Raw genomic sequence first — 288,358 nt, 5'->3', positions numbered from 1 at the left:
CAATTTCTGTCAGAGGCAATTACCCATAATTCATAGCCTCGTTGTGTTCTAAAGCTAAAAACAGGTGTGATGAGCAATCTCCAAAGTCATGAATAAGAAATGTCTGTAAGAGTTCATTTTGAGTTGATGTGAGACTTGATCAACTTACAGAGCTGATGTAGCTTTTTGTCTTTCAGACCTATCAAAAGAGTTAGAATGTAACTAAGTACATTTACTCAAGTAGTACTGTCCTTAAATACAAATTTGAGGTACATTTTAACTTAATACTTCTACTTCATTACTTCTCAGAGGCAAATATTGTGATTTTTACTCCTTTTTACACTCTGACAGCTGTAGTTACGGATGAAGGATGAAGTGTTATTTTATGTGTTGAGAAAATATTTCTTAAGCTAAATAAAGTCTTTAAAAAGCCTTTTGGATCAGCTGGAAAATGTATCGTCACAAAGCTGAAAACAGGGCTGTTTTTCTGACACTATGAAAAGTTTTAAAACTTTTTTAGAGATACCTGGTTCCCACAGGACAGCGACGCTACAAACATATGATGATCTTATAGAATTTGATGCATTGCTGTCGATTAAACTACCCAACAGTATATAAAGGAGTTAAAATTAGCACAACCTTAAACATCTACAGTATGAAAATACAACATACACATTAATGCAGCATTAATATTAATCCAGAAACATCATATATAATCATAGGAAAACACTGATACATACTTATTTAAGGTTTTGAATGCAGGACTTTTACTTGTAGTGGAGTATTTCCACAATTAGTAATTTTACTCATGTAAGTAAAGGACCTGAATACTTCTTCCTCCACTGGGTATAGTTGTGAAGTTTGTTGTTTGACTTTCGTCCAAGCTGCTCTTGAGATGTTAAAATAACAAAGCTCGGCACACAGTACATGCTCATATCGGGGTAACAGCCTTTACTAAAAGTAACCCGCAATTACTATACATGCAGGGCTAATATCACTGAGAGGCATGCAGTGTCTGTCAAAGGATACCATTCATTAGGCCCACATCGCAGAGACCCGCTGGCATTTTCACCTCCAAGGACACAGCTTATGGTAATAGCCCTTAAACCACTTCCTCATTGCCATCGGCCATCATACAGCACATGCACCTCCATCAAGGGCAGTCGTGCACATTCCTGGCCTGGTGAAGTCCCAGATGTCACAGGATGGCACGGGTGCCAGTCTCACATACTTCTCCCCCTGTTCTCACTTCAAAGTCAGTGTGGAGTGCCAGGCATTTTGTACATGTAGAGCATTAGCTGTTCCTTATAGTAGGTCACCTTTTATCTTTTGATTTGATAGCTTTGATTGAGTGTGTGTGTGTGTGTGTGTGTGTGTGTGTGTGTGTGTGTGTGTGTGTGTGTGTGTGTGTGTGTGTGTGTGTGTGTGTGTGTGTGTGTGTGTGTGTGTGTGTGTGTGTGTGTGTACAGTAGTAGATTTATTCAGATGGCAGAAGTCTATAACCTTAGCATTCCACTTCAAGGATTGCTCCGGTGCTGCAGGAAATTCCGCCAGATGCATGTATTTTCCGTTTCCTTCCACTTTCTTTGTGTTGGGATTTTCAATTTGGAGGATTCATGAGGACTATGGTTAACTGCACCTCAGATCTCTGCAGGGTAAATTGAGATCGCTAGCTAGACTATCTGTCCAGTCTGAGTTTTCTCTCACACGACTATTTTGCAGCGGCTCTGATTCTGATTGGTTTAAAGAAATGCCATTAAACCAGAGCACGTTTTCCTCCCATCACCGAATGCTATGTGGAGTAGCCAGATCCTCCTTCTGCGCGCTTTGGAGGAGGGACTAGCAAAGCGAGACTACCAAAGAAGAGTCAGAGTAGAGTCAATAATAGTTATCTTATCACATTTTTATGACCTATTTGACATAAAAGTAGTTAGAAACTTCATCCAACTTCCGAGTCCGATTTCATGAATCCTCGAGTCCAAGTCCAAGTCAACAGTGCGCGAGTCCAAGTCGATCAGCTTTCTTTAGATTCCAGCCTCACAGAGACGCTAAAGTGGCTATTTAAAGATCACAAAAAAATATTTCTCAACAACAACAAAAAACATATCTTCATAAACAACAAGAAAGCATGCACATACTCCATACAGAAACATGTTAAGTCAAGTTTATCTATAAGCTTCACATCCTATTAAATTCATCATCACCCATGGTGGGACATCTGCGGTCAAGCTGAGGAACCTTGTGTTATCAGGTCTCCTAGTACCGGATAAACCTAAACTAAACACAACCGCCCTCTTGTTCAGGCCTCCAAACAGGCTTGTGTGTTGTTTTGGTGGAAAGATCTGGAGGCATTGTTTACACCACAGAGTTTACAAGGATTGGGAGTCATTACAAGCAGGAATCCAACAAAATTAGACAGGCTCCCTTGTGAAAACACAACAATACAGACTGCAAAACCATGAAACCCCAGAAGCAAATGTGGAGCAGAGCTCAGGAAAGCTAAAATAACTTTTGTTTGATTTTTAACTCAATACTGAGTGTCCCTTTATGTTAAATTCATAAGAGATGTCTTTAATCGTCAGTTCGCCATGCCCTGAGGCCAGCCCCACTGGATTTCCCCTTGTATGGATAGATAGGCCAGCTGCAACATAAATGACATAACATGGGATTTTTTTTTTATGTCCCCCATCCACAAATTAGCATGGAAATGAAGTGGAAAATGGGATATAAATGGAAATGTGGGTTGAAGAGGGGGCTTGTGGCAACAATAGGAGGGTTTACACAAAACCAGCGTTATGTGGGCAGCGAACGAGTGATTGAGAGACAGAGACAGAGACATCAACAAGGCTCCTCTGTGTCTCCTTAAAGTGATCCTGCTTTCAGAACAAAACAATGTATCCCACAACACTCTTTGGTCTCCACGATGTGCCTTTGGCTCCTAATAGAGGGCCGGTTATATAGTGTGAATGTGTGAATACACATGAATGTGAATACACGCAAGCATCTTTAACAATGTTAACCCAATGGTAACAAATAGTTGAAAATTTCAAAAATAAATAAAAAATCTCAAGAAATATATATATCATCTTTTTTTTTTTTGTAAAAACCGTGGTCAAACTCTGATAGGCCTACATCTTCTTCCTCTGTGTCATAGAGCTCCATTGTTGTAAAAAAAACGTGTAAAACCACATCAATGAGCCACACTGTTGCACTGGGTGAACACACACACACAAACACTGTAGAGGCAATCCCACACACACCATCCTGCTGCCACAAATACTCACAAGAGCACCAAATGTGTCTTAATCCACATCTGAAAATGTTGCAAACTGTAGCAGGACTGGTTTAGGGCTGAAGGCCACAGACACGTCATTGGTTTTGGTCTTTCAGTGAAATGTGTTGCCAATAAGACTAATGTCATTTATCAACTGACTAATAAAAGTCAGTAAAAAAAGATAAACAAGGCAAGGCAAGGCAGCTTTATTTATATAGCACATTTCAGCAACAGGGCAATTCAAAGTGCTTTACAATAAAACAATGCAAGCCAAAAATGAAATATTAAAATAAAAGAAAGAAAGAAAATAATAAATATAAAACATTCTGAGCAGGCTAAAAAGGTAGGGTTTACATTTATGTTTAAGTTCTGATTTATATTTTCCTGTTTCAAACCATTACACGGGTGTTGTGGCTGTGTGGGGGAGAGTTTAGAGTCAGCTTTGTGTTTTATCTGGCAGCTCAGCTGGGCCGGTGCAGCTGCATGGCAGCTACTTCTCTTCAGGGCTGCCAGTCTAAAACACCCCTATAAATGCTATTGTACTCACCTGATTGATCTTTCACAGGCCCAGAGCAGGCCAGGCAGGCTGACTTTGGAGGGGAATGGCGAGGAATGGTCGGTGAACAAACAAGCGAGCCAGTGTCTGCGGCGGAGGAGGTTGGGCCGCAGGTGGCTAGGAGGCACGCTTGGGTTGGCGCGCTAGCTCTCGTCAGATGCCAACAGTGACATTTCCTGACTATGGCTATACACAAGCAGGCATCCCAGCAACGGTGCAGTGTCCTGGGGGAATGAAGGACAGGCCCTGGGCGGATTTTACAGCACACACATGCAAAGGAGGAGGAGATGTATGGGACTGTATGCATTAAACATGAAACGCTTTCTCATAAACACACTAATAAAGATCTCTTTCTGTCTTTTTTTCCTCACACACACACACACACACACACACACACACACACACACACACACACACCTTCACTGAAGCTCATCTGTTGCTGAGAGCAGGCAGAGCGAAGCCTGTCTGGGGTGCTGACTGAACATCACTGCCAGGAATTCCACAGGGGCGGTGCACAGGTGGGAAATCACTCGACGTGTCTCTGTGGTCTAAACTCCGGCAGGCAGTGACAATCCCCTGCACCAGCCTCAGGAGCACAACGCCAGGAGGTGTAAATCAAAATCCTGGAAAATCTCCGAGCTAACAACCAATCATGTCAACAGAAGTGACCCACAAATCAACTTTTAGCTTCCTTGTACACGTTGAAATACAGTATGCTCACTGTTTAGGTGCCCCCTAATAATCAAGGCACTGATGCGTGTCTTTCCAGGGGCAGCTCTCCAAGAGCAACATGATATAGAGTACTTTAACGCCCTAAACAATGGTATATTTACAGGAAGGTTGTAAGTTCAAATCATCCAGCTTGACCTTTTAAGGAAGTGTTCTTTGCTTCTTCTTTTTTAAAACATACAACAAACATAGCCGGCTCTATTTTGTCTAGAGTTATTTTCAGGTATGTATTGTTTTCATGAGGAAATATTCTCCTGGATATAAATCAGGCACTTTTGCGCAAGCAGGACATGAGGGAACAGCCCTGGGGGGGGGGTCCAGATTTGGCAATATGGCATAGTAAGGATGTGAGTTGAATCAGGAAACTTGTGGAGTTGATATTATTTTTGGTCACCATGGAAGAGAAACTGGAAAAGGTTTGTCTCTGGGCACAGACACGCAAGCAAGCTTCAAGGGCATGTGAAACACACACACACACACACACACACACGCACAGACTGCCCTGTGTTTCACACGATGAGTGTTTGCATTAGGAATCATTTTTCAGTTGGCATGGCACGTGAGAGAGGCTGCTCTTCCTCGGAAGCTCGATCCACACTCCAAACAAACCAGGGCGCCCTGACGGCCTCCAGCCTGAGAATAAGTCCTGTTTGTTTTAATGCTCCTGTGATGCCCAGCGTTCATAATGAGAGCTAATGTCACCCATGTACAGTGAATGTCCTGTTTTATTTAAGTTTTATTTCTTTTTTTGAGACATGACAAAAGTTTAAATATGAATAACACTTAAAGCAGCAATAGTGAATATTTCTATATGAAGAATGGATCATATGACTACTTATCATTTGGATTGTATGATTAATAGTGAAAGGGGTCTCTCATAGTGTTGAACCAACACATAATCATTATAATGATCAACCAGACAAACAAAGATAGCAACTAGCTGGTGCAACATAGTGGAGCATTTAGCAGCTACAGAGCCAGATATTTCTCTCAGGAGTTGGTGGAGACCATCATCAAGAGCTAAAGACAGTATTGGACTTTCTTTTTGGACATTCATCTGGTGACAGGAAACATTTAAAATGTGTCTTGGGCGATCGTATCACAAGTAGACAGCACTATATACAAGTGTTAACGACCATGTAGTCTACGTTACGTACAGGGGTGTAGTGGTAAAAAAAGAGGTGGGTAAACTATAAATTCTGTGATCAGGTGGACCACAACGCGGTCACCGCTAAGGTGGGCCACGGCCTACCGGTGTATGTGTATCCTGATGACATCGCTATAGGCCATCATTTGATGGTACCAAGGGTATCACTGGTTGTTCCCTCATAGGTCACACAATCACTATTCAATTCATTCATTAATTCTCTCTTGAATTGTCCTGTCTCTGTTTCTTCATTCTGTGTTTGTGTTACCTCTTTTCCTCCTCTTTCCTCATCTCCTGTCTCTATCTCCCTCCTCTCTATATCTCCTCTCGCTGTGCTCTCTGCATCATTGTCTGTCTCACCTCTGTCTGTAAAATGAAGTTAAAATGGAGAAAAGACAGCTAAGCACACCACATCCTGTTAATGTAGCCGGTCACATTATAAGGCCTATAGGCTAACCCTTTCAGACAAACCATTAAAATAAATTATTTAACATGCATTCAATGTTTAGCTATCCAGTCTGAATGCTATAGCCTATCTACACCTTTAAGTTAATTGACTTAATACTGTCTCTGTGCCAGCACCATTTCGAGAAGGGCAAGGGGGGGGGGGACTCCCCCGTCAATCATTTCAAATGGTAGCCAGTCAGAGTAAACTGGCCCAGTTCTTTCTCTAAGGACTTTATGTCTGGGATTTGAAGCCATGTAGCATCATCCACAATTAGTTGTGAAGACATTGTACTCTAGATCACATGTGTCAAACTCAAGGCCCGCGGGCCAAATCTAGCCCGTTGCAGATTTAGAACCGGCCCGTATATCAATTTGGGTTCACAATAAATTTTGGCCCTCCTAGTTGTGCGCCAAACCAAAAACACAGGAAAGCGTTTTTTTAAACTGCAATTACCTGACATTCAAAAGCAGACATATGGCAGACTTGTCGACTCTGAGACTCATAAATTCATATTTCATATTTCATATTCAGGTTGTGAAACAGGTTGTTGTTGTTGTTTAAAAAAAAATAAAGTGTCATTTTCTGCTTGATTTGCTAAATTCTATGGCTAAGGAACTCTTTTGATGACTTGTGCAGGGCTTCATGTCAACAAAAATGCGACAAAAAGCGTACAAAAATGTTGGAAAAAGCAACAAATTTACAAAAAGGTGACAAATGTCTGAGAAAGCCACAAAAAAGTCGGAACAAAAACAAGAAAAGTTAGGAAAAAAGCTACCAAAATGTAAAAAAAGAAAGGAAAAAAAAGAAGTGACATGCAGTAACAAAAGCACGTCAATAAACTCTACATGTCTGGCCCTTGGTGTGATTCTCTTTTTCCAGTGTGGCCCTTAGTGAAAATGAGTTTGACACCCCTGCTCTAGATTGTGTTTTATTGGTGAGCTAATTAGGATAAATTAAACTCTATTTCAGGTTACACCGCAAACGCGTTTGGTTAATATTTTTATAACATTAACTAGCTGACTAGCAAAGGGAGCTTGTTGTCATTAACTTTCAGTGGCTTAAATGCCAGAGAATGCATGAAATTACATCCAGTTATTTATCTGACAATATATCCTGAATTGTACTTGTAACATGGGCTAATGGGATAAGGTAGAGGTGAATTGTAACTTTGTGTCTGAAAGCGGTAACCTAATCAACACAGTGGCTTGTTGAGTCAGAGGCATTAATCTACCGTGAACCAAATTGACTTCAAAAACATGAAGTTTAGCACTGTTTTCCGAGCTCACTCACTTGTAGCCGAGGCCGTTTGCTGGCATCAGGAGGAGGGCTGCTGTCTTGACGGCGCTTAAAAAACTGGCGGATATCCATTTTTAAAATTCATTAGATGAGACGCGGATATCCATTTTTTGGTCTACAATCCCATAATGCAAATTGGATAATTTGTCAGGTTTATTAATAATGAACAATATGAAACTAAAATGACATAAGCTTATAAACGCTATTTAGAGGTGGATAAACATAGGTGGATACATTCTAACAGTGAAAGACAGATTTATCCCAAACATCCCTGAAAATTCCAAGAAAAAACCTGCGACCGTTTCACATCATATGAATTTTGCATTAAAATTGTACATAACCAAAGAAAATTCATTTATTAAAATTGATAACCATCTGATGAGGAAAAACAAGTATTTGACCCCTGGACAAACACCATGTTAATATTTTGTAGAAAAGCCATTATTGGCCAGCACAGATGTCAAACGGTTTTTATAGTTGGTGACAAGGTTTGTGCACATTTCGGCAGGGATGTTGGCCCACCCTCCCTGCAGACAGCCTCCAAATCATTCAGGTTCCGAGGTTGTCGCCTGGCAACTCAAATTTTAAGCTCCCTCCAAAGATTTTCAATCGGATTCAGGTCTGGAGACTGGCTAGGCCACTCCAGAACCTTGATGTGCTTCTTCTTCAGCCACTCTTTTGTTGCTTTGGCGGTGTGCTTAGGGTCGTTGTCGTGCTGAAACACCCATCCTCGACCCATCTTCAGCTCTCTCACTGAGGGAAGGAGATATCGGTCCAGAATTCCACGATACATGGCCCCGTCCATCCTCCCCTCAATACGATGGAGTTGTCCCGTCCCCTTGGCTGAAAAGCACCCCCAAAGCATGATGTTGCCACCACCATGCTTGACGGTGGGGATGGTGTTCTTTGGGTTGTACTCGGTGTTCTTTGCCCTCCAAACACGACGAGTTGAGTTGAGGCCAAAAGTTCTATTTTGGTCTCATCTGACCACATCACCTTCTTCCAGGCCTCTTCTGAGTCGTCCAGGTGGTGAATGGCGAACTTCATGCGGGCCTGTACATGTTTCTTCTTGAGCAGGGGGACCTTGCGTGCGCTGCAGGATTTCAATCCATGACGGCGTAGTGTGTTACCAACCGTTTCTTTTGTAACTGTGGTCCCAGCTGCCTTCAGTTGATTCATCAGTTCCCCCCTTGTGGTTTTGGGATGATTCCTCACCGTTCGCATGATCAGTGACACCCTACGAGGCAAGATCTTGTGTGGAGGCCTAGATCGAGGGAGGTTGGCGGTGGTGTGGTGCTTCTTCGATTTCCTGATAACTGCACCGACAGTTGATCTTTTCTCTCAAGTTGCTTTCCGATTCTCTTGTAGCCCATCCCAGCCTTGTGCAGATCAACAATCTTGTCCCTGATGTCCGTAGAAAGCTCTTTGGTCTTGCCCATGGTAGTGATGTTGGATGCTGGTTGTTTGGGTGTTCACAGGTGTCTTTTATACAGGTAACGAGGTGAGGCAGGTATATTTGATGTAGATAATTGGTTCGATTGGGGCTGTGTCTTAAAGAAAGACTAACTGGCTTGTAGGAGCCAGAATACTTGCTGTTTGTCCAGGGGGTCAAATACTTGTTTTTCCTCATCAGATGGTTATCAATTTTAATAAATTCATATGATGTGATTTTCTGGAATTTTCTTTGGGATTCTGTCTTTCACTGTTAGAATGTACATATGATTAAAATTGTAGATTTTTGCATTCTTTGTAAGTGGGCAAACCTGCAAAATCAGCAAGGGGTCAAATACTTATTTCCCCCACTGTACGTGGACGTGTTGAAACGAAAATGTGTTTCCTTCGAAACATAAATGAGAATGTAGTTTAGTTGTATTATTATATTTAGCCGGTTTGGATTGGGATAGCTAGTTATGTTATGTACTGCATGTGCTTGTTTGGTTGTTCATCATGTAGGAGTAAAGACAAACCATTCTCAAATGAAACCATCAATTTATATTTAAAATCAAAATTTAGGAATGAAAAATCTGTCATTCTTGACCTTCTTGTCCATATTGGTTTAAGTCAACGTGGACGAGATGTTTTAAATGCACCGGAACAAAATAGAAATTTGAACTTACAATTCCATGACAACCGGACACACTTTAACATAGTGTGATGTGATGAAAAGCTCCAGAACAACCACTAAATGCAACAATACTTTGGCTTACAGTGTTACATCAAAATGAATTAATCCTAAAACGTTCTTAGTATTTTTATACAGGTCATTTTGAGAGTTGAAGAAGAAAAAAACGTGATTGTGATTGGACATTTTGATGGCGCGGCATGCTTTCAGTAAGTCCATGTGTGGTATCCTTGTTTTACCAAAGATCGTTATGTGTCTATCAGTCACCATCAGCCTTATCAGGAGCAAGGGAGGAGTAGGAGGGACGAGAGAGGCAAACCAAGCTCCAGCGAGAGAAAGAGAGGACAGACGGAGAGGTGTTGTCGACAGGCCTTCCAACCCCCATCCCCCACAGACGCCTCGGCCTCTGACTCCTTCATGTCTTTCTTCTCTCCACATCCTCTTTTTCTTTCAATATGTCTTGCTTCCTCATTCTTTCTTTCCATTCACTCTTTTAATATGCCTCTTGAAAGTATCTTACTCGCTCCGAATATTTCTCTCGGTCTACCTCCATTTCGACACACCTCGCTCTGTCTGTCAATAACTAGAACAGCTGAAGCTATAATAACATTTCACCCATCCATCAAGCACAGCCAGCTTTGATCAATAAGCACTCTGAGTCCACTCTACAGCACCGCACTGAACTTAAAATGTCTCCCCTCTGTCTCTGTCAGTACTTATCGCTCTGCTGACAAAGCTATATAGACTCAGGGGTGGATGACTATTACAATAGATTTCACAATGTATTTCTGTGTGTGTGTGTGTGTGTGTGTGTGTGTGTGTGTGTGTGTGTGTGTGTGTGTGTGTGTGTGTGTCTGTGTGTGTACTGTAAATGAAATAAGTGCTCTATAGCAACTGCCTATGTTCTTTACAATTTCAATTCATCCTAAAGCATATAAAGAAGTTGTAAATCGTGTGTGTGTAACAACCGTGTGTCTGTATCAGCACAAGAGTAAATGCATCACTGTGTAGGTATTTACCGCAGCTGTTTCTAAAACCCCTTTTTTTAATTTAAAGATGTCAACCCATGTGAATTAAAAACACATGTGCTTTCCAAACACGTGCCACATTTCAGTAGTCAACGTATTTGTATGCTGTCTGAAATCACATGCGACAGTTTTCACATCAGGTGAAAAGATGCTTTTATTTCATTCACTTAAACCATATAAATATTTTTCACAAGTAAGAAGTTAATTCCACATTGAGAGAAAAAGAGATGACAAGCACATAAAAAAAAAATCCTTTTAACATGGAAAAGGGGGAATTTTGTGTCCAAAAAGCTCACGTGCTTTGATGTTGTGTTGGTTTTCATGTGCAGTTTATTTGCCAATACTCTGTAACACAATAATGTTAAGTCATGCTTTAATATCTGGGACAAAATAAGGTTGTAGAAATGAAATATAGGGGAATCAAACCATCAGCACAGACTCCAGACTTCCATTTTTCTCCCAGTTCATTCAAGAAGGAGGTCTTAGCATAGCGAACTGCAACCTTTTCAGCAAGTGCCCCTTCATCACTTTTTATTAGTGCTGTGCCCGTTAAAAACATGCCTGCACTCTAAGAAATATCTGTGTATTAACAGTTTGAATATTTTAACAGAAATTGTCCATAGAATGTGATTCACAGTTGTATTTCTGTTTATTTACGCTTCAAATTGAATCATGGGACCTTTATCTGTGCTCCGACAACTAAAATAGTGAGTTATTCACAACGCCATTATCTTAAATACCAGAAAAAACAGATAAGTGAGAGTCAAAAGTGCCAAATAAAAGTTAAAACATTGAAAAAGCAAAAAATTGGAAATGGGCTTGAATGGGCTCTTGGCCAGACTGACTTGCAGAGCAAATCTCAAATTTGCCGGAAGTTCGTCATGGTTTTCCCAGGCTATCTTTCTTCATTTGCTCTTGAATGTGCTGTAGCGAGCAACAGAGAGCGAGCTGTACCCAACCATTGGCGGTGTAACAGTTAATAAGGGTCCCCTCTCATTACACTTCACTGTGTGTACATAATGCACTACTAATAAATACTGTATGTCCTGTAAATCTCAAGAGCTCCCACTCGACACTGCACTTCCTAGTGTCCTCAGCTAGCCTGACGTTGTCATACTCAGATTCTAGTCAGAACATGAGTCTGATACTGCTCCATTGGGCTGTGATTATGGGGCATGTTTCAACCGAAACAGGGAAGAAAATGCCTCTGCGCTCAATTGGATAGACCTACAACCAATCAGAGCAACTGAGACAGAAATCACAGAAGCTGCAAGTCAAAGGCAGGCTTCGACAGAGCAAAGGCAGAGGCGGCAGTTTCCGTGTCGTGCGGACGGTTGTGGCGATGTGTATACATACGTGATCGCGGTTCTCTGTTCCTCTTTTAACACTAATGCGCTGTCAATATCTTCTATAACAGACACGATGGCAGCCATCTTGGTTGTAAACTAATTCAACCCAAGCGCGCTTTGGTGACGTGGTTGATTACGTAACTGTTGATCATCTGTCCGTCATTGTATAAAGCCCACCCTGACAATTTGATTGGTCCGAACAGCTCTGGTTCGAGCAAAGTTGCTCCACAACGGAGTAAGTCCAGACCGAACTTCCCGACCTCAAATGTTGTGGGCGGTGTTAAGTTCGGCTGGCATCCAGGCCAGTCCTCAGCAATGCACCCGTCAAATGTGAAGTTGATCGGATGAACGGTTGTCGAGAAAGGACAGACATACAGACAGAAAGACAAACGTCAACCTTGTGGTGGCGCTAGAAGGAAAGTCAGTAGCAAAAAACGATTTCCATTTATCTTTGAGTTCATACTATGGAAGTTTTAGTCCAGTTGTAACATGTCACTGGTTAGTGTGGAGTTCAACCAAAGACTGTTTTTTCTTCCCTCTTGTTTCGTTTGAAGGATTTTTTTTTTGGTCAAAGAGGTCAAACTAACCAGAATTTAACCATAGGAAAAAATTACGCAAAGTGTCCTGCTCTCTGTTGCAAAACTGCTCAGTGCTGCCTGTTGCGTAAATCTAAATGTGCATCTAAATATCATTAAGCAGGAAATACATGTGCAGTATCACCTGTTTTGGAGATTGAATTAGATCAACAAAGGAGAGAGGAGGAGGAAGAGGAATGCTCTTGTTGTGTAGGCCTACGTCTCTCAATTTCATTCTGAAACTAAAACTCCAATCCCATCGGAACTTTGTTTCCTGTCTTCCTGGCTGCCAGCTCCTCTTTAAAAACTGTGTGTGTGTGTGTGTGTGGCTTTAGTTTGGCAGTTAAGTTTCAATAAGCAGCGAGCATTTCACCATTCTGCGTACAAAGCTTCCTGAAGAGGACTTTGAATCCTGTGGTTTTCTTGTGGTGTGGACTTAAAACCACAAGAATGCAAGAATGCATATTCCTGAACTGATTTACATCAGTTTTATGCTCATACAAGGCTCCTGCAGAGGTAGTGCCAGTTCCTCCTGCCTGGCTGAGATCACTGCTTGTCATAAGTAGAGGGTGAGAGACATGACATGAAGTAAACAAAGTGAGGTGGTTCTTTGAGTTCGTCCAGCCAGAAAAAAAAAAACAACATTCGTGCCTGGGCAGGTTTTTATGAATGGAAGTATTTTTTTCTAACTTTCTTTTCTCTCTCTCTCTCTCTCTCTCTCTCTCTCTCTCTCTCTCTCTCTCTCTCTCTCTCTCTCTCTTTTGTGAATGAAAAACAACTGGAAAATCCTGTACAAAGTCTGCAGTCTGCCGGGAGGTGATTGGCTGCTGTGGCGCAAGCTCCGCCTACTGTTGCTAAGATCCCGACTACCCGGCTTCTGATTGGTTCATACGGGGAACCGACACTTCATTCATAAGTCAGCATTCAACCGGACAAAGGCAAGAAATTCGAGCCCTTGGAAGAGGAAATGCACCAATCACGAGCCTCATCTGGCCCGAGCAAGAAAAAGCAAGTCCCCCCAAATCATGTCTGGTACAGAAATGACAGCACAGCTGGCGCTCAAAAGTCACTTCACTTCAATATAAACGTGCAAACTCACTCTAGCTGCTCGTGTCAGTTATCTACCGTCGAACTAGAGTTTAGTTTGGTTTGCTGTGCCTCCACTTAAAACGCGCTACATCTGTTTCCTGTCACAGTTTCAGCTCTGGGCTGGTTCCTACAGAAAGTGGAGCCTGGCTATCCGGGCAGACGTGGCGAAAAGCCCGAGAAACAATTCTAAATAATTCTCATAATTCATACACGCTTTATGACCCGTCCGACATGTTTTTAAATCAGAAAGCGCCAATTAAAACACAAATACAACCAAATAAAACTGAACTACTCTGCAACAACAACAACACAAAAAAAACGTGGAGAAAGAGCTGCTTGAGGTGTAAAATTACCTTTACCTTAAACTTATGTGTGACGTGACGAGCTGTCTGTCACACACACAAAAAAGACATTTGTAAAGAGGGCAGCAGCCCGCTGGGTAATCACTCGCCATCACTTCCCCTCGGCATTTTTTTGTGAATGGAGCTCATTATGCATGCAGCCTCCACGCAGCTCCATTCACAAGCAGCGCTCCCTCCTCTCTCTACTGGCTGCGTGGATCTCACTCAACTCAGCCTAAATGACCACAAACGGTTAACGGATGGATTATAAGATGGATGGATATTTGGACCAGCAAGTGCCTTACACTTTAGCAAATGTACGTATGGACGAACTCTTTCTGTTACTTTAATGCTTACTTTGCGTGTTTTTGTTGTAATGAGTCGGCTACCGGGCTTTCTCGCTGTCTCTCTCTCTCTCTCTCTCTCCCTCTCTCCCTCTCGCGTCTGCACGAGTTTTGGCTGAAGCAGCTGTGTGTGCGCGCGATAGAAAACTAAACAAAATCTTCACAAACTAAAAGCATAGCAAGTACTGCATTTAGGGATGTTTGTCAGCGGGTTTCTCCTGTGGGATACTTTGGTTTTAGAACGTGTGTGCCAAATGGTCACTTTCTTCAGACGCAAACAGCGCGTTTGTTTTTTTCCCAGATTGGCTCCACAACTGAGAAATGTCTTGTTTTCAGAGGAGCTTCATGTTCACCTATAGCTGCAGCAGACTGTTATTTGTAGCTCACTACAAATGATCGATTATAATAATAATGACTTCTTTTTATTTATTTTTTTGTCAAATGTGTCCAAATGGCTTGGCTTTACACATGATGCGCCCTGTTTGTGTCTGGTTCTCACGTCTCTGTTAACATCTATGGGTTTTGCAGAAGACGCATGGAAATGGGCCCCTAAATAGACTGTTGATGGCAGTGAAAAGGAAATACATGGACACAGAATTACCCCCTCAGGAATCGGAAGGTAAAGTATAGTGGAAGTCCACAATTTTTGGCCTCTGATCTCTTTACATGACACATGTTGACATCATGGTCTATTAACCCCAGGCAATGTCAGTCTGAGGGTTAGTTACTGCATTTAAATAAACACAAACACACAAGAAGAAGACAAATAGTGGTTGCTTGTCATTCTGCAGTGTGCTGATTATTCTTTCTTTCTTTTTTTTATCTCTCTGTTCAGACCTCTTCCAGGATTTAAGCCAACTCCAAGAGACATGGCTCACAGAAGGTGAGATTTGCCTGCAGGCTCTTAATTTACTTTTCTGTGATGATTTCACATTAATGACTTGTGTAGTTTGATGACGTGTCTATCTGGAAAGATTGGTGATCACAGAGAGCTAAAATTACAACAAAAAATACATTCATTTCTGATTTATTCAAGTCTTAAGGGATTATACATGGACTCTCATTGCTTTTAGGTTTTCTGTCAGTCCAACAGTGTTACAACAAAGTCTTATTCATGCACTTTTATTTAAATGCTTTCATGAAACTTTGGCGTTGTTGAAAAAGATCACCTCCTTAGCTGTCGTCCCAAACTGTCTGATGCAACACACATGCTCATAAACTGTACGACACACACACAAAAAAACGAGGCCAGAGAGAACACAGACGGGACATTATTAGCTTTGAGCATGTCCTATTTTGGCCATGTTGGCATGTAGCATGCGTGCCAGCCCAGCAGCCAATGCAAACAAACAGGCTATTTGGCTTGTGTCACTCAAAGGCACATAGCAATGAACTGAGGCCCAGCCAGAGGCAATTGTCAGCTAGTAGACTTAATAATTGCAATGATGATGTAAGCTTTAATAGAGTAATTATACTGTATGTCAAGAGAGGGAAAACAACACAAGCTGTGAGTCATTTAGCAGGACAGTGGGTCTAAATGTGCTTAAATCTGCAAGTAAAAATGAGAACTGCACCACGAGGTGAGGATTTTGTTGTGTCAGTTGCTTTGATCTGCTTTGATGTGGAGGTTTAAAGGGAAATGCCACTCATTTTTTTGACATTTAATGTGAACCACATCAACCTGATAAATCCTGTTTAAAGTAGCTTTTTGTCACTTGGATGTTCGAGCTTCACTGCGCGGAATGAAGTGTATGTGCCGAGTTTTGAACCTAAAGGCTGAACTTTTATCTGCTAAAGTGCGAAAGTTTCTCTGTGCTCACCTGAAATCTTTTAAAGTGTGCGTGTACATGTATTTTTGTAATATCACAACCAATCACTGTCCAATATGCAATTTAGACAAGTGTGATGTGGAAAGTTGGAGCCTCCGGTGCGCAAACACTCAAAGTTGACTTTTCAGTGAAGTATTGAACGTCTTTGGTCTTGTGGTTAAGTTTTAGATGAAATATTAAGAATTTGTAACTAAGTAATTGAACTTTTTGTGGAAAAACCATATCAGACACAAATTATTTTACTTTTTATTAGGGCTCAGTTATGTGACGAACTGCGTTACGGCAATATGTACGTCATTTGGACGACTCTTTACATTCACATTCACATTTTACAGTTCTTAATAAAATTTGAAAATACTCAGTACTTTTTATTTGTAAAGTATTTAATTCACACAGGAGAATACAAAAATAGGCTTTACCATATGGTTATTTCATACCGACATTGAATTGCTAGAAAACATTGGGTTATAGATTGTTATCGAGATATGAAATGACCTATATATCGGGATGTCTGGAGGAAGTCTTAAAGTTATGGCAAATTGTATATTCTGTAAATGCTACTCTCATGAATCGATTATACAGCAGAATTTCAACAGAAATTTCTCATATTTATGAGAAATATGTCACCTTAAAACAGTAGAACAGTATAGACTTTGAGTCATACACAGTATGCAGCAGATCAGCAAACTAAAGGGAAGTGGGGCAGATCCAATCACACACATTTCATTAGTCATTGCACATTTCTAATGTCTCTATGTGATTTATGTGAGAGGAACAACTGGCATTTCATCTGTGGAAGCGGTTGTGTCTGGCCTGAAGACACAACACTTAAATAGAGCCCACTCCCCAGCCTGCTACTGTTCATGGGAAACAATGCTGTATCCATGTTCGCTATCTCACCTTTTCTCATGCAGTGTCAAAAACCAGCAAGTTCACTTCACACCAGCTTCTCATGTAGACAAAGACCAGATCCAGAGCCCATAAAACCACAACAATGGGTGTCGCTTCAAAGTTGGAGCCTATTTGTATTCACAGATTTCAGTGTAAAGGGCCACCACTAAAGGTTAGGCTTTTCTCACTTACCTATTTTGGTTTTATTTGCCCAGGCTGAGATACCAGCTTGTTTAACCCTTGTGTGTTGTTCTGGTCCTGTGGGACCCTTTTTCAATGTTTGCTAAAAGAAAAATTATTATTTCTTCTAACTCAAATTCATTGGCCTTGGCTCATTTTCTGTGAAGAACATAAAAAATAACTTATTTTCAATGACTGCACGTGGTACACCCCCCCCACACACACACACACACACACACACACACACACACACACACACACAGATTATTAACTATTACATATGAGGTGTTTAGGGGACCCGAGTGTATTTAATTGTAGGTGCTATGAAACAACTATTGTTGGTGCAAACCTGCTATTCCCACAAAAAGTTACGCAATTGTTACATTTCAAGCACTTTCACCTGTTTTGATTAAGTTCTAAGAAATAAGCACCAATAATGATCAAAAATCTTATATTTTTTTAAACCTTTTTTATAATTGAATTTCCTTGTTTTGTCAATAAAAAAAGGAAATGATCATATGATCATAAAAGTGATCTCACAGGGGTAAATGGCAAATATGAACAAATGATATCATTGGTAATTGGGCTAAAGTAAACATCTGTTAAGTATTTTTACATAAATTGTTATGGCTGTATTGATTTAAAAGCCTAATATTGTGGTTTGTCCACCAGACCCGGGAACATTGGCTGTGTAACAAAAATATGAACACCACACAAGGGTTAATAGGTAAAAGCACCGAATTACGTTCACCACCATTGTATTAAGGTGGCAGCAAAAATCCCAGAGACAGATACCTCTAAACCTGAGCAAATAAAACCTAAACTATCCATATGGCGAGAAACTCTTATAAGATAAACGAGAAAGTATGTTTTTTTGTATTTTTGGTGAACCGTCCCTTGAAAAGGACACGTTATTTTATGTAAAAATTGGGTGGTAGCTTATTGTTGAGTCACAGAGCCAAAAAAAGCAGGACAGAATGATGGAAGTGTAACTTTATCAAAGTGTTATTTAACCCTAAGTACTGGCTTGTTTTCAGCTTCCCTGGCTAAGACCTCTTCTTTCCTGTTGCATTAATTAAAGACCTTATCATGACTGATTGCAGTTGTGAGGGATTCACCAAGATTGTAAAAGCTGGGTTGCTGGAGGGAGTTTTTTTTTTTTTGCCAAAGGAGAGCGGAAGCAAGAGAGAGACAGAAAGGGTGAAGTACTGAATGGCAAGAGTTCAGGAGCTTGTCACATCTTGTCTCTTTTTGGCCTTTAGGTTTATATGACTGAAGCTGCTTTAGCTCCTCCCAGGATCTCCCACTGAGAGAAAAAAAAAAAGTCATTCAAGGTGCCTGGAAGCATCGAGGAGAGAATGCGTCTGTGCTCGCATAAACACGCTTTCCTTCTTGTGCTGACTTGCATCTCAATGCCCCTGACGAGGTGTTCCTGGAAACCAATCAGATACAAGCGCTCGTGCGCACACGCAGGAAAGTGCACAGACACAAATGCACACACCGGGGTTACGATAATGTCTGATGCTCATCATCCGTGTTTTTTTTTCTCCTGCCTCTTTATGAGGTCCAGCATGTTCCGTTTTGGACATGTTGAAACTATAGATATGATTGATTGTTGGATCTGCAGAACAAAATATTGGCCGCTGCTCTGTCTCATACAGCAGCTTTATTTCTCCCCCCTGAGGGCGACAGACTGAAAAGTTAAAAGGGGGTAATATTATTATGGTATAGTAAGCCACAGGATGCAGCGTTGTATAAGAAATCAATGTCATTTATCTGAACATGCTCCAAAACGGCATCATCCGGTTTCCTTTGTACAGGAAGGAGGAGTGTGACGACAAGAAAGTGGATTTGAATTTCTTATTTCCTCTTTTTGCCCTCTGTCTCTGTTGTTCTCTCTTTCTCTCTTGAGTTTTGGTTTCTGTGTTATGTATGACTGTCTGAAAGGGGTGGATGGAGTGAGAGAGAAGAGACTTTTGAGGTTGAATGCTGGTGTTGGGTTAGGTTACAACCACATCCCTTGGTGCAGAGTCATGGTGGATCCTGCAATAGTGTACATTTAGGGAGAAAATACAGAGATAAATCTACATGGATATTCTATTATTTATGGCCTTTTGTCCATTTCTAGTGAGCAAGTGGTACTAAAGTACCCGCAACATGGTACCACTTTGTTTTGTAGCCCATTACGCCCCTGATTGAGTTCATGATATTTAATGATAGCCATCAAGTTTTCCCTACCAGCTAGCTTGCACTATGACGTAAGTGTGAAGCCCAAGCAATGGAAACACTTTAAAAAGCCTAGAAACTTGTGGAGCTGGATTGGTGCCAGATTAAAAGGTTGCTAGGCCTGGTTCTGCTCTACATTTAGGGCTAGATCATTAATTCACGGGAAGGCAAACACAACTGGATGAATTTGACCTCCTCACCCCTGCTAGGGTGTTGGCAGTCAAATGATTTTGGCTTTTCTAATCTGTTTGTGTGGCTCAATGTTCAAAGCTCGCAAAGGACAATTGTGAATGGGTTTGGATTCCTAAAAGAGCTGCACAATAGTGTCTGTCTAGCTCTTCTGCACCTGGGCTTGGCATCACTGATCCTAGATGAGCTTCATTATAAGAGAGAGTCTCATCGGGGCCACTGAAATATATCAACTGTAGTGTGATCAATTCTTAAACCGATTTCTCATTTGAATCCCGGTCAATGCCCAACGTATCAAGTTTGGGCATTGTACGAAGTTGCCGAAGATGTAAAGAGGTTGTCTGTCTTAGACACGTTCTCACTTACTAGACAAACTCTGTTTGGTTTAGGCAAGCGGTGGCATCTACAAAGAGCTTGCAGGAGGCAGGACATGACGCCGATTCCACCGCGGTCACGTAGCCGGTTCGTAATTTGGTCATTAACACCCGAGTCTCTTGCCGTTCCTTGAATTTGTCAACGATTTAGGCCTCGGCCCTTACCAGATCTCATTGTCTCTACATTTAGACATTTTTGTTGGCATCTTTGTGTAGATCACCCTTCTTCTTTCCCCTCAGATTTTTGTATTCTTTTGGTTTCATGCTAGCTGCATGATAGCATCGCCAACAACACGCCCATACGCTCACTGTGACTCACTGGACAAAGATCTGCTCTATTCACACATGAAATGAATCCGACATTATACAGATTTCTGTGATGGCTGGGTAAAGTTAGTTTAATGTTCAGTCCAAATTATTCTGACATTTGCATTCTCACATACAGCTCCTTGGGGTAATGTCTAGATAAGTTTAGGTTTGCAGAGCATGTGTAAAAGGGACTTAAGTGTAGCTGTGTAAAACACACACATTTCCTGAATCTGACTAGCTGAATCGTCAGACCGATTGACAGACTTCCTCACTTGTTCATCCAGAACAGCCTGTTTAGTCCGTCTGGATTTCTACAATGGAAATAGAAAGAATCTTGTCCGTTGGTGTACAGATGTCTGACTGGTTTGAGTAGTCAATAACTTTGTTGCCTGCCTCAAATATGATCTATTATTGGAGATGGGGGGAAATTACTTACCTCATTACTTATTACTACCTTTCTACTGATTGGATAGCAACTTGACGCTTTGTCGCATTGTGCTTTTTGTCTTAATTCACAGACAAAGATTTTGTGATTTAAAAGTGGCATTGTGGAATAAAATGGTGATTTGGAAAAAAAATGGAAAGACTTTAGAAAAAGGACTTTTTGGAATAAAAATGCTGTATTAAACGACCTACAATAAACTTCTGAAAAGAATAAGGATGAAATAACAATTTGTAATAATGAGCTGAGCTTTAAAAAAATATTGAATTATTTCACAATTTCATGGTTTTATTTTTGATTATTTATCACATAACAAACACTTTGGATCAACCTGCGTTATGGCCAACGTGTCTGTCTTTAATTGGCAGAAATCTCTCAGCTTAAGTCAAAGTAAAACCAGGTCGGCAGGTTAACATCATGCCATTCAGGAGCTCCATGTTCTTATGTATTGATCTATGAGAAGTGCTGACATGCTCCAAAAATCATGGAGTGAAGGTTGCCTGAATGAAGCCCAGCCTGGCTCTGACTCAGATTTCAAGGAAGAGAACAAGTCGGACAGAATGAGGGAGAAAGGAGAGACAGAGAAAGGTCAGATTTTGTTCAAAATATAATAATAATGTTATTAAATTTATGGTCTCTTTTTTTTCTAATTTCAGCTCAGGTTCCAGACAGTGACGAGCAGTTTGTTCCTGATTTCCATTCTGAGAACTGTGAGTACTTTCAATTTCTGTGTCCTCTGAATGTATGTCTCCATTCACCCAAATCAGTTGTTTTAACTATATATTGTACAGATGATATCTTCTTTTTATTGTTTATTCAATCATGCATTGTTCTGTGCAACATACAGAGCTGTGCGTGGACAGTCTCACCCATCTTTCAGATTTGGCCAGTCGGCCTGCCCTTATAAATTCCAGATAAAGTATGCATGTCATGAGTTAGTGAGTTTGAAACCAGCGGTCAAATTTGGGCTGTGAAACCGGCAGAGGCTTAGGGATACGGTCCCTCACTGATGTTACAGTAATCTCTTTGGCAGACAAAGCTTTGCAGAAACAGAAGGCCTAATGAGCCAGTCTCATGAAGTAAATTTGGATGCCGACATTATGTGCTGCCGTCATCCATTTGCATGCCTTTGAAAAGCTGAATGGGTACGGCCCAGGAAACCAGTAAAATATTATTCAGGGCCCAGGTACAAAGATGGCTCTTTGTGCATCGGAAGGTGTAAAATGGAAAAGCAAATTCCTGGGCTGCACAACTGAGCGGCTATTTGAATGAGTTTCCCTTTCTTGTTGTCTTAACAATGGCGATTCAGGATCTGGGTGGGAGTACACGTTGCTCTACAAACAGTTTTTTATAGTCCCATTCAATGTATGGCTTCTCTGTCTTTACCAATAACACTACATTTTCAATTCAATTTTCATTTTATTTATAGTGTCGAATCATAACAGAAGTTATCTCCGGACACTTTACAGATAAAGTAGGTCTAGGCCACACTCTGTAATTTACAGAAACCCAAAAATTCCCCCCAGGAGCAAACTTTTGGTTAAGCAACAGCAAGGAAAAACCTTCTTTAAACAAGGAAAACAGTGGCGAGGAAAAACTTCCTTTAAACAGGCAGAAACCTCAGGCAGAACCAGGCTCTTGGTGGGCAACCATCTGCCGTTGGGACACAGAGACACAGATACAGATATACAGAAATATGATTCATAATAATCATAGCAGTTGGCATGAAATGGTTAGCGAGATAACTGGAAGTAAGTCAGGAATAATCTCACGCCCAAAGTGAAACTGACCTTTCAGTCCCAGTCAAAGTCACTTCCCCTAGCCCTAACCCATGTGTCTTTTGTGTGTAAACATCATCTGATTTAACCAGTTCCAAGTCACAACTGCTTAGCCCCTCAGTGACACATGCTCTGTGCAACAATGTCGCTGTCTGTTGGCCAACAATGCAGTGCAGGAAGTGCAGATGAACCCCAGGGCACGCAGGGGTCATGTCTACTTAACCCCCTGACCTGTCAGCCAATCAGCTGTCAGGCCTTTGCCAACGGTTGACCGGGGTATGATTTGCAGTGTCACAGGGGCTTCAGTTTGACGGGCAGCTCTCTTATACGCGGCAGAGACAATCCCGCGTTGACAGACAGTGTCCCTGCTGGTCACAGTCAATAGCCGCAGAGTCCACTTTGAGCAACTCTATTCAGCTTTGACTTATGGAAAATTGAAGCTGACAAGCGACTATAAATATAATCATCTTTTTGTTTGTTCTAGATCCTGCATGTGGTCTATTAAAAGCATCAAAAAGGCTAATCTTTTCCCATGCTAAGCTGAAAGGCATTCTCAGTGTCTGGCGTACTTTTTTTTATTTTTGTTAAAACAGGTGACTCACCTGTTTTGGAAACTTTTGCATAAAAGCAAAGCCCTAATCCCAGGTGACCGGAATATAATTGAGGCTTGCATTGAAAACGGCGCCCTGGTAAAATTAAACATTGTTGTTTACCGAGTCAGGTAGTTACCTGCATGGGTGTGGCGTTGACGGAGAGGAGAGAGACGGAAAGAGGGAGCCAGAGAAACAGCAAAAGAAGAGAGGCAAAAACACTGGGACATGTTGGAATGCTAGATTGGGGAAGAGGAGGGGGGGGGGGGGGCAAAGGAGGCATTGTGCAATACCTGCACATCTGGTAAATCGATCTCATCTGGTCCATTCTCCCTCAGTTCACAGCTAACAAGCGTGCTCTGTCTGCAGGCTGCTATTAAGAGAAGGTTATGCAAACATGCAACTTTTATGTACTTGCTGACCTGCCTGTGTGTGTGTTTAAAGGTAATTGAGCCATTGGCGATAACAGCGCGCCAATTTTTTTTTTTTCCATTGAACTAATGTGATTGGCCCTGCATGGAAGCCTTAAAAAAGAAGGATGTGATTTTAATCTTGTGTTCATCAAGAGGAGATAAGGATTCATGTTTCATTTTCGGGCGCTGACAGCACCTTCGGGGGTTCTCCTTCGCCTGATGCTATGGCTGCTGAACTGATCCCTTTGTTTAGTGCCTGCGGGGAAGAAACACATGGAGGTGTCAGTCAAATTAATGGTGCAGATACTTAATTAAAAAATAGTTTGAACATGTTTACTTTTTGTGTTAAAAAACACTAAAAGGGCCAGCGTTTGGAGCGTTTACCGAGGCACTGCCTGCGCCGAGAGCTCGTTCTTCTTTGTCCAAGTATGTTGTTTACACTTGGAGCAGCTCAAGAGATGTGACCCATTCATAAATTTTCTTCCCTGTGTGCGTAAGAGGAAGTGTGCCTCTTCCCCCGCTCTCTCTCTCTCTCAGTCCTCCGCTGCTCTCTCTCGGTCTTCATTCATAAAAAAGCCCCCCAACCCCCCCCGACACCTCCCTCCTCTCCAAGTGGATACTCCAAACCCCTCCCTCCCTTCCTGTGTCTGTACAAACTAAAGTCGAATTTAAAAATCTGGACGCTCCCCCCTCCCCTCCCCTTTTCTCTCTATCTCTCTCTCTGTCTCTCTCTACACACACATTGAGTGTTCCAAGATGTGAACTAATCCAGCGATTTTGGAGCTGTGTGGGACGATTGTTTAGTTTTGTGCCTTGCAGTAATTATATAGGAAGTTGTGGCTATAGAATGCCGTTACAGTGCTTTTCAGAAAGCAAGTTTAGCAAAGGAGAGAAAGCAAGAAAAGAGGGGAGAGAATAGAGGAGAGGAATTAGAGAAGAAGAACAAACTAAACTTTAAAATCTGCCTCTTCTTTCATTCAATTGATAAACTACATCTCTTTTCATCTTTCTCTTTTATTATAGTATATGATGCAGTGGGGCTGCCAAATTAATTTCTTGATTGCTCATTTGTGCTAGAAAATGTTGATCACAGTTTCCTAAAGTCCAAGGTGGTATATCTTCAAATGGCTTGTTTTGTCTGCCCAAAACCCAAAGATATTCAGTTCACTATCACATAAGTCAAAGGAAACTAATCACAATTGAGACCGTAGAACCAGGTAATGTGGACTTAAATGATAGACTGATAATCAAAAACAGAAAAGACAAGTTCCAGTAACCCAGCTCTGTCCAAATCCTCCCAGCAGTGTGTCTCTCTGGCTCTGTGTGTTCTGCTTTGTCATGAATTCACAGCCTTCCTCTTGTTTGGGTTGTTTTTCTGGATCAGAACTGGCCCAATCAGGCCCTATTTGAAGCATGGGGCGATGGGTGAATTGAGCCCCTCCCTCTCCAACTCCTTCTCTCCCCAAAAGAGAAACATGCAGCCCTGTGTTCTCCGCTTTCCAAAATACAGCTGCTATGCAACAAAGTGCTCAAAAACAGCCAGGTGCCTGCCAGATATGCATGGATACCGCACACTCGCTCGCTCTGGGCAGAGGACACTTCTTCCATGTCTGTGTTTGTTGCTGCGTTTTGTTTTGCTTATGAATACAATGTTTGATTTCTCTCTTACGTGAACAGATGATTTCTTTTGACAGCCTCTTATCCACTTACTCTGCGCACACATAAACACACTTGGCCTGGGACACACACACACACACACACACACACACACACAAACTTCAGCCCTGCAGTTTTATGAATGGGTTGGTTGTAAAAGACTGGCTGAGGCAGCACATTGAGTTAAGGGGAGTGAACCTTCATTCATGACTTTGGGGGACGTTATTCCACCACTAACAACTATGCGAGGTGCAGGCCTACTTTTCTGTCAGCTTTCAACTTTCAAGATCTAAGCTTTTTTCCGGGTTTTATCTATAAGATCCATGCTTTTATTTGCACTTTACATCTTGTGTGTTTTCAGGTTGGGATCCTAAAAAAAAAGACACAAAAGTCACTGCTATAGCAGTATACAACATCATTTGGTCATCTTTAGTCAATCAAATCCAATGAAAATAGCATTGTAAAGGCCAGGCATGTAGGGTAATAGGCGTTTAACAGCTTCCACTGGGGAAGTAAAAGCTGTACTTCTGCGTGTTGATTCAGAACAGTCCTGTCAAAGCCAGGGGGCCGCAGGGATTTGAGCCAGGCAGCTCAGCCCGAGTGTCAGCAGCATAGCTTTGTGAATGGACAGCAGTGTGTGTTTTATTACACGAGAGTGAGGGGAGGTGTGTGTGTAAGGAAAAGAGAGAGTGTATGTGTGCGTTAGTACATCCCTGCGATGCTCATGTGCGAGCATGTGCATTTCTATGTCTGTGTTGGGGTGTTCATTCCAACAGGACAGCTCAGTGCTTTCTGCAGCTGGAATGTTTTCTCTTTCGAAAGCGAGTGCAGACCAAAGAGGGGGAACAGTTGCTGTGAAAGAGAAGGGGCGAGGCCATAAAAATAACAGTAGTTGAAATTGGAGCAATCATTAATAATAAGATTCTGGGAGTGCAATCATTCATACATGGCAGGGATAAAGTCCAGTTTGGACATTTTGCCCGTTGAAGTATAATTCCAGTTTATTATAATTTGTGTTTTAGTCTAGTTGTGGCCATCATATAAGTGAGATCTGGAAATGTGGCGACTTTGGTAAAAAGTAGTCAGACAGGGCAAGAAAGGTCAGAGAGGTTGTAAACAAGCCCCAAGGTTAGAAAAACTTATTTGGAAGAGAAAACAGTTCATAGACAGGCTTTCTAGTTCAATTTTGACTTCCCGTACTTGTGGCCACACTGAGGGATTATTGCGACACCATTTGGTTTTTCCTTCAAAGAACGAGTCAGTATGCTGAAAATAAAGTGCTTGTCGGGTCATCAAACATAGCCGGAGACTTACCTCCCCAAACACCTTTCAGATGGCGGAATTTAAGGAGTTTCATTCGCCAATATTTGTAACTTTCCCGAAACAAATGACTCAACAACAAAAAAAAAACACTGGCAGGTGTGCAAAGGCGTTCTCAGCAGATTTGAACTTTTGTTCAGAATTCACACAACTTTTCATACGTGCAACACCATGAATACCTTCGAGCAAAGACTGTTTGAAAGTGTTTGTTGTTATCCCCATTTGAACCATGATGTTGTCTTCTCTACGGTGACAGGCTTTCCACCTCGTTCTAGCTGATTTCAACCCCAACCGTAAACCTAAATCCTGTTTCTTGCCCCATCTGACTTTGTTATAGCAATGCCACCATGTTCCCAGCTCTTAGCAGTTACTTTTGTGAGTACGGTGTTGTCATTAACCCTTCAAAATGATGGCCAAAACTATGAAAATAAAAAAACCCAAGTTGTAACAAAGCGAGTTATCCTGTCTTGGCCAGCATTGATACTCGGATCTCACTCTGTTTCCCCACTTTCATATGCCTGACAATCCAACACACACATACACACACAACACACACTGCACATGAGTGGAGGAGGTGGCTGCAGAGCGTGGACCTTATAGTAACCTGCTGACACAGAGCAGTAGGTGTGTAGAGCGAGCTGAGAGCCAGCGTACGGCCGTATCGATCCTCGCTGATCCAGGAGAGGAGTAAGAGGAGATGGAGGGGGTTGATAGATGACTTGATAAAGATAAAGCACAGATAAATCAGCATGAAGGCAGATAGGGGAAGGAGAGTGGTAAGAGCGGGTCAAATGTGCCGTAAAGAATTACGGTCGAGATCCTGATCAAGAAACTGAGAGAGGCTGAAAGGGAGGGGGGTTGCAAGAAGAGCAGGAAGAACTGTGGATGTGGCATGTGTGCTGATAATTCCAAGCAAGGTGTCCGGACCTTTCTGTGTGTGTTATCTTCCTCTGATAAACCAGATTTCGCCTTGAAACGCCTGCTCAGAACACACATACAGGCATGCATTGCCACAAAGGGGAACAAACAAATGAATGCACACACACACACTCACCGCTCCTTTACATCCATGATACCCTGGTGGGCAGTGGGAGCTCATTATATCATTTCAGTAACAGTGTGGGGGTGGATCGATCGCTACATTAAACATTAAGAGGGGACAGCTATATTGGGGGCTGAGGGATTGAGAGTGAGGAGTCAATATTGTGTCAGATTAATTACATCCACCCCTCGCCTGTGACGAGATGTCCCTCTCGCTGCACATGTCCCGGGACAGGGATGTATTGTATCGGGTCTACTAAACAGCATTGGAGCAGTGCGATTTATGACTGGTCAATGGCCATTTATAAAAAGCCGACACGGCACAATTGAAAGTGAAGTGGACAATAGGGAAAACGTGAGATGTCAGAACATTTACCGATTGAAATTGTGATCCCTTGATGCTACCAAGACCATGGAAAAATTAAGTTAATATTAACTTCATCATGATATTTTCTTCTTTTAAAATGTCAGGGTTGTGTAAATACTGTATACTGTGAACTCTCATTTTTACTTAAAAAGAATTCTATTGTCCTGCCGCCATACTCAGTTTTTTATATTCTCCTCCATCACATCCTTGCTTAGGCTGAGTATCCATCTTTTCTTGATAGCACAAAGCAATTATCTACAGCACTAAGAGTAAATTCATTGTCCATGGCTGATATCCCACACCAGTGCTGATTGATATAGAGTTCAAAGCTAAAATACTCAAAGCTAAAAGTGCAGAGGTTATTGTGAGGGAAAAAAAACTGAGTGTACACTCTTAGAAATCGCTGTAGATTTAGCAGCACAGTACTGTAAAAACCTACAGTACAATACCATATTTCTTCATTACAGTAAAATACTTCATTTTATGTTGCATTGTGGGTAATTTTGATGAAGCGGGAATATTTTACAGTATATTTTAGGCTTGCTGTAACCTGGCTGTAAGATGCCATGCCAATAATACAGCATTGCTGTAAAAAAACGACTCCTGATGTCAGTTACTCAGACAGAACACCAACTGGCCCCAGATACTGAAGGAGAAGCCTTGCTAGTGCGGGACGTTTTAAAGTTTTGGTAAGTTTGGTTTATTTTATGTATTTCATACTAACTTTTATCATAATGTTTCATGATTATTCGCTCAAGTGTAACGTTACCACAACATTGTTATTTTTTATAGTGTGGGGTGCACTGGGCATCCTAATGTTGCGATATACTCACATAGTCATTTTCTAGCTAAACTTGTGACTTTAGTGTGGATAGCAAGTGGCTATTCTCTGAACATATATATATTTTTTTCTCTGTACAAAATACCCTTACATTTGTTCATACTAACTTACTTGTTACAGTTAACGTTACGTTAACATTACTCTAGCTAGTAAGTAAGGGTTCTGCCCATTACTTTCCAGACTCCGTTAACATATTGCTCAATTTAAAAGATCTGGGTTCCCCTTTACACATATAGCTAGCTAGCTAATACTCCTATTTTATAACGTATGACTTTGTATGACTCCTAAAGAAAGGCTTTTCATTTCGGCTTGTATTTAACTTAAACAGCTAGCGATACTCTGTAAACTAACTTTAAACTAAAGTGAGATGATAAAGCTAGCTAACGTTAACAACGCCAGTCAGCATGTCCGTACGGAGCTTTTACGACTTATTATTTCATTAAATTAGAGTTCTGCTTCGTGAAACATGATGCCGATTTTATCAGAATAACTTAGTGAATTACGAAAAGTCTGTTTGATTAGTTCATTTACAGAAATTACTGACAACGAGGCAAATAAAATCTTCAACTCGTTCACTGTCTGAGGCAAACGTCCATTATGTTTTGTTTGTCTGCTTAACGTCTCAGTTTACACATTTTTATTACTACTGTTTTATTAAATCGGAGTTCTACAGAATCAAACATGACGCCGAATTTAATGGTAGCAGAATAACTAACTTATAAAGAAAAGGTATTTTTGTCAGGTAACAAACATCAGTACCTATCGTCTAATAACCCATAATGACATCCAAAATGAATCCACATTCATCACTATAGTCTACTCATGTTTCCTGGGACACTATAACAACTCTTTGCTTAATGTTGTTTTATCATGATGCAGATCACTGCAGCCTAAGCAGACATGGAGGCACATCAGATGACCAGACAGACACCCCCACCCTCATTATGATGGTAAGTAAAATACAATCCCTTTATAATGGAATCCCGTCAGTTCCTTCCATTTGTGCATCAAATTAGTAATAATATATGTGTATGATTTCAGATTAAAATACTGTAGGTTACAGTTTTTTTTATTATTTTCAGGTGGATCTATTGAGGGACTTGTCATCGTGAGAGCTGGACAGCAGTGAAACATTTGCAGCTGCCTGCTGCTGCTCTTTGTGGAAACATGTTGAAGGATATCAACACTATCACATTTGACTGAAAGTTGCTGCAGCTCTCTGGGCTGAACTTGCAGGAAAAATGTGAATGTTGTCAAGGACAGGAAAATGTTGAAAATTTAAAAAATGTTTAAATAAAATGATTTTTTAAATTAAGAACATTGTTTGGATTGACTTTTGATTTGTATTTGTTATTCTGAAGTATACCTTATTAGTAGTACAATATTAGTAGCTGGAGATTATTATATATTATTTATAATAGTAATAATCAATAATATAGTAATAATTAACAGTAATATATCAATATTAATAAAACTGCATATTACAGTACAATACCATCAAATTACAAAATACCATAAAAATACAGTAAAATACTGTTTTGTACTTTTACAGTATTGTTTATATATACTGTAAATTGCATTACAGTACAGCTACAGTAGTTTGCTGTAAAATCGATTTACAGTAACTTGCTGGCAACCGTGCTGCCTGTAATTTACTGTAAATATACAAGGAAATCGTTTAGTGTACTTGTTAAAACAAGAACATTCCCATCACTTCAGATAAACACTGCAATCTATTTCCAGTTGATAAAAGGGAAGTGAAACTTTGATGTTTGCAAAAATGTTTTACTGGGCTACTGCCTTTCCCATGATTGGTGTCATTCAGATCTACATCCTGTTAGCCAACACAACATGATGCACCAAAAACCGCTTTAACAGCCAATAATTTAAAAAAAATCCCATTTGTGAGAAGGGCAGCGGTGCTGCTGTCCCGGCCAATCATCTGTCTCGCTAATACCATTGTACTTTCCATCAATCTCGTTAGGCTTGTTTGGCAGGTATCTGACAACCATTCTTTAAATATTCAAGGAGCCTGAACCATTATCAGATGAGAGAGGATGACCTGTAAATCAGATAGAGCAGACACTAATGGATCCAACACTCCTGGGCTCCCTGAGCAGACAGATACTGAAGCCACTCTTGGGCCTGTTGGTTCTCAGAGATGAGGATGAGTTTGTCAGTACTGGTCAGGCTCTCTATCTTTCTGTCTTCCTGATTGTGCAGTGACCTGAGAAGCACACACACATGTCCAGCACATGTTTCCATGCATCAGTGGAATGACTGGATACACTCTGCAGTCGAAACGGTCTGGATCATATTGTTCCCTCTCTCGCTCTCTATTTAGGCCTATCTCACTCTCCCTCTTGCTCTAAATTTTTCCACTGAACTATAACCTACAAAGCCAAAACACGTAATATATATATATTTGATAAAAATAGAGTGAACAACAGAATCTGACTTTTTGATTTGTTATACTAAACATAATATGTATAATGGTGTTAGGAGTCTATTTATTTTTGACCTTGTACACATATTCATGCTTTTTAATTCCTTAGTTTGTGTATATGAGGTAAAGCCCCCATCTGTTGGCAACATAAAAAGTAGGCCTATGCTATGGTTTTAGAAATGGATATAATTCTAGATTAATGCATGACATTAAAAAAAAACATAATTTTCTGCTGTTACTGCTGCTGCTACAATTAATGGCTTAATATAATAGTTTTATGGTGTTTTAGATGCACTTCGCTGGAGAGGTGGAGACCATTGACATATATAAAAGGTGGAGACCGACGCAATGTCAACTACCCCAAGTGTGGGAAAACTACAATGCGCATGCCCAAAGCCTTTGCCAATGAAAGCGGATGGCACAAACCAAACTTGATGCCAGGTGGGGGCTGATTGGCTGCTAGCCACGTACTGTTGTCGTCATATACTTATTGACAGCAACTGCGCCTACCACGAACGAAGTGAATTATCTCCTACAGTACACATTTAAAGTCTGTTTTAGGAAGAAAAACTTGAGAAAAAACACATTGGTGCCCAATATCCAAGGGATATTGTTATAAACCAAACCGTTTGCAAAAATTAATCGTGGAGTGGTTCTCGACGACTAAGTAGCTCACTGCTAGCTTGATCTCACACATTTTTCTGAGAGGATTACCAAACATGAAAGCAGCAGAAAAACGTGGTAAAGTTGGACTTCTTCGGCAAACGTTACCCAAACACAATACAAAGGGGGACTTAAGCAATAACGCACAGACCGTTGAGGAGAGCAGGTATGTGCTGCTCATTCGACTTATCACCTGTGTTAAACTGTGTGGGCAATTGTGTAATGTTTTGGCGTAACGTCGCTTTTGCCTCACCAGTTCTTTTTACCTAAAACACCACCGACAAGGGAGTATCGTGAAGGAGAATAAGCAACTTGTCTTGCTAAAAAGAAGCTAGGTAGCCTAGTTCAGCAGATACCGCTTCCGGTTTGTGAGATGCGTCTCTGCCGACGCCATCTTGCTCCAGAGTAATTAGACCCATGATATTACAGTAAGACCATTCTGACCATGAAGACTAGAAAAAGATGCTTTTGAATGTTCATGCAAAAGAAACCCCCTATACCCCCATGTTAAAAAAAACAACTTCTCAGCAGAAATAAACATTACACCCTGGTACAAAAAATGGTTTTGGTCTCTTCGGCTAATTTCGCCCTTTATGGCAACTGTACTTGTACTGGGGATAATTCTTATATTATTCACCCATAGAAATTATATTAATGCTTAAAGCGGCGTAACGTCACCGTTACTATCTACAGTATGAAAACCCACATTTTTATTTAACCAAGTATCCCATAAATGTCCACAGCTTTAGACCTTTTTGAGTTTGATTTCTCTTTGTACGTTTTTTGTGTAGTTAGCATAAACAAGCTCAGAAAATGTTATACTGTGCTGTCAGCTTTTTATTATCATCTAAACGTTCATCTAAAAAACAAAGCTAGAAACTGAGAATTTGCACCCAACTTGGTCTGAGAAAGCCAAACATACCACTGTGTGCACAACCTTCAAAATTACCTTAAAGTATAGGTTATATCTAACTTATAATGCATGTGTTGACAGTCAAATACTCTTAAATTACACTGTTGCTTTTCCCTATTACGCCTTCATCTCACCACAACAGAGCCATATATTCAGCTAGCAATTAATGCCATTTGAATCATTAGCTTCCTTTTAACATTTTGAAACCATTGTGGCATAATTGGCACCCTTGTTACTATTGATCTGTCACCACATTAGGGATCAATTGGCAAGAGTGAGAATACCAGGTGTAGCCTGTTACGTTTCCAGCTTTCTTTAAGTGTCTGTACAGTAGGGGTGTGACGAGACACCCAGCTCACAAGACACGAGATTGGGTTCACAAGATCAAGACGAGATTTTTTTTTCACTATTGTTTCACATTGATTACGTTCTAAAGTACAAATAATTACCATCAAACACTCAACTGATTTTTATGAAGACAGATGCTATTTTCTCCTGCTGCATTTTATTAATTACAGCACTAATGGGGACGAGATCTCGTCACATCTCTACTGTACAGCATACTGAGATCTTGTGCCGCTTGTACTGCACGTGTGCAATGCATATTATGCAAGATAAGAACCAGATCTCCAGATAGCACCGAGATAGTTCCTGTAAGAGTACGACTTGAATGTTATTTTTATGATTGGACCCATTAAGTGTATATTTACGTTACGCTCACATGTTCTTCGGTTTAGCTAGAGATCCAGTCAACCTGTTTGACACTCGGGCTGATGTCCAATGTGTTATTGTGAGCGAGGCTGTCATGTGCTGCAGACTTCCAGAGGCTTAAGACTTGGACATGTCGCACATAAACATCCAATGTAAGACTCTCCAGATCCACTGCTGTCTTCATATTGGATTTCCCTACACAAGAGCCTTTATTTGGTAGGAAATACTCTGTCTAAAATAAGATGGTTCATAGTGAGGTCTTGTCAAACTGCTTGAAACGGCTAATTCACAAGTGATATTAAAATGTTTTGATTGCTATACACAACAGTTTAATTCCCTGGTTTTGTCTCTTTCAATACCATCTGACAAAAAGTGTCAACATTTTCAAAGTAGAGAAATGGCTCAGCTGAGGGGCCCATTGTCTAGAGAAAAGTATGTGTGTGTGTGTGCGGGGGGGGCATCCCTGCTCCTGCGATTTGTTTGTGGTGGATGTCTGTTGAATGAGCCCCCCCATGTAATGATCCCTCTACTTCCTAAAGCACTCAACCATGACCATCACCTTTCACCCTGCATCCTCCCCCTCTAAGAGCCAACATTTACATATGTAAAAGTCCATCTCCACCCTGCCTTAAGCTGTGGGTCATCTCTATACGTAGCGCTCATAATAGGGAGTGGATGGGAGACGGAAAAGAATACCTCAAAATAAGGAAGGAGGAGATAAGACAAGTTTGGAGTGAGGAAGAAGCCTTTGACCTTATCAGTTTAGGAGGTGCTGGGAATCTGCCACGCTCCGCCCAATGCCGAAGTAGAAAGTGCACACATTCATCTACAGGAGCGGGCATGACCAGGCCCACGCATAAATACTTACATATACCCTTCTTTGTTATCTCAAAATTGTCTGTTTTTAAAAGACAACAGTTATTGTGTACTCTGTCCGTCTTTTCACTTCTAAACACTTCCAGGTCTTCACACTCTGCGCTTAAGTTTATGAACCAACCCTCCCCGACTCGGTGTAGAAAAGAACCTATGAAATATGAGGATCTCTGTGAAAGGGTGATGCAACATTTAACAAAGGAGTTAGAGGAGGTCATATTGCCCCAAATAAATGCAGGAAGAGATGGGAACCTGAAGAACATAACTCTCCCTGGATCCGTTTACAAGACTGCCACCATCTTATAAACTTTAGCAGGGAGATTTACTGTGAAATGCCAGATAGTTTGTAGATACTTTTTTATTTTTTAATTTAAGGTCTATTCTTTAAACAGGACGTTACATAGCTTTGTCCCTAAATTACGCTTTTAGCCATGCTAGCGGCCAGATGATGTATCTTAATGATATTGGTGATTCTCCATCTTTTAGCACCACCAAGAGGTTGACGTTTGTGTGTTTTGAGTAAAATGTCCTAACAACTACTGGATGGATTGTCATGAACTTTAGTTCAGGCATTCATGCCTAAGTATATTGCTGACAAAAGATTTGAGAGAGCACAAAACAAACTCTGGCTGCTACTCAGTCTGCAAATCAACCTTTGGGAGTGTACAGGCACATTTGAATGAGGAGAATTAAGTTTGTGAGTGTAACAGATGCTTTAAGCATGCAACAGGATAAATTGAAATAACTTTTTTTTTTTTGATCTCCTGACTTTTACTTGGCGTTACCATCAGGTAAATTTTATTTGTCAAACTTTGTTTATGACCCAATGCTTGCAATGACAGTCCCATCAGCCTCAGCTGTACTACGGTGAACATGAGCCGCTTTCCGACCGAGTAGTTACAGGAACGTAGTTATAGGAAAAGTCCCGGGGCAGGCGCCTGCTGGCTGTCGCCTCACTTCATGGAGCTTCTCAACTCCGAAAACTTTGAAGCAAATTGTCAATTCGGCATACATTTTTGCAAGACTGCCTATATTCAAAATCTAAACGGTTCATTTCTCGCCTAAAACGTTTTCAGAAGTGAATTTAGTGATGAATAAGATAGTGAAAACTGTTAAAATTGTCCCATTGTTGGTCTGTCTGTACCGGAAACCCGACCCTCGTTGACCTAGGTCCCGATGCTGAGAAGGGAACAGTGAAAAGACCCTGCCCTGAAGTAGGAGCTGAAAGAGTTACAGGAACTGCGGCCAGAGGAATTTAAAAATCCCCAAATTGGTCCAGTCGGAACACGAGGAAAAAAAGGGTTCTAGAATTTTATGTTCTAGGAACTGCAAAAATCCCTCCGGTCGGAAAGCAGCTATGGTTAACATTGTAGTTGGTAAACATCAGCACGTAAGCATCGTCATTGGGAGCATGTTAGCGTGCTGACAGCCTCAAAGAGCTGCTAGCATGGCTGCAGACTCCCAAGTTTTGTTCAAATTTGTTTATTAATCAAAATCATAAGGCATTTCAGTATGTTGACTTGAGTTTTTTACTTTCTCTTTAGTTCCTACTAATTCCTACTGCTGAATCAGAACATCAACCATCTCTATCTAATTGGAAACGCAAGCAATGCAACAGACAGCAATTACAATCACAGACAAATACACAATCACAAAAAGCTGTCTGATGCTCATTTACCAGATTAATTAATATTCCAGAAAGGTAACACACAAATAGCTCAAACAGACATCCCCAGACCCCTCAACACAGCCGATGCTGTTCCCAGTCAGGACTGTTTGAAATGGAACATCCTCATAAACCGAGAGCCACATCAAGGGAAATATTCCTGCCAATCGCATTAGTGGCTCTACTTGGCTGCACCGTGAGTGTACACTCTGAGGATTGTTTGCAGTTCATGACCATGGTAGAGAAAGGGGGGGAATGTCAATAGACAAACCTACTCGTATTATTAAAGCGGCAGTCATGTGCCACCCTCTGTGTACAAGCGGACGAGCTGTCGGAGACTTAGAGGAGGCTGGAATCCCATCGCGTCTGTCTGGGAAATCTGGGTAAATGCTCTCTAATCCTGTTGATCCTCCGCTAAAGCCAACACTTCCTCACCTGCCTGCCTGCCATGGGAGAGTGAGTACAGACTAGAAATAGGAAGGTTATGATGAGGAGTAGTGCTGTTTTGATAGTTTATCATTTTAATGCATGTTCAAAGTCAGACGTACCATAAGGATCTTTTAAATTTAAAAACTTTTTTTTTTTTTTTTTTTTTTTTTTAGCACACAGGATTATGTAGGTGTTCATGAATGATAACCCACATAAGCTGTTTGATCACTACTTGCGCACTCTCATTTTGGATACCAATTTAAAAAAAAAAAAAACCTAGGGCTGCAGCTAACAATTATTTTCCTTTCCTTTTTTTTGATTAATCAATTCAATGTTGAGTCTATTAATGATCAGAAAATGCAGATCAAAACATCCCAGAACCCCAAGTGACATCTTGCATTTGCTTGTTTTGTCCGACTAACCGACAGTTACAATTATTTAAACAATGCATCTTTGCATTCGAGAAGCAGGAACCAGTTGACTGCATTTTTATCTTTTTATAAATTACTTAAACGATTAATAGATTGTCAAAATTTAGTTTAACTTTTTGTTGCTCCACTGATCAAGTCAGAACTAAATGAAACCCTTTCAAATATTAACGTTTAAATCCTGAGCATGACAGCAGATCCTCAAGGCTGTTTGTAGTTTATGTCGCTATAATCTCTCCTCGCTTTTTGTTCACTCCATTTTTCCTCCTTTTTTCTTCCTTTGTCTTTTCACTTTCTATCTCTAGCCTTAGTGGAGCAGTCATCTCTCGCCTTATTTAGTCAGCCAGACATTTCCCCTCCTTTTTTTGTGAATGAACGACCGTATGTAATTACCTGGGCTGAGCTTTCAGTGTGGCCACACACACACACACACTTAGATACGCATTTAAGCAAACATGCACACGTTCACAAGCATGCACATGGATACAGACTAGCCGAGATTACTAATACACACCCAAATGCACACTTACACACACACAAATGCACACTTAGACACACACACACACACACACACATACATAAATACAGGCCTCCCCAGCTGGAAGTGCACAGCTGCTGCTGTTTACCCTGTCGGGACCAGAAAAACATCCTGTACAGTTCTCTGGGTGAAAACCTCCCCTCACATAATAAACACAAGCCCTCGGCACAGTTTGAAGCTCCACTTTGGGTGGTTTTTGTGGCCATCAAGGCAAAGGTCCCCTCCAGCAGTCCAGCTTGACAGACAGTTTGGTGTGCTGGCGATTGAATGGATGCCCATGGGGAACAATTAAATTGCAAAAAAAATGTTGCTTAATATTTTTGGACTTTGAGGGTATACGTGGCATTATCAGGTTATCCCTGTTACCCTCTTTACTCAAAGGCGAAAAGCAAAGCTTACAAGCGATGGCCAACATCTGGACACCAATAGGAAAGAATGCAGAGACACAGAATTAGTTTATGCTGTTTTAACAGAGGTGTGACATTTGCTTTCATCAGTCCATAGACATCTCTCTGGCCCATAGAGTTGTTTAGCTTTAAGCTTGACTTTGACAGAGGAAGTTTTGGCTGCTGTTGTGTCTGGAAGAGTGAAGAAAAGTGGGCGAGGACACTTTGAGCTTCCAAATGACTGCTGGAATGCGGTCGTGTGTGAGCGTGTGTGTGTTTTTGTGTACCTCTTCTCCACAGTGTGTATGTAAGTGTGTGTTTATACGTGTCTCCTGCCCTGTGTTTTGCAGCCGACTCTCTTAAGTCTCTTAAGCATTTTGGCTGGCACGTAAAAGAGACTCCTGTGCAGACAGAAGTATTTGCTTTTGTATTTGAGCTTAACAACAGTAGTATGCTATACACAGTAGAAAATAAGTAGAAAATAATATACACGGCTATGTGTGTGCGTGTGCGTGTGTGTGTGTGTGCGCACAAACCCTCATCTCTGTTTACTGTCTCTTGTAGCGGTGGCATTTCACAGCCCTCCAGTCACTATCAAGAAGGAACCGCAGAGCCCGGGATCCGACCCCAGCCAGTCCTGTAGCCATAAGCAGAGCTTCAGCTACCCCAGTGGAGAGCAGTGCCTTTATGCCAGGTACCTCAAGGTTCTCCTTATTGAAATGCTTAAATACACATTGATTGTAGTATGTTGTCCCTAAACCGTTTGTGTTTCAAAGGGCCTGTGCACCCAAATTACAAAAACATTTTTTTAATTTTCTTCCTTTAGTGATATCTCTAAGAACAAACTTGCATGGGGAATCATACTTTGAATTACTATTTTTCTTCACATCAGGTGTTGGTTTCCCATCTTTTTTCTCAGTTTTTGTTTCTAGATAAGAGCAAAGAATAGGCTTGTCATCTCTTAAATGTTGTCTCTACCAGGCTTCCTGGCTTTTTTAAGCTTTTTCAGCTCTTATTTGAAACATTTTTCAAATTGTATTTTTATAGACTGGTTTATTGTCTCTCTGCATATTTACTGACATCCTTTGTTACCAATGGCAGAACAAATGACACAAATTTTTATTTTAGCATTTCTAATACAACCCCATGTTCAATGACCGAGCACTGGTCAGCTGTCATGCATACGTCAGCACAGCTAAACACTGACCACATACTATTGACTGCCAAACCTCCACCAAAGAACAATTATCTCTGTTTGTTGTATTGACCCTCTCCATTTGTAACATGTACAACCCTGCCGTAACATGCACATTTATGCATGTATGCATGTCCTCATGGGTGTGTTCATGTATTTCAGTGCCTATGAGCAGAAAAGGGCTGCTGGAGGAGCCAAGAGCTCCTGCCCAGGGACCCCCATGTCTCCTATGCAGCAGCAGCATTACTCCCCGAAACCTTCCACGGCCGGACGGCCCGATGCTGGCTACATGAACCCTGCTGCCACCTCCCAGCCATTGCCCAGCAACAGTTACCCCATCAACGCCAGGTGACACACCACCACATAAGTCTTGGCAACAGCAGCGATTGACATTTTACCACATGCATGATATTTTATCATTACTTTTAAAGAAATCATATTATTAACTAGAGCAGGAAGTGTTTGTAAATAGTGGACATTTGTTGATATTTTAACTATAGACATTGTGGTTATATGCTTATAGTACACATACAGGTTTTTTTATTTTCAAGTTTAAAATCTGTATTATTCCGATATATTGGCATATTGCATTGACTAACATAACTGAGATCGTGAAATGAGCTGCTGTATCTCATTTCTCAGCTCCAGGTATCAGGGCCCTTCAGGAGACCCCATGTGCCCCCAGTTCCCACCACCAGGCCAGGCCTTTCAGCGCATGCCATCTGCCCCAGCGGGACATTGCAGCAGTGGAGCTGGTGGAGGCGGGGGTGGTGGGCCAGGGGGCGGTGGAGGTGGAGGTTATCATCGGCAGCACTCCGACCCCTGCATGCCCTACCTTCAGCAGAGCTTTAAGCAAGAATACCTAGACCCGTTGTATGATCGGGCGGCTCACGTGGCAGGGCCTGGGCACGGGAGCGGACCGGGACACGGGCACGGACCTCACCCTCATCCCCACCCACACCCACACAGGTTCCCACCAGCCCACATGATGGTTAAGCAGGAGCCAACAGACTACACCTACGAACCTGGTGAGTGACAGACTACTTTCACTACAGTTTTTATTTATTATGATGAAATCAGAAGTGCAAATGCTCAAGTCCCAAGATAACCGGTTGAAGGTTGAAATCTCTGGTTTTCCAAACAGTCAAAAACCCCAAAGACATTTTTAAAACAGAAAAGCTGCAAATTCTCACCTTTTTAGGGGCTAGAACCAGCAAATGTTCAGCTTTAATTTAATTAACCCAAACTGCCAAACAATTAATCCATTAGCAACAATTAGTTTTCTGTAGATCAAAAAATGTATTTATCAACTAATTATTTCAGGACTATAGGGGGGGTATTCAATTAACTTGCAAGGTTACTGAAGTTCTAGTACTAGGCCTACAACAAAGTAAACCTCATTGAAACGTTGTGTATTGTAGAGAGGCAAAGAGAAATGTGTTCATAGATCAAAGGTAAAAGAGTGTGGCATATCATTATGTACCGGTGAACTGAATGTAGAATATTGACAGTGGTTGAGATTATTTATAAGAATTATTGGCAATCTGCCTCAAAAAAGTCCATTTAAAGACAAACCTTCCCCTGTGTGCAAAGCTAACTCAAGAACAAAATGTCCAAAAGGCAAAACAACTTTTTCACTGTATCTAGACTCCTACACGACTCCCTCCCTGCCTCCAAAACTCCTCCTTTCAAGTCTCTGACACTTTTCGAAGAAAGGGGGAAAAGTGTTTTTTTTTTCTGCTGCAGCTACACTCCTCCCTCCTTCCTTAGCCCTCTCCCTCTCTCCCTCCCCCCCACTGCTCTCTCTGTGAGCGAGAGGCAGAGGAATTTCATTGAGAAAATGGAGGGCACTGGAAAGACTAGAGTCCCTGGTGGAGTGCTCCAGGGTCTCAGGTTGCACCAGCGGCTTCCTTTTTCTGCAGGCAGATGAACTCATAATGGAAAAATGAGCGTGGCCGCAGTAACCCGAACCTCTCACTGGCTGGGCTTTGGGAGAGGGTGAGGGGAGGGAGTAATTGGGGTGATGGTGGGTACAGGGTGGGGTAGCCAGCTCAGGCGCTTTAACACTCCCATATCACTCATCATACATGATGTCCTCATTCACCTGTATTTAATCTGCTATAGACTTAGAGAAGAAAAGCTATTGTTGAAATTCCCAAAAGTCCCACATGCACATTAGTGGATTGCTACAAAGCATGCCTTCCAGCGCTGAAACCAGCATACTTAATGCATAATAAAAACCAAAAGGAAAAGCGACCCAATTCTTTTCTCTCACTATGTTTTTATACTTGCACTTTTGATAGGGGGACCGGATAGCACTGACAAGGAATCGCACAACCTTGAGAGAGTACAAAAGGATGTTTTTTTTGTAGATAACTGCTGGGAGGAGGAGAAAGCTGAATTAGGTGGAGTTTCCTCATAAGTGTCTCTAAAATGAATTTGACCAACTTTAGAGGCTGATCAGACATAAAAGATCACAGTTTATCATTCGTTTGTAAATTGTTAAACAATAAACCACACTTTTCATGAGATAATACAAGGGGACAGGAGCCTAAAATCTGGAGATAATGTCAAATTAATTCTGTCTAAAGAGAATGCCAACTCCATCCTTCCTTAAAGACAGAATGAGTAGGATTTGTCTGTATCATTTTTTTTAAACACAACATTCAAAGTTGGCCCCCTCCTTTTAACTTTAACAGTGTAATTAAAAACGATAGTATAAACAGGAGACCTAATGTGCCACCATTTAAATGGAGTAATGTAAATTTAGATGGCAGAAACAGTAAAAAAATATTATATATATTATATGTTTTTTTTCAGGCAGGTAATTAGATATTTTATTTTTTTGAATGAATGCACTCTGCAAGCAAAACATTAACATGGTTTATAAAGACAAATGATTTCAATTGTTGTTTATTTGCTGTTGATTTATAACGGTAATATATTTGTTTATTTAATTGAAAGAGAACCTTTCCCAAACTGTAAAATCATGGGAATGCAATGGAAGAATGGCACTGAAGCATACAAATGAGTTGTATTAAAATAGCATGTAAAGACAACACCAGTGTCTTTGTTTAATGTGAACAATGAAAGCCAAATGCCACAAGTCTACAGTTAAAAGCAGGCTTTGAGAATGACACTAGTTTCACATACAAATTGGTATCCGTTAATCACTGCTATTATGTCGCATGAAAGACACAAAATGGTCATGTCACTCAGAACACAATTAACCCCGCTGCTCTCACACCCAATCGACCGATCACTCCCTGCTGGGAGCCTGCCATTGCTCGCAGACATATTATTTACAGTATGATCGAGTGCTGCTGCACCAGAATGGAGGGTTTGATTTTCCCCAGTGGCATCTTATCACAGTCACAGTGCTGCAGCTGCATTCCCCAGGAGTGAGTCACGTCCAGAGCCAGAGGCAAAGAGCGGCACCTTTTTCTGTTTTTATGCTCTTGATCTTCTCGTTCATACAGTTGACAGACAGCATAAAAACAGACAAACGCATATAGAATAATCAGTGTCACGCCTCTATTTTTATGCACAGACAGGCAAAGTAAAAGATACTAACACACACACACAAAGGTTAGCAGAGTAGTCACAGGATATGGAGCACAAAACTCTTGGCAATACTCCTCCATTATAAGAACTCATTATAACCAAAATGTGTTCCAACTTGCAGAGAGTTTTGCTTAAAGGTTTATGAGGAGGAATATAAAATCTATTTCTGTGAATGCACCCATTTGAGTCAGTCAATAGTGCCCAGATAAAGTGCAGTCGGACACTGTATACTGTACTGCTTTTCTGGTTTGGTGAAGGTGCTTGCTCATGGCCTAAAAATACCACCAGAGACAAGAGAAGTGATATGATGAATGCAGCATTTGTCCTTGCAATGCTTGAGGTGATCACACAAAATATCCATGTAATCCACCCACTTTCTCAAGCTCGTATTGGCTAAGTACGCAGTACGTTTTGGGTTTTTATTCACTCAAACTTATAAGATTTATTTAATGTGATTTATTCTTCAACAATTAACCCCTTTTGTGAGCAATTGTCAAGCAAATGCAACTTTTAATCAATGGTTGATAAAATGCAGTTTATTTCCCCATAAAAATCCAATTTATCTTTTTTTTTTTGGGTAAATTGGAATACAGTTTCTTCCGAGAATATCATTCTATCATTTTTCATTGTGTTAAACCAGTCTGGCTCACCAAATGTACATTCCGGGGATACAGCCTGACATGCCGGATGTCCCTCCCCGTTCGCTATCTATTTTGCACTGGCACCGTTGCTGCATCCGCCCTGGATGGTTGTGATTGGTTTAAATAAATGCAAACGAGCCAAAGGCGTTTTTCCCTATCCCAGAATAGATAAGCAGTGAAGCCAGACCATACTCGGTCTGGCAATGGTCTGGCAATGCAAGACTACTGTTAAACCAATGAAATAAACTAAAATTTGACCTTTAGCTATTTGTTTCTGTTACAGATATGCCTGGATGTCCCTCTATGTATCACCACAGTGAGGGCTACCCAAACCCCCAGCACAGCAATGAAGGTAACCTGACTTTTACTGTGATATTTTTTAGACGCCTCTGCCAAATTAGTTAGTTGTTTTTCAGTAGAAGGAATCATAGTGATGTCAATATTGTAATTGGATGTATCCAATCTCTCCTCCAATGCATTATCTACATTGAGCCTTTGCTGGTTAGTGCTCTGCGGTCATTGGCTAACCGGCGTAGAGTGTCCGTGTTTCTATTGGCTAACCAGTGCTGTGTCTGTTTCCATTGGCAAAAGGCTCTCGCCTCACCCCTGCCTCAAGAATCCCTGAATAAACATAACTCCTGGAAAAAGCACAGTATTTCCCCAGCAAAAAAACAACTTCCCTTCAGTCACATTGTTTGTTGGACCATTTTTGGTAATTCAAATTCTTTTTCATCAATGATGTTATGCCTAAAAGCCCAAAAGATGTTACAATAAGTTCACTGGCCCTGAAAATGGGAGCAAAGATCCAAGTCTCTTTCAATGTTTCCAATATGAAATCCTCTCCCTGTCACTGAAGTGCTCTCGTCTTTTTTTGTTAAAGTGGAGTACACACTTATTGACCTAACTATAATCATGTGTGAATAGATCCTTGTATTTTGTTGGGATGGTATTGAAATCTTGGCACAGATCCCAAATGAACAACCTATTTTGTGCTAAGAGCAAGGCCCCTTGAAACTAACACAATTCTCCCTTTTTCTCCCAGGCTATTTGTTTGAAAACGACTCCCGTGTGGTTCCAGAGAAGTTCGAAGGTGAGTCTGCTGTACCCATAATCCCTCTGCGTTCGCTCACAATTTCATTTGCACACTGCAGTCCACTTGGCGAGGGCTTAGTTGGATGATAGCAGGTATTGGAGAGAAACTCTATATACCGTCTTATATCGAGTTCAGGTATCCCTGTGTAATAGGTACATTGGTCTTTGTGTACGCAGAAGCTTAGTTAGTGGGTTTGGTTTCCCCACACACACAATGTAGGGCTCCTCCGTCACAGTGAGGAGAGAGACACGCGGTTTCCCATGCTGTTGTTGGTGATTGACGCTAAAGGAGATTGAGTGGGCAGCCTGAGGGTGTCAGCACTGGTTCAACCAGTGAAGTGTGCAACTTCTCTGAGAGACGACAGCAGTAACTTAGCTGAGCTTCTCCTGTTCCCACACTTGTGTACAACATATCCAGTAACCAGTAAACAACCAAGAACTAATCAGTGTCCATTTACCTACATATTGCTTCACCCAGTATTAGTACTCATTTATTATTTTGCATCTTCTTGCGTTTAAATATCTATGTGCTTTGTATTTTCATTCTTTTGTTTCTCTTGGTGCCCTAAAAATGTTCCTATTTCCATCTCAACTAAACACACTGCTGCCATTTTTAGTGGTCAGTGTGATAAGCCGTAGTTAATAAGCATTTGATTCAGTTTATGTCAGTATGCAAATATGAAACCTTAAGATTAGATGACCTACAGTAATAATGTACTGGCCCCACTAGAATTCAGAGATTTCCCAGCTATTTAGCTGGTTAACATTTCCTTGTTTGTACATGTAATATAGACCCATTTAGACCATTCAATTTCCTGATTGAATCTCACAATCTGATGCAGATTAATGTGCTGAGAAATGCCTGGAATTATCTTGGCTGGGAGTAAACTACAACTGAAGCTACAAAGACATTTGAGTTGCATCATAAGCTGGTCAGATTCTGTAACTCCTGGTCCATTTGTAATGCAAAGAAAACCTTTTGACATGTGTGATTATAGCCCATAAACACACTGATCTCCAGTCTCTTCTCTCCTCATTCCAGGTGAGGTGAAGCAGGAGGGGGGTGGTGTTTTTCGCGAGGGCACACCTTACCAGCGCCGTGGCTCCTTGCAGCTCTGGCAGTTCCTGGTGGCCTTGCTGGACGACCCGGGCAATGCCCACTTCATCGCCTGGACCGGCCGCGGCATGGAGTTCAAACTCATTGAACCCGAAGAGGTATGGCCGAGTCATTTTTCTTTTAATCAAAAAGAAAAATTCTTTTTAATTGGGAAGTTGTGTCCAAACGGCAGTATTCTTACAGAATTCCACTGATTGGTTACAGTATTTAACAGTAACACTTTGAATTTATATTTTTAGACAGAAGTTGGAACCTTTTTTATTGGACTTCAATACAGTTTAAGTTTTTGTTTTGTGGTAAGCATCTATCGGCGATTATTGGTCAGGTTTTGGTGGTGTGAATCCAAACAAAAAAGGAAGGTATGCTTATCGTAAAATATGATTTTGTTGGTCAGTATTGTCCACCAGTATAAGGGCCTCTCTAGGGTCACTAGCCAGGGCTTGACATTGACATTACCTTTTTGAGGCACAAGTACATTTACGTTTTACTTGTCCATGAACAAAAGTCACTTGTCAGGGTAAAGATTAATCATTTTATAATTTTTTTGGTGTTTTGCTAATGCAGAATTTGAAGAAACCATTGAAAGCATCCAAACACTATCAACATTAATACAATTCAGTTTAAACAGTAGAAACAAATGTGTCCCAAGAATAGATTTCCCCTTCAACAAGAAAAAAGGATCTCCAGACTCATAATACAAAGTTATACTTTGCACGCCGGTGTGCAGAAATTAATATATTGAGATTCTAAGTGAATATTTTAAAGTTTCTCATTACTTTCAGATTCCTAGTCAATATTCTAAGTTACTATGTCAATATATTGAGATATTTTGAGATATTGAGTCAATATATTGAGATTGTAAGTCAATATTTTGAATGTTCTCATTGCTTTGAGATTCTTAGTCAATATTCTGAGTTACTAAGTCAATATATTGAGATACTGAACCAATATGTTGAGTTACTAAGTCAATATATTACGATACTAAGCCAATATATTGAGATTAAGTCAATATTTTATAGTTTCTCATTACTTGTCCAGTGGGGCAAGTACATTTCTCTTCCACTTGTCCTACAAAAAATCCACTTGTCCCGGACAAGCGGACAAGCCTTAATGTCGAGCCCTGCTAGCCTTTTAACTTCTTTCTATTAAATCTGTAGTAGAATTATCATAGTAATTGTTTGAATGAAAGAGATACTGTTTTAAAATGCTTCAGCACTAATTTTAGTTTGTATTACTGTATCGCCTTCCTCACAGATAGAGGAGAAGTGTTGATAGAGATCACAATGTTAATATAAGGACAGCACAGGAGTTATTCTCGGAATGAATTTATGTTGGCGATTAGAAGTGAGATTTGGCCACTTTCCTCACAGGTCTATTCTCTGATCCATCTTCCATTAGTCCCCCATTCATTATTCAACACATGAAACGCTGGATTGATAAATGAAGGACAAGCGCTATCAAAGAATCATCCAACACCCCCTGTTCTCTCTCACCTCCTCACATTTCTTTAGTCAAGACATTTCGGCGATGTTTAAGTCTGCAGTTTAATTGGACAGCGTCGATTTTAGGTGGGTCCTAATACGGATAGGTCTGCTGTGTTTTTCCATTATCTTTTTACTGTACATTAAAAATGAATGGGGTAAGAGTTTTACAAGAGCAATTAGGGCTAAGAGCACACTCAGAGATCAAACAGTACTGCTGGCTGGATGGCCACTGTGGGATACAACCTGTCTCTTCCTGAGTCATGAGTAGCAGTGTCTCCCCCCTCCCCCAGCTTTACACTTTCTACCACAATCTCAAATGTTTGTCAACGTTAAGATCATTCACTGTTAATAATTTGATTTACTTCCCCATTGCCTGTGTGGGGTTGTGAGACACTAATTTTCTATCAGTTAGTGGTCCCTCGTCAGTTCAATTTTGGGTTGGGAGTGTATTTCATGGCCTGCCTCTGACAACCAGCCATGACTCTTATTTCACTGTGAACACCGTAGGACTCTGGTTGCATTCAAGTGGTAATGGGTTACATAAAAAGGAAGTGAATCCACATGTGGGGACTCGCCCTAGAGCAGAGAGGACGTTGGTTTGCCACCGAGGACTCCTAGTGGTCACAGTATGAAAATTCACACAAGTGTGTCTAATTTTGATTCGGGGAATATGAAGTTCAAGAAAATAAAATGCTGACACAAGCTTTTCTCTTCTGTTGATGTGTTATTTGATAAAGGCTTTATTCTTTAGGCCTTCAAAAGCATGCAAATAACCAGTCGCCTTTAAATAAACCTCACTAAAGCTGAACTAAGCCAGAAGTGTAACCACAGCCATTTCCTTTTCTTCCATCTTCTCCCCTTCTCATTCTCCCTTCCTTCTGCTCAGGTTGCCAGGCTCTGGGGCATGCAGAAGAACCGTCCAGCCATGAACTATGACAAGCTCAGTCGCTCTCTGCGCTATTACTATGAGAAGGGAATCATGCAGAAGGTACAAAATGCACACCCCTTTTTATTTCAAATTGGTCATTTAAAATGACAAATTTATTTAGATGATTTAGTATTTAAACCTTAGCAGCATTGTCTTGAAATGTGTAATATTTTCTAAAGTGCATCTAATGGGTGTATGTTTTATAAATCACTAGTATGCTAATAGTATAGTAGGTCAATAAAAATGTCAAACTCATAGTATGTCAAAAGTCATAGTATGTTGAAAAAAAGTCATAGTATAGTATGTTGAAAAAAAAGTCAGTATAGTATGTTGAGAAAGTCATGTTGATAAAGTCAAAGTATACTATGACTTTTTTCAACATACTATGACTTTTTTGACATAGTATGTCAGTCATAGTATAGTATGTCGAAAAAAGTAATGGTATGTTGAAAAAAGTCATAGTATGTCGAAGAAAATGGCACACAAAATGCTGTCACAAAAAAACTTTTAAAAGACTGTACACCTAGGGTAAAAAAGGGTTGAATGTGTATCATGTACATGACTCAAGCCGTTCTCTCTCTCTCTCTCTCTCTCTTTCCCTCTCTAGGTGGCAGGAGAGCGCTATGTTTACAAGTTTGTGTGTGAGCCTGAGGCCCTCATTTCCCTGGCCTTCCCCGACAATCAGCGGCCCAGCCTGAAGGCTGAGTTTGAGCGCTACGTTAATGAGGAGGACACAGTGCCCCTGTCCCACCTGGATGAGGGAGTACCCTACGCCACAGAACAAGCCCCCCAAAACATGGGCCCCCAGCCCTATTCCAAAGGCTACATGTACTAAAGCCAGCCCCTACCCTACCTCCTTTCTCCCACCTTCAGAAATCTTCCTGTTGTACCGACCATCATCATACACACCCTGAAACCCCATGCACCTCTTGCACATGCCCACCCCATTCACTTGTATATAAGGCTATGGTGTTTTTGTTTTAAATTAATCTCATTAGGGATTTGATTTTGTTTTGTTTTTAAGAGCTGCATTCCTCTCACATCTGATGCCTATTCAATCCATAAACATGAATGGTTGGAGAGATTGCTTAATAAATACCCATAATAATATCCTAACTGAAGTCCAGACTATTCTTTCCTGTGTGTTATGAGATACATGTGGGTATTCTTTAACTTTTCCCCCATTTTATGAGCGAGAAGGATTATGGTAAGCAAAAGCAAACTGACCATATTAATTATGTGATTCATCTATTCAGGCTGTTTATAGGAACAGTTCATCATTTCAGGAAATGTTCTTATTGTCGAAAAAAAAAGTCATAGTATAGTATGTTGAAAAAAATCATGTTATTAAATTTCGAAAAAAAAAGTCATAGTATGTCAAAGAAAGTCTTTAAAAAAGTCATGGAATAGCATGTCGGAAAAGTCATAAAAACGCCATAGTATAGTATGTCGGAAAAAGTCATAGTAAAGGATATCGAAAGAGTCATTGTATAGTATGTCGAAAAAAAGTTATAGCATATCTCGAAAGTCGGAAAAAAAAGTCATTGTATATCGAAAAAAAGTTATAGTATGTTGAAAGTCGGAAAAAAAGTCATAGTATACTATGTAAAAAATAAAATCATGGTATAGTATTTTGAATAAAGTCCAAAAAAGTCATAGTATAGTATGTCGAAAAAAAAAGTCATAGTATGTTGAAAATTTAGAAAGAAATAGTCATAGCATATAGAATGTTGAATTTAGAAAAAAAAGTCAGTATAGTATGTCAAAAGGCATAGTACAGTATGTCGAAAAAAGTCATAGTATTGTATGACGAAAAAAGTAATGGTATAATACATCAAATTTAGAAAACAAATCGTCATAGTATAGTATGTCGAAAAAAAGTCAGTATAGTATGTTGAAAAAAAGTCATAGTATGTCAAATTTTGAAAAAAAGTCATAGTATTGTATGTCGAAAAAAGTCATAGTATGTTTAAAATTTTCATAATATTTTGAAAAAAAAGTCATAGTATAGTATATCAAAAAAGTCATAAAAGTCATGGTATAGTATGTTGATAAAAGTCAAATAATATGTTGAAAAAAAGTCATAAAATATCTTGAAAAAAATTCATAGTATAGTATGTCAAAAAAAAAAAAGTAGTATAGTATGTTGAAAAAAAAAAAGTCATAGAATAGTATCTTGAAAAAATTATGTCGAAAATAAGTTGTATAGTATGTCAAAAAAAGTCATAAAAAAGCCATAGTATAGTATGTCGAAAAAAAGTCATTAAAAAGTCATACTATAGTGTGTCGAAATAAGTCATAGTATAGTATGTTGAAAAAGTCATAAGTATGTCAAACATAGTATGTCAAAAAAAAAATCATAAAAATTTCATAAAAAAAAGTCATAGTATTGTATGTCGAAAAAAAGTATGTTGTCATTAAAAAAAGTCATACTATAGTGTGTAGAAAAAAAAAGTCATGAAAAAGTCAAGTATAGTATGTCGAAAAAAGGCATAGTATGTTGAAAAAAGTCAGTATAGTATGTTGAAAAAAAAAAAATCATAGTATAGTATGTATTTAAAAAAAAAGCCATAGTATATATGTCAAAAAAGTCATTAAAAAGTCATAATAGTATGTCAAAAAAAATGGTATAGTATGTCATAAGTTGTATAGTATTTCGAAAAAAAAAAAGCCATAGTATAGTATGTCGAAAAAAAGTCATTAAAAAGTCATACTATAGTATTTCAAAAATGTATAGTATGTTGAAAAAAAAATGTAAAGTATGTCAAACATAGTATGTCAAAAAAAAAATCATAGTATAGTATTTTGAAAAAGTCAATTGTATGACCTAAAAAAGTCATAGTCAGTATTTCAAAATGTTGAAAAAAAGTCATGAAAAAGTATAGTATGTCGAAAAAAAAAAAAAAAAGTAGTATAGTATGTTGAAAAAACTTATAAAAAAAAAATAGTATAGTATGTCGAAATTTAAAAAAAAGCCATAGTATAGTATTTCGAAAAAAAGTCATTAAAAAGTCATAGTATAGTGTGTCGAAATAAGTCATAGTATAGTATGTCGAAAAAAAAAGTCATAGTATGTTGAAAATTTAGAAAAAAATAGTCATAGCATATAGTATGTTGAATTTAGAAAAAAAGTATAGTATGTCAAAAGGCATAGTACAGTATGTCGAAAAAAGTCATAGTATTGTATGACGAAAAAAGTAATGGTATAATACATCAAATTTAGAAAAAAAATAGTCATAGTGTAGTATGTCGAAAAAAAGTCAGTATAGTATGTTGAAAAAAAAAGTCATATAGTATGTCAAATTTTGAAAAAAAGTCATAGTATTGTATGTCGAAGAAAGTCATAGTATGTTTAAAATTTTGAAAAAAAGTCATAGTATACTATGTCGAAAAATAGTCATGGTATAGTACAGTGGGGGAAATAAGTATGTGACCCCTTGCTGATTTTGCAGGTTTGCCCACTTACAAAGAATGCAAAAATCTACAATTTTAATCATATGTACATTCTAACAGTGAAAGACAGAATCCCAAAGAAAATTCCAGAAAATCACATCATATGAATTTATTAAAATTGATAACCATCTGATGAGGAAAAACAAGTATTTGACCCCCTGGACAAACAGCAAGTATTCTGGCTCCTACAAGCCAGTTAGTCTTTCTTTAAGACACAGCCCCAATCCGAACCAATTATCTACATCAAATATACCTGCCTCACCTCGTTACCTGTATAAAAGACACCTGTGAACACCCAAACAACCAGCATCCAACATCACTACCATGGGCAAGACCAAAGAGCTTTCTACGGACATCAGGGACAAGATTGTTGATCTGCACAAGGCTGGGATGGGCTACAAGAGAATCGGAAAGCAACTTGGAGAGAAAAAGATCAACTGTCGGTGCAGTTATCAGGAAATGGAAGAAGCACCACACAACCGCCAACCTCCCTCGGTCTGGGCCTCCATACAAGATCTTGCCTCGTGGGGTGTCCCTGATCATGCGAACGGTGAGGAATAATCCCAAAACCACAAGGGGGGAACTGATGAATCAACTGAAGGCAGCTGGGACCACAGTTACAAAAAAAGAACGGTTGGTAACACACTACGCCGTCATGGATTGAAATCCTGCAGCGCACGCAAGGTCCCCTGCTCAAGAAGAAACATGTACAGGCCCGCATGAAGTTCGCCATTCACCACCTGGACGACTCAGAAGAGGCCTGGAAGAAGGTGATGTGGTCAGATGAGACCAAAATAGAACTTTTTGGCCTCAACTCAACTCGTCGTGTTTGGAGGGCAAAGAACACCGAGTACAACCCAAAGAACACCATCCCCACCGTCAAGCATGGTGGTGGCAACATCATGCTTTGGGGTGCTTTTCAGCCAAGGGGACGGGACAACTCCATCGTATTGAGGGGAGGATGGACGGGGCCATGTATCGTGGAATTCTGGACCGACATCTCCTTCCCTCAGTGAGAGAGCTGAAGATGGGTCGAGGATGGGTGTTTCAGCACGACAACGACCCTAAGCACACCGCCAAAGCAACAAAAGAGTGGCTGAAGAAGAAGCACATCAAGGTTCTGGAGTGGCCTAGCCAGTCTCCAGACCTGAATCCGATTGAAAATCTTTGGAGGGAGCTTAAAATTCAAGTTGCCAGGCGACAACCTCGAACCTGAATGATTTGGAGGCTGTCTGCAGGGAGGAGGGGCCAACATCCCTGCCAAAATGTGCACAAACCTTGTCACCAACTATAAAAACCGTTTGACATCTGTGCTGGCCAATAATGGCTTTTCTACAAAATATTAACATGCTGTTTGTCCAGGGGGTCAAATACTTGTTTTTCCTCATCAGATGGTTATCAATTTTAATAAATTCATATGATGTGATTTTCTGGAATTTTCTTTGGGATTCTGTCTTTCACTGTTAGAATGTACATATGATTAAAATTGTAGATTTTTGCATTCTTTGTAAGTGGGCAAACCTGCAAAATCAGCAAGGGGTCAAATACTTATTTCCCCCACTGTATATCGAAAAAAGTCATAAAAAAGCCATAGTATAGTATAGCGAAAAAAGTCATAGTATAGTATGTTGAAAAAAGTCAGTATAATATGTTGAAAAAAATTCATAGCATAGCATGTCAAAAAAAGCCATAGTATAGTATGTCGAAGAAAGTCTTTAAAAAAGTCAAGGAATAGCATGTCGGAAAAGTCATAAAAAAGCCATAGTATAGTATGTCGGAAAAAGTCATAGTAAAGGATATCGAAAGAGTCATTGTATAGTATGTCGAAAAAAAGTTATAGCATATCTCGAAAGTCGGAAAAAAAAGTCATAGTATATCGAAAAAAAGTTATAGTATGTTGAAAGTCGGAAAAAAAGTCATAGTATACTATGTAAAAAATAAAATCATGGTATAGTATTTTGAATAAAGTCGAAAAAAGTCATAGTATAGTATGTCGAAAATTTAGAAAAAAGTAGTCATAGCATATAGTATGTTGAATTTAGAAAAAAAGTCAGTATAGTATGTCAAAAGGCATAGTACAGTATGTCAAAAAAAGTCATAGTATTGTATGACGATAAAAGGTATGGTATAATACATCAAATTTAGAAAAAAAATAGTCATAGTATAGTATGTCCAAAAAAAGTCAGTATAGTATGTTGAAAAAAAAGTCATATAGTATGTCAAATTTTGAAAAAAAGTCATAGTATTGTATGTCGAAAAAAGTCATAGTATGTTTAAAATTTTGAAAAAAAGTCATAGTATACTATGTCGAAAAATAGTCATGGTATAGTATATCGAAAAAAGTCATAAAAAAGCCATAGTATAGTATAGCGAAAAAAGTCATAGCATAGCATAGCATGTCAAAAATGGCCTAAGTATAGTATGTTGAAAAAAGTCAGTATAATATGTTAAAAAAAATTCATAGCATGTCAAAAAAAGTCATAGTATAGTATGTCAAAAAAAGTCATGAAAAAGTCATAGAATAGTATGCCGAAAAACAGTCATGGTATAGTATGTCGAAAATAAGTTGTATATTATGTCGAAAAAAGTCATAAAAAAGCCATAGTTTAGTATGTCGAAAAAAAGTCATTAAAAAGTCATACTATAGTTTGTAGAAATAAGTCATAGTATAGTATGTCAAAAAAATCACAGCATAGCATGTCAAAAATGGCCTAAGTATAGTATGTTGAAAAAAGTCATAGAATGTTGAAAAACGTCAGTATAGTATGTTGAAAAGAAGTCATAGTATTGTATGACGAAAAAAGTCATAGTATAGTATGTCAAAAGTTTTGAAAAAACGTCATAGTATAGTATGTTGAAAAAAGTCATAGTATAGTATGTCAAACATAGTATGTCAAAAAAATCATAGTATAGTATTTCGAAAAAAAGTCATAGTATTGTATGACGAAAAAAGTCATAGCATAGTATTTCAAAAATGTAGAAAAAAAGTCATGAAAAAGTCATAGTATAGTATGTCGAAAAAAGGCAGTATAGTATGTTGAAAAAAGTCATAGTATAGTACGTAAAAAAAAAATCATAGTATAGTATGTCGAAAATTTTAAAAAATGTCATAGTATAGTATGTCGAAAAAAAAAATCCTAGTATAGTTAAAATTTTGAAAAAAATAGTCATAGCATACAGTATGTCGAAAAAAGTCATAGTATTGTATGACGATAAAAGGTATGGTATAATACATCAAATTTAGAAAAAAAATAGTCATAGTATAGTATGTCCAAAAAAAGTCAGTATAGTATTTGGAAAAAAAAGTCATATAGTATGTCAAATTTTGAAAAAAAGTCATAGTATTGTATGTCCAAAAAAGTCATAGTAGGTTTAAAATTTTGAAAAAAAGTCATAGTATACTATGTCGAAAAATAGTCATGGTATAGTATATCGAAAAAAGTCACAAAAAAGCCATAGTATAGTATAGCGAAAAAAGTCATAGTATAGTATGTTGAAAAAAGTCAGTATAATATGTTAAAAAAAATTCATAGCATGTCAAAAAAAGTCATAGTATAGTATGTCAAAAAAAGTCATGAAAAAGTCATAGAATAGTATGCCGAAAAACAGTCATGGTATAGTATGTCGAAAATAAGTTCTATAGTATGTCGAAAAAAGTCATAAAAAAGCCATAGTATGTCGAAAAAAAGTCATTAAAAAGTCATACTATAGTTTGTAGAAATAAGTCATAGTATAGTATGTCAAAAAAATCACAGCATAGCATGTCAAAAATGGCCTAAGTATAGTATGTTGAAAAAAGTGATAGTATGTTGAAAAAAGTCAGTATAGTATGTTGAAAAGAAGTCATAGTATTGTATTACGAAAAAAGTCATAGTATAGTATGTCAAAAGTTTTGAAAAAACGTCATAGTATAGTATGTTGAAAAAAGTCATAGTATAGTATGTCAAACATAGTATGTCAAAAAAATCATAGTATAGTATTTCGAAAAAAAGTCAGTATTGTATGACGAAAAAAGTCATAGCATAGTATTTCAAAAATGTAGAAAAAAGTCATGAAAAAGTCATAGTATAGTATGTCGAAAAAAGGCAGTATAGTATGTTGAAAAAAGTCATAGTATAGTACGTAAAAAAAAAAATCATAGTATAGTATGTCGAAAATTAAAAAAAAAGTCATAGTATAGTATGTCGAAAAAAAAAGTCATAGTATGTTGAAAATTTTGAAAAAAATAGTCATAGCATATAGTATGTTGAATTTAGAAAAAAAGTCAGTATAGTATGTCAAAAGGCATAGTACAGTATGTCGAAAAAAGTCATAGTATTGTATGACGAAAAAAGTAATGGTATAATACATCAAATTTAGAAAAAAAATAGTCATAGTATAGTATGTCGAAAAAAAGTCAGTATAGTATGTTGAAAAAAAAGTCATATAGTATGTCAAATTTTGAAAAAAAGTCATAGTATTGTATGTCGAAAAAAGTCATAGTATGTTTAAAATTTTGAAAAAAAGTCATAGTATAGTATGTTGAAAAAAGTCAGTATAATATGTTGAAAAAAATTCATAGCATAGCATGTCAAAAAAAGTCATAGTATAGTATGTCAAAAAAAGTCATGAAAAAGTCATAGAATAGTATGCCAAAAAACAGTCATGGTATAGTATGTCGAAAAAAAGTCATTAAAAAGTCATACTATAGTGTGTCGAAATAAGTCATAGTATAGTATGTAAAAAAAAAATCACAGCATAGCATGTCAAAAATGGCATAGTATAGTATGTTGAAAAAAGTTAGTATAGTATGTTGAAAAGAAGTCATAGTATTGTATGACGAAAAAAGTCATAGTATAGTATGCCAAAAGTTTTGAAAAAAAGTCATAGTATAGTATGTTGAAAAAAGTCATAGTATAGTATGTCAAACATAGTATGTCAAAAAAAATCATAGTATAGTATTTCAAAAAAAGTCATAGTATAGTATTTCAAAAAAAAGTCATAGTATTGTATGACGAAAAAAGTCATAGCATAGTATTTCAAAAATGTAGAAAAGTCATGAAAAAGTCATAGTATAGTATGTTGAAAAAAGGCAGTATAGTATGTTGAAAAAAGTCATAGTACGTAAAAAAAATTCATAGTATAGTATGTCAAAAATTTTGAAAAAAAGTTGTAGTATAGTATGTTGAAAAAAGTCATTAAAAAGTCATAGTATAGTATGTCGTAAAAAGGTCATAGTATAGTATGTCAAAAAAGTCATAAAAAAGCCATTGTATAGGATGTCAAAAAAACATCATAGTATAGTATATCGAAAAAAAGTTGTATAGTATGTCGAAAGTTTTGAAAAAAATTCATATTATAGTATGTCGAAAAAAGTCATAGTATAGTTTGTCAAAAAAAGCAATAAAAAGTCATAGTGTAGGATTTTGAAACAAGTCATATTATAGTATGTCGTAAAAAGTCAAAAAGACATAGTTTAGAGTATGCCGATAAAAATCCATAAAAAGTCATAGTATGGTATGTAGAAAAAAGCCATAAAAGATCACAGACTTCCTGTCTGACAGGAAGCAGCATGTGAAGCTGGGGGAACACCTCTCCGACTCTCAGACCATCAGCACCGGATCCCCCCCAGGGCTGTGTTCTTTTTCCTCTGCTCTTCTCCCTGTACACCAACAGCTGCACCTCCAGTCACCAGTCTGTCAAGCGTCTGAAGTTTGCGGACGACACCTCCCTCATCGGACTCATCTCTGATGGTGACGAGTCCGCCTACAGGTGGGAGGCTGACCACCTGGTGACCTGGTGCAACCAAAACAACCTTGAGCACAACGCTCTAAACACAGTGGAGATGGTTGTGGACTTCAGGAAGAACTCAGCCCCACCTGCCCCCATCACCCTCTGTGGCTCCACAATCAACACTGTGGAGTCTTTCCACTTCCTGGGAACTATCATCTCCCAGGATCTCAAGTGGGAGCTGAACATCAGCTCCCTCGTCAAGAAAGCACAACAGAGGCAGCTGACGAAATTCAACCTGCCAAAGACAATGATGGTGCACTTCTACACAGCCATCATTGAGTCCATCCTCACATCCTCCATCACCATCTGGTACGCTGCTGCCACCGCCAAGGACAAGGGCAGACTACAGCATGTCATTCGATCTGCAGAGAAGGCGATTGGCTGCAATCTGCCGCCGCTCCAGGACCTGAACGCCACCAGGACTCTGAAGCGTGCTGGAAAGATTGTGGCTGACCCCTCCCACCCCGGGCACAAACTCTTTGAGCCACTTCCCACTAGCCTTATCAACAAGGCCTGGACACCACCCTTATTCTCTCCACACTACACCTCTGGCTCTACATGTCACTGTACCTACTCTGCTGTAGCGTTCCTTTTTACTACTGTTTAACTTATTTTATTATTTATTTATTTTTATCTTTATTAAAACATACTGTGTGTATATGTTTATACTTATATTGTTTATATTCTTTTTATCCCTCTTATATTTAGAGAATGTGTGACATGCACCAACACCATGACAAATTCCTTGTATGTGCAAAAAACATTTACTTGGCAATAAAGCCCTTTCTGATTCTGATTCTAATTCTGAAAAGTCATTAAAAAGTCATAGTATAGTATGTTGTAAAAAGTCATATAAAAGCCATAGTATAGTATGTTGTAAAAAGTCAAAAGGTCATAGTGTAGTATGTCGAAAAATGTCATAGTATAGTGTCATAGAATAGTATGTCGAAAAAAGTTATAGTATAGTATGTCGAAGAAAAGTCATAGTATAGTATGTCGAAAAAGTAATTAAAAAGTAATACTATAGTGTGTCGAAATAAGTCATAGTATAGTATGTCGAAAAAAAGTCATTAAAAAGTCATAGAATAGTATGTCGAAAAAGAATTATAGTATAGTATGTCGAAGAAAAGCCATAGTATAGTATGTCGAAAAAAGTCATTAAAAAGTAATACTATCGTGTGTAGAAAAAAGTCATAGTATAGGGGTTAGGGTTGAGAATTTTGAAAAAAAGTCCGGTGGCCCTTTACTGCAAATCACAACAGCAAATAGAAAAACGCAACAGCAAATCATAAAACACAACGGCAAATAGGAAAACATTTCAACAAATCATAAAACACGACAGCAAATATGAAAACACAACAGTAAATATGAAAACACAACAGTAAATATGAAACAAAACAGTAAATACGAAAACACGACAGCAAATATGAAAACACAACAGTAAATATGAAAACACAACAGTAAATATGAAAACACAACAGTAAATAGGAAAACATGACAGCAAATAGGAAAACCACGGCAAATATGAAAACACGATAGCAAATATGAAAACACTTCAACAAATCATAAAAAACAACGACATTAACTTCTATCAGAAAAGGTAGGGCCTATCTAGCCGAGGACGGACCCTCCTGATTGGACAGACTGATTGTCTGTCTGTTAAAAGTAGGCGCTTTTCCGTGTTTTTTACCTCTCCTTCCTGTTACAGTTTTTTCCAATTGCTAAAACACAATTTTGCAAACTAGGCTGGTTTTATCAAAATACTTAACACAATTCACAAAACCACACACCCAAACTGCAAAATACCTCATATATCCTGCAAAATGAAGCACTGCAAGCAAAACTGCATATAGCATTATCAAAATCAAACTTTTGCACCAAATGGCACACACTTCATTCATGTTACCAGATTTTTGTCTAACCAACTACATACTGTTGGGCATAATGAAAAGCACTCTCATCTTTAGTATGCTTTGCCATAATACTAAAACAGTTCAAATTGTAGAAAATTCTTCAGATTGTTCACATGCACAGAAATATTTGCAGATATACACATGCTGTTGAAACATTTATTTTTTTACTTTTTCACCAAACAATTCAGTGCAGCATATGCACAGCAGATATATTTACATTGGACTGAACATAAATATGCTCCCAAAAAACAGTAAACTGAAAAAGAAAATTGCTGAAAAAATGTGCAGAAATGTTGCAGAAAGGTGCTCACCTGTGGTCTTTTCATAGTGCTTACTTCCTGATTGAAGTGGTAACCATTAACCATTGAGGTGTTTGGCCAGGTGGCATGTATATTGGCCAATTAGCTCATGTAGTGTCTTTTTGAAAGGCAGTGTTTTGAAATGGCAAACGTGACTTTTGTGTCTTATGCAGAGAACCATGTTCAGTGCATTTAAAAAGTGCCATTTTGAATTGCAAAATGTGTGTAAAACAGAAAATGTGTTTAGACTTTTGTAGACTTGAGAAGACGTTTTGCTCTCTGTGTGTCAGTTTAAATAATTGTGCTATGCATGTCATTTTAGTGTGTTAGCAACTGGAAAAAACTGTAAAAGACAGACAGTCCGTCTGTCCAATCAAAAGTGTTTTCCATATTTCATATTTTCTGTTGTTTTATGATTTGTTGAAATGTTTTCCTATTTACCATTGTGTTTTAAGATTTGCCGTTGCGTTTTTCTATTTGCTGTTGTGATTTGCACTTCAGGACACCATAAAAAAGTCATAGTATAGTATGTCGAGAATAAAAAAAAAAAGTCATAGTATAGTATGTCAAAAAAAGTCATGAAAAAGTCATAGTATAGTATTTAAAAAAACAGGTCTTAGTATAGTATGTCGAAAGTTTTGAAAAAAAGTCATAGTATAGTATGTCGAAAAACAGGTCATAGTATAGTATGTTGAAAAAAGTAATTAAAAAGTCATAGTATAGTATGTCGTAAAAAGGTCATAGTATAGTATGTTGAAAAAAGTCAAAAAAGTATGTTGAAAAAAAGTACATTGAAAAAAATTATTAAAAAGTCATAGTATAGTATGTCCAATAAAAGTCATAGTATACTATTTCGAAAAAAGCTATAAAAAGTTATATGTTGAAAAAAGTCATAAAGTCATAGTACAGTATGATGTTAAAGTCATAGTACAATATGTCAAACAAAAGTCATGAAAAAGTCATAGTACACATACTGACATCGACATACTATACTATGACTTTTTTATGACTTTTTTCGACATACCATACTATGGCTTTTTTATGACTTTTTTCGACATACTACGGACATCTTTGGATTTTTTCGAAACACTATACTATGACTTTTAAGGTTTTTTTCGACATACTATACTTTGACTTTTTCCCAAAATACTTTTTTGGACATACTATACTATGACTTTTAATGACTTTAATGTGGTAAAAAGTCCTAGTATAGTTATGTGGTAAGAAATGTCATGAACAAAATCACATGATAGTCCATCCATCAATTGTCTGCATATCCGGGGTCGTGGTATGTCGAAAAATGTCATGAAAGTCATAATATAGCATGCATAGGGATTGTTCTGTTTTTAAGAGCTGCATTCTCACATCTGAGGCCTATTCAATCAATAAACATGACTGTGGTTGAAGAGATCGCTTAATAAATACCCATAATAATATCCTAACTGAAATCCAGACTAATCTTTCCTGTGTTTTCGTTATAAGGCACATGTGGGTATGCTTTACCTAGTCCGCTTCCCCTCCCCCCCAATTTATGAGCGAGGATTATGGTAAACATAAACAAACAAACCAAATTAATTATGTGACTCAGCTGCTCAGGCCGTTTATACGAACATTCGTCATTTCAGGAAATGTTATTTGCTTTCTTACCAAGAGTTAAATCAAAACATACCTCTCTCATGTCTGGGCGGTAAATATGAAGCTACAGCCAGCAGCCGGTAACCTTAGCTTGGAATAAAGACTGCCAGCCTCATATTCACTGCACAGACAAAAAGTAAAGAAGCTACATTTTTCAAAAATATCAAACTATTCCTTTACCTGAAACAGCATTTGGCCCTAATACTTTGCACACATATTTAACAAATGTTCCATATTTACCCATTTACATGCAGACAAGATGTGATAATTAGAAGGCAGGAGCAAATAAAAGTACACCCAGTGTTCAAGATTGCAATTTAAAAGACAGAAAGAAAAGATCTCAATCACCCATGTTAAATATTTAATCGAAAATACAATATAGAAAACGTTGACCAACTGCAGTGTTAACACTTGATCATAGTAACATAGCTATCACGGCAAAAATCATTCTTACTGACATAATTTAAATACATTGCTGCAATGTTTCTACATCTACACATTTCCAATATAACAATTAAGTAACGGATAATCCCTGGCACAGCTACTTACTAAAGAAATCAATAATTTGACACAAAATATTGATTTAAAAACAGATTTTCATAGATCTATAATCAAAACTCTGTCCATGGCAGCAGTCTGCTATACAGAAATAACAGATTGTCGAATGCTGTGATTGACCAATCAGAATCAAGTATTCAACAAAGCTGTGTAATAATTAAGGTTTAATTGTCTTTCTTAGTCAGTATGCCCAACGACGTTTGTTCGCCTGGTATAAAAGCGTGAAGCACAGGAGATCTTTGTCTTTTAAACTGGTCAGATTCTCCAGGCTGTTTGTCCTGAAAATGGAAGGATTGAATTCCAGTTTCTGTTGTCTCTTCTGCCTGCTGAGGCGCGTGGGATCGGCAACTCTGTAGAAAGCCGGCGCAAACTCCACCAGCCAGCGAGGGTCGATGGTGGTCACCTCCCGCATGTACTCCTTGGTGGTCAGCACCAACTCGTGGTACACAAGCCTGCAGGAAGTATAACAGGGACAAAAAAATACAGTTAATATTGATTAACTCAGGGCTGCAACTAAAAGATTATTTTCATCAACAATACATCACTAAAAAGCTGCAGTCAGTGAACACTTCTTTTAATTTTACTTGATAAATGAACTGAGTTTATTCATTTTCATGTACATTTCAGTGATCATTTTATTTATTTTTATTTTATTATTTCAGGACAATGCACATTTGATGAACATGTACTGCAGTACACGAAAAAAGGTGGTATTTCCTAATGGGCGTTTCCATCTCTAGTCCATTTGGACAAAACACAAATTCAATTTGGTCTTGGACAAAAGATACCATTTGGCACACTTTTAAAATTTACTTTATAAAACAGAGTAAAACAGGACGAAAGAAAAGAAAAACAGGACAAATCATCAGTAAATGTTAAAACAGAGACACAACATACATATTTTAATTCACAGAAATCCATATAACACATCCATACCTGTTGTTCTGTTTCCGGTCTAAGTTAGATCCTAAATAATGATTGTGGGATTTTCTTGAAATTACTAGTTGTTGCAACAGATAAAAAAATTCTACAAATTTGCTAAGCCAAAATCAGGACGTTAATTCTGGCTGGCGGTTGAAGAGCGTGCTGGAGGGGTGGAGGTACACCACCTTGGTCAATGGGTTTGCGTTAACGCCGTTAATAAACGTGTTTAACTGACAGCACTAGTTCATGTTATAGAAGTAAGTCTAGTCTAATGTGGTCCACAGGATACCACGTCTAACTTGTGTCTAAGGAATATACCTTTGGTCTGTAAAAGATGTTCTGCAATTGGTCTATTGACACGATGGTGAAACATCTAGTCAAATTGCAGCCCAGATGGACAACATGATCAACATCTTATGTTTGGGCTCCAGGGAAAAATATCTGAACCATTTTAGACAGGTTCTGAATCAAATTCAAATACATTATGCATAATTTCAAACCAAAATGCCTAAACAGAGATCTTGAAACACAGTGGACAAATGTATTCTAGGTATTTCTCAGTTGGTCATTCAAACACACTTGCACAGATTATACAAGTAAATACAGCAATATCCATGATGCTCATCATCTGCTTGCGTATCTCCTCACCCTTCTGCCCAAGGAGTGGGCTTGGATGTAAGCCTTCATCATCCAGGGGTCCCAGAACTTGTTGTTCTCCATGGCTGTGATCACAGTCCAGCATGGGTGGAGGGTCCATGAAGGAAAACCAGGAGGTCATTTCTGCCCATGGCCTGGGCCTGTTTGTCCTGAAAATGGAAAAGATTGAAAATCACAGTTTTTGTAATGGTAATGCCTAAAAGAATATGATAATAACTGGGCAACAGAGTCATGAATTGTGTTCAGATTGAAAATCCTTTAATCACTAGGTTTCACCCTTCAAATGTTTTGGACAATCCCAAAAAGCAGTTAGGCAGAGGGAAACTAGTGCTGTCAAACGATTAAAATATATATATATATTTTTTTAAATCGCATTAATGTCATAGTTATGTCATAGTTAATTAATCACACATTTGTATTTATTCTAAATGTCCCTTGATGTTTTTTTTGTCCCATTATTTTTTTCTCATTTTACTGCTCTTATCAAGATGGAAAAGTGGATCAGCTTGCTTTGTCGCCTGGATTTGACAAGGGGGGAGAATTTGCATCAGCTGTGTGCTTGGCCATCATCAGGTGGTATTTCAGAATGGACGTGCTGCGATGATAGCTCAGTTCACAACGACAAAACACACAGATCACTTTGGTCTTGTCAAAGGAACCATTTGGTAACTTTTTAAAAGTAAACTTTCCATTCAGAATCTTATTGGCATCCATTTCGGCGTCTTGCGCTCGCCACCCACTCAAAACCTAACATTAGCCTGCTACTCTTTGGCCGGCTCGCAAGCCCAAACAAGTGTGTGCAGCGTGCCTGTTGTTCTGTTTCCGGTCTAGCTAGATCCGGTGTGGTGTTGTAGTTTTTTAACGTTACTAGTTGTTGCAACAGCATGTGAAAAAAACTACAAAGTTTGCTAGGCTAAAAAGAACGTAAATCTTGCGATAAAAAATTGACGCCATTAAAATGGGTTTGCGTTAATGCCATTAAAAACGCGTTTAACTGACAGCACTAATGGAAACTGATTAATAGAGGTGTTAGAAGGGTCAGTAAATTACCTTCAGAGACAGCACAGTGCTGGCCAAGTTGGTTCTCTGGATCTCAGGGACGTTGGTGGTCAGCATCTCGTCTCGGTAGGCTCTCTCGGTGTAGAGCCTGTAACACTTCCCTGGGCCCGTTCTGCCGGCTCGACCCGACCTCTGCTTGGCCTGGGCCTGAAAACACATCAAGGAGTTTTTAAAAAAGGATTCTCTCGAGTCTTTCAATCAAATCATTACCAATAATGGGGGTGGGGGTGGGAGGGTTAAAGTGGATATACCTGTGATATTGGAGTCACCACAAGCTGGTCGATGCCCGACTTGGAATTATACACAATCTGTTTAACAAAGCCAGGGTCCACCACGTAGTAGATTCCATCAATAGTGAGAGACGTCTCAGCAATGTTTGTGGCAATGATGACCTGGTGGTAAGCAGTGAGGGGAAAAAAATGAGAAGATCAGAAATGAATTACTCTTTGAGGTGAATAATTTGTTCTGTGCTGAGCTTTAGATTAAAATACTAATCAAAAGCCACCGAATCCCATAGTAAAATGTACCTTAATTCAGCAAAGACAAGTGTTATTTTGGAACTTAAAGAACAAGTAAAAGAACTGGTGTCTGGCTCTAAAAATGCCCCCAACAACCCAACAGCTTTAATCTTATCCAGTAGAGTGTATTACCTTTCTGCTGCCTAGGGGTGCAGGGTCAAAGATTCTTGTCTGCATCTCACTGGGCAGCGCGGAGTAAACTGGAAGAATAATCAGCTCGGGAACGTTCGGCCCCAGTGACTTCATTCTCTCGTACAAGATCTCACAGGCGGTGTCGATCTCTTCCTGTCCAGTCAGAAACACCAGGACGTCACCTGGATTAAGAACAGGGAGAAAATTAATGTTTAAGGTTTAAAGTAAGTATAAAACGCCTTAAAATAATCACCACTTGTCCCTGGGACTTGAAATTCAAGATGGTGTAAGGAAACCGGTTTGTGACGCAACCGTACCTGGGGGCTCGGTTAGATGGATCTGCATAACAGTAATGAGACCGGCATCCATGTAGTCTGTCTCAGGTTCTTTGGTGTAGAGAACCTCCACTGGGAAAGTCCTTCCTGGGATGGTGAAGATGGGCGCTTCGTAAAAATACTGGGAGAACTTCACGGCGTCCAGTGTAGCAGAGGACACGATAAGTTTCATGTCTTTGCGTTTCTGTATCGTCTAAAAAGAGACAGAGGAGGTCGTTGTATGAGAAAGTGTTGTTGCTATGAATTTACTGTTTTTGGAAAACATTGTATGAGTTTGTAGAATACCTTCTTGAGAAGGCCAAAGAGCACGTCGGTGTGGATTGTTCTCTCGTGGGCCTCGTCGAGCATAATGAGGGAATACTGACTCATGTCTGGGTCCAGCAGACACTCCCTTTGCAGCATACCATGGGTCATGTACTTGATTACTGTCTCAGTACTGGTGCAGTCCTCAAAACGAATCGTGTAACCCACCTAAAATGAAGGTTAAAAAAAAATAAATGAGAGGAAAGGCTCTCAGTAATAAATTCTTGTACATATTAAAAAGGATCACTCACTTCTTGGCCTAGACAGCAACCATACTCCTCGGAGACTCTCTTGGCCACTGACATGGCGGCTACACGACGGGGCTGCGTACAGCCAATCTTCCCCCGGGAGGTGTAGCCTGCCTCCGCCAGGTACTGAGTGATCTGCGTGGTCTTACCAGACCCCGTCTCTCCAACTACGATCAAGATCTGATTATCGTGGACAGCCTGTCAAGAAGAAGAATTAACTGGTAAGATATTAAGGTGCATCCATTCAGCCCGGGATTATTTGCATTGCATTAGGTGCATTGATGGCTCAGTGGGTAGATGGCCAAAAGTTTGGACACACCTTCTCATTCAATGTGTTTCTTTATTTTCATGACTATTTACATTGTAGATTCTCACTCAAGGCATCAAAACTATGAATGAACACATATGGAATTATGTACTTAACAAAAAAGTGTGAAATAACTGAAAACATGTCTTATATTTTAGATTCTTCAAAGTAGCCACCCTTTGCTTTTTTTGATAACTCTGCAAACCCTTGGTGTTCTCTCAATGAGCTTCATGAGGTAGTCACCTGAAATGGTTTTCACTTCACAGGTGTGCCTTGTCAGGGTTAATTAGTGGAATTTTTTCCCTTATTAATAAAAAAAGCAAAGGGTGGCTACTTTGAAGAATCTAAAATATAAGACATGTTTTCAGTTATTTCACACTTTTAGTTAAGTACATAATTCCATATGTGCTCATTCATAGTTTTGATGCCTTCAGTGAGAATCTACAATGTAAATAGTCATGAAAATAAAAAGGAAACGCATTTGAATGAGAAGGTGTGTCCAAACTTTTGGCCTGTACTGTATATATATGTTGTAATTTTGGGATTTACACCTTTTAGACATCATTCATAAGTCCCCCTTTCTCATTCAGTTTTCCTATCATCTCTCCACTGCTCGTACCTGAACAAGCTCTGCCTTAAGCTTGTAAATAGGCAGACTCTCTCTCTGCTGCAGGATAGACAGTTCGGTCTTCTTGCCATATGACACCTGGTTCCCTCCGAAGGCTTGTCTTTTCCACTCTGGAAGATCGACAGGCATAGCGCCGATGCCTCTCATGTTGGCAGCAATCTGCCTTCCTTCATCTGTACAGGAGAGGAACAAGGACTAATGTAAAGTTCCGGCAAGATCCTACTATTTTGTTTAATCTAGATTAACTGCAATGATAACGAACGTGCTATCATGAGTCAGAAGTAGTGACCAGGACTGGAAGGAACTCGTGAAGCCTCCGATCTCCCCTCGGGCTACAGAGTGCAGAGTCACAGTGCATTATGACTCTGTGTGCCAGCGTAAACTCATGGGGGCAGCTAGATAATCATCTCCAGTCATGCCGTGGTAACAATGTAACAGTGTAATAGGCCTGGCACAAGACAGATGGTTATATTTCATTTTCTGACACAACATAGATTGACTTTGTCCTATCATTAATTTACGGTTGAACGTTTGTTCCACTGATGCTTGAAAAAAAAAATAATAAAATAAATAATCACACAGTCAGGGTGTCACAGCCTCATTTATAAAGTGAGGGCTGGAGCATTACAGAGGTGTATTCTCAGGTCCTTACAATCAGGCATGGGGTCTATCCAGTTCTTGTGGAGACCCGTAGGGATGGCGTCCAACTCTGCCGCGCGAGCCGCCTGCTTCAGCTCTCTCCTCTCCTTCGCAAGAGCGCTCTGCATCATGGCTGCTTGGGAGAGGGAGCCGTCTGGATTCTGATGGACAAAAATGGAAACAATTATTGGTAGGATGATAGAAGAAACTAAATACTTCCAGGTATCTAATGCACTTTATTTAAAATAAATCCTCAACATCATCCAACTACGCCACCTGCTGGCAATAACAGTAACAGCAGCAGGTGTTGGTAGCAGTGCAGATGGCTATGTGCCGATGTGCACCATCTACAGGCAAGGAGAGTATTAGCTGCTCTAATTCTAATTCTAATTTTCTTTTCTATAGCTGCGGTTAGGGTTTGTGTGTTTGTCTGTGTTTTTAGATTGTATATTCCAACCTTTATGAATAGAGATACAGATACTAGAATAAAGTATAATGAAGAATTTACACTGCTCGGAGTGAGTCATTGTGGGTTTTCTCTCATCCAGAACTTTTTATTTGTCCATAGGGGGAATTAAGGATGTGAGGCAGAGGACAAAAGAGGGCAAGTTTTTTTCCTTGGTGCTGCATATTCCTAACTATAAATTTGGAGGTTGTTTATTGGTAAAATATTGAGCTTTGGACAGGGATTTTTGAAAGCTTAAAAGAGTCATTTAAAAAACCCTGAAAATCTTGTTTCATCCGGTGTTGGTTTAACTTCAACTACATAATTGTAGTATCCAATATCCAGAGGTTGTTGTGACGCAAATCAATTATTTTATGTTAGTGTAAAACATACACACAAAGAATGTGAGGGAGTTACAACTCAGTTCCATGAGATTTTATTTAAACAGATATTAAGTATGATCCGCACAGATCTACCCACACCCCCAAACAACAAGTCTGAATGTATACCTTTACTATTTTGACTGGGCTCATGGTCGTGCTCCATTTAGTCTGTCCCCTCAGGAATGGTGGTTCCTCTTCCACTAGATCAATCTCTAATTCTACATCTGTGGAGGAAAAAGAGACATTGTCCTGCAACGTTACTTTATTAATTTTTTAGCAAATAAAACGTAAGAATAAAGCGTAAAGTTTTACCTTCATCATCATCTATTTTAGGAAGGATTCCCGTCTCCTCGTCAAATTCTGGGAATTCTTCTTTAGGAAGTACGTTGGCTGCAATCATCTGAATGGGAGAATATGTTGTTTTTTTATCAGAATGGTTATAAACATAGCCAAGGAAGACATCAGCCTTACTTAAATTAATCCATTTTACATGAATGAGTTTGATGAATACCTGTTTAATTTCCCATTTTTCAAGGTCAGTTATCTTGGAAAGCCGTTTGCGTTCGGTTGGGTTTTCCTCCAGTTCCACAATGCTGGCTTCAACAGGGCGGTCGGGGTTCCTCATGGCCTCGTCTCCGACTGCAGTGTCCAGGTTTCTTCTCCGGTTGGGGTTCAGGTCCTCCCCCGTCTCTTGGTTGACATCCTGGCAACATGTAAACCATTGACCATTCATTTCTAGCCAACATTTGAGAAACCAATTATTATATTGGATGTTACTGTTTTTGCAAATAAATGTATGGAGTACTTCAACATTTTGACATGTTGTATGCATTGTAACCGTCAAAGTTACGTTTGATTTCAAGTCATTGTCTAAAAGTGGGAGAAAATGCATGATTTATGATCCACCTACAATAACTAACTAATCAATAGCAACAAATACTATTGTTTTTATGAGTCAACATTTTAAGGTGGGTATTTAGTATCTCCTTTATTTTAATCAACTGGTTACTTTTACTGCTGTTGGGAAACAAGAGAAAGAGGAAAGTGTGAGAGGATTGCATCTTTTCACACATTATGTGCACACATCTTACTGTCAGACTGTTTTCATTATGGTCAATGGATTTCTCTCGTTTCCTTGCGGAGCAACGTACAAACGACTGTCCCTCTCCCGGGCTGTATGGTTGTATGACGGCTACATGACTCACCTTCATGCTGAGGCTGGCTTTGGTTCCAGTGAATGACAGCACTTTGACCTTCACCTTTTGGCCTTTGGTGACCACGTCAGCCACATTGGCTATACGTCCTTCTTTGCGCAGTTCTGAGATGTGCACCAGGCCTTCCCAGCGTTTCCTGCAGAAAATAACATTTTCATACTACAGGTCAGGATGATCAGGGTGCACACAGCAGAACATTATATAGAAAACACCGAAATGTGAGTGCAAAAGGGAGAAATATTGAAATATTTAGAAGTAGACTCAAGACAAATAAGCAACACTGAAATCCTGGGATACAAAACATCAAAACAAGTTGGTGGCATGGCTGTCAAGACACCATTTCTGTGACTGACCTGAGGCCCTCTAGCTGCACAAAACATCCAAATTGCATAATACTGCTGATTTTGCCATTGTAGATGTCGCCCACAACAGGCTCCTCTGGCGGAGGGCGATCCACAAGTCTATCACGCAAACAGTTAGAGTCTCTGTTATCCTTCTTGTTGTTGCTGCTGCTGTTGTTGTTGTTGTTGTCATCGTCTCTGCGAGGGCTGGGTGGATGGTCACTCCAGCGAGACACTCGTTTCCTTTTGGGCTTAGGGTTTGTTTCTCCTTCCCGATCTCTTGATCTTGAGCGAGGGCGAATTTGCTGACATCCAGTCTGCCTGTCTGTGTCTCGACTTCTGTCACTGGGCAAATTTCTGAGGAGCAAATAAGAAAAAGACAAGTCCGATTTTTACTCCAGTCAGTTATAAAGAGACGATTCAATTTTAAAATATATCATAAACTCTCTTGTTCTATCAGCTTCTTTTCTAAGTGGCAGGTGTCTACTTTTGGGACATTTTTTTTTACCCATTATCGGAGCTTGTTCCACAGAAGTTAGGCATGAGCATCTCCAGCTCCTTCATGGCTGCTGCTGCAACCTGCTGATCATCTTTATCTGTGTGGCGTGGTTGAAACTGATGAAGAGGTAATAATTAGTGAAAAACTTAGTCCATAAAAACTATAAACTGTAAACTTCTCCCACTGACAAAGAGTTGTATTTTTCTTTAGAGGTTTGCCAGAAGCTCCAAAAAGTTTAAATATAATTGAGAGAAGAATGTTTTAATTGTCTGCCATCCTTTTTCAGGGTGTCTACAGGTATCAGACACTCAAATATAATGCTTTTTAAAAGACATTTTAAAGTATTGCAGGTAAGTATGAAGTATATATGTGGTCCCGTGAAGAGGTTGCTTTTATGTAGGAATATGGTTATTAGAGTGAGTCAGGTTGCTCTACATAAGACAGTGGTAAGTTTAAAGATTAGTTACAACAGAAATGTGGATTTGCACAGAAAACAGCTTGACCCATTTTGACAATAATAAATTAAAAGATGGACAAATTAATTTAAATAAAATGTTTGTGGCAATTAAGACCTCACAAATCTCAGACTATTTAATGACTTTTTAAAGCCTACAACTTATACAATTTAATTTAAGACTTTTTAAGTACTTGTAGACACCCTTTTGAATGAGCCTTACCATCCACACAGGATCATCTGGTTTACATAAGGCAGGAAATTTCTCTTTCAGCTTGTCCTCACGTGTTGGCTGATGAGCTGTCATACACAACAGAGAAGAGATCATTTATCAGTGGACCCATAGCTGGAAAACACAAGGTATTGTTACATAAAATGAATTAAAAAGTCTCTGTACCTTTACTTGTAGATGGTGGGGCTCGCATGGTTTGAATAAGTCTATGTAAGTTACCAACAAAGGTGTCCTTAAAAAAAAAAAAGCATTGGTGTAAATACAATGCAACCGCAACAAACGAAATTGAAGGTGTTTGTTAGCACGCTTACTGTAAAATCTGCTCCATTTTTTAACAGAGCTGCTTTGAAATCCTCAAATGTTGGGTGTTTTTCGGCCAGGCTGATGATAAATTCAGCTGCAAAACATCAACTGTTGTTAAGCTGCATGCTAATATAGCTAGACGTTGAAACAGTTAGTTAGCTAGCTCTGTAGATGAAAAAAACAATGTTGTCATGTAGCGTAACGTTACCCAGATCTTTTTCGCTTATTCCTAGATGATTCTCCAACTCCGTGCACACCTTTGACACCAAAGATAAATATTCAAGACGCTTTATTTCGTCTAAAGTAGCCATTTCTCTGTATTTATTTTGACCGGACCAGGAAAGGGTTCTTCTTCTCCTTCTTTAGTTAAAGCGCCAACGACAGTGTTTAAGTGCTGCTGCTGCCCCCTACCGGTCAACAGGCAGATAACACATTACCGTTTACACAGTAAAACCAGTAAAACCTTAGTGGTGGGAATGAGCCAGGTGGTGCATTGAGTACAATTTTGAGGTACTTAGTATTTCGCTTGAGTTTTTCCATTTCATGCTAAAAAAATTTTTACGCAGACTTAGAGTGTTTGGGGTCTGTACAAATATCATGTTAATCTTCTATAGAGCAACAATAGAGTCAATTCTTCGGTATGGTATAATCAGCTGGTTTGGAAATTTGACAGTTAAATCCAAGACGCAGATTTTTAATTTGGTTAAAACGGCAGGCAAAATTATGGGAACACCTGCACCCCTCAACCTGCAGGAGCTTTTTAATCATGCAACAATCAGGCAGGCTAAGATCATCCTATCTGATAACTCTCATGTGTTGTTTTCGGAGTTTGAGCTATTGAACTCAGGAAAGAGGTACAGGGTTCCTCTCTGCAAATATAATAGATATAAGCACTCATTTGTTCCTCTCGCAGTTAAGCTCATAAATGAGCAGCAATGAATGTATGACCACGAATTCTATTAATGTAAATTTGTGACTGAATGTATTGATAGGACTGAAGGAATTACTGCATTTTTACAATGGAATTTTAAGGATATTTATATTTCCAAATGGATACATTTTGTTTATACTGCCTTTTTAGAAAATGGTAACTTGTAATTTTGCACAGCTACTTGAGTAGCCTACATGTTCAATGTCTAACTGTTTTAACCATGTGTTTGATGTGTGTCTATGTTACTCTTGCAGCAATTTCTCTCTGTCCAAAACGAATTTCTCCTTTGGGAGACTAATAAAGAGACGTTGACTTTGATAATACTTAATTTATTTATAAAAGAAATTATTCTAAAAATTTTTTTGCATTTTATTGATAGGACAGCTGTATGCATGGATGGGAGAGAGAGAGAGGGGGGATGACATGCAGCAAAGAGCCACGGGTCAGACTTGAACCTGGACCACTGCGGTAAGGACTGAGTCTTGGTACGGTTTGGGGGGCACTCTCAAACAGGTGAGCTACCAGGATGCCCCAATGTTACCTAATACTTATAGTCCAGCAGGGCTGGACTGGGACAAAAAAATCGGCCCTGGCATTTTTGGCCCAGGCGGCCCACACCCACCGTGATTGGTCAGACACATTCCCTGCAGACAGTCCTCCTAAAATATACGTGCATGCTATGATATGAGTTGCCTAGTGTTAAAATATACGTGCATGCTATGATATGAGTTGCCTAGTGTTAAAATATACGTGCATGCTATGATATGAGTTGCCTAGTGTTAAAATATACGTGCATGCTATTATATGAGTTGCCTAGTGTTAAAATATGCGTGCATGCTATTATATGAGTTGCCTAGTGTTAAAATATACGTGCATGCTATGATATGAGTTGCCTAGTGTTAAAATATACGTGCATGCTATGATATGAGTTGCCTAGTGTTAAAATATACGTGCATGCTATGATATGAGTTGCCTAGTGTTAAAATATACGTGCATGCTATTATATGAGTTGCCTAGTGTTCAGCGTTCATGTGATAGTTTTGGATCCTTCAAGAGGGGTATCAAGACTTATCTGTTGATCTTACGCTTAAATAATTAATTCATTCTTAGAGTTATGATTTGTATATTTATGGTATTTTTATATATATTTTTATTATTGATATTTGATATTGTATTGTCATTATTGTTATTATTACTATTTTGCTTAATATTGGCTTAGCAACTTTAAATTTAATTTTAACTATTGTAAGTTTCATATTTTGTCGCTTTGGACAAAAGCGTCTGCTAAATACAATAACCATAACTAACCCTTCCCAAAAGCTACAATAAAGCTGAGAGTAGTATATGCCCTGGAAAAGAGCACCAATACAAGAGAAGCTAATTAAGCATTTTAAGGAACACTGATGCTTGTATCAATACTTTATAGATCACAGACTTTTCAGCTACCCAACAGGCTAACCGCTAGCATTTTCAATGTAAGCTTAAACAGTTAGGTTACCTGACAGCCACTAACTTTAATGTTACAGACAAACTGCTTGTTATCGTTACGATGTGACACGCACGCGCACGCACACACACACACACGCACACACACACACACACACACACACACACACACACACACACACACACACACACACACACACACACCTCCCTCCCTTCCTGAGTTAATTTGCCTACTCCTTACCACATCGTCCTCTAGCTAGCCTACTATCTTTTCCTCACTCGCTCCCGTGGCCCGGTCCCCTCCTCCTCCTCGCGGCTTCTCCCCTGTCATGATTCTGTTTCTCTCTTCTCTCTCCTCGGCTTAAGGTTATGCTGATGTTGAAGCAGCTACTACAGCCCCAAACATGTCCGAAATTTCTCTGCACCTCCCCTGCACTTTAGTGGTCGTTTGTCCATTTTAACGGTGGATGCTAAACTTCCAGCATAACTATTACAGCTCGTGTCCCAGGGCCGGGAGGCGTGGCCATGGTGGGATTCGTAAATTTGCGGCCTGGGGAAGGGGGGTCCCTGGATTTGATTGGGTCAGGCCAGTGCCAATAAAGAAAACTAACCAATGGGCCGCTGTGATTTTTTTATGGGCCAGCCCGGCCAAAAAAATTGAAAAAGCCTATTTATATCAGTGATTCGGCCCAAGAGTGCGTCGGCCCACCGGGAAAATGCCCGGTATGCCAGATGGCCAGTCCAGCCCTGTAGTCCAGTACATTTTGGAGGCAAATATTGTTCTTTTTACACAACTATATTTATTTGATTAGTTACTAGTTACTTTGCAGATTCAGATCAATACAAATACAAACCAACTAATAAATTATGTATTATGGATAAGCTACCCAGAAGTGTGTGTGCGTGTGTATATATAGTCCCACCTTTAATAGTGATGATTACACATTAATGCATTACTTATTATAAACCAGTCATAATAGTATGATTCTGAAATAACGCTATACGGTACATTTACGAGTACATTTACTACATCCATAGAAAGTACCACAACATATTAGGGTTATATATTAAACCTATTACGTCCAGTTTAAGACTGTTCCAAGGGTTGCATTTCTTGTCATTTTTAAAATCTTCCCAGTCAAATGTCTAAGTTAGATTTTTTTGTTTCTATTTGTGGCTTAGGTAACAGACAACACCAATCTCCAAGCACTAATGTAGTACTGCACATTTCCATCAAATTAAAAGTTCACAACACAATCCAACAGGAGTAAGAAAAATTTGCATTTATTGGAGGACATATTTTTATAGTTTCACTGGCAAGTAAAGTAAAGCAACAGTCTCAGATACACAGACGAGTGAAAGCTGTCCATGCTAAAGTACAAAATCTATCAAACAATCGTTCAACCCTTATGCTCTGACGAGTATTGACTAGTGAAACATAAAGACTCCATAATGGTCCCATCAGGTCATATTTTGGCATAACATTATGCTATTACAATTTACAGTCAAAATAAATAGTCCACTGTTTTTCAGAATCTCCTCAGAAGATTATCTATAAAACTGTTGTCGAAACAACAGATTTGGATCTGATTGTTCCTTTATTAGTGCTATGAAAAGCAAATAAGCTCCGGGTTTTCCTAAAATAATGACACTAAAATTACCATATTGTAGGAACTTCTGAGGGAAAATGTACAACGTGTACACATTTAAAAAGAGAAGTGAAAACAGCTTGAAGTTGAGTTGGGATGCTAAAAACTTCAACCACTAGATGGTGCAGGACGATGCATCCGACTCCATCATGACTGTCAAAACGTTGTTCTGTATGGGTGATGTCACGCATATCAACGGCGTCTGAAGGCACGAGAGATTCTCCAAGCGTTGGGCTCCTCGTAACGGTTGTACAGAGGCTCGAGGCGCTGTTGTTTCTTCTGCTTGCTGAGGCGCGTGGGGTCGGACACTTTGAAGAAGGCTGGTGAAAACTCCACCAGCCAGCGAGGGTCGATGGTGGTCACCTCCCGCATGTACTCCTTGGTGGTCAGCACCAACTCATGGTACACAACCCTGAGGATAAGAGAGGCAGGATGTCACATTTTAGAAATTAACTATGATAAACATTTATTTCTTGTTTAACTGCTAAAAAGGTTGAACTGAGGTTTTGTCGTACCACTCAGGCTGGCGGTTGAACAGAGCGCTGGAGGGGTGGATGTATACAACTTGCTGGTCTATAAGGGTCCGGTAGCCTTCTTGAGGATCCTTTTTAGCTGCATTCCTGAAGAAGCCACTGCAGATGGCTTTCTGGACCCGTACTGTGGCTTTGCCACAAGATACCACATCCAGTTTATGTCTGAAGAGAAGAGAGAGCATGTTGGAGGATCATGAGCAACCAGACAGATATTGGTGTTATTTCAGACTCAGTTGCAAACATGTATTGTTGTTCTGCCTTGACATCTTAACAATTATACCTGTCCATGATACCCAGCATCTGTTTGCGGATGTCCTGGGCTCTGCGCAGGGAGCGAGCCTGGATGAAGTTCTCATAACACCAGGGGTTGGAGAACTTGTTGTTCTTCCAGGAGTTGTAAACCGCCAGCAGGGTCAAGTGATCGCCCTCAGGTTGATGAAACTTTGCCTTCTTCTGGTCGGCCAAGGCCTGCTTGTCCTTTAACACAAGAAGAAAAATAAATAAACAAATGAGCCACTGTGATTGGATCTTTACTCTGGGAAAAGTTAAATCAAAAGATGAGGGGTCAAACTGTCACGGTCATGATAAATACACTAAAATATAATTTTGAAAATGTAATCAAATGCAATGGAAATTCAAAACTGCCTGGACATATCTTTTGCAAAAACCAGGAGACAGCAATTAATAAATTAAAGTTGTTTGTTTTTTTTGACAGAGAAAATAAGCTTTTCAAAAATCCATTCATAAGTTTTCATTAACTGTGACACAGTAATGTTGTATGTCTAATTGAAAAACAAAACAAACAAAAATACCACGATCATAATGAAGTTTGACCCAGGTCTTGAAATATAAGATAAAATAATACTTTGTCTGTTACACAAGGGTTACAGAAAATGTTATTTGACAAGGCTACAGTCACAAAGAGACATTCAGACAGATGCATAAAAACAAGACATGGGGGTGTTAAGGTATCAGCTGACTGTGGTGTTCATCTAATACACCCCATGTCTTGTGGTTATAGGTTTTATATATTAGAAAACTGCCCACTCAGAAAACGCTTCAAAGTCATATTTACTACAAGGTTTGGTGGCGGACATACCTTGGGCCTGTAGAAGACGTTCTGCACCGACAGCATTGACACGATGGTGAGCATCTCTTCACTGCAGCCCAGATGGACGGACATGATCAACATCTTACACAGCATGGGCTCCAGAGGAAACTCCGCCATCTAGAAGACAGATGCAGGGAGAAGAAACAATAACAATTATTGGGGCAATGCTTATAAAGACAAGAGGGAAGTGAAGGTTATAATAGAAAAAAACAAAAGCAACCACACACTGAAGCATAAATATTTCAAACAAACTACAAAGTACATGCATGTAATTGGATGTAGATTGATTCTCTTCATCTTCGCAGCTGAGGGAAACCAACACATAAAAGCATAACTCACCCTTCTGCCCAGCCGTGTGAGTAAGCCTTCATCATCCAGGGCTCCCAGAGTGTAGAGCTGCTCCATGGCTGTGATCAGAGTCTCCATGGGAGGAGCGTCCATGAAGTCAAAAGACAGGAGGTCATTGATGCCCATGGCCTGGTGGGCGGAACATAAATAAAAGATGAAAGATGATGGCAATGCATTATGTTCATAATATTAATTAAAAAAGCTTAAGTTTAAGGCTGAGAAAGTTCAGCTGCAACTTTTGGTCCTTAATTTTCTACAATACTTAAATGCTACTGCATTGCAAACCTGTATACAAGAGAGATGAATTGTCTTTGATTAACTAAAATCTTAAAACGATTACTTTGACAAATGAGAATGGGGAAATTAGATAAGATGCTTCAATTAGTTGTAACTATATGTTTCAATTAACGCGACATAAAGTAACTATATAAAAATATTACGGTGCAAATCTGCCATCATAATAGCAATGTGCCAAGGTACAAACGCAACTGGCTTTTAAAGGGAATGGGAGATGACACTCCGATTGGTTTATTGCATGTTACGCCCAAAACACACCTATGAATTAATTAAGACACCAAGTACAACCGTTTTGAACCAGGCGCCCAGCGCACGGACCCTTTTTTCCGCCGTTAAACTAGCAAAAGTGGATTTGGACACGCCCTAAATGCATCTGCGCCGTGCGCTTCACGCTGTGCGCTTAGATCGTTAAAATATGGGCCTCCATGTCTAATGCAGCATCTTTGCAGAACATTGCAGAGTCAGTTATGGGATAGGAGGCGATATTCTGCCTTTAAGTTTCTGCTCCGTATACAGCCACGATCCATTCCTTTGACATCTAAGCTACGTTTCTACCTGGTGCTCATCCTAAATACACACATTCTGGGTAAGATAAGAAGTAACCTTGGTTGCTGAGAGACTGTTTTACCTTCAGAGACAGCACAGTGCTGGCCAAGTTGGTTCTCTGGATCTCAGGCACGTTGGTGGTCAGCATCTCGTCTCTGTAGGCTCTCTCGGTGTAGAGCCTGTAACACTTCCCTGGGCCTGTTCTGCCAGCTCGACCTGCCCTCTGCTTGGCCTGGGCCTGAAATTGACATTTTAAAAATAATTCAGTAAGCTCGGCAACGGCTTTAATTACATCATGCTGAAATATCAGGATATATCTTCTCCTGCAATATCATAAATATAGTACCTGTGAGATAGGCGTCACAACCAGCTGGTCAATGCCAGTCTTTGAGTTGTACACTTTTTGCTTGACAAAACCAGGGTCCACCACATAATAGATTCCATCGATGGTCAGTGAGGTTTCTGCAATGTTGGTGGCAATGACCACCTTAAGGGAAAGAATAATGATTATTCCACATAAAAAAATGCTCTGCCTATTAAACTCAGCATGGGCCTATTTCTGTTACATTTTACCACATCGTTTTAGAAATGCCAGTGTCGGCCAGTAAAGTGGCTTTTGTAAGACTATAGTTGTAAAACTAAAAACAAGAAAAGAAAAAAAAGTTGATCCAATGGGACAACATTAGAAGCTATAACACAAGACTATTTACTGATTATATTACAGGACATTTCATACCAAAACAATGACCATTTATATAAGTAGTGCTGAAAGATAACCAAGATAATCATTTGTAGAAGCAGCATAACTGTACTGTACTGTTAAATATAGGCACCTTTCTGCTGCCTGGGGGAGCCGGGTCAAAGATTCTTGTCTGCATCTCACTGGGCAGGGCAGAATAAACTGGAAGAATAATCAGCTCGGGAACATCAGGCCCCAGTGACTTCATTCTCTCGTACAAGATCTCACAAGCGGTGTCGATCTCTTCCTGTCCAGTCAGAAACACCAGGACGTCACCTGGACAGAGACAAGGGAAGGGTGGATTTTGACGTGGACTGAGGTTTGGGTCTACTGAAGACATCAGTCTTGTCTAAAATCATACCTGGAGGTTCGGTCAGATGAATTTGCATGACTGTGATGAGACTGGCATCCAGGTAGTCCGTCTCAGGTTCTTTGGTGTAGAGAACCTCTACTGGGTAAGTTCTTCCTGGGATGGTGAAGATGGGCGCTTCGTAGAAATACTGAGAGAACTTCACGGCGTCCAATGTGGCTGATGTTACAATCAGTTTCATGTCTGTTCGTTTCTGTACAGTCTGAGAAAGAAAAAAAAAAAAGAAGAAAAAAAAAAATACTTAGTGTCTCTTTTACGGACACCCAAGTCACCCAACTTTTTTCCCCTGAATGTATGAACACAAAAGCCTCTGCTCATCTTGCTTACCTTCTTGAGCAAACCAAATAGAACATCAGTGTGGATTGTCCTCTCGTGAGCTTCATCCAACATGATAATGGCGTACTGGCCCAATTCAGAGTCGATCAGACACTCTCTCAACAGCATACCGTCCGTCATGTACTTGATCACCGTCTCGGGGCTAGTACAGTCCTCAAAACGGATGGTGTAACCCACCTAGACCAAAAAATATCTATATTAGCCCTTTAGAGATTTAACTAAATAATTCCAAAATATATACATTTTTAGATTTTACCATCATCATCAAATGTGAAGACAAATGATGAAGCGCTCACCTCTTGGCCTAGACAGCAACCATACTCCTCGGAGACTCTCTTGGCCACTGACATTGCGGCTACACGACGGGGCTGCGTACAGCCAATCTTCCCCCTGGTGGTGTAGCCTGCCTCCGCCAGGTACTGAGTGATCTGCGTGGTCTTACCAGACCCCGTCTCTCCAATCACAATCAGGATCTGGTTGTCATGGACAGCCTGTGACAGGTAAACACAGAGAGCAAATGTTACAAACTGTCACTTGAGTCGCCGCCATTCCCCCTTTTGCATTTTGTCTTGGTTTAGAAAAGATTAAAACTAACATGGGTAAAAAAACAACATATTTCTGTAAAGGGTTGTTTGAGATCAAACTTAAGCAGCACCAGAATAAAAAGCATATCAAACAAAATTTAAGAAATCTGGTAATTTGCATTTTGCAGATGTTTCCATTTAACACATCCCAAAGCAAGAACACACTTAAGTATCAACTTGTTTCTGCTTGTTTAAGGATAATTACATTTTCAACAGAACCTAATCAAAATCATTTATAATCTCCCATGTGAATCATACAACTAAATCTGTTTTTAAACTGTGACAAACCTGAATGAGCTGCTCCTTCAGCTTGTAGATAGGCAGGCTCTCCCTCTGCTCCAGGATGGACATTTGGGTCTTCTTTCCATAAGAGGCCTTGTTGCCTCCAAAAGCATGCTTCTTCCACTCTGGGATATCATTAGGCATCATGCCAATGCCTCTCATGTTAGCTGCAATCTGCCTACCATCAACTGTGAAAGAGAAGTAGAAGTGTGCTCGATAATGAAGAAAAACTGCATTTAGCACAACTAAAATCTCATCGCATCAGTAGCTATGTCGAGATCTGCATGGTTATTGCAGGATAATGCCCACACTTGGCAAGTGCCTAGACCACCTAGGGCCATGGAGGGGATACAAGAACACTGGACCATGGCAAGACTATTCCATCCGGCCAGATATGGGGCTGCAGGAAACCAGATAACCATGTCCAGTACTGGCAAGCCTGAGGGGGTGCTGTCTGCCATCGTTCAGCAAGTCTCATGTCTGTGCTCGATTTTGATAAAGATATGCAAACGCACAGATTGTTTTCCAAACTGGATTATGCCAAGAGCAAAGATAAAACTCTGAAGACAGAGGTGAGGGGGATCAGTATGCAAATTTCAAGCTGACACATGTTTTTATTGCAGACACTAGGATTTGAGCAATTGTACTTCAGCATCAACATCTGTGGTTTAGAAATAACAATGCGCACATCTAATTGATTTCTTACCATCTGGCAGCGGGTCGACCCAGTGTTTATTCAACCCCATGGGGATGGAGTCCATCTCTGCCTCTCGTGCAGCCTGCTTCAACTCTCGTCTCTCCTTAGCCAGAGCGCTCTGCATCATGGCCGCTTGAGACAGAGAGCCATCTGGATTCTATGGGCAGAGGGAAACACAAGACCATGCTGCTTAGATATATTATGATCTTATATATATTTACATTAACTGAAAATGTGTGCTGAACAGCTTCTCAGTCAATGAACAAATTATCTACTAAATATTTCAGCCATCCATCCATCCATGGAAATCCATCCTGAAATAAAACTACATATTACAACATCCTCCTTAAGTCACACAGAAACGGTGTCAAAAGTACACAATTTAGTTCTTGTGTAGTCTCCCCCGTGTATTTAGCAAAATATGTGAGAACACACAAACAAAGTACCTTGACAATCTTGACAGGGCTCATGTCCATGCTTTGTTTGGTGTGTCCCCTCAGGAACGGGGGCTCCTCTTCAACCAGCTCAATTTCCAAATCTTCATCTGAATGGCAGTGAACAAGATCAATCAGCAAACAGTCCACAAGTCATATTTCATAAAGCGAGCCATTTTCATAAATGCTAACACTGGCATGCTAACTTGCTGATCAGCAGGTATAATGTTCCCTAGTTTAGTTTAGTGTGTTAGCATGCTGATGCAAATGGCATTAGTTTTACAGGTATGTGGTTATAAATCGTAGTGCTCGACTTCTTACCCTCTTCATCATCAACTTTAGGAAGGATGCCTGTCTCGTCATCAAAATCAGGGAACTCTTCTTTGGACAAGACGTTGGCAGCAATCATCTAAAGACAAACATGAGCATGAGAATTGGCATGTGATTAGTCTATATAGACAATGTTTCATTTAACGGGATTGTTCCGGTGCCGCTATAGGTTCCGCCGGATGTCCTTTATTTTCGGCCGGATGTCCCTCACCTTCTGCTTTCTTTGTGTTGGCGTTCTAAACTCTGGTTGATTTCTGAGGACTATGGTTAACTACTCCTCAGCTCTCTGCAGGGTAAATACAGACAGCTAGCCTGACTATCTTTCCAATCTGAGTTTTCTGTCGCACGACTAAACGTACCCATGTTCCACCAAAACAAGTTCCTTCCCGAGGCTATTTTGCAGAGGCACCGCAGCTCTGTCCGGCGCTTAGCACCGCCCGCAACGATTGTGATTGTTTTAAAGAAATGCTAATAAACCAGAGCACGTTTTTCTCCCATCCCAGAATCTTGTGGACTAGCCAGACCCTCCTTGGCTGTGCTGTGGAGATAGGTCTGGCAATGCGAGACTAGCATGTGATAAAATAAATAAATAAATAAAATAAACCCACAAAGGGATTCAGTGTTTTCCTCAAAGCCTCTTCTGAAAACTTAAATGTGTGCAGAAATCCATACTCTATAGACCCACCTGTTTGATCTCCCACTTCTCTGGGTCCGAAATTTTGGTGAGCCTCTTGCGCTCCAAGGTGTCGTCCTGCTCCAGCTCAGGGGGGTGTCCCAGGTTCAGGTTGCTCGGCCGGTCGGGGTTTCTCATGGAGATCTCATCCCCTCCGTCTGGGCCTACGTTCCTCCTCCTGTTGGGGTTCAGGTCTTCTCCTGTCTCCTGGTCCACATCCTGGCAAAGAGAGGAGGAAAAAAAATTAGACCATTTACATGCTGACAATTCAGGGGGAAAACAGTCAGTCTACCCTGAGAGAAGATCCCATGATGACTGAATTTAATATTTCCAAATACACTCTCCAAATATCTCTTAATGGGAAATTCAGAGAAGCTTAAATCACTAATTAAGTAAATTTTGTTTGACTAACTGGCTCAAACAATTACCTGCTCTGATATAAATGGAATATCAGAATAAATTGAACACACAGACACAAATCTTTTAAATCATTTAATTAATAAAGTACCATGGGTGCTATCAAAATCTAAATTTTCCAACCTGGGTCACACAAGGAAATCTGTAAACCCACAAATTATTCTACTTCAGACTAACTTGACATAAATCTGTTCAATACGTTGTTGTCCGTTCTTCATACCTTCATACTGAGGCTTGTCTTAGAGCCGGTGAATGAGAGAACCTTGATCTTGACTCTTTGGCCTTTGCTGACAACATCAGCCACGTTGGCCACACGGCCCTCTCTACGCAGCTCGGAAATGTGGACCAAACCCTCCCATCGTTTCCTACATACAGAAAACAACTAAATGGTTAACTTTACTCGCGGAATAACACACTGAAAAATACAGCTCCTTCCTGGTCACTTATGCTCCATGTAAATGTCATAGGACTGCATATGCAACCGGAGCACAGACCTGAAGAGTTTCATTCAATTTACAGAATTGATAATTGGGGAAAAAAAAAAAAAAAAAAAAAAAAAAGATTGTTTCTTTAGTAACCAGTAGGCTAAGCTAAAGTTGTATTAATGGCACTTTGGTGACTTAATACTAACCTTAATCCCTCCAGCTGAACAAAGCATCCAAACTGCATAATACTGGTGACTTTGCCATTGTATATGTCCCCAACCGAAGGTTCCTCTGGTGGTGGCCGGTCCACATGTTTGTCCTTCCAGCGGTCAGAGTCTTTGTCTTGGTCTTTTTTGGGGCTAGGTGAGCGCTCAGACCAACGGGAAGATTTGTCTCTTCTTTTGCCACGATCTTTGTCTCTGTCTCCATCTCGGTGCCGATCACGGTCTCTGGAGCGAGACCTGGACCTTGAGCGATGCCGCCTCTTCCTGTCCTTCTCCCGATCTCTGTCCCGATCTCTATCACGATCTCTGTGCCTGTCTCTTTCTCTGCTTCGACTTCTGCTGTGGCGTCTGCTCTTTTCTGACCTGTAAAAATGAGTGGGAAAAGTACAATAAAGTAAACTTCACAAGCCACCGTTCACATGTAATTGTTAATTTTTTTTTATTTTAATTCACACAAACTTAACAATAGAAGTGCATATTTGCAGGTTGTGGTCTTTTTGTTTCCTATATTTAACAAAGCAAACATCACTTACATCCATTTCAAGGATATGGAAATAAAAATGTGACGGGTGTCCATAGTCATCTTACCTGCTCTTGCTGCTTTTGGAGTCTGTCCCACTGACACTGGGCATAAACATCTCCAGCTCTTTCATGGCATCAGCTGCTACCTTCACATCATCTTCATCTAATAGCTTCTGAGAAAGTCAATTGCACAAAAACAGTTAGCAGCACAGTACAGTACCATTCAACTTTCACTGGTTAACATCTTTGTTTAGTTTTCTTATCAAATTAATTTCTGTAAAACGGCATTATGCTACAGGCATGTTGGTCGTCACAGGTACACAACACCTTTTTCTAACTTTAAGAATACACATCAAAATGAAAAACATGTCAGCAAAGGCTGTACACATTAGGTGCATCTCATGTCTCTTATTTGATGGCTCCTCTGCTGAGCCGGAAGTTGTTCTGCTCCTCCTTCGTGAAGGCCGTCTCAAAGCTCTTATTTCTGCCCCGAGGAGCGAGCATCGGGGAGGAATCACAGAGAAGCTATGCAATTTAAGAGAACTGAGATGTACCTCCTGTCTCTTTTTGTTTAATTTTGTGCATTAAGTGTTATTAAGAAATTAAAAAAAATCAGTCAACATGTCAGGATCTTGTTTTGCATTAATGGTTACAAGTCAAACAAATACCCCCCTACAAATGTGTTAAAGAAACGTACCTTTGGCACTGGATCATTTGGTCTACACAGTGCAGGAAACAGCTCCTTCAACTTATCCTTTTCTGTCTTCGGCTTGACCAAAGCCTCAGAGGCTGATAAAGGACAGTTATAAATTAATTGCAGTTTTGATTAATCCCAATAGGAGAAATGTATGAAATAACACTATGTGACATTGTACAAGGAAACTAGAGATATGTAGCAGTTGCACAGTACAATAATAGACAGCATACAAGTACAAAATACACAGTATTTTGGGGAAAAGTCCCCCAAGTATATGCTTTTTTTTTTTAGCTCTGAGTAGAGTTAAACCAAAGCAGGACCCAATCCCATTTTTAATAGTTAGTCAGTTTAGTTAGTTACAAACTAAATTCAAATAATAACGTTACTTTGGCAGCTCAACGGTTAGCTACATTTACTTACCTTTACTCGTAGATGACTTGGATGGAGGTCGCATAGTCTGAATGAGCCTGAGCAAATTACCAATGAGAGAATCCTACGATAAACAACAAACAGAAGACAACACAGTTAGCTAGTTACCAAGTAACGTAACGTTAACGACTATTTGCTTAATATAGCTAGCTAGCATTTCGCGTTGAACTTACTGTGAATTCGGCTCCATTTTGAAGCAAAAGAGCTTTGAATCCATCAAAGGTCGGCTGTTTTTCAGCAAGGTCGATGACAAATTCAGCTGCAACAATGAACAAATGAACGTTACAAATGAACAGGACATTTACAGCTAACTCCTATTAGCTTAACTAACGTTGAAACGAAAACGATTCTTGCAATGTTGAGCACTTACTACAAGCCTAGCTACACATTTCACGTTAATTAACGTTACGTTGTGCATGGCAACAGTCCGGAAAATAAACATGCCTGTCTACAGATAACAAACACTGTGGCTAGCTAGCTAACAACAGCTAGCTAGCTACTTAGCATAAGCTCGCTAGTTAGCTAGCTAGCTAGTTGGGATATTTCGATTTGATCGGCAGTTCTCGGCCTCGAAATACGCACCTAAATCTTTGTCACTTATTCCCAGATGGTTGTCAAGCTCCGTGCAGACCTTAGACACCAAAGACAAATATTCAAGCTGCGATAGCTCGTCAACTCCACCGTCTGCCATTCTCCACGAGTCTTGTTTTGCTCAGAGAAGGTAGACAACAGCAGACAACTTGGATGTGTGGTCAACTTCCTCCCCACTTTCGTATTTTACGTCAAGTACGTAGCATGGATGTATTACGTAAGGGTGGCCAGTCTTGCCTCTACTTGCCGCACGATGGCGCCAAATCCCTAACAATGAATGTAAAATACTAGCGGTCTCAAAGATCAATTTGTCATTTGGGGTTTGACAGCAGTAGACTATAATCAACTTTATTTTATAAAAGTGATCCATCAAATCAAATGCATCTCTGAGGTAGCCTATAGCCTAACAGTTTAACACAATAAGAAATGAATATATAACCTGTATATTTTTCTCCTTATTATGCTCCTGGTCCTTGTTTTATGAACTGTAGGCCTAGGATATGGCTCTTGTAAATGTTAAATGCACACTTTTAAGAGGACAGGTGTAATTTTAGTCTTGTGCTGATTTTCATAATTTGTGTTACTTCTCGTTTAGCAAATCAATATTAATGCTACAATCAATTCAATCACATTTCTGTGCTTCTAACTTTGTAGTCTCGCTTTGCCAGACCCGCCTCCCAAGCACATGGAGGGAGTCTGGCTACTCCACATAGCAAACCAGAACGTGGAAGTGGAACATCAAGGATATAGAGTACTAACTTTGTGGCAACTTTTTGGGAAGGCCCTTTCCTGTTTTCACATGACGATGCCCCTATGCACAAGACAAGGTCCATAAAAAAAGGGTTTTTTTTTTGTCCAGCCAGACTGGCCTGCACAGAATCCTGATCTCAACCCAATCCGACAACTTTAGGATTAATTGTACCCCAATTGTTCCCGACCTCACTAATCTTTGCAACCAGGCCCCCAAATTCTTCCCAACTGTACACAGTTAATAGCAATGAACCATACCATGCAATCTTGAACGCTTAGCTGAGGCCCAGTACACAAAGTGTCACTGCAGAGTGTCATGATTCATGGTTTTGTACTCACTAACAGGTTTTTGACTCATGGAGACTTGGAAGTGTTTTACTGTGGGAGAAATGTGGACCTGTAAATCAGTACTTCATTTTGTAAGACTTTGTATGTGCTGTCTGGGTTATCATAATGTATTGTATTAGGTGTATGGTGTTTATGCTGGGAGTAGCTACATGCTGGTACGCAGGTCATGGGAGACATCCTCGGCTCGGCCTGGGATAACACACTCCATATAGCTCCCAGCACATCCTAAACTCCTTGATGTAATCTTACAGACCCTCCCATACACACTACCTCTGTTTAAATATTTCCATCTGTCTGTGTCTAGTTGGCACTCTCCTCTCAGACCGTCAACCCCTAATCTCCTTTTCAAATTTAATCCACATTACAGTCATAAATATGCCACTTATTTGCTGCAACAGACTACTGCTTAATTCATCATCTAGAAACCTTTCATAAGTTCTCGCATGACTTCATGCTCACACAATCTCCAACATTTATCATTTTAAGAGATGCCATCTGCATGTGTCTTGCTACAGTATGTTAAACTTAAGCACTGAATTTCTGTAATCTTTGGTAATTATTTTTGCTTCACTTGTCATTTCTCACATTCCCACGCCTACTTTAAAAGCATAATTTTACATGTTTATGTCTTCCTATGTTGACTCAGACAGTAATTCATGATCTTTTCCAAGTCAATGCAGTTTTCATTTTGCAAGTATTTTCTCCCCCTTGTACTGTCAAAAACTAAATCTGGAATTTATTTAGCTGTTTGGGTTCAGTTAACTAGTAAAGAAAAATAATTTTTGAACTCCAGTGTTAATAAACACAAATTTGTTTGTAGCCATGGTAGCGACTTGTTAATCACAAGGTAGCCACGCCCTAAAGCACCGTCGTTTATTTTTCTGTAAATGGAACCATAATTTACAACATGAACACCATGCTGTATTGAAGACAACTTGTAACTAGCTAAACAAGCTGTTTTTCTGAGGTAATAAATAGGTGAGAAATAGGATCATTTATTTCATAGAATTTTATACAATACGGACTTTAATGTGCAACCAGTGGAATTGCCCCCTGCTGGCCATTAGAAAGAATGCAGGTTTAAGGCACTTCCTCATTGGATTCACTTTTCAAGCCTGGAGGTTGCTGCTTGGGTAGTCTCACATTGCCAGACCTTCCTCCACAGCGCTGGAGAACCTCTGGTACCTACGGCAGGACTCCTGTTAACCCCTTTCTACGACTATAAATCCAGTTAGAAGTGCTAGGAAAGTATTTTTGAACATTGGGGAGAGCCAGGCTAACTGCTTTTAGTATTTATACAAAGCTAAGCCAATCCCTGGCACTAGCTACATATGTACATATGCACAAGCATATAAGTATTTTTTTTTCTCTTATTGCTTCAATGGAAATTAAGGGGCCAGGTCCAAACCACAAACAGCCCCAGACCAAACGTGAACAGGAATGTCCATATACTTTTGGCCATCTAGTGTTATGGAAGTAGACAAAATGCCCAGTTAAAATAACATTAGGCAATCAGCGCCAAAAGAAACATGATGTTGAAACAGGTGGGACCATGCTGCTTCATTAGATTAGGGCTTTTAAGATTCATACAGAATTTATTCTCTCTCTCTCTCTCTCTCTCATGTTGCTACAGATCTAGCCAATGTTTATGAAAAACATTCCTCAAACACCGCCCTCTTCTTTCCTTCTGCCTCCCCTGTGTGGTGTAGGCTTCCAGGAACATGTATACATTTACCCCGACGGGGCTGTTTAAGGGCAGTCGTCTCACTCACTGTGCCGTCCTCACCTGACCTGATTTGAAAGAAAGGAGGGAAACGTATGGGCAACAGGAAGGGGAGGGGAGTGGACTCACTCACACTTACATAAGAGGCCTCTAATGCATACAGAGCACATGCTACATGTGCATGGCTGTCCTTGATGCTCTATGGTGAGCGCTGATGAAAACAAAAGACGGAGACACTGGAAGGATTAGACAGACTGAGAAATAGAGATGAGACTACGAAAAAGAAAACTACTGTTGGAGCCGATCCATGTAAGATTCTTTAGGAGAGAGTGTGTACAAGAGAGTGAAAGAGACAGAGGGGGGAGACAGGGGGAGAGGTATTAGTAGGCCATCCTGACTCCCTTGGGCCCCCAGTACTTGGATTTGCATTCTTCTGTTCCACTGTCCTGGTAAACACACATTCTTTTTAGTTAGCAAAGAATAGAGTACAAACAGAGATAAAAATACATGACATGCATAGACCATGTTCAGTACTCCATGTACTTTGTGGATCTATGGTTGTGTGCATGTGTGTAGCTGAGCATGTGAGGAAAAAAAAAACAGGGTTGGAAAAAAAAAGGGTGTCTGCAAACCGTCCTTGAGATTCAAGCATATACTGAAATTGACAGCACAGCTGGCTGCAATGTTCTCCTGCTGCTGAGTGGAAAATTCCTGCCATGACGGAGCATGAAGTGTGTGCATGTGAGAGGGGGTGTGCGCATGACACACACATGAGAGAGAGAGGGAGGAAAGGAGGAGGGCGATCGGAGGAGGCTGGGCTATCGTCCAAACAGCAAGCGTGGGATTGGTTGGCGGAAAAGCTGCCTTTGTGAGATCACAGCCCCCACAACAGCTTCCACCCACATGGCGGACTTTGTGTGAGAAGATCCACCCTGCTGCCCACACCAAGTTAATAAAAACAAACCTGTGTTCTCAAGGATATGCAAGCTTCAAGTCATTCACATCACAGTGCTGCACACTAGTAAATCCAATAACACTCTTCTCTAAGCTATATAGGAGTCAGAGTGGACCTTTCCATTCCATTATGTACTGTTCAGTAGTGCAGCATGAATCACAGTTGTCCTTCATACACATGCAGTTAAAACTAAGTAGACATTGTCAGAAAAGTTGTGTCCAAAACGAACACCTAAAAGGTCACTATCTAGTACTTCACACATTTGAGATAAAGTCTGTAAGTGTCAATTAAGAACTTCTTTTCTTTAAAGTTAAACTAATCAATGTTTTTTATGTTAAATCTGTTTCAAATAATGCAGCCTAATGTTAAAAGCCCAAAGAGAATTATCAGTAGACTCTGCAGTTGCCCCTCAGCTCTATGGAGCGCTTTAGTGTCTTTTAGCTCATTGTTTTATGTATATGTATTTAGCAGCTAAAGAGGCAGATAGTTCCCCTTCAGGAGTTGATCGAGACCAAAAACAGACCTAAAAAGGAGAGGGAATCTTGGGTTAACGTTCATCAGGTGGCAAGAAACACGAATCCAAAGGAATGCTAATGTTGCACTGTGTTTGCTAATACTAATAGGCAGCTGTTAGCTAAAACATTTACAATAACAAATTTATATGGCGAAGTTCTGTGAACATCTAGTTCCACTGTCCCCAAGTGGCCAAAAGAAATCTATTAAATCTGCCTCGAAAAGGCGCCATATTCTGTATAAATAATTAAGCAAGCTTAACGGTTGTTGCACAAACATTTTAATTGCATTTTGTGTCTGTTAAGAGGCACAAAGGCACTCTTTATGTTATAACCCCAAAGCTACCATTTTAGCTAACTGGGAGCTATGGGCATTAGCTGCAGCAACTCCAGTTTGCTAAGACCGATTCTGTTCGGTTTTTTTTTTGCTATTGACAGTACTCACATATTTATAGCAATCAAGATTATGCCCAGAGTTCTCCTTTAAAGTCATAGCGCGTTCCATTTGTACTCAGAACTCTGATTTTCCGAGGTCAAAGTCGGAAACACGCCCCTGACCTCGGATTTCCGTGCTCGGAACTCGGGCAACCACCGAGTACCCCAAGGTAAAAATCATGGCTGCTCCATGCATCAAAAGTTGTGAAAGATGTAGTAACATACAGTTAGAAGCACTTCTGTGTCATTTGTGTCATACACGCAGTACTGTCCACATTCTATCTGTGGACATGTTACGCTGTTTGTATGCACAAAAACCAGCGTAATGCATTGTTATAAACTGGCATTGCTAACAATGGCTAACCAGGCTAGAGCTAATGAAAACAATGAAAATCCAACTTGTAAATGGAACGCAGTCAACTCGGGTGTAATGTCATTCTCAGCTTCGACTTCCATGTTCCGAGGTAAATGGACAGACTATTACAATCCCGAAGATCTCTGTTTTCTTTGGCGGCACCTATGGTGATAAGCAGTAATTGCAGGTGTGTTTTTAGATCTCATTCCCACTTGTTTTTTCAGTTTCATCATCTGTAGGCATGACTCTTTTCTTTGTTTGTTCAGCCGTAGTAACTGTTTACCCGCAATGCTAGCAGAAAGGCGCTTCACACACAAGTGAGTTGTCGCGTTAGCTCCGCCTACCCTCTCTGGCGGACCAACCACTGCTGGGTAATGGAGAACGTGCCAATAACTGTGTGCTGCTTGTTAATTTTCCCGGGAATGTCGCCACAGACACCCAGTTCGTAATACTGCAAATGCATGGCTCAATCACCTCTGTGTTACCTCATTCTGCATCATTCTGCGATAGATAGTGACTTAACAGACATGTATGTAATGGAAAATTATATGTATATGTTCTTTATTATTCTAAAGCTTTACATAAAATGGAACATGTGTCAGAAGAATACTTACTTTTTGTCTACGGTAGTACACGAACATACCATTTAAATAGGTTGGGGATAGGGTCATCTAGCAGAATCCATTTCGGAAATATTTTTATTTATTTACTTCATTTACAATTGTCTGTATGTTTTCCATTAGTATTTTGCATATACTGTGTTTTATTTATGTTCTTATACTCTCCTGCACACAGTTTGAACAAAGCTGTTTGTCTTCAAAGTTAAGGAGGGTGGGGGGGGATAACACAGCATCGGCAGAGACAATGATTTTTTTGTAGTTGTCGGACTAAGTGTGCAGGCCAACAGCCATCCCATCTGTGACGAGAACTCATTCTGGGTTGAAGAACTAGCAGCCATAGCCTTGTGACCAGCTGTCTCTCACTGGGAAACCTCACGGCGCTCTGAAAGACATCCGATCTGATCTGTCGATAAGTCAGACAGGACGTGCCGTGACATGCGCTGATGAACTGAGCAGTGCTGCCAGCGCCTGTCTTTCACCCTGACACAGATTTGACCAGACAAACCGTGTTTACTCCTCATTTAGCCATTATTTCAGCCCACCGAGTTTACATCCTTCTGCTGCATGCAACTGGAAAATAACATTGTTTTTCCAATTATGCAAATATTTTTCACCAAATGGAGATGCTCGCATACTGCTGGCGAACATAGCTGTCCTCAATCTAAGTAGGATTAAGTGCTCATCTTGGATTATGCTACACGGGGACATTTACATTTTCATCTATTATTACCGAAACCTGTGTCAGGAGTGCAGAGCATGTTTGAGTGAGGATTTAAAATTGTTGATGCAGTGATAATGTACTTTGCATCTTTAATATTGTCCAAATGATCAATTCAGAGTCACACAGCCCTCTATTTTACGAACATACCCAGCTATCATCTTTAATGTCACCAATCTGGATTGAAGACATGATACAGTCATGATAGAGAAATGACATGTGTCATTTATTCCCATGTACAGTGACTCCACCAGTCAACAATTACAACTGCATATAACAAGAGACAATGAGGTGATAACAAGAAAAAGGTTTTTGTGGGTTTAATTTATTAGTCCATTAATGAAAACCCTCCAGCACATGATGTAGCCTGCTGGAGAACTGAGAGCCAATAACAGCCCAAGGAGCCAGTGAGATGTAAGTTTAGTCACATATTTATTACATAAATATATAGTAAAATAGACCAGCGACAAATACCATAAAAATATCTTCCTTTAAAACCCTGACCATGAACAAAGATTTGAAAATCACACATTGACATTTACGAGCACGCTGATTGTCTGGACCTGTCGTAAGCAGCCCACCACAAATACCTGACATCACTCCTCCCACTGGACTCTTTTTGGGAGGCGGAGAAGGAGGGGGAAACAGGGGAGGGGAAGGGGTGCTGAGGAACCGCAGGGGATTGGGTAATCACAGGGAGGACAAGTCCAGGTGAGAAAGGGTTTGGTGTGATGGAGGTGTGGGTGGTGTGAGAGGAGATCACAGTAGATAATCGGAGGTTTCCTGTGTGCGCGCGCGTGTTTATTTGAAAAACAAGATGGTGAGTAATTATGTAGCCCAGAGTGTGTTGCCTAAAGCTTGACTGTAATGTCATTTAAAATAAATCCTAACTATTGTTCCTTTATTTGCATGACTGTGACGTCATCTGAGAGTTAAACAAAGAGAGAAACAGAGATGAAAGGAACAAAACCTGGGACTAATATAATATATATATTATATTTTCAGATAACCTACTTCTCGTGTTCTGGTTTAACATGCACCAAATACCAGGAGGCTGGGGTTTGTGGTATCAGGGCCATTTCAGAGTATCCCGTACAGTGTCAGTCACAGAAACAGAATCAACTTTTAAATACCTACTCTTCGTATTACACTGAAAATATATGAATATCTGGCACCTCTGGATAAAGACTAAAGGAGAGATCTCTACTGTTAGTACATTGAATGGCCATGTGTTTCCCTGCACGTCCTGTGTTCAGTGTTTTGCAGTAGATTCTAGCCTAGGATGTATCTGCAAACGCTGCTATACGCTGCAAGCGCAATGTTTTTATTTAACTCTGGATTTGTATTCCCTTTTGGCTTCTTATTTTCTCGAGAAATCTCTCCTTATCACGTCCTCATATGGGGCCATGATATGTACAAACGTGGACATTTTAGTAGCTCACTGGCTCACGAAATTCATTAAATACCATTATCATGGAATGCAATCTTCTTAGTGACTTACAAGGTGGTAAAAGTATGTGAGCGTAGTTCCCAAAAAAAAAATTCTGACCAGGAAATCCCTCTAAATCAATGCCGTAATGTATTATAAGAACTGGATCCTAAACTCCAAGATGACACCCTTTCACTTGAATGAAAATTTCTCCGTGAGCTCATCTCTGGCCTCTAGCAAAGAGGAATGAGTAATAACTGACCTTGTTTGCAGTTTGAGGCGTCCTGTCAAAAGTTTTTCAGATGTCTCTTAAATAACAGCGTTCCATGGGGTAAATGTTTTTTTTTCATTGCAGTAGTGGCCACTGGGACACATTTGCAGTAAGGCTGAGAGGCAGCCAGCTCCCTAAATATGTTCATTGTCAATACAAAGCATGTAAGAAATGCTGAAACTGGTGCCCAGAAGACATATTAAAGCAATTCTACTGAATAAAACAGCACACTCCTTTACATATAGAGGAAGAAATCTTGCGGCATCTGATTGATTGATTTCACATGGCATACACTGACTTTAGAGACCTTTCTTGCTTATTTTGTGGGTACTTGGCACTCCCCTAACTAATATTACATATAATGTATTGGCTTCAAAAGAGGAGACCTTTGTCAGTCAAAGTAATGTGTGATTTTTTTTAACTTTAACATATAATTTTCCACCTTATGAGTCACTTAGATTACCTTTAACCTTCCGTAATTTGATGAGCCGCTGAGTGACTGTAATGTACGGGTTTCAGGACATGCCCATCTAGGACCGTTATACAAATGATGGCCCTGGATCAGGACGAGTGCTTCAGTCTTTTGCAGTTAGTTGTTCCCAGTTATCTGTAGAGATAATAGGACTTGCCTGGTTTATAGTTTGCATGGAGAGCTGCGACAACAGGCTAACACACTTTCAACATAACAGACAAAAACACCTCACATCCCTTCTTTGGCACCTTCCGACTTATCCTGATCCTGACCGGACAGGCTGTGACCCCTGAGTGTCTGCAGAACACATCATAGTTTTCCCAGCAGCCTCTGCAGTCACAGTGAAACAAGGAACTCTTGAAGGAGTGATACAAAAGTAAGAAAGGTAGTTAGCTAGTTTGCATGTTTCTTTTTTTGTAGGTTTAGTGCTGGTTAGAAATGATGAAGTTATAGTATGTTTGAATAGTCACAAATATACTGAGCAGGCGGTCCTTGAGAAAATCCAAGAAAAAAAGACAATTCCAAAAGACAACAACAACAAATCAAAAGGTAACCCCGAGAGGACTCCACCTCTGCAGATTTTGCTTTTCAGCATTACTCTATTCTATTGGTTGAATTAGCTGAAAGATCTTAACACACGGTTTGCTAAATGTGTTGAAAAGCACTGTCCAGACCTTCAAGCATCTTTGTGTTTAATCAAGACAGTGAACTCCTGCACACGGTCGATGCTTCCAGTCCATTCACTTAGATCTATATAAAAGTGTTTTCTAGATTTATCATGAAATCATTTTTCATTTTGAGATGATCTACTAGGACAGTGCGTTGTAGAATAGTGAATACAGACACATAGACAGTTCATAGACCTTTGTACAACATAACCCCATCTATAAATTAAATCTGACATGGAAACATCTACCAGCACCAGCCACTGCATACAAGACGTGGAACTTGTTGCGTCCACCAGGTATTTTTTTAGCGAAATACTGGTCCCGCTGTTGAAGAAACCACTTTGAAGCAAAGTGTGTTTTTTTTTTACTATAAGCATGCTAAGCTGTCTGTACATGCAACACTTGCCGTGGTAAACAGTGTGAGCAAAAAAGTTCGTAGAGTAGAGAAGATGTTCCCAGTTGTGATGGAGCCTTAAGGAGGTGGTTGTTGGTGATTTGCTGGCGCAGTATAAAGTGGCGTGGACCTGCTACAGAGTGGAAACGGTTCATAAGTTGACCCCTTTCTTTAGGTTTCAAGGTGAGCTGAGCAGAGAGCATTTCCTCTGGTTTTGCATACAACCGTGGGCTTGTGTACTGTATGTGCCAAGAGAGCTGATAGTGTATGTGCTCTGAGGGTGAACAAACAAGGGAGATATGTTGGACCAAGAGCAGAGGGAGGAACGAGGACAGAAAGCACCCTTTGAGGCCGGTTTATCAAACCTGAGCAGTTCTGAACCAATTCAAAACCTTATTTTCAACCTGACAAACATTGCATATTTCTTCTTATAAGCACAGAGCTTCTCTAACTACCGTACAATTTACATAATTTATCTAATCTCTGATCTATATCTCTGATTAGACTATTACAAGATGAGCTAATTTGTGTACATTCTTAGCTGTCTAGGCATGCGATTTCCCACCCGTTTACAAAAATATCCTCACGACTATAAATCTCCTTGTAGATCGTCCGAGCGGCACAAAACCGCCACAGCACCACCTGTAAGTGATTTTAGTTCTGTCTTGGGATTTGGTGTACTAGGCAACGGTTTGAAAACAGTAAAGTGATCCGCTCAAAGCTTTTCATAATGTCTAGCGGCCAGTGTGAGGTGGTGTAGTGTTATCTCATGATCAATACAACTCTCTATTTACACAATGCCTCTTACTCAGCCATTAACACATAAGAGTCACAAATTAAACTGAACGCGTATCTAATGTTTAATAAAAATGTTTAGTGTTGATGATGCGCCCAATAAGCAGATTTGGCACTTTGATTATTCAGCTCATTAGGGCTTAAATAATCTCGACTGATTTCTTTTTGTGCTAATGTGGCCACAAAGGAAGTATTGGCTTAGATTTAGTCAATTAATATTGTGTGTTGCGATCACCTAAACATCACTCTCGGGAATCGTAAACTGTTACAACCCGGCCGGCACATTAATTCACTCTTTACCAGAGATCCAACTCCACAGCATGCATTTTCTATGTGCAAGCCTTCATAATAAATCCTCTAGTGCCCTATGAAACACGCATTTAAAACAATACTACAGAGAAGGAGGGATACTATTGCAATCAATAAGGCCATCATTTGGAAAGAGAACCAACACTCCAAAGCCTTGAACTGCAGGCACGGCAGTATTCTGCTCTGGTCTGGCTTTTGTTTGTGGGAATCCTTTCAGCTTTTCTTAAATATTACCCACTCTTACAATTCAGTTTTCATCTCCTACAACCGCACCACTCACACATATAAATGGCTCCCTTTTTTTTTTTTTTTTTTTACTGATACCTGCTGAACACATTATTTACATTCTTCAAAATAAATAATACAACTCTATGACAGGACTGTGTTTCACGGACTTCTGCCATGTACCGCGGCCTAAAAAGGTGCTTTTTGGGGTTCGAGAGGGAAAGAGAAGAAGGGTTGACCAGACATCAGGACTTTTGTAGCAGAGCGTTCACACACAGAACACAGTTCTCTCACATGAGCATGAACATTGGACATGCGCAGCCTTGGTTTTAGCCATGCCAACCTCTCAGAACATCACAAACAGTAGTACTTAAACAGTAAGCACACTGAAACAGGATGGACCCACGTACGTACACAATTACTCAAATGGATGAGGGAGAGCCGGATATTGCAGCTGGCACTTTGAGTGCAAAGACTAGACTGTTACTGATAGTTGGGGCTGAATTTGCCTTTGTACAATCTGGTAAGTGTTTATGAGAAAAGTCTAAATCTTTTATGTATTTATGATCAAGCTGAACTTGACTGAAAAAGACAAATCTTGTGTTTTCACTGTTCTATGGAAGCCCATTTCTGCCAGAATGAAAAGGTTTAAAAAGTTAGGGATGATAAAAATAAAAAATACTTGGTAACTCAAGATTAGATTGTAAATAAAATTAAACAAGTACAAAATAACATGTAATAATCTTGAGCTAAGTCAAAATTTCAACTTCCTTTTTCATTTTATTTTGTTTACACAATCCTAGCCTACAAACTTATCCTCTTTCACCCACAGCTAATGCAACCTCCTAATTGTGTTACTATGGTTTGTGTCAAGTGTTCCACCTTTGCAGATATGGTGTCTCTTCTGGAGAGACCTGTCCGTCAGTTAAAACCCCACATCTTTGCCAACGTTACCTTAGATTTCACAGGCACTCCAGATAGCTTCAGACACAGGCTTGATAGCAGATTACTGAAAGCATTAGCATAGCTTCGTCTGCAGATGATGCCAAGTTTTATTCCTGTTCCAAAGTGTGGGAAGCAACTGGTTGTGTGGCCTGCTTTGCAGTCACCTCTCCCAACTGCCAGCAGGTTTTCCACCCTCGCTAGCCCTGTTAGTAGTCCACGCTAATAATCAGGGACTCCATTACCCACATTGTTAAATTATCATCGCTAGCCACTGTTTACGTACTGTCCAGGTCAACAGACTCCAATCATTCCACCTTGTGGTACTCATCGACTGCCTGGATCTTATATTCACAACTTTTAGAAGAATTTGGAGACTTTATGTTATTAATTATTGGTGATTTTAATATTCACCTGAATATAGCCTTCGGTCCTCTAGTAGCCTTGATACTTTTGGTTTCACTCAATTTGAACATGAACCTACTAACTACAGTGGAAACAACCAGGACTTGATTCTATCACGCAGCATAGAAGCTTCTGCTCCGACTGGCTCTCCCGTCACATCCGTGGTGTCAGATCACTTCTTATTAAATTTATAGCGACACTAGCCTGTCCTTGAAATATTGGTGCTGATGTATTTACCACTCGCCACATTGATCCGCCAACTTTTACTGCACTTGGTGAGCAATTGCCTGTGGTCCTGGCTCCATCGCTTCACTGCACTTCTGACAATTGTTCCAGTCCAGTCCTCTCTACTGCTAACAGGTTTCCAGTAATTCGCCAATAGGTTGACAAACTGAGACACAAAATTACAACGATATTAAAAGTGAGGTAGCTAACTTTGTGGGCCATAGAAATGTAAAGTAGTAATGTTTTCTTGAACCCTGATGGGAATATTTTCAGTGATGTAGCTAACTATTTGGGCTAAAAGAAGTGTAAAATAGTCATGAACCTTGATGTGAAGTGAAGATTTTTCATAAGCTTTGGGTATTGCAAACAGTAGCTTCATTCAGCTTATGTGTGTTATGTAAATAAATGTAAGGGATGTGATGCAAGTAGCTCTTGGCCACTTTAGTATTTTTAAAGTAGCCCTTCAATGAAGAAAGGTTGGAGACTTCTGTCCTAGCAAGAATGGGCTTCCATACAGTGCAGCAACAAAACGGACACAACACACGCCCACCTCCACACATGAGGACATGTTTCCATTTAGGACTAAGAAAGCAATGAGGACATGACTCTTTGTACTTGAGGTAGACTCAGGGTCCAAATCCTTGAAGCCTGGATGTCTACATATGTTCAAGGACTGAACACAGAACAGAAAAAAGGTACATTGCTGATTGTAAATTGAGAAGACAAAAACAAAAGATGAGTTAACAATGGGTTTCCATCTAAGGTTCATTGTCGTTTATTAGAAAATGTTCTTTTACCTGAGAGAATCCTTCAATAGCTTCCTTTACCCAGTCACAAAAAGTGGTCTGTGTTTGTTTGTGTGCGCATGTATGTGTGTGTGTGTGTGTGTGTGTGTGTGTGTGTGTGTGTGTGTGTGTGTGTGTGTGTGTGTGTGTGTATATGAGTGTGTGTTTGTGGAGTGGGTCTAAGCTGATGCTCTCATGGGTGGGCACATTTTAAAACCAACCATGAGATTATTATTTTCCCACAAAAAAGATCTGCTGAGGGAGAAATACAGCAAAAGGTTCACTCGTTCATTTATTGCACTTCATTAAAATAGAATCATAAACTTAGTAATTACTTATTAAATGCCGTTGCATAGAGGGTGCTACAAGTGCTCAAGTTCAACTCGGGGTCAGTAGGTTGTAGATGTTTATCTCAGTGGGGCGAGGTAGATTTATTTTTAAAGATTTATGTTTACAAAGTCAAGTCCTTTCCTCACGTCTCAAAAGCAGAGGTAATGGGTTAAGTAAACTTGCTCATGCTACATACATCCCACTGATGGACATCAACCACCCAGAATACTCTTTAAGGGTACATTAAGTTGGTCGCAGGATAAAAAAAAAAAAAAAAAAAAAACTTCACACACATATTGCAGAAGGAGTGAATGTAGGGGCTTGTCTAAACCTTGGAATCTGTGGCCTTAAGGATCAACCCACTAAACAATGAGAGCATCGCATCGAGTAGACATACCCAAACTTCCAAACAACACACATATACATACACACACACACACCACTTTCTGAGCAGTTCACAAAAAACAGCACATCTCGTAGAATCCTTTTTCTCCACAACATCCCCAGTACCCCTCCTACTTGTTCTGAGACCTGGACTACTGTGAAGCGTTACCGACCCTGAGGACCAGCCAGTCAGCTGGGCTAAAGGCCAGCTCACCCAGGTAGTCCTGGCCCTCACCCACACAAAGTAGCAGGGCCTTTAGAACGTAAAGAACCTCTGGAATTCAAGCCAGGCCGAATTTGATTTCATAAGCAAGACTGGCTCGTTGTTTGTTAGATTGAGCTAATCTTTTGGAGGGAGCAGGAGGGAAATTGCATAGACATTTTGCTACTTGCATGTCTTCACAAACTCTACATTTGGCATTGGGGGTCCACCCTTGTCGAATGTGTCAACATGAAGGAATAAAACAGGATCATATCATCCATGGAGTTGTGGGCTTGGAGGCCCCCCACAAAGCCAGCCTTAAAACCCTCACTTTGCTTGTTGTGGTCAATTTGCTCGAGTAAGGGGTATCATCATAGACCAAAATTACTTTCAGCTTTAACTAATCAGAGCTGAAACCAAACAAAAAAAAAACAGTCATCATCTAAGACTCCATTTACACTTCACTTCTATGTCTGGGGGCAGATTGGATAGCTACTGGATCTCAAAGAAGTAGATATGTATCTAAGAGGCATTGAAGATAGATTGAAATCTGATTGTTCAAGCCAACTCAAGAGGTGGTTTCAGATGTATTTAAGGTTTTAATGCATCTGAAACCTTTACTCCTCCAAAGTGTAACTACACCAGTAAGCCATCTATGGAAGTAGCCTTTGAAGCTTTGAGTTTTTTTGGGAGTTACCAAACAGCTTCAGGTACATTACCACCACTCTCTTTGACTGCAGTGGGGTTGACTCCGATTTGCATGTAGCCCACGAAAACCAAGACATGATCTGGCCAGCTGAGAGACGTATATATGGTGCGTTGTGTAAATGAAAGTCTGCATTTGGATTTTATCTGGATTCAAGATACTTTAAATGGTAAGTGTAAATGGGGCCTCTCTACCAGTCCCTGTTGTAAACTGGACCAGGTTTATGACCTTGTATCAAAAACTATGCTTGCAAGAGTTTTAGGCTGGATTCTGGGAGGCAGTGGTGGGCGAACAAATGAGGAAATCCATTTTGGCTTTTTCCAACTTTGATGTGGGTGTGTTGCAGCCACGTCATCTAACATTCACGGCAAACAATAACCTGCCTACATTCTATTCATATGTCCCTCTCCCCACCTCCCACTTTACTCAATAAAAGCACCTCACTTCCCTTTTAACCTTTAGCCACTGTGGCTGCTGGTAACACTCACATCAATAGTTTGGAAGAATTGAAACTGATTCCATAGGTGAACACACACACACACACACAACTATAGCCACTCATGTATATTTGGGGGATACGAATCTGTCTCTCACAACAACAGGAGGCACAGGGTTCATGATTAATGTCACGGGGCACGTCTGAATATGGATCAGCATGCACATGTGAGAGAGTGCACACATACAAATGTATGAAGCATTATACATTACTTTGCTTTTGTTGCAATAAATCTCGAGTGTTGTATGCGTTTGTATTTACATCCTTGGTTATGGCCAAAAATAAAATGTAAATGAAACAAAAACAAAATCAAAACAGAAAACTTACAAAAATACATAACATAGTATTGCACCTTGCAGATGGGCAATATACAGTATATGTTCAATGTTGTTGTTTGTTTGTAACGTCTATGTGACACCACTATCTTTTTCTGCTGGTGTGTGGAAGTTGGGTTGTGGGTGCCGGGTTCAGGTCCAGCCCCCTCCTGTCAGCTACATTCAATACCATAAAACTCTCAGCCATTACAAAAGTCATCATCCCTCAGTCACTGGGCCATTCACATTTTTAAGTATACTGTCTGTAGACTGTGCCTTTAAGTTGGAGAAGTGTCCACATTAGCAGATGATCTCTAGCGTCTCACAACCAAATAAGGGAGAGAGCAGAAAAGCTTTAGAGAAGAGTCCTTTTGTAACTTCTACTGATGCGTACACACAAGCACATATTATCTTAACATATAGATTAATTTTTTTTTTTTATCTATAAATGCTAATCTCTGAACTTTCACATGTGCCTGTAAAATATGACTCCTCCCAAGTTCTTTTGAGTTTTGTGTTGTGTGAGGTATGACAAGATTTTTTTTTTTGTTTGTTTTTTAGTATTTTCAGTTTCTGTTGCATTATTTTTCCGATTTGTGTTTTTTTGTTTTTTTCCAAAGTTGTATTTAATAAAAAAAGAAACAAAAATATAAAAAAGAAATTCCTGTTTTGTTGGTTGTAAATTCCTCCTGATAAAAGGGGACGGACAACTGGACAGACACACAGACAAACAGATCAGTTGGCTTATCAACACAAAGTATAGATGTGAAAAAGAAGTGAAATATTTTCGATGTTACACTGCACGCATGGTCAAAAAGTGACTACAGCTGTTTTTTTCCTTTTTTTACACAAAGCAGTTTAAGCGTCAAAAAACAAACAGAAAACTAAGAAAACAATGATAAAAATGAAACAAATCTCCCATAGGTGTGTTCAGGAGTCTTTTTCTTTAAGTCATCTCTTTTCATTTTTTGTTTTGTAGATTCATAATCATTTCATATATCTTTTTTTCTTAATCTAAATCAGACTCAGACGGTAAAGCAGCATTATACCCCCTACTGTCACACACATACCCAGGCAGCTCACGAGAACAAAGGACATCAATACGTTTTTTTTCTTCTTCTCTTTTTCAGTTCTTTTACAAAGATGTGTTGGAATTCTAAACCTGCATCTCTGGAATGGGGGATCTCTTTCGGATCCTCACCATACGAAAGTTGGAGGTCATCCTTTTGGAGGGAGCTGAGGGGGGACATTTGGGGTTGTCAGCTGGCATGGGAGCAGGGGCTCATATGCGGTTGTTGTGTGGGAACTGAAGGGGAGACTGTACATATTCCTACAACGCCATCTCCCCTTCCCCCAAGTGTTTGCTAACATTGTCTTTACAACCGGCCACATCACCATCTCTCCTACCCATGTCAATGATGGCAGTGAGGGTTGAGTCCCTCAGCTTTTTGTTTCCTGTCCAACGCTTTCTTCTTCTCTCACATCCTCACAATCTTGCGCTCAAGTCTCTCGCTCCAATGGCTACTGCTTTGCCGTTCACATTCATTCGGTGGCGCCACTCTAAAAAGGGCAGTTATGGCCAGCCTTGTCTCACAAGGGAGAGGCCTGGATCCCGTTTGGTGTCAATGATTCTGGGCAAAACTGGGGGCATCAGCGGTGAATGGGTGCAATAGCTAGGGTGCTTTGGGAAGAGGAGAGGGGGAGAGAAGATGATGGAAGGGAGGGCTCTGAATTTGAAATGTCCCTGGGCTGTGTCTATAGGAAGGATAATGGGAAAATGAGTAATACAGGGAGAATTAATAAGTGCTATACAGCCCTCTTACGCAGCGATCTCTCTCCACCCCTGGTTGGGTTGGTTAAGGGGTGAGCATCATGTGCTGACAACGGGTCGGGTTTTGGGACTCAGCCCACTGCGACTATCAGCCTCTGTTAAACAGAGCCACCAAAACTCACCCCAAAATTAGTTTCCCCCACCAAAACTCCCCCTGAATGAGGTAAGTTTTGGTGGGGGAAACTAATGGGTAATCCAACAACGGGTGTTGGTTAAAGTTCGAGAGTAAGGGGCTGAAGGGGTGACTGCTGCAGTAGTGCAAAAACTCCCACCAGCCTGGCTGGGTGTGGGCTGTTATAATAGTGGAGGGTGTGCAATTTAGTCTGAGCTAGGCTCCAGTAAGGGCATTGTCATAGGCTAGAGTAGGGTAAGGCGGAGCGTGAGTGATGGATCTCTGAAAGTGGTGATGATGCTTGTGAAGGGCTTATTCTTCTCCACCATTGCGCCCAAAGGTGGTGTTCCAATTCCTCTCTCCTCCCAGCTTTGCTCCAGATGTCGAAGCAGTGAGGCGTGGCCATCTGTGACGATTACCCATGATCCCTGCCAGGTTACTCTGCTTAGGTACTTCTCAGGGTTGCACACTACTGCTTGGCATTGAATATAAAATCGATTTTCTCAGTCTCTCTTTTCTTTCATTCTCTTCTCGTAAGAGTGGTAAACCCAGTTAGACTAAGCTTGGCCCCAGAATTGGAATGGACAAAGTGGGCTTTCATAATCGAATCAACATTCTTGAATGGTCTTTTGGCAAGTACACTATGATATCTGCCATGGATATTTGTCGTGAGATATTACCGGTATAGTGGTGAGCATTGGTAAAGTGCACGAGTCTAAAAGAGATGCCTCTTAAGAAGCTTCATTTCCGTTGAGAACATTCTACCTTTTTACGTCTAATGCACTGTCCATGCATGAAAGAAAGCTTATTTCCATTTATCACTATCCAATGGCAGCCATCATGAGTGTACTGTGGAAGATTGCCATGATGCAGAAGGAAACAGCCCTTTCTCTGCATGCTAATTCAACAGGCACGGCCACCACAGGGTTTTCAGGTACTCTCTGTCATCTATCCTCTTGCTACTTGCGTAAATGGGTGTCAGCTGGGCTGCACATCTACACTGTCCTTCGTCGGTTCTGTGAGTCAATTTCTGTTTAGACAGGAACAGATTAATCCAAATTTCAAAAGACAACACTTGGTCCCATATAACAAAAAGAGATAACCCGAATGTAATGGGTACCATTCCCTGGAGTCGGTAAAACCTTCCGGGGGGATGGCTGGCCCTCCTGTCTTCAACCTCAACCAAGTGATAGCACTGAGGGTGTGTGTGTGTGTGTGTGTGTGTGTGTGTGTGTGTGTGTACATAACGTGAGTGTTTTGTCTTTCCATGACTAAAAGTGTGCACCAATGTAAATATTATGTACATTTGTGTGTTAACCTACACATGCGCCAACTTGGTGAATGGTGTGTAGGCTGAGGGCAGCTGCCCTGTGTCCACAGAGGTGAGGTAGTGCCTGACACCACAGGGGCAGTATTGCTGCCCCAGCCTCGGGGTGTATCACTTTGAGGTAAATGGTAGCCTTATTGGCATTTGCCTGCGCTCAGTGACGCCCATGGTTAAAAAAAGGCAAATGTGTATGGAAGCCTGGAGGGGCCACACTGAGCTGAGTCCACGAGGAGAGGACTCTGAACAAACCCTGCAGGTTAGGGCTGTATATATTGACACTGCCGTGCAGTGTATACAGTAAAATGAGGCATTCACGTTACTCTGAGGTGATGTTGTGTGTTTTCATGTTTATGCGTTCATGTGTGTGTGAGAGAAAGACAGAGAGAGAAACAGTGTGTGTGTGTGTGTGTGTGTGTGTGTGTGTGTGTGTGTGTGTGTGTGTGTGTGTGTGTGTGTGTGTGTCACAGGAGCCGGTCCAATGACAAAACTGAAGGTAGATATGAGCCATGTTCTGCACATGTTTTCAAAGGTAGACAACACAATTTCATAAAACTGGAGTAGCCTTATATAAATATAGCACCGGTTTCACTGGGATCTAAGAAGAAGCTCAAAAAACAGCTGAAACGGCTCAGATTGAGTTGAGGAATTGATAAAAGACTAAGTAGCAGCCATTACACACCAATGTACGCTTAAAGCATCTGCTGACATTTTAATGTGCAGTGTTTGCTGATTGCGTGTGCCTGCATGACTGTGAGCAATTATATGTCAATGATGTCCATATTTTCTGAATTACTGCCTTAACACTTATTCAGAAATAATACTGAGAGGTGCTGGCCAGCATCGGAAGCTGGAAACATGGGCTTCAAAAGGTGTGTTATTCTGTGGCCAATAAAAAAAAAGAACCGGGGGGGGGGGGGACGGACCCCTGCAAAGAGTGCTGTTCTGAAAAACTGAGGTGGAACAGGCTGTGGCTGTGTGTGTGTGTTGTTTGTGTGTGTGTATCGGTGTGTGTGTTGTGTGTGTGTGTATCGGTGTATATGTGTCTTGGCAAATGGCTACAGCTCTTACTAGATAAGACATCATGCTCAGACAGAAGGGCCCCCACACAAATCTCAAAACAGGGGTAAGTAAAAGGAGGAGAAAGAGGTGGCGGAGAGGGCGTTTCGTAAAACAAAATCCTCTGTTTGCTTGACTCTCCTGTTGCTGGTGTGTTGTTTCTGTTATTGTTGGTTCCAGTTTTTTAAACCACATAATGTAAATGTGATGATGGAGAAATGCAAATTCCTGCCGAGAGGACTCTCCCTCCATCCTTCCCCTATAAAGATGATGGCCCTTCCCATCTCCCAGTTTGCCCCAACCTCCTCTTCCCTTTGCGTGGCTGCAACTGTGTTTCACACCTCCTGGTCCTCGAAGACCTCCAGGAAGAGCGGTGGGAAGAGTTCGTTGGGACACTCCACCTTCATGTGAAGGAAGCGGCTGGCGTGGCACGCCCCGATCATCCGCAGGTCGGTCACCTTCATCAGGAGCTTCGGCCAGAAGTGAGGAATGTTGTGCTTGCGGTAGTTGATGTAGTGCTCAAACGCCAGCAGGTAGGTCTCCTGGCACTTCTCGATCTTGTCCATGCAGGTCAGGCCCGAACGATCTGGTGGCAGGAAGAGTTGGTGTGGAGGAAAAGGAGGGAGGGAAAGATGAAAGAAAAGGAAGAGGGGGAGAAGAGAGGGAGGGAAAATGAGTACATACGAAACCATTACCTAAATGTGATTCTGATTAAATGTCAACATTGTGGCAGGAGAATTTGACTGTCAGTCAGCTCAGTGAACACTTTCATGTGTTATTATCAACACTTACCTGTGGGAAATACTGTGTGGGCTTGTAGCATTTTTTTTAAATTCATATTTTCTGACTTTTTAGTAACCTGTGGATACCCATAATTATACTGTATAATGTGCTGATGATACTGTGATTTTGAGCTTTCTCCACAGGGACATGGACCCTTCTGTGTAGCACGATGAGAAAGACTCCTTCATCAAGTGGTGTGACACTAACCATCTCATTCTAAATGTTACCAAAACACAGGAGATGGTCCTCGACCCGAGGCAAGTGACTGACAATGAGCCGGTGGTCATCAAAACCCAGACAGACAATCATTCAAATTGGAATTGGAAAGAAATTTGTATATCTGCAAGGAGACAAATATTAGTTATCTTGCTTTTATATTTTGTGACTGTTTGTGACTGTTTTAGATTGAAAATATCATGTTGTTTTGTTTATCTTTTTATTTGTAGTTTGTTTGTTTTGTCTGAAAATGGAGTTTTATGTTCTGTGTGGACCCCAGGAAGAGTAGCTGATGTTTTGCATCAGCTAATGGGGATCCTAATAAAATCAAATCAAATTCAGGTGTCCTAGTGCAAACACTTAGGTGTCCACATAGACAAAACATTCTTGGGTAGAAAACACACACATTGATAACCTGTGCAATAGACTGCAGCAGAGACTCTACTTTCTAAGGCGACTGAGCCAGATCATTCTGATGTTCTACCGGGCAATCCTGGAGAGCATCATTAGATGCAGAATCACTGCATGGTTTGGCAACCTAACGGTGCAACAAAACAGCTATGAAGGTAATAAGGAAGAAAGAATATGAGCCCATCCAGAGCCTGTATGAGCAGGCAGTCATGAAGCAAGCAACAAAATCACTACAGACTCTCAACATCCCCTCTTCTCTAAATACGAACCTCTGCAATCAGGAAGAAGACTCCGTGTGCCAAAGTGTAAATCCAACCGCTTGAAGTTATCGTTATGTTCCCGTCATCGTGAAGCTGATGAATTCTAATGCTAAATCCTAGTGCAATAGAGCAATGTGCAATAAATACACATGTACTTTAATTCTTACAGGTTTATTTAAGCTGCAGTTTTGTCAATGTCAAATGTCTCTTAAGTTTCAAGATGTTTTGTGATGTTTTTTTTTATGTGAAGCATAAAGTTACTGTTACTGTCTATCTGTCACCCCAAAAATTCTCATGTTAGAGTTTCTACGATGTACCAAGAGTTAAGGCCTCTAATCAGATTTAGGATGAGATTTAGATTTTCCTCCTTCCAACAATGAATGTATGTGGACTTTAATCTTCAGGCCATAATTACATTCTGATTCACAATAGGCTACAATATGTACTGTGTAAAGCAGCGGGTAATGAATATGGACTGTCGGGGAATTGTGTCTCCAAGGGCAAAGAAGAATGAAAATGTACCTTACATTACACTAAGCTAAAGCTCCTAGACTACCAATGTTCTAAGCAGATAATTACACAGGCACTGTCATGCAGCTTTAAGTTTTAGAAAAAATATTCTTAAGTCAACAACAACCTGAGCTCATCAGCAGCACGGCCTGTAACAGCGCCACCTCCGTGTCGTCCAGGTTGAACTGTGCCAGGCTCTTGCCCAGATCGAAGATGGCGTCCGACACCACGCCCAGCCCACCGTTCTTCAGCTGCTCGCGCTTCACAGCCATCTCCCCGCTCAGTGTCAGCGTCTCACTTTCTGGGTCGTAGCGCATGGCAGCCCGCAGTGACATGATCTCCATGCAGCAGCCCTTCAACAGGATGATCTGGTCTTCACAGGGTAGCTGGTGGAAAAGGTTTTTTTTCATGTTTAATGCATGCTTATTCTTATTTCTAAACAACTGGCATGTTAAACACATTTTAGCATTTGAAGGCGGTCTTAACAAGGAGAACATTATGGTGGATAAATTTCACCAACGTGAACTTTAAACTAGAAAGGGCTTTTTTTCTATGAAAGATTTTAAAGATAAAACTATTTAAAAAACATGTACTTGGGGACAAATACCAAATTATTTTGAAATCAAAAAAATATTTTTCTTCTATCATGCTAGATAGCTGTTAAGAGTTTAAAGTACACTTTATGACAAACTGCTTATTACATTCAGGTTATTTTACAGGAAAAAGTATGCACAATCCCTTAAAAAACTAAATGGAAATAAGATATGTCCTCACAGCATTCACAACATTCAAAAAAATAATAATATATTGTTGTGTAACTGGAGAGAATGGATTTCTTGATTTCTCATCCATTCATAAATTGAACATTTGCCATTTTTACACTTGACTTCAAATTGAGATGAATGTTTGGCATTGTGACTGTAGATAGAGGAAGGATGGGGAAAGGCACAGATGTGACACAGAGGAAGGGATGGTAGGGGGAGAAAAGAAGATGGGTTGAAAACCGGCAGACTGTTTTCCCACTGATGAACACAGATTATGACTAATACACCCTGATTTACATGGATATAAGAGCCTCTGAGTTGAAACCCCATTTGATTAAATCTAAAGACTTAATTGATGAATTAAATCTCACCTTAATGCAAGCTTGTTTCTTTTTCCACTGCTCTTGATTGCTGAACAGATTAATTGCCATTAATTGGCTTGATTTGTCTTGTAAATGTATACCTGGAGGCATGCTTAATTTTTAGTGGCTCAATAAAAAGATGGCTTTGTTTCTGTGCATTCTTATCAGTAAATTACCGCAGTGGCACAGAGAAATCTTATGGAGGCTACGCAGGTTCCCTCTACCGCTTTCATCAGATTAAAAAGGCTTCTTTCAGAATATGATCTATTATATTATGAATAAAAGATAACGTATTAATCTGATTAATGCCGTAGTGTCTGGAATACAAAAACTATGCATCCTTATCTGCTGCTGTTTAGTTTCTTCATGTCTAAAATTAATCGAATATGCAGCAGCAGTATTCTAGTTTACACACTCATTTGAATATTAGCATCCATCATAATAGTATCATTTATAGAATAATAGAACAATTGGAATGACTTTAGAATATGCTTATTAAAAAATGTGAAGACCTCTACTTTCAAAACTATGTGATTTATGTTCTCAAAAAACGGTAATGGATTACATCTACAACTTTTTCTCTCAGACTCTTACAGCTATTCTTTCTTTCCAACACTCTGCACTAGTAAACAATAACTCATCGACCCTGATAATTATCCAATCTAAGTAAGGTCTCATTACAAGCAGCAGGGACAAGAAACATGATTGCAGGTTGCTAATCAAGGTGGGGCGAACAGGAGCAGATAAGCCTCTCTGATTGTCACCAGCAAACAAGGGTGCTTGTGGGTTTATTTCCCAAGCCAGACATACAGTGCGAGTGCTATAGCAACATTTAAATGATCCGCATATACACCTGTGCTTTGTATTTTCCGATTACACTGCAAATATTTGGAAAATCTTACAGGCTTGAAAGTCGACAATTTGAATCGTGAGTCAGAGATCGCGATCAAGATTTTTTTTCCATTTCAGTCCCTAGAAGTAGCCGCAGAGTGAGCGCTCCTCGCTTTCACGCTACTCTCTGGTACAGGCAGCTGCAGACTCAGATCCAGGGCCAGTCGGAGTGAGACCGAGGCAGCGAGGCTCCGAGATAACGTTCTTTTCTGCCTTCTGCTTAGAAGTGGTGAATTTAGAGCTCACAGAGAGTTAATATGATATCGTCTCAGGCTTTTGTTTGATATCTAGTGTTGGCAAAGCGTCTACTATATTACTCACCGTCACCCTGAACGTCCCACCAAACCACGTTAAAAAATCTGGCAGTTCATAAAAGCGTTGCTTGACACTCTATATAAAAAAAAGAAAAAACAAACGAACAGTCAAATATTCAAACTAAACAACCAAATCCGATTCGACTGACAGAATTGTGTCCCACCCGACAGCGCAGACGGCCGCCCACCAAGAGTCACGGTCTGTCCGAGGTTTCTGCCTGTAAAAGGAAGCTTTTCCTCGCCACTGTCAGACCCTTCAGTCTGGATCCTGAACTCCTGAAACGCTTGCTCTTGGGAGGGGGGAGGGTGGGGGGGGTCTAGACCTACTCTATCTGTAAAGTGTCCTGAGAAAGCTCCTGTTGTGATTTGACACTATAAGTAAATTGAATCAAAATAGAATAGAATTGAGTTGGTTACAGCCCTAATTCATCTAATATGTGTTTTTGACGCTTTTTCCACAGTATTCTGTTAAGTTGCAAATATCGGTCGTAACTCTTGCACATGCTGTTGTAGTCCTCCTCAAACAGAGGAGCTGCTAACACTGTGAGACAAGTTGACCTCCTAAATCACACATTTTCCCTACCAACAACCACTCACGGGATGAGAGAAGCTCGGCTGTGTTATATTTCTATGTATTTCTTGTCAGACTCCCACACTCGCCCCTCTGCTCCTCCAGACCACTTACATCAGAGAACATGGGCAGTTTTTTGGCAAAGTCGACGACACGGGTGATGGCAGGAGTGATGATCTTGGTGAACTCGCTGAAGGCCTCCAGGTCCACCTTGTCTCCATCTGACGTGGGGGCAACCGGGGACTGGCCAATTTTTTCTGGCTGAATGGGAAGAAAAAAAACAACATGGGTGGCTGATTAGAGCACAGTCAAAAACTACATTAGCCATGAGCAAAAGAGCCAGATCTGAAAAGATCAGAACCGACGACAAACTGATACTATTAATAAATATTATGTGTATCAAAGTCTGATATATTTTCATCCCATCTGCCATAGAGCTCCATTGTTGTCCAAAAACTATTAAAACACATCAGTGAGCCCCACTATTGCACTGGGTGACATGTTCCTTCATTACCATGAACTAACACACACTGTGGTTTATTTGGACTCAATCCCACACACACCGTCCTGCTGCAACAAATACTCACTAGAGCACCAAATGTGGATTAATCCGCTGCTGAAAATAGTCCCCAACAAATGCACTATTTCCTCCTGTTGGAGTGATGTTGGATAGAAACTACAGTGACAAGCTGTTTTAGGTTATTGCTGAGGCTTTTTATAAAATAAAAAAAAATCAACATTTTTAAAGATTTATGTCTTCAGTAGGAACCAACAGGCTTGTATTCAGAGACAGAATAACACATTGTTGGTTTTGGAGTCATTTACAAAAATAGATACAGAATATTTACCTGTATCTATATATAGATACAGAATATTGCCATCATTTAAATGGAAAATTAAAGTGCTTATGCCATGATCGAGGAAAGGAGAACCTATTTTAGAAAGAAAAGAGGAAAAAGTGCATAGGGCGTGAAGTACAGTACAGAGCACTACGATAAAACAATAGAGTACATTAGAACAAGCTACAATTGAGAGTATGGGTGTGTTTTTAGAACTGAAGAGAACAGAAGAATACAATAACATAGAATAATCAATATGTGTGGCTAAGAGTAAATTACAGCAAAGGAAACAACACCGTTTTAAACAGCGGTATAACCTTTTTTTTGCTGCTTTCTACAAAATGCTCACTTGTCTTGGGAGACAAATTAAAACCAATTTATCAGATAAGGACAGCAGACTGTGTTCTGTAAGAGGAATGGGACATGTCACCTGATAGATAGCGTTTACTTAGAGGAGGACTGTGGCGGGGAACTGCAGATCAGTAATACATATGTTTACAGAGTTGTGTTAATGGAGACTATGTCACTATGAAAAATATTGTTTCACGCTCCACTGAATAAAGTGTGTGTCAAGGCCGAAGTAATTTATTCTCAGCCGGGGCTGAGATAAAGGTATAGGAATAATGACCTCACACAATGAGCCATCAATCATAATCCAGAGGGAGAAGGATTCTGTGAATCTGTGCAAATTTCCTTTGCTGTGCAGCTAAACAAATATGGAAAATTTAAATAGTCGTAGTAATCACTTTGACGGACTGCAACTCTCGTAGTGTGAGAGCCCAAACAAAGCATTTGCTTCCATGGTGGAGGTCAGCGGCATTTTTCCCTTTCAGTGCTGAGAAAATAGCTCTCTGGAGAGAGAAGACAGAGAGAGAGGCTGAAGTTTAGAGCTGCTAAATGCACGGCGAGCAGAGAAGCTTAGAAACACGACTGTCACCTTTAAACTCTTTTTTCACTAACCTTCAGTGGCATCGAGCCACGAAACTTTGACATACCTGAGATTTCTGCATTAACCCCAATACACCGGAGGTGCTCACGGCACTGAGAAATGGCAATTTAAAAAAAATCAACATCAGTATCTCTTTTCAGAAACTCTCAATAATCCAGACCTCATTGTCAACACGTTTTCATAGGGACCATTTCTTCAGTAGAATATAGTCTCAAAGACACGGTGAGGTCTGTGGATCACCTAGGTTTATAGCTATAGTGCGTAGTTTCTGCCGCCCCCATGAGGAATTCTAAGTAATGACAACAACACTGTCAGCACGTCCGCATGATACAAGCCTTCTGTGGTGAAATGACACTTAAAATTTAAGATAACAAATTTCCCTTGAAAGCGTTGCTAAGTGAGCATTATGCTTACTACTTTTAATGAAAAGGCAAGCAACTATGTCAATGATTTCATATAAAATGAAATGTCTCAATTATAGTGTTTCTGGAGCTCAAGCAATTACCAAAATGTGTGTGATGATGCAGTGCACGGGCATACATTATTGTTTGTGATATGTTCTCCACATTTTCATATGGGCTTTCTTATGGACTAATGAGATTTCCCTGCGACTGTTGATGTATGTTTATTTACTGCCTGGCCATCTGGGTGGCATCCAGGGGAAATACTTGCCTGCAGAGCTGGCAAGGGATTATGTCTTTGATGCTGTACAGGCAGGTTGGTCGGGGGAGGCTAAACATTGTGGGGGAATAGCACGAGTCTCAATGTGGGTTAAGCATTCCTAAAAAAAAACCCTCTTTTCTATAGAAAACAAAGGAACAAAGTGTCCCAAAAGAGGCACAAGATATTTGTACTAACATGAACTCCAGTCAGTATACACTGGAAGTTAGAAATTGCTGAATTCTGAGGAGAAAAAAAAGGATTTCCCTCATCGGTCATGTGGTGAGCTTCAACTCTTGACCTTTTATCAGATGGATTATTCCTGGAAAGGTTTGTTCCAGTAGTAGAGCTGGAGAAAGGAAAACTTTTCATCTGGCTCTGATTTCAGCATTGTGCATCAAACTGTACACTTGATTCATGCTTTATGTAATAAAGATACATTTTAGATTATGAATAGTATTATGTGTTTTGTTTTACATTATAGAAAGAAGAAAACATCATTGATTGATGGATTGTTGATCAATACAAAATAACTCGATGGTTACTGAGATGTCTGGCTCCTAAACTCAGCTTTAATCCCAAAACTCCCCACACACTCCAATTCCAATGGATTATAGACATCGGAACCACAGGTCATTATTTCGGAGAAAATATTGATATAAATCATCTGGTAATAATATGCTCAATAACACTGAAGAGAAATGTGGCTGCATGATGAGAAGATAAGATCACCTCGTGACTGCAGAACTGCGTGTACGTAGTTGAAAATGCTGTTTTTTTAACCTCTAATTCTGAAAGTCTGCATTAAACCAAAACCATATGTCCTCCATGTACTGAATCAGACAAGTTTATTTCAAATTTCTTTTCAATTTAGTTTCTGAATAGCCGAGCAGAACATTTTTACAACAGCCAGGTGAGCGGTCTCTTCGACCCAATGTTGCTCTGACCAACAGCAAATGCTCATGTTGATGAGCTACTGAAAAGAGGAGATGTGTGTGATTTGAAAAGCTGCCAGTAGTTTATGCTTCACTTGGCCTGGAAAAGTAAATAAAAGACGTGGAGCGTAAAACGGGGACTGACCTTTGCTCGCAAGATAGTAGCTGGATAGTTACATGCATATCAGAGTGAGGTAACAATTTTGCATACATAGTTAATCATTTGTATGATCATGTGTATTGTAGTTATGTCTCAAAGAAGACATGCATGAACGCTAGCAAAAAAAGTAAATTTATTATTAATTTCTTGCATATTTTTGCATCGTTTGGCATTTGATTCTATGAGGTGGGTTTGCACATCTTCAGACTGTAAAAGAAGATGGCATGATTTGAAGCAGAGGACAGTCATTATGAATGCACTACATTACAACCAACTCACTGAAGTCGCTAATGATATCACTGCAAGAACTCATTTGCATAGAAAGGGGCCAATTTTGCATATTACCTTATTTAAATATGTGTGCGTAAATAGCACAGAAGCAACAATACGCTATTTGCTTGGCAGTGCAGTTAGAGGTTACTTTTTGTCTTATTTGTGCAGCCGCACAGTCCTTTTGTGAATTTGCCTGTGAATCTCTTGTTTCCAGTTGCCTGACCACAGAGTGTGACAGAGAGATTATTGTGTAATTGTAAATGCAGACCAGTATGTTCTTACAGATCTGGAGGCTCAGCCAAATAATACAATGGGCAAGACTCATGAGTGAAGCAGATTTCAATGATGTGAGTTTTCTAGGAACATGACAGCGAATGGAGTCAACTGTCCTGCCCACCTACAGTAGTAGTCTCGCATTGCCAGACCTTCCTCCACAGTGTCGCGGAGGAGGGTCTGGCCTGGTCCACACCCGCATTCCGGGATGGGAAAAAAACGTGCTCTGGTTTATCGGCATTTCTTTAAAAAAAATCACAATCGTCTTGGGCGGCACTAAGCACCGGACGGAGCCACAGTGCCACTTCAAAATAGCATCGGGAAGGAACTTGTTTTTGTGGAACGTGTACGTTCAAAAGTTGTTTTAGTCGTTCAACAGAAAACTCGGATTGGACAGATAGTCTAGCTAGCTGTCTGGATTTACCCTGCAGAGATCTGAGGAGCAGTTAGACCATAGTCCTCAGAAATCCACCAGAGTTTAAAATTCCAACACCAAGAAAGCGGAAGGTAACAAACATCCGGCCGATAACAAGGACATCCGGCGGAACTACCGTGGGCACAATGTCGAGAATATAGACTAGCAGGTAGTGAAACCAAAGGAATGATGTATTACGATGGGAGGTATTCACGATATGAATGTAGTCCTGAAAAATCCATCTACGATAATAATGATGTAATCTACAGTATCAATCTAACTATGTGACGTTTTACAGTTTGCATTGACAAAAATACTTGTCTATTTGTCTTGTCGAATCCACACCTGAAAACAATTTAGGCTCTTTCAGAAGCAAAATGGTTGCATCTGATGCATCTTATGAATTCAATAGATGAGTTCATAGATGCATTTAGATCAAAGTGCAGGTGAGAATGTTTGTGTCATGTGAAACTCTCTCTTTCCAGATATATTTACCAAGAACTCTATACGTATCCTTGCACTTCTGGGTACTCATGAGTCCCAGTATTATTTAATTGTTTTATCACATCGTTCACTCATCAATTTAAAGTCTACTGGCGGTATTTATTTTCAAGCCTGACACACATGCATCAGCACACTGTTTGTTCAATGTATTGAATTAAATTAATTTAGGGCACTTTTAACGTAATTTCTTCTCTGCAGTCTTTAGCTTGAGCTGACGCAGAGCTTACTGTAAGTCATTTGAGTAGTCATTTGCAAGCTAAAGCACAGTGTACAGTATGAAGAGCAGTGTCACTGCTGCCGTTTTATAGCTGATGTCCCCACAGGACGGGCAAGGCTCAGCTTAGCATGTAAATTCAGATTTTCAGGGCTCAGTAGCTACGCCCTCCAGAGCCCGGTTTGTGGGTGAATCCTGTGTAAAATAGAACGGTTTATCCTTTTAGATGAACCAAGCTCAGGGCTAACATATGCAGTATGTCACAGTAGCATGGATTGCTGTGCTAATCCTGGTTTTTGCAAGCCGTGCTCTAGAGACAGACTTTCTACAACTTTGTAGTTAATTCCAATTTATTACCGCTAGCTTTACACTTATTTTTGGATTTAATGGTCAATAAACCTAATTTATTGTAAATTATATCTAATATTCGAGTTAAAACCCCCCAGAAATTAGGAATAATTTTGAGTAATAGTTAAGATCAGAGAAACGTATGTTGATGGATAATCACACCTTATTTCGTGTATGGAACCATCCATGTTTTCTGGCAATTTGGTTGAAAGAATCCCATATTTTTCATAAAGAAACTTTGAAAACGGGTGAAATTTGACCCGAGGAACACAGGGTAAAATCTGGTAAGCACCTTAGATAATCTTGGACCAAAAACATGAGGTCAGTGTCTGTCTGTGTTTGTCTGTGTGCAATGAGGGAAGACTGATACCAGGCGTGGCTGTCCAGGATAAATCGGAGCACAATCGCAGCTGGAGGACAGTTTGAGGGAGAGAGAAAGATGAGCGCTCATGAGGAGGATTTGCGTTGGCTGAGATAAGAAGGGAGCTAACAGAAAACAGACGGACAAAATAGAGGGGGAAAGTAAGGTAGGAAACAAAGAAATGAAGACGGAAACAGATTAGAGTGAAAAAAAAATTGTGTTGCGGTATTAATAGAAACTATGAAGGGAATTAGGTAGCCCAAAAAGATTAGGATGAATAAACCTCCAAAATGCCAGAGAGAACTGAGGAATAAAGACAGAGGGACAGAAACAGACAGCTGGGAATACAGAGCAAACAAGTCATAAAGAGCTACTCTGATAGTCAGTTATGTGAAAAAAAGCCTCAGCTCACCCAGATAAAAAGAAAAATCTTACCATTTTTTACATAGCATTCATGTTTGTGTGAGGATATAATCCATATTGCCACTCTGTTCCGTTCTGATGTGGTTAAAGGCAGGGAAATTGAAGCACAAACAATAAAGCAGCACTAAATAGTTTACAGCGTGAAATGACCCCCCTGGGAAAGCTGTTTGTTGAGTGTTTTTGCACTTAAAGAGGGTTAATGTTCCTGTAGAGTCAACCCATCCTTAGTACTTGAAGAAATTGTTACTGCTGTCCTATGAAACAGATTTATTGTATCCTCTGATCCCTGTCTTGCTCCCACAGTCCCAAGACATGATGGGCAGGTTAATTGGCAACTCTAAAAATTGCCTGTAGATGCAACTTTGAGAAATCCATTAAGGTTGTTCAGTCACAGACAAAACAATGTGCAACAGCAAGAAGGGAAACTAATTCAGGGGCAGATTTAGTCCCAAAACGGACATGCAGCAGTTTTGTTTTAAGTCACATTTGGTGTCTGCAGACTAGGATGTGCACACACATACACTCCCTTGCAGAATTGGGTAGATAACGACATTGCGAACCCTTGCAACCCCTTAGATGCAGAAAGTGGAAGGTGGCCTTTAGAAATGGTGCTGTTTTCTATGCAAGTGCTTTGTCTATCTCTTTTGATAATAATAATAATAATAATAATAATAATAATAATAATAATAATATAAGAGTGCTATCACTGGCATTTTGATTTCAATGATTGATAATATTGATTGGAAAATATGTTGAAAGGTCCCATGACATGGTGCTCCCCTAATACTGTATCTGAAGTCTCTTTTATATAGGCCTTAGTGGTCCCCTAATACTGTATCTGAAGTCTCTTTTATATAGACCTTAGTGGTCCCCTAATACTGTATCTGAAGTCTCTTTTATATAGGCCTTAGTGGTCCCCTAATGCTGTATCTGAAGTCTCTTTTATATAGATCTTAGTGGTCCCCTAATACTGTATCTGAAGTCTCTTTTATATAGACCTTAGTGGTCCCCTAATACTGTATCTGAAGTCTCTTTCCTGAAATTCAGTCTTGGTGCAGAATTACAGCCACTAGAGCCAGTCCCACAATGAGCTTTCCTTAGGATGTGCTATTTCTGTGTCTGTAGCTATTGAGGAGGAGAGAGGGGGGGCAAGGTGGAGGGTGGGGGTGTGGCCTTGACCAACTGCCACTTTGCTCGTTTGAAAGCCATGATGTCTCTCTCTCTCATGGGTGGGCCAAATCTTCTGGGCGGGAAAAGCAGAGAAAGGGGAGGTAACCTTTCTCCTTATGACCTCATAAGGAGCAAGATTCAGATCTGTCATTATCTCAAAGGCAGAGCAGGATACCCAGGGCTCGGTTTACACCTATCACCATTTCTAGCCACTGGGGGACCATAGGCAGGCTGGGTGAATGCATATTAATGTTAAAAAACTTCAAAATGACATTTTCATGCCATGGGGCCTTTAAAAAAGTGCATACAATCATAATAAATGAATGTTTCCTGTGGTGAATCGTCAACTCTTTGGCAGATTCAAAATGTACACGAGTGCATACATCTGTACATTACTTTTGCCTATTGATGTATGCCTTCTTACCAGGAATTTGCGCTTCTGTTTCCACTGTGCGCCCTGAGCATTGGTGTGTCGGTGGGCCTCTGTCACCAGGTGGATCACCTCCCACTCGCTGTCGGTGGGCTCTGGACGGTTCTGGAGGGTTTTTACCATTCCCTCCCTCTTGCGCCGCTCCCTGTTCTCTTCAATCAGACGCCGTTTAGCCACCCGCTTTGAGTCATCCAGAACCACTGGGAGGAGATGGGGGGAGGCAGACAAGCAGGAGGGGGAGAAAAAGGAAAAATACCCAGAGAGAGAAAGAGTGTTAAGGAGAAGAAAGCAAAATAGATGTAATTAGTTGGCGTGATGCCTAAAGTCTGCATATAGTCGAAAGTTGCAGCTTCTATTTAAAGTCCTCACACCCTGCGTTAATACTGCATCACTACAATTGTGTGAGTTAATTTGCATGTGTGCATAACTACGTAGGTGCGACACTCACAATCCATGGCCATGCCCACTGCAATGCACTTCTTGAAGCGGCAGAGCTGACACTGGTTGCGGGTAATCTTGTCGATGATGCAGCAGCCATCGTACTTACAGGAGTAGCTGGGGTGGAGGTTCTTTTGTATGGTCCTACGGAAGAAACCCTGGAGACAGACGGAGAGGGAGAGACAGACATTCAGTGACGTTTGTAGACAAAGTAGAGGAATATAGAGGGAGAGAGGCATATAAAAAGACAGGAGGGTGAGGCTGAAGACAGGAGACTGACAACAAGGGATGAAAACTTTGAGTCTACAACTGCTGTTTGTCACAGTGGTAATGTTTTTTAAGACTTTTGTTATGGCATTTTTGGGCCTTTTTTTTTTTTTTGACAGGACAGCTTTAGACATGAAAGGGGAGAGGGGGGAATGACATGCAGCAAAGGGCCGCAGGTCGGAACCGATCGAGCGGCCTCTAAGTTGAAGACTGAGCCTCTGTATATGGACGCGCGCTCTACCAGGTGAGCTACCCAGGCGCCCAGGGCAGACATTTTAATTATCATTGCTGCTTCTTCTGTGTGATAAAACTAATTCAGAAATTACAACTTTCTAAGTTGGCCAGTACCTGACTTGCTACCAAATCTGAGGCAATTGGTGTAAATGTTAACATTCAAGAATGATAACTGCTGGAAGGAAATTAGGCAAACAGCATAGGAGAGGGTTTAACAAATTGTGGCTGGAAATTAATTTATATCTGTGAAATAAGCCTCAATATTTGATTAAAAAAATATTTTGCCGAGTGAAGATATCCCTGCATTATTGACTGCACATAGATTGATAAATAGAATAATTAGCATGAATCTGATGCCTTTAAAGCTGCAGTAGGTAGAAAGCAAGAATAACACCAGAATTTCTCTCCCCTCTCTGTCCAGCCCCTCCCATCAGACGAGCAAGGCATGCACTGGTATCATACAGTAACAGTAGAGAAAATGCTCTCCCAACTGTTTCCACAGTTTCACAATGTCTGCTTCCTGGACAACAAACTGAAATACATTTTTACACAACTTGGTTCTTTTGGCATCTTAATGGTTTAGCCTTGCATTAGCTGCAGCCCTGAGCCTTTGGCCACAGTTAGTATAACTATCACCGAAGCAATGGGCATGCTCATCTGCAGAACAGCCAACAGGAACAATACTTTATCTCTGAAATGACCTGTGATTGGCCAAAGTCTTCTGTCACAGGCTACATTTTCTAAAGCCTGAAAATAGAGCAAAGAGGAGGTGCAGAAGTCTATTTAATGAGACCACTTGAATTACAATATGCTGAAAAGTTTATTAGGGAAGTTTTGACGAAGAATGCCAAAAACAAACTACCCCATATATTTCTGTTTTTTTAGGGTTGACCAATCAATCATACGTCAAGCACATCAATGCCACCTCAGCTTAACCACAATCCATTCAGCTGCGCCTTAAAATGTCATTAATGAACAAACATGAACAGAAGCCGACCGACAGCAGGGAAGACAAATGGCAGAGCTGAGCGCTGACGTGACAGAGTGACAAATATGTTGGTATATCATCTTTCTGTGGCTGTACACAATGTGTCTTTGACCTTTGGTGTGTGCTTACTTTGAAGTGACTGCTTCAGTGTGTGTTTTTTGTGTGTGTGTGTGTGTGTCTGTGCATGACTGTGTGTCAAATATGTGACTGTGTGTAGATGCAGATCATCATCAGGTTTTCTGGCAGATACACTATGTCGGTTATGAACCTGCTGTGTCTGAAACTCTGGGATTTTGTGTGTGTGTGTGTGTGTGTGTGTGTGTGTACCTTGCAACCCTCGCAGGTAATGCAGCGGTAGTGGTAACCTGTGGCCTTGTCGCCACACACCACACATGGCTCATCCTTTTCGAGGTAGCTGGGGATGTACCCTGAGAGAGAGAGAACCAAGGGCAAAGACAACGTTACACTGAATAATATGTATTTATTTTTTTCATTGAAGATGTTCTACATACCAATACACAACATTTGTATCCCATCAGTATCACACTACAACTACTTAAAGGAATAGTTTACATGTTTTGAAGTTGAGGTACTCATCCATACTAAGCGCATTAGCTACAGTAGTGGTCGGCGCACCCCCCAGCATGTTTTTGTGTCTAAGTGACTGATGGGAACAACAATCTTTGACACTGGTCCAGTATTAAGCGAGATCGCTGCAGTTGGCAACGGCGAAGCAAGCTACAATGTAAGTTAATAGGGCAATTGTCCAGCTTGTGTCCCCTTCACAAAAGTGCTTGTTTTGCCACGACAGGCTCAGACATCCTAAGTGTCTGACAACATTATGGAAAGGATCCCTACAGAGATAGACCTTTAAAACCTCTTTAAGACCGTTCTGTTTAACCAGAAACCGCTCTGGTTAAACAGTGCTAGTGCTAGTACTAAACCCACCAGACCCCATTTAAAAAAGCAATACTTTTAGCGTGTATAGAGCAAACATATTTTCACATGTTAATCGATAAGCTATGTGTTTATTTCAATCAAAACTAGAGTTGTGATGGTTGGATAAGTGGAAAGACGACCCAAAATGTCTTTTCATAGTATTATTTAGTTTCTGTCGACTTTGAATGAAGTGTTTTTTTACGATGCTAAAATTACTGTTTATTTAAATGGAGTCTGGTTGGTTTAGCGAATGCAATTTCACTGATGATTAAAAAAAAGGATCTTACTCTTTAACAGAATGGTTGACCTCCTTAGAAATCCTTTCCATAATGTTGTCAGACACTTAGAATATTAATCTGAGTCTGTCAGCGGCAAAACGAGCACTTTTGTGAAGGGAAATACAAGCTGGACAATTGCCCTATTAACTTAGATTGTAGCTTGTTTTGCCTCTGCCAACTGCAGCGATCTCACTCAATGCTGGACCAATTCCAAAAATTGTCATCCCCATTAGTCACTTAGACACAAAAACATGGAAAATAGGGCCCAGGTTGAAAAATACCCAAGTTTCCTAAAAATCTTCCTAAATGTTTTCTGCTGGCGTATAAGGTTTATAATATAAGCAGTGTTTGTAAACTATTGCTTAAGGCAGCTCTTTGTTTTAAATTATGACACACATCCTCTTCAATTACATATATAAACATACGTGATCACAACATTACAGATTGGGTCTTTATTAGAATGTGGTTTTCCCTAAACATCAGTGTAGACTGGTCTATATCTTGGTATAGAGTATTTGAATTGTTCCCTCTCTGTACTCGTCTTCCTCCCACTGCAGCCTTTACTTTAAACTAGGAAAGAGGAAAGTTTGTTCTTTTTCAAATGACTGCCTACAAGACCAGTTAAACAGAGGCAGCAAGCACAGAGACACAGGAAATAGATTTCCAGTATAGCTAAGAAACTGGGAGGGGGAGGAGATGGTACACTGCAAGGCACACACATACACACACACACACACACACACACACACACACACACACACACACACACACACACACACACACACACACACCCCCCCCCGGCAGAGGGGCTTTGTACATTCTGTACATATATGTGCCTGACGTTCTCATGACATATATGCTAGAGTGTGTGTGTGTGTGTGTGTGTGTGTGTGTGTGTTTCCCGAGGCGTGGTGAGCACTGTGACTGGCAGTGTCAGTTGGGCTCTGCCTTTTGGCTTTGTAACAGATTTTAGAGGAAAAGAGGGAGGGCAAAAAGAGGATGGTGGGAAAGAGAGAAAAAGGAGGGAAAGACAGCAGCGAGTGCCAAAGGGGCAGAAGTGACATTTTGGCCAAAATGATTTAGATATACATATCACTGAAAAGCTCTTGGGCTCTTTCCTTTGATTAGGAAAACCCATTAGTAAACAAAATATGAATTTAGACGGAGAGAATAAAAGGAATCAAGGTGGAGAGGGAAAAAAAGAATCAAGTGAAAACGTCTGTGAAATATGGAGGGAAAAGCGTATTTGCTAATAAAAAGTAATGGAATAGAAAGACACCTCATCCTTGAGAGAGGGAAAAAGAAAAACACTGAGGCCAAAAGAAAACAAGAAATGAATACACGTGGGGGAGGACGCAGGAGGAGAATAGGTGGAAAAGAGGAAGGAGAAGAGGAACAGGCCAAAGGAAAGATAACGAGGACATCAGAGAACGATCATATAGGAAAAGTGTCAGCTTCAGTGTGTTGGCAGGGCGAGCAGCAGCAGCCGGATCCCTGAGCCAGTCTGCTGAGAACTGTGTTTGGAAGCCAAGCCCAAAATCAATACCGCTGCAGCTCTGTGGCTCTGGCTAACTGCCATTCACATGACGGGCCCTGCAAAACCTCCACCAACAAAAACCAAGGAAAGGGAAGGAGATTTCTTTTCTGGCGTGGCTGAGTCAAGAAAATATTTTGTCTTCAAAAGTTTTACAACACAACATCTGCCATTTGGTTTGATCAAAGCGTGTGAATCCGCGTGGCGTCAGGTCCCTGAAGGAGTCTCGGGACTGTTGCTCCGAGGTCCTTGCATGTTAACAGCACAGTGAGGTGACATTCGACACTGTAAACACTGACAAAGTCAGGGCACAGGAAACTGTACACGGAAGCTGTTGGACAGAATCTAGTGCGGCCACTACTGCTGTGTTTACTGTCCCTTTCCTGACTGGCACTCACATTTCAAATATTTTTCATTGATTACTTTAACCTCTGAGGACGAAAGACGCACCGGCGCGTCTAAACGATGTTTGACAAAACTCCTACTCAAAAAGCGATATTACAAAATGTCCTTTCAGACATTTATTTACTATTTTAATCATATATATAAGCTAAGACTTTGGTGAACTCATTTCAAGCACCGAAACACACATAATAAGGTTGGTTTTCAAAAGAGATTTTAGGACTTTTAAAAAGCGAACATCAACGTTTAAGCGCCAAATTATCGCTTTACACATTGCTCTAGAAAAAGCTGAGTTTGTTCCGAACATTTTGATGTTCTGATATAACACATGGAGATCAGTTATATTACATTTAAAAGGTAAATTTAAGAAGCTATGGGAAAATGCCCTTAGATCTCATAGGGTTAAAAAGGGATAGATTACAGTAGTAATATATGGCTGAAAATGGACGAGGGCGGCAACATTTCTATTTTCAATTAATCTATAGATTTATTTTGATTAGTTGATTATTATTTAATTATTATTTAAACTGTCACGTTCAAATTGCTTATTATGTCTTAAGACAAAGTGATTTGATTTACAATCATCTGAGACAGTATACATTTGCTAAAAAGTAGAAAGTAAAACTTATTTAATAAATGTACTAACTTAATTACAAAAAAATAACTTCATTGATTGTTAAAGCTGCTTTTCATGTATATTCCATATGATGCTAGACGCAAAGCGGAAGCAAATGTAATTTGCAGCCAGAGAAGTCTAGCAACTCTTCGTTGGCTTGCGAGCTGGAAAAAACAAATTCTGGTCAGGCCAATCACATCGCGTATAGAGTTGGTGGGCGGGCTTAACATAAAGACGCCAGAGTTGTAACGGTTCCGCGTGAATTCCCTGCTACTTGAAAACAAAGAAGACGGCCGCTGCTGCTGGCGAACGGCGGTCTTTGGAATCAGCTTTGGCCGCGACTCTGGAAGACTTGGAGATCAGCACTGAAGTCATTCTTAAACAAAGAAGATGTGTTCGGAGTTTTGCCGACCGGATACGGCAAAAGTTTAATCTATCAACTAGCGTTGCTCTGGTTGGTTGTAGCGCTGTCCTATCGCATGTAGAGGGAATTTGAAAGACAACCGTTTATCCCGCCCCTCGGATTGAGCCGTGCCAATGGTGAGTTCCCAGACCCAACATCTGGATGTGGGTCTGTCTTGTCAGGCTAATATGATGCCACAGCGGCATGCATACGTCAAGCTGACAACATAGCCGTACACATATTATCGCCTTTTAAACTTGTTTAAATGTCTTAGCAAACAGTTGCCAGTTCACACATCCAGCAGACATGGTGCAAATTAGCATTCATTTGACGTCTCTGGCCAGCTGACAAATATTTACCCTCCTCTGTTTTTGGTCTCTACCAACTCCTAACAAAATATCTGGCTGCTCTCTCTTTAGCTGCAAAATGATCCACTATGTTCACCAGCTTGTTGCTAAATGTGTCCGTCTGCCGTTTGATGCTGAAAAACAGCTGCCCGCTGGAAACAAGTTTGTTAAAAGCAGTGAGAGTGAACCAGAACTGTGAAACTAAAACGACGAGCTTAAAGATGCTAAAACGCTCAGTGGAACTGCAGAGTCAGCTCATAATTCTCTGTGGGTGTGTCACTCACTGCGAAGTGTAGCTTTTAAATTTGTCGAATAATCTTCTGTCCGTCCACTAATTCATTCACTAATCATTTCAACACTAGAATCGATTTAGTCATCTCAGAGTAAAGTGCTTTTTTTTTTTTTTTTATTTCACATGTAATATACCTCTTTAGTGATTTGACAGGGATATGCTTCTTTGCTTAATCCAGATTATGAGCTGTGAATGTGGTCGAAACACTGACCAACATCAATGCACGTTAGACTCTTTAGTGTCCTGGAAGCCTGTTGAAGCATCCAAAGTCTGGCTGAGGGCCCACTCTACCGCAGGAAAAAGGTGACATCATTACAGTGCCTGTAATTCAATCCCATGCAAGCAGGCTGACATATCGTCATACTCTCCCAGTTGAAATGAACCGTGGCAGGTAGAATGTGCTACAAGATTCCAGCAGTGATGCAGAGAAGCAGGCAATAAGCGAGTTCACTGTGGAGAGGACCGGCCTTGGGAGATATACAGTATATTTTATGAATGCCAAATCAACCATCCTGTAGATTTTTATGTTGGTGCTCCTCCCACCCTACCTCCGTCCCCATCACTCTCTCTTACCTTCTTTACTCGCTTCTTTCAGCTCGGGGGATTTGGAGCTGTCACTCAGACAACGTGCTGCGTCCAACAAGAAAGCAGACAAAGCACAAGGCTTTCGTTTATTGATGACAGATGCCAAGATTTGTTTTACTTTTTCTCTTTGGACCACTAGCTTCTGTGCAGTCACTCAACTGCATGCATTCACTGTGGTGAGGCTGACAGCTAAAATATTCCTTTGATAAAAAGTTTCTAAGAACACAAAAATGAATCAAAATATAGCTTTTCTAAATGAAAGGTTCCCTGCATTTGGAGAGCTTTTATTCTCTAAAAAGGAGAGGTGTGTTTCTAAAGAGACAAAAGAAAAAAATTCAGACTTCATTCACACTTCAGGTACGAAAGTGGAGGTTTGTTTGCTTATAGCTGCCACTGCAGCGCTGCTTTAGAAAGTCTCTCTCTCTCCTGCCCCCCCCCACCCCTATTATCAAAACACCACCCATCAGTTACTCACCAGTCATACTCTTCAACGAACATTGGCTGTTCTTCCTCTTCCTTTTCGGGCCATTGAGCCACCTGAGAGAAAAAGAGAAAGAGAAAAACAAGTAAAAATGCATGTAAATATATATTCAACCTTTATGTATCTGAATAAAAAGACGCACATAAAAACACATTGCAATCTGATCTAAACTGGATCAGCCAGAAAAGCCATCTGTCCAGTTTGGCTACATATGAAGGAAGACATTTGCTCAACAAGTCACCTAATTCCACCATTTCCTGCTATCTGAAACTGCAAAGCACAGAACAAGTAAGCAGGACGGCATTGGTTCCCTTGCAGGGGACACGTCACGTTTGTTGACAAGTCCGTCAGCTGCACCATCGTGCTAACGAGAATGCTCATTAACCCCCAGGTGAAAATACAAAGGCTCGTGATTAGATGAACTTTTTTTTTTTTTTCGGGTAGGTAAAGATCTAATGTTAATACCACACATAAAGGAGGTTGAGGACAGAATTAGAACACACAACAATAAACCGAACAGGAAGGAGAAAATGTCATAAGCTTATGAAAAAAGGACACTTTCTAGAAACTTTTGTATTTCTCTCTTCTGGTATTACATTATCCTGTGTCCCAACTCGGGCTGCGCGATATGAGGAAAATATAATGCTGTTGAATATTGCAATAACCATATTACTTGCGATAAATAAACAGATATTAAAGTGTACTCGGTTCTGCTGCTTTCAGTATTTGCTAAAACACAACATGTTGAAATTAAAACAAATGAATGGAAATCCTTTCCAACATTCTTTTATGATTTTATTTTAATGTGAGACAACATAAGGAACCACAAGTGATACAAGACAAACAGACGGTCACATGAACGGTTTTATTAAACAAATTAACATTGAATTGAAAAGATTTGGCAGAAAAAGTTCTAGAGGGTGCTCCCAAACTGAATCCGATACAATTAAACCCCCAAAACCAGCCTAATTATTAGGATAAACATGGGAAAGCCTCGCAATAACAGACGCAACACAAAGACAGCAACTCTATTATGCATCAGCAACATGCTCAACAAGCAGGTACACTCAGAAACACACCTCCAACCACACTGACACAAATGTAGAAGGGAGGAGGGAAAAAAACATGTCTGAAAAGAGAGTATGGTAGAGAGAGAGAGAGAGAGTCAGTCAGTCAGTCAGTCATGCAGTCAGTCAGTCAGTGAGTGCTCCTCATCAATGCTTGATGTGTTCCGAATCCCAAGAGTCCAGCTCTGTGCTCTCAGACACTCCCAGTAGCCTCCAGCTCTCCTCCCACACCGCGGCTCTTTAATACTCCCTCCAGGAGATGGAGCAGGACTCCATTAGCACCATTAATACAAATTCCACTCTGTAAAGATGCAACACACAGGCCTGCAGGTTACATTTGCTCTGGGAAGGAATTGTAGTACAGTATGTTATTTATGATCTGGAGGAATGATACCTCCTGTGTTGCCATTTCAGATTTTTTTTAGAGCTATTGTACCGTTTAAAGTTTTTCCCTATCCAAATCCAAGGTCTGGTGTCATATGTTGTACAGATTATAAATCCCTTTGTGATTTGTATATATATATTAATAAGGTACTGCCTATATTACTGAGGCATTTAGTTAGGGCTGGGCAATATTTATATCTATATTATTCCGACATCGATATATGAGGCTAGATATCGTCTTAAATTTTGCTGCATTACAGTAAAGTGATGTAATTTTCTGAACTTACCAGACGTACTAGCTGTTTTAGTTTTTTTCCTTTACCCACTTAGTCAATTCAATTGTATCCACATTGTGAACACACATGGTGATATAAAAACTCTAAAAAAATAAGTCTAAAATCTTCCTCCCAATTGAGATATTGCTTCCAAGTTCACGCTCGACAACAGGTGTTTGGCTGTTGTCTGCTGTCACACCATTCCTTGCCATTTTGTACAAAGAGGTACAGTATCAGTTACAACTCTGGAAAGCTAAATTTGAATCAACTTTGGGACAAAGAAGAGAAAGCAAAGGTTTAAGTACTAGTTTGAACTTTCCTGATGCAGTTTGATCAGCTCTGAGTACTTATTTTGTTTCCGCTGTACTTTGCATGGCGGGATAACCTCACTGTGAATTAAGTATGCATACCAGCATCTCTGGTTATTTTCTAATTGGTCACTTTCTAATACGTACTGTGGACCTGGGATTCAGTGATGGAAAAACATGGTTTTCAAGTCACTCAGTGCATGAAAACATATTCTTGTTTTCATGCTTTATAATGTAGAGATTTAATGTGAATCAAACGGTCTTATAGACAATATTGCATTGCTTCTAAATTACTCTCTAGGGCTGCGCAATATATTGTTTTTTTTATTGTTATCGCGATATCAACTGGCACAATAGACACATTGTGAAAGGCTCAGATAACATCAGTAGAAAAACTTAAATTGTGCCAAAACTATGCAGGAACTCATAGTGCACCTTTAACGAGAGGTGCTGTAGCTGGTGCCGACTCGTCCTCGCTGATAATTTCTTGGCTTCTTTTACGTTAGCCCAGCCGCTGCTTGGTTTTATAAAGTAATTTACAATATTTCCCTGTTTCGCCAGGGCTTGGGCTTTGACTTTCCCGCTTGCTTGTCTCCGTTTGTTGTAAATCTACGGTAGTCTTCTGCATTCAATCAGAGCGAGAACGCAACATCTAGTTTTTCCTTTATCGCATACGCTACAATCTACAGTGATTTGTAAATGAAAAAAGATGATTGTTCAATGTTTTTGACATCATGACAGTTGTTGTTAATGGAACGAAAGATATAAAAATCAATGTAACCTACTTTAACACAATTCAAATTATGCAGAGGGAGACAATTAGAATTTTCGGTCCTCATCATTTTTTTTCCAGTCAATGACAGGTAATTACAGGACAACGAAAACTCAGATCGTGCAGTCCTATTACTCTCCTCTTAAGCCAGCATGTTTTTATGTTTCACACCAGCAAACAATGTTTGCCCCTTGAAAAACATAACAATATAATAGCCTGTTAAGTTCAGGAGTTGCTGTAATTGAGCTTAAATGTCAACACAAACTGCCCTTCACATTTTACCTTGGCTTCAATTATAGCAGTCTTGTTTTTCACTTATGGCTTGCTTTGCCCTTTTCAGAATACATCAGATAGTTTAGCAGGGCATTAAATGAAGCTTCTAAACAGCCTAGTGAGGTAAAGCTTGATTTAAAGCGATTGTGCGTTTAGTATCTTATTAGAAACTAAACTAAAGGATTTAATGTTCCTGTCATGGTGGGATGTGGGAGGAGAATGGAGGACTTCTGACATGACTCCAAAACCTAAAGGTGTCGCTCGCCTGTGAAGCAAGACTTATTTGCATACAACCACAGCAATGGTTGCAAGGGTGCGAATGTCACAATCTAACGAGTTAAGAGATCTGAAAACTCTATGAACATGGCCGATGTCAAAAAACTGTCAAAGCAGCAGAAAGACAACGTGTGTTTTTTTACTAACTGCCACTCAAAGGTAAATATCGCTCTCTCTGCCAATTGGCTTCCACATCAAACCCTACAGCTGCTGGAGGCGACAAGCGTCACATTGACAACTATGTGACAGTTCAGTCTTCCCATGTGGCAGCATGTTGAAGATTGAAATATAGGCAGAGTGGATATAAACAGATACTCTTGATTCATGTCTCTGTGTCACTTCTACAACAACTATGCCTTCTCTGCATCTCTGTACTGAGATCTTGCATCCCAACAACAGGTCACTCATAACCACAGGCCTATAGACCACACTTACATGGGTATTTTTGAAAACTGTGTTTTCCCCTCCTTTTGATCTAAAAAAAAAAACCCTCCCTTACACACAAGCACCGTTTAAAAAATATTGTCCAACCACATGAAAATGCAAAAACACATTGAAGCACTGTCAAGAGCAGGCAGGAATATAATCCAAACGCAATGTTGGCCAATCATACAAAAAAGATGATGTAGGCCAATCAGAGGCCTAAAAAAAAAAGCAATCACTGGAAGGCTACCTGGCTGCAAGGGCGCAGCAATCGCTCCGTAGTGCATTCGGACGCCTCTGTTCCGCAATTTAGTGGACGAGTAACCAGCGCTGTTTTGGCCATGTCCGCCATTGCACAAAACGTCGCTTTTTGTGACGCCTCACAAAGGAGGTAACGACACACACTGTGACATTACTAGTAGTGACAGCACTAATGAAAATATTAGCAGTCCTTGCAGCTAAAAGAGGAGCTTAGCACTCTTGGCTAGTGCTTTACACCGCTCTAAGAGCTCTCAGTGGAAAGAGGAGAAAAACAGTGTCAAGTGGCCCTAAGAAGCAAGCAAAGAAAACAAAAACATGACTACAGAGCAGCACCAATACGCTTTAGTGTGAAAAATAATTAACTTCTTGTTTAACATGATGGTTTGAAGCACAACTCTAAACAAGCATTTGAGCAAACCGAACAGAAAGAAACACTAATTTGGGTGCTTATGCAAAAAAGCAGGCAGCCTGACAGGATTTGAAATGATATCACACAGCCGGTGAACAAGAGGCCACATGCGCGACAAATACAAGTACGCCTCAAGGAATGCAAGGTTCTGCAGGTTGGGGCAAGATGCCCCTGTGCAGTGCAGGCATACCACAGATCGCTTTTCAAATTTCAGCTTTCAAAATCTGACGGGAGAGGGATTGCAACACAACGCTGAGTAAGCCAGCACACTGTGTACACTCTCGGCAACCTGAGCCAACCCCACACATACTGTACTTTTCCCCCTCTGGCCTCTGCGCGCGCGCGCGCACACACACACACACACACACACACACACACACACACACACACACACACACACACACACACACACACACACACACACACACACACACACACACACACACAGTTAACTTAACGTTGACATTTATTAGCAACAATATGATTCATATGGCCTGATAGCTGTTCAGAATATGTACACCTGCTGTACCAACAAACAGCCTAAAACAAAATTCAGAATACAGAACAACATGAGCCAAAAAGATGTGACAAAAAAAGACTTACAGTGCTGACCTGACGATGCAGTGGGACTGTAAAATATGCATGGCAGAGGAAAAGTGCTAGTTGAGGTGGCAGATGTAAGTAACTAGCTGTAACACAGCTCTCATACGTAGACTTCTGTCTAGCTGTCTTTCTCACTCTCTTACTCCCTGACGTCTCTACCCAGTTGTGCTATGTTTAGCCTGCCGAACGACATAAATACACTCTGCCTCTCCCTCCCTCTTCCTCTAATCTGTGGGACTTTCTTGCTCCGCTGCTAGTTCCACCCAGTCTACCCTGATTGGAGGACAGCCAGCTTCTACACCTGTGACTGTGGAGTGCATCCAACATGTAATTGCTGTGCTGTCAGGTAACTGAGCACTCTCATGAGACTCGACTATTTTAGGACAGGTGCCGGTTTCATTAAGGCAAAAGCAGCGCGCATGAGCAAATCAGCGATCAAAACCAGTCAAAGAAGTATCTGTCCTTAAAGATAATTCCCCTCAAGTCGGCACACCTAAAGGATAACATAGTTGTTATTTTACATGTTTGTTGTTGTCAACAAATCCCACCAAAAGATCAAAACCAACAATGTGTTTAGTCTGTCTCTAAATACTCTATCTTGCCTAACCTGTCTGACCTAACACTCAGTCCCAAACTCATTGGTTCCTGCTGGAGACCTTAATAAAACAATAAGATCAGATCAACTTTATTGATCCCACACTGGGGAAATTCGGGTCACAAATATATATATAAAAAAGGGCTCAGTAATTTCCAAAAACAGTGGCTCACTGAAGTTTTTAGCAAACAAACGAGAGGAAATAGTGCATTTGTTGGGGACTATTTTCAGTGGCGGATTAATCTACATTTGGTGCTCTAGTGAGTATTTGTGGCAGCAGGACGGTGTGTTTGGGATTAAGTCAAACATGTCACCCAGTGCAACAGTGTGGCTCACTCATGTGTTTTTAATAGTCTTTGGACAGCAATGGAGCTCTATGGCACAGAGGAAGAGGATGAAGATACACAGTAGTGTCTAGCAATTCACATAGTTTTGGGTTTTATGTATTATGGTTCTTAACGGCAAATAATGAAATGTAACAGTATTGTACATGTGGCTCTCCATTAACAATTCCCTGACTACAATGTCCTGAAAGAAATAGCCTCTAGGTTCTCTAAAAAAATATGCTGCTATTGAATTTTTTTTTATTTCATTTTCATTGCAATCACCTCCATTATATTTGGGTTGTGCCAGAAATCTCACAGACTTCAAAACCTCTGCAAATAAAACCCAAACTATCTGCATAGCTAGATACAACTATTTTGGGGTGAAGTGACCCTTTAAGTGAAGAAAACTGAGAGGCACCTGCTCTGAGCTCATGCTCTTTAAACAGACAGAACAATACAGAGACACTCGGAACAGTCCAGAGAATTATATCCATAACAGCGTCTGAAAGAGGATCCCTGTCCTATGTTTTTAGCACCACAGTTGCCTTTTGTTTAGCATGCATGCTACAGGCCTACAGCTGGGTCCGTCCCGTCCTATACATGCTGCACTAATGGGACACTTTGTTCCCTTATGTATCCCGCCACTGTCTAAATTACAGGCTAAGGAAGAAGGGGATATTACTGCAGCATGCCACTGAGTGAAAGCAAGACAACTCCCTCTGTCTAAATACACAAGTTTACAGCAACCCACACATAACCTTCAATATTGAACATTGAGCTAAATCCTCAAAATACATCCGGTACAATGAAACTATACAGACTTCATGGCTAAACAGCCTGTATTTAGCTCCAATGAGGTGACATCAATCATTGTGTATTGTGTGTATTTTGCTTCTTTAAATTTTATTCTATATTTTTCTAAAATATTCCCAAACTGTATGCATAGTTACGGTTAAGCGATTCATTAAAAACAAATCTCTATAACTGAATTAAATCTCATATATATATATACATACATACACACACATTGAAAAAACCCAGAATAGGATTAATTTTCCAAATGTTTAATGTACAAACGTGCACATTTTAAACAAAAATATTGGTCATTTTTAATGAACCCCAGCAATCTGGCGCTGCGTCCAACCACTAACCTTTTCCTAGAGATGAATCAGTCCTTTTTTCCCTTTCTTTGTGTATGTCTGTATTTTTATAATTATTCTTTTGTGTGCTTGTTTTTGCAAATTTCAATTATTTTTCAACTTTGTACTTCTGGCTACTAGGTTAATGGGGTGACATGAATCTTTCATATTGAACTTGACTTTTAAAATGTAACTTTAATTGTATTTGATAAAAATAAGTCCCAATTTAGCAGGACTACCTGCCCTTAAATCCACCGGGTAGACTATGCTGCTTGGTGTGGTGATGCAAAACAATGCTGTGTAGATGAACTTTCACCCGTCTGCAGCAGCTGCATCTCTATCTATGTCAGCTTATTTGCATATTGTGATTTATAGGTTGTTGCATTTGCACTTTTTCTTTTTTTTTAGCAGTGAACAAAATCACAAACAAAACACTGATCACACTACACTGATGAATTTGTCCAGCTTGTTCTTTTGCACAATGACATTTAATGATAGTAGCTAGCATCATTTTAAATGGAAAACCCAATGTACTGGAGCAGTGATTCATGCAGCCATGTGAAATCATCAGTATCATCCATTCACACTTATTATCCACATTAAATCATTATATAATGGCTCAAATTCTTTTGTGCTAATGCAACATTAGTGCAGGTGTGCCCACCATTTCAACGATCAGAAATCCGTTGTTCTTTCTCATTTTGTAACCTTTAAAACTAACAAACAGTTTTCTGTAATTGTGGTCTCAGCTGTTAAGAGTCCTGTTGAGATTCAGAGACGCACGCACGCACGCACACACACACACACACACACACACACACACACACACACACACACACACACACACACACACACACACACACACACACACACACACACACACACACACACACACACACACACACACACACCTGCTGCTTTTCGCTCTCAAATTGGTGAAAATTGCCAGTTGAATTTTGGTTTACACACTAAACCACAGTGGATCTCCATGATGACTGAGGTTGCAGTGATCTGACGCAGGTGAAGATGAGGTTATCTTTCAGTAACAGTTCCATCGCCAAAGATATTGCATTTTTAACAATAAGAACCTCATACGCAACATACGCATTGCAATCTAATGCATCCACAGATTTCAATCGACACAACAGGTGTGCTATTGTGTCATCCCCAGTAGATCTACTGTATGTATACACCCAACACATACAGTACTTCATGTACACGCCCATATACTGCATACAGAACATAGTGATTAACCAAACAAAAGACCTTAATCCTTTGACAAAGATACAGGTATGTCCAGTACAGTAGCTCTAAGAGTACAAATAACAATGCCTCTGACCCGCGCACAACAGGACTTCCTCCTGTCTCGGGGCAGAAAAACACTTCAGATTCTGAACAAGAGAGAGATTAGGGGGCTGTGGCCGACATTAAAGGCAGTAAGGAGGATAACACAGGGAGACCTGACTTTTATGTCACAGGAGGTAAAAAAACATTTTAAATGCATTATGTGAAAAAAGATCACACTTTCTCCTGGTGTGTCAAGATGCAAAGGTTTTTTTTTGATAGGAGATAGTTCCTATTTCTGTCTATATGTGTGAGTGTACGTTCGGTAGACAGATATTCCTCCCTTTGTCTGCACAAACAGGTTTGAGTGTATTCACAGATCATGCTGCAGGGTTATTACCATCCATCTCACACAACTTACAGCTGCGAAACAGGTCGTACCTGCGGTGAATAAAACATTCTGATCAGCACAGATACCCGAAAGGAATCGGGAACACTATGTACAGTACTAATGTAATGCTACAGCTGAATTACCTCTAACAATTCCATCTTATCGGCTCAGTAATTGAATCAGAATCATTGTTGCCCGAATTTATTTTATAATATGCAGTTAATATATATATATATATATATATATATATATATATATATATATATATATATATATATATATATATTTGAGCTGGGCAATATATCGATATTATATCGATATCGTAATATGAGTAAGTGTTGTCTTTTCCTGGTTTTAAAGGCTGCATTACAGTAAAGTGATGTCATTTTCTGAACTTACCAGACTGTTGTAAGTGTTCTATTATTTGCCTTTACCCACTTAGTCATTATATCCACATTAGTGATGATTATTTATCAAAAATCTCATTGTGTAAATATTTTGAGAAAGCACCAATAGTCAACCATACAATATCGTTGCGGTATCGATATCGAGGTATTTGGTCAAAAATATGACGTGATATTTGATTTTCTCCATATCGCCCAGCCCTAGTATATATATATATATATATATATATATATATATATATATATATATATATATATATATCTATATCTATATCTATATCTATATATATATATATATATATATATATGGCACACCATGATATATACATATATATAAAACCTTTATTAAAAGGGTAGAATATGTCACATTACAGCATTAAAATGTCTAAAAACAACTAGACCTATGTTATATATTTACGAGTTGTGTATAGGACTGCACGATATGAGGAAAATATGCACAAAGCGAGAACGTTGTTGAATATCACGATAATGGTATTACTAGGCAGAAGAGCGTGATCAGCTCAAGACTACGCACACTGCCACGCACGACTGACAGACTGAGGAAGTCATTTGACCCCAGGGCCATACAACTCTACAATGTTTCACAAAAGGGAAGAGAAGAGATAGACTTCCCTGCTCAGTCTGACTGCCTATCCTCCCTCTCCACCACTTCCACTACCTCCTATAACAATAGTTATGTACTGACTGTCCACTGCAGTCACATTTTTACAATACATTTTTGTATCATTATAGTCATTTTCATTAACAAATATACAGTATCTAGTGTGATTTTTGCACCCATTTTTTGTACCCAACAAAGATGTTTTCTTTAGTCTGTAGTATAGGCCGGGATGTCTCTGCAGCACCACAATACTTCAATCTGAATGGTTTGACATACATATTTTGCATATTCATACAAATATTGCTCCCCAGTGTTTCCTTTAGGATTTTTTTTTAGCAGACGGTGCAGGTCCGAAATGCCGAGTGACGCGCTATTCTCCGACATGCACTCTAACAATGCAGCCCTATTTCTGATACTGTGGGGGGGGGCGGAAATGTTGCCCCCCATGGTCAAATCCTGGTTGCCCCCCACGGTCAAATCAACAGAGGAAACATTGCTCCCCCCTCTGCGGTTTTTGGATATTACACATGTCCACATTGCGATTTTGATAAAATTACGATTAATTGTGCAGCCCATATACACTTTTTAGATCATGGTGATTTTTAAACCAAACGTCTGAAGTTACTAGAAATACAATCTGTTAGTGGCAGCTCCGCTTGCACACCTTCAGCCTCAGAGAAACACTGATTTTTAACGCGAAACTGCTTGTTACCAGTTTTAATCACCAGGACCGAACATTGAAGAAATCTCCAACCGGGAGAAGCTGACTGCAATAACGGCAATGGTGGTAAAGACTCCCATGATCTCACGCTACTTCATGACCTCACCAAACGGAGAGACCTGGCCAAGATGGCACACCATGACAAGTAGGGCTGTGCAATTAATTCAATTTTGATCGCCATTTCAGATCCTATAGATCACGAAAACAACTATTATTTTGCACAGTAGGTTTTGCAACTAAACTCTTATTTTGTCTTGTGTTCTGAATGAAAAAAGAATGTTTCAATGTTTTCACATGTTTTCACTGTCGATTTGTTTAACTGTTTCACAAGTTCAACAAATGCAACATCTTCCCAAAAGGTCAATGAGTAATTTTGTTAAATAATCTTGAGTTCAATAATGACTAGAAAATTTATGATTTTTTCCATAATCGAGCAGCAATTAAAAACAGTCAAGGAACACCAGATACATAATACAAAAACAATAATTGCACTCTTTTCTCAGTTTTGTTTATATCTGGTCTCATATGTTTGAGTGGAGGCTCTCAGATAAGGGCAGTGGATAAAAGCAGGCGGCCTCTTGAAACACATCAACAACAAAGATTCCTGGATAAAGAAAACCACACACACAGACACACACACCACTGCGGTGTAAGCCTTTGCCACTGTTAATGCAACACACTGCAAGCAGCCTTGCATCATCTGTGTGGTGTCATGTTAGGAGAAGTGATGCAAGCTGCAACTACAGTTCCCCGTTTGAACTAAATCCAGCATGACACACACTGTACAACAATTTAAGCATCATAATGAGCCATAAAGCCATCAAAACATGAAACTTTAAGAAGCAAACTGACACAAAAAAAAGCCTCAAACTTCCTGGTTTTAGCAGCTCAGATAATGTTAATTGTGGCTAATGTTTTGACTGTCAGACAGAAAATCTGTTCACATTTATGCAAAATATATGGTTGACTTCTCAAACAATCTTCAATCCGTTGGTACAGGTGTATTTCCTGGCTGCATGCTGGTAACCATAGCATCACTTCAAAGAGCCCGAGCAGTTCAAAACAACAGGATGACAACATGCAGAGAGGAGGGGCAGAGATTTAACACAATCCGCATTCAGTCCAAACACACCGCTGACATCTAACTCTATGCAGCAACGGCTCCAGTCTCAAGTCCCAAGAGCTTAATTCTTTGTGCTTTTAATTACCCGTGAGGTGCAAAGCGCTGCAGCCACCACTCGGTACAGGTGTTGGAACACAAGCGGAGATACACCGAATTCTTGCACCCACACATCTCAGATATAAAAAAAGAAAGGCCGGTGAACAGACTCTTACATCCATGACCGCACCAACTGTTCCTGTCCCTGAGTGCCAGAGCTGTTAATCTCCTGACAGGTGTTCATGTTAGCTGAGGAATCTCTCCAGGCCCTGCCGGATTGACTTTCTTAACACAAGCTTGTAATACAGTGCAAGGAGACACAGTGGAGCGGAGCTGCACTCTAGGCAGCCAGCTAATCTCTCCACATGGTAATAATAACATAAACCCATCCTGATATTGTTATTGTTACAAACATTTAAGTTCAATTGTAGAGACGCAGAGAGAGCAAAATAGTTTGGCCTGTTTAGTGTTGCCTTCAGGTGTTCTGCTTGTCGTAAACACAAGTGCTTTGTTTTTTAACAAAATACACAAAAGTGTATTTTTTTTGACTTTATGAATGACCATAATGCATACATTTATTGTTTTAATTATTTTGCTGGTAAAAAAGATTTTTTTGCATGCAGCTTGCAGTGTTTACTTCCTCAACAACTCTAAATCAATCCGTCCGTCTGTCCACCTGTCCGTCCATCTGTAGCTTCCAACATCTTCCTACACATCCGATCCATTATTTAAAACGTCCAGACGCGCTTGTGGAAGTGACATCTGACATTACAACTTTCCCAGAAAGAGAGATTCACTTTTTAACGTCCCTTCAAACTATAATATGATTTTCTACATTAACTGAGGTCCCCTCTCAAAGCCAAAGCAGATTGATATCGACTGATAATGCTTTCATTCACCCAGAGGGCCGAGGGCCCCCCCCCTCCACCCCCCTGCCCCTCTTGCAGCGGCACAACGAGAGAGGCTCCATTCCACTAATATTATGTTTTCATTTATGAGAAGGGGGCTTAAACAGTGCAGTGTTTGTTTGTGTTCGGGCTGGCCTGACTGGTTGTGATTCTCAAGAAATGAAGGAGTATGGGGGGTGGGGGGGGAGGAGTGTTGGGGTCTGATGTAGCTTGAAGCCTAGTTCTCAGAAAAACAATTTAGTAGAGAGGAAGAGAGAGGCGGTGAGGAAGAGCGAGGCGGTGAGGAAGAGAGAGGCGGTGAGGAAGAGAGAGGCGGCTTCGTTGTTTAGCTTGTCTGGAAAAAAAAAAAGGTCCACCATGGGAAAGATTTTGGACGATAAAAGTGAGAGTCAAAAACAAAGATTCTCTTTTTGGATGTCCTCAGAAAACATAACACATGGTCCGTTGCTGCTGGAAATATAACACATAACACCATTACATAATAACAGAAAGCTATGCTTGCTTCATGTCAGAGGTGTGTTTACATCTGGAAAGACAGGAGGTGAGGGTTCTTGAAGCAAATGTTTGGTGTGGCTTGAGCAATCAGAAAAAAAACGCCTTTTGAATAAGTGGAGGATTTGCTCTGGAAACAGATAACTCACCGTTTCTCTTCTCCCTCTGATGGGTTAGGGTCTTGCTCCTTGGGCACGTCTTCCATTCACCTTAATTCCATCCAGCAGCCAATCATGAGAGACTGAGGCAAGCCCCACCCTCGGATGCACACTTTTCATTCGCCAGTTGAGAGGGCTCCGTCAGTGAAACATGACAGGCTCCTGTTTTTTTTTTGGGGAGGATGGGTGGGGGAGGGGGTGGGGTGGGGTTGGTGGGGGTCTCCACAGGTTTCCGAGGTGAGGTGGGCTCGCTATGAAACTGCAGCAAAGTATGGAAGATGTTGGAGGTCAATCAGCTGGCACTGCGGCCAGGGGCTTGAGGTGGATATCAGTCCCAGGAATGCGGAGAGTGGAATGGGATCCAATCTGGAAGAGAACAAAAGACACAGTCAGATTACACTGTCTTGAGAGCTGAAGCTATTAAGTTTATCAGCAAAAAAAATAATTTGTATGTTTTTTTTTTTTATCTAAAATTCACTGTTTCAGACTTTAAAAATGTGAATATTTGCTGGTGTTATTCTTCTTCTATGATAGCGAATTGAATAATTCTGGGTTTTGGACTGTTGGGCAGACAAAACAAGACACTCAAACTGGGAAATTGTCATGAGCATGTTTCACAATTAATTGTGTAATTGAGAGACGCTTCTGGTGGAGCGGCATGTCCACTCGCTAAACCCCGTTAATCACCACAAGTTTTGATTGAATTTTAAACCAGTTTGCTGTCTCTTTCTCATTGATCAGACACCATGCCTCTCTGTACTCCATATGCCTGATATAGAAGATAAGATAATAATGTTAAAGGAAACGGTAACAGTAAAGGTAATGCTGTGATATTGTCACACCAAGCACAGACACACAGACTTTTAAAAGGGAGCTGTTGTTTGAATAGAGGAGACATTGCTTTTAAATAAGTTTTATGTTTAAATATTTTGAATAAAATGTCCACACTCTTTATATATGTTTATTCATGTAACTTTAACTGTATCACTTGCAGAAAGCTTAAAGGTTTGATTATTTCAAAGCTCTATCAGACGCTATGCGGCCACACCCCCTAGCGTTTGGATCACCTATCGGCGATCTCGAGTACCCACGATTGGACGATATGAAAATGACCCGTAAGACTGGCTCTCACAGGCCTGCAGTGTGATGCACTGGCCATCCTGTTATTATTGGCACGGCAGTTGGTGTTGACCCACTGGAAATCGGTCAAGCTGCCATCACATCAAGTGGGTAGAAAGTGTTATGGCACATCTCAAGTTCGAAAATCTTAGATACTCTACAAGGGGCTCTGTGCAAACATTCTTTAGAATCTGGGAGCCCTTCCTCTCTTACTTTGAACAAACAATTGTACCCAAGCAGAAAGCATAGATTCCCTGAGCAACCCAACCCCCCAACCCCTATTGTTTTCCCCCCTCCTTCCTCCACAGCGCTGCGGAGGAGGGTCTGGCTAGGCAACCAATCACAATGGCCTTGGGTGGTGCTAAGCGCCGGACGGAGCTCCAGTACCGTTGCAAAATACAGTCCCTCCAGAAAAACGCGATTATGCGATCGCATAACTCAATGCATAATCAGCCAAAGTCCGCATATTTATGCGGGGGCCGTATTTTTTCAAATACGCCGCACTTTCGCCGCATAAATTGCTGATTTTCATGCCAAATATGCAGGGCTTGCATGATTTCATAATCCCCGCATTTTCGCTGCAAAAAAGTCACATATATCTTAGTAGAAAGTTGAAAAATGTTGCGTTTACTTCACACAAGAGCAGCCATTCTCCCCTGTTGCCATGGGAACGTTATGAAGTCATGTAATTACGCGACGTGAACATCATCGAAATGGGGGAAATCACTTTTTTTTTCTCTTTTTCATCAAACCTTCCTGCAATTTTTGTAAGTTCCCGCAATTTCATAGCATAAAATTCCATAAATATCCCGCATATTCCATCGCATTTTTTAAGAAAACGTGCCGCATAATCAAGGATTTTTGCCCGCAACAATCACAAAAAAACTCTGCATTTTTCTGGAAAGACTTAAAATAGCTTTGGGAAATAGTTTGGCCTGTTTAGTGTTGCCTTCAGGTGTTCTGCTTGTTGTAAACACAAGTGCTTTGTTTTTTAACAAAATACACAAGGATCAAACTTTATTCTTAATCGTCACATACACACAGTACAGTGTAGTGAAATTCTATTACTGCATTTAATTTAAAGTATTAGGAGCAGTGGACATGGACTTGGGGTTCAGTGTCTTGCTCAGGGACACTTTGGGACACAAGCCACCCTCAAGGATATAAAGCTGCTAAAAAGTGTATTTTTTGTTCACTTTATGAATGACCATAATGCATACATTTATGGTTTTAATTATTTTGTTGTGACAGACATATAAATAGGCTTTTCACAACATGTGTACGTTCAAAAGTAGTTTTAGTTGTGCAACAGAAAACTCAGATTGGACAGATAGTCTAGCTAGCTGTCTGGATTTACCCTGCAGAGGTCTGAGGAGCAGTTAACCATAGTCCTCACAAATCCACCGGAGGTTAGAACACCAACACAAAGAAAGTGGAAGGTACAGGACATCCAGCCATATTTCCAGCGGCAACGGACCAATCCCAGAAGTGGCACGTCGTGGATATAGACTAATTTGTATGTAATCTAGTGTATTTTCACTGTGGTGTTAATTACTGTGATGAGTCAGTAAGTCTGTTAAAAAATTAAACACAAAGGCCGGGTTGGCTCAGTGGGTAGAGCAGGCGCACATATATTTAGAGGTTTATGCCTCGACGCAGAGGTACAGGGTTCAACTCCGACCTGTGATGATTTCCTGCATGTCTTCCCCCTCTCTCTTCCCTTTCTCACCTGTCCTGTCCATTTAAGGCGGAAAAGCCCCAAAAGACCCCAATCAAGTCAGTAATACCACACATATTAAAACCTGACTTAAATAAATCGGACTGGTACCTCCAAATATGGATACAGATACTGGGTCAGGAAGAGAAAACATGTCCGCGTGCAGCAGATTACATTCTAGGAATCACACACCAAGTTAAACTGGAGGCCAGAGGGGGAACTCTGGGACCTTTAACTGCTGCTACAACTGGCTAGTTCCTGGAAAACTTCTTACGGAATGCCACCTCTTGTTCAGGGTTAAGTAGCTTTAAGATGAGCAGCTGATCGGTGTGAATGTGTGTGTGTGTTTGTATACGTGCATGACTCAAAGAGTCTTGATCCATTAGCCCCTGGCTCCCTCCACTGTTGTCAAAGGAAGGCATTATGCTTTCCACCGCTAATCCCTGGTTCAATTCTATCTAATCCAGATATTGGGATAAAGAGCATGAGAATGTCCTTAGAGATGACTGATATTATTACTCTTGTGCTAATATAGACATTACAGGCCATATTCAAAACAACAGTTCTCTGCAGGCAAAGGAGTTTGTTTCAAGTCCTATTATAACAGAAGGTGATTCACACCCACAAAACCTTGTGTGCGGTGCTGGTGGCATCTCAGAACATAATAATAATTTAAATAAAATGTAACAGTTGTAAATATTTCTAAGATAAAATATACTTTATTGACTGACACTGGTTTTTGCGCAGTGGTCCTTGTGAGTCGCAAAAGGAACTGCACACAAATCAGAGATACTGACAGGTAATTGAAAAGCAAAAATGATAAATTAGTTCATAGCAGCAGTGACTTTTCAATTCAAAGCAAGTTGCACTGACTAAACACCTACTTCTAGTCTTTAAATAAATGGTGCCACATTGTATGTCATTGTAGAATTGCTTAATCTACAAGTGTAAAAACCCACTAATTTAAAATACACTCTGGTGTTAAGATTTACGAAGTGCTGCACCAACTTGACAACAGTGTTAATGGAACTATAAAAGCCATGACGAAATTATTTATGGCTCATTGAGAGGTTGAGATAAGAGGCGTAGCTACTTCTGCTAGACGTGGGGTCACCAAGGATGTGGCTCAACTTTTATGACGTGATATGAGCTGATGATGTGAAAGGGTGAACTCTGTCAAACCATTGTTAAACACATTTTCAGTCATGGGATAAACAGCTGCATTATATATATTAGAGCTGCAAAGATTAATCGATTAATAGTTTAGCTAGCTGTCTGGATTTACCCTGCAGAGATCTGAGGAGCAGTTATCCATAGTCCTCAGAAATCCACCAGAGTTTAAAATTCCAACAGAAATAAATGGACATACATGCATCAGGCAGAATTTCCTGCGGCACCGGAGCAATCTCGGAAGTGGAACGTCAAGGATATAGACTTGATATGTATGAACTCCCCTTTTTATTGTACCTGCTCTTAAAAAAAAAAAAAAAAAAAACACTTCCTGAACGTAGCAAAGTCTGAACACAGCAGACAACAGACAAAAGGCAAAAAAAAAAAAAAAAAAAAAAAAAAAAGCAGCGACCGGAAAATCAACAAGTAACATCAGTAGGCAATAATCGATCATGGTCTGTCACTGCATCGATGCAGAATCGTCTAGGTCCGTATCGGGATGCAGCGATGCAATGATTGATTTCAACACACCTTGTACACACACAAACTAACCAGTGACACTCCATTGATTGGTATGAAAAAGGTTGACTGCCACTGTGACCCGAGCAGGACTAACTGTGGTTTGATGGTAAGAGACTTGTCACTAATGGTGCGTGCTTTATCAGAGGGCTTCTCTCTATCACACCGACTGCTGCTACAAGTGGCACTAGCCTCAGTGCTGTTGTTTGTGTCTGTAGCAGAAACAATTTGTTGTTTATCACACCGGGACAGAGGGCCTATTGTTTGATAAGCAACTGAAATTAATTTGAAGTACCAGCAAATACATAAACAAAATTAATGTCCCACCTCGTTTGAAGAAACATGTAGATATTAGCGAGAAAACAGCTTTATTGACCTGAGGGTTAATCTCTTCTCTAAAACCAGGAATTGTCAGGCTGTGCGGCCGACATTTCGAAATTAAAGTCAAACTGAACCTTTTTTTTTTTTTTAAATAAGCTTGCATAGTGTTGGTTGTGTACCTTTTCTTTACAGCATTCCACATTTAGGAGGACCAAACATGCTGTAAAGGTTGTATTCCACCAGTAAAGTGGAAGTTAGCAACACACACACACACACACACACACACACACACACACACACACACACACACACACACACACACACACACACACACACACACACACACACACACCTCACATGTCCCTGCCAGATGCACCTTGATTCTCTTCCCTTCGTACAGCTTACAAATGTTAATTGGGATTGAAAAGCAGGGTTCACCTTTAATTGCATGCTCTGAAATACAGCCTTTATAATGTATCAAAAGAATAACTAGTGAATGCACGCTGATGTCTGGAGAAGTTCAGAATTAATTAAACATGAGTTGCTCTCTTTCTCCTCTGTTCCAGGCCAAAAAGATTGATGTCCCTGTGTTCTTCAGAAAGTGAGGAGAGAAAAAAAAGAAGAAAAAGAGGTGAATTCTTCAGCACAAAGCAGGCCGGTGTGAAATGTATTTCTACACCGGGAAGAAAGCGTTGTGTTCACACGTTTAGGATGCGTGTTGATGAGAGCGGAGCCAATTTTATTTTGTTCGTTTGTGAGCTGTAGTACTGACACCCTCAGCAGAAAGGGAACGGGGAATAAAGAGCATCTATGAAGGGCATCTTTTCATTGCTTTTTGTTTGGTAGAAGGACCAAAAGAACTGCATTAACACAAGTTATTTTCTTTATAATAATAGCTTGTTTCCAAGGATATATAGTTGGCATATTAGTAGCCTCGGATGTAATGTGTGCTGCATAACTGATCCAAGGTTTGGAAGGACTGTTCTGTTTGAAAACCACCCTGCACTTCTCCTCTCTCCATCAGATAAAAACATTCCAACCTAGTTCTGGGCTGAAGTTTTGGGGCCAAGTCCAAAAACTCCCCAAGTCACTTACACACATATCGCACACATCCATGAATTTCTGTTTTAACCTTATCAGTACATTTTGCAACGTTTAGCAGGCCTAAAGGTGAGAGAAGTGGGCTTGCGACCACAAGGTTGCCGTTCGATTCCCAGAGTAGCAAGATAAATCTGGCTGTGGAAACAGCACTTGCTGCTCAATGGCAAAAAGATCTGAGTCTTGTACTGTGCAGCTTTGAAGTGTGAATGTTGTCGCTGTCATGTCATATTAGGGTACTGTAATAGCTAGTTTCTAAATAGAGTGCTGCAGGGACGACTTATTTTGTAGGCCAACCGGGAAGTTAACATCGCCCTACTTCCCGCTACAAAAAGCCAATAAGATTTTTCTATTGGATTATTGCAGAAAATATGTTTCTAATTTTTTAATTCAGCAAGATAATCTTCACAAATGAACTTTTTTGAATAATTCTTTTTTTAGAAGCGTAAATGCAATCGCCAGAAATAATAGGCTAACGTAAGCCTATAAATGAACGACACCATGGTCCCATGACTTCAACATCACCACCACTAAGCTTTCAACTTGTACTACAGAAGATTTCCTCTTAGCGTGACCTGATCTAGTTAGTGGCCACAGTTCTATACAGTAAACAAGTATAAACACAACAAGGCTGTAAAGGCAGACTAGTGAGTAAATGGGATTCTGTGTTCCTTGTGATGGTGTTTGATATTCTAGACAAAAGTCTCATTTAGCCACTTGTTAGCAACCTTTTTTTAGACATGTAAAAGCTTCAAAATTCAAGAGTGAGGTATTAACTGACTGCTGTAGAACAACATGTGAAAATCTCTTAAGCTTGTGTTAACCACAGGCCTTATTTCAGGCTTCAAACCAAAAAAACATTCAAAAAACCCATTGACTTCAACCGGAAGTGCAAACATGCTAACTCCTTACTAGGGTTGGGTACCGAGACCCGGTGCTAATACGGCACCGGTGCCTTAACGACCGGTATCTACGGAACCGAATAGCAATGTGGATTTCAGTGCCTCATTTCGGTGCCACTTAAATGCCTGCGCTGCCCTCTGATGCTCCGAAAACGGACGTTACAGGCAACAGAAACATCGCTGCATGTGAAGCTAGTTAACACTACACTTGGCAGCAGGTAACGTTAGCCTACCGTTAGCTAGTAGCTGGATTAAACACAGTTAAATGCTGACAGCTAAACGGCGTGAGTGTGACTGTATTTCACTGGAGAGGATTCCAACAGCGGGACGTAACAGCGTGCAGCTGCCGGAAAAACAACACAGACGGTATGTTTACTTGAAATTCGCCTCGCCAGCCTCGTGGTGCATTCAGAGTTATTGTAAAATACCCTTTTCCATCAAATGGTTGTTTTTGTCATTTACCAGCAATTTTCTAGTGAAATAAGTTATTGTTGTAAATTATTATTACATTATTAATAAAACATTTATTTTTGACCATATGGCATTAGCAATAAACAAGTTGTTCTTAAATGTTTCTGACTGTCGTTTTGTGCTCATATATATATATATATATATATATATATATATATATATATATATATATATATATATATATATATTTCAGGCACCATTTAGGCACTGGCACTGTTTTAAAAGTATAATTTTAGCCCCGGTATCAGAAAAAAATCAGAATGTGTAAACATCCCAGTCGACTTACAACAACGAAACTGGGCATTAATGCGGAACTGCCTAAAAACCAAACCAAATGTTTTAGCCAATGTCTGTTGCTAAAGGTAATTCAACACACATTGATTAACATAGTGTTATGTGGTCAAAGCAGAATGATCAAAAGTGCAGTAATCGACCATCTTGAGTTGTCGATATCTGAACGCTGACTTGCAAACATAGAAACCTTTTCCCATCTCTACCCTCCATTCCATACGACGTGATTGTAACAAGGGCTGCAACAACAAATCGATAAAATCGATAAAATTCGATTACTAAAAAAGTTGGCAACGAATTTAATTATCGATTCGTTGTGTCGCGCAACTATTAGGCAACCTAGTCACAGAGATAAAAAAAAATTGAGTTGATACGGAGAGATACCGGAGAGACCCGTAACGTTGTTCTGAAACACTCGGCGGAGGCAGAGAAATCAGTACGACCCAAGTCATCCAAGGTGTGGGAGCATTTCACACTAAATAAATCAAAAACGTGTTATTTGCAAGATACGCAAAAGCGACACGGCATGGCACGGGCGCACCACGGTGATGAGTCAGCACCTAAAACGTAAACATGTTGGAGTCCTTGATGAGGAGGAAGGGAGTTCAACAGCAGGGTAAAGTCACTACACTATCCTACTTCTGTTCCGTTCTGAAGTGAGGAACGTACCGTCCCTCCAGTAGCTCTTCTGGTGCTGCTGTTTACTCGTTATCCAGCTGACTAGCATGACAAGCTAGCGTTAGCTCGGTAATAACTGTAGTAAAGCAGGGGTGGTACAGTTTGCAAGACTAAAGACACGGTTTTATTCACTCGCCTTTTTTGGCCCATTAATTTTTCAATCTGTCATGTATATATTATGTGCTTTGTCCCATATCAGTTATTGTTGACAAATATATTAGTGTGTGGTGTATAAACGAACTTAACTTGCACTTACTACAATAATGGTAATAATTTAATGAATAAGTGTGTGTGTGTGTGTGTGTGTGTGTGTCTGTGTCTGTCTTGTCTGTATCTGCTATTTGGGTTACTTACCTTTACACAGCTATTAACTAAAACAACAAGTATGTATGTATTGAGTTGATGTAAATTAACGTTTTTTTTTTTCCGATTCATCGATTAATCGAAAAAATAATCGACAGATTAATTGATTATTAAAATAATCGTTAGTTGCAGCCCTAATTGTAACATGAAAAAAAAAAAAACAACAACAAAAAAACAGTGCTGCTCTCAGTGAATCTTCCCTGGACAAAATAAGAAAAAGGCCTAAAAATATTTCTAACCTTTTCATCTGAATCTAACCACATTAGCCCACCTATACGAAGGGTTGAGTGAGTATTTTTTCAAATCAAACATGATTTAGTCATTCACTCTGAGAATTCAGGCATGTTTGTGTGACGGTCCACCCGTTCTATCTGCAGTTTATCAGCTTTAAAACCAGTTCATCAAGACGGATGCAAATGACACAGCCTATGAGACAAAGATTGACAGATTAGCAAAACCTGATGACAGCTATGTAGTTTACTTTATTTGCTAATTCCTTCAGTGTGGCGACAGAACTGGAAACCAGTTACTTAGTTACATTCCCACCACTGGTCAGAGACACTGTTAGGTTGCATTATACTGTGCTGTAAAGCATTCTGGTTGTGTTGTTTACCCCCAGCACATTAAGTTACACAGCTAAAGCTACTCATCGAACTTCTGGATACTAATACTGTAAAACATTTTGGTTGGAGCCATAATAAGGCTATTGGTATTTATTCATTTCATTGTAAAAAAAACAAACAAGATGATTTGTATTTACTTTATTTTTTTCTATTTCATTTCTAAATTGTTAAATTAAATTTTCGACTCTGGAATCTGGAGAAATAACTTCAAATAATTACTAGAATACAGCAACCACCACTCCAAGTGTAACCTTAAAGGAACATGCCGACTTATTGGGAATTTAGCTTATTCACTGTAACCCCCAGAGTTAGACAAGTCCATACATACCCTTCTCATCTCTGTGCGTGCTGTAACGCTGTCTGACGGTTCCAGCATTAGCTTAGCCTAGCACAGATCCTGCAGGTAACTGGTTCCAACTAGCCTACTGCTCCCAATTGTGACAAAAGTGACAAAATAACGCCAACATGTTCCTATTTACATGTTGTGATTTGTATAGTCACAGCGTGTACAAAAAACAACGTAACATGAGACACAGCCGTCTTCTAACAGTAAACAAACCGGGAACTATATTCTCAGACAGGCTTGCTGCGAGCATATCACTCCGCCCAAGTACTATATACTTCCGCCTGAGAATATAGTTCCTGGTTTGTTTACAGTTATAGTACGGAACCATTCACCTGCATGTTCTGTGATGGCCTGATGCCGCTGGAGCTGTCAGACAGCGTTACAGCACGCACTGGCTTTTTCACATTATCCCCTCCCCCCTCTAGTCTGCACGTCCCCTTTCCCATTTCAGTTAATTCAAATGTCACAGTCGCACACCAATTTTGAAAGAAAATGAAGATTGATAATTTGGCTGAGAAACTGCATTTTGATTCAATTATTCGAATCTTTAACTTTAAGGGGGTCAGCCCAGTCCACAAGACACCTGTTAAGACTACTACATGTTTTTCTTTTACAGCTGCAGGCGTGTTCTAGTGCACAGCAGATCACCTGTCAGCTTAGATGTGCCAATTTCTTATTACACCGAAACATACTTTTATGTTAAACTTGTTCACTTCTTTAACAGGGTTTTTCGTGTCTTTTGCAGGATAAGAGAGTAGCTTATATGATGTAACCTCAGTAGAAGACGGTGGGATTAGACCCTTAAGCTCCTGTCGAGGACCCTTGTTAAAATTCACACCATGACAGCAGACGTGGGGTCAGTGCTCCTGACTCCCAAGGGTGGCCTGAGCAATTAGTGGTTAATTAATGGAACAGGGCCGGGCCTGGTTGTTGAAGTGGTCTGCATGCTTTCTGATCTTGGATGGAATGGAGGTAGAGAGGAGGCGGGGGCGAGGTGTTTGTACCCCAGGGTCGCGAGTAGTGAAAGGCAAAGAGATCATGTTTCATGCTACGTCCCTGCTCGTTTTCTCGCTGGGCTAATTGCTGTCAAGGGATTATTAATAGGCGCTAATAGCTAAAATGTCTGTAAAATAAAGTTTAAGTATGCACAAACACAGACGTCTGCATGAACTAAACTGTTAAACCTAAATGTGTATACACAAATGGTGATGTCAGGTAAAAGGACAAGAACACAAACTCAGAAACTGCATGTATTTATTATGGTGGGAGCGATACCACTTGACTCAGCAGCTTTAATCCCACCTGAAGCAGGAAACTGCTCCAGAAAACTAGCACAACATGAATCTCAGGTTTCAAACCGTTTGAACTTTCACCTACTTTGACACCGAGCTTTCATGCTATGATCAGCAGGGGCTCGGTTTGTCTCATGTATCCCAAATATAGATGTCGAACCAGTAAAACAATAGTTCCTTTAAATGTTGACACGTTCTTTCGCTTGGCATGTAAGAGCAGGGCATTTGTATCCCTGTCTATCTATAAGCCTTTATATAGTACACACGCTAAATCCCTCAATGTTGCCCTGCTGAAAATGGGAACACGGTGTCCTACCCTGACTCTGCTGGTAACACTAGGTTTCTTATTCTGATTGCCTGTACGGTGTGGGTGTTTGGGTGTGCATTTAGACACATCTGCACCAGCCAAGGACACATGGGACATACTGGGTAGACAGGGCCACATGGCCCACTAGCGCAATTTCTGTATGTTATGTCGCTTTTCTCTTTTTCTTTCGCCAACAATCACACTGTGTTATCTGTCATTTTCACCAATTTTCTTTCCACGTCTACTGTTTTTGTATTTTGTGTCACCACTTCTCTGGCTGTCTTCGCCTCGCTCTTTGGCTCTTACAAACTGTCAGGTTGTCTGCGTGTTACGTTCACAACTAATGATGATAATGACGATGATAAGGCTTGTAAAACAAAACCCCTGGGAATGCAGAACCTCTTTGACACTTGTAACACTGTTACTTCTGCACCCTGATTAACATCACGCCAAAATTGCTTCATTGCAGCACCTGAGGGATTACTACCTTTAGATAGTGGTGGCCTAAAGGGCAAAGAAGCGAGCTTGTGACCGGGAGGTCTTGGGTTAGTGTGACAGGTCATCATTGCAAACGAGAATTTGTTCTCAATTGACTTACCTGGATAAATAAATGTTAAATAAATAAAAAAAAAACTAAACAGGTCTACCAAAGCAAAGAGCCTGTGTGAGCCAAAGTGACTGTTCTGTAGATAAACGACTACATAAAAATGCAGAAAGATGGAAAGCGACTACGAAAAGACGCAAAACTACCACAGAGAGGAACAAAATGACTACAGAGACACTAAACATCTGAGGAATTCTACAAAAAAAACAACAACAAAAAGACACAAAATGGTCACAAAAAAACAAACATTTTGGGTCTCTTTTGCTTTAGTGATTGCTGTTTTATAGGAGCGGAGGGGGGTGTTACATGTCTGTGTCCAGAGGCTCATTGCCTCATAATCCATCCACAAAAACAACAAAGCCCCAGAGGCAGACAGAGAGACGAAGACGCTGAAACAGGAACGCAAATACAGAAGAGTCTGAAGAAGTCAGTTGGATATGCAACGTAAGATTTACAAACAGAACTGAGTTGCCCAGTGACACCACAGTGTTTTCGACACCGGGAGAACCACTGGCTTAGTTAGAGGTCAGCTGCCTTGCTCAGTGGCACCTCAACGGTCATCAGCAGTAGTTGTTTAAGGGTAATAGCCAGTGGCACAGCGAGGCAGAGCTGAATGGCGCCTGGCACTGGTACTGGTGAGCAGTCGAAGACATAAATTTACACACGCTAACTCCCTAACGATGCTACCAGCCTCTCCTTCTTCCCTGCCAGCATTACAAAGTCGCTCATTCTTCTTACGTTGTATTGTCCCATTACAGAAGACAACATGTAAATGTGTCATTACAGGCTGATATAAATACAACCGATGTTTTGTGCGCAGCATTTGTGCCTTTTTTTTTGTATCTCCATTTCTTTGTGCATCCTTTAAGGTTGCGTATAGAAAAGACAAAGGCTGAAACTGACTAGTATAATCACTAATCAGTCAAGCAATGTGTTGTTGTTTTTTTACTTGTTTTACCTTTAAAATGTTTCCAGAGCACAAGGTGACATCTTAATATACCCAAAAATGACGATGATATCAAGCAGAAAAAAAGAACATTTACGCATGTGAAAAGCTGGATAAATGACTAGTGATCAATCGTTTTGAAAATTGCTGCCTGTTAACGCTGTCAAGTCAAGCTTGATTTACTTTCAAAGGGTTATATACATACAGACAAACAGGCAGTGGGAGAAATACCTGCATTACATTCAGTGACTGGTTTGTGCAACGGTAGGGGCTAAATGCGGCAATGTATACTTCTACAAGACCTTCGTACATGGGAACGCTAAAAAAAAAACCTGCTTATAGGCGATGTGAGCCAAAGCCAAAGATTAAAGTACATCTATAGATAATGTTAACTTTCAATGCACCAGGCAGGGAGCAAAAAGGGAAATGAAAAAAAAGAGCAAAACAATCTCCTATTTCTCTCTCTCTATCTCTCTCATTCTCCTCTTCCCACCCTCCTTTGGCAAGGACAAGCTAAGGTGCTGCCAAGAATGTGACTAAGCTTGGAAAACAAATCCAGCTCACTTCTGTTTTTTTCACTGCTTCTCTTTTCCTCCACTTGCAGTTTCGCTGCTGGATCTTCTTAAGGTGGTCCTATGAATGCTGCAGAGCCCAACAACTCTAAAGACTGACGTTTTGTAGATCATTGCCCGGTGTGTATACAACCTCAGCTAACGCCATACTCTTTCCACCCAACTCCCCCAAACACACATTCAGCTGTTTCTTCTGCTTCGCATTTCCTCGTCAGCCCACCTTAAGAAAAAAAACTGCACTCTGTGTGAAACTGTTGGACACTTATGTGTGCTTTTCCTGATTGTTTTCCCGGAGATGTCCACTTCCCCACACTTGTTAATTTCCTCACAGCTTATGGTGTCTCATTGTAACAAGACATCACAGATGAACAGAGAGATTTTCAGATGATTGCTGATTGCTTTGGAGGACAAAGAGTTACAAGGCATTTAAGGGTATTTAATAAGGAGGGGTTTGTACAGTTTCAACATGTAGACAGTCGCTGTCATAACATTACCTTAGCCTCAATACTAGCTTTGAAAAATAAATAAGAGAAAGCTAAGTGTTGATTTAAGATGAAGATTTATTTATTATTTTATTTAAAGGTAAGTTTCCTAACCCGTATGCACTAGCACACACACACACACATGCAAGTTATGTTGCTTTGTGGGTGCAATTTTAGGAGGCAGCAGCAATGCCAAATTTCAATCTGAGAAAGGTGTTTTGGTATGTCCTGTTTACATCCCTTCATCTCTGGAGGTTTACCCGACAAGAACTATATCTGCTTTAAAATAGAAAGACTTCAGAAATATATATGTGCACAACTTTTTCCATGTTATATTGCTTTCCTGACATGTTTCCTTTACTTTATTCCTGATTATGTTTTGTTTATCTTACATCAGTTGTGTAACATACATACAAACTTCAAGCTCACTTTAAGTACAAGTGAACATGGATTTTTGTTATTTATTTACAAGTGAGTTTGATCCATGCTTGGAAACAGATTCATAGATTTTTTTTATATCCCAAATTGGTTGTGAAACTGCATGTGCACGTGTGCGCACATGCAGTTTTGCACTATACAACCCTGGCAGTGAGAATTGTCTGTGTGTTTCAGTGTGTGTGTGTGTGTGTTGCACGCTCAGTTTCTTGGAGTTTACAAACAGGGCTGGGATCCAGGCACCAGCCTCAGCTCAAATAAAACAAACCAGACTTGCATCAGGCGTATACACAAGGGCACAACTTTTTTTTTTATAGAAATAATTATGTTTAAAGAAAAAATAGCAAAGCCTCAACAAACTGGGACGGGTTTATGTTTGAGGGGGAAGCCAGTGGGAGAGAAACATAAAGATGCTGCCCACAGTTTGTCTGGTTTCTTTACTAAAGCTCTATAGGTTTCTGTCTCCAGGTCTATAAAAGCTGTTGATTGTAGACTTTAGCTATTCAACTATGAAAGTGGGGACATGGCAGAGGGGTGTGGCTGTAGGTGGAGGTCCTTGCAGCCCACAGGAGGGTCCACGAGGTTTATATGCCTGATTATCAGGCCAGTAAGCATGTCCTGGTTCTTGTGCATAGGCACACATAGAACCAATGACAAGAGAAAGAAAGCTCTGACCTTTCTACTTCATGTTGTTTAACTTGTTCTCAGTATGGGGCCACATGACCAGCTGCCTGGCCTAGATAAAGCAGGTCCAGGCTCTGCGAGACACCATGTGTGTCCAAGCCAGCAGAACCTCAGCAAGTGCCTGCCACACACATGCATAGTAATGCTGACTGGCCTCCCGTCGATCCAGCAAATAGCTCGCCCTAACGAGGAGTGAGCTGTGTGTCAGTTATTCTGGTGTGTCCCAGTTTAAGAGGACAGATATACAGATGTATAAACACCACATCGGCTCTTTCTTCTCTTTTCTTTTTAATCTCAACCAGAGTGGCTGGTTTGACCCAAGGCTCTGGTAGAGGCATCGCGGGTGTCTATTAGTTTTTTTTCACACTATTGCACGAATGATTGCAATAACTTTAACGTTTTTTTAAATCTCAGCAACTTCTTACACATTTATTCTCTGCTTTATTTTACAATGTTTAACTTAACTTCCAGTGACATTTCATATTTTCATATTGCACTTAAAACATGAGTTTAACCTTACTGTATTATTGCAAAGTAGCCTGAAAACAACAGACAAACGAGTGCATTTGGTACGTCAAGCTCTGCATGTCCGTGTCCTGGATTATTATATTATATACATGTGCATATATTTAAATCACAATTATAGTAAGCAACAGTGAGTTGGGGTGCTGCGGGTGGTGGTGTTGCTGAATAAATAAGAACAACGTTGATTTACACATCACACAACTATTTGTGAGGGTGTCCAAACACGTAACTATGTGACCACTAGCACAATTGTGGTTTAGTGCACATCATTTTTGAAAACCACAACTATTTAGCGACAGTCAGTAACAGTTGAAAATAGGGGAAAGGTTGTGCGACTTTGGCTACATTGAACGCGGAACGTATGCGGACAGTTAGCGGAGCGTATGTGCCGCGGAATGTATGTTTTAACTGGCTACACCTGCTGCGCACACACGGTGTAGGACGGTGTGAGTCACAGGCGAGACAGAGAGCTTTTGCTTTGGGATTGTTGCTGTTTTTCAGTTTTCTTTGGAGCTGGCACAGTGCTGTGAAAACCTCACGTTTACTGTCAGCTGTTATCGGAGGACGCAGGCGAGGGAAACAAGAAATAAAAATGTATATCGGTAGTTTAATTTAAAAGAAATAATGACTTTATGATCCATTTCTGTGTAAAAGGGCCGCAGACACACCTCGTGTAAAAAAATATAAATAGAAGACTGTCCTAATTTTACGCCTGTAGAGCACACGGAGCATAAGCACCACTACGCACTGCATCCGTTTTTGTTTTGTTTTTTTGTGGAATATATAGCATAATTATATAATTTTGTCATTCTTTCAGGGGGGGCCCCCAAAACAATGGTAAGGGAAACACTTCATATGTGCACAAAGCTACACACACAAACACTATATCCCATTTCACCTTTCTCCACCCCCTCAAGCCATTCCATTCATCTCCACGTCTCAGCCACCTCTGTAATGAGCAATAAAACGCATACTGTAAAGAGCCCACGGAGCCATAACTACACCCCCCTCACACTTCAATCTCCATCTTTTCCTGACTGGATACAGCAGAATCTATGAAAGACGAGAAGGTGGTAAAGGAGGAGGAGAACTTAGCGGGGCCCAAAAGGTGGAGCAAACAGGCTGGAAGTTGATTTTCTTGGCAGAGATTCTGGTTGGGGTACCGAGGGCCATGGGCCCCCCGACTCTCACAGGCTTCCACCCGAGTGCCTGTGTGGTCCTGGATGTGATTAGCGCCAAGCCCTCGACATACACAACGGACACACACAAGGTACCGGTACCGCTGCCCATATGTGAACACATCCAAAAGTACAAACACACTTCTCACTGTACCTAAATACCCTTATTGTCAGAACAATGTCAGAGTACATGAAGAGGACGAGCAGTTGACAGTTTTTTGATTCATAAACACAAGATGTGATAAGAAACAGAACAAAATGGTTAGGTGTGAGGAAAGAGAAGATGACGAGGAAGAAGCAGGGGGAACGTGGCGAGCGCCAAGGCTGTCAAAAGTTTGAGTTTTCATTGCAAACATCCCCGAGGAATAAAACTAAAAGTTACTCAATCATTTAAACTTTCAGGCTTTCTCCTTGTTTTACTTGCATGGATGTTCCACATACACACACATGTACAAAGATAGAGGACATACTGATCCAGTCCTAAGGCAACAGACACAGTACTGTATGTACAAGAGGGAGATGTTTTTCTCTGTGTGTATGAGTTCACCTGGAGTTTGCCGCCAGTGCGTTTGCCTAAACTGGAGGAAAATTGTGTCCATGTGGCAGTCTATACTTAACATGTTGTGCATGTGAGTGTGGCAGTAATTTAAGAAGAAACTGAACAATATTGCATGTCAAGAGGAATTTTCCTTCTGCTTAAACATGTCTTTGAAACTTAGCGAGTCTTCGTCAGTATTACAGTTTAGTGCAACGGTGGAGGAGTGAAAGGAGCAGCATGTGTGTTCTGACATGCCCTACCTGTCTTACTGTACAAACGTACATTTAGTTTATAAATTCAACACATCGTACAGTAAAAGTGAGACAGAGAAAATCCAGGTCTTGACCACTACAACAGCACTTTTTCATGCATATATTATTTTCAGAATTTTACGTGCAGCCACGGGCCACAAATGACAAAATGAAATAAAGTACATGTGGCAAAGATTGAAAAACTGAGCAGCACTGCATCCTCAGACGTTGGGAGGAGGGGGCGAAGGGCTGTCAGCAGCCCGTCACCGCCACCTCCGCTTTGTGTTTCTGCCGTGGTGGGTTGGAATCAGCGTAATGATCGGGTCGACTCAATAAAATGAGTGTCGGAGCTATATGGCAGGGTTTGTGTGGTTGGTACAGTATTGAATGCATGTTTGTGTGATCACTCTATATCTTTATTAGATCATGTCGAATCCATGGGAATGTGCATACTGTACATTGTGCTGTATGTAGATAATAATATATTTTCAAATCATTATTTTTATAGCACTTATCAGAACAAAGTTACAAAGTGCTTCACAGAGCAAGCAAACACATAAAACAACAAAAAAACTCATAAAAACAGGGCAATAAAAGAATAAAGGTTAACTAAAAATGGGAGAACTCCTGATCAGAATCAGACAAAATCAGATGTGTGTTTTAGGATTAGATTAAAAAATTAAGAGATTTAGATGGTGTAGCTCTGGTGTTGTAGGAAAACCACACTGCTCGTGTTCTAGATCCATACCAGACATGTTTTAAGACCTAACTAGGAGGTACCTCCTTGGGGTTGTATGCCTCGGCCAAACAGTCAAGTTGCAGTTTCCATCTATGTGCGTCCAGACTCATGTAATATACATTATGTAGTGAAGACTTTGAAGCAGTTTAATAAAAGGTATTAAGTGTATTTCTTTTTAGGGAAAAGTGGATGCAGCACAGAAGATCTAAACAATCATTTTACCACCTAAGATTAGTGTCACCAACTCAGGATCCAACCAAATGTCTCCCCTTCTGAGTTATGGCGCTGAATAGTTATACTGAATAGTTAACTGAATAGTTACAGTTATGGCGCTGAATAGTGCCAGAAAAGTGCTTTTTGCAAACACTTATGATGTCACACTGAAGTACACCTTTAACCTTTTGGATATAAAATGTCATAAGTGTATCATCTGTTTGAAATGTTGACATAATTAGAGTATGAATTATTGTGTTGTGGTCAAAAACACATTCACAAGAATGGGACGTACGGACAACCTGAAAACAGGATGCCTTCGATCCATGGCTCTCGCCACCACAGAGCTGTCAAAATACTCTACTGTGTATATTCCTTTTTGTTGTCTTTCTTTGTATATTCTATACTTTACTGAAAGGTCCAATCTCAGTGTACAATATGTGCACGGGAGGTTTCAAGCTTCCACATCAAACTTGTGGAAGTTGCACACTGCTGGACCGTGAATGGCCTCAAAGCTCATCGTGAAGTCACAAAGCCGTTTGTACGCCACGTGTTAAACTCAGATTTAAGGTGAGCACGGTGAAACTTTCCCCCTTCAGTGGAAGAATGTCAAATGAAAACAGCCATCTAGTGCCAAACTCTGCAAATACATCACTCTGCACAGTGAAACTCAAACATCCAAGGGAAGCAACAATATGCAAAACACATGTTTGAGTTTGAGAGGACTCTAACACAGAAGCAGGTTTGTTTTTCATAACTGTACTGAAGGTGGAGGCAGACGGACACTTGACTCTGTGTGGCTGTCAATTCAGCTTTTAACATGACATTTAACAGTCCACCAAGGCCTTTTCCCTTCATTTTATTTCTTTTCATGTTTTAAAATTCCAAAAACATTTTGTGGACTTTGAAGATTAAACAAGACAATTACAGTCTGTTACCTAGCAAACAGAGTAGTTGATGCACAACTATGATAAAGGTAATGATTGTTAATATTTATCTACACTAGATTAAACAAAAACAGATTCCTCTCTCATTATGATTTGCTTTTGCTTTCTACCGTCAGTTTCTTTCACAAATCCAGCTACATCAATACATGTGTCAATATCAATTATATATCACAATATGGCGTGTTAAAATCGTTTAACAGCTTGATAGCTTTTAATTACGGCCTGCTGTGAATTATTAAAATGAGACCATGCAACAAGAAATAATCCTACAAATTACAAATTGACAAGATAAGCAATGAAACAAACTTTTGGTTGATGTTCAGGGGTTTCACTAGCCTAGGAACCAGATGAATCTGCGAGCTGGTTTTATTGGCTCTGGCAGATAAGTCAGGTCCCCCCTCCCGTTTAGACAGATTTCCAACCGACCAGACTGTCGGCCAGGCCAATTACAACCACTCATCTCATATGGGGGCGGGTTTCAGACTGTGATTGACAACTTTCCAAGCTTTCATGCTTTATGCGCAACCTCTTGCCAGGGATACTATTAGTACGTTCCATTTGTACTCGGAAGTGGGATTTTCTGAGGTCAAAGTCGGAAACACGGCTCCTGACCTCAGACTTCCGAGCTCGAAACTTGGACAACCAAGCAGTACCCCGAGCTCAAACTCCAACATGGCTGCCCCGTATATCAACAGTTGTGGAAGCTGTAGTAACATACAGTTTATTAGCGCTTCTGTCTTATCTGTGTCTCACTAAATCCATCACACAGTTCACTCGGTTTGTACGCACAAAAAAACTGCGTAATCCGTTGTTATCTACTGGTATTGCTAACAATGGCTAACCTGGCTAGACCCTACCCCACAATGAAAAATCCAACTTGTAAATGGAACGCATTCAACTCGGGTTGTGATGTCATTCCCAACTCCGGCTTCCGAGTTCCAAGGTAAAAGGAGCACACTATATGGCGAGCATGAACCTACCTTAGTAAAGAGGAGCGCCGTTGAGGCATTTTCCAAAACGTCAAAGATGTTTGTGATGTGCAAATTCTGACTTCTAGCTCATGCTACACCGATGCATGGTGTAGCATCACAGCTCGTGTTACACCATCACAGCTCATCTCTGAACGCTGAAGTCTGTCTAAATTTGTCCATTGCTCAGCGCTACGTCGAGTTTCGTTGCTCTGATTGGTTGTAGGTCTATCCAATCGCATCCAGAGGCATTTTGGGTTACCTACCACCGTTGATAACGCCCCTTGAACAAACATTAACTGAGAGGTTCAAGACTAGAGTAACAATGACTCCTCTGTACTTGTGCTACTGTTTCACTATGCTTTAGGATTCACCATTATCCTGTCATTGTTAGTTCAGCAAAGTTACATAGGTTTGCAAAATTTCAGCTGAAGAAAAAGTAATTCGATGTGGATTAATATGAAAAAGGAAACGTGCAGTAATGTAAAATCTTAAAACGGTCTGGAGAGAAACACTGGTATGACAAAATTGCGAATCAGGCAAATCTCAGGTTTGTATTTTAATTAACTTGTATGGTGGATTAAAAAAGCCTCTTGGACAATTGGAACATTATGTGTGCTTAGATAGATCTTGTCTGAGCAGTTAATGCCCTCGAGGGGCAAAGACAGCGCTGCGTATGTTCTGCTCGACGGGGACAAGAATGAGGTTGAACTATAGCGGGACAGTCCTGTTCGACCAGATGCAGAACAGCCGTTACAAAAACAGATTCTGGGTAGTGTGACGGAGGCTCGCAGGGCAACATCCACAGACCCATCTTTAAACATTTCTATCACACATACAATAAATTGCGCAGGCGCCAACACTCATTAAGCACAGCCTTGCCTACAGAAGCACGCCCACAAATACTTTATGGGGGACGCAAAGCACACGAAAAGGTCATGAGGGTTCAGTGCGCTTAAGTTCACTGTTCCACTGCAGGCTGTTTAAGGCCGCTGAAGAATCAAGTGCACCTAACACACATACAGACCCTGCATGCTCTTACCCACGGGCTCCTCTCAATCAAAGAGTCAAAAGAGGACGTAAGAAGAAGAGAAGGTAGAAGGGAGAAAAACAAATAAGGACGCGTGGCTGACTTCACACCATGATCTGTATACGTTTGATTTACAGCATAAATGGGTGCATGCAGGCATGCACACACAAACACACACACACACACACACACACATATACACAATGGGGGAAGGAATGCAATCTGTCTGGATGAACAAACTTTAAGGAAAAGTTGTTGAAACTTTTCAGTGTGGGTTCGAGGCTTATTAATAAGGGGTGAAGTTTGAATAAAAAAAAAACCTTGTCTCCAAAAAAATTAAATAAATAACAGCACACACAGGAACAAAAAAAAAAATCATCATTAAAAGTAATTTCTCAGGCAAAAACACAGACATTGGACATTTTATAAGATAAATGTATTTTTTTTATACTGGCCATGAAAAGATAAAATACAAAATCCACAGTCCTCAATCGTTGAAAAATTTGTTTCTGCCAAAAACGAGGGCTGTGGATTTTGTTCCCCATCTTACATTGGATAAAAAATAGGGATCTTTTAATAGACAGTATGAACAGGAAGAATTACAGCAAGCTAAATTATTCAATGTAGATATGGATATGTGAGTGTTGTAAGACTCCCATCCTTTAATTTATCTGGTTTTGTTGGTTTGTTAAGTCCAAATCTTTCTGGCAGAAATAGCAGCATCACTATGTCACACAAGACCAGGAAGAAAAACATTTAAAAACATGCCGTACATTACAATCATACCAAAAGCAAGATTCCCGAGTAAGCTTTACCCAAAGATAGCAATGCAGAATGTAGAGCTATGCTGGTGAGTGGAAATCGCCGACACACCACCCTCGTCTTAAACACAACTCTCTCTCTCTGTTGTAGCTGACCGGGAACCCTGCAGGCGGGTCTTCCACTTTTGGCGCTTCATTTGCACTCGCTATGGTGTGAGGAGCATGCCAATCTGCTTGTTGTGCTAACCTCAGCATATGTTGCTAACTGCATGCGGCTAAAGGTTTCCAGGCAGAACTTTCGCTTGTGGAATTTGGTTCCACATTAAGTGCATCACTATTACATACCGTGTGTTCTGTGTGCACCGCACCATGACCCCCGTACTTTGACAGTTTGGTATGAATACACAAACCGTAACAGCCATAGTAACTGGCTATTCAAGGCCACATAGTGCGTAATGGCAGATCCAGTGCCTAGTGCACCACAGCTTTCATAAGTCAAGTAGGACGCAGCCAACACCAGGGCCGACACAAAGACAAAACCTCAGCTCAAAAGTTTCCTTTGTTTCAATGAAACGGTTAACTCACATCTCTGGGAATAAAGTTCAAAAGAGGGCTATTATTCTTCACTATGTTACAAAGTGAGATAAATAGTGAATAAGCTCTGCCTTACCCCATTAAGCCCAGTGGTGGAACGCAGGGCTACTGGGAGTAGATTTGACTGTGGAGTTAACACAGCATCATAGACAGAGATACGATGATATGTTGCCATGGGACGCTACGCTACAGCAGTGCATGTGCGATTCGTTCTACTTAAGTTGAGCAGAGTTTCCTGCAAGGATCTCTGAAAGAAAGCTTTTTTTGCTGCTGAAGGACGGACAGCAGTGGGTGTAACACAGATCTGCCATGTAGGATTCATAGCACTGTGGTGAGGAGCTATATATGTATTACGTCCTGAGAGGCATGTGTACACAACATTTATGCACAGCCCAAAATGCATTTTCTATTTTAGCATCACATGATTTTCGGTGAAATTTCTTTACCTTTAGCAATGCACAGGCCTGAACGACTCTAAACATGTCAATATGTGATTTCCTGTAAGAAGATAACAAGGATCCAGGTAAGATCATACTAACAGATGATTACAGTGTAGCTCAATGTGTACACTGTGCCCAAAGCCAAATTAAACATTTAGCAGACTGAACAGGATGTTTACCTTTGACAATGTTCAAGCAGTATTAATAGACTTGAAAATAGGGGTGGGGGGGAAAAAATGTATACAGCATTGTATCTAGATATTTTCTGTGGCAATACTGTGTCGATACACGGACGCCAAGTATCGATCTTTTATTATATAAATTGCACATGAAAATGTAACTTTTTGGTACTAGAATAATAAAATCAATTGCTTTTTCAGTCCACTAGATGGTGAGGTCAGCGTGAAACATACAAAGTTTTCCTTTGGGGACATAGTTTGAAGTTAGATATAAGGTTATAAATTGCAATATATCGATTGGATATTGCAATAGGTTTAAAATTGCAAAAATATCATGTCGTGACATGACTATTGTGATAATATCGTATCGTGGGGCCTCTGGTGATTCCCACCCCTACTAAAAAAAAAAAAACTCGATTTGTATTGCATGCCACTTCTCCTAAAAAAATAGAAATAATTTATGCTAAAAATAATTGACTGGCAGTATCACTGTTGCTGCAGCCCAAACAGCTGGTTCAGCATCCAGTCAAGTGACAGAGATAAAAGACAGAAAGGGGAAGACGGCAAAGAAAGGAGGAGATGAGCAGGGAGATTGTGAGGCGGAGGAGGTTATATAAATGGACGACTTTGGGGGGAGTGACAGGCTGCGGCTGGAAATCAGAAGAAGGATGGGATATAGTTTTAACATGACTTTAAAATCGACATCCACTGAGCCAAAATGCTTATGTTATCAGCTAGCTCATTCTGGTTTCCTAACTGCGTCGCGAGTTATAGGAGCTTAGCTGAGAGCTTCATGGAGACAGCTAAAGTTCATGTTAGCGGCGCCCTACAGCTGTCAGAGTTAGCTTCGACTTCCTATATTACCTTCTAACAGCTGTATTCTCAGTAACGTGACAATCTGCAAGAAACAGGTCGCTTATAAATCACTAAAATAGGAGTGGCATCGTGGCTAACACTTAGTTTATTGACAAATTGTTTTGGCTGTATTTTCTAACATGTATTAACCGAGCAACGTTAACCTTTAAAACAGAGCCACTTCAATACAATTGTTAGATAATGTTTCATTTTATAGGGTTCTCTGTTGATTTGTGTCGCTGTGCGCTCGTGGTGGAAAATAATGTAAACAGAGAGTGGCGTGAGCCATGACGTAGATCCCTTTCAAGGCCAGGTTGATGTTGGAAGTCCCTCTAGTGGACAGAACGTGTAACAACAACCACATGCTTGTAGTGGCATTGGCAATGCATAAGCCTGAGCAGTGCAGTACATATTTATAACAGGCTGCATATGACCATTAAATATTTGAATATTATTAGAATATATATAAAAAAAAAATGAAATTTGAATGGTATTATAGAGGAAGACTGACAGCTCTAATGCAAACACTCGGTACCACGTAAAGACTTCATGATAACCATCTCGTACTGCCACACAGCACAGAGTGTATGTATCCATGTGTCTTCACATTCACGTTGCATTAGTTTACATAAAGAATTGTTTGACAGACCTGGAACAGCGAGACTATCTAGGTCATCCAGTGTGTAACACAGACACCTAGTGTGTGTTTTAATTATATGTTAGGAGGGATAAGCATACAGTATCCCTCTATTAAATCACTCAAACACCACCTGGAAGGTGGAGCCTGATGGACTAAGTTACCTGAGTAGAGGTTTTTCAGGGCCCCCCTTGTAGCCTAAAGGCAGATGCCACATGATAGCAACGTCCCTGGTTTTATTACGGCTTTCTGTCGTTGTTTAATGTCCATCCAATGTTTCTACAGAACTGTCAAAAGCTAAAGATTTAAAAGATTTAATTAAAATGACTTTTTTTCTTTTATTAAGTAGAGAGGACAGGAAATCAAGGTTGTAACCCTGATTTGTACATTTAATTAAATTGGTGAAATGACCAATAAAGCTTTCCAGCGAGTAAGATCATTAATAAATATTAAGTCATAGGCAATTGGATTTGCTGTTGTATTTTATTGTGGATTAGCCTTTTAGCCTCTTTCAAATCAAAATTAAAAACCATCCTATTTTTTTGTGCCTTTGATTGACTTATTTCTTCTACAGCACTTTAATTTCCGTTATTAAATGTACTGAAATAATTCTATGGTTAAATTTCAATTCCTTTGCCTTGTGTCAACATGTGCACACTGAATTGCCTGCATGTTTAAATTGTCTTTCAACATGCAGAATCTTGCACTACATTGTGGCATGTTTTCCGGTAAAAGGCAGTTTTAGGGGGGGGGGGGTATTTGTTTGGCAGTTGAGTTCAAATATCAACAATCTTTGCACAGTATCACTTACTGCACCTTTAACAGCTGCACCCAAAGACAAACAGGCCTTATCACAAACAGCAGGTCTATGCCCGCTGCCTGGAGCTCATGTGAACTATCATTAGACTAATGGGCAGTCGATTAATGTTAACATGTCAGCAGAGCTCATATCGGTGAGATCTACAGGTCGGCGCAGAGCCATTAGTAATATATTTGACTGGCATGCCTTTTTTCTGCTGGTGGCTTTCTACCTTTCACATCTTTTCTAGATTACACAATAATCTGAATTCCCTTTTCCTTTGTCATGATTCTGCCACGATTACCAGTCCTTGATGAAAATCAGACAACCCAGGGTTGGCTTTTCTTTCACATAGCATCTTTCAAACATTTCTGTTTACTTTCATGTCATTGCTGCCTTATGCAAAAGAAAATGAAACAAGATATAGAAAAATTGACAAATCAGATCTATAACAATCTATAACACAGCCTCTTTTTAGTCCTATATATAATCCTGTTATGCCAACATCAGGTTACATAGTGGACATTAGTGACATTATGCATAACATGATTCCTTTACTCCACTGAATCTTTGTTTTAATATTGATGATTTTTGTGCATTCATTTGCTGTATTGGTTTGCTTGTTGGTTTGTTTGTCTGTTTGTCAGCTGGTTTACAGAAAAAACTACTGGCCCAGTGGCCGGGTTAGCTCAGTTGGTAGAGCAAATATATATATATATATATATATATATATATATATATATATATATATATATATATATATATATATAGAGGTTTACTCCTTCGACTCCAACCTGTGGCCCTTTGACGGAGCCCATTACATTTAGGAGCGGATCTGAATTACGGGGCGGATAGACAAAGTATTTTTCACTTTCGTTAACATTGCAAGATAGGGCATGGTCTTGGCAGAGGTCTGTGCTCTCCAGATGTCCTACTTCATTTTTAAAACAATTTATTTTATAATGATTGACACTGTTTTATACATGTTACTGTGTTTTTATTTTTAACTATCCATATTTTATCTTAGTGTGCATTAGTCTGTAAAAACCACTTTTTTTATATCTGTTTTTATGAGGTGTCGAGGAGGCATCCCAATCAGATGCTCAAGCCACTGGCTTCTTTTAGTGCAAAGGAGCTACCCTGAATGACTCAGCCCCTCGCCTTATCTCAAAGGGTGAGCCAATTCCACCCTGTGTAAGACACTGCAGCCACTTGAATTTGTGACCTTACTCTTTCATTCACTGCCCAAACCTAAAGACCATAGGTGAGGTCTGGAGTTTCGCTTTCACCATGACAGTCCGGTAAACGCCGTAAACTTTAATCTCGCACCTACGCTCTAAACAACACAGGTTCAAAGTTCTAGAGCAAAGTCAGCCGCCGTAATTGGCTGAGCAAAGTGCCAGTAATGTGTAGTGAGTGGCCAGAATGGACTGTTATCATAGACATGCTGTTAAAGGCTTCCAACACGTCTATGTGGGTACCAACTGTACACCAAAACACAGCGGACATGCTGCACAAGCTGCATGTTGTTGGGATGCTTTTTCATGGGTGCTACCTGCTATGGAACTATCACTGCTTAAGAGGATTGAGAATTCAAACCAGGCGCTATCTGCTGAAGAAAATATCACAGCTAGAGGGGTCATATGCTGGTTAAATGCTTGGCTCTGCACAGTGTGGTGGTGGTGGTGGTGGTGGGAGCCTGTGTGTGAGACACAGCCAAGTAGCATTGCGTTCACCTTTTGAACTCAATGGTGTTAAATCCAAATGTGACAATAACAGCTGACGGATGAACAACAAAACCTGGTACGTTTCTTCAGAGGATTTAGGATTTTTTTTAGGATTTATTTATTTTGATTAGGACAATGCACATTGTAAATGCGCCAGTGTGCTAATTTTCAACTGTAGTCCTAGTTGCATGGGGGACTGACAAGGGCATTAAGATTTAATCTCCGACAGCAGCAACACCTCAGACACATTGTATGTCACCACAGCGAGGTGAAAAGCCACACAGAGCACATGCTTTATCTTTTCGGAGTCTGAAAACGTTAGGGAAAGCATGAGGTGTGATTCCTACCGAAGTTGTGAAACATCTGATTACGTTTGTAGTATGACACCTTTTTCTGTGCAGGAACTTAAGTGGTTTTGACTTCTAGTGAAGTGCACGTAGAACATCAAATACATTCTTGCAACGGAAGAACTGAATCATGGTGCGACAGTGCGTAAAAAACAGTACATTGGTTATTTTAGTCAACATTTAGTCCACAAGAAGACAACTTGATTTATTTGTCACATTTCGGCTACACTGTGCCAACTCAAACTCTCGCAGATTGCACAGGTATATTTTAATGTCAGCAAGGAGTGTTTAATGTATTCACTGACATTCCCTTCCTGTCTATTAGAAATAACTTACTACCTGGTTTATTCATGACAACAGGGATATAGCGAGGCCTGAACCGACCCACAACGGTGCTGTGCTCCCACACCTTAAACAACCTCTAATTTATGTCATTTATAGTTATACTTCTGTCCACATTTACATTTCCCTGTCATTTAAAATCTTTAAAATAAACTTCAAATGTTCCTCTGTTCTGGCAGAAGTAGGGCTTCGTCTGTAGGATACGAGTTGTAGGCTGCGACGTCCCTGCAGCAGTATAATACTTAATTCAGAATGGTTTGACACATATTTTTTCCTTTAACAAATATTGCGCCCCCCTCTGGATATTGCACTAGTCCACATGGCAATTTCGATAAAATCGCGATTAATTGTGCAGCCCTAGAGCGGAGTGGAGCAGTGAGAATTCCTAACAGAGATGTTCCTTGCTTCCGCTCAAAGCTACTCCATCTAAATTGCTCACCACACTCCAAAAAAAGTATTTGTTGTATTTATCAGATGAACGCCACCTGCCCTGCCTCCATTATAAAATGTGGAAGTTTGTAAGACAACGTCTTTTAGTGGAGACTTCCATTTATTCCATTGATTGGGTGAGTGCATCTATGGATTTGAGAAAAACTTCCAAGATGGGTACTAACAAATTAAAATGAATCAGAAACTTTAAACAAGACCAAATTGGATGCTCATGTCCAAAGTGATTCTTTTTCTAGCATGGGCAATTTCCAAGCCTGTAGATGTTGATTTTTGTACTGTGCACAAATCAGTGAAGGCTTTTCCTATAAAAGGGTCAGACAACAAGTCCTAATATCTCATTATAAAGACGATTGGCAGAGGCCCAAACAACATCAGTGAGGATCGAGCTACAGATTGGGGAGAACTTAAAGAGAGGTTTTAGGTGGAGTTGACATAGCCTAAAGCAAATACGTATAAGGATTGTGTCAACAAGTAAATGAGGCGTCCCTTTGTCTAACTCTTAAACATTCGCTTTCATGTTTCACAATTCCTATTTTGCATCCCAAGACTCCTTGAAAGAGTAAGATATTAAAGTCTCCATGGAAATGCTGTGAATAAATGATTGGATAGAGTGTGTTAAAATATAATTATAAAGTGCCCTGAGCAACATGACATTTATCTTACTTCATTTTCAGATAAAAAAAAAAAAAAAAAAAAAAATCCAGTACCTGCAGCCAGTACAGAATCCTTTTCAACAAAGCCAAGCGATCAAGTGGATTTAATGACAACCACCAATTATAATAATAAATCAACTCAATCTGTGAAAAAAGTTTTGTTGCTTGCCGTATAAATGATTCAGGACATGTGGAAAGTTGTTATCTTTACTGTGTAATTGGGCAGTAAAGTGAACGCATGGTCTTTGATCTCATTGAAGATTCAGCCAGCGCTTTGAATGCAGCACCCCTCCGGGCGGTTATTTACCGAGCGTTTGAACAACTGTGCATCATTTGTGAAGCTGATATATAACGACAGCAGTTCCCTCTCGGTGCCTCTGTTGGCTAAGTAATGAACAATAACCCATAACCTATAATAATCCAGGGATTTCAAAAGGAGAAATCTGTAAACTGTGACTTTATACAACTGCCAAACTGCACCACAGCTACAGTTGTTGCAACTGCAAAATATGTATGAAGACTAGCTTGGCCAAAACCATGTATGCAAACTAATCTCTTCAACAAAGAATATTTAGGACACGGGAGGAAGATTCTACATTTGGATACCCTAAAGGAGGTGACCAACATAAAAACAATATTAATATAGAAAATTTATAAAAGAAAACAAGTTGCAAGGTTGTGTACAATCCTGCAGGTCATTGCAAAGCAAAACTGTTAAACGATAACACAACAGATAAAAAAAGGAGAAGATTCAGACCCAAGCTTGGTGACTCATAATCCCAGCCCTCAAGGCTTCTCTGCGACGAAACAAGCAGTCGAAATAGATAACCTAGATAGCGCACTGCATTCCCTCATCCACCCACACACACCATCACGCGAGGTAACACGAGAGAGACACACTGGCTACGCTGGCTTCTCTGCGCCGCTAACTAACAGAGCCAGACATGCATGGCCGACGTCAGATGGGAAACATTAAAATAAGAGAGGAGGATTGGAGCCATCCTGCATCCCCCCACCCCCCACCCCAACGGCCCCTCAGCACTGGTGAAAGGAACACATGTGTCCCCTCGCTGACCTCTGTATGCTGCAGCTAATCACATTGTCTGTGGCTATATAATTACCTTGTTCGTTAGTCAAAACCCCAGGGTTATCTTTATTAACTGTCACACAGGCTGTTTTGGAGAACGGGCACATGTCGTTGTTGTGTCTAATTGTCTAATGTCTAATTAACTGCACTCGAATGGGCGCCACACACAGCTGTTCATTGCTTGTGAACATCATAGATTGTAACCTAATAGCTGCGCAAGATAATTAATGCGAGGTTGTTTGCGGTATCTGATGTTTTTTTTATTTATTTTTTTACATTATGTAAAAGTCACAACAAAATCAAGTGGGGAGTTTGGTGGGCTCTCTCCACGCTCTCCAGCTCCTCCGACAGGATGCTGAAGAATTAACTAGAAAAACACAAACATGGAACATTAGATCTTTTGTTTTCATTTGCACGTGTCCTTATACACATGATTTTGTGTGCACGCGTGATAGCAAAACATTTGTAAGGTCATGTTGTGCATATGTACAAGGTGTAAACTAACTGACCAGAAAAATAGATCCCTCCGTTGATTGTACTATTAGTAAATACCACCTTTTGTAAAACCTTTACATTTTTAGTAGTATACTAAAGTATACAACATCTCAAATATAGTTCCAGCTTTTTAAAACATGAATATTTGCTAGTTTTCTTGTCTTCTACAGTATACGCACAACCGGTGCAACGTCATAGAATGTCTCTGAACAGATTCACTCCCACTTTTAGGGGAAAACAATCCCGCGTTCCCATAGACAACAACAGCGTAACGACAGAGGAAATGTAAATCGCTCCAAACTTTTACTTTACACAAACCGTTTTGCATTAATAACTAGGCCGAAAGGTTGCTGAGTAGTTTGTTGCACCAACAATACATCCAAAAACCCCGGTCTTCGATTTGTCCTCTTGCCATGTCCTAAAATAGAGCCTGATAGATGGGCTTTGGCTCCAGGCTATAGACCAGACCAACGGCGATCAAACTTAGTTTATTAATGTATTGTGAACGCTCAGGTTCAGGCAAGGTCACAATATAAACATTAGACATGTGTATAAAACAAACCATCTGTTTAACAAGAAAAAAATCCACACACATTTGTCAAAATTATGATCCTAACACACGTCAAATTGCATTGACTTCTATGGGACCGTCTGTTTTCTATCCCCCCAGTAGTTGCAGCCCAACACATTTCAATTGTGACATTTAATTGGACAATATCGTTTTGATACAAGTAATTTATAATTGTTACTATTTTGACATTAAAATGATGTAATGTCATATTTTTACTTGAGGTTATTTTTTTCCTTTGCTATTATTGTATAATATTAAACCTAGCCTACATGACGCTTATTGTCCCCTCCCCAATTTTTCCAGCTTGTGCTGAAGTAGTTCCTAATTAGGGGGGGTTATTTAAGAAAATGTGAGTCTCTGTACTGTGTGACTCTGATCAAGAAGAATCGTTAGTTCTTTAGAGCAGAGATCTTCAACAGGGGGTCAGGGACCCCTAGGGGGTCCTCAGAGTTACTTCAGGGGGCCCCAAGTCATTATTTAACCATTATGAGTCACAGAAGTCCAACACATTATCAGCATAAATTGACATATTTGTGAATTGTTTTTAAATGTACACAACATTGTGGTAGCCATCCACAGACACCGTTAAGCTTTAAGGATTCACTGTGCCACATGTATGTTTAACATTAAAACATGATGCATAAAGACATGAATATGTTAATTATTATCATTTTAACAGCTTAGTATTGTATGCAACATAAAAAAGGTATGTATAGAGGCTTTAGGCTGCCCACACGTTATTGTAGGCCCAGTTTAATATGCAACCCAATTTCAACTTAATTTGGTGGGGGTCCCTGCTCTGTCTCTCTTTTAGCTAAGGGGTCCTTGGCCTAAAAAAGGCCCCTGCTTTAGAGTTTGTTGCCTCGGGTTTGTACGCTCCAGTATACTTTGGACCAAATCTCTGAACTCTCCTGCAGCGCGCTAAACCTCGTCCAACACTTCAATTGTTGTTAACAAGGCACAGGGGTTTCTGCCTCATGGTCACTCTGGGTTCTATATTCTGAGGTGGGTTTGTCCTCGCAAGGCCTGTGACCTTGCTGCGGGGTGACAATTTGACTCCCACCTGTTATGCATCTATGTAAAGCTGTAACAATGCTGAAGAAGGGTCCCATAAAACTCAGCGCTCACACACACATTCCTCACATGCTGTGAATACACACCCTCTCTCTAGCTCCATACATACTGCACCAATGCCACAACTTACACACATTTTGGGTGTGTCCAGATAAAGAAAACTGGAAACCACTAAAAAAAAAAAAAAAAAAATAACGGTACTCTTTTGTCTCCTTCACATCATTGTTTATCTCACTTATCATAAACCTGTGTACGTTTCTCATGGTGTGACTTTGGTGAATCCAAACTAACCTTCAAAACCCAATAACACAAACCAACTAACTACCTAACTAACTAACTAACTAACTAACTAACCAACCAATCTAGGCGGCGGGAGAACAGCAACTCTTGTGTTCTGCGAGGTAAAATGACTGTCTGGTGGCTTTAATGAGAGCAGAGATAACGGCTTCAATTCCCCGTCGTAAAGGGCTGTCTGACAGCGAGGTAAAGCGGTGAAAGTATTCCAAATATAGCTGATAGATTGTTGTATTTTTAGGTGTCTTAAATATGTTTAGCTGCTGCCCCCCCCAGCAGTACATTGCTTCGCCTCCCTGGGGGCATGCTGGCCGCCATCTACTGTAGCTAATACACTGACTATGGATAAGTACCTCATACATCCCTGCTTCGAAAATCCGAACTATCCCTTTAAGCACTGCTGGAAAACAGAGACACCTCGGTCCTGTTTGTGTGTACCAGCTCCTAATTGAATGCCCTGCTGGGCCTGAGGCTGTGTGTGTGGGTTTACCACTGCTATTGATCCCAGATCTTTATCTCTATTAAACCTACCTGCTATACTGTCTCCTACAGCAGCAGCATACTGAAGCATCCACACATACCTACACAAGCACAATTCCTGGACAACGTGTGCTGCAAAAGAAAATGAAGGAAAGTAGGTGCAAACACTAACAAGATGAGAAAGCACGAAAGAAAGAAAAATGGATTGAACAAAAGAAACAGAGAGAACAAGTAAGTATCCACACTGCATGTAGCCTTTTGAGCCACTAAACCAAAGCCATTAAATCAATTTCCTCTAATCTGGACAGGGCCATCCCAGAGCAGGAAATGCCAGCCAGTAAGCTCCTCGAGGGAGAAGCAGCTATTGTGCCTGCACACAGAGCATTAACCCAAGATCTGATTTAATAAAATGCATTTTTTTTTCTCTGCTGGGGAAGGTGCCTGATCTCCTCTTTCATCCATTAATTCTATCTATCGCTCTTGTTCTTTACCCAGACTTCTTAGTACATGACTCTGCAGGAAATCTCCTCATTACTTGGAACAAGGTGTACTTGACTAACACAGTAACCAAATTAATACAATATTGACACGCCTGGCAGGTAACGGAATTGACTTTTGAATTTTTGCAACATAAATAAACTCTTCCTTTATATTGCATATTTCCAATATCTTCATCTTTAATGCAGGGGTCTTCAAAGTTTTTTAGGCCAAGGACCCCTTAGCTAAAAGAGAGACGGAGCAGGGACCTCCACCAAATTAAGTTGAAATTGGGTTGCATATTAAACTGGGCCTACGTGTGGGCGGCCTAAAGCCTCTATACATACCTTTTTTTATGTTGCATACAATACTAAGCTATTAAAATGATAATAATTAACATATTCATGTCTTTATGCATGTTTTAATGTTAACATACATGTGGCACAGTGAATCCTTAAAGCTTAACGGTGTCTGTGGATGGCTACCACAATGTTGTGTACATTTAAAAACAAATCACAAATATGCCAATTTATGCTGATAATGTGTTGGACTTCTGTGACTCATAATGGTTAAACAATGACTTGGGGCCCCCTGAAGTAACTCTGAGGACCCCCTAGGGGTCCTGGACCCCCTGTTGAAGATCTCTGCTTTAATGTGTAATGTAATGTTTGATTTTGACTTACATTTGCACTATTTAGAATGTATTACTGTATTGTATATATTACTTATCTTTCTTTATCTTATTACTTATCGTTTATATCTTTATTTGTATATATTTCTCATCTTTTACATTATACTTGTCCTTATTGCACTGTTTGTCAGAAAGAAATGTATTTTCAGTTGCTCTGAATGTCAGGCACATATTGCAGAATTGACAAAGTTGACTTGACTTGATAAATGATGCTAATGTATGTAATGTTGGTTTCTTAATGGTAAGAATAATGTTCTGATATTAACCTGGCAACTTTATCCAATTCTTCAAACGAAAGGTTTGTGCAGGTTTTCATACTAGTTTACATACAAGAAAGTTTCTTTCTAATCAAAAGCACATAATGCACAACCTTTAAAAGAAATGCTATGCCGTTATTTAACATTCAACAAAAGAGCTTCAACTTAAAATGTTCTCCATTGCCTAATGGGAGCAACGTTATGTTTAATGAAACGCCAATCAAAGACGCTCGGGGGTGAAGAAACAACAGGACACAGCAGGTTGAAGTTCAGAGTCAGGGAAACTGGCAGCGAAACAGAAGCCGGTTTGATACTGAGCCATTGTTTGGAACTTATTTGAGTGGCATTCATCTGCAAGCACCCTAACAAGCAATGTAAAATAATGCACAACAACACTGCTGGATTGATGGTGACTTAAAGTTAATATTATTGTACAATAATAAGAGGAAGACAAACCTCGTCACAAAACCCAGAAGGAAGAAAGGAAGGAAGAGAATGTCTTTCTAATCAGGGAGACAGAAACGGCATCCAACGTTTTCCTCAGAACAAAGCCATGATTATCTTAGGAAAGTAGGATATGATATATCATATGATATGATATGTGGTCATGTGTCATCTGACAACTCTAACTAGATTATAAACTACATTGTATAGGAAGAGCACATGGCATCCGTCTGACCTATTTTCCTTTTTTGTCTTCTCATACCCCGTAACCCTTCCAGTTCTCTTGTTGCAGCGTGAACACGTGTTCCAAACCACGACTTCCTTGTGATGCCGTGAGACGATTGGCTAAAAGCGGCACATACCCCTGACACACCCACTCTGTCATGCTTAACTGAGGTTCCTGGCACTACTCCTGTCCTTTCTGCCCGGCAAATTAGAGGTTTGCCTCTCTGTTATGTGACGGTGCGCCAAAGCACACATACAAACATCCCTCCCTCGATTGTCATTGAGAAAAATATACAGATACAGACACACACACACACAGTCAGCGCAAAAGACAGCTGCCAAGAGTGACTGGCTGTGTCAAAATACATCGCTCACACCTACACACTGTGGGTTTTTATTACACTTCTATTAAATTGACAGTAATATACTGGATGGGATGAGGTGCTAAATGCAGAAAAGCGTCAGGGATGGGACTGAGTCGAAAAAGGGAGTACAGTACAGAGCAGGAAATTAAAATTCAGAGTTAACTCCTGTGGTTCAGAGACATTTTAACTTGCAGTATTTTCACACTTTATGTGGCTTTTCCAAGAGCCCGCCCTTTAAACCATACACTTAGCCCATAGTGGGAACTTCATTGCATACCACCTGTAAGAGCTGTCCATCTACACACCGCTTAGCCACTGAAGGATGACAGTATAAAGAGGGGAGAGATAATACAAAAAATGACCTCCTAAAATTAGGAACAGTGTGGTTTTGGGACGACGCAATCCAGCTCGTTCCGCCTAGCTGCCTTTTACACGGGCTGAAATTGAATTAAGGAAATGTAAAACTGCAGTTTTATATGGTGAGTAAACACAAGGCTGCAGCAGCAGTTGGCTCACATAGGGGGAATTCCAGCTCTGCCGTTCTGGTCGTCCACCCTAAAGCGCCAGACAACCTAAACCTTTGAGGTAAATCCAAGAAAAATGCATATAAAATAAGCCTTTAGAAAATCTGTTATAAAAGATTGTAAAAAGGAATATAAAGTATGTCTTGGCACTGAGAGCCTTTGCTGCAGTATTCTGACTCCCTATGCTAAGGAATACAATAGCGAGAGAGGCTGCTAATGGCTCGGCTTGTTTGTTTTCTTTGCGTTTTAGAGTCACTTGATACAGGTTAAAGTTTAAGGCTATAATGCACAGACCGGAACTCCGGGCCCCGCTGCCAGGAAATGACCCTAATTTTTTCCGAGCAAGAACAGCTCCTGAGGTGGTAATGCGTTTCCACTGAGTCAGGCAGAGCATATAGGTTGTAGTGCTGCAGAGAGCAGCAGTGTGGGTAATACAGTGGCAGGGCCATCATTGATTATGGTAATTAACGGGGAGGAAAGAGGCCTCGTTCTTTCTGCAGCGGCACAGAGGAGAAATGAAGGAGAGAGGCGATGTGACGGGAAAACATAAAAAGAGAGGCCATAAGAAGGTGAGGAAGAGAGATGGTAGTTAAAGAAGATGGAAGAGCGTCTTGGTCAGAAGCTCTTGAGGGCGGGGGGAGTGAGGGTGTGTGGATCAATCACCAGGGAGGTAAAAGAAGCGTTTGGAATATCGTTAGATTGTTGAATAAGTAGATGTATGTAAAGGTACTTTATTGTCACATGTAGCGAAATTCATTCTCTGCATTTAACCCATCCCTCAAGGGAGCAGTGGGCAGCCAATCACAGCGCCCGGGGACCAACTCCAGATCTGAGCCAGTGCCTTGATCAAGGGCACTGACTGGAGAACCTGTTTATTTGTATGTATGTGTGTATGCAATGTGCCTAAACATATGGATTAGGTCTTGTGCACATACTGCAGGTGTATGTCTTAAGTTGCTTGTGCATACATGACAATTTATGTGAATGCATTTGTATATTATTTGCACCCTAGGTAATGTTATGTGCATGCACAATATATCATGAATTAATTTAAGTTGAATTACTGTATAACTATATATGTATATGTATACATGTTCTTCTCTGTCAACATGAACTACTGAGAACAACTAATAGCTATAGTAAAAGTTAGGAATCCTCTGAGGAACATGTCTGTATAAAATGTCAAGGCAATTAGGGCTGCGCGATATGAGGAAAATATCTAATTGTGATTATATTTGACTGACACTGCGATTGCGTTATGATTCACAATAATGGAGTGAATGATCCTTTTTCTATCAGAATTCTAATTTTCATTAAAAGATATTTAAAATTAAAATGATTATAGTGTGATATTTGCGAGGATCTGTACCAAACAGATTTTTTCTTTAGTCTGTAGGACGATTTGAAGGCTGGGACGTCTCTGCAGCACTATACTACTTAATTCAGAATGGTTTGACACATATTTTGCCTTTAAAAAATATTGCCCCCCCCCCTCTGGATATTGCACTAGGCACTTATTGTGATTTTGAAAAAATTGCAATTAGTTGTGCAGCCCTAATGGCAGACTTGTTAAGATGTTTCAGTTTGGATCAGAGTGGTGAACCGACCAACCGACAGACCCCTGCCATCCCAAAAGCCACGGTGCTAGCGTGCTTACAACATTATATCACATAAAATTCAGTTGTTTAAATTCAGAGGGCAGCAGCAGTGCAACAGGATCAAGGTCCAAACCTAAATACTCTAGGACTTTGCTAAATAAAGCAGTAACATCATTTTTAAATGCACAGTTTGTTCCCATTAAACCCCATAGAGTTCGTATTTTACAAGATAAAATGTAAGCTGCAGCTTAGTACCGGTGCCCAGCATCTTTTGGAGTGCCATGTTGCAGACTGATATATATTTAATAAGTCTCAAAGCCACGTCCATATTTTTTTTTTTAAGTTTCCAGTCCTTGTTTTATTTCAATAACTCACAAGCTGCCAAGGCTGCTCTGAGGCCATGAATAAAGAAAAGAGGAGAAATAGAGGAAGGACAGCGAGGAGAAAAGAGGTAGAGAGCCAAAGCCCAGCGGCTCGCTGCATAAAAACTCTTACCCTGTGTCTTGGGTAGTGTGTGTGTGTGTGTGTGTGTGTGTGTGTGTGTGTGTGTGTGTGTGTTCATAATGGTGGTAATTAGCTGATCAAACAGAGAGACAGTGGACCAGACTCCTGCTGTTGGTGGGCTCTAATAATCCAGATCATCAGGTATAAGACTATGTGGTTTATATGTGGCTTGTATGAATGCGTCTGTGCATGTGCAGAGTTAAGTCTGTGAAATCTGCCGTTAAGCTCCAACACTGCTAGATACAGATCAGCCACCGCAGCACACTAATCTCTCTCATTTTTCTTTTTCTTTTTTATGGTCTGTGTTTCACAATAAAAAAAAGTTTTTCCTAGCAGGAATCTCAAAACTGCTTCTGTGGCAGACAATGGCTTCACTTTTTTGCATTTCATGCTGTGATAAAAGGCAGATTTTTCAAATACACCTTCTGTTTGTAATGTAGACAACGTATGATATAATGTTCCCACTCACTGTGAGAGGCCTCCACTCCATCAGAAAAGCCCCCAAAACAAAGAATAAATAGAGCACAGTTGTTACATTGTTGTACATAGTCGCAATTTTGCTGGTTTGAGTCCGGACAGGGGCCCTTATAGAACATATAAAACTCCATGTTTTTTTTGTTTTTTTTATGGCGGCACCATTCCATAAAATGGAAATATTCAAGATGTACTGCACACCATTTTACACATATTTCCCAAATATTTAGTCTGAAATATTTGAAAAACTTGAGGACATCCAATAGTATTCAAAGTAAGTTCTGCAGGTTTAAACAACATTTGTAATGTTGGACCCTTTTAAATATAACACAAATGCAGCAGGGAAACAACAATGAAATGCCACGATGTTTCCAAGTTATTGGTGCTCGATTCATTCTTCTCTATTCCATATCTATGTTATATCCTTTTGAAATGTTTATAATAAATACTTCCACAACCCTGTAATGAAAACAGAACTAATGGCATAGGTTATTTGTTTTTTAATAAATGTTACCTACTAAAGTTCCAAATCAAAATCCAGTTAGTCTCCAACTCTTGCTGCAGAAAGTGAGTCAAATTAGTAAGCGTGGAATCCGAGTTCACACTCGAATGTACTCGTCATGTGGACCAGACGCAGTCCTGCAAACCCAATTAGGCTCCAACTGCTAGTTAAAGAAACCAGACTCTATCTTGTATAACTGGCCCAGACCAGGAGTAAAGTTCTAAATCCCACTGTGTGGGATAAAAGTCCTCTCAACATGTGTCATCAGTCCCATAGCTGCCAGGTCCTCCTAATGACATTTACAAGCTGATTGATGGGACAATGGCCAGGCTGCCATGCTCATGCATGGCCATTTGATTAGCAAAGACACACTCTGCACTGTAGGTGCTCTGATCTCATCAGTGGTGGCCAAGGCCAAATGGGATACTGTATATGCAGAGCAAAAATACACGCTGACACGTCTGGGAAAAAAAAAAAAAACTCCGCTCCCTGGTCCAATAGAAGGAGAAAGAACTGCGAGATGATTTGGCAGCATAACAAGGATTTCTTTATGCCGTTACCCCAAAATGTAAGTTTTTAAACACATATTTGTTCCTGACGATGCAGATGCCATTTTGGGAGAAAATACAGTGTGTGAATATTTACATTCTGTCATACTTGAAGTCCTAGGGGATTGTAAATTGTAGATGAAACACACACACAAGTACATGCTAAAAACATTTGCACATGCTGCAAAAATACACGCCCGGTCGCCCGCGCACACCCGCCTGCACACACAGTCACTTTTGGGTCCTCTCCAAGTCTGGTGCTCCTAATAAGCAGGCACTCTTACTGAACAGCATCAGTGTGTTTCTGTTTGTGAAGTGAGTGATGGAGGGCATGTGAGGAGGAGAGAGACCAACCAAAAGAGAAGCAGAGAACGGATGTGTATAAACCATTACACTTAACAAGGCCTTACCAGGAGAGAGAGAGAGAGAGAGAGAGAGAGAGAGAGAGAGAGAGAGAGAGAGAGAGGGGGGGGGAGGCCTATTTGTTCCAGTTCATTGTCTGATGTGATTGCGCTCAAAAGAGAGAAATTTCTGATGACAGCCTGAGCCTCTGACCTCAGAGGGATAAGCAAAAACAAAACAAACTAACAAATTATCAGTGTAGATTCTGGTACACAGTAAAGCCTCACACAGCGGAGCACATACGGTGATGCAAAACAACCCCATGCCTCCTCCGTTTCACTGACACATTGTTGCTGAAAACTGCCAGACGCACTGCAACCTGTCTGCAATTACGGCAGACAAATTGTTGTTCAATTAGTGGCAGAGATTGGTATGCATGCGCATATTTTCTGATTGTCAACAAATCCCCAATCATGTGTGTATCCAAAGCCTGATATATCTTCTTCCTCTGTGCCACAGAGCCCCATTGTTGTCCAAAAACCATTAAAAACACATCAATGAGCCACGTTGTGGCACTGTGACATGTTCCTTCATTACCATGAACACACACACTGTAGTTTATTTTGACTCAATCCCACACACACCATCCTGCTGCCACAAATACTCATTAGAGCACCAAATGTGGATTAATTTGCAGCTGAAAATAGTCCGGAAGAAAAGCACTGTTTACGCCTTATGTCCAGGTTTATTTTCGCATTATTTGTCAGGGACCACGTGCATTGAAGCAGTGCAGCAAGCACCTAGCAAGCACATAAAGTGTGGTACCTCGAGCCTGGTAACATTTATATATGTTGACATGAGAGAGAAGAGCGATGCGGCTAAGGCATAACAGCTCATTAATGCCAACTGGGTCTGGGAATAGAAGGCGAAAATACCCCCAAAATGCATCTACAGTAAAAGCAGGGGCAGGACTAGGGGAGCTGACATCCTCACATACAAATCAAAATGCCACAGAAGTCTGGTCTTTAACCACCCAAAAATAGGGCCTCACTTGTGTATGACCGCTGCGAACAACCACACTCTCTCCAAAACATCAGCAGCAGCGAAGTGCGGCGCTCAGCTGCGAGTTCGGAACTATGTACTTTCTGTGCTAATGCATTCGATCTCTCGTTAAACTAACGCCTGTCAGAGCAAGACAAAAATATGGCTCAGTTCGGTCAGTCACTGTGAGCATGCAGGCCGGCCACACAGAAAACACTCTTTCCCTGCCCGGACCCACTCTGTTTGCCAGGAAACCATTCCCTCTGAGCTGCAAGCAAATAGCCCCTGAGCGGTGGGGGAGCCGGTGATCAATGAGCTGTGGAAGGGGGGGGGGGGTGTAAGTTCAGCTCATAATGCTCTGACAGAGACCAGCAAATACTCTTTCAGGCTGATGAAACCAACATCCCCTGTGTATGCCTGTATCTCTCTCTGTGGTTATTACAGGCTGGAGGAGTGACAAGCCCCCCTGGCTGCCTGTGTTTACGTGGGGTTTCTCAGGGCTGTGCGCCCACAAACTTCTGTGACCCTTTCTGTGATTCATTGTTAATTTTGGCAAAGCTCAACATTTTATTTTTAGCCATTAATACGTGTTTTTTTATTTTAAGTCACGCTTCAAATCCTATAATCACAAATGTGTTACTGTACCTTGGTTTTTGTTAATTTCAGTTTTAGTGATTTTTTAACAATTATTACAGTAGTTCCCAAATGTTTTGACCTCTCACAGCAGGTTATGGCCTTTAATGTGGACATAATGTAAATTGTAAGCAGTTAAACAAAAATCTTCTCAGATGGTTTCATTTTTTAAAAGGCGCCATTAAGTATTTTACCAGAGAAAAATAAAAAGATACTGTATATACATTTTGTAGAGCAAAAATATGCTGTTGTTTTTTTTCTTATTCATCACATTACTCATCATAAGTCCTCTCCAAGGCTGATAATTATTCAATTAGTCGATTCATAAACTGACAAAAAAGATTAGCAGATTCCAGCTCTTGCTGCATTTTTGTTTTGCTTTACATGCCCAAGCCTTCACAGGAATGTGCGTGTTCTGCATAGTGATGTGAAAAAGAGGACAGAGTGGCAGTAACACTGTGTGCTTTCCTCTCAACACTTCTGTGGTAAGTCAGTGTGACGAGGAAAGTGTGAGCGCCGATGTATTACCTTGCTGTAACCTTAGCTTGCATTAAAGAAAATGGTCACCTCTTTAAAACCTCACCTGCTAGCTAACTAGTTACCATATACTGTAGTGAGAAAGTCTTCTTCTTCTAACCAGCTTCTCTGTCAGAGGTGAGCTGGATGAGCTAAATTGTAAGAATGCTAGATTGTTGCTTCAGGTGGACAGATTTTTACCTTGAAAAGAGCTTACCTGTCATTCATTTTCACTGAACCTGGCCCTGTAGTCATTAAAGTCAAGTCTGTGTGTCTGTGTGTATACAGGAAGCATATATATATATATATATATATATATATATATATATATATATATATATATATAGTACAGGCCAAAAGTTTATATTTTAGATTCTTCAAAGTAGCCACCCTTTCCTTTTTTTGATAACTCTGCAAACCCTTGGTGTTCTCTCAATGAGCTTCATGAGGTAGTCACCTGAAATGGTTTTACCTTCACAGGTGTGCCTTGTCAGGGTTAATTAGTGGAATTTAATTTTTAATAAAAAAGCAAAGGGTGGCTACTTTGAGGAATCTAAAATATAAGACATGTTTTCAGTTATTTCACACTTTTTTGTTAAGTACATAATTCCATATGTGTTCATTCATAGTTTTGATGCCTTCAGTGAGAATCTACAATGTAAATAGTCATGAAAATTAAAAGGAAACTCATTGAATGAAAAGGTGTGTCCAAACTTTTGGCCTGTACTGTACACACAAGCACAGACACACACAGCTATATATATATATATATATATATATATATATATATATATATATATATATATATATATATATACACAAAAAACATAACTTTTCACACTTACACTACAACAGTACTAGTTATACGCTGGCCAATATTACTAATAGACACACAGCTATGTATATATATATATATAGCTGTGTGTGTCTTGTGTGGGTAGGAGCCAGGCAGGTTAGGCACCCTATTTAGAGGGAACGTTCAAGTTCTATTTCTTTTCTCAATATGCTTTGTGTTAAAACAAGTGTTCCCTCTTGAGGAAACAGCCACTGCTTCTGCTTTGAAGTAGGGGATCAAGTCCCTTGGTGACCTTCTAATTCCCCACTGTCCTTTTAAAGGACAATGGGACTTTCTGCACTGTAATCATCACACACTTAAGAAACTCAAGATCAGGGGAGTCCACAGTGTGTTTGTGTACACGTTACCGCGCTCCTTCCCATACAGCAGTTCACCAAGCGCACTAATGTCACACACCAGTAATTGCTGTCTTCTGACTCGCTATACATTTGTAGGGGTTATTTGGGTAATTTGCTTCATTGCCAGCGATGGTACATCTGGCTTTTTATCAGGTAAGAAAATAAGAGCACACAAGAGAAATTAAGTGTAATTTTCAACTGGCAAAGAGGCAGATTTTCTTTTTTTTTTTTTTTTTTTTACTCAAGCGGAAAATATGTTGTTTTACTGCTGTGCAGTGGCCTTGGGCTGCATTAACATAAGGTTGCACACAACAAAAACAGGTAACAGTAAAGACTGGGTTATGGCCATGATTGACACCTAATGTATAAAACAAAAACTGAATCAGTGAACATAAAAGTGGATTGTGATGTGAAACAGGACAAATCAAAAGAAGGATTACTCTTACCTCGACTACAGTGCTAAAGATTCAGTGGGTTGGATTAAAATCTACAATGATGCCAAGATTAACTTTCCTTTGTTCTTATGTCAGAAGGGTAGATGGATAAAATGCGATAGATTATAAATCACTGTATTTTTCCAATTTCACTGCTGCTGTTGACATGACATGACTCTCGGGCTCTTACTTTACTGCCTGTGTGCAATTAAACATGCTATATATACACACACACACACACACACACACACACACACACACACACACACACACACACACACACACACACACACACACACACACACAGCTGCACTGTACAGCATGCACCCACTAAAAATGTGCATGCTACACAGTTTGTACACGTGTGTACGAGGTGTGTGCAACACATGTGTGTGAGTGTGCACTGCAGCAGCTATGTCAGCAGCGGTCCTGTAGCACCAGGTGAGATTTATGAGGTGTTAAGAATGTTTGCCTCCAGCCCAGCGATGGGAGACTGATCCCACCTCCTCGCTGGCCTGTGCCCCTGCCTAACGCCCCGCCTGGCTCCTACCCACACAAGCACAGACACACAGCTGCATATATATATATATATATATATATATATATATATATATATATATATATATATATATATATATATATACACACACACATATATATATATATATATATATATATATATATATATACATATATATATATATATATATATATATATATATATATATATATATATATATATATATATATATATATATACACACACACACACACACACACACACACACACACACACACACACACACACACACACACACACACACACACACACACACACACACACACGTGCATATCAACCCCTGAACCACAAAGTGTGAGTCTGCTCTGAAAGACTTCCTGGGGCTAAGCACACCTTCTAAAATATCCCCCTTACCCTGTTCCACAGCCTCCAAACGATTTTCTTTCCCCACTTACGAAAGCACTCCTTCTGTGGGAAAACCACACATATTCTGGCCTTCGTTTAACCAAAGAGCACAGCGTCCAGTGGGGGCCACTCAGAGAGAAAAGCTTTACTTTAAGGCGGTTCGAAAAGGTCACTGCAGGAGCTAGTGAGAAGGAAGCATGTTTCACAGCTTTTACAAGCACCATGAATCACAATGGCATTTCACTTTACTGGGTGACCTTGAAGATGCTCCCGTCCCTGACAGAAAATATAGACTTGCAATCTCTCTTGCAGTTGCTAAATATTCTATATCCTAAGTGAGCAAGTAAGACACATACTTATATATTTTGGACACAGTATTTGTAACCAGGGATGTAGGGATGACGTTTTTAGGGGTCCTTATAATGGGTATCCACTGATACCGAGCCTGATCCAATGCTTATATATTTACCTAAACGCTGAATAAATATATATTTGACACATTAAAGAGCCCCAATTATACTCCTTTTCAGCATCATAACTGTAGTCTTGCAGTCTACTAGATAGGTTTACATGCTTTGACGTTCAAAAAACATATGTTTCTCATACTGCCCATTGCTGTAGTGCCTCCACCTGAAACAGTGTCTGAGCTCTTGGCCCGCCTTCCTGAAAAGCCCAGTCTGCTCTGATTGGTCAGCTGGCCCAATCTGTTGTGATTGGTCAAACAAATTCAAACAAGCCACTGGGCAGGCTGTGCTTGCTCAGGCAGCACCAATGGGCAGCACATATGAGCTGGGCTGGCTTTCTCAATTAATGACATCATTAATTGAGCAGCATTACAATCCAGCATTAGCTTAGCCCAGCACAGATCCTGCAGGTAACTGGTTCCAACTAGCCTACTGCTCCGAATTGTGACAAAAGTGACAAAATAACACCAACATGTTCCTATTTACATGTTGTGATTTGTAGAGTCACAGCGTGTACAAAAAACAATGTAACATGAGACACAGCCATCTTCTAACAGTAAACAAACCAGGAACTATATTCTCAGACAGGCTTGCTGCGAGCATATCACTCCGCCCAAGTACTATACTCTTCCGCCTGAGAATATAGTTCCCGGTTTGTTTACAGTTAGAAGACGGCTGTGTCTCATGTTACATGGTTTTTTATACACGCTGTGACTCTATAAATCACAACATGTAAATAGGAACATGTTGGTGTTATTTTGTCACTTATTCGGAGCAGTAGGATTACTGGAACCATTCACCTGCATGTTCTGTGCTGGCCTGATGCCGCTGGAGCCGTCAGACAGCATTACAGCACGCACAGAGATGAGAAGGGTATGTATGGACTTGTCTAACTCTGGGGGTTACGGTGAATAAGCTAAATTCCCAATAAGTCGGCGTGTTCCTTTAATATAAAAGCTGCAGTAAATTATTGATGAAAGTTTAACTGGGAGGATGTGACTGTTGAAATTGACGTGACTGCTGAAAACGACAAGTACAGTAAAGAGAGAATTGGATTTTGATTGGCTTCATTTTAGTCGATATGATCAATTAAAATATGCAGGGATCGGCCCTGAAACAAATCTTTTGGATCTGCTCGTCACTCTATTTGATCTCATTTGTACCTAAGCCTCATGCAGGTTTGTCTTAAGCCTTGTGTTGACTTCGGGTCAAATTGACCTGTTTTCAATTCTTGTTTTATATCATAAAATATGGGACGTAGAAATAAGCGCTGAAAATGTGTAGAAGAAAAATGTTACCATTTAAAACGTTGGAAAAAGCAAAAACAAACTGTGAAAAAAAGGCATCAAAATGTTGGAAAAAAAAATTTTTTTCAAGGTTGACGGGAAGACAACACAAGGGTTAAGCCACAAAACATTATAATGCACTTCTACCAATTCATCTGCTATTTGAGCACAACTGGTAAAGTACCTATTCCCAGGCTTAAAACTAAGTTTTAGTATTTAATAAATTTGCCCCTTGATTTATATTATATAAATGTGTATAAATGTAGGTTTGCCTAAAACAAGGTGTTAAATCAATAATCCAACAAATTAATGAAATCTGATATTTATGTAGCAAACGACAACATCTTAAGTGACAGGTGAAAATTTATTGTTCAACAACTAACTCACTTAAAAGCAACTTTTACTTCGATCAAACTAGGTCACCAACCTTTTTGCAAAGGGGTCTGGGGTCAACAATCTGGATGTCAACAGCATTATGACGAAGTATAACACAGGCAAATATTTACTAATAGTTATAGTGACTTCTTTATTGTCTCTTTCCCCGCTGCCAGAGGCAGGTACACAACCAAACCTGATGTGCACATGTTGCCCTGATCGCCACAGCAACACACAAAGAGGGCGTTGCAACAAAAATGCCAGCTCACTACACTTTAGCGTCACCTGTGTCCAGTTCCCCCTCTTCAACCTGTGGCTGACGAGGTTGAAGAGAAGGGCTTTAATGGTAGCTTTCTACCATTAAAGCCGTTCTCACCAAACATCTGTCCAAACAACTCTGGGGGTTATTCCGTCTCACTCTGCCCGAGCTGCTAGGCATTATCTGCCTCTGCTGCTTCCCTAATGCTGCAGGGACTTAGAGCGGGATTAAACCACAATTATGCACTTCCCTATTCGCTCCAGCTGTACAGAGAGAGGAGAGGACTATGGTAGGCACCATTCAAAGTAAGGTGATTGCTGAAGATGCTTTGTGCAGTCATAGAAAACAGAATTTACATAAAAGTCTTATTCTTTTGGCATATGGTGCTCCATCACCCAATTTCCTATCTTGCAGATTTCCACTGAGAAAAAAAAATCTCTTACTTAGAACCAGTTTTGTTATTAATAACCATTAAATCCTGACAAACGAATGAATAAAGTTGTGAAGCAACACTGTCAAAGGTAAATCAAATAAATCAGGCTGAATCGAATGTCTGTCTTCATATTTTATGAGGTCATCACCCTAAAAAAAAATCTTCGAACAAAATGATTAATTTCATTAAATGAGTCTTTTTTTATTAAATTAACTTTCTTCAATGAATATTAGGGTTGGGTACCTTTAACATCTGAACCAATATCAGTACCGATACCGGTACCTGAAATTCAGTTCCCAGTACCAAACAGTACTTTTTTCAGTACTTTCCCTCTGTAATTAAATTTTTTTTTATTTCAGTTGTAAAAATAATTCAAAACTTATTTATCCTATTTACTTAGAACTATTTACTTAGAAATATTATTTAGAATATTTTACACTGACAGAAATCCCCTCCCTCTCTCCTCCCAAACCCATCCCTACAACCTATTCAATTGAATAATTATTCTACTTTTATTCTTGTATTTGTATATTCTTCTTTTTGAGCCTGTTTTATTTTCATCTTGTAAAGCACTTTGAATTGCCTTGTTGCTGAAAGGTGCTGTAGAAATAAAGTTGCCTTGCCTGGCAACCTGTCAGCCAGTCACCAGGGCACAGAAACCACTGTTCTGCCTGCTTGTCTCCAAGGAAGTGTAACGTCAACAGCACCGCGACTGCTTTTGGCTCGCCATTAATATCATTTTGCAGCGAATGACGCACCTCTGCGCACGCGTGTGTGTGTGTGTGTGTGTGTGTGTGTGTGTGTGTGTCAGAGCTCCGCTCTCTGTCAACATGCAGAGAGGACAGATTAACTTGCGCTTACGCGCTCTCAGGTACCAAAATTTGGCACTCGTTCAAATGTTGATTTAGAATTTGCATGCCAACGTCATAAATAAAGCTCCACAATGTTTGGTACAGCCCTAGAACTGTAGGAATAATGAACTACTACAAGATATGAACACATTCTAGTTATACTTTTACTGTTTACTGTTAGTTAAAATTAGAATTAGAACATTTCGCATCCATACTCAGTGGAAATGACACCTACAGAGTGATCGAGCATTTGAGCTGCACATACTGCATATGAGACAAAACACTGTGCACAATTGGATGATGACAGTATAAGGGATGAAGATAATGAATCATTATTCAAACCAGCCAGAGTCTGTGATGTGTGTACACACACGCACGCGCGCACGCACGCACGCACGCACGCACACACACACACACACACACACACACACACACACACACACACACACACACACACACACACACACACACACACACACACACACACACACACACACACACACACACACACACACACACACACACACACACACGCCATAAACTAAACACGTGGGCAGAACACAACCTACCAGTCATATTGCATGCATTTGTGTGCGGTTAATGATTTCCCCAGGCCTCCTGCGTTGTATGGTCCGCCTCGTCTCCGCCCTGGAAGAAATAATAAAAAAGAGGATTGTTAGGGTGGGTGAGCAGCTGAGAAAGAGGGCGGAGGAAGGGAGGGATGTAGCATATAGAAAACAAACAAGCCCGTACAGTACAGGACACCCTTCCTCCTCCCCCTGCAAGCCCCCTTTTCCCTCGGTCATCATGCTTACTTCTTTTCCTGTTCTGTTCTGTGTCCTTCCTCTGTCGACTTCTCTCCCTTTATCTTTCCTCTCTTTCCTTCTCCCTCTTTTTCTTCTTAGTTTCAAGACCTTATTTCAATCCCTCTTTCCTTAACTGCCTCTTTCTCTCCTGTTTCCCCCATTCCCTCTATTTTATTATCCTTTATTCCTCTTCTGTGAGGATTTAAGCTAGCCTGTTTACCTCACAGTCAGAGATAAAAGCCAGACATTTATCTATGGGCGTGACATGTTTTGCAGGGCTTGACATTAACTTTTTGAGGCACTTGTCCTTCGGACAAGTACATTTACGTTTCACTTGTCCATGAACAAAAGTCACTTGTCCGGGTAAAGATTCATCATTTTATAATTTCTTTTGTGTTTTGCTAATGCAGAATTTGAAGAAACCATTGAAAGCATCCAAACACAATCAACATTAATACAATTCAGTTTAAACAGTAGAAACAAATGTGTCCCAAGAATAGATTTCCCCTTCAACAAGAAAAAAGGATCTCCAGACTCATAATACAAAGTTATACTTTGCACGCCGGTGTGCAGAAGTTAATATATTGAGATTCTAAGTGAATATTTTAAAGTTTCTCATTACTTTCAGATTCCTAGTCAATATTCTAAGTTACTATGTCAATATATTGAGATATTCTGAGTTACTAAGTCAATATATTGAGATACTGAACCAATATGTTGAGTTACTAAGTCAATATATTACGATACTAAGCCAATATATTGAGATTAAGTCAATATTTTATAGTTTCTCATTACTTTGATATTCTTTGTTTATATTCTGAGATACTGAGTCAATATATTGAGATACTAATTCAATATTTTGACCAGAGGTAGTGGTGACTTGAACTTATACTATATCTAAAATAATTCTGTAGACATAACAATGGATTTTGCCACTAAATGTTGGTGTCAGCGTGTTTTTTTTTTTTTTTTTTCTACAATTTCACTTACCAAGGGATCCTTTAAAAAGGTGTAGCCACTTTACAGTTAATTATTACCTGATATTTAATCCACTACAAACGAGTAGCGGAGCAGCTAGTAACGTTACGAGACAGAGAGCCAGCCGTCAAGAGTCAAATTAACTTCATGCTTCATCCGCACAAAGCACACTTCTATCGCCACGAGTGACAGCTTTATTCGGCTCGTTTTCTGTGAACGATGTGGGGACGGGGTAACGTTAAAGCGTAGTTAGCATGCTAACGTTAGCTAACTAACACCGGCTGCCTGGCCTGGCCAGTTAATGTATTTGTTTCAAATCGGTAAAGTAAAATCTGTAACATAAACGGAATGAGTGGCACATAATAATGTATATAATGCTTCATCCACACAAAGCACATTGCTATCGCCACGAGTGACTTCTGTTTTCAGCTTGTTTTCTGTGAACGATGTGGCGAGGAGGTAACGTTAAGGTGGAGTTAGCAAGCTAACACCGGCTAGCTCGCCGTGCTTTCATGCTGCTTCGCTTTCGGAGAATACGCTGAACAGCGGGCTGGGTCTAACGTTAGCGGCCCGCCAACCCGCTGCCCGGGATTGTGGGGTAAAATATGTATTTGTTTCAATTCTGTAACATTGACGAAATGAGTGGCATTTTGTTTTGTTTGAGTTTTAACTTGTACAGTGGGGCAAGTAAATTTCTCTTCCACTTGTCCTACAAAAAATCCACTTGCGGACAAGTCTTAATGTCGAGCCCTGTTTAGCCTAGCTTATCATTAAGACTCTAGGCAGAAGGAAAATGGCTAACATCTCTGTTCAAAATGATTCACCTACTAATGACGGTTTAAAAAGTTATTTAATGTCTTATTAAAAAGTTGTAAATTGTTTGTTTAACTAGTACCTGGCCAAAAATGTAAGAAAAGGACAATGGTGGTGGTTATCCATCCAGCCAGCACTACTTCACTGCATCTCCAGTAAGTAAGCGCATGTGTGACGCAGCAAGTCTATTTTTGTTGTTTTTTCATATAGACATACTGTAAATTCACAAACACTTTTGCTTCTTTTTCCATATACAATCGGCCACTTTTATTTTAATTTTTCACACAAATAGATGACAGGAATATCAAAGGAACTGCTTGTATAACGTGTTAATTGGTAAGCTAAGCAGATCTACTAACTACTCTCCCAAAACAGTTTTTTTTCCATTTGCATTCGCACTGGCCAAGTGGCCATAGGGACTGGTAGGAGGGGTAAGGGAGTGATGCAAGCACGGCAATGGTCTTTAGAGCGTTAAAATCAGAAAACAAATTCCCCCAAAAAAGTATGAACTAAATACAAAATCTAATGTATATAGCATATTTGTCATAATTTAAACAAGTCTCCCGAAGAGAAACGGGTATCTATCTCTCCCCCGCCTCTGCCTGCTGCGCTGTGTGTGTGTGTGTGTGTGTGTGTGTGTGTGTGTGTGTGTGTGTGTGTGTGTGTGTGTGTGTGTGTGTGTGTGTGTGTGTGTGTGTGTGTGTGTGATGGCCCGGTCAGCGAGGTTGTCAAGCCCGCAGGGCACGCTTGTGGAGTTTAACTCCGAAAAGACAGTTAACCACAGGTTCCCATTAATCTTATGATGGACATGTGTTGTGATATTTAAACAAACGAACCGTCAACAGCCAAATAAAAGCCTCTCATTTACGAGAGCGGTCTGAGAGACCTCCAGCTTACAGCGGGGTCTCTGAGCATTACTGTCCGAGCGATAAGCTAGCAGCCAGGGCAGGCGCCTGCTGGCTGTCGCCTCACTTCATGGAGCTTCTCAACTCCGAAAACTTTGAAGCAAATTGTCAATTCGGCATCAATTTTCGCAAGACTGCCTATATTCAAAATCTAAACAGTTCATTTCTCGCCTAAAATGCTGTCAGAAGTGAATTTAGTGATGAATAAGATAGCGAAAACTGTTAAAATTGTCCCATTGTTGGTCTGTCTGTACCGGAAACCCGACCCTTGTTGACCTAGGTCCCGATGCTGAGAAGGGAACAGTGAAAAGACCCTGCCCTGAAGTAGGAGCTGAAAGAGTTACAGGAACTGCGGCCAGAGGAACTTAAAAATCCCCAAATTAGTCCAGTCGGAACACGAGGAAAAAAAGGGTTCTAGAATTTTATGTTCTAGGAACTGCAAAAATCCCTCCGGTCGGAAAGCAGCTATAGTCAATGGACAGATATGAGTGGTATCCATCTTCTCATCTAAAGGCAATGCAGGAAAGCAAATACAGTAAGTGTTTCTTCACAAAACGCAAACAACCCTTTAAACATCAATGCTGTCTTTTTACTTGAATCATTCACAACAAGACAGCAGATTTTACTTTTGTTAAAAAACTAAAAAACAAAAACAAGCTTTAATTCCTATTAATCGCAAAATGAAAAGCTGATTATAGCTACATTTGCTATAAGTCGCAACATGTCTTATACCTTGTGAGGTTTATTACAAAGACGACAACTTTATATCAGTCACAAAATGTATCTAAGCGTTTACAGGCAATGTATCACTGCTACAATTCACTATGGTTTGTGGCTCAATAAAAATCCCACAAAAGACAGCTACTTGAGGGGGGGGAGACACAAAAAGAAACGGGAGGAAAAGAGACTTAACGACAGAAAATATCCAGAAAAAATGTGAAAGTGAGAAAGATGTAGGAAAGAAATCCACTATAAAGTGTTTTGAGACAGGAAGGAAAAGAGGAAGCTGTTAATGCAGTCACGGTCCCATCAGAGGGGGAGGGAATGCATATGCATCCGACTTTCTATATGTGGATGTGAGTGTGTTGTGAAATTAGGGTGCTGTAATCATTTGTATCCCACATTTGTGGACACTTGGGTTGGACAATGTCCTAGTGTACACTTAATGGTATGTGTGGAAATTGTGAGGGGTGGGTTTCACTTCACATTCCACATGAGGGGAATTCCCCTCCGTCTGAACATAGAGATTTTTTTTTTCTGTAGAGCTGCTGTGGAGAGGAGAGGGTGGGGAGATGGATGAATATTGTTATGGATGGAGCTTCTGACTAACTTTGCTAATAGATGAGACCAAGTCACACACTGAGTTTACACATGGGGATCTCTGGGCTTGTCAGACAGTGGATTAACAGAGAGGCGGTGAAATGGATTGTGTCCGTGCAGCGTATGGCTGTTTGAAATGAAAACGTGCATTGAAGAAATATGGGTCAGATATGCCACAGAGACACCAGATCAACGCGCAACATATTAAGATGGGAGGCCAACTATTTAGCCCCCTGTGCTGACAGTCTGCGACAACTCAGATCTGCCCTTCCACACAGCAGAGCAACACAAGATGATTGATGGCAAAACGGAAGCGAAGAGAAGAGGGGGGGGTCTTTGGAAGAAGATCCACTTCAAAGTGAAGTCTCTTCATTTTGCTAACTCCTCTGAGCAATGTTACTGTATCGCCGCTGCCAGTGCAGCCTTTTCACAATCCTGCCAACATGAATAGCTCCCTTTATCGTTAGTGAAATTCCACTGGCAAGTCTCTATTTAGCTGGAGGGCTATTCTCTTGCTGACCGGATTGGGCAAAAAAAAAAAAAAAAAAAAAGGACAAGCAGAGAGGTAACTCACTGTGAGAGGGAACTGAGCAAACAGTTAAGTGCCTCAATGGGGAAGCAGTCATATGATGCCCTTCGGCTGAAAATAAAACTAACTATTATTACAATTTGACTGTTCTAAAAAGAGGGGGACAAAAATAGAAATGTGTGAGTGAGAATACATTTCTTAGTCTTCATGCTGTGCTTGTTTATTTTGGACAGGAATCTGACCGGTGGTTAACCAGCATCAGGTTTTCAACACCAATATGAATATGCCAGTTGGTATTTAAAGTACATAGAACAGACCTTTTTCCACAGCAGACATGTTGACATGTCATAGTAGGAAAAGCACAGGTGTATTCAAAACCATTAATGATGGCTGCATTCCACTTAGGAGAGGTCCTGGTATTGTGCGTGCTGACTCACTGAAATAACTTACTGGGACACTTGATGGAATTGAGCCATCGTTAAGGTTATCAATGTAAGCTGTGCTTTTCCTACTATGACAAGTCAACATGTCTACTGTGAAAAAGGTCCCTGGTTCGGGAGTGACTCACCTGCAACTATTCTGCCTGAAGATATGAGAAATGTTCATTACTTTAGCCGACGAGGTTATATTTTTGGTTGTGTTTGTTTGCTTAGCAGTCTTCTGGACTCTCTGCTCTGAAGCCTGGCACCACACAGCCAGCGTACGGTAACGTCTTCCATGAGTTCACCTGGAACTCCCAGACAGCAAGGATGTTTAGTTGGTCTGTTTCTCTCTGCCGGTGTTATTTTTTTCACATAGAACCGTTCTGGTTAAGGTTAACTTAACTGACGTTACAGAATATACTGGATAAAACAAGCACTAACGTTAGCTAATGTCAGCTATCGAAGCTAACGTTAGGCTGTGACAGAGAACATCAGGGAGAAACAGACTTCACTTTCGGTTTGCGAGCTCCAGGTGAAGTGGGGAAAGCTGTTGCTGTAGATGTAATGTTACGGTAAAGCCTGAAGCTGACTGTGGTTAAGCAACGGAGATGAGGCGCTTTGTTTTTCTGTGATGGTTGACGTTCTTCTTCTTCTCCAGCAATTAATGGTAGACTAGAACAGTAGGCGTATAATGTCCCATCAGGTCCAGAAGAATTGCATCCTCCGGTACCTACGGTAGTGTAGAAAAACGAGTACTGTCACGTTTCAAAATGTTAGTACCGAAGTATTGGGTCTCGTGACATCCCTAAGCAGGTTTACGGAAAAACTACTGGCTTATTTTTTGATTAAACTTGGTTGAAGAGTGTAGCATGGGCCAAGGAAGAACCCACTGCATTTTGGAGGGGATCTAAATTGTAGACAAATAATTTTTTACTTTCATTAACATTGCGAGACAGGGCATTCGGCACACAAAAATCTGTTCACCAATAATGAAGGGTATTATTAAGTCTGCGAAAACCATGACCTTTTAAGGAGAAAACCTTCAAAAATTGTAATTTCAATATCTGGCAGACGACTTATGTTATAAACTGGGGGCATGAAGTTTGAAAGACGAAAGCATTTAACAGGCAGAGGCTGTCTTGTGAAAGATACTATCAATTTAGAATCCTGTGTTTTTAAAGCTGACTCATGCTAAGAACTAAATGTCAGGATATGCTGCTTCATTTTTCTTGGCTTTGCCTTGCATCCCCCAAGTTTCTGGATACCCAATAATAAATTGTTGGAGTACCCCTTGAAATTATACAATTTGTGTCATTAATTCCACAAACCTACCCATATTTATTTTTAGAAAACACCTTGAGGTACATCCTACATCTATGATGCATTAGCCTTGTAGAATATAAGTGAATATACAGTCGTCTTGTGTGTTTTCTGTACAGTTAGTACAGTATGAGACTTTGCTGCCCCTGTGTAATAATAATAGTAAAAAATTGTATGTGTACTTCACTTTACATTAGAGCAATCTCAAAGTGCTGCAGAGCATATAATGATGTAATTAAAAATCAAAGTCAATAATTAAAAAAAGATCAAGGTCAATAAATAGTTAAAAGGAAAACCTATAAAATACATGATGCTGATGGATGTCCGGTGTCAAGTTGGATTTCAGTAGCGTCGGTGTGGCATGTGATCACATGTCTGTGCTATATTTGCACCGACTGGATAGCTATCTTATATAGTGTATCTAAGGCCAAGTCAGACAATATTGTACGGTACATGAGGCTTCTCTAAACCCTGGCCATGGCCTTTACTGAACTGTAGCAAGGGTCATCTTTCATGATAGATTGTGTCAAATGACTTCCTTTTTTCTTTGCACTGTACAGGACTTCCTGAGCTAGACTCAAACCTGTAAAAATATCAGAGCAACAAACACACCGTGTGTTGTGTTGATATTGACATCTCAAGCATTGCTAATGCACCTACAACAGAGTCATTGCAGATCTAGTTGTAGATTAGCAACTTCCTATTTCCTGTTAAAGCAACCACAGGTGCTACAAGTAAACAGTATGAGGTTGTGAGGTTGCAAAGTCTAATGCAGAAAGAAATTGGGTCAAGATAAATATTGCATAGCACAGTGCAAGGTTGAATCTGAGGCAATGTAGATGACAACTCCGGGAATAAATGAAAAGGTACAATTTTCCATAATGAAAAGGCAGTGAAGCTGTTTATAGATAATTTTATATTGATCCATCTTTTAGTTAAGAAAACATGCAAGATAATGTACTCTGCCAAATGAAAAAAAGTAGCACGGCAATTAGAGATAAGGTACATACCAAACTACAACACAATGAGATACAGTTCCGCTAAGAGGCTTATCAAAGACGTAGGAAGTTTTTGTGGATCTGGTGCTGTCGAAATGCATTTCAAGTTGTCATTTGACCTAAAGGCACGAAGCCATGAAGAAGCTTCTAAACAATATCTAATTATCTAATAGCTCTATTCAGAAAGGAAAAAAAGAAGACTTTGATAAGATTCTTTAAAGGCTGAGTCTTGTGCTTACCGGGACTAATTGAGTGATTCCTATCTGACTAAGACTGCCCTCTAAGCCCCAACATCACCACCACATCTTTATATCTTTAAACATTGACTGAAAAACTTGCCTTGTAAATAATGTTCATGATGGTTTAACAACTTGACTGCAAGCTCTTGTTGAAATAAGTTATGGAATGTCACTGAAGTACTTCAGAGGCTGAGAAACAGACTATTTGCCCTACTATTTTTCAATCCAACAATGAAGACAGTCATTAGTTGGAACAGATCAAAAGGAAGCAAAGGAATCACAGCTATCAGCATTAAGGCAACTTAAAAGTTCTACATTTCCAAAGCAGTGACTTTGATGCACGTTGCAAGAGAGGGTTGTTTTGTAGGACATGCTTCCAAGTACATGCTTCCTCCAAGTGTCTAAAAGAATGACACCGATATGATCTCACAAGAAAAATACCAATAGTGGACTTAGTCAAAAACAGAAGCAGAAAATGTCTTCCCACTTCAGAGGACATTCAACTGAAAATATCTTGAGGGTAAATTCTGTCAGTGGGCCCCAAGTTCACAACTACACCCCCTCTCCGTTGGCAAATGTAAGGCTTTGAACAGCAGGCTGGGAGGGGTGTAGGGAATTTGCTGAGCTGTCAGGACTATGAATGATGGTGGATGGAAAAGAACAGATCCTGCCTCGCTGTTCTGCCTTCAGGGGAAGGATCTTCTGACGATGCAAACCAAGCCATGCAAGGCTTAACATGGCAAGTTATAAAGAGCTCTAGCTCTGGTGGTGCAAAGTGTCATCTTAACATACAAAGGCCCCAATTACACCTACAGTTTCTGCAAAAGACATCATCAACCATAAGATTGGCGGTTTTAGACGCACCGGATGCCTCCAGAAATACATTCTCTCTCATAACAATGCTTTAAATGTTTTAAAGCAGTTAGAAGTTAGAAGGGAAGTATCTGCTCCAATGGTTTTAAATTATCTGATTATCTAGGTTGGGTGAATGGACCTCAAATTGTTGCCAACTCTTTTCCAATGAAAGTAGCTAGCACCAGCTCCAAAATGTCGCTAACAGCTATATGACGTCATACGCTCATTTTCATATTTGTGAGGTCATTAAGGCAATACTTTGCATAAAGATAAGTGTTTTGTCAACAAGATAGATAGAAAGAAATAGAAATCTTTGGCCAAATAATCACAAACTCACTACAGGAATTTATATTAAATTATAATTGTTACTTAGGTAGCCTAGATTTGAAGTAAAAAAAGAAATTCTAAAAAGGGAGGGAGAAAGATCGAACCCTGTCCCCCCTCCCCTTCTACCTGCCTGCGCAGTGCTGCTACTGAGAGCAGAGGGGGGGGATGCTCCTCAGTCACAGAACAGAAGAGAGAGGTGACTGTTTTGGCGGCCACAAGAGAGAAATACCTTGCGTGCTCGCCGGACAATACTTAATACAGATTTGTCGCTAGTCGCTTTTGTGAAAAAAAAGACACTAAGGGGGTCCGAAAAGTTGCTAAATCTAGCGACAAAGTCGCTAAGTTGGCAACACTGGGACCTCATGTAATTTCAGCAAAAATGTCAGCCAAGATTCCACTCATCTACTTTACATCAGCACATTGCATCGTGGATATTTTTGTGGCTTGTCTGTGGGCAAGGGGCTCGAAACCAATCTGTAGTGACTTGGCATAAAGCAGACCTCTGTCAATGGCTTTGCAGAGGTCACATGAAAACAGGGCTCCCTAGTGGCACTTCATTTCCCAATCCTACTCATCACCACCTTCACACCATCTCCTGCTTCCACTGCACTTAACCTTGACCCATCTCACTTAGTCAAAATAAGTAGTAAATTAGATCTAACATCCAAAGCCCATTTTGAACTTCTCTGGAAGGAGACAGAACACCGACAACCCGCACAAACCAATGGCCCAAAGACAAAAATACTATCAAACGATTGCAGCAATTAATGAGTATCACTGCCAGCAGCCTGAGGGATCAAAAACCTGTCATGCAACAGAGCGTAAGCAAGACAACAAGAGAGGAAAGCAGTCAACTGAGTGGTGTGCAATCTGTGTGTGACCCTGAATGAGGGTATTATGTATCATATAAGCTTTACATGATTAACCAATTACTCATTATTAACGTGGAGGATGATCCGATAAGATAAATGGCTTATAATATGCACCTAGAGGCACAAGTCACATTGGAGCCATTTCAAGGCAGAAAAGGGGCCATTCATTGTTCAACCAAATGCCAATCTAATCTTGCAACTGGAACCTACAAAGGAACAGTAACCTCTCAGGGTCGGGCAAAACACTGAGGAAGTACTATACACATTCACTGAGGTTCCAGTAAAATTAGGGGACAGTTTCTGAAAACAAAATGTGATCGTGCCTTTAAGTGGTGGCTCCGACACTGTGGAACACTGTTCCTATAGACATACCATCATCTGTCTCTGTCGAGAGAGAGAAGACTTACTTATTCAAACTGGCCTTTGTCTCACCTCGTGCTGTCTAGCGTTTGTAATTGTGTGTGTTTTAAAGGTCTGTTGTTGCTTATGCTTTGTTTGTTTCTTTTTATTGTTTTTATGGTATTATATTTAACAATTTTACTCTTGTGAAGCACTTTGTGACCTTGCTCTGTGAAAGATGCTAAATACTAAATAACCTTTACTTAATTACTTACTTATTTATCTAGATATTAACCAACTGGCTTTTTGTGCAAGATTAAAATGTCTTTTTATCAAGATGCACTTTCAATGTTGGACCACGTTGCCAAATAAGGCATCATCATTCTAGAACCTCAACATGACGGCCATTGCATGACAACAGTACAACCACGTAACTATTTCCTTTGGGGAATCTCTATTGCCCATCTGGAGTTAATGTAAGGGACAAAAAATAAAGTTCCTTTATGCTATTTTAGCTGCTTCATGGAGTTCAAAACAAAACATGTTGTGGGTCTGAATGCATTCTTTCACTCCTGAGAAAGTTTGACATGTATCCTATAACATCAGGAATGAATTCTCAAGCCAAGTGCACTGAGTGCAACTGTGGATGAAACCACTTATCACACACACACACACACACACACACACACACACACTGTGTAAGTAAACGTCCTTTAGACCATCTGTGTGTCAATCTATTGAGGTTGAAGAAGAGAGGAAGGTGGGTGGGGGTGGGAGAGGGTGACAGCATGTTCATAGTGTCACTCAAGGGCAGTTGTTCTGTCCCGGTGAAAGACTGCATTCACTATACAGGCGGTCATCAGATGCCCAGCCCTCAGGAGGGAGATGACCGAAGAGAGATAATGAGAAGGATAGCAATAAGGAGAGAGATGACGAATTTAGAAGACCCCGAGACGGAAAGACACAGGGACACAAGGCCTCGTTGATGACAATCTGCACAGCTGGATGGTTCAAGGGGACAGCAGGGGGGCGGGGAGCGAGAAGGCCATGGCAAACAGGGAGAAGACAACGCAACAGGGCTTGTCAAAATGATAATTTACTGTTGGTCAGGCTGCAAATGGCTTTACTACAGTGCCCTCGACACTGTATTTGCATGAAATATGTGAAGAGAAAGGGACTCGGAGGGTGATGAAAGATCAAGAAAGCTAGAGCTCTAGAAATCCTTATTTGTATACTGTATGAGCATGTGATGGAGAGAGAGTGGTGTAAAGACATAGTTTGTTTTTTTGGGGTCAACTGAAGCAGATAAAATGTATGTAATATGTGTATGTCCTGTGCAATGAAAAACAAAAACAAAATTCATTATTTTATTAAAACTTCACACATACAATTTTAAATTGGGTTTAAAACAAACAAACCGGTGGGTATACTTTCAGGTTCAGGATTTCTTTAAACAAGACGAGAACAGGTTTTAAAGGAATGTATAGTTACTGTATTTCCATTTAATTTCTAGGGCCATTCCCTGATGCCTTTTACAAAAGAAAAAAGTCTGGGTACCTGCACCAATGACCACAAGATGGTCTCAAGTCACTATACTATTGAGTCCCAAGGACAATTAGGACATTGGTATATATGTCCTAAATCCAATATATATGAAACATTTTGATCATGTTTCTTCACAACCGTTACATAAAGCCCTATTGAGACTCTGTTTATCTTCATCACATACTGGCTTGAATTAGTTTAATTTGCCATTTCAGACATGCTGGTAATATTAGCAGCACTGCACTGGTTAGTGTAAGTAAGGAACAGAAGAGTCTTTGTTGCAGTTTTTCCCCGACAGGTCTTCCCACATCAGTTGGTTCAGTTCTGTTTCAAATTAGAGCCATTTTAAAACTGCAATTCCGTGTATGTTTTAGCATTTCTTTTCCTTCTTTGATATACTGGCAAACTGCTGTGAGACAATAACTGACTGAAAGAAAACGAATAATCCCAAAACCCAACATGATGCTAACTAAGAGATTAAGATCTAAGATTCATTATCCCCATTATGAACTCACAAGAGATACAGTAATTGCTTTATCTACAGACATAGCAACATTGCAAAAAAAAAAAAAAAAAAGGCATCCCATGACCAGGGCAAGAAATGCAAGCAGTCATACAATATAACTGATAGATAGTCAAAGCTATCGAAATAAGATCCAAGTTTGGTACTTCTGACCTATATTCCTGGTCTGCAACTATGTTTTATGAACAAACTTTGACTCCATCTTTGCAAACCATAACTATGCTTATGAGCTTCCCTCCACAGAATCTAGTAAGGAAAAGAAAGGAAGAAGCTCAACAGGTGCACGACAACAGCTGGGTCCAACCCTAGCTTAAGACATGCAATAAATCAGCCTGACCTCAGACCCATAGTCCAGCCCAGAACAGAAGCTATCATCGTGGAGCCTAAATACGATTAGTGTCCAGTGGTAATCTAGGGCCTATTCATTCCTGCTTAGAGTAGGTGACACATTTCATTCAGAGGATTAGTCCACCTCTCCTCACGATGCAAGGGAGGGGTAATCAAAGGGCTCACGTTGGGGGGAGCAGTGAAAAAAGGAAGGAACTGCGTGGAAGAAGAGGAAGAAATATCAAAGAACCAAAAAGGGGAGCAGGAACCATGAGCCCAACACTCGTCCATAATTAAAGCAGACAGTTTCTTTGTGCAGCCATGTCATTAACATAACCCAGCACACTACAGGGGCCACGGTGCAGGGAGTTCTTTAGTTAGTGCCTTCAGAACATGTGTGATGAGAAGCCACAAGACACAAGGAAAGTCTTACGCTTCACATTCCCCCACATGATGAGTTTAACACTAAAACCTTTGACTGTAATGTTCTAGTTACAGTAACATTTGATTTAAATATATAACATCATTGCATGCATGTCCTTATGTAAACCACCGGAATTTAGTATGCAATCTTGCATGCATATATACACACACGCTGCCATTGTTCGGGCTATATATCAACCCCCATTAAAAAGGTGGCGTTTCATGACACAATAAGAGACAATTAGGAGTTAGTGGTTGAGATCATCCAAGCCACACTAAACACTGTGACTTACCACATGATGTGGCTATGGGTGTGTTATCTACGACTCCGTATCCGTCTCTGGCCTACAGTATATGCAAACACATTTGCTGCTCAATCTGTACTTCTTCTCCACCTGGGTTTCGGGAATTTCTATGTGCATGTGTGTGTGTCTGTTGTCTTTCAAATAGCTAAATACTTCACGCTTGGCTTCCTGGAAACCCTATGAACCTGGCGGTTTGAATTTGGAGCATTTTGGGCAGCGTTGGTGGATATTGAATATTATTAAACGGTGAATAAAAGTGTTTTTTTTGCAAATTAAAGTGCAGGCCTTCTAAGTAAGTTTATTTTGGGGTACTATGGTTCTGGAGAAAGCCACAAGCAGCAATACCACACGCCAAGCAATCAGCCCGTTCACACTGTACTAGTGCTTACAAATGCTAGGGCTAAGAGTTTAAACAGTTAACTCCTAATACAATGTGACAACACAGCCCCATTCCGCAAAATTATGATATTCTGCAAGACTATTATCTGTGATGCATCATATGTGTGCAGCTGAAGATAAACATTTCTTAAAATAGCAAAGAAATTATAAAAGTAAGAACTAATTATACTATTTGCTTTGATTTACTGCATAATAAAGCGATGCGAGTGTAAAAGAGGTTCATAGATAGCAAAAGATGAAACCATAATCAAAAATACACACAGACTGAGCCTGAAAACACACAGCTATACCTGCGCCATCATTTAAATGTCAAGCAGATATTAAATAGCTAAATGTTTTTGCCAGAAAAAGTACAATTAAGAGTTCAAATGTCACAAAAGGAGAAAACTGCTTCAGTATCGTATCATGTATTATGCTTTTAGTGCGCTGGTAAAGTATTGCAAGAGAACATATCGCTGCAAACAGCAATATTGAAGATTTGTACCACTCGCAGTGCACACTCAGACACAAAGACAGACACACTTAGAGTTGCAACACGACCATTTTTAATAGCTATGCAGTCATATATTTTTAGGGACAGTCCATTGTTGTGTTCTGTATTCGGCTGTGCCCCCTGCACAGAAACAGACACAAGAGGGGAGGGCAGCAGAAACAAGTAGAGGTGCACATGTTATTAACACTTGCAGGACCAGGCAGGTCACAATACAGACACATAGCATGTTCAGAAGTTGTTAGAAATATTGGTAGCAGTTAATTCATTCATTAATAAAATCCAATATTTGAAGGTGTCATTCTTTTTCAGTTCAAATATAAAGTATGTGACACTTCATTCATTGACTGGACAGGTTATCAAAAGTTTTTGCTTTCTTTTTCCTGAACTGAAATGTGTCCAAAGCACTGTGTATCAAAACGTGTTATAAACAGACCAGATTTGTAATCTTGTTTACTTATTTATTCATAGATCTTATAGCTCCTGTAAATAATGGTTTTGCCAGTTATACACAACTTTATTTAGTCAAACTTCTTGTACGGCTGTTTGTGTTTAGACCACATTTAATATTTGAGAACTCTGGCGTCTTTTATCAAATGAAAAAACACAGGAAGGCCAACAAGTAGGCGCAATGTAACACACACGCACACGCACACACACAAAAGACCTTGCAAAGCCCTTTGTATCTTTACTGTATGTGTTTTCTGGATCTTATTACTCACAGCTTTCGTCTGTATATTTTTACATTTTCTCTGCATGAAAGTGAACAGCGGTGGCATATAACGTAAGTCCTATGAGGTTTCTCTCTCTGTCAGGTTCTGCATGTGCTAGCTCTGTGATGTGGTCTCCACAGGCACAACACAGAGGCAGAGACTGAATTTGGAGTGTTAACGAGCAAAAGCAAGTTTCAAGTCTGTCAAAGAGCAAACAGCATGACAGAGCGAGTGAAGTTTGAGTTAGAAAGGATGAGGAAGGGAGAGAGGGGGACGGCAGTAAAGGGAAGGGAAGTAAAAGTGATGAACTGCAACAGAGGGAGGAAGAAAGGTGACAGAGTTAAAGTTAAAGACAGAAAAGAGGGAGAGTCATGGAAAGTCCTGACGTCACTTCAGAAAAAAAGTTTACGATGAACTACGGCAGTAACTGTCAAAGTTGATGTCTTTTCAGCTGTTTTCTCTGCTGTTTAAGACCTACCCGTCCTGCCACTGCTACAGCCACGTCTGGACCTGCCGTAGCCACTGGACTGATCTCCGTCTGTCAGGCTAATGACGTTCATCCCGTTAGCTTAGTGTAGAATAAATACTGATAACGGGGGGGGGGCGGGATACAGCTAGCCTGTTTGTCTCTGTCCAAAGGTAAAGAAATCTGCCTACCAGCACCTGTTAAGCTTGTGTTAATTAGTGAGCTTTAGAAGTGCTGGTGATTTTTGTTATCTTGGAGCAGAGACAGGCTAAGCTGTTTTCCGGGATACAGTCTTCATTAGGGGTGGGAATCACGATAAGATATCATCACAATACTTATGTCACGATACAATATTATTGCGATTTTAAACATATTGCAATATTCTGCGATATATTACCTTTTTTCCAACTTCAAAATTTTTCCCCAAAGGAAAATGTTGTCAACATCTGTTTTATTGAAAAAGATACATTTCTCTGTTTGTTCATCTCACTTCAATTGTATTGCTGCAAAATGGGATTGTCAAGCAGACAGACTGACCAACACATATATCATAAAAGATCGATACTTGACATCGATACAGTATTGCCACGAAAAATATCGCGACTGGATCGATTTTTTCCCCCACCCCTAGTCTTCATGCTAAGCTAACAGTTTCCAGATCCATACTAAACAGACAGATATCACAGTGCATATCTTCTATCATGAATACACAAATGGAGTGATCTACAGGATATTCTGTTAAAGGGTAACTACCATTTTTTTCAACCTGGACCCTATTTTTCTATGTGTTTGTGTGTACGTGACTGATAGGAACTAACCTGGGTAAACCCTGACAAATTTACGGCAAATTTGAGATTTGCTCTGCAAGCCACTCTCTGTTACAACTGAGAAGGGTCTGGTGTCAACCAGGCTAAATAGGAACATCAATCTTTGAAATTGGTCCATTATTAAGCATAACCGGCAGACACAGACCGGGCTGCAATATAACCCTATGGGGCAAATATTCAGCATCAATTTGGTCCACTAAAAGTGCTGTGTTTTGCCGCTGACATGCTCAGATTATTATTCTAAGTGTCTGACAACATTATGGAAAGGATCCCTACAGAGATAGGCATTTTTAGAACCTCTTTGAGACCTTTCTGTTTAAATCAGAAACAACTCTGAGGTCGCTAGCTCTAAACACACCAGACCCCATTTAAAAAAAACAATACTTTTAGAGTGTAGAGAGCCAACATATTTTCACATGCTAATCAGTAAACTATGTGTTTATTCCAACCAAAACCAGAGTTGTGATGGTTGGAAAAGTTAAAAGACAACCCCAAATGGCATTTCACAGTTTTATTTTGTTTCTGTTGACTTTGAATGAAGTGTGCTTTACGATGCTAAAATTACTGTTTATTTACATGGAGTCTGGTGGCTTTAGCGAATGCAATTTCGCAGATGTTTTTATGCATACTCTTTAACAGAAAGGTCGACCTCCTTAGAAATCCTTTCCATAATGTTGTCAGACACTTAGAAAATTTATCTGAGTCTGTCAGCGGCAAAACGAGCACTTTGTGAAGGTAAATACAAGCTGGACAATTGCCCTATTAACTTACATTGTAGCTTTTCTTGCCAATGCCGACTGCAGCGTTCTCGCTTAATACTGGACCAATGTCAAAGATTGTTGTTCCAGGTTGAAGAAAAAAAAACAGTAGTTACCCTTTAAGGTGTAGAGCTGATTTCTAAGCAATTTGCATTATCATGTCATTTTGAATGAAGTTTTCTTACTTCTTCAGTAGCAGACACACCCTTATTTGTCTGCGTGGCTCCAGCTTTTACCCGGCTGTGTACAGTACAGTGTGTGTAATGTTCAGTACATTATGTACTTAAACAAGATACAGTACAGTTGCAGGCTCAGTAATCTTCCCTCTCTCTCTCAGACTCAGGACATAGATAAGGCGTCTACCTCGCTTAAGCCCTCTGTGAACTGGGATTTGAGAGTGCATTGTCCTCGCTTTAGAGGCAACATCAGCGGATCTATACCAGGAACACATGGACATCTTCATCAAGGGTGGCCACAAGCACAGGTATGTGTTAGAGCTGACTGCACATCAGATGGTGTTACAGCCTGCTGTGGCCTTTTAGTGTCTAAATGTTTTTAAGGAGGTGGCAGGAGGTCATTTTTTTTGAAGGATGATAAAAGTGACAGAATCCTGTTTGCTCACATAAAATAAGTAAAAGGTTCTCTTTGACAACACTGTGGGTATTTTAAAGAGAAGGCAGCCTTTGCAGAGGCCGAGCACAGGAAGAAAATGTCATTCTGAGGCATTTCCAGACACTTGGTATGGTTCAACATTTTAGGGGAATGGACTTATTTAGTTTCTTTTCCGAGAGACGTTAGCTAGAAATTGTAGTACAGAAACGGTACTGTCTGGAACCAAACTGGACCGTCTATTATTTTAAAAGTTGGGACCTGGACCCATGAAGAACCGAGAAATGTCGGACACAGAGTTAAAGTTAAGTCAAAGTTAATTTACAAGTTGTCAAAAAGCAAACTTTGTGTCTCACCGAATGTAGCCTAGCATTTGTAGCCTTCTCCTGTGCCATGTGGTGTTTGTCTTTTTTGACTTTATGACGCTCTAGTGTACGGTAATTTAGAAACAGTGTCTTCATTAGTGTCCAACAGAGAGCACTGACAGGTTTTTAACTGTTATACATGACTCAGTATATAACGTGGTCACTTGCGAATCTTTGGTCTGAACTGGACTAGACAACATTAAAGTGATGGTTCAGAGTAATTTCACCCTAGGGTCCTTTGCACCACAACCTCGAGCCAAACAACTCCCCAGAAGCTTTTTTCAGCTGGGAGCAGCAGAGAGCAGAAGCCAGCAGGCAAGTGTTATTTAAATAAACTCTTGGTGTACTTACAAACTTTCCAATCCATCGTTTTATGAGTGCATAACCTATTTGTACTAGTGTAGAAGTTTGGTATCATTTCGGACATTATTAGTGGGGTCATTTATGAGATACACAGCTGGATCCATTAGCGCCTGCACTAAGCTATTCAGCTGATCACGCTAAATCGTCCAATGTTAGACCCAGGTGAAAAAAGCTTCTGGAGGGTTGTTTGCCTCGAGGTCAAGGTGCAAAGGACCCTAGGGTGAAATTACTCCAAACCATCACTTTAACATCTGGGAACTACTTTTGTAACTGTCCCTAAACTCAGGTATCAAAGAAAAATCATCAAAAAATCTGTAAACGCTGCCATTGTCATTTATTATACATATTATACTATATATTCTTGTTATAAATTTCCTGCCAGGACTGTGCAAAATGAAGTTAAAGTATTGTTTAAAACAGATGGAGTCATGGGAATCTCGAGTTGTTGACAATGGAAAATAAAATCACTGAGATCACATTCTGGAGTATTTCCTGTCACATTTTCAACATCAGTATTTGAATACCCTGCAAAATAAAAATAAGTACAGTAAATAAACTTGTATTAATATGTATGTAGTAATACACAGCAGTATTAGTTTCCCCTTTTCCAGTGGCTATAGCTGCTGAAAGACATTTTAAAGCTTGATGAATGCCTAGCAGCCATCAAGCTGATCTGGACTAACTTTGACTTTGTTATAAGTTCAGGCCTCCTCTTCTGTCTCCTTGCCAGATACACACAACAGAGGAGTAGAGATCTGGCGGGGGATCAGAGGGACGCCTGATCGCTCTGCCAACTCCTCTGATTGTGTACATGTGCCGCTGTTGCTTTTTTAAAACCAGAGCCACACCGACGCTATCGGCTGCAGCACGGATACGGCGCTGAGCATGGTGAAAAGGCTGAACAGCAGCTTACCAACAACATCCTGTGGAGATGGAACACTCACTACTGTACACCTGCATTCTTTAGGTCTTCATCAGAGCCAAAACTGAAATTAAAAACATGTCCTACTACTGTGGATCTTTCCCTTTACAGATAATGTGATGCCATAACACAATGCATAATTGATGGCTCAACATATGAGCTCCTATGTTTTGGCTGGATAAGGTATCTCGAACAGGGCGACACTCTTTGTGTGAGTAACTGTATGCTTGCCCTTTGTGCTTAGAGAACTGGAGATGTGACAGGTATATGATCTAATGTGATCAAATCTGTGATAAAGTGGAAAGTCGTTCTGTGAACCCAGCTGAGTTGGCATGCGTGATGGCATATGCATAGGTATGATACATAGCTGATCTAATGTAGATGGATTTGAGAATATTAAATAATGATATAGTTGCCAGCTGAAGAACGTTAAAGCGAGTCGGGCCTGTAATGTCTTCCAAAGGATTTGAGATGTTAAAATTCAGCCTGTTATTCAAAGACATGAGACAACAACACACAACAGCCCAGGGGGACATTCTGTGGTACAGTAATTGGCATAAATACATTAAAGCTAAAATGCAAAGCCAGAAAACAGCTAACAGACTTCTAACTGCCTGATGCAAGAGCTTCCACTGCAGTGTAAAATGTCTTTGCGTTGCCTGATAATAAGGAAAACTGCTTGTTTTATTTTAACCATTCAATCTGACATTTTCTTCATGTTATTTTTTTTTTTTTTTTTTTTTTTTTTTTTGGAAGAGGGATTCTTTTTGGTTTCTTTTGCCCTACAAAATCAGTAGAGAGCGACAGAGTTTTAGAAGTTGCTAGAAGAAGAAAAAAAGTTTCTGGACAAATGAACAAATATGCAGATTTAAGAGCAGTTATTTCTGTAATGCAGCTTAAGACAACCGGCACAGCTGTGTTGATCTCATCCACACCCGTCTCCACTTTGTGGTCACTGTTATTCATGGATATAACTAGGTAGCCAGCAAGCTATGTAGGTAGATGAATTAAAGCCATAGTGCATAGTTTCTGTCGCCCCCATGAGGAATTCTAAGTAATGACAACACCACTGTTGTTGCATCCACATGACATAAGCCTTCTGTAATCGCGCACGCGCCCGCACCCCTCCTCCACATAGTTGCTAGTAGCCATGAAGGACAGGGAGGATTAACATGATGGACTCTTCAGAAGAGGTAATTATCTTCACTTGAGTTTCTGCATATGAAAGTCGCTGGATGACAATTTCTAAACACAGCCATGCTGAGTGTTTTGCAGAGCCGATAGTCTTAATTAGCTCTATATCAACTCATTTGGCAATGGCTTGAATGTAACGGACGTTCATTGATGTAAAAAGTTACGCACTAAAGCTTTTATTCCGACTTGTCAATTGTGTCTCTATCGGAGGAAAACAACACCAGACCGATTTGAATAGTTGAATAAATTGGAGATGCAGGGCGGTAGTTCAGAGATCTGTAAACAGAACAGCCCTGTGTGTAATGCCCAGGAACAAATGCACTGCTTTAAGCAGCTTTATAGGGCATCTGAACTCTAGACGGCAGTTCACACAGGACAACTTCTTATGCAATAGTGATGGGAAATAATGTGATTGCTAAACAGGTTAGGGAAGGAGTTTAGCTTTCACAATAGACCACAATGGGCTTGGACTGGATAAACACACACGTTTATATTCACTGTAAATTGAGTGGGTACAGAGAGGGTTGATGGATGGATTAGGACAGCTTTACCAACGGAAAACAGAAACCAGGATCACTTCACTGCAACAAAGGATGTGCTTTGACAGAAAACTTGACGTCCAAAGCCATTTTTCTAATTTTTTTTCATTCGCTCGCAGCCTAAATATGTTTGATGCCTTTGTGAAACGCTAAATTAATGCACAGCCATAAAAAGCCATGTGTATCACCAGGAATGAGTCCCCATTGAAAATATGGTAATCATAAGCTCTGTGGGTTTTTTGGACTACATTTTGACAAAAAAAAAAAAAAAAAAATGCAGAGGAGTTTACCCAGACTGTACTTTAAGTGTTTACAGGTGCCGGCACAGCAACATTCTTCAGGGACATAACACATAAAAGTATTATCTTTTCAACATGACAGTGAGAGCTGGCGAGATGTGAGGGAGTCGGGCTTTGCTGCGAAACACGCAAGACAACACATCCGCTCTGCACATCTGTTCCCCTACTTCAGAGGAGCCACCAAACTGAGAATCTGAACCAGACCAAACACAATGGACAACCAAATGGAGGGATGAAGGAGGCGAGCCGGGAGGGGATTGAGGTTGACGCCGCAGCCAAACTCACTACATCACCGGACTAATGTGCAGCAGGCTTGTCATCAGCGCATCTCACACATGCACAAAAACACTGCTGAATGCGGTCATGAGCAGTTCCATACACACTAAATTTTATGTACATGAACCCACATTAAAGCAGACCAAAATGGACCCTTGTGTGGACAGAGATTAGCAACGTCTGTGCAGTGAATCAATTAAAAGAAGTTTGATAATCAGCATGTGTAAACCACACATGCATGATGCATTTGAGAGAAGAGTAGAGGAACAAATGAGAGCAGAGGGTCATGCAGAGGTACAGGGAAGGCTGTTTAGTCGGGGGGGTGGGGGGCTCAGATAAAAAGAGGAAGAGGAGGAAGAGAAAGCAATCCTATAATCGACTACGGCTTGAGCCCCAGGACAGACATCTGTAGAATAAATGTCTTTCCTTTTTTTTTTTTTTTTTCTTTTTTTTCTTACAAAAAGAAAGGCAGAGCAGGGATGAGCTCTGGAAGAAATTGAGACATAGTTGGAGTGAGGTTGCCCAATGCAAAGTAACGCACCTGTACACATAAATACAAACAAAAAGTGTGCAAGGCTTTATGATCCCAAAATATTAAAAGGTCTTTACTTAATGTTTGCCTCTTAAAGGCAAAATGATGTACAGCCCTGAAAAATAGTACAGCTGTGGAATTTCCTAGAAAAAGCTAAAGTGAAATGAAAACTTCTGAAATAAGTTTTGGAACATTTTGCACACTTTCTATGATTTTCTTGTTCTGCAATAATGATGAAGAACTGAACTCACAATACCTGGGGTTTCTGACACTGCAGAGGCAATTGGAAGATGCTTAAATTATATTTTATTGGGTAATAGGATGACTCATTTATGTTGGGCTTTTTTTCTCCTCTTATGACTTATGTACATTTTTCATTCATTTATCCACAGGGATAAGGAGTACCTTTGCTTAAATTGTTATACCATGGTGTCATATTTGAATTATTACCTACAATTTGAAAGCATATGTCTCTGATATGGAGGTGCATGTAATATATTAAACTCTTAGTAGTGAGATATAAAAGGGATTTAAAATGGGGGGGGCTACACAATCAACCATCTCTGAAGAAAATAAAGAGTAATGTGAGTCACAAAGGTTAGTTAAAAACTGTTGGACAGTATATCAGGTGGTGACAATATAAGAAGACAAAGTAGAAGTAAAAGAGTGAGAAAATGACAGACAGGAGGAGCCATTAGCAAAACCTTCCTGGGACAGGCTGTCAGTGGCCTGATTGTCAGCCCCTCTCTCCACGTACACAAACACTCCCTGGGGTCAACATGTGGGGTGACAGACGCGGAGCGAAGGGGCCCAGGGTGCTGCAGCAGCCTGTAGTTAATTTAGGATTTTTGAACGTGTGCCAAAATTCCTGAAGGAACACAGTGAATATGGGGGTGCAGCTATAAAAACCCGGACCAGAACTGGAGTATAAAAAAAGGAGGAGGAGAGAGGGGGGAAAAAGGTGAATACGGACTTTGTGTGTGTGTGTGTGTGTGTGTGTGTGTGTGTGTGTGTGTGTGTGTGTGTGTGTGTGTGTGTGTGTGTGTATCACTGTGTGTTAGCATCGAGGCATGAAAGGATATTGAAAGGAGTATTATTGAGGTACAGCACAAAATCGAAGAAAGGGGTTAGAGGGGAGACCAGAGTCAAGGATGGAAGTGTGAGAGCAAAGCATGCAGGAAAAGAGACTGAAAAGACAGAAGATGCAAAAAATAAAGGTCATAAAATGGGTTACAGTGCTGTTTAAGAGGGCTGGGTGTCAGCTGAGGATTTAGCCCCTTCAAGTCCTGAATGTGCAGGCTTCTGGAGAAGAGATGCATGCCACTGGGAAAGCAGACATGTACACTACAGTGCCTCACAATAGCTAAGGGACCAGTCTTAAGAGTTGTTGTGATTTTCTAAATCAGATTTCTTGGGAGAAGGCTGTTACTGATTTTCATTCATGTTTTACAAATTGATGCGCTGCAATCCATTTAATACTTATTAGCAACTCGGCTAACTGCACGCTTTTTTTTAATAGTTTCAAAAACATCCTAGACTTTGTGATACTCATCATACTGCACTGAAGGCCTAAAATCTCGCAGTGCTTTTTCAATCTATAATAACAAGAGGAAGCTTACAGGCGAGAGAGCAGCAGTTCTCTTCTCCCATCCATATGCATTTCACCTTTCTCTAAGGCTAAGCAAACACCGCTCCCTGCCTTCATCCATCTATGTAAGCCCAGTATGACCTGTTGGATCAGAGGGCAAACAATCTGTTTGAGAACCTACAAATCTCCTCTTCCTGAGAATCAGTCACCCACCACAGGGTTAAGACTCTCTAAGCAACCAGAAAACTTACTGTTGAAAAAAGACAGTTTCCTCTAAACTCTCAGCAGCAATAGAAGCTGAATTTGAAAGACGTGCAACATGGAAAAATGTCTTTAAAACCTACATTGCACTACAGGAGCCACTGCGTTGATTTTATTTGCGACTATCTTTAATAAATCACACATGATGCACAATGTTTTTGTTTACAGTCGTTCAAATGATGTTCTTTGAAGGTAGGGCTGTGCAACGTATCAATTCAAATCGATATCTTGATGTGAGACTAGATATCGTCTGAGATTTTGGATATTCTATTATGACAAAAGTGTTGTCTTTTCATGGATTTACAGGCTGCACTACAGTAAAGTGATGTAATCTTCAGAACTTTCCAGACCGTTCTAGCAGTTCTATTATTTGCCTTTACCCACTTAGTCATTATGTCCACATTACTGATGATTATTTATTACAAATCTAATTGTGGAAATATTTTGTGAAAGCACCAACACTACAATATCGCCGCAATATCGATATCGAGGTATTTGATCAAAAATATTGTGATATTTCATTTTCTCTATATTGCCCAAGCTCTATTTGAAGGGTACATTTTGCATTGACTGTATGGCTTTGTGATTTGGGGCAGTGTAAAAATATTTTTTTTAAAACATATTTTACTCAACTTACAGCCTTCTACAAGACTGATGGGGATCATAGCCTTCACAGCTTCAAAAAACATTGACTGATGCACTGTAGCTACATTACATGCTTTTGTCAAAAAATCCCATTACACACGACAAGTTCGACAACCATTACCTACTACTATACTAATATTCATTTTATTCCTTTTTCATGTCAGCTTGTTAGGGAGCTAGAGAAAGCGGCTGCAACCTACACTCACTGTCTTTATGTAAGAATGTAATACACAATGGAGAAGATATCTCGAGCCGCAGGTCAATATGCAGCATCAATATGCCTAATACCCAAATGGATCCAAGCGCACTGACAATCAGCTCTAATCATCAGGAGAAAAAAAGGTGTTTTTAGAGGTGAGACAGAGAGCGTGAACTTTAAAGTGCAGGAAAAAAATCACACCTTGTTCTTTTCAACTGCTGCTGCTTGTTAATGCCTCATGCTGCTGACAGTGTTAGTGTTCTCTCTCTATTTGAATCTGTTCATAATCCTCGGGTCTAACTGTACAAGGATCCGTTCTCCTATTTGTTTTTTTTAAATGAACTGATGCATGTTGGGTTTGTGTAGGTTTGCCACGGGGCTGTTTGTGTCAATAGTCACGGCGAGGGTTTCACACTGTGCTACGGTCACCTACAGTTGGAAAGAAACCAAACAGGCTAGGTGAGTCGGTTTCCCACTGAGCCCCCGCCCCCTTTTTTTCCCCCCCTCTCTCTTCCTCTTTATCAGCAACTTCTATTTATAGCTCCTTTGCTGCAGCAGTGCAGCTTAGTACAGTATGTTCCATAAAACACAGGCCTCTCCTGACCACATCCCCAGGCATGCCGCTGCAATCGTCTCCAACTACTGCTATATGCATGAGCGTATGGAGAGTGCTGGAATTATCCAGACAGGAGGAGTGGCGCGCACACGCACACACAGACACACACACACACACACACACACACACACACACACACACACACACACACACACAGACATTGATAAACAGGGACACATTCAGAGACACCACACAAGGATGCAAACACATTTAAGGAAACAAAGAGACAAGGACACACATATAAAGTTAAATATAGCAAGGGATTTATACTGAGATTGGGATGAAAAGAGACAAAGAAGATCATTTACAAAGACTGTATGTATTAATGGGGAAATCACAGTATTCCAATGAATGTGATGATATTCTGAGCCTTTTATGATAGTAAACTGATTATCTACTGGACTGTGGACCCTATACACGGCAGAAAAAGTCTGCAACATTGTTTTAGCCTGTGAGGTTCTGCACAACATCTCGCAGGAAAACACGGTGCCATAAATGTAGCGATGGAGCCAGATGACCCGATGCCTAGAGAGCAGAGTCCAGCACAGCTCCATTGGGCTATACCAAGGAGACAGGATATTATTATTCCTCGCTTTTAAAAGGTAGCCTATAGTGTTATGTTTGGCAATGATATTCATAACAGGGAACATGACGATGCACGACATTTGTATTTATTATTCAGGTTTTCATTTCTATGTCGTGAACGATTTATTTCTGCCATTGACAGAGTTATTTCGGCTTGTTTTCCCAGCCCCTCTGCTGTCAGGAGACAGGGTCGTGGTGGTGGTCCAGCACTGGGGGGGCGGAGGACACGCGCTCTCCCTCAGCTGTTGTCTCGTTATGACTAATGAAAAAAAAACACGAGTAAAATAAAAGACACTGCATAAACTCCGCTACCGTGTGTTTATTTAAATATAGGTACACCATGTAGGACTAAGAGATTGCAATAAGCCTGTATATTACTATTAGGACTATAGAAAATGCGTCAAGGATGTATAAATTAAATAGGCTAAACTTCAGCTGGAGTCCGATTTACTACGGCATCACTGTTGACCGCATCAGTGATCTCTTTCCATTCCGCATTCTTTCTACAGCCTTTAATAACAGTTTCCAGGCTGCCAAAAAGTACACACGTTAGTGCAAATGAACCGGAGATATCAGGGTTTCAATCTCCACCTCTGAAAAGTGCCGCTTCTCAGCCGGATTACGTCTCGCCATGTCGTAAATTGTAGGGGCGAGGCCTCAAAACCCGAGAATATATTGGGCCGTGATATTTAAATTACGATCGTTTCCAGCCGCCGCATTTATCAATGTACGACCATTCTTAGGCTCTGATTGGTGTGATACGAACGTTTCATAAATCACACGCGAAGCCTGTCGTAAGATGATTTCTGCGCTCATATCTGCGCTGGTTTCTACGTTAGGTTGATAAATGAGGGCCAATGTCTCTATAACCCAGTGAAATCCCCGTGAGCTGTCAAAGTCAAGAGCTCTTCAAACTGCTTTTGATTTGTCTTTCCTCTCGGTTCTTTAGCTTAAAGACAAACTTGTTTAAATTCATACTGAGCTGTACAATGTTATAGGAACAGCTAAATGTCACTTCTATCAGCTAGAACCATGCAGATACGGTACGGTCAGAGGAACATTATAAACTATGGCACTGGACTGACACAGCCTTGCTCGGACTGAGGCAGTGTGTCGATAGATCCAATGTCAAGGCTGAGAAGGCATGTTTTCCAAGAACTCGACAGCAATACAAGCCATTTCAAAGCATTCTGTCAAACAAAAACACACTTTTAATTTCAGGATAGGGATGGGCGATATGGCCTAAAATCCATATTGCAATATACATTGCAGCCTCTTGCGATAACGATATATATCGCGATATATAAATTATAATAGAACCATTTCAGACCAGGTTACATAGACCCTAAGGAAAACCAAACCAAAAAGTTTTGAGAACATTTATTGTTCAAAACTGTTATTATACAACATAATGTTGCAGATAAATAAAATTCAAGTACCCTAGTTGCAGAGACTTTGACAAAGAAAAAGCTTAAAGTATTGGGTGTCTTCTCTTTAGTGCTAACCATTCTAAAAAGGCACTACACTTAGTTAGTTTAAGTCCTTGGTTCTTATAGTGACTATAGTCACGACACGTTGAAACCGTCCCGATATCTTACAGATATTTAATTAGAAGGTGCAGAACACGGTTCACTGATCTGGAACTCATCCAAATACAGTACAAAATGCGGGCTTATGTAGAGCTGGGCAATATACCAATATTATATTGATATCATGATACAAAACTAGATATCGTAATATGGCATAAGTTGTTGTCTTTTCCTGGTTTTAAAGGCTACATTACAGTAAAGTGATGTCATTTTCTGAACTTGCCAGACTGTTGTAACTGTTCTATTATTTGCCTTTACCCCCTTAGTCATTATATCCACATTACCGATGATTATCTATCTAAAATCTCATTGTGTAAATACTTTGTGAAAGCACCAATAGTCAAAACTACAATATCGTTGCAATATCGATATTGAGGTATTTGGTCAAAATGATCGTGATATTTGATTTTCTCCATATCGCCCAGCCCTAGGCTGATGCATTCCTGTTGCCATCCGCTCTGTACCTGCTGGAATGAGTGGGAGAAAACATGCATTCAAATATACTACACGTTTGTGCACACACTCACCTGTATGCATGGGGACGTGGGTTTTGTGTGAGTATATATCTAAAACAAAGTTTAATAAACCCACAAGGTTTCTTCCCTTGTGGGTCTTCAATAGTGTGCCTGTAAAGAGACAGAATCCCCCCTCTTCCTCATGCCTGCATAAAACTCAAACCAGATTGCACTAAGTATCATGGTGGAAGAGTTCAGACCACGTGGACAGCCAACTGTCCACTGTACGTAGCAGGCCAGCGTTCCTAACCTCAGGCGTTTCAATACTCTCGCCTCTTAAACCGCCTTTGTTGGAGTCCTCCAAAGTTCACTTCACTTGTGTGGCAAAGGAGTAGGTGGACTGGAATATTTGTGGCGCGACAACAAAAGAGCTGGAATGCCCTTCTCCAAACTGGTCAATGCTGCCCACCACTCACAGGCCGTTTCTGCCCTCTTTTCCCTCTCGTCGCGCTTTATTGTTTCTCTTCTTTGTGTTTATTTTCTATTTCTCTCTCTCTGTCTTGTGTCTTTGCCCCTCTAGGAATAGCAGTCTGGTCTTGATTATGGAAATGTTTGCAGTATCCAGGGCTTTGTAACCTTGTTTACAGCAATTATGGCCATAATAAAAACATGCTGACTACAGATATACTGGCTTTCGTTTTGAGTCTCCGAGATGTGCCAATGACCACAAACAGAACCTTTCCTGGGCAAAAAGGGAGCTTTGAAATTAACACCAAGACTTTACATCCCCGCCACTGGGCTGAGATTATCAAGACATTGCACACACTATCAGATCTATTGATAGTGTGTGTATCTACTCAACGCAGATACAAACACGCTACTATATGCAGGTCATGTATCAAACTACATGAGCCAGCATGTCCTTACATGTACTCCCTCAGAGCGCCAGAGCAACAAAATGTCTCACTTTCTCTCCCTGTGAGAGCAAACACAGCTACAAAAAAAGGGCGGTTGGCGCGGTCAAGTACTTTGAACCTGCTTTCTCTTTCCAAGTAAATGGCGCTGTGGTGGCAGATTGGACTGTATATGACATATATACACATATATACATATAGAGTAAGTTAGCGGGGACCAACTATTTGTGCAGGAACGTGTGTTCATATCACTTCCTGCTGCACCTGTTCTGCACCTCAACTGACACCGCCTTGGGGAAAGATTAAGCAAGGGGAAGGAGAGAGAGGGCACGGGGAGGCACAGGGAGGGAGAGGGACAAAATGTAGTGCAAGAGCGTGGCCCTTAAAACTATAAGACATGTACACGTTGAGCATAAATGCAGCTGTGATGAAAATACACAGAACTGCTCAACATCCTCTGATATTATCAGCAGATCAGCACTCAGACTCTCTGTCTCTCTGTCGGACTGTATTCCAGCAACTACAGTTGTGCACAAAGTTCAATGCCTTGCTTGCTTTGCATTCATTTGCAAATCTATTCATTAATTCATTTAATCTGCAAATTATTGTTTAATAATCCATGAGGTGTGAGTATGAGGTGTCAGAAATAAAGTTTCTAACTAATTCTGTGACTGTAGGATAAAAGCACTTACCCACTTCAGTCCTTTAGTATATGGTAATTACAATCACATCAAAAAGGCCGGTACTATGCCACCATGTCACGTCCGGTCGGCTTGTCGAGCGGGAAGTCAACCTCCTAATTTAGCTACAGCCAGTCAAAAGATAGCATGGCAACTGCAGATGCAGGAGACCCATTGACAGGACTTGAACCCCCTCCTCTTTCACTGAAGTCGCCTGTGTGGAAGTATTTTGGATTTCCAGTGAGTTATGTTGACAATGTTAGCGTTGTCGACAAAAAAAACCACAGTTTGCAAGCTCTGCTATGTGCGCGTACCATATTCTGTGTGTTTACAATTGCACATTAGCCTAGCAGCTAGCAAAGTTTCCTTCGGTTTATAGCTTAATCCCGACAAAACCACAGGGTTGAATTTCAGCCTGCATGCATGTTTTGTAGCCTAAACAGAGCAGCTTATATTGGTTGTATTAGAGAGAGCAACAAGTTAGCGGACTGCCGAGTCGCCCTCTCTGCTATCTGTCTGCTCAACTGCCTGGACCGCTGTGCTGGCTCGATGGTGTTTTAAGCCCCCAACCAAGCCTTCAAGGCACCTAACCATAGCCATTGCCTAATCCTAGTGCCTTCCAGGCAGCGCTGCCTGGAAAACGACGTTGGGGACTTAAAACACCAACACCGCTGTGCTGCGAAGCGTCTGCCCTCAGTACTGCCGGCAGACTTTTTTTCTATTTACTTTATTGACAAATTGTCAAGTTTCCAATTGACTGAAGATATAAGTTATTATTACATTTTGTTGTTAATAAATGATTTAATAATAAAACTAACATTTTTTAATAATGTCAACCTAACATCACAGCTGCACCTTATTTTTTTTTGTCATTTTGATTGCTGGATTTATAAATCATCAGATAATGGACCATCCAATTTCCCAGAGCCCGAGGGAAATCTCTTGTTTTGTCGAAAACCTGAAGCTATTCAATTTACCATAATGTAGCACAAGGGAAATAAAAACCAACGACAACTAATAATCACATTTGAGAAGCTGGAATCAATTATCAAACTAGCTGCAGATTCATCAACCAATTGATTAAATTAACCAATCATCGCAGCTTTGAATGAATGGTTAATTAATTTCCTAAATTGTTGTTGATTAATACTAACAAATAGCACTAGCTGCTGCTCTTACAAATCCTACTGATGGACAAGTTTATTGCTGTTAGAACCCAACAGAAATGCGACAGCAGCGATAGCATAGCTGTTCTAACGGATTGTGATACAAGCAACTCAAGCTTCTCAAGCTTACATGTATTATCATAGATGTATTATCATACACATCACTCATAGATGGGACAGGGATTCCCCCCAGTGTTTTGCAAGTCTGGGGGCCCACCAGGCCCAAGTTCCCCCCCCCACCAGTCCTAAGTCACAGGGAATTATTTTTTAAATGCATTTTTAAGAATTTATTTAAACTGGGGCGCATGGATAACTCAGCTGGTTGAGCATGTGCCCCATGTACTAAGGGTCAGTCCCTAACGCAGCGACCGTATGTTCGATTTCGACCTGCGGCCCTTTGCTGCATGCCATTCCCCCTCTCTCTCCCCTTTCACATCTTCAGCTGTCCTGTATGATAAAGGCCTAAAATGCCCCACAAAATAATGCTGTACTACAGGTACAGTAAGACTGCTCGGTTGAAAACTTCATATCATCAGTTTCGGTCATATTTTCAAATCTCCTGTTAGCTTTTAGCACAGACTTAATGTAGAGCGTTTTTGAAATCTGTCTGATAGCTTTTTTAAATTCTCAATTTCGCAATTCCGTCTACAGTAATGCTGCCATCGGTCTGTGACTGGCCCCAGCAGGGCCCTAATCAAAAAAAGACACTTGCCACCGGGCTAAACAACTTTTCTAGGGGGAAACCCTGTGGGACAGATACAGTACATGCCAAAAGTTTGGACACACCTTCTCATTCAATGTGTTTCTTTATTTTCATGACTATTTATATTGTAGATTCTCACTGAAGGCATCAAAACTATGAATGAACACATATGAAATTATGTACTTAACAAAAAAGTGTGAAATAACTGAAAACATGTCTTATATTTTAGATTCTTCAAAGTAGCCACCCTTTGCTTTTTTTGATAACTCTGCAAACCCTTGGTGTTCTCTCAATGAGCTTCATGAGGTAGTCACCTGAAATGGTTTTCACTTCACAGGTGTGCTTTGTCAGGGTTCATTAGTGGAATTATTTCCCTTATTAATAAAAAAGCAAAGGGTGGCTACTTTGAGGAATCTAAAATATAAGACATTGTTTAGACATGTTTTAAGTTATTTCACACTTTTTTGTTAAGTACATAATTCCATAGTTTTGATGCCTTCAGTGAGAATCTACAATGGAAATAGTCATGAAAATAAAAAGGACATGCATTTGAAGGAGAAGGTGTGTCCAAACTTTTGGCCTGTACTGTAGATGTAAATTGACTACCCTGACAGACACTGTTAGTGTTCCCCGCAGGCGCTGCCCGTGACAGTTCGCCATGATGTGATTACAGCAGGTTTAGCACATAGCGGCTTCATTTAAAAACGCCCCCTCAACTCGGTTTCCTTACCATCTATATCAGATGTCCCATCATGGCCTGCAATTAGAAATAGGTACATTGCAAAATCCCCTTAGACCTCAGAAACATGTAACGGCAGGTAGTGGTTTAACGTCTCTGTGGCTTTAATTTACAATAATTACCTATGATAAGAATCTACAGTATGTAAACATCCGGCTATCTTGGTTCAAGCTGTACAGCTAGGAAAATAAGAGTATTTTGTCTATAGAACAACAAAAATGTCCCTAGCTGTCACTGCAGGGTCCGGAAACAGGGGCTCCCAGTGAAACTTGTAAACTAAGAACAACGTGTCCAGTCTGGCTTGCTAAAAGAAGTCATTCATTGTTAGTCTGAAACTGGATAGCACTCGATACAATCATATCTGTTTCACACCATGACATCCAGTGAGATGTCTGACAGGAGCTGCTGCAGCTGCCAGCAATTCAGAGAGGCTGGTGTGGAACACAGACAAGAAGTTACATTCATGTTGCATATCGCTAAGCTGTGATCACACAGGGCCCAGACACTAACATAGCTAATTTCTTTTTCTTCCTGACAATTCTTCTTGAAAACATTTCTGCCACCATCGCACCGCACACTGTAATCGATTTGTCAATCTTGCCTCGGACGTCTTAACTTCTGTCACAGTCTGAAATCCACGTGAATCTCACAGCATGGGAGAGATACTTAAAATGAAGAAAGACAGTTCTGTAGACGAGCAATACAGCTCTGTGGCTTGTCCTTTGAGCTGCTGCAGATTTAAAATGAATGCCAGGGTTGAAAGGGAACATGACTTCTGATTTTCTGTTGTTTACTGAGACCCGGGCATGAATTTCTAATGGCTGGAACACATCAATCTTTTAAACGGACTTAAAAGGTTCCCGTGTGGAGTTTCTGGGCCAGACTGACACATCGATATGGCTGATGTTATCAACCGAGTGTAGCATATGGTGTTGGTGTATCAAGCTGTCAAATAAGTAAGAAGAAATGTAAGACATGCGAATCATATGTTTGAGGTAGTTTAGAAATAGGGTTGATTTTTAGTAGTTTGTCCATCTGAGAGCAACGTTCATGTGAGCGGATTTTCATGTACCTTGTACTCTACATAGCAAATGTAAGACAGAAATAAGATAAGACAGAAAATGATGCATGTCATATTGCATATTTTTCAGTTAGTCGATCCACAGAGAATTATTCAACATGTTAGGCAGATTACTCGCAGTACAAACAAGGTATCAAGCTTGCACAGAAAAGACAATCTGAACAGGTCCTGGTGGTCAAACGCATCCAGCCTTCGAAAACATCATAAAGACTTAACCTAGCTTTACCCTCGCACACTGCTGCACCAATCAACTCCAGTTACAAATAAAAACCCAGCTCTGTAAGGTAAGCAACTATTACCCCAAACACCACCTCCTCTCTGACAACTGTGGTTTGCACTTTTCTGCTTTAAGTCCTCCTGGTGACCCCAAACAGAGAGCCTGCCTTTAATACAGACGAACGCATAAGAATGAATGAAATTGCAGTGTATAAACAGAGAGCTGCAAAACAGGAACATTTTCAGCTTAGCTGAGAGGAGGCAAAAAACACTTCCTTTTGGTGAATGAGAGAGCTGTTCAAGAAACCGCACATTTTCATAAAATACCACCCACTCCGCCTATACAATGCTGCAACCTAACGTTACCGCTGCACCTTGTTTATTTGCACAACAATATAACATACAGCAACATACAGTATTGTATCGAGGAATGGTTGCTTGGAACTCCCTTCCAGTTGAGATTACCAAAGTGTCTAATATCAAGTTTTAAAAAACAAGTAAAGGATCATTTAAGGGCCAGAAGACTGTAACCATAATTTTTTGTATTTAGTTTATGTATAGGAAGATTGAAATGTAAACAAAGATGTTATAAAATAGAAATTTTTATGTTCTGCATTTGTGTATTCATTATGAGATCTTATATTACTATTTATATACATAGAAAGAAATGTGTATATCTGCAAGGAGACAAATATTAGTTATCTTGTTTTTAAATTTTGTTTTGTTTATCTTTTCATTTGTAGTTTGTTTGTTTTGTCTGAAAATGGAGTTTTATGTTCTGTGTGGACCCCAGGAAGAGGAGCTGATGTTTTGCATCAGCTAATGGGGATCCTAATAAAATCAAATCAAATAACCAGATGGCAGAAAGTAGCGAGCACTTCCATTTCAGGACAAAAAGCTCCAGACGTTACAGCGTCACGCCTACACCGCTGCACTGTGGCCCAGCCAAGCCTCCTGGCTACAACACAGGTAAAGCCACCAATCACGGTATTAACTCAATCATAAATTAAGCCGCACAACGACACACTAATTCAACATGGTATTAGCCAGAATCATTATTCAGTATGGTTTCCTCAGTTCCTGGAAATGTCCTTTAGCAGCATGCTTGGTAATTTCTTGGCTTCTTTGCAGAGTAAAAAAACAAACATATGCTGTCTAGACATCCAAGAGCCTCAAGGCAGGTTATTAAGTTAGTTTATTGATTACCAAGGAAAGATGCTTATTCAAATGTCACTAACAGAGAAGGAGAGAGCATTAATAAAGCGACAGCTCGCGCACACATCCGTCTGACCGTAATGGTTTCATTTTAAATGTCATTGTGTCTCCATATTGCGCAGCATTAACGGTCATAAAGCTTACTTCTTCCGGTTAGTGGCGGGTAGAGCTTGAATGGCCATCTGAGAAAATTAAATTCAGTCAAATTGAAATTGAGGTTTAGTACGGGAGCTGTCCAAAAGCGTGCACTGGGATTACCCAACCAGGAGGTGAGTCAAACTGTTCAGAGAATAAAAGTAATTCAACTGCTGGCTCCGAGCCCACTCGCAGTTTGCCCGTCCTGCTTTACGGATCCCCAGACGTCCCTGGTTGGAGATAAATGTCAGCAGAGCTTAGAGATTATCTGTGTATGACTCCAAATGTCTTTTTACTGTGTGTGTGTTTGTATTTGTCTGTGTGCATGTGGATGTTTGTATACATTTGTCATATTTTGATTGTGCGTGTGTGTTTGTACTTGCGTCTGTGAATGTGTGCCCAGGTGGGGGTGTGTGTACTCGTATGTGTTTGTGAGTGTGAGTGTGTGTGTGTGTGTGCCAGAACGGGAAAGTGATTCCCGTGATGGGCATGACAGATGGACGGGGAGTGGCTCAGCTCGTTCTCTGGGCCACCTGAGAAGCACAAGGGAGGGATGTTTGTGCGCGCCGATGCTCACCTCTCATCCCTCTGACAGGAGCCACCTTGTTTTGATTGATTTACTAGCCCCTTACAAAGGTAGGCTAATTATTAACACAACAGAAAAGTACTATCAGTGGAGTGAGGTTCTGTTTTGGATCTGGTTGTTTTATCAGCAAAGACCAATGTACAATCTATTTTTTTTACTTTTGATATTAATATAATCTACTTTGTTCAAAATGTAATGCCTCATGCCTGTAAGCCTAGTTTTATAGTCCCATTCTTCCACTTGATACTGCTTCCACTTAAGTAAACTAAAAGATGAACTATCGACTACAAAACAAAGAAACTAATTAATGTGTTAATACAAAGAATATTTATTATGATCGGTTCACAGATCTGAGTCCAAACGGAAACTTCACCCTTCTGAACTAAGAGTTTCTGCTTCAAGGTGAAGTTTAAAACAGACTGAAATGTCCAGGCTCATTCCTCCACTATTTATTTCTGTATGTATTTATGCGTTACATGTCATTTTAACGGGCACTGAGCTCCAGATCCTGCAGCTGCAGACGGTCTCTGCTGCCCCGCTGTAGCTTCTCTCCGTCCGCCTGCCGCCGCAAACTTAGTGGAACTTTCCGCCGATATCGACATACAGGTCGTCCTGGACTACGTGTAAGATCCTACCGATCACCACTCTGTCTTTGGCTGGTCCGATTTGGATCAGCGGGGACCCGCGCAGCAGCGAGGCAAAGCTGTGTTTTTCCCGGGGAAGAGACGCTGCGGCCGGCCACGGAGCTCTCCGCCTCCCGCTGCCGCCGGAGCTCAGGTTGCTGGTCGGCGGCATACATAATCATAAAACACATTGTCACCTGTTAAATGTTATTCATTGCTGTTTGTTCTTTTCATTTCCTCTATCAAACATAATTAAGCAGTACAAAAGTCCGGCATCTTTAGCGTTGATCTGAATGCTTCGCACCCCTGTTCCAAGATGGCGGCGGTTTTGACGTATGTTTAGAACCTCAAGGCGACATCTGTGTATATATCTATGGGAGCAAGGATCACATTTGAACTATATCGATATATGCGATATGGTCTAATTCCATATCTCATTTAAAAATATATCGATATATTTTTAATATCGATATATCGCCCAGCCCTACTAACAAGATGTGCAGACCTGAGCCTCAAACACGTTGTTGTTGATCCAACTTCCTGTACGTAGGCAGGGTCAAAACAGGACAAAAGAAAACTTGAATTACTTTAACACAGAAACAGCCTCGCAAATGTCTAACGCAACAACACACCTGCACATTTGTATACTGTATGTGCAGCCCAGAGAAACATGTTCAAGCCCTAAGCAACTTGCCAAAGGCCAAAAAGCAACTTGGCTCTCTGCATGCCAGTGTCTGCACTCGGCCAAAAAAAAGCAGCACTCTGGGTTTTTGCAGTTCAACAAGGCCGACAAACTCTGGTAAAACAATCTCGCTGATTGGGGCGTTTAATTTTCTGATGTCACAATCTCCCTTTCATTCATATCGTATCAATAAATTAATTTTGTGACCTCCAGCATTTGGAGCTAGTAGCTCATAAAAATAAGGTATGCAAAGGTCAGTAGGCTACACTTGTTATTTGAATGTGTCTACAGAAGTTATCTCAATGCATCAGATACATATTCAGTGAATATTTCATATAATGGTTACCGATCGCAGTTTAATCTTTGAGTTTTTTGTTCAACTGATTCTATACTGGATTCCGATTCAACAAACTGCTGCACAGTGCAGCGCGCTGAGCCTTGAGTACACATATAAATCATGAAAATGCAACATGAAAAGGATCATAAGTCAACATGAGCACTGCTGTGAAGCGAAGGCGTGAGCCATCACCGAGGCCCAGCATGTTCGCCTCCAGATAGCGGCAGCGGCAAACGGAAAAGTGCACATTCAACACAGTGCAAGATAACGCTCTTCAGAAAGGCCGCTGACTGCTGCAGCTCGGGGTCTGTGAACTGTGCGACGCTATACTGGCCGGCCGCCAGCACACATAAAGAAAAAAAACGGGCCCAAAATAATCTTTTGCTGCACCGGGCTAATTCTAGTGTGTCCATTTAATCCCTCGTCAGACCCGAGTAATTTCTCAGTACTCCGCTTGAAGTGCAGAGATGTTGACATGTTTATCCCGGCAGCACAAAGGTGAGGGAAGAGTGTGATTATTCCTAAGAATCCAGAGTATGAGGATATGCAAAGTTGTTTTTTTTCCAAATGTGATTTTTTTTGTAAATGAAGGCTGCTTACACAGAAGCCTGCAGTCCATTATATACAGCATGATACCCCCACGCTATTCACGTGGCAGAGAGAGAAAGCTGTGCTCATACATCTTATCTGGAAAGAAGAATAACAGCTCCCAGAATAGAGGGTGCAGACTTTTAGTTTGGGGATACTGCACTAATCCATATTGTATTTTTGATCATTCTCGACAGGCCAATAGCACAGGAAGCTGATAAACATGAGTGAGCCGAACATGTGTGCTGTACAGCTCAGATGTGCTATACATACAAGATCTGATATCTGCACCTGTGGAAATATGACACTGTGTTGCAGCATGGAAATTCAAAACCAACCCCAACTCCCCATCCAGTTCTTTGACACACTTTTGAGGTATCAACGTAACTATACACTTACATTGATGTAGGTTCAAAGGTAATTAAGTGTGTGCGTAAACAGGAATTTTGAGTGACTTTAGCAGCAAACATGTCAATCTGCGACTGAGGTGTGCACAAATAAGGGAAACAGGTCTTACCTTGGTTTTTCAGTTTTCTTCACTTCAGTGTTGTTTCTTTACATTTCAGTCCAGCTTTCGTCCCAATGTGGCTCTTAGGGAACTCTGTAATAAAAACAGACGATCTGTGATTCCTTCAAGTCATTGCCAACGTGAGAAAAACTTCCCCTGTGCCAGACAATCTGGCTTACAGAAAGAGTTAGCCAAATCCTACAGATAGACACAGCTCTGTACAAGGAAACCCACATGGCAACTCATGCATGCATGTCCTGCCGGGGATGACTTGGGAGGGTTCTGAGTTCATGAGAGGAAAATCCCAGAGGTAGGTTGCAAGCCTGTCTGGTCTATGCAAACCGGTGTTAGATTTCACCATGTGACCAGCTTACCACTAAAAGGCTTAGTAGTTTATTCCTTTAGCCATAACTTAAAGCTTAGGCTGGCCAGAGGAATCAAAGGAAGTTAACCTTGCTTGATGTTCAAAAGTGGTACTACTACTTCAATTAAATACAGGCTTCAGGCGATAATAACCAGACCGGATTCATTAGCACGTACTGTATACTGCAACATGTCACAATAATAATAATTAGCAATCGGGCCTCGACACACATCATCAAGATGTAGATGGGAAATGCACTTGTGATTGTTCGGAACTGTTGTGACTGTCAGCATGCATGCATGACATAACTGTGCAGAAACCCCAACGGTAACACTTTATAATAACCATCACTAATAAATGGTTAGACCTGTAACAATTATTTGTAGTAACATAATATGGTTTTACATAATCGCAGTTTCTTTGAATAGAACTGATTATTGGCCGGACTGTTGGGCTAAAGCTATGCCACTTGTTGGCACAGCCTATACACGTTCATAGCAACAAAAAATGACGAGGGGGGGGATAATTTTTTTTTTAGGATAATAAAGAGGCATTTCCTTCATAGGCTGTGTACTCGTGTTACTACATTATCTCGGTCACATAATAGTGATATAACAAAAGATGTATCCGGAAATTCATTTAAAACTTTAATTTGTTTTAGAAAACTAATAAATAAATATCAAAAAATTAAATTTGACTGACAGAGATAATTATATTGTTAATCGCAATTATTTCTGAGCCAATTATTTGTACAGCAAAAGTTGGAATTGTTACAGCTCTATAATTGGTAAATTGATAGTTAATTAAACTTAAGTTATTAGTTATTTACTGTTAATGAAATGATTGAGAGAAATACATTCAAAACATTCATTTATTTATTTATTCTTTTATGTATTCTTTTATTTATTTATTTAGACATGTATTTATTCATTCATTTATTACTGCATATATCTATTCATTAATTTATTTATATTTGAATTTATTTATTCCTGTATTTATTTATTGAGACTTAAGTCATGTTCCGTCCTCCATAATTATAAAGCGTTTAACTTGAAAATGACTATAATAACCAAGGCCGTGTTGCATGACTAAAGAAGTAAATTATATTTCATTGTGCATCACATTCAATCATTTTAAACTGAACGGGACCAAATCGGCCTCTTTGCATTGGATTGGAAATCAAGGGACTTGCAAGGGTAAATTGAATAATGCTTCACATCTGTTTTCAGTCAGATAAACACACCAACACACTGTATACACGTTTAACATGAAAACATATGGATCAACAAACATCACTCAGAAATAGACATAAATACATAGAGATTAGGGCTGCAACTAAAATGTATTTCATTCCCTTCACTGTTTTTGATTTTTTAATGAATCATCAAGTTAGGAGTGTGATAATCTCGCTGTTTCCCTTCCTGTCCAGCTGTCAGAATGGCACGTGGCTCACGTGAAAATTGACCTGGCGCGTGTCTTTAGCGGAGCAGAGAGCCGCTTCACGCAGCCTTCTGGGACGCGCCGTGGCGTGGCTGGTGGAATATCAGGGGTTGACGTGAATGGCCGTGAAAACTCGCGGGGCCCGCAGCGCATCCGGAACGAAGTGCAGACGCGCCACGTGGAAAATAGCTGTGAGAGATTCAGCTACACCTGCTACAGATCTGACCCAAATTCTGCATGAAATTAGAAAATTAATCAATACAAACAATGAATAAGTCTGTGTTGGTGTGTGTGATTCGCTACACTACTGCTGGCTCACGATCAAAAACCTGCTTCGAGTCACCCGCAACATTCCCACAAAATGAAATATCAGACTACTGTTAAAGATGTTGCCTAAAGTCTTCAAAAAGCACAATTGTATAATAAAGTGAGTCGGTGGCACATCAAACCTCGCTACACATATACAGTAAGAAGGCAATGTGTCAGCTGACAGTGAAGTTACTCAGAGGAGAAGTCAAGACAAGCAGCGCTGACAGCTAATGCTACTTCCAACTGGCCCCTAACTTCTTCTGGTTATTGAAGCCATGTGCACTGTGCTACCGAAAATACCAAATTAAGACAATGATACTGACCCAGGACCAAAGGTAAACGATTCCTAGTCTGCAGCATTTTTGTAAAATATTCATTCATTCGCCCACTTTTACAAATATTTTTGAGGTAGAAGACATAATTTCCCGTGGCATTTTTGATTCGGTATTTGAAAAAGAAATAACAGGTTGCTTTTTTGTCACTATTTTATTATAAAAGTAAATCATAACATTATTAATACACCTGTAGTTTGTGTGTCTGATCATGATGGAGATTATAAATAAACTAAACTCAAAACTCAGAGATACACACACCATGAAGTTATTAAAATGTCAACAGCAATAGGCCTGTTTGCCGGACGACAAATTATCCCAGAAATGATTGCGATTAACGATAATATATGTATTATATACTTATTCAAATGTCAACGGCAATGATGAATGCTTTTGGCAAGTAAAACCAAGGCTGAAACATTTTCAAAGTGTATTTTATTAACTTCCTGTCATTCCACAAGTCTATTTACTGACGGTCTATTTCAGCTCTGATTAAAACACAAACACACACACACACACACACGTCCTCCAATACACACAATATCATGGCATCTTTGGGCACGTTAGATACATTTTTCATTTTCATTTTTCTTTCAGCCATGTAGCATCATGACATTGTCATCTTTCCACCTGACTTGGCATGCGGCACACAGAGGGCCACTCCCATCTCTTGTATTAAGAAGATAATGAAATTTTTGGCCTTTAAGTATCGTTTTGTGTCTCACAACTGCTGCTGTCTCACAAATTTTTACAGAGAGACTGAACGACTGCTTCCATAACTCCGATCAAAAGGTGAAGTAATAAAGTAGAAGTCTATTGATGTGTATATCTTTTTATGTTATTTGATATTCTTTTTTGTAATTCTCCCTTTTGTTAAACATTAAACTGAATCCATACTTAATGTTAAAGGAAGACATTATATAAGGCATTTGGGGTCTCCTGTCTTGCTTGCACATGTTTTATTATCATGAATTGGTTACTGTGCAAATTGTTATTCTTTTCTGATGTGCTAAAAAAATAAAAATAAAAAGGTGAAGTACTCAGGTGCATGCATCTGATTCTCCAGCTAATCCATATGCTAAGCCAGCTTTCAGCCGATCGGGGAGGGATAAATATGCAGTGGCACAGGTGGGACACATAAGAGGGCCAGCTGCTTGGAGTCAGGGCTCAACCTGACAGCACTTAATCTCCCCTACAGTATGTCCTGCGTTTTATTTTAACCCAAGAGAGAGAGATACAGGTTAGTATCTTAGCAAGTAGGAAACGTGCGGTAATGACTTAGTCCTGTTCAGAAGTGAAACTGTACAGCAACACCTGAAAAACCTATGTAGCACCAAGGCTGACTATCACAACCTCAATACTTTGGTGGGTTCAGACCAAAATCAGTCATCGGATGTTTGGCTAGATTCGTGATCTTCTTTACTTTTTGTCTGATCAGATATATCCTGATATATCCTGATAAAGGATTGGGCATCGAGAACCAAAAATTAGGATTCCAATGGAATCGTTTCTTTATTGGAATCGTTTCGAATCCGATCATCGGCTCCAAATTTAACACATGCAAGTTTAGGTTTCCGTAGCGTCCCTGTTCTTCCAGGCACTTCTGTTAAGGGGAATGTTAAAAAAAAAATGGTATTGTAACTGAAATGTCCCTAACCTAACTGATATTGAATCGGGAATGTAATCAAATTGGGACCTTGTGAATCGGAATCGATTTAAGAAATCATTGGCAATGCCCAGCCCTAGCTGCTCCTTGAGCCTATTTACAACACTGAACCTGATCATATTCTGAAAAACTAAGAAGGGAAACACATAAACCCCTTTTTTTCTGCTGCTACCCATGCACCTGGCACAGGACATTTTATTTGATCTCTTTTTACACTGTAACAGCTGTGTTCCAGTGTCTACTGTTGTCCAGGCTTACTTTTTATCGTGGGACAGAGCCAAGCTAACCGTTTTCCCTACCTATAGTGTTCATGCTAAGCTAGGCTAACCATATCCGGACTCCAGCCCCGTATTTAACACACAGAAAAGAGATTATTATTCATCTTAACATCTCGCTCTCACAAAGAAAGCAAATGAGTGGAAACGAGTGGAAAGCACTTACTGACCGTTACTGCAGAAATTGACCGGGGACAGAATCAACTGTCAAGCAGCCAACAATTAACGTCACAGAATGTCATGTTACAAGATGGCGAGCCCTAAAGGACAATCGCAAAATCTTTCCAATCCCGGAACAGTGCGTTTGTGGCTGTGAAACAGAATGAAGGAATGCTTATTACTAGCTGCACTCAAAACATTCTTGAACAAGCTCCACAAAAGGTGAGATTCATGGTCTGTTGGACAAACCAGATGTTTTCATTTTTACAGGAGAAGAGAGTTCAAGAATGAGGACAAACCGCTGAATGCGCAGCAGATGCTGATTCTCTTCGAAATGCTTAAACTGAGTGCAAAGACGAGACTACAGATTGGTTTTTTTAAACTGCATTTCATTAAAAGTGGACATGCATTCTTCAACTTGTATCAATAATGTCTCTTATTTTCAATAAGCCTAAAAAAGAAAGGCTGTCTCATATTCAGGCCAATACGGCATTTATATAAGCCTGCTCATCTGCTCCACAATCATCTTCTTAATAGTGAGAGACAGCGTATTTTTTGTAAATCAAATCAAATAAATAATGTCTTAAAAACTTCACCTTTGTTTTCAGGCAAAGCTGTTTATACTTTATGAAGTATTGTCCTTCTCTTTGCTTGCGAATTTGACATAGTATGTCTAACAAATCGGTATGCCATTCCCGCAAACCAACATTTTTTAGGCAGACTGTGATGCCTGATCTTCACCGTAAAAAAAGATGACAGCATAACCCAAAACTTGACTGCAGCCATTGTTAATCTTTTTAGACAAATCTGACATTTGGGACAGCGCTGTTTGTCAAAAGCTTTTTATTATAAACAACATCCAGGTTTTCCATTTTAAATTGGAAGTGATTCTGTTGTGAACTGCTCCCCCTTTAGTTTGGTTATACTTTCAGCGTGTCTTTCTGCTTTTGAGCTGCAACAGTTAGTCCATTCAACTAGTCAAATCGACATAAAAAAATAAATCAGCAACTATTTTTTATCATTTGTCATTTTTCAAAACAAAATTGCCCAATAAATGCTGCTTTCAGCCTCTTCAATGTCAGGATTTTCTGTTTTGTACCTTTGTAAACTGCTGGTTTTTTTACTTGGGTTTTGGACTATTGGTCAGTTGCCATCATGCCCACAACTAGGACTTTCTAACAGAAGTGGGCTAAGTGCTCTCGATGCCAGAGAAGCAGGCTGGCAGACACTTTTCAAAACCACCCACTGAATCACATGCACATATTTGAATATTATGCAAATCGCCCTGAGTTACTTAAGTGTAAATCTGTACATGTGTGTGTGTGTGACAGAGAGCTCCTCTCCAAACCAGCTTACTATCTCCCGTGACACACTTATGTAACGTGTGACCTACAGGACTCCGCATTTCCATTTCAGGCATTCAGCTGATGCTCCTATGCAGACTGCCTCATACAGAATAAACTTTATTTCCTTTATTGTGACATTGTTACATGTGTTTTCCATTAATGCTCATTTCAGATTTAATACAATTCATTGTTCATCCAAGGCTCTGTGTATAGAACAAGTCATTTCCACACAGGATTAGTCCAGCGTGCTTTACTTTTAGAGCAATCTGCTGGTTTGTATAGTTTAAAAGCTTAGCTGTTACATGTGGACTCGGACGCACACACTTACTAACTTAAACACACACACACACACACACACACACACACACACAGAGTGCTGTACTGTAACTGAGCCAATGTGGGGATTGATCGGCTGGCTTGTGTCCAAATTAAAGCCTGTCCTCTGCAAAATGCCAAGCATAATAATTCTCTCCTCTCTCTGCACTTTTTCTTGGCCAGGGAAAGTGAGAAGAGGGAATAAACAAATGCATGAGAGAAAGCAAGAAAAAGAGGTGCAATTGGATAATGCCTTGACACCCATCGCAGAAAAAGGACTGCCTGGCTTTCAGATGTCTGACCCATTTTCTGCTCTCACTCTCTCCCTCTCCTCCTTTCCCTCTAATTTCCTTTCTTCCTCTAATCTACAGTAAGAAGCTCTCTGACTGAGATTCTTTGAGCTGCAGCGAGCTGTGCATTCCTATGAAAGGCAGTGAAACAGGACCCAAACCTACACACTGAAACACAATACACAAATACCCACATAGCCATCCTACCGTTTGGAACTACAATAACTGGAACGAGAAGACTATGCTATGTTTCATTTTGACAATGGTTTTATATTCTCTGTGTGGGCTTATATGGAAATGTGTTAGTGTGTGTTATTGTGTGTGTGTGTGTGTGTGTGTGTGTATACAGTATGCATAATGAGAGGCCTCCAACAGAGATGGTTCAATAATCAATTATTCACTCGCTGGAAATACACTAATCAGTTCTAAAAAATCAGTTCACAGCTGTTAGATACAAAAACTAAAATGTATATTTACTGCATTTCTGATGAATCACATTGAGTCGGATAAGGTCGTAATGTTAAACTAGTTACATGCAACATTGAGGAGAAAGTTCCCCTTGTAGCACTGGTGCATATGCATTACTATATTTGAGCACATGTGGTGTTAGCATATCTCAGTATCTGCATGTTTTAACTCCATCTTCAATGTGAAAGGTTAACTTTTAGGTCTCTGCAAGTGAATTTTAAACGGACGGTCCACCCAAATTACAAAAGAAAATTCTACAGTTTAACAGGATTCTCTAGGAAGAGATGTTGCTTTTGAAATGATTTTCATTTCTTCCTGTAATTTTTCAACACTTGAGCATCACAAACACTCCATTCAGAAGTCTCAAAAACCAAAAAACGTGTTAATGAAATATAAATTTATAATTATATATATTTAATAATAAGATTTCATTCCTGGTTGATTTGCAGACCCACATGCTTACTGTGGAAAGTGCGGATTTCTCAGTTTTCACAATAAAAGCCACCTTGTGTTTTGCCAGCTGAACACTTTTAATGCTATGAAGCAGCAGCAGCAGTAGGAAATGTTCCGTTTGCATCAGCAGTAACTTTATACAATCAAGTGAGGTTTGATTCAATGAGATCAAATAGAGTAATGCTGAATTACATGCTGCATTGTTTCCTCTGCATCCCTAATGTGCAATATGAATCTTGTGCAGGAATTGCAGTCTCCGCCATTCACGATCAATACCATCATACTGTAACATGTTTACATGCTTTAGTGTTAAAAAAAAAAATAAAAATAAAAAATCATACTGCCCATGGGTGCTGCATCTGTATTCACCCTCTTTAAGCCCGCCTCCCAAAAAAGCCCACTCTGCTCTGATTGGCCAGCGTGTTTCCTGGAATTTGCGTTCCGCAGCCTCTGTTGTTTCACTAGTTGAAACTGGAGCTACTGCAACGGCGTATATAGCAGGACTTTGTACCGTGAAAAATCACCAATTAAGGCTTCTAAACCCAATAATACACAACCGGACATGTCCCAGCAGTATAGTGACCCATATTTGGGGAGAAATGACCAGCACTGGCCGCCAAGATTACAGCTATGTCGCGTTAGCAACTACTTTATATTCAGCAATAGGCTAACGTTAGATTGTAATGGAACGAAGCATCATTTTCTACCGTCACAAATCGCAGATAAAGGCTTCTGAACTAAACACTACCCAATCTGACATGTTTCAGCAGTAATGCGACCCAAAATTGGGGAGAATTTAAACACATTGGCAGCCACGATTACATCTTTTACTGCCGTTAGCATGTAGCTACTATAGTTAGCAGTGGACACTATAACATAGCAGCACTTTCTACAGTCAAAAATCACAGATTAGGGCTTTTAAACCAAATACTACATTGCCGGTAATGTTTCAGGAGTAATGTGACCCGGAATTAGTGAGAATTTAACAACACTAGCAGCAGGTGACATTTTTACTGCCGACAATAACACCACAGTAGCTTAAAAAACAAACAAAAAAACACTCCAGTCCTGCCTACCTGGAGCAGATGACCAATCATAGAAGGCCAGTTTAGAGTTGCGTAAAATTTAGCCAAAATTAGAAAAAACTGGAGCGTTCAGAACAGATTAGCTCATGGGGATTTAAAAAAAAAAATACTTATACCTCATTATTTTAAGGGATAACATGAAAATCTGACATTATAACTTTGAACATATGACAGAAAATACGGGAAAGCATAATATGTCCGTTTTAAAGATTATAAATCTAAAGAAAGCACTAGAGGTAAGAAAACAAAGACAAAACATGTTTTCTTTGTAATATGGGTGAACTGACCCTTTAATTTCATACTGACATACTGTACACATTAAAGAAAGGAAATGATTCAAAAATCTTAATGTATGCCTAAGGAAATTATTAGTAGGAATGTATTTGTATTAAATGGAGTAGGCCATGCAGGTTAAGGTAAAGTCTGGCTTTACAGTAGCAGAGCAGACATGCCCGAGTGACAATCTGTGAGAAAACAAGGCAAAGGACTCCCACAGGCAGAGGGTAGATGAGGCAAAGGATCGCCTTCGGTCAGATCCCCTGTGACAGATAAGGGTCACCAACACAATCATGCTACACACACACACACACACACACACACACACACACACACACACACACACACACACACACACATACTAACAAGGTGAAGCAATGGACTGTAAACAATGTTCTTCCACATGATTCCCACACAAACAGATTACACTAAACTCGCAGTCAAACACATGATCCGTACTTTACCATCTCTCCCTTTATGCTAGTTTTTCCTCTATCTCACACACACATGCACACACACACCAACACACACACACACACACACACACACACACACACACACACACACACACACACACACACACACACACACACACACACACACACACACACACAGATGGTCAGCAGGGTCAGTGCTGCCCTTCTTGGCACAGAAGAGGTCTACAGATGTGAAAGTAGAAAGAGCTCGCTCTGAGGACCAGCTGGAGCCCGTCCAACATGGACAAGGGTCAGAGAACACAAGCAGCATTTGGAGCCTCTTCTCGTGGGCCGCCCAGCTTGACACCCTGGGCCGGCATCCAGCCAAATCTTTACGCATGCTCCGTAGGCCAATTTGATTATTTTGACTGTTTACTTTCACACCTAAGGGTTTTACTTATAGTCCTATTAAATACATTACAAAAAGCATAACATTTGCTTAAACACACAGCCTTCTAACTTGTGGTTCCTTGCCACATTTTTGTAAAATGTTTCTGTTTTTGGAAAGATTTATAAATGTGATCAGATAACAATAAACAATTGCGCACGGTGGGACTATATGTTGTATGTTTTATTCTGAGTACAATCATCTGCAGCAGTGCTTTTCATTTTGTCATAATTGTCAACAATAGCATGAAATCATATTTTTGTGTCATCAAAATCACAATTTCCACATGTCAAAGTCAAAATAGTTGAAGAATATTGTGCTGTAATCAGGACTCAAAATTAGCATTACCATCTACCAGCCAAATGCTGGTAAATAATGCAAATGGCTGGTAGATATCCTTCACTAACCAGCTGTGGCTGGTCAAATGTAAACATTCACTAGCCATTTGGCTGGTGGTCAAAAAAGTTAATTTTGCACCCTGGCTGTAATTAATTACAAACTTGACAAATAATTGTTGTGATACAGGAAGTTGCTTCAGTTATACAGGATTGTTGGCAGCTTTTCGCTGCCCTCTGTGTCGTCCTGCATTAAACAAAGTCAAACAGTTCTTGGGTACAGCATTAATCACTCAAGACAGTTTAGACAGTGCTGTACAAACAAGGAACTGGCTGGGTGAAAAAGTGAACTGTAAGTGCCTTTGTTAAATAATGTACATAAGGATATACACAAATACAAAGTACAGGACGCAACATGTGTTTATCACAGGGTAGTATTCCGTAAAAGCTTGAGTGATAACATCTTAACTGAGAATAGCCACCTGCACATGTTCGGGAACATGAATGTGCGTAGATGTGCCTCTGCTGGTGTGAATGCCTGTTGGTAAAAGCATGCATATGAGTTGTATTAGTTCAAAGTGTGCAGAGCTTGCATGCAACTTCCCTGAATTTTTTGTGTCCATTGTTGCTATGCCAAAGGAGACTCAAGGGAGGTAGTGTACACTAATCCCAGAGTGACTGCCTTACACTTTGCCTATTGAGTTTCCAACTGTCCGGACCAGCTATGTTGATGGAAACATGAGCTTGTCCTCTACACACCAAACACATGGGAGACGCTGCAGAAAGACAGACAGTGCTCACACAAACAACCTTGCATATACCCACACAACACAGCTTGTGCCACATGCCAACACATGCAAGTGTGTTAAAGAAGAGGCGTTATTTTCACTACCAGCAAGAAACTGAATCATCTTTGACTACATTAGTGTCTCCTGTATGCCAGAGTTTGTCGATTGGCTGCAGTTTAGGCAACTCAGATGAGGAATGCTTACACCTATTAGATCAGTAAGTCTCCCGATTTTTTATGAAAGACAAACGCGCACACACACACACACACACACACACACACACACACACACACACCCTCAGGGCGTTTGGCATTAATTGGCATCCTGGACCTCCCAGTGTGTAGCTCTCCGTCGACTTGGCTAGCAACACAAACAGGTTGAGATGAAACACACTTCCTGCCTCAGGTAAACTGCAGAGCAAATCCTTGGTTTAATGACACATTCAAATTGGACATTGATATCTAAGTTGCGAGAATGAAAGGGGCCTTCTTATAGTGATACGTTAATGATTGTTTACATGCTCCACATTGTTCCCAAACTAGTACTTCACATTTTTAAAAGCTTACTTCTTTAAGAGAGTGTTGATAAGCAACAGAATGGCCTTGTGCAGCAGCCTTCTTGATGTGGAAATAATTATGTTTGATTTCTTTTTATTATTATTAAGGTCAGGCTGCCAGCACTAGAGCGGTTACATTATCTTTTGTTTGATTATTTGCTAGAGCTGAACACATTTCCCTTTTAACAATCCTTGACACACCTTACCTCAGTACATTCAAATATCACTACGCCTGGTATGAAAAGGATCAACATTGAAATTTGAAGTACATGCATTTTTCTCAAAAGTACTATAGAAAACAATTAACCATTAATAATAAATTATAAATATTTAACCCACCAACAGATTTCCCATTTTATCTTCTCTTTAAGCAGCTTTAAGTTTGGAATAATCATCTTATTCCACACGGTCTGACAGTATCATATTGGGCTGCAACTAATGAACATTTATTTTCTGGATTAATCAATTTGTCTATAAAATGTAATATTCTTAAAATGCCCATTATAATTTCAAACATTCCGAGCTGACGCATAAAAAAAAAAAAAAAAAAAAAAGATATTTTGTTTAGTATGGCTGCACAGCATTTTGAAATAACAGGTTTAAAAGGTTAAATGCATATGGATAGCATGATATTTTTGATAGGATATATTTTATTAACGTGTCATGCCACTAAGTGGCCCATCCCACTTGGAATTACATAACACCAAGACAAAAGTAATTTCATTCACAGCTTCCGGTCCAATGGTCCACATACTCTACTTTGCACAAAATAAAGAATACAAAAGAAAATAAAACATATTACAGCAGCCACAACACAAAAGTGTAACTCATACATTGTCAACTAAACATTTCACACTTCAACCAAAACTACAAACACAATTTTTTTTAATAAATAAATAGCTAAATATATGTCACTACTAGACAGCAAGTGAAGCAAGTGAAAGAAAAAAGTGAAAAAGGTCACTTTGCCCCTTCTTAGCATCATTTTTAAGGTGAGCTATGCCTCTAAAGTGGTGCTGCTGTTGAAGGTGTTGCTGCTGGATCTGACAAATTATTTCCATTAAGCCACAAGGACAGAGTAACATGGAAAAAATCTATGTTAAAATATCAATTTAAGTATTCAAAATCACATGCTAAATGCTAAAAATTATCATCTCTTTTGTGAGATCATCCTTTAATCACTGTCATCATAAAATACAAAATATACAAGAAAGCTGTCAGAGTTTCTAATGACAAGTGTGTCAGTGTGCAGGGACTTGAGATACTTGAGGGAAGGTGATGAATAAAGAGAGATTTATCTCTGTTTTGGCATCGCAGCATCAACAAACTGTTGAAAAGGTGACTCACTCATCGTGTTTCCCGTTTGTGGCTCCTCCACAAACCGCAGCGTACCCACCTGATATAATGCTAATATAATGGCAGACAATTTCCCCCACCATCATTATTCGATCACACAGTGAATGCTTAACTATTCTCCACTCTGATTTTTACACATACGCTGAACAAAATGCACTGACCTGACTTTATAGCCTGGGAAAACCCTGATGAACTTCCGTCAAATTTGAGATTTGCTCTGCAAGTCCGTCTGGCCAAGAGCCCATTCGAACCAATTTAAAAATTTTCCAAATCGAGGCACCAATCACAACCGTTGAGGCGGGCTTTACACAATGACGACAGCGCAGCGACGTTGAAGAGTCATCTCCTTCATCGCTCGGATTGGTTTTAGGTCTATCCAATTGCGCCCAGAGGCATTTCAGTGGCGTCAGTTGGTGACGCCCAATACATTTTTCCTCAAAACAGAAAAGTGGTTGGTGGGCAGTAACGGAGAGGCCCAGTGGAGAGTGGCTCACTGTCAGTCACACTTCGAAGAAGCCCAACTAAACTCTGAAGTGATCTTTAACCTCACAGACAGTCATAACATAAACCAAAGTCTAATTCTTCAGCCAGGGGAATATCTCACACACACAGTCACACTTGTTGCCCCAGTCAGACAGGGTTGGGACTCAACCACAGTTAAAACCAGACGTGAACTAAATCTAGGGCATTCTCCAAGTGGGGAAGCAGCTTGCTGTAAATGAATAAGAGAGCTGTAAAACCGCTAGAAAGAAGCGCCCTGCCATAACTCAATATATTAAAACCTTAGTAGGGCTTAAAAGCACAATCCCTAAACTTGAATGACTTCTTTTTTAATGCCTAATAATGAAACACATTACCAGATACAGATATATCTTATTAAGACATACCTGTACTGTTGTGTATACTGTAATGCCAAGGGGTACTTCCGCAGTTGTCACTGGGTACATGAAGAGACTGTATAGTAGTGCAACTTATTTGATCTAACAGAATGTATTAAAGAACAACATTAATGGGGCGCCTGGATAGCTCACCTGGTTGAGCGTGCGCCCCATGTACGAAGGCTCAGTCCTTATCACAGCGGCCGCGGGTTCGCATCCGACCTGCGGCCTTTTGCTGCATGTCATTGTCCCTCTCTCTCCCGTTTCACATCTCAAGCTATCCTGTCTAATAAAAGGCCTAAAATGCCCCAAAAAAAATCTTGAAAAACAACAGAACAATATTCACATATTGAGCCACCAAGTAATGCTGTGATTAAGAGTGAAAACCATACTATGGTCTATCAGTCTACGATGAAAACCTCCAAACCATCTGACGATATTGATCGTTTATTCCTACCCTCTAATACAAGCCACAGGAGTGTTTCATTAATTGTTGAAACAGTAAACCAAAAGTATTAGCCTGGGAGAACCCTGACGAACTTCTGGCAAATTTGAGATTTGCTCTGCAAGTCAGTCTAGCAAAGAGTCCATTCAAGCCCATTTCCAATGTCCCCAAAATCGAGGCACCAATCACAACGGCTGAGGCGGGCTTTACACCAATCACAACAGTTGGGGCGGGATTTACGCGACGACGACAGCTTTTTGTTTACATTCAACATGACAGCTACCGAAGCGCAGCGTCACCAGGATCGTTGGTCTGATTGGTTGAAGGACTATCCAATTGCGCCCAGAGGCATTTGAGCGGCGTCCGTCAAAGAACCTTTCCCAGACCCACTCTCAGTTACAACTGAGAAGGGTCTGGTGTCAACCAGGCTACAAAAGTATTAGACACACAGTTGAAATAGTTAGCTAACACTAATCGATATTCAGGGGCAAGTTCAATCTCAAACCGGTTACGGTTGGTTTCCGGGTTGTATGACATGTTTCCTTGAAACGGTGTGAGACGGTGGGCAACGGGCTTTGAGCTGTGTTTTATCTCTTGGTGGGCGTGTCCGAGTTGTTAACCATCAGCAGCGACGTGTATGTAAACTCGCAGTATTAAAAAGACAACCGGGTGTTCAACGCGCCACCGAATAAACGTTTTGTCAGGGCTGAAACAGTTAGCTATAGATTATTAATTAAATGAATGTCCCGTTGTAAATAAATTCAAATGAACCCATTTGGAACATGACGGGTGGTGTTGATGGAGGAGTACTTGAGTACATGTACTTGAGCTGTTGGGGTTTCTGCTGTAGAACAACTTCAGCCTCATTCACTCCTGACACTTGTAATTCCACACTGGAGTGAAAAGCCATGACCCTATTAAAAACCTACATGTTTCTATTTTGAAGCACAACTGTATAACAAAAAGGTCTTTATTTTGGTCTTGTAATTACTCAGCTATTTCCTAGAAAAGGTACTGTTGGTGTAGGTGGTGTGTGTGGTGGCCTTAAACCCCAATCCCATAAAGAAAGTAAAAAAATACAACGATCAAGAGGCAGAGTTTTGTAGAAGCTTGCCAAATCATCAGGCGATGGAACAAGTCCATCCACATTTCCTCAAGAATGACAGATTACAAACTTTCTCCTGCTTAGCCAACCATTTATTCAGCTCCTAGTGCAGGTGTTTTGAGCAGTGGAGGCTTTGTTGGAGCATTAAACTCACTCTATTGGATATTAAAAAAAGGTCACTGAATGAAATTGTTACACTTATTAAATGCTGACCTATATACAGCACGTTTGAAGAGCAGAGTAGCCAGCGGGACTTAGGTCTCGGCCAATTTCTTAATTGTGGGTTTTTGTAAGCATTTCTTTGCTCAGAGTTATTCATTGCCTCAGCAGGTAGTATGTCGAAGAATGGAAAATTTCCAAGTATAACAGATTCGTTCTTTTGTCTCTTATCCCATGCATTTTAACACTATTGACTTACTCATTAAAGCCATCAATGGTGCTTTCCTTTTCCTTTGGGAGGTGGTTGATTGGGGTAAAACGATGTGTACCACACACACACACACACACACACACACACACACACACACACACACACACACACACACACACACACACACACACACACACACACACACACACACACACACACCAAATATACAATACTGTACAATGTGCCATGGAGCTGAATGGATTATCCTAACAGTTTAAGTCAAATTGTTCAAGCGAAAAATCCAGCTTCTCAATTTTGAGTATTTCTCTGCTTATCTCTGTATTATTCCATTAAAAATGGCAATTTAGGTGTTTTGGACTGTTTGATTGGACAAAACAACCAATTTGAATTGGAACTTTTAAACAATGAATCAATTAATTGAGAAATTAATCCGCTGATTAATTGACAGTAAAAAATAATCATTACTTACAGCCCTAGTATGTATGTATGTATGTATGTATGTATGTATGTATGTATGTATGTATGCACCATATGTACAGGTATATACAGAATACAACAAATAATTTAAGAGTGCATTTACCAAAACAAGAAAGTTAGCAATTCAAAGCAAATCTTAAATTTTTTTATTTCAAATTATCTCGTCTCTAATGCCCACATACAAACTCATAATCACACACACATTGATTACTCTTGGGAACTCTGATTATAAACTGATTATCTTCTGCCCAGGGGGCACAGACACTGAAATTGTTATTGCCAGTTTAATCTCAAATCCACATGAAGGGAATCCTTCCGTATGCCACAATGCCTCAGTGTTTATGACGCAGGAGGGAAAAAAAGTAGCCACTTTATTGTCTTGGGAACTGGTTGTTTAATATGTCTGTAAATGCTTAATCACTTAATTTCTATTCCACTGCATGAACTGAGGCAGCTCTCACAACGAGGGAGTGAGAGCAGTTCAGTGCTAGCAGGATGGACTGCGACTCGTAAAGTGCTCCACTTCACCCTGGCAAAAATAAACCTCACGGGCCCCGTTGCCAATTATTCCCGTTGATGAAAAGCCAGTTGTGTGTGGCCCCAGTTGTACCCAAGCAGGGCCAAGCTGACTGGTGTTTATAATAAAAAAAAAAGAAGTGTAGCTGTGTAAAACAGCCTCACTAATTTACCGGGCCAATAAAGGCTTTTTTATAAATTATTATTTTCCCTGGTAATCTGGAAGCTGATGAAGCACAGGCTGGCTGACAGGGCCACGTACAGAGAGAGAGCAGCAGAGAGTTTCAACGGTTCAATAGCACAGAGAAGAAGAAAAAAAGTCAAGGGGGAGCCTTTGGTAACCATCTGCATGAAAACCACTGCTCAACAGAAACTGAAGAAAAAAAAAACGACTAAAGGATCAAGCGAAACCTAACCCACTAAGACAAAATCAAAAGGGTGGGGCCAACAACAACAACAAAAAAACACAACACTGAGAAACAGCCACAGACTTCGAGCACGCTGGCTGACATCTGATGCCATGTGTTTGTGTGTTAGGAGGATGGGGTGGTACAGTATCTCGAAGACAGCAGGACCACCAGTGGTCTGTTTGAATACAGTGCAGAGTGCACTGATAATCTCTTGTCGTGTTTACCATGACAGCATGCTTATCAGCAGTGGCGCTTCACGGGCCTCCGAAAGCAACACAAACCCGCTACGACATCACACTGAAAGGTTAGCCTCGTTCTTCTCAGATAATGAGGATTGAATTGCCAGTGAAGACACACTCATTACTCTGCGTGCCAGATATTACAGCAGGAAACAGCATGGAATTTCCTTAATGGCAGACAGACAGAGGATACACATTACTTCCTATTATTAGAGCTGAAACGAGGAGATGATTAACTGACAGATGATATTCAACAAAAAAGGTTTAATTTAATTGCAAAAATGCCAGACATTCACTGGTTCTAGCTTCTCAAATGTCAATTTTTGCTGCTTTTGCGTTCTACAACAAGCATCTTACGGTTGGCTGCACAGGTTAACCTATATGAAGTGGTCACCTTGAGCTCTGGGAACAATTCTCTGACATTTTATAGACCAAACGATGAATTGATCAATTATGAAAATAGTCATGAGATACAGCCGTAATATTAAACTTATTTTTACCTGAAAGAGAGCCACAAAAGGGGTATATTATTCTATGGGCACTATGACGTTTGATCTGTTATCGTTTCCTTATAATAATGGCTCACGCCACACTTCTTTGCTATTTAATTACCAGGGTAAAGCAATGATTTGGATTTTGGTGACAGCAGTTAAAATGAAAGTGCTATAGCCCGACTGACACTAACAGGCATTTGGGAGATAAATAATCTGATAACGATATATATAGGCTGATAGTAATTTCCGGATTCTAATCCCTTGGATTAGTTTTTAACAATTAAGAATTGTAACCAAGATACATAGAAAGCTTTGCATTCTGTGGTGTAAACACCAACTTGTCAGTGCTGTCTGGCGAACAAACTATCTAATGGTGACCAGTTTCTAAATGATCTCAAATCTAGTTTGGGATTTCAGTACTTCCATTTCTTGTTACATAATAGCCAACATAGACACTGATGCCCATATATCTGCTAAAGGCCAATGGGCCGATATGTATCAGTCTTGCTCTAGTTGACATTTCAGTCCTGGAAGAAATGTGTCTCAGTTCAAGTTGTCTGATATGGGGGCAATAGTGGCCTAAAGGTTAGAGAAGCGAGCTTGTGACCGGGAGGTCGTCGGTTCAGACCAACAGGACAAAATTGCGGTGGGGAAAGTAAAAGAGCAGCGCTCATTACCACCACTGAGGTGCCCTTGAGCAAGGCCCTTAACCCCAACCGCTCCAGTGGAGCAGCTCCAGTGGCCAGCAGATCAGATTGTGGTTGTACTGGGCAGCTTCCAGGTATGAATGTGTAACTGTGTGAATGTGATCAGGGTGCAAAAGAGAGGCTTCCTCTCAGTGAACCTTCCCTGAATAAATAAAAAAAATGTCAGTTGAAGATTAAGCACTGAAAGCAGCTGCAAGCAACAAGGTGCACATACCGTATCTTTCCATCAGAACTGGATTTGGTGGAAACAAGAATACAATTGTGAGAAGTAGATGGCCTTGAGGCGGTGACTAGCTTACCCAAATCAACAGGTTGTCATTGTCTTATTAGTGCTTGGACGTTAATTGGTATACATAATGATGTACAGGTATATACAAACAAAGACGCCTCATGTTTGTCTGATGTTATCAATTTCTTTATGAATTAAGAGGCCAATTTATTTTCTCAGATAAAAGTAAACTAAATCAAATATTTCTGTACAAGCGTACTTTGATAAAGATGGCTTTGTTGGTGAACAACACAAGCTATACTTTACACTGCCACAAAATCTATTAGCTCCGTGGCAGTGCAGAACCCCATGATGATCAGATGACTTCTTGTGGTTGGCTGCACGCGCCCTAGCTGAAGAGATCCTATAAAACTATCTATAACTCATACCTCATATGTGTGTGCTTTAATCTAATTAGTCATAGTCGAAAACCCATACGGCTTGCAAAGCGCCTTGGGGCCCAGATTTTTTTTAGATGAGGAACAGTTAACTGAGGATCAAGCAAAACGTAAAGGCAAGACAATAACAGGCATGTTACTCTAGGATGTGCATATATGGAGGAAAAAGATGTGATGCTAACCTTTGCTAATCAGATATGTCCCCGTTGCTAACCTGGGTCAGAGGTACAATAAGTCTGTTGAAAATGCCAGAAAAATCTAAATCCGGGTAGTTATCTCTTGAGGTTTTCAGCTGGGCATACGGGCAAATAATGCAGCAGCTCCCCCAGGACAATTACTGCCATGTTGAGGACATTCCTTACACTGGGACGAATCATTCGCACATGCTTCATAACCACTGACAAATACAACAAACTGCATCTCCATTTAACTTCCAAAGTCATCACGAGAGACAAAAAAGGGAGGAAATGGGAGGCAAATCCCAGGATCGCCTCACTCACCAGACTCAGTTCAGGAATAGCTCTTGACATATTGGCCTACCCAGCATGCCCTCTGCCTCTCCAGACAGCTCTGACATCATTATACAGCAGATACAGACCAGGACATCAGCTGCACAGCCAAGGTTATATAAGTGAACGCTCTATGTTTCCGAACATTAAGCGCTGCTGCCCCACCATGGGGAATAGGAGGGGATAGGAGTAGACTAGGAGAGAAAGGGGGGGTGAGGAGGAGAAGGAAAATCAACAAGGAGGCCAGGAAGAAATACAGACAGAAACAGGGTCACAAAAAGAGAGTCCCACTAGGCCCCTTAAAGGAGCCCCAGCAAACAGGAAGAGGAGAGTAGAGAAGAAGAGAGGAGAAAGAGAAGACCAGGTCACATAGGGCTACACCTTCTGTGTGTTCTCTCGTGTACAACCCTCTTACCAAACTATTTACAATAAAGGAAAAATAGGGAAGAATCAAGTGTCAGCGTGTGAGAAAAGAACACCTTAATGTTCCTATGAGTTTGTCTATGTGGTTCTGATGGAGGACCTTTGTTTACACAGGTTTTTGCCCTCTCTGTAGAGCACACTTGGTCTATTTAAAATCATACCCGTAGGGAAAATGTTTATACTTGACTGCTGGATTTGTCCAGGGATAATAATCAACCCAGGGAGAGAACATTGCGATTTAAACGGATGGCTAATGATTAATGAAAAGTGGGCATCTGGGGCCATACCAGCGGATCGGACATAAATTAGCTTCGTTTTAGTCCGGTTGTGTGTAGGATAAAGAGAATCCTTCTATATTCTATTTTTTTTTTTTAAACAATGTTTAACAATGTTATGTTAACAATCTGTTGTTTCTAGTTTAATTTCTATAAAATGTCAGGATTAAGAAAGGTTGTATAAAAGATGCTTTGTGCCAGATTTACAGTATTCATACTGGAAAATGAGAGTACAACCTTTTAAAACTTTGCAAAGACATCTCAAGTCTAATCTTTTAGACATTGAACATATATATTTTTCACTGGTTACCATGTTGATAGGAAATTCCGTACACTCTCGACTTTTAAAATAAGTCTCAATGTGCCAGAGGAAATGCTTCTGTTGCCAGCTTGATGGATTCAACTGCGAGAGCATACAGCTCTTAGACTGTCACTTTCTATCAGCACATTGCAAGATACTACTGTGAAAATGAATGTGACTGAGAATGAAGACCCTATAAAAGGCTCTGGGCAGGGTGGTCACATTGAGTGATTTAATTATTACAGCGTTGTAATGTTGCGATGAGGGACTTCACACACAAACAGCTGCAAACGCATTAGGCTGCATTGAGATTATTTACACTGGGGATTTCACATGGCCTGAATGAATGATTTAATGTCCGTACTTGTCACCAGTCAGCCAGAGTTAGTCTATGGGATATCTATGTTTTTTATTAAAGTGTTTCTTGGCAATATTGAGCATTTCAGTTCCTTCATAATCAGTGCAGGCATGTCAAGGCAACTTCCTGGGCAATGTTGTTTTTGTTGCAAAAAGTACACTCTATTGTATCAAGTTGTACTGTACTTTGACGGCATGCTTATCTAAAACAGACTGAAACACACACACACACACACACACACACACACACACACACACACACACACACACACACACACACACAGTTGTACAACTCAGAGCGTCTGTGGTGATTTAATACCCAGCCCAGACAGTTTTAATGCAGTGCACATTGTGCCGCTAAAACACTTTGTTCTGATATTGGCAATTTGTGATTGCCTATCAACCGATGCGCTCTAACATTTACATTTTGGAATGCACAAGACATTTGTCACACGAAAGTCAGTAATATAACTGTGAAGCAAACAAAAGAATAACTACATACCACTATACACAATGATAAACTACATTTCCAAAGATGCATGATTTATATGAATGTTGATGGCCCAACTTGCACACATTGAGTTTGGTTTAGAAAGATGTAGCCTAGAATGCCAGCCTAAAAATGATGAGCAAATGCAAGTTGACTTTGGGTGGGTTTCCCTTTTCATTACAGCCTTGCATAAGAACTGGATCAATAGTACTACTACAAACACTTTAAAATTGCTAATATTATTCAAATAAGTATGATGGGTGTATCATAGCTCTGTGTGTGTGTGTGTGTGTGTGTGTGTGTGTGTGTGCGCGCGCACATGTATGATTGGACCATGCGCGCGCTAGAGTGCAGTACACATGAATCCAAGTTCGGGCCTGTGGGCAGCACACAGTACAAGCACAATACACTGAAAGAAAAAGGCTGCATGACCGCTGTAGGAGTTCTATCCGGCAGTATTGTTTAACTGACAACTAACCAGAGGGAAACGTCAACAATTGTGGCGGAAAAGGGCTGCAGACCAACAAGGTTAGACCCTGCCTACTGTACAGTGCAACGTGTGGACCTTGGCTGCTGATCTGATCTGTCAAACCAGCCCAGGCTACTGGAGCTAGCACCGCCAAACTACTGCGCACACACACGTACACACGTACACACACACACCACGCTGTGAACGCGACGACACTTACCGTCGGTTACCCCCACGCGGTCTGGACACCAGTTCGGGTTGGATATTTGGGCATTAGGCGGAAATAAAGCGGGAGAAAATCAGCAGAGTTCCTCCGGTGTGCAGCGCCTACACGTCCCGCTCACTCCGAAGCCCAGTCGTCCGCTAAGCTGCTGCGGCTCGGACTGCCAAAAATCACACCGATCCCTGTCCTCCTTTCCTACCAAGCTTTTGCGTGAAAATTAGTTGTTTGTTCCCCCTTTTTTATGATGCCTTCAAGTAGCGTTTGGATGGGCTGCAACGAAAGGAGGGAAAGAAGCAAAAAAGAAATACTACACGGTCGCTCCTCCCTCCGCTTGTGTACGGTACAGTAAGGGGAGCTCGGCTGGGTAACCACTTATTAAAACTATCTACCGCTCTCTACAGGACCACCACTGTAAAGCACAAACACATGTTGGGCCGGTGACATGTGAAATGCGGAACATCCCCCTGCCTTGAATCGCCTCTGCTTTCCTCATTTATTGATTTCATCATCAATACGCTTAAACTCCCTCCTCCTCCTCCTCCTCCGCCTCCTCCCTGTTGGAAGGTGAAATTAGTCCACCTTGTAGGTAGATTAAACGGATTTGGTGAAGGGACACGACTGGGGTGGTAAATACACGGTAATAAGACTTATTGTTGTTATCTGTCACTGAAATAGGCTAAATATCTAAATAAAATGAATGATAATAATGAAAAAACAGCTTCTTCGGCTTCTAAAATGTGGAGAGTTTCTGCTTTTTTGTTTTTATCTCTGTACCTTGAATTATTTTCATAAATCTGTTAATTGTTTAGTCTCTAAAAATGTCAGAAAATAGTGCAAGCCCAAGGTACCGCCTACACTAAGCATCAGTAGGCCACAGGTAACCATTTACAATGGTCGAAAACTGAGAAAAAGCAGGGAATTGTTATTTGAGAAGCTAGAACAAGCAAATGTTTGGCATTTCTGCCTAATAAATGCCTTAAATAGTTCATCAGTTACCCAAACTGTTGGCAATTGTTACAGCAGCTTTTTTGAAGACATTGAAAGTTTGTAGAGCAAACAATCCAGAATAAAAAGATGACTCAATCAAACAATGAAAATAATCATTACCTTCAGCCCCAATATTCATACATTTCACTCTATATTTGGTGCCAGCATATAGTATTGGTTTTGCAGCCTGGTGGTTGTTATCACAGAAAAACAAGCAGAGCAGATCAGGGATCGGTGTAATCACTCTAAATAAGCTTTTTTTTTTTTCAATAATCCCTTGCTGTAAATCCTTCACTTAGAGAGAAGGATTTACAAGAGAGACGTGAAGACAGAATATTAAAAAGGTCCCATGGCATGACATTTTCACTTTATGAGGTTTTTTAACATTAATATGTGTTCCCCCAGCCTGCCTATGGGCCCCCAGTGGCTAGAAATGGTGATAGGTGTAAACCGAGCCCTGGGTATCCTGCTCTGCCTTTGAGAAAATGAAAGCTCAGAAGGGCCAATCCGGAATCTTCTCCTTATGATGTCATAGGGAGCAAGGTTACCTCCCCTTTCTCTGCTTTGCCCGCCCAGAGAATTTGGCCCACCCATGAGAGAGAGAGAGAGACATCATGGCTTTCAAACGAGCAAAGTGGCAGTTGGTCAAGGCCACACCCCCCCTCCACCTTGCCCCCCCCCTTTCTCCTCCTCAATAGCTACAGACACAGAAATGGCACATCCTAAGGAAAGCTCATTGTGGGACTGGCTCTAGTGGCTGTAATTCTGCACCAAGGCTGAATTTTGGGAAAGAAAGTTCAGATACAGTATTAGGGGACCACTAAGGTCTATATAAAAGAGACTTCAGATACAGTATTAGGGGACCACTAAGGTCTATATAAAAGAGACTTCAGATACAGTATTAGGGGACCACTAAGGTCTATATAAAAGAGACTTCAGATACAGTATTAGGGGACCACTAAGGTCTATATAAAAGAGACTTCAGATACAGTATTAGGGGACCACTAAGGTCTATAAAAGAGACTTCAGATACAGTATTAGGGGACCACTAAGGTCTATATAAAAGAGACTTCAGATACAGTATTAGGGGACCACTAAGGTCTATATAAAAGCATCCAAAGAGCACCATGGCATGGGACCTTTAAAGACTCCACTTATTTTGATCAAAATAGCAGTTGGACAAACAGAAATGATCATAACTGCCTCAAATAGGCCGCACGCTGACAACAGCAATCTGAGAACACCTAGGATCCTGACATCATGATCAATGCAGCCATGGAACCGCTTTACATCTGGTAACGTCGCCACTTTTTTTATTCATACCGTCACATCTTTCTCCAAGTGAAGTCCAACTTAAAAACGTAGTGCAGGCAGGGCATATGAAATAAATATCAATGGCACGGTTTCAGCTGTTTCAAAAGATTTCTCCTTCCTCTCTTCAGTCTTGGAAGAACCTCCGTGCTGAGCCAATGTATTGCGACTGTAGCCTCCAAACAGTCAGATATTTCTGTCCGACTAATCTACCAGACAAAACGTTGGAAATCACCAGCTGTGAGAGAGGTACAATCTTCTTACATTGAATGGCCAGAAGTGAGTAGTGTGACATTTACGTTTGATGGTTTTCAATTGCATAAGGGAGGGGGGCTGCTGGTGCAGAATATAAGTCTACTGCAGCACACACATTAAAGATTCCTGTTTTTCTGTGTGTGTGTGTGTGTGTGTGTGTGTGTGTGTGTGTGTGTGAGTCATCATACAGGGAAATGCTATTTGATTACATGTTGGTGTCATTCGTGGTTTCATACCCACTTTCAGGAAGAGTGTCTTCTATCGACCAAAGCAGAACAACATAATTTTCATCCACTGACTCATAAATAAACAACGTTAATGAGAACTGTCACATGCTAATAACTTAACTCTGCATTTAATTGTGTTGGTTTCTGTTCCCCCTTTAAAGTGGCCGTCACATGCGTGGTGGATCTGTTTCAGCTGCTGTGACAACTTCAAAAGATGCCCATTACTGACGGAAACCAATTGCCAAGTTTCCCATATGGTTTTCAGATTGCAAGAATACATTACAGATCTTCAGAGGAGATTTTCTGGTTAGATTCATGACAAGCAGGAGGGACTACATCTCCCAGCATGCGACTCATGCATTCTGGCTCCACACTAGAGGATAACTGGGTAGATTTTGGGTCCAATTCGCCCCTTCCCAACAATCGCAGGGGTGTCCCCATTTTGAGGGTTGTCTGTACATATCATCTGGCCAAAAGATCCTGTAGTGTGAGGGGTTTACAGTAGAGCTGCAACGATTAATGGCTAGGTTGTCAACTATTAAATGAATCGCCAACTATTTTGATAATCGTTTTATACTAATTCTCAGATTCTAGCTTCTTAAATGGGAATATTTTCTAGTTTCTTCACTTCTGTGACAGTACGTAAAATTAATATCTTTGATTTGTGGACAAAACAAGACATTTGAGGAAGTCATTTTGGGCTTTAGGAAACACTGACATTTTTTTACCATTTTCTGACATTTTATAGACCAAACAAATAATCGATTAATCCGAGAAAATAATCGACAAATGAAACTTCAATAAAATGAATTGTTATTTGCAGCCCTAGTTTACAGACATCTTAATATTACCAACTGGATCTGAGTCTTCCCTGTAGTGTGAAAGGACCGGCGATGGGATATCAAGCAGACCCCTGCAATACCTAATGAGAGTGAGCTGCCCGGGAAGGGTCACCAACCAGATGTCGCGTACATTACTTGTGTAAAACAGTAAGATGGCTGCCAATAGCGCAGACAGAACTTTATTTCCAACTCACCTCTTTTTTCTGTGATTGCCTCTCTGAAATTATTTAGGAGAATGCCAAGTGTGTGGTCCTGTGTCTTGACTGAATTGTGTGTGCATTCTTACTTTTAAAATATAAAAAAATCGGTTAAATCTGTCATCATGTCTGTGGCCTCCCACGTCTTTTTAAATCAGTCATTTGAAAATCCTATAGGCATTACCTGACGGTACATCGAATTTGAACGTTTATTGCAAAAATGCGTCTATTAATTGTTCCTACAATACACGCATGTGAAAACTACAGTAAGCTATTTGATTTATTTCAAGTCTATGCTAATTCAGTACTCACATGTCATATGTACAATGAAAGAGGAAATTACACCCTCTGCTAGCCTTAAAGCGCTCTCTTCCATGAGCGACTACAAAATCCAGTTCCTCATTCTGTGAGAAAATGTGTTCTTAAATTCAGCTGAAGCTTATATAAGGCTTCGGCAGAATGAGTTAGGAAAAATCAAGTGGGTATCTTCCAAGGCTCTATGAGCTCTACAAGTCTGTGTGCTTATTATATATTCTGTTAATACACTGCATATATCTATATTATTCTTACTACTATCATAATGTCACTGCTACTACATTGCACATATCTGTACATGTTGTTCATACACTGTTCATATTACATAGCCATATTTATTCTGCTTATAACACTGCAATATATTTCTTGTCCTGCCTATGCACCACCTGTCTATACTTGTATATCACCTTGCACTTTTTTGCTTTTTTTGCACTTCTGGTTGGACAAAAACTGCGACAACTTTCATTGTCTTTGTACTCTGCACAATGACAAAGTTGAATCTAATCTAAGGCACAGCAATACTTCGAGCTAAATGCTAACCTCAGCATGCTAACTTGTTAACACTGGCAGCTAACAGTTATCATGTTTATGGTCACCAGCTTAGTTCATCCATTTTAGCATGTTAGAATTTGCTAATCAGCACTAAAGATAAAGTACAGCTGAAGCTAATGGGAATGTCATTGGGTTCGCAGATGTTTGGTCATAAACCAAAGCAAAATTCAACCTGAAAGGTCAGGGGATCTCTTTAAGTTATCGCAATTCATCCTTTGGGGAATGCAAACCATCCAATTCGAAAAAGTGTCACGATATTTCACTATGCACCAAAAATGTCAACCTCATGGTTACGCAGGATCACCAAAGTCATCAGGATACATTGTCTGTCTGAACCATGAACTTCCTACCAACATACAGTATAGGACTAAAGATCTGAACCTATCATTCAAATTTAGGTAACTAGAACATCACAGATCACTAGATCACCTTTATGGTTATACTGATTTTCAAAAAAACAAGCCAACACAAACCCCGGCCTTATGTTGAATCAAGCACATTAATTAAACACCCACCCATAACCCTTTTGGCTGTGTTTTATAAATGTCACTCTACTTCCCACATGGCATTGAGTGTTGGCGCTTGGACATAAATCGTAAACTGCAGAATCGTCCAAGTGAACGTTATTCCCACAGAGATTTGGCAGTAGCGTAGATACGTTAAGGAGTGCAAGGATGGACAGATGGATAATAGCTCTTTTATATGAATATATTCCCACCACAGACTGTAGAACAATAGGCGAGTAGCATCTGGGACTTTTGAGGCTTTATTTTGGGTTTAACAATTAGCGTCATTACTGAAGCCACTAAATTAAGATTTGGTCAAAGTGGACTATTGGCACAGTCAGATCTGTCTTCAGTGTTGCTGCAGTCTCATAGTACTAGATATCTTGAATTGGTATTTGTTGTTATTTTAGATTTGTTAGATTGGCACAGTATATTTGGTGCAAAGGTGCTAAAAACATCTTGTAATTTGGTAACAAAGATGTTTTTTCTCCTTTGCTATTAATTAGCCTTGTGTTGCGTGTTAGCCCGCCATTTATGGAAGTGTATATACTGTCAATGGTCATTGTTTTCGTGGTGTATTTTTCTTGGAATGAAACATGTAAATACACTATTCCTCTTTTGGGAGGGATATAAATTCACGTCAGGCTGTAAAAACACAAATACCAGGCCAAAAATCACTGAACACATGCAGACACACACACGCAATGCCTTAAACCTTTAATATCCTACCATTTACATCTAAAGGACACTTTTAGTTTGCAAAATGTCCCAAAAACATTCCAGATTATAGATTTATATTATACATTATAGAGTGCGTCTAGACCTACTCTAAAGTGTCCTGCGGTAATGTCGGTTATGATTTGACACAAATAAAAATGAATTGAACAGCCTTGGCATTTGCTTATACATACAAGTTCAAACTTGGCATTAATCCTAACCCTGTTTTTTTTCCCATTGTATTTCAAGGGTTATATTTGATAGTATGCATGTTCTAAGAGCTTTTCTTCCCTTTAGTAGCAGGATTTAAACACTGGATTAGATCATGGGAAATCGCAATCTGTGTTTGAACTGGATTAACCCTTACATTTCCTTTAGCTCTTATCCTACAGCAGCACTGCGGAGCCCTGCATTTCTACAGGAGCTCACTTAAGGAATTCATTCTGCATAGCCTCTTTTACATGTGCATCATTATTTTCATCATACTTAGATTATCAATGTTTTTATTAGTTCATGAGAATTCTTTAATGCACAGTTAAGCTTGTAAAATCACACTGATGGACCGAAGCAACGTGCAGGACCATTCTCAGTTGTTGTCGTTGTTGTTGTTTTTCATCATTTAGGACGTAATTGCAGCACTCTGATCAGACTTACAATGATTTCTGTTTTTGAGGACTGTGAGCAGAGTGTGCTAGTGGAGCTGAGTGTGCTGATTCATTAACATTTTTATTACAACTTCCAAATGGAAAATCCAGCTCAAAAACAATAAATACAATTTTACTATAGCAAAAGAGTGAACACCACCACCCCCCACCCCCCATATTATTTACCTTTTATTTATTTATTCATGCATTAAAAATGCAGCTTTCCTTCTTTGTTCTTTTTCTGTGTTATATACATATATTGTGTCCATTTATCTTACTTATTGATTGTTTATAATAATAGGTACAATAATGTCGTCTGTGGAATGGAGGTATTTCATACGTTTGTAACCCTGTGGGTGAGAGGGTGGGTGGGTGTATTTTTTTTGTATTAACCTTGTTCAAATTCAATAGAACATATTTCAAATAAAACATAAAAAAATAAATGCATAACAGATTGACCTCTGAAAACCAATAACTGAAAGGTCAAATCAAAATCAACACCGAAGGTTTGGAGTGGTCATTGGTACGGCTGCACCATATGACCTAAAATCAAAATCACATTTTAACCTCGATAACGATAATTAAATTTTTTTTGTCCTCATAGTTTATTGCCAAGGGTTGTACTGGAAATAGGCTCAAATATTGAAGGTGAGGTATTTTTTTCTAATTCAGAAGTCCTTATTTTTGTGATTTTAAAATAATTCAAGGAAACATACAAAGCGGGAACTGTTATGGCTATTTATTGAAAATGTATAAAATTGAAATTAAAGCACACACTGCTTAAAAATGAAAATGTCTAGTGAAAAAAAAGTCACATTTTAGCTTTATAAAAATGATCGTCATGGGAAAAATACATCGATAACATCTTCGGAATTTCAATGTCGATACATTTTCGATTAATTGTCCAGCTCTAGTCATTGGTGACCCTAGTCTTCTGCCCTCAATTTACTTTCATTTCCTGCACCTTTGCACTCACATTCTTGATGCATACACTGATTGTTTGCTGCTTTCTTGGTACAACAACACAAGTGAAACCTAAAATTAATGGCAGGCTGCACCTGTGACATTTGCCAGCAGATCCTCCCAGAGAATAATGTTTTGAATATCAACGTGGAACCCTAGCAGCATCCACCATTTAAATAAATCTCAACAGCTTTATGTGTAAAGTCCGACATGTAATGTTTTCCAACTAGCCCATATGTCTTCCAGCATGATACCCCCTTTGTCCGCATGCAACAAAGTGAGAGTTAATCTAACAAATGGCTGTCAAAGACTGATACTAGAGAGGCTCTGCTCTGAATAATGGATCACTCCATCTGCAGCTTATCCTCTGCCTTAATGGCACCGGTACATAATCTAGCCCATGATAAAGTTCTCTGTTGATTGAAGTGAACATGTTGTTCTATGGTTCTCTTTTTTTTTCAAGTTGTCGAGGCTTTTGGCCTCGTTTTGAATGAATGAATTCATTCTAATTAAGATCTAATGAAGATATAGGCAATATTACGGTGGCGCCGAGAGCATAATGCACTGCAACAACAAAACACATGCAAATAGACAAAACACTAGCAAATTAAGAAAACATCTTCACCGATTTGACAACACTTAGCTCCAAATAGAAAAAAAAAAAAACACAACCAAATACAGAAACACTGCAAGTATCTCAGACGACAATGGAAACTGTTTCTAGGGGACAGCTAAAAGTGATGCACACGGCTGGGACACGTTTGTTGTTGAAGTAGTGTTGAAAAATTTGATAAATTGGAATTTATTTTCCAGGTAGGAAAACAAAAGTATATATTTGTCATGGAGGTTAGCACTATCTGCAATCATCTTCAAAACAAAATGATCATTTTCTGCATTTTTTTAAATAAAATATATATCTATTTAAATAAATATTGCAGTGTTAACAAGAAGAAGATCTGTTAAAGAGTTGCAGCTCCAACTCCTCAGTACTGTAACAAAACTTGACTGGCCTGCTGGTGTGTGGAAGATTACTCCTACGCCGTGAGTAACATTAAATCAAATCACGGTGGCAATCATTTTTGACTTCTTTATTAAAACAAATATAGGGGTGGGACGGCGTGGGGTGGTGTATGGGCGCGGGGGGTGTGGGGTGGTACTACAGATGTAGATGTCTAGTATGTTTAAGTTGCTTTATGTATTTTACTGTGGCAATGTTTAATGTTTGTTTTTGTGACTGTTTAAAAGCCCTTCTAGGGACAGGCACTGGAAATTAGCAATATGCTGTGATGCTGTACATTGGAGATTTGTTGCAATTGAGATATGTCTAAGCATCTGTCCCTATTCAAATAAAAATGAATCATGAGTTTATTTGGCTGCTCTGCAAGCATATTTTGTCTGTTGTATTTCTGACAAAGTTGCTGCTCATGGAGTGTTTGTTGTAGAATCAAAAGAGCAGCATGTAGGACTTTGTGGCGTCAAGCGGTGAGATTGCAGATTGCGACCAACTGAATACCCCTCACCCTTCCCTTTCCAAGTGGGGGCCTTAAGGTAACGTAAAAACGTGAAAGGAGTCGCTGTTCTCTCTAGGGCCGCTGTTTGGTTTGTCCAATGAAGCTCAGCGCAAATTCCTTCAGAAAGACTTCTAATCAACGCTCTCTTCCTAAAACTATTCAGCAGTTTAGAAGAGTACACTTTCAGTATCCAACCAGAATTGGCCACGAAGTTCATGATCCAATCTCAGCATGACATCCTGCTTTAAATGTCTTCTCCGTGCTGTCAGCTGTCTTTTCAGGCAAAATGTGCAACCCTCCTCCTCCCCTTCCACCTCTGGTCATCGTTAACCACGGCGCCCTGAGTCTCCTTTCTGGCGGCTAACTCCTTCGTTCAGTCTTCGGGTTCCTTCTCCACCATCTAGGCTCCATCGGGGCGGGGATATGTCTCTACCCCTTTAAGAATTATTGTATACGATGGAGTCTAATACGCTGTAGATTTTATATTATGTATATGTTCAATAAATCTTTGCATATCTGCAACAAAGTCTCTCCTGATTGAATTCTGGGCAACCGTGGAAACATGGTGGTACAACATGGACATTCAAAGCTAAAGAAACAACGATTCTTAGTTTCAGTTCATTATACACTAATGAAAACATAATTATGCAGGTTAGATAATTATGCATGTTATATTCAATTTCTGCCAACAGATCCCTCTTAATCCTACACACTGGGCCTTTAATTAACAAATTAGAATTTTCTCAGTTTGTCAATTTCTCAACTTCAGAGGGAAGTTAACACTTTGCCCACAGAATATTCATGAGATCTTAAGAAGCACTCAGAATTAATTTGTACTCACCACAGCAAAACAGTAAACCTTGAGTTTGTTTTTTTTGATGGGACACCACAGCGGGCTCATAAAAAGTAAATACTTCAAATGATTTCAGTCTGGCGGTGTTATGGAGCACAATTTGTTTCTTTAAAATAATGTATTTAGGCCGGCTGTGGCTCAAAAGGTAGAATGCAGACTTCTGTCACTGTCATGCTCAACAGAGAGGTTGAGGAGGTCCTTTGTCCCCAGGGCCATCCAACTCTTCAAAACCACACAAATGGGGAGGGGAGAAATGGACTTTTCAGCATGAGCCTGCCTCTCTCAGCCCCCTACCATTTATCACTTTCTCTGCTGTACCCCTGACTGTCTTATAGGCTATATTAGCCCTCCTACACAATCTGGACTCTACATCTTACAACTTATTCCCTGTTATATATACTTCTTAATGTATATTATTTCTTTTGTTTGTCAAGCAATTCTATTACTTTTACATTCTTGTCTTTTCATATTCATAGTTGATATTTAATAATAAGCTATTGCACGGTTCAATCCGCCATTGCACACAGTCTACCATAGCAGCTTTAACTCTTTAAATTTCTGTGAGTGATTTTTATGTATGTGTGAGATATATGTGTGTGTGTGTGTGTTTGTTGGGTTATGGTTGTCTAAGCTACTGGATGCCTACAATTTCCCTCGGGATGAATAAAGGATCTATCTATCCATCCATCCATCCATCCATCCATCTGTGTGTGAATGGTTGAATAAGAGGCGAACTGTTAAGCGCTATATCCGGTAAGGTAGAAAAGCGCTAAACAGATTCCAGCCCATTTACCATTCTTATTATGTAAGGTTCCATTTATTTCCACAGCAGTGGTTTCAGATGATTAGGCACACATACTGCTGGAGAAGAGACCTGTTTTTTCCTCTCCTTAAACAAAAAGTCATTACACAGGAGGAAATAACATAACCCCTAATGTGTACAGTTCAGACCTACTGTAAACCCTCAACAGACAAAACAAATCATGTAACTGAAACACCCTTTGTTGTTCATTTCAACATGTCTTTGTAGATTCAAGCATCTTTGCTGTGTAACACTATTCAAACTGCCAAAATGCAATGAGGGGCTAGTCATTTGAAACCATGACCCATTATAAATTCTTCCATCATTCATCCATTCCAAAACAGATTTTCATGTCTCGTCGTCTCTGACATCTTGTCATCATTGCCATGCAGCGAGTACCAAGTAGGTGCTCTGAAACAAAATGCATCTGCAGCAGTTTGTGGTCTCCACTCAGAAAAAAAAGGTTGGTTTTTACCAGCCCCTTGGCCTTTTCATTAACCTGGCTGACACCAGACCCTTCTCAGTTGGAACCGAGAGTGGGTCTGGGAAAGCTTCATTGACAGTTCATTTCCAAAGGGGCGTCACCAACGGATGCGACTCAAATGCCTCTGGACGCAATTGGATAGTCCTTCAACCAATCAGACCAACGGTCCGGGTGACGCTTTTCACATCCAATATCCAACTAAAAGAAATTTGATTCTGGTTTTTGGCGTGGTCCCTCCACGCCCTACGTTTTCCTTGCAGGTGTTGCATATTGCAAACTTGTTATCTTCTGCACACACGCTGAAGAATTTCCAAACAGCTGACATGTTGCAGGTTAATTCACGAGGTTCCCTGTGCAAGAATAGCGCGGACACACGCTTCACACCGCAAGCGGGTACGCACACACACACGGCGGATAAGTTGAGAGAAAGGAAAAAGAGACAGAGTCCGTGTGTGCGTGCGTCCTTGAGAAGAGAACTGTAACTCGTATAACTTATGTTGTCAGTTAATTGTAGTATTGACCTGCATGAAATCGGCATATGTCACACTGACCTGCGGGTCGCCGAGCACGTGAAGCACGGCTTCGGTAGCCGTCATGTTGAATGTAAACAAAAAGCTGCTCGCCGTCGCTGCGCTATCCTCGTCGCGTAAAGCCCGCCTCAGCGGTTGTGATTGGTGCCTCAATTTTGAAGACATTGGAAATGGGTTTGAATGGGTTCTTCGCCAGACTGACTTGCAGAGCAAATCTCAAATTTGCCGGAAGTTCGTCAGGGTTTACCCAGGCTACCTTTTCATCTCACTAATAAAAAAAATCAGTTACTGATTCTGTGCCCTTCCTTTAGTGTTGTATTTGGAGGTTTGAGGGAAGAACATCTGGACATTTTTTTTCCTCCTCACTTTGCTGCTCTAAACAACAGACCGAGCTTCCTGAGATCAGAAGTGTAAAGGAGGCCAAGTGATTTAACCCCCTGGACCACTCTCCAGACTCACCTTCAGACAGCATTGCCTCATACTGCACCATACTCTAAATTTACTTCTCACACTGTAAAAAATCATTTTGGGACATAACACGACCTATCAGATTTAAGTGAAAACACTTTGTTTTAGCTTGAAATAAGCACTGACTGACTGCCAGTGCAGGTGATTTTCACTTGATAAGATTTCTTAAGTCAGGATGCTCAGCTACCACCAGACGTCTTACAACAAGATCAAATGACTTAAAATAAGATTAGTGCTAGTGATAGACCGATTTTAAAGCGATTTTCTAGCAGAGTGCTGGCAGTTTTAAATTACAAATCAATCTACTTTTCAGGTTTATGGTTTTCGAAAATTATTTAAATGTGTTGACAAAGGACAATTTGTGATGACCTGATTATATATGTCTTATAATATATATATATATATGTCTTATAAATCAGCAAGCAATGTGTCATCAAGGCTGTGTTGTAGATGTTGATGAAAGCCTTTTACCCTTGCACAGTTATTAACCATATGCAGTGCACCCATCCATATGATGCACTTTGCACACATCATTTGGGTGATATGAATGTAAGAGGATTGCAGAAGTGACACTGATCTGTGTTTTTGTTTATTATTTTTGAAGAAATGGCAGAGCAGATTCCGAAAACAAATCCAGTGTGGCAGAGTTTACATTTTTAGGATGTAAATTGAGGGAGCAAAAGCGGTATCGGCACTAAAAAAAAATCCATATCGGTCTATCCCTAATTAGGGCTATTCTTTCTAGATAACAAAACTTCACACAAGTAATACCTGTATAGACCTAACAGATCTGCTTCTAAAATCTTCATTAATACTGCTATGAGGAAATGTCCCATTACTTACACAAAGAGGTGCAATCTCTTATACGGTCATTCAGGTTATTGAAATGTAAGTTTGTGTGTAGGCAAATGTATTGTGTGAAAGAAAAGACTCCTCTCCTGAAGCCATATAGCAAACTACAGTAATTACTAGGAGGGCTCTGAGTGAGCGCAGACCTCCACCAATCTCACAATGCTAACGCAGTGTGAATTCTTGCAGTCTGGAACAAATTTTTCAATTGACACCTTATGAATGCAGCACCAAATGCGCTATCTCGCAATGTTAACCAAAGTGAAAAACTATTCTTGTATCCGGCTCGTGATTTGAATCTGCTCCAAAATGTATTGGGTTCTTCCTTGGCCTATGGCAGGGGTTTCCTAAGGCTAAGGCACAGCACCGAAGCCATTTTGGGCACCACCGAATCCGAATGAATGTCACTAAAAGACTTTTCAGATCTAATAATTGTAGTTTGTCCTCAGTGGGCTTCTTTAGCAAGTTTTTTCTTCAAGCTTTTTAAGTGTTATCTATTTATCATCTGCTTGAGCTTTGACACAGATATGGTATTAATAATGGTCCAAAATGATGTGAAATTTTTTAAATTAAAAAACGTAATATTTTCTTGAGGGAGGACCCCTAAACCCCCCACCTAATGAGTGCACTTAAGTCTTCCAAAAACCTAGGGGAAACATTGCCTATGGTACACCTTCCCACCAAGTTTAATGATAATCGGGCCAGTAGTTTTTCCATTATCCTGCTGACAGACAGACAGACATACCAACGGACAAACCAAATCGAAACATAACCTCCTTAACGAGACGAAAAATATGAGTTAGAAACATTGCAGACTGTAAAGTAAAATCACTACAGTAGTACATTAGTTAGAAATAACCCTAGTGGGATAGTCTACATCCATGTTTTCCTCGTGCTAAATATTTTGATGGGTTACTGTTGTGCCCTACCCTAGAAATCTAGACACACCCTAGTGGCAGCAAATTTAATTTGCAGCACGGGGAGTCTAGGCACTCTCCGTTGACTTGCGAGCTGGAAAAACCAAACAGAAATCATTCTTAAAAAAGGAAGATGTGTTTGGAGGTATGCTGACCGGATACGGCAAAAGTTTAATCTATCAACTAGCTTTGCTACCTTCTTCGTTGCTCTGGTTGGTTGTAGTGCTATCCTATTGCATGCAGAGGGAATTTGAAAGACAACCATTTATCCCGCCCCTCGCATTGAGCCCTGCCAATGGTGAGTTCCCAGACCCAACATCTTGATGTGAGTCTGGCTTGTCAGGCTAGTTGTGTCCACTAAACTACAGCACTTCTTATTCTGTAGTATTTCAACAAAATGCCCCAATTGTATCCCCCCTAGCATGGAAACAGACCTAAGGTTGAACAGGAGTCATCATTATGAGACTGAAAAGCCGAGAGGTTAATCTCAAACTTTGCTGACAAGAATAATAAGCCTTTAGTCTTGTAGACTCATTTGTTTAATTATCTAGTTGTTGGATTTGGTTTATGGTTTAATGCGTGTTTGTCTTGGTCTTGTTCTCTAACGGTTTCATAGTTGTACCTGTGGGTGCCACTTTTCCAACCGGAGCCCGCCCCGTATCCTTTTATCACAACATGATTTATATCTGGATTTAGACACAAACAGCTTATCTTTGGAAAATATCCACTAACTATTTTTGCCAAACTTCTCAGCTGTCCGAACCTGCCTCACCCCATTGTGCAGTGGTCCTGAGGAAGCCGTCTCATGTTAATCATCGCAGTGGGACATTTGCATTTCAGGCCCATTATTCATCCGATCTATTTTTCCTCCTCAAAGGAGAGGCACTTTGATGTCCCTCAAATCTCATTATGGCTGGGGCTCAGCACCGGCAAAGACTGATTTTCTCTGGTTTTGCAGTGGTGGGGAAGAACTGAGGGAGGCAAAATCCCTGTGGAGCAAAATTCAAATGGATATGGCCGGTCGTGAGGGGAACTCTTTGAAAACGCACAGCGACAAGAGCCTCATTCCATCGTGGAGGCGTACCTTGTTTAGCGGTGATTAGCGAGACCCAGTGTGACAGGAAGATGTAGAAGTTTTCTAAAATCAGTTACACAACACATGCACACTCAGACAGAAGCATAATCTACGCAGTGACCCCGTTTTCTATGCAATCACCAGAGTTTTATATATTGTACTAGAACTTAAAAGCAGCTATAATCTATAGTTTTATAAAGACAATGAATCAAATGTGACAAGGGTCGCTTGTAAGTGACAAACCTACTGAGAATTATTACTCACCCCTGCGGTTCCTCTCAGCTCTACTTTCAGCTCGTTGTTTTGGTTGGCCGGCTGCAACTTTACTGATTGATTTCGTCTAATCGGTGTCATTTTAGACAACTGTTTTCGGTGAAAAGGCTCTAAGGCGGGATCGATTAAAAGTATTATAAATTAAATTATAAATGCAAATCCAAATGAATACTAATGTTGCTCCATATCTGCTTTATCTGTAAATAGGCAAAATGAGATTCTGATTTGAGTTGACACTGCAATCAAGTTACATTTTTGAATTGAGGGCATATTCATGAAATATGAAATATCCTTTTTTAGGTTTAAAGTAGCTCCAAACTGGAAGAGAGGAACTAAGTCCATACTCTAAGAATCAAAACAAAACTTAGTAAAGAGATCATAAACTGAGATTTTTCTTAGTTTACTTTTATGTTTTTGTTTGGATGGTTCTTACAGTTTTATTATGGAATACAGTTTAATGTTTTTAACCATGATTTTATTTTGTGGGTATTTATTTCCTGTGTTTTGGTAATCAGTGTTGGTTAAATGGGATCGGTGAACTGTAATTTATGTTTTTCAGATGAATCAATTGAAAAAGCATACATTTAATGAGTTCAGCACTCAAATCAGATCCTAAGTCTGTGGGATGTGAGAGGCAGTCCAGTACTGCGTTTTGGAAAAAACACAACAATGAACTCCTAAAAAAAGTTTCATTTGAGAGGGTATTTTGATGCAGAGGGGTAAACAACGATCCAATGAGCCCAAAAAGTCAAATTGAAACAATCCAATAACACCAAAATGGTGGTTTGGGCCACTAATAAAGACCAGCTGGGGTTTTTTTTTTAGCCTATTTCTAAGTAAAACTTGCTCTTTGTAGATCTTTAGAGGAAACACTTAGCTAGGAACTTTAAGTGGCATTTAAGGAGGAATCCCAGTGGTAAAATAAGACACTCTGTGAGTGTGGCGCAAGAGGCCTGAGGTGTGAACCTTTACCAGAGAGAAATCATTACTGCAGTGATAGAAGCCCTGTAGGAGGTCTACACAAGGTGGACCTTAAATGAAGGAATGTTGATAGGGCCCATCATTAATTAGCCAGCATATTTCTCCAACTAAAATCCAGTCATAATGACACGATGATAATGATGTATCTATACACCAAGTATCATTACATACAATTTTCATATAACAGCCCTTTATTCACAACAATCGATTTGCATCTGAGAGCAGCAGTAATTACACAGCGTGTGTCAAATGGAGAAATGATTGCCAAACTGTGTGAATTGATTTTGACATGAGAATCTATTTGTGTTCGAATGTTTGCCACTGTACTGTATGTTTATGCCCACGCAGCTGTCAAACCCGCTGTTTGACCACGAAGTTTAGCTTATCACATCAGGAACATTCACCGAGCCTGAACATCGGCAAGCAACACGTGGACGAGTATACATGGAGAAATTGAGTGTGGCTAGACCGCAAGATTTAGGGATGAAATCAAGCTGCTTCTCTGAGCTGGGCTTGTCCAGACGGTTAGGAGAACAAACATTTATTCGGTTCTGCCATTTTAATGGTGCGAACACAATACAAGTCAGGGTTTATGGGAGATGCCTGTTCATCATCATGTCTCAACGATGTGCAGCTGAGATCTGATGGCTGCAAAGTAATAGGCCAATTACACACTCGTTCCTATTCCTCTGTAAATCCTCTCCTGACAGGATACCCACTTATGTGTGCTCTCTTTATTTCTCCGTCTCACACACTGAGGCTAAGTGTGTGTGTGCGCCACATGTCCCTTTTCCATTTATTGTGCAGCGCAAAAACTAATGCCTCATTTCCACTGCATGGTACGGCTCAACTCATTTTTAGTACCAGTATCTTTTCTCTATTTCGTTTTCCAGTGCCTTAGATAGATTTCCAGCGCCTTCAACGCTCCCAACACTCACTGGATCCTTCCATCTGTCACCAAACAGAGGAACGTCTACACTTTTGCGGGCCGACGTGTTAATTTAAAATATGGGTCAGGTGAATAAATGTGTGATATTTTGTGATTACATTCTGAATCTTCAACATTCTCCGTCAGGTAAATCTGTAAGTTAATAGTAGGGTATACAGGGGAGTTGCATATGAAGTGGTTTGGGGTCCTTCTCTAAGTAATGTTGGGGTACATGAATTCTACAAGCAGCAATACCACAGGCCAAGCAATCGGCTCGTTCCAAACAGGCCCATTTTCAACGGGCACTGCACTAGTATATAAAAGACATTGAAATCTCCCTTTTTACAACATGGGACCTTTAACTCCACCTTGTAGTATCGGCTCAGCTCGCTTGGAACCTCAACAGAGGTGATACCAAACGAAAGTACCAGGTACTATCCATGACTTTTTCTATTCGAAAACCAAAAAAAGGGAGAGTAGAGTAGAGCCGTGCCATGCATTTGAAATGCAGCATAAGACACACACACACACTACCTACACATTCAATAGATTCTGACACAACCCCAGTGTTGATCAAACCCCTTCGTTCTGACTGACAGGATGATTTGCACCGAGGCTTTGTGGTGGGTTTTCAGTAAGCAGCGTCAACATGTGTATCAAGGTCACATAGCCATGTACTTACATTGAGACACACACACACACACACACACACACACACACACACCTCAGGGACTACAGATAAAAGGTGAGCAGAGAGGAGAGGAAGAAAATGGAAACAAAAGGAAAGATGTGTAGAAAAGACCAAACTGAGCGGAGGACACTTATGAAAAAAATAATCACTAACAAAGGAATGAAAAGACTTGCGGCTGGGGATTGAGTAAAAGCACACCGATACGATCTAATGTAATGTTTCAAAAGGAATGCTTTATTTCAAAGAGCTGCTGGCATTGACTCGGTCTGTGCTTGTTTAGCTGATATTCCTACAACATAAATACAATAAGAGAGCCTCTGGGTGGAGGATAAATATGTCAGGGCTTTGTTTCTCTTTCAGTGTCTGCTCCAATAAATAGAGAAAAAATATCTGCAAGAGTAAGTACCGTTATGATTTGTGAATTAAAACAAAAAATAAACAAATGAACCTAAAAATACTCTCCCAGGCTAAAATGTTAGTGTGTGCTAACACAGTCTGATGGTTATAACTAATCAATGACAGTTCCTAATTTTATACAAACGCTGCCTGCAACGCTGCCTCTCTGACACAGTGGAAAACTTGCTTCCCCTCTCACACATTTGCCACTCATCACCTGTGTCTTACCTTAATGCCTTTCCTGTGATAATGCCCCTTACTTATATCATACGTCTATCTCCTATTAAGTGAGATCACATTGTATGGTCACTTATTCCTAATATTAACTGTTTCAAATTAAACCTCAAATGCAGGACATTGATTGCATGAGATGAAGTGTGTCTGTATGAGTTTGTAAATGGCAGCCTGTGCCCTTTTGTAGTGTGTATAAACCATTTCTCATCAAACTGTGATAACTGATTAAATTCAGTAAATATACAGTACAGGCCAAAAGTTTGGACACACCTTCTCATTCAAATGCGTTTACTTTTATTTTCATGACTATTTACATTGTAGATTCTCACTGAAGGCATCAAAACTATGAATGAACACATATGGAATTATTTACTTAACAAAAAGTGTGAAATAACTGAAAACATGTCTTATATTTTAGATTCTTCAAAGTAGCCACCCTTTGCTTTTTTATTAATAAATTAAATTAATAAATTAAAATCATCATTATCAAAAAAAGCAAAGGGTGTCTACTTTGAAGAATCTAAAATATAAGACATGTTTTCAGTTATTTCACACTTTTTTGTTAAGTACATAATTCCATATGTGTTCATTCATAGTTTTAATGCCTTCAGTGAGAATCTACAATGTAAATAGTCATGAAAATAAAGAAACCCATTGAATGAGAAGGTGTGTCAAAACTTTTGGCCTGTACTGTACGTCTGACATATGTTGCCACCCCTCAAAAGTTCCTGCCCCCCTCTCGCCACCCCATAAATGTTTTTCTAGATCCGCCCCTGCACACTCTGTAGGCAACCAAGAGTTGTGTACTGCGATGGGACATCTGTAGTGTTTGTATGTGCACAATGTGTCCAGAGATCGCAGCAAACAGAGCGAGAAGCAAATACAAACACTTCAGAGCGTGTTTTTGTGCTGAGGGTCAGACGACCTGCACTGAATTAAAATCAACCCTTGGTTTGGCTGAGAGCTAAGGTGTCAACAGTTCACTTTAATTCACGACACAACTGTGAATTTACTATTTATTTGCTACTGTTCTCTGATGGTATACTGTTCAACTTTATATGTCAAACCTGCATGGCTACAGTACACACCACTTGAGCTAAGTAGAAAAATAAGTCTTAAGAAGAATGTGTCGCAGTTCCGGTTGGTTACTCTGACACTGAAATATTTAAAGGTTTAAAATAGGCTACGTTCAGACTGCAGGCAAAAGTGGCCCAAATCCAAATTTGAGCAGGTCAGACTTAAGAAGTAATGTGAACACTCAAATCAAGCCCATATCAGATTTTTTCAAATCAGATTCAGGCCACTTCCATATGCGGTCCTGAATCAGACCCAGATCTGATTTTTTTCAATGCGGCCACAGTGTGAACAACCAAGGCGGATTTGATGCGACTTTGACCTCAATAACCCTCGCTGTGCCCTCTCTCTCCACGGGCCTGGGCAGGGCGAAGCCCGGGTTAACTGTGGTGGAGGCCCGTAGTGGTCCTGACGTGCAAATTGGTCGTCTGGTCACACAGACCTCTGGAGGGAATTTGCAGCCAAAACCCCGAAAAAGGCCAAAATAGCCAATTTGGCTCTCTTTCTCTTCATTCTTCTCCTCCTCAGCACCTGCACATTAATGTTACGGCTGCCATTACACAAACATTTTTAAATAAAAGCGAGAATGCTGACTTCCTCCATAACCTCCCTAACTATAGTGCAACAGCGTGCTGCGTCTGATTGTTATTGTTCTTTTGCGCATGCGTGTCAGTTCGAAACCGCAAACAGTTCACACTGGAATCTGATATAGGCCACATTTTAAAAAGTAATGTGAACAGCCCAAAAACAAAACAAAAAATCTGAATTAGACATTAAGGCTTGCGGTGTGACTGTAGCTATAATCACATGTACTAAATAGCCTTTCAAGCCCAAAGGACACTTGCGGTCGTATCCCATTATACCTTTAAGTGCCCTTCATCTCTTTTCAAGAAGCCATAGCAGCGTCTTGATCGCCTGGTTTTGGCCCCTGGGCTCCTCTGCATACTAATGCTGCTGTTTGATAGAACATTAAGCCTCCAGATTCCCTCTGCTATCACCTTTCTTCTTCTGCCAAGCAGGGCGCCATCTTACACATGGGCTGACTGTGTGACTGACCAGTGGGGAGAGAGCATGAAAACATGTCAATCATGAATATGCGTGTCTGTGAAATTTGTGTGTATCTACAATATATATATATATATATATATATATATATATATATATATATATATATATATATATGTGTGTGTGTGTGTGTGTGTGTGTGTTTGCGCAAGCACAAAGGCATGTCTAAGTCTAATTTCCCTCTGCAATGTGTATCAGGATCATCCCACATGCAAACCCAGCTCCTGGCAGTACTTCTCAGGCCTGAATGTTAAAAAAAGAAAAAAAAAGAAAAGAAAACGTGCCTCAAACACATGCCGGCCCTTCTGCCTGGGAGCTACAGTAGCATGGATGTAAAGACTTTTCTGAATATTTTTGGTCCATGCAAGTGTGTGTAAGTGTATGCGAGAGAGACAAAAAGCGTTGGCTGGGTAGCGGTGTGCTATAAGGAGACGACTTCACTCTGTAGCTGTGCCCACAAGGGAATGCACATACAGACATACTGCACGCCCTGGAACACACACACACACACACACACACACACACACACACACACACACACACACACACACACACACACACACACACACACACACACACACACACACACACACACACACACACACACACACACACACACACACACACACACACACACAGCAGTGTTCTCCACTCGAAGCTGATTAAAAGAAGAGGATAGTAGATGAAAAGGGACTCAATTATCTAGTGATCATGACATTTTTTCTATTATACCCCTCTTTGAAAGCAGAACAAATGTCATTATTAAAAAACATTAATAGAATGCCTTTTATTGTCACTATACACAGAGATTAAGAGCAACTACTTTTCCAGTGCCAACATATACGTAAAAAATATAACATGGAATAAAATAAGTAGTGGTAAGGTGCACAGTTGAGACACTATATACATATGAAAAAAATAAGTATGGTTTTATATACATTGTGATATGCAGTGTGGGTTATTGCACATTATTTGAACAGTTCGGGGATAAAGGATAACAGAGAAGAACATGAACTGCATGATTTATTTCATCTTTCTGTGGTTTTTCTTGTGCAAAGGAATAGGTCTTCTGCAGCCATGCTAGCAGCTCTGTGAGGCTGTTCTTTGGTGCTTTGAGCTAAATGTTAAGCATGTGAGCATGCCAACACCCTCACAATAACAATGGTAACATGCTGATGTTTAGCAGTTCTAAGGTGTACCTAGTTCATCATCAAAGATCAGCGTCTTAGCATGCTAACATATGCCAATTAGCACTAAACACAGTAAAGTTTAGGCTGCCGCAAATGTCAATAGTTTTGCACGTTATAAACTGGAAAGTAGTGGACAAATTAAAATATCATTCTGAAGCTAGGAAAAAAAAAAAATCAGTGGATGACCAAAGTATTGAGGATGGGGTGATCCTTATGTCCCCGGTGTCTTATGTTCTTGATATGAACTATTGTAAGAGACTGGTAAGGGCTATCTTCACAGTTCAAACTGCAAATGAATGACGGGAGAGGGACTTTTCAAATGCAGTTTGAATGGTAAACATCCGTTCAGCCACTGTGGCGACATCAATGTCCAAAAAAGAAATCTTGTCCGCAAATTAGAGGGTGAAGGTTTCAAGGATTATAACATCAGTAGGCTTTAAGCTGTAGGTGTGTGGTTTCAACATTTGACCTAGAGAAATATGCATTGCTGAGAACATAAAACACTTTGAAAGGTCTCATTAAAGTGTCATCTTAAGAGGATATTGAGCTGGGGAATGTCTGTCAACCATTTCATGGCAAGCCAACTTATAGTATAGATAGTATAGATAGATAGAAATATATCAGTCTGGACCAAAGTGGAAGACCCACCAACCGACCGACAGATTGACATTGCCATAGAGCCATGATGCTACCAAGCACAGCTAAAAATGCAAAAGGTTAAACTTTTAGACACATGACTCTTCCGTCACACAAGGCTTTTGAAAAGAAAAAAAAAATCTTGGCTTCAGTTTTGATTGACGTATTTGTTCCAATTTGCATCACCTGTCAAAATGTCTCCATCTTATACACAACATTTGGCTGTCTGAAGCTTTGTATGTTCCCCTCGGCACTGGCTCCGCACACCGCCCTCAAATCAACTGTATAAATCACTTAAGTCATTTATTTAATCAAAAATGTCGAACATTCTCTGCTTCCAGCTCCTCAAATGTGACAATGTTCTGCTTTTTACAGTGTTGTACACATCACTGTAAATTGACAATTTGTGGTTGGTCTGACACAATGTCATTTTAAGATGTTACCTTGGTTTCTGGAAAATTGTAATGGTTATTGCTTTACAGTTTTGTGACTCAATATAGATTAAATGATCAATTAACTAAAAGCAACATTTAACAGGTTGATAAGGAGACTTGTTGTTAGTCGCAGCTCCTTAAACCTTGACCATCATAACACAACTGCTTATGATTTCTCTAAAACCACACACCAAACCCCCTATATTCAGTTTGTAAAAACATCAGGCACACTATCATACATGTTTAAGCCTGTAGCTCTATGTGGTGAGTGTTTATGGATTACATATTCATGACACAAACAGAACACAGAAACAAGGACGCCCCCCTCACATACACAGCCTATATGCCTTTAAATGTGAGTTGCTCATCATATTCACACCAACACCGCTAATAAACCCATGTGCCGGCTGTGCTGATCTGATGGCACAGAGGATCAAAAGCGCCGCTCCATCACAGTCTCTCGGAGACTGGCGCTACGGGCACTGCAGGTGCACAGGATTTACAACAGCGAGGAGGCTGATAAGTCCTGCTCAACATTCATGGCAAAGGAGAACAAAATGAATACAAGTCCTTAAAATAAAAAAATAAAAAACTTCCTGCCTCCATTTTCACAGCAGCCGCGGAATGAGTTCTAGTAATACCATCCCATTTTGGTCCTAAGTCGCTGCGGCGCTGATGTTTATGCACTGCGAGCCAATGGGCTCACACCTGTGGGGAATCAACAAGATGTCTGTCTTCATGAGGTGTTTTAAAAAATCTCATTATGCAAAGTTGTTGAAGATTTCAGCAGATGACGAGTTAGAAGTTCTGGTTATTATTTTTTTTATACTTTATTGTAGTGCTTTCATATCCAGTCAGTCACATGTCATTATACGTTTTTTCCTGTTGCACTTACATTTTTTACAGTTTTATATTAATATATTATATTAAATAACATAAAATTAAAAAAAACATACACCGACAAGTTTGGGGTCCCCTGCTGGAGCTGCTCCCCCCGCGACCCGACACCGGATAAGCGGACGAAGATGGATGGATGGATACACTGACAACATACAGAAAAAATAAAAACAATAAAATAAAAATGACGTTGATATGTGTGTGTGTTTGTATGTGTGTGGAAGCACAAACTATCCTACATCAAGCCATTAAAGTACTTTGTTATTTTGTCTATTATGTGTTTGGGATATATTTTGTTCCACTTTTCAAAGCTATTTCTAGCTATGAAAGTGAGCTTTTCCATTTCCACTACTTGTTCTATTGTGTTATACCATAGATGTAATTCTGGTGCTTTTGGTTGTTTCCATGTCCTTGTCAGTTGCTTAAGTTCTTCTAAATTCTTTAATATCAATAATTTCTTTTATGGCCTTCTCCACCTCTTCCCAAAAGTACTATTACCAGACATGTTAAGAATATATGCGTATGATTTTCTATACTTTCCCCGCATTCTCTCCAGCAACCAGCTCCTGGAGAAATTCTTCCAAAAATATGAGGTGTAATGAAAAATCTCTGACTTACTTTTCCAAGCAAATTCTCTCCAATGTTTTGACTGTGTTGTTTCAAAATTATCTTTTAAGGAGTCTCTCCAAGCCTTGCCTGAGATATTTATGGATAACTATTTTCCCCATTTGTCTTTTGCTTTACTCTCCATATGTTAGTTTTTGCAGTATTTTATAAACATCTGAAAGTTTTCCTGTGCCTTTATTTTTGTTTTCTGCCAGATATTGTAGTAATTCATTTCCCATTTTCTCTTCTGAATTTTGTTGAATGTAACTCCTTACCTGTAGATATTTGAAGAAGTGTTTTTGCTCTAAACCATATCTAGAAACCAGGGCTTCATATGTGTCTATTGTATTATTAGTAAAAAATTGTGAGAATTTAATTCCTTACTGGCCCAGCCTTGTAAAATCCTATCTGTTCTATTTGGTATAAAGTCTGGGTCATGGATCATTTCTCCAAGTTATATATTTTCACTTTGCATTTGTAGTCATTTACACAGTCGTCTCCAATTCTTTACAGTATTTTAAATACAAAGTACCTGTGGCGGTTGTTTTTGTGTCTATTTCCTTAGAAAAGGCAATGTTCCAATTAACCCTGCTGTTAAATCTTTCTCTATGTTTATCCATTTTATCTCTGTGTCACATTTCATCCACTTCATTATGGTTAAAATTTGTGTTGCATAGTAATAATTTTGTATATTTGTTAGAGTTAGTAATTTAAATTTGACTCTGTTTTCTATTGTTCCAAATAAAGTTTGCAATAATTTTATTCCATATATTAAAGTACGTTTCTGGTAGTGTAAGTGGTAATTCTTGAAATAAGAAGAGAATTTGTGAGAGTACCATCATTTTGACTGTTTCTACTCTACTATATATCACATCTGGTATTAGTTTCCACCTATTTAAATCCTGTCTTATCTTTCTTTCCAGAGTACAGTAGTTGTTTTTATGTAGTTCATCCACATTTTTACCTATGTAAATACCTTAATATTTTATTTATATTAACCTGTGAGAATTAACATTCTTTAAAAGTTTGTTTCATCTGTATTCCAATAGTTATAGATTCACATTTATTTTCATTTATTCTATATCCTGAGACTGTGCTATATTCTTCAATCACATCCATTAAGTGTTGCATTGAGTTTTCAGGCGAAGTAAATCATTATATCATCTGCATATAACCCTAATTTATGTATTTCTTTCCCTATCTTTATCCCTTTAATATCTGTGTTTTGTCTTATGGCTATTACCAACACCTCAATATAGATAGCAAATAGGAGTGGTGAGAGAGGGTCTCCTTGTCTAGTGCCCCTTTGAATAAGAAATCTCCTTGACAGGGTACCATTTGTTTTAACTATAGAGACAGGTTTACTATAGTGCTTGTAGCCATTGGCAAAATGTATCATGCATACCAAAACTCTTAATTGCCTCAAACATAAAGGGCCAGCTAACTAGATCAAATGCTTTTTCAGCATCCAGTGTCATCAAAAGAAGGTCTACATTCTCTTGTTGTGCATAACCAATTATATCCAGTTAGCTAGCAGCTGAGGAACTAGCCAGTGCTCTGGATGGAGTGGTCGGGTGGCTAGACCAAATGTTTTAACTAACGTTGCATTAATTTTATTCATAAAAAAGTAATCTAGCCTGTTATAAATTGAATGTCTCCCAGAGTAGCAGGTATATTCTTTTTTATCTGGATGTAGTTTTCTCCATATATCTATGAGCCCCATTTCTACACGTTTTCCTCAATACACTGGCATTTTTTTCTGCTCTGTGTGACTTAGTGCTTGATGAATCTAGTTTTGAATTCATCACCAATTTAAGTCCCCTGCCATTATCACAATTCCTTTTGTCTTTCTAACTAGTAAATCTAGCAGTTGTACCATAAGTTCAGGATCCATATCAGGTGGATAATAAGTATTCAGAAGAGAAAATTCAGTTCCTTCTATTTTACCAACCACTAAAACATATCTCCCTTCTTTATCTGTAAAACCATCATCTATCTCAAAGCCTACATAAGGTTTAATTATTATTGCTACTCCTCTTTGCTTTGAGTTATATGAACTACTGTATAATAAACCTGGCATTTTGTTTTTTGTGGTTTCTCATGTTCCTTTTTTTCCAGGTGGGTTTCTTGCAAGTAAATTATGTCCGCTTTATCATTCTCCAACTCTAACATCATATTTTTCCTTTTTATGACATATTTATCCCATTAACATTCAAAGATATTATCTTTAAAGCACACATGAAACAACCGATAGGTCTATGGGCTGACTACCAAGGATTTTCTATGTTACTACAAAACATTGAGATAAACATCTGATAGGTCTTAGAGAAAGTTATTCTTTGTTTTAATCTTAACGTATCAAACTGGTTTACTCCTACAGCATAGTATAGGCATATATACAGGTGTGTGTGAGTGTATGTGTGTGTGTGTATGTATACATTCATGCATGTACGCACATGTATGTATTTCGATGTGTGGGCACATGTGTGTATGTCTGTGTGATGACCATGAAGCCGGAGGAGAAAAAAAAAGACCAGAACAACCGAAAAACACATACACATAAAAATTTTGTGTTTTTCCACCATGCTGTTTGCGTCTTTTGCAGATTAATTTTCCTTAGTTTTCTCTTTAGATTTAAGTTAATCAAAATCCAGCAGTGCGCCACCTGAACGAAGATTCATTCCTTACTCTTCAACGACTAAATTAAATGTTTTCGGGAGGTCTCCTGAGGGAGCTCATTCAAGCTGCCGCTATGTCAATGGAAGTTCTGGTTATTGGCGCCCGGGTAGATCAGTTGGTAGAGCATGCACCCATATGAAGAGGTTTATTCCTCGACGCAAAGGCCCAGGGTTCAAATCCAACCTGCAGCAATTTCCTGCATGTCTTCCCCCTCTCTCCCCCCTTCATGCTGCCCTGGTGATTAAAGGCGGAAATGCCCACCAAGTTCTGGTTATAGTGATGTCACTTGTTAATACAGTAGTTGAACCCAGTGGTACAACGGAGTGTTAGGGCTAAAAATCATGTCATGAGAATAAAAGTATTTATAATGTATTTTTATATATATATATATATATATATATATATATATATATACACGCAGTGAATGTGCGTCTTCAGTCGGAGTATACATTTCTCACAAAAGAGAAGAATGAGCTTTGTTAGCCAAGGATGTGTACACATACAAGGTATTCGACTCCGGTTTTTCAATGTACTTACACAGAAATAGACAGAGGCTACAGCTAAAAACAAGGACATTAAAGCTGAACTATAGGTAAAGTTTATGGTCAGTAGTGATACAGGAGTCGATAGTACGAACTACATCTCTTAAATAAGCCAATTTTTTTATGTTATAAGTGTCAGTGATGTGACAAAGGCTGTGATCCAGCTTCCAACTCAAAGACGTCCAAGACCATCCAGGCAAACTCATTCCCTTCCTCATCTTCTTGAATTTGTCTGCCGTTCACGTAGTGTGGACCTCATGAGATTCCTTATCATGTCGCATGCCTGGAAGCACAGCTGTCATAAAACTCATCCACGACCTGAAGCCAAAACCAACACAGCCTCTACCACTCCATCGCTAGGTGTGCCGTGCACCCACTTCTCCCCAGATGTCTCTTATTCCACACAAGCCTGAGAAAACAAGACACTGAACGCAGAGGAGGAAAAGCTGTAGAGGTATGCGAGAAGGAAGGATGCAAGCTCTAATTTCTCATGTGTGCTGTTGCCAAAGCAAATGTCTTTGTTGTTGGAAAATGTTCCCTTGTTTAGCTCTCAGCGATTCCAACTGAGATTTAATTTATTATCATCAAATATACAATGTAATGAACACTATGGGGAGAAATAATCATACAGTAGGGAGAATGCCAACCATAAAAACTCTACACCACAAAGGCATGCAATACTCAACAGGATAAAACACAGAGTAATTTTTATGGGTGCACACAGTACGAGGGCAACGGAGCAGCTTACATATTTGCACACGAGTCTTACTTGGCACAGTGGTTATTAAAGAATCTACAGGGAGTAAACCAGATATCAAACTGTTATTGCACTGATTAAATCCCAGCTCGTTATTCGTGATATGCATGCCGAGAGACTAAGGGACATCCAGTCAGTACAGTATACCCCGTACAAAGCTGAAAACTAAAAGGTGACCGAGCTTTTGAAAACATTTTTGCCACATGACAAGACATACCTCTATAGTCTATAAAAAGGGGAGTTCATATATATCTGACTGCTTGAATTAGATGAAAACCATGTGGAGCAATTTATAATATTGAGGAGGTGGCGCATCGTGATATCTAATCAATTTGAATCGTTGACAAGATAATCCTAATCGAATCGTGACACCAGTGAAGATTCACACCCCTACTGTATTTCAATGTATTTAATGCCTTTGTAATTTATTGTGATTTACAGTAATTATTTATTAATAATCAAATTTTTTTTTTTATTTATTTGGCCTGTGAAGTGCTTTGTGACTGTCCGTGATAAGTGCTATATAAATAAACATCACTTACTTATACAGTCTTCACTGACATTTCTGGGTTCGGTGACATAGAACTGTCCTCTGAGGACTGCCCTTGGTGTGCGCTACCCCGAGAACTAAAGGGTCAGCGACTCAGAGCAGATAGAGGGCCCAGTGTGTTAACAGGGTATGCCTGTGCACACTGTGACACAGTCATGCCTTCTTCTGCTCATCTAACCTTATTTTGCTCACTCAAGCGTTTATTTTTTTAAATTTTTTTAGTTTACTTAGCTTAGTCATATACTGCTCCCTCTCACCTTAGAGGAATCTGAAAACATTTCCCAACCAACATGTGTGCCATTTAAAATCCTTAATATAACCAGTAGCATTTGAAATTTAACAATGCATTTATGAAATAGGAATTGTAAAAAATAAAAATAGGTCCTATATTGAAAAGAATTACTGAATGATAAACTTCAGGAAGCAATGTGTATAAAATCTCTTTCATGGTGTGGGTAATTACATATAATATTGACATATAGTGGATAAAGTGGACTTGTAGATATTCTGGAAATGTATAGATACCACATTTAATCCAGTGAATTAAATGCCTAAAAAAGCATAACTGTATTGCGTTAATGAAAAAAAAACCATGACAATCCAATAAAGCGGTCCTGCTCCTTAATGATGAATTATATTTCTCTATATATGTTTATCTGTATCAGTGTCTTTGTCCCAACCGGCAGTGACAGATGCCACCCACAAAGAGCCAGGGTCTTTTTCTTCACCACTCGACGTTTCTGTCTAAAAGGATTTTTTTTTCCTCGCCACTGGTGCACCAAATGCTTGCTCGTGGGAAATTGTTGGGTCTTTTTAAATAAAAGAGTGTGGTCTAGACCTAATCTGTAAAGTGTCTTGAGATAACTCTTGTTATGATTTGATACTATAAATTAATTGAATTTGTAACATTGAGCACTAACATACATTGGATAACTCTGACACATTTACTTTGTATATAACATCATATAGCCCAACTCTCTTTCCACTCTGAGGAACACACACACACACACACACACACACACACATTCACACACACACACACACACACACACACACACACACACACACACACACACACACACACACACACACACACACACACACACATTCACACACACACACACACACACGTCTCTTTACCAGCACTGCTGCAGACTCTTAGCATAGTTTGAGCCTCCATCACACTTAAGCTCCCATTCTTGTCATTTTCCCTAACTCTCGTTGCTGCACCTCTCTCCAATTACACCAATGAAATGTCAGCCTGACAAAGGAAAAACTAAAATATAAATTCCGCTTGCACATGCTGTAAATTTACCTCCCTCACATCTCTCCATTTCTCTCTTTCAGCATCTCTCCTGCAATGCAGACTTTTTAAAAAGGCTGGCAGCATGCAGCCCCACTGCTCTGGAGCAGGTCCAGTAAGTGATTAGAGGGGGGGCCGAGAGCATCCCTGTGGCGGACTAATGTCCAAGTGTAAGAGGAGAAAGAGGGAAAGAAACCGGAAGAGTGAGGCTCGAACAAAAATGAGCAGATGAGAGTGCAAGGTTAGGGAATAGGAATACACTAGCTGTTTACTGCAGGTTAGATAACCATCAGAAGCACAGAAGTGTACATCACTGCTTTTTCAATTTAGCTGGGTACTTTCTTAGACTGCACATGTAAATGAGTCCTGCATTAGTTCATCTGATTTGCATGAAGTGCAAGGAAGTAACACCAGATGTTGTTCTGTTAAAAAGGCGTGGGTTGTGCATGTCTGGAAAACAATGGAGTGCAAAATAAAGTGTTATCTGCTGCTGAATGTGAAATATTAGAATATAGTTCAAAGAGAAAACACTTCTGCAAGACTAAGGCTATACTGTAAATGTGAGGAAATATTAGTTAAATAGCCTGATTTTGTTAGCTAGTGTAATGGTTTAAAATTTCCAATTATTGACTTTTATGCATCTAAGAATTGACTCCCACTCCCCCAAAAAAAAAGAAAAGAAAAAAGAAACCCCTATTGCTAGCTCAACAAGAACAGCAAGCAGGAGGCCACTGAAGGAACAGACAGGCTGTTGCATTGCTGCTCTTTTGCCTTGTGTTGCTGTACGCAGCGTTTAGTGTGCTGAACTATTAGCCTTGTAGAGACAGACCAAGGTTGTCTCATCACTCAGTGCCTCTCTCTCCAGCTGCAGTCTCTCTCCCTCGATAAAAAAAGAGGTTGAAGGACTAGCTTAATACCAGGCTGGAAAACCGGGTTTCACTGCCCTCTCTGGCTGAAAGTTTCATGTCTCATATCGGACCGTTAAAGTGTGGTCAGAAGTGTGCTTTGTTGCGCCTGTAACCACATCCAGCAGAGATGCCATCGCGTACCGACACACTCACTGCAGTGTAGAAACTAGGGCTGGGCGATAGGGAGAAAATCAGATCTCATGATATTCACCAAATACCTTGATATCGATATTGCGGCGATATTCAAGGGTTGACAATTGGTGCTTTAACAATATCTTCACACACAGATTTTAGATAAATAATCATCAGTAATGTAGCTATAACGTCTAAGTGGGGAAAAGGCAAACAATAGAACAGCTACAACAGTCTGGTCAGTTCAGAAAAGTACATGACTTTACTGTAATGCAGCCTTTAAAACCAGGAAAAGGCAACACTTATGTCATATCATGATATCCAAAATCTAAGACGTCTCATATCACGATATCGATATATTGCCCAGCCCTGGTAAAAACCATTGCAGGTTAACAAAAACAAGACTTTCAGTTGGTATTAAGTTGCTCTTTAGATTTGCGGTGCTGCACGTCAATGATAAATCAGTCGTTGGTTGTTTGTACTAATTTCCAACGTTATAATTTGACTGTTTAGAGCGTTTGAAAAGTGCCACGATTCCTGAGTAAATATTCCACTAATACTTGCACTGGCATCCTGGAAAAAAAGTTTTCTGGTGCGTGGGAGTCTGTTCTCACAAATGAAAGGCAAGAATCTGTTTGTGTGTTGTTAAGAAAATGGACATTTGTATGCATGCTCACAGCTAGTGCCCTAAAATAAAGCCCCTCACACGCCAAATACCAGCAAACCCCAAAACAGACAGAGCGGTAGCAAATGCCAGCTGGTCCAAACTCAGACATTTTACTCCTAAGCTTTAGCACTTCCACTGCAGCAGAAAGAATCTGACAATTCATTAAAACTGGTGTTATTCCCTTCGCCATCCGTCTTCAATACATCTTCTTTCCAAAGCCCACACTGATATTTCCAGCTTTTAAAACTTTTATTGGTTTTGTTGGCATAGAGGCTCTACGGATGATTCCAGAAAGGGCAACGTGAGAAAATCAAAGCCTCACTGATCTGCAGTTCCACACAGAAGCCTTGATTTTTTTTTATTGCCTAATATCACACAGTGACCCCTGTCAGATGCCGGGGTCTGCTTATGTCTACAGGTATTCTGTCTGTCTGCAGAGAGAAGCAGAGCAACAGAAAGACTGGAGGTGTATTTTAAATCATAAGTTTTTCCTTCAGTCTGTATGGCTCTATATGACACACAAGCCTCAGCCATCATTATTATAGTGACGATTACAGTCAGAGGGGTGAAACATTAAGCCAATGCACAGGTAGAGGCTTAGGACTTTGGTGTGTTCACAAGCTAATGTGGAAAACAACATGGAGGCTACAACAGAGTGTATTTTACTGCACTGGGACATTCCCCAAAACCACTAAAATATTGCTTTACCCAACTTGTTATTAGGGTTAATGCTAATAAATAATATACAGTAATTCTCCAACTAGTCTAGGTCCCTCTTCAGCAACTAGTGGTTACAACCTAATACTATATAACAAATTACATGTAAGCATAAATGCATATACAATACGTGAATTAATAAAACGTTTCTTGACATCAATCCAACATTTACTTTCACCCTCCATGTTTCTGCATATATGACATCAACTCGGCAAGTCGTGCGCCAAAATTTACGTATTCTTTCCTAGCTGTTCTGACTAAAGGGATAGATCCTAAATCGGGTCTGTAAAATGGTCGACGTAGTGAGTTATGGGTAAGGGTAATAATACCAGGGTAAGCCAATCATAGGCAGAATAAGGCAGAATAACAGTGAAAACACACCGGGCGCGTAAGTATGTGCAGTATGTACATACGTGAACTTGACCACTGTGTTTGTGTGTATCCTTTGAAAGAAATGGGCCTTGATGGCTGTTTAGTGGTAATTGAGTGGCTAAGTGGCTGAGGACATCCTGCCAAGTCAGCAGCAGCAGCACAGGAAAGAGGAAGGAGGTTTGGCTCTGGGGGGCAGCGGCTACATTACCCCCCTCCTGCGTATTAAATATTTAAACATCCATCCACATTATTGTCAAGCGAGGACAAAAACATGGACAAATTACAGGAATGGACGACGGATCAGGCAGCCAATACAATCCATTATTCCTGTGTTGGGTAAGGCAAGGCAAGGCAAGGCAGCTTTATTTGTATAGCACATTTCAGCAACAGGGCAATTCAAAGTGCTTTACATAAAACATTAAAGAGCAGTTAGAAAACAAAAAACAATAATAAACAAATTAAAAACATTAAAAGACAAGAATAAAATTGATAGTGCAGTATAAGAATAAAAGTTACAGTGCGGTATAAGAAATTAAAGTTAATAAAATAGATTATTTAAAGAAAAGCAACATCAAAAAGATAGGTCTTTAGCTTAGATTTAAAAGAACTGAGAGTTGCAGCGGACCTACAGGTTTCTGGGAGTTTGTTCCAGATATGTGGAGCATAAAAACTGAACGCTGCTTCCCCCGGTTTAGTTCTGACTCTGGGGACAACAAGTAGACCTGTCCCAGACGACCTGAGAGGTCTGGGTGGGTCATAATGTAGTAGCAGATCAGAAATGTATTTTGGCCCTAAACCGTTTAGTGATTTATAAACCAGTAAAAGTATTTTGAAATCAATTCTTTGAGGCACTGAAAGCCAGCGTAGAGACTTCAGTACTGGAGTGATGTGATCCACTTTCTTGGTTTTAGTGAGGACTCGAGCAGCAGCGTTCTGAATCAGCTGCAGCTGTCTGATTGATTTTTTAGGGAGACCTGTAAAGACACCGTTACAGTAGTCAAGTCTACTGAAGATAAAAGCATGGACACGTTTTTCCAGATCCTGCTGAGACATAAGCCCTTTAACCCTTGATATATTTTTAAGGTGATAATAGGCTGATTTTTTAATTATGTTAATGTGGCTTTTAAAATTTAGGTCTGAGTCCATGACTACACCAAGATTTCTTGCTTTGTCTGTTGTTTTTAACATTGTCGTTTGAAGCTGAGCGCTGACTTTCAATCGTTCCTCTTTTGCTCCAAAAACGACCACCTCCGTTTTTTCTTCATTTAATTTAAGAAAGTTCTGGCACATCCAATCATTAATCTGTTCAATGCACATAATTAATTGTTGTATTGGGCTATAGTTCCCTGGCGATAAGGTTATGTAAATTTGTGTGTCATCCGCATAACTATGGTAACTTATTTTGTTGTTTTCCATAATCTGAGCCAGTGGAAGCATGTAGATGTTGAACAGAAGAGGCCCCAGAACTGAGCCTTGGGGAACTCCATGCGTCATATTTGTATGCTCAGATGTATAATTACCTATAGACACAAAGTAGTCCCTATTCTTTAAATAGGATTCAAACCACTTTAGTACTGAGCCAGAAAGACCAACCCAGTTTTCCAATCGGTCAAGCAATATGTCATGGTCTACCGTATCAAATGCAGCACTGAGATCAAGTAATACTAAGACTGACATTTTGCCACTATCTGTGTTTAAGTGGATGTCATTAAAGACTTTAACAAGAGCCGTCTCAGTGCTGTGGTGTGGTCGAAAACCTGACTGGAAGGCATCAAAACTGTTGTTTAGCGATAAGAAAAGGTTGAGTTGTTGAAAACCACTTTTCTATGATTTTACTTAAAAATGGAAGGTTTGATATTGGCCTATAGTTGATCATTAGTGTCGTGTCTAGATTGTTCTTTTTTAGGAGTGGCTTGATGACTGCAGTTTTCAGGGCCTGTGGGAAGATACCTGAGAGCAGAGATGTGTTTACAATCTGTAGAAGATCAGAAGCCAAACAATTCGAAACATTTTTGAAAACACCCGTTGGTAGAATATCAAGGCAACAGGAGGAGGTTTTCAGATGTTGTATAATGTCCTCCAGGTTTTTAAGGTTGATCGTATGAAATTGTGTCATGTTGGAATTTGTTTTGCGTGCACATTGTGACAACACATATCCTGTACTTGATATGGAAGCACTGACTGTTTGTCTAACAGTACCAGTGCCCATTGTCAATGCTCTCTTTTAAAATGATCATTTGATCATGACATCCTATAGGAATTATTACACAAATAAGACCGCTTATCAAATAATGTTGAATTTCCTCTCAGGCAGTGATCCATGCGGGAATTCCCTAGGAAAAGCTATACTTTCCGTTCCCTATAGCTTCCGGTTTGTAGACATCCATTAAAGGCATCTGTCTCTCATGAATATCTAATATCACATTAAAGTATGGGTAATCCCTCAGCAGTTTTATAACCAGAGCCTCCGACCAAACACTGCGTGCAGCATTCTGAGTGAGCATCGATTAGACGGCTGATGTAAAGTTATGTAGTGCATCATTCATGTCTGCCTACTCAAATCTGAAATTCAGCATTTAAAAAAAGGTCACACAGATAATGACTTAGATTCCTTAAAAACATGGATTCAATACCAAGCAGCACAAAAAACAAAAAAAGTAAGAAGTAAAAGTAGGTAAACTTCTTGGAGGAGATGTGGACCAACTTCTCTTATCATAACATGCATTCTTCATCTTCACATCAATAATTAGTAATTTACTGCAACAGTAATGCAAACAAATGTGCCTAGATTTGATGTTATGTTTATGCAACACAAACCAAAACTGCAATACATTTTGAGTTACTAACTAGAAGGCTGATCCTCTTAACGTCACTAATTTACATTGTCATGCATTTCTTTACACTTAGTTTACTTTATATTAAACTGCATTTTACATCTGAATTCTTGTATCATATTCTCCATTATATGACCGTTACAACTACACCTGCTGCAGTCTGACATTTACTCTCCATGCTTCATCTTTTGGGTCATTTTATAATTAACTATAAAATAGAATCCAATACAAAGGTGCATTAAGCCCATTTATTTCCGTACTAGGTTGCTGAATTGAACAATTAAGTATTTTACAAAGCCACTGCAGAACTTGGTCTGGTGTATAATTACAGTAGTTTAGCTAATTGTCTGGTCAAGGTGTATATTATACAACTGCAATCAATGTCCTGTCTGTATCTCTACTGTCACTATCAAAAAAAGGCAAAATGGCATGAAAATAGTCCTTTAAAAAACATATTGTTTGACTGTTCAATTAACTTAGTGAGTTCAATCTCATTCTTACTGATTGGAATAATGGCCAGAACTAGGAAACCGAGAACCAAATTGTGATTAATTATAATTAGCCTTAAAGTATCATATATATATTATCATATAAAATGTTAAGATTTTTTGTGCGTCCTTGTGAACTGTACCTGGTCCTGGATCTTAAAACCAGGCTGCAATAGTTGTGGGCTTTTTTCCAGCAGCTCCCTAAATGAGCTCTGCTGTGTTTTTCTGGGCATCAAGAGATTAGTGTTCAACCATGTGTGTTCGTCTGTGTGTGTGTGTGTGTGTGTGTGTGTGTGTGTGTTTTTAAAAGAGACAATGTACCCGACTGTACTTTACATTCCAATTAACATTCACAGCAGCTAACTGAGCAGATGGTTACTTCCACTTAATTGTGTTTTTTACAGAAAAGTCTTATCAGCTTGGTTTCCATCCTCATGGCATATTCTCTAACCTCAGGACAGAACTGCTGCATTTAAGTTCAGGGGCTCAAGGTCTGCATTGCACGACTGAACACATTAAAACAAGCCCACTCATGTTTCAAAAGCTCCTCTGAATGCAGCTGAAAAAAACTTCAGAGGACAAAACTGCTTTGTCCTTTGCAGCCCTCAGCATCCCATTAGCCTCTGCAGCCTGGTGAATTGTTAAATGGAAATATCATGTGTGACCACGTCATTGTCCATGGGTATTTGCTTTCACGTCAGCCATCGGTCACCAGTAAATACATACACATTCCAATCGGATTCTGGACCAGTTCAAAAACGTCCACTGCAAGATGAAAATCAGTGACCAAATAAATTGGTCTTGTTAGCAGCCTGGATGTTGTTCATTAGTGTTATGAATATGAATGTATATTATCGATTAAACTATTACACCTAGCAAATATATCCTTGATATCTAATAATAGTCATGTTGTGGAACCTAATCAATGCATCTTATGTGTCCTATTTCATATTTCCTACTTCCTCAGTCCTTGCATGATGAGGACATCAAACAGGCTTGCCAGCCACCATGATGGACTAAACAATTGTCTTTATGTTCACTAGAGGAGCAGAGAGAAAAACAAGAAGACAAATAAGAAAAAAGGAGCTGCACCTCCTGAAAGATGAAACGAAACAAAACTGGAGACAAGCTTCTGTTCATGTGCAACCATAACAACTTGCAACTCTTTTGTCCCCGATACAATGAAGAGCGACTGTAAATATAATGCTTTCTGCTCCTTCCACGAGGCAAAGTAAATTTACTTGGAAATAAGCGCCATTTATTCGCAGTGTCAACAAATGCAGGGAAACATATAGCCCTGACGGCACATTGCATTGGCAAGTGTTCCCTTTGCTATCAGCATGTTTTATGGCTAAAAAATGTTTACACTCGGGCAATATATAAAACAAAATCAACAGCTAAGCTAAATAAGTATCTCACTGATCTCTCAACATGACCTAACAAGCAATCCAAGTGATTGAAATCTGTATTCAATCAATCAATCAGTATTCTCACTCAGACTCGGTTTATATCTCCATGTTAAATGATGACTACTATCATTCTGCCTGTATTTGGTCCCTATACGTACAGTACAGGCCAAAAGTTTGGACACACCTTCTCATTCAATGAGTTTCCTTTTTATTTTCATGACTATTTACATTGTAGATTCTCACTGAAGGCATCAAAACTATGAATGAACACATGTGGAATTATGTACTTAACAAAAAAGTGTGAAATAACTGAAACAGTCTTATATTCTAGTTTCTTCAAAGTAGCCACCCTTTGCTTGGATTACTGCTTTGCACACTCTTGGCATTCTCTTGATGAGCTTCAAGAGGTAGTCACCTGAAATGGTTTTCCAACAGTCTTGAAGGAGTTCTCAGAGATGCTTAGCACTTGTTGGCCCTTTTGCCTTCACTCTGCGGTCCAGCTCACCCCAAACCATCTCACTTGGGTTCAGGTCCGGTGACTGTGGAGGCCAGGTCATCTGGCGCAGCACTCCATCACTTTCTTTCTTGGTCAAATAGCCCTTACACAGCCTGGAGTTGTGTTTGGGGTCATTGTCCTGTTGAAAAATAAATGATGGTCCAACTAAACGCAAACCGGATGGGATGGCATGTTGCTGCAGGATGCCGTGGTAGCCATGCTGGTTCAGTATGCCTTCAATTTTGAATAAATCCCCAACACTTTCCCTTGTAATTAGGGCTGCAACTAAAATGTCAGAAAATGGTGAAACATGTCAATCAGTGTTTTCCCAAAGCCCAACATGACGTCCTCAAATGTCTTGTTTTTGTCCACAACTCAAAGATATTCAGTAATGAACGTAAAGTTCACAGAGGAGAGAAGAAACTAGAAAATAGTCACATTTAAAAAGCTGGAATCAGAGAATTATTTTCATTAAAAAAATGACTCAAACCGATTAATCGATTATCAAAATAGTGGAGATTAATTTAATAGTTGACAACTAATCAATTAATCTTTGCAGCGCTACTTATAAAATAGTATTTTACATTGCAGTAAAACATCTAAATGCTGGCATGTACAGACCATGTTTAATTGACAGCTCCCTGATAGCCGTGTTATTGTTTTTAGAGTATATCAAGTTTAATGACATTTTCAGCATAATGTAGCTCCACCTGATCCAATCAGCCAGTATAACTAAACACACCAATGTGGATCTGCAGAGCAGTTACATACCCTAGTAACAGAATCCACACAAACAACATACAAAACAGGGGTTTATGGGAAATTCTGAACATGCCTTTTATTCCTAAGGGGAACACAGGCAGCAAACAAGCTAATCTATCTGCTTGACCATTTATGCCTGCTTACACTAAAGTATATATGATTATTTATACATTTAGTGTTTCCTGCATTACAACCACTTGTGCTGCCAGGAGGTGCTGCTGCTGCTTGTGGGGTCAATTAGTTCTGGCTGAA

At 40.2% G+C, this 288,358-nt stretch overlaps 4 protein-coding genes and 2 long non-coding RNA genes across 9 annotated transcripts; 2 read left to right on the top strand and 4 right to left on the bottom strand.

Annotated features, from left to right (window-relative positions):
• Positions 1-14,013: 14,013 nt before the first annotated feature.
• On the top strand, positions 14,014-48,907 carry etv4 (ETS variant transcription factor 4). 2 transcript variants are annotated; one of them, XM_028566922.1, is made up of 12 exons: positions 14,014-14,250; positions 14,806-14,896; positions 15,113-15,160; positions 21,374-21,427; positions 38,341-38,470; positions 39,134-39,319; positions 39,614-39,999; positions 43,460-43,528; positions 44,219-44,266; positions 45,311-45,483; positions 47,756-47,857; positions 48,405-48,907. In XM_028566922.1, exons 1-12 carry the CDS (start codon positions 14,194-14,196, stop codon positions 48,630-48,632), a joined length of 1,572 nt encoding a protein of 523 aa, XP_028422723.1. In that variant the 5' UTR covers positions 14,014-14,193; the 3' UTR covers positions 48,633-48,907. The 2 variants fall into 2 exon arrangements, with proteins under 2 accessions (XP_028422723.1, XP_028422725.1); XM_028566924.1 differs by lacking the exons at positions 14,014-14,250; positions 14,806-14,896; positions 15,113-15,160; positions 21,374-21,427 and adding an exon at positions 31,670-31,998.
• LOC114547655 (uncharacterized) lies at positions 28,301-29,985 on the top strand. Its single transcript, XR_003691249.1, has 3 exons — positions 28,301-28,571; positions 29,603-29,673; positions 29,806-29,985. It is a non-coding gene; the product is annotated as an uncharacterized LOC114547655 (long non-coding RNA).
• A 12,701-nt stretch (positions 48,908-61,608) lies between the features above and the next one.
• On the bottom strand, positions 61,609-71,459 carry LOC114548548 (ATP-dependent RNA helicase DHX8-like). Its single transcript, XM_028568533.1, has 20 exons — positions 71,257-71,459; positions 71,057-71,142; positions 70,911-70,977; positions 70,737-70,813; positions 70,069-70,175; positions 69,573-69,917; positions 69,211-69,355; positions 68,517-68,708; positions 68,318-68,405; positions 68,132-68,229; positions 67,191-67,338; positions 66,530-66,711; positions 65,607-65,801; positions 65,338-65,523; positions 65,035-65,245; positions 64,718-64,899; positions 64,319-64,459; positions 64,059-64,214; positions 63,084-63,157; positions 61,609-61,879 (listed from the first exon to the last, which is right to left on the bottom strand). The coding sequence occupies exons 1-20, from the start codon at positions 71,357-71,359 to the stop codon at positions 61,609-61,611; spliced, it is 3,054 nt and encodes a 1,017-aa protein (XP_028424334.1). The 5' UTR covers positions 71,360-71,459.
• Positions 71,460-74,685: 3,226 nt separating this feature from the next.
• Positions 74,686-85,860, bottom strand: LOC114547649 (ATP-dependent RNA helicase DHX8). Its single transcript, XM_028566921.1, has 23 exons — positions 85,651-85,860; positions 85,242-85,327; positions 85,060-85,132; positions 84,640-84,731; positions 84,009-84,115; positions 83,403-83,783; positions 82,992-83,136; positions 82,367-82,573; positions 81,673-81,760; positions 81,364-81,461; positions 80,927-81,074; positions 80,227-80,408; positions 79,651-79,845; positions 79,346-79,531; positions 79,010-79,220; positions 78,743-78,924; positions 78,256-78,396; positions 77,992-78,147; positions 77,058-77,195; positions 76,707-76,835; positions 75,888-76,084; positions 75,590-75,769; positions 74,686-75,486 (listed from the first exon to the last, which is right to left on the bottom strand). The coding sequence occupies exons 1-23, from the start codon at positions 85,757-85,759 to the stop codon at positions 75,267-75,269; spliced, it is 3,651 nt and encodes a 1,216-aa protein (XP_028422722.1). The 5' UTR covers positions 85,760-85,860; the 3' UTR covers positions 74,686-75,266.
• Positions 85,861-105,607: 19,747 nt separating this feature from the next.
• On the bottom strand, positions 105,608-140,013 carry LOC114547651 (thyroid hormone receptor alpha-B). Of its 3 annotated transcripts, none has more exons than XM_028566925.1 (9): positions 139,835-140,013; positions 126,588-126,649; positions 126,101-126,157; positions 121,044-121,144; positions 119,238-119,385; positions 118,784-118,989; positions 110,950-111,096; positions 108,061-108,319; positions 105,608-106,339 (listed from the first exon to the last, which is right to left on the bottom strand). In XM_028566925.1, the coding sequence occupies exons 1-9, from the start codon at positions 139,888-139,890 to the stop codon at positions 106,089-106,091; spliced, it is 1,287 nt and encodes a 428-aa protein (XP_028422726.1). In that variant the 5' UTR covers positions 139,891-140,013; the 3' UTR covers positions 105,608-106,088. The 3 variants fall into 3 exon arrangements, with proteins under 3 accessions (XP_028422726.1, XP_028422727.1, XP_028422728.1); XM_028566926.1 differs by lacking the exon at positions 139,835-140,013 and adding an exon at positions 131,645-131,789; XM_028566927.1 differs by lacking the exon at positions 126,101-126,157.
• Positions 140,014-140,081: 68 nt separating this feature from the next.
• Positions 140,082-249,553, bottom strand: LOC114548139 (uncharacterized). Its single transcript, XR_003691324.1, has 4 exons — positions 249,078-249,553; positions 227,038-227,121; positions 188,889-188,967; positions 140,082-140,209 (listed from the first exon to the last, which is right to left on the bottom strand). It is a non-coding gene; the product is annotated as an uncharacterized LOC114548139 (long non-coding RNA).
• Between the last annotated feature and the right edge of the window lie 38,805 nt (positions 249,554-288,358).

Source organism: Perca flavescens, chromosome 21, assembly GCF_004354835.1.
Source record: "Perca flavescens isolate YP-PL-M2 chromosome 21, PFLA_1.0, whole genome shotgun sequence".
Classification (NCBI taxonomy): domain Eukaryota; kingdom Metazoa; phylum Chordata; class Actinopteri; order Perciformes; family Percidae; genus Perca; species Perca flavescens.
This window is presented reverse-complemented; position numbering and strand designations above follow the sequence as displayed.

What these genes read in the sequence shown, in the direction of transcription:
- etv4 (XM_028566922.1), top strand. Translation starts at nt 14,194, where the DNA reads ATGGATTATAAGATGGATGGATATTTGGACCAGCAAGTGCCTTACACT. An exon ending in AGACTACACCTACGAACCTG is followed by an intron (nt 40,000 to 43,459) that starts GTGAGTGACAGA and finishes TTTCTGTTACAG; the next exon opens with ATATGCCTGGATGTCCCTCT. An exon ending in AACTCATTGAACCCGAAGAG is followed by an intron (nt 45,484 to 47,755) that starts GTATGGCCGAGT and finishes CCTTCTGCTCAG; the next exon opens with GTTGCCAGGCTCTGGGGCAT.
- LOC114548548 (XM_028568533.1), bottom strand. Translation starts at nt 71,359, where the DNA reads ATGGCTACTTTAGACGAAATAAAGCGTCTTGAATATTTATCTTTGGTG. An exon ending in TAAAATAGATGATGATGAAG is followed by an intron (nt 68,230 to 68,317) that starts GTAAAACTTTAC and finishes TTTCCTCCACAG; the next exon opens with ATGTAGAATTAGAGATTGAT. An exon ending in GCACTGTGCTGTCTCTGAAG is followed by an intron (nt 63,158 to 64,058) that starts GTAATTTACTGA and finishes TTCCATTTTCAG; the next exon opens with GACAAACAGGCCCAGGCCAT.
- LOC114547649 (XM_028566921.1), bottom strand. Translation starts at nt 85,759, where the DNA reads ATGGCAGACGGTGGAGTTGACGAGCTATCGCAGCTTGAATATTTGTCT. An exon ending in TCCAAAAGCAGCAAGAGCAG is followed by an intron (nt 83,784 to 84,008) that starts GTAAGATGACTA and finishes TCATTTTTACAG; the next exon opens with GTCAGAAAAGAGCAGACGCC. An exon ending in GTTCAGCTGGAGGGATTAAG is followed by an intron (nt 83,137 to 83,402) that starts GTTAGTATTAAG and finishes TTCTGTATGTAG; the next exon opens with GAAACGATGGGAGGGTTTGG.
- LOC114547651 (XM_028566925.1), bottom strand. Translation starts at nt 139,890, where the DNA reads ATGGAAGACGTGCCCAAGGAGCAAGACCCTAACCCATCAGAGGGAGAA. An exon ending in TTACCTGCGAGGGTTGCAAG is followed by an intron (nt 119,386 to 121,043) that starts GTACACACACAC and finishes GTCTGTCTCCAG; the next exon opens with GGTTTCTTCCGTAGGACCAT. An exon ending in AACTGCCCATGTTCTCTGAT is followed by an intron (nt 108,320 to 110,949) that starts GTAAGTGGTCTG and finishes CTTTTCCACCAG; the next exon opens with CTACCCTGTGAAGACCAGAT.